The sequence below is a fragment of the Mesocricetus auratus genome, unplaced genomic scaffold, assembly GCF_017639785.1.
Source record: "Mesocricetus auratus isolate SY011 unplaced genomic scaffold, BCM_Maur_2.0 Super-Scaffold_100026, whole genome shotgun sequence".
Taxonomy (NCBI): domain Eukaryota; kingdom Metazoa; phylum Chordata; class Mammalia; order Rodentia; family Cricetidae; genus Mesocricetus; species Mesocricetus auratus.
Genome location: NW_024429207.1, coordinates 27,967,679 through 28,195,656, shown reverse-complemented (window position 1 = coordinate 28,195,656; position 227,978 = coordinate 27,967,679). Strand labels below are relative to the sequence as shown.

At 49.3% G+C, this 227,978-nt stretch overlaps 2 protein-coding genes and 1 long non-coding RNA gene across 13 annotated transcripts; 2 read left to right on the top strand and 1 right to left on the bottom strand.

Moving 5' to 3' along the window:
- Positions 1-24,981: 24,981 nt before the first annotated feature.
- On the top strand, positions 24,982-205,107 carry Ank1 (ankyrin 1). Of its 11 annotated transcripts, XR_005871228.1 has the most exons (45): positions 24,987-25,329; positions 118,654-118,755; positions 140,949-141,047; positions 143,660-143,758; positions 144,517-144,615; positions 144,989-145,174; positions 146,087-146,185; positions 146,686-146,784; positions 147,044-147,142; positions 151,584-151,781; positions 152,975-153,073; positions 153,477-153,575; positions 154,028-154,126; positions 155,121-155,318; positions 156,175-156,273; positions 156,802-156,900; positions 160,574-160,771; positions 163,080-163,178; positions 165,027-165,125; positions 165,324-165,422; positions 166,224-166,316; positions 166,678-166,750; positions 167,561-167,584; positions 168,560-168,656; positions 168,961-169,039; positions 170,330-170,427; positions 170,511-170,735; positions 171,282-171,436; positions 171,818-172,029; positions 172,464-172,668; positions 172,965-173,061; positions 173,217-173,445; positions 175,138-175,263; positions 175,389-175,508; positions 176,614-176,692; positions 176,979-177,053; positions 179,113-179,244; positions 180,199-180,345; positions 188,159-188,696; positions 190,831-191,107; positions 195,441-195,524; positions 196,397-196,462; positions 196,746-196,870; positions 199,999-200,077; positions 202,924-202,985. XR_005871228.1 is itself a non-coding variant. In XM_040731995.1 (44 exons), the coding sequence occupies exons 1-43, from the start codon at positions 25,204-25,206 to the stop codon at positions 196,842-196,844; spliced, it is 5,259 nt and encodes a 1,752-aa protein (XP_040587929.1). In that variant the 5' UTR covers positions 24,988-25,203; the 3' UTR covers positions 196,845-196,870; positions 202,924-205,107. The 11 variants fall into 11 exon arrangements, 9 of the variants coding, with proteins under 9 accessions (XP_040587928.1, XP_012966248.1, XP_012966244.1 ...); XM_040731995.1 differs by lacking the exon at positions 199,999-200,077 and having other exon boundaries at positions 24,988-25,329; positions 188,624-188,696; positions 202,924-205,107; XM_005066544.4 differs by lacking the exon at positions 199,999-200,077 and having other exon boundaries at positions 24,988-25,329; positions 202,924-205,107.
- LOC121134188 lies at positions 177,555-207,494 on the bottom strand. The gene is made up of 2 exons (XR_005871230.1): positions 207,368-207,494; positions 177,555-178,240 (listed from the first exon to the last, which is right to left on the bottom strand). It is a non-coding gene; the product is annotated as an uncharacterized LOC121134188 (long non-coding RNA).
- Positions 207,495-207,647: 153 nt separating this feature from the next.
- Nkx6-3 (NK6 homeobox 3) lies at positions 207,648-212,896 on the top strand. Its single transcript, XM_005066552.4, has 3 exons — positions 207,648-208,476; positions 210,558-210,727; positions 211,702-212,896. The coding sequence occupies exons 1-3, from the start codon at positions 208,092-208,094 to the stop codon at positions 211,933-211,935; spliced, it is 789 nt and encodes a 262-aa protein (XP_005066609.1). The 5' UTR covers positions 207,648-208,091; the 3' UTR covers positions 211,936-212,896.
- The last annotated feature ends 15,082 nt before the right edge of the window (positions 212,897-227,978 follow it).

Here is a 227,978-nt window from a genome sequence, read left to right as displayed (position 1 = left end):
TGCAGTTGTAATAATAATTACCTATGCAATTTTGTGTAATTATTACTTTCTCCTTATGGTGTATTGTTTATCATAAAAAATCATCTTAGAAACATCCAAATACTTAATTCAGTCTTATTTTTAGTTTAAAGTGAGTTTATCTCAAGTACCATATCCACTCCATTCCAGTATACTGCTGCTCTTTTCAATTTACATTTTCATACAAGTATATATTGTACATTAAGCATATTCCCTACTTCATCCTCACCCCCCTTCCTGTCACTCCTTGTTGCAGTGGACAGAGTCTACTTTTATATCATGTATGCATGCATAATTTTATGCATATAAAATCTGAGGACCACAAAATACACTCGGGACTTTTAAAGGAAAGCATTCTCTCTTCTGTTCCTGGGTTGTGATTTAGTAAGAGCTGCCATTTAGTAAGAGCTGCCTGTCTCCTCCTGTGTGCATTCTGAGTTACTGTACTTAACTTTTATCACTTAGAATTTTGTATATAAAACAGTCCAGAAAATGAGACTTAGCTCTGGGAAATTGGCCTTCCTCTCCTGTGGTGGAGGAATGAGGTAGGAGTAGGTTTAAGTGGCAGCCATGCTTATGGCCTGGCACATCAAGTTAGCCATGAAGGAAGTATGCGTGGATCCTAGCGGACACTTGGTCTAAGCCCCCTGCTGTTGAAAGTAAGCAGGACCGTTCTGTCATCTCCAGATGGTTGGATCCCTTTCTTGACTTCCTTCACTAATGCGCAGTCTGGCACCACACTGCACCATTCTTTGTGGGTGTCAAAACATGTTGCTTGCCTTTGCTACTGTAAAGTATTGGCTTTCAGTTAATTCAACAAAGTAAGTTCTGACTTGTCTGCAAAGGAGATAATGAAACCAGAAGGCATAAGCATCCTTGACACCTCCCACTGTCTTACATTAAATAGATTTAAAAATAGCCATGTCATAAACAATCTCTGCATAGGGAGGCGCTCAAGATGGTAGACGTGGGAAGAAAGTGATAATAAACCGGATTAATACTGCTGAGGGCCCTGATCTGCAGACTCAACTCACTGTCACTGTCCAATCACTGGAGCGCCAGCAGTCATACTTTAGAGTTCCCCAGTAGGTTCTCACTTCCTTTGTAGCTTGGTGACAACTGTCTGTTTCACTGAATCCCAAAGTTTTTGAGGCTGACAGTATGGCTCATTAAATGAAAATTATTTCAGATATCCCCGAAGTACAGTTTGGTCAAGTCACTTTTTTCCATGCAAGAAGTGTGTCATTAGTGATGATTATTTGGAGGGGTGGTAAGTTGAAAAAGACTGCCCTTGGTGGTACAAAACATGTGGGCCTTGAGTGGGGCAAAGCAGTGGGCTTGGGGGAACCAGAAACAGATCTATAAGCAGAAGACTTTAGAGGAACTTGCCTTCATGTTGGCAAATGTGTGGAATTAGTGAGCACTCTCATCCAATTAAAAGCAGACATTCCCCAGAGAAAACCCGCCCCGTTTGTTAATACCTTTCTGTTGAGGGTCAGGCTTATGTAAGGTGGTGTGGTTATATAATGGAGCACAGACCAGTGGATGGCTGTTAAGCTCCTTTTTTCAGAGTGACAGCTACAAATTGGGGCTTACTGAAAATTCCTCACTGTCTTAATAAGAAGTCCAAATAGTGGTGTACATATTCCATGAAGCTCCAGGAAAGTGTCAGCTTGAGTTTATACCTGAAATAGGAAAAACCCAGGAGTGTGATGGCCTTTCATTTGTAATACTTTGGAATATAGACATAGCCATAGTGGGTCAGTATGAATACAGATTCTGAGTAAATATACATTCCTGTTATTTCAGTGAAAAACACCAGCGTTTAATTACACTAAATAGACATTTCCAATGCTACATTTATGCAGTGTTATCTGGGATGGTGTTAGCGGCAGCCATCTTTAATTGTACATGTGTATCTGCCTGTTCTTCGAATGTGCGGAGCAACAGACTGCAGAGCTGTGCACTTGACCGGAACATCTATTAATACGTATTGGAAAATTGACAGCTGCTTAATGGCGGCAGGCAAGCCATTCACTCACAACACCTTTCACATTTAGATAGGCCTTTGGGAGCTTTTCAAACAGACCGAGGCAATGCCCTATGCATGAACAAGTGCTAATTGTTCAAGTGATCTGTTACTAAAGCAAAAGCCAGGCATAGTGCCACACGCACTCTAGTAGACCAGTACTAGGGAGGAAGAGGCACGATGACTCCAGGTAACAAGTATTCAAAAACAACTCTGATGCACTTAAGAAGGGATCCTGGCAAAGCCTTTGCTGTATAGATCTCATATCTGCCCAAAGTGACCAGACTCGAAGTCTCCTTTCTCTGTTATAAAATGTAACCTGGAGCCAGGGCCTGAAAGAGGAGATGACAGCACATGTGGAATGCATAAGACTAAGGTGTGTTTAAGTTAGTAGTCTGAGTTCTGCCCCTCTTTGAACATTAGCCAGAGCTGGACAAGCACTATAATTAAAGAGCTTTTCCTTTGTTAATATCTTAAGTCTGTGGAGAAAGGATTTCTCACTGGGAAGACATTAATTTTAAATAGTATGGTAAGGGAGACTTTGTTCCTATATATCTTTCTTTTTTAGATTTGTCGTTGGTTTTGTTTTGATGGGGACAGGGTCTCACTATGTAGCTCTAACTGTCCTGGAAGTCACTATGGCTGATGTAGACGGCGTAGGCTGGCCTAGAAACTACAGAGATCATCTTACCTCTGTGTCCTGCGTGCTGGGATTAAAGGCGAGTGCCACTATGCTTAGCTCCTTTTTATATGTATGGATGTTTTCCCTGCCTACATGTTTGTACATCACGTACGTATAGTGCCTGTGAAGGCCAGAAGAGGGTGCTGAGTCCACTGGGACTGGAGTTACAGGCAGTTGAGAACCACCATGTGTGGGTGTTGGGAATCAAACTTGGGTCCCGTGGAAGAGCTGACAGTGCTCTTAACCCCTGGCCAACCCTCCAGCACCCCCACCCATCCCCCACCCTGCCTCCATAAATGGAGGTTTCTCTCCTACCCACCAGTTCCCGAATAAACACTCAGAGGCTTAATGTTAATTTTAACTGTTTGGCCAGTGGCTCAGGCATCTTACTGACTAGCTCTCACAATTAAATTAACCTACTTTTACTAATCTGCGTATCACTATGTGCCATGGCATACCGGTAATGTTTTGACATAGTACTCCTTTGGAAGCTACATGGCATCTCTCTGACTCCACCTTCTCTCTCTATCTCTGCTTGGATTTCCCTCCTAGCTGTACTCTGCCCTGCCATAGGCCAAAGAGGCTTCTTCATCAGCCAATGAGAGCAACGCATCGCAGTGCACAGAAGGACCGTCCACACCACCTCCCACGCCTTTCTTAATTAAACTTTTTCTATTGCAAATAAGGTCTGCGTAGACGAGTCCAAACCATGTATAGCCATGTAGGCTTGTATAAGGTGAATGTCTGTGAAATAAAATTAGGCTCTAAAATAAGAGCACCCTGGTATTTCTGCACCGTGATCTGGAAAGCCAATGATGACCACCATACAGTTGCATATTTTTTAAATACTATTTTATGATCTCTTGTGCATTCTCAATTACCACAGTTTGTTTCATTTTACTGGTTTTGAACTTGATAGAAATGATATTATATATGTTTTACACTCGGTACCCCTCAACTCCATGCCTCCATTGTTCATTACTTTCATCGTACAATATTGTTAGTACATGGCTACACAAAAATGCACATATTCTAAAATGGGCAAATGTGTAGGTTCTTTCCTGCTAGGTCATGACACTCCCACGTGGGTCCCCTGGGGGACATTTGTAGACATTACAGGCACGTTTTTAAAAGCTTCAGGCTCCAGGTAGGCACTGGACTTCCACAGCCTCGTTCCTCCAACAGAGAGTGTTTAATGCTAAGTGGGTTTTGAATGCTCTCAGGGTTGTGTTTGCTTCCCGTAGTACCAGCACATCCTGGAGACACCCCTGGCCTAGAATCTGTCATTCAGGCTGTATGAATGGGGAGTGTGAGAGACCTGCTCGGCCCACAGCCCACAAGACGCTCCTAAAGAGAACACAGAACTGCTGGAGAGCTGCCGTGTGACTGGCCTAAAATGTCCCACTTTTAACTGACAACCCATACCCCCTCCGGCAGACTTTCCCTACTCTAAGATTATATTTCTCTGTAATTCCTATCAGCATCATCGTTTGGCTTACATGGTTAAATCTTAACACATACAAATTAATTTTGCTCATGATATGTGATGAGGGTGCCAGTTTACTTTTCCCATGCAACTATGTGATTCTCATAACATTTGTTTGTTGTCTACTACACAACATGATGTCTACATGCACCTTAGTCTACTTAGTCTGCCATTGTCTATGTGTCTTGTCTTAAGTGTAGCTCTTAAATAGACCTTCATATTACATCAAACAGGACCTCCTACTTTTCTTCTTCAGGGTGATGGATTCTTCCAAGCTTTCCAGACATCCATATCTTTTTATAGTCAGCTTTCAGACCGTTAAACAATCCTATTGGCATTTTATTGTGATTACATTGATCCCAAGAATCAATTTGTTAGCATTGTAACCATATTGATTCTCCCACTCATTGAACATGTTTGCATTTAAGATGTCTTTAATTTTTGTCACTATGTTTGGGTGGTTTCTGTGTGGAATCTGTTTATCTTATCTTTAGTGACAGAACTAGGTTAGACCTTACTCAGCCCAGTGGTGCAGATGTGGGCACAGGGCTGGCCCCGCTGGGGTGAGGATCCGTCTCACTCTCAGCCACCCAGGAGCTTACATCATGAAAGAATAGTGAATTTCATTAATTTTCTTCTGAGCTTTTTCTCCTAGGATCTGCTGATGTAGCCAAAATACTGCTTTTCTAATTAAATCTTATCATTACATTTTAATTGTGTATGTGCATATGTGTGCTTGCGTGAGTGGGCACATGTGCACACACTTTTACCCTCTAATCCATTTTGCTCCACTTTTCTAACTGTAAACCAGTATATGTGAAAATACTGTGGGCGTGAAAACAGAATTATTATACACACATGCTATGATAGTTAACCTTGTTGTCAGCTTGACACACCCAGGAAGGAACCTCAACTGAAAAATTACCTCCTTCAAGTTGGCCTGTGGGTATACCTGTGGGGAATTTTCTCGACTGCTAATTGATGTAGGAGAACCTGACCCATTGTGGGCCGTGCCACGGCTGGTTAGGCGGGCCTGGCCAGTATCAGAAGCTAACAAATGTAAGCCTGGGGACAAGCTGATGATAAGTGGCCTTCCTTCATAGCCTCTGCCTCAGTCCCAGCTTTGCTTGATGGTGGACTAGAACCTGAAAACCAGATTAATCCTCTCCTCCCTAAGAGAAACCACGTTAGGACACATGTACCCATATATAATGGTAATTTCATATACTAGAAGATGAATCAGGTAGAGTTATTTCTGTTTCCTTACATCATACTGACTAATTGTAGCTATTGAGAAGTTAAAAATACATCCTATAAGTTGCTAGAGTAAATAGGTAAAGTAATGAGTGCGGCCAGGGTACCTAATTTCCAAATAATGGGGAAATGGAATGATGAAATATAAGTATTGTATCCAAAATAAACCAAACCAAGTAGCTGAAAGTCCATAATAAACAGATATAAATACATCAATAATTAAATTATTTGCAAGTGGAGTAGACATTCTATTGAAAAGGTGTAGGTAAGTAGGGAAAGAACCCCCCCAAAAAAACCCTAAACAAAACGAAACAAAAAAACTGCAGGCTGTTTGAAAATAAGACAATAGAAAAGAAAACTCCAAAATGTTAAGGTAACAAATCTATGTCAGAAGATTACTGGTGAGGGAATCTGACACAGTCATGTTACTATGAAACAAAACAGAGCTTTATTAAGATAAAGATACTACCTGATGATGGTAACAGTTAAAATTTATGAGGCAGATATGAAAATTCTAAACTCATGAAATTCCATTATCACAAATCCAAACAAATTAGACAAAAGTATATAAAACTATAACAAAAAATACCCATAGTCATAGAGAGAGCATTTCTTAAAATAAGTATGGGGACTGGAGAGATGGTTCAGTGGTTAAGAGTACTGGCTGCTCTTTCAGAGGATGAAAGGTTCAATTCCCAGAATCCACATGGCATCTCACAACTGTAACTCGTTTCAGTTACAGACACCCATGGGAAAACACCAATGCACATAAACATTAAAACAAAATCTTTTTAAAACGTGGCCTCTGTGTCAGCATGATATCTTTGATAATCTTTCAAGTTTAAAATAAAAAAGTAAGTTTTACTGCTGGGTGTTGGAGGCACATACTTTAATTCCAGCACTCGGGCAGAAGAGACAGGAGAATCTCTCTGGGTTCAAGGCCAGCCTGGTCTACAGAGAGAGTTCCAGGACTGCCAGGGCTACACAGAGAAACCTGTCTCAAAAAAACAAAACAAAACAAAACAAAATTTTACTGATGCAGTTTAAGGTTCATAGAATTTAAACATAAACTCAAAGTTCCTCATCCCCACACACGTGCAACCTCTCTTACTATTGACATCTCCCACCATAACGGATGGCTCGACAGCCAACCATCATCACGTCATGGCAAGCCGTCATCCGTGTCCTGTGAATTTCATGAGTACATAGGGCATGTATCCACCATGCTGTCACACAGAACAGTCATGCCACCTCCACGCTTTTCCGACCTTCCTATTTATCCTTCATCCTAAGCCCTGGCAGCCACTTTACTTTTTAGTAACCCCATAGAGATGTTTCTAGAAAGTCATAGACTTGGAATCACATAATATGTGCTTCTTTCGGGTGAATTTCTTTCAGGCAATATATGTTTAATGTCTGTCATGACTTTTCATGGCTAGACAGCCATGTCTTTTTTAGGAAAAACTACCTTCCATTGTCTGGATATTCATTTTACCTATTCACCAGCCGGCAGAGGGTGAGGAAGATCCTTGTTCCTACCAGTATTCACAGCTATCAGTACAGCCACCAAAAAAAAAAAAAAAAAAAAAATCAATCCCTTTATATGCATATATGGACATAAGTTTTTATCTTTTTGAGTCAGTATGGGGGAGATAAACCGATGGGTTTTCTAGTAAGAGAACATGTGGGTTTCAAGCATTTCTGTTTCCTTACATCATATTGACTGCTTTTGTAGGAGTTAAATTTGTAGGAATTTGTAGGAAGCTGCCAAGCTGTCTCCTAAGCTGGCTGTACTCCTGCTGTCCACGTCCTTCCCAGCATTCTGTGTTGCCAGTGCTTTAGACTGAGCATTCTAGTAAGTGTGCAGTGATGCTACCGTCCTAACTGACATTTCTCCAGGGGCATTGGAGGGCGTGGTGAACTGTTGTTCCTTAAAGGCATTTACCAACTTATTTGGTGCTGTGTCTAGCTCTTTGGCCGGTTTTAAAAGTTGGTTTGTTGTTTCAAGCTTAAGTACCTTTTGCATACTAAAGAGCTCATTGAGTACTTAAGGATTACCACCCTTAGATGCGTTTTGGTTGTTTGGTTTTCTAACACAAGATCCGAAGCCGCACAGACGGGCATCACGCTGGCTGCACGCTGGCTTCCAGCTCTCATGTGAGGGGTGCATAGGCATGGACCATCGTACTCAGTTTCAAGTCCGTGGGTTCTGTATATTGCAGAAGAAGCAAGCCTCTCTAGTGAGGACTGAGCGAGGCACAACCCTCCCCCTTTCTTTTTCTTGATGAGATCACTCATAACCTGCTATTCTCTCCGTTGATCCCCAACTCCATATCACGGTAACAGTCCCTTTTTACTGTCCTGGTTTCTCTAGTTACTGCAGGTTATGTACTCACATCTGAATGTTTGGAGCTAGGGGCCTCCAGTAAGAAAAGAACGTGCAACATTTGTCTTTCTGGGTCTGGGTTACCTTGCTCAATATGGTCTTTTCCAGTTCTCTCCATTTACCTGTAAATTTCATTATTTCATTTTTCTTAGCAGAGGAATAACATTCCATAGTGTGCGTGTACCACATTTTCATTGTGCATTCATCAGCTGAAGGATATTTAGGCTGCTTCCATCTCCTAGCTATTGTGAATAGAGCAGCAATGAACATGGCTGATTTAGTACCTTGGAGTATAATGTCAAGCCCATTGGGCATATGCCAAAGAATGGTATAGCTGGGTCACATGTGATATTTACTATAGCTTTTTGGAAATTCTCCACACTGACTTCCACATTGGCTGCACCAGTTTGCAATCCCACCAAAGGAACCAAAGTCTCCCCCCCCCACAACAACATCCCCTCCAGCATTTGTTGTCAGTTGTTCCGTTGATGGTTGCCATTCTGACAGATATACGATTAAACCTCAAAGTTGTTTTGATTTGCATTTCTCTAATTGCTAGGGATGATTAACATTTTTGAGATATGTATTAGTCACTCTTTTTCCTTCTTTTGAGAACTCTCTGTTTGGTTCCCAGGCCCATTTTTTTAAATACATAATTGGGTTTTGTTTTCTGAGTCTTATATGCTCTGTATATTAGTTCTCCATCTGATGTTGCGGTAGTTTGCATGTAATTGGCTCTCATAATGTCATAGGGTGTGGCACTATTAAGAGGTATGGCTTTGTTGGAAGAAGTGTGTCACCGTTGGGGAGGGCTTTGAGGTTTCCTTTGCTCAGTGTCTCAGTTGACTTCCTGTTCCCTGCGAGCCAAGATGTAGCCAGCACCACATCTGCCTGCATGCTGTCGTGCTCCCTGCCGTGATGATAATGGACTGAGCCATCGCAATTAAATGTTTCCTTTATAAGAGTTGCTGTGGTCATGGTGTCTCTTCACAGCAACAGAAGCCCTAACTAAGACAGAAGTGTATCTGGAAAAGATTCTCTCCCGTGCTGTGTAGAAGCTTTTTAGTTTCATTAAGTCCCACTTGTCAATTATTGGCCATAATTCTTGTGCAAATAGAGTCCTATTCAGAAAGTCATTTCCGACATGTATTATCATAGATGGTACTCCTATGCTTTGGGTCTTTGATCCATTTGGAGTTAGTTTTTATGCAAGGTGATAGGTGTGGATCTAAATTCCATTGCGTGTAGACACCCCCAGCAACATTTGTGGGAGATGCTTTCTTTTTTTCCAGCTTAAGTTTTTGGCATCTTTGTCAAATATTAAGTGGCTGAAGTCACATATGCTCATGTTTGGATCTTTGATTTTGTCCCATTGTTCTATATGTCTGTTTTTGTGCCAATACCATATTGTTTTTAATTAATTTGGCTCTGTGTCTGTAATTCCAGATCTAAGACCTGGAATTGTAATCCCTCTACCAGTGTATTTGTTATTGTTGTTCAGGGTTTTCTACCCAGGGCCTTTTGTGATTCCCTATGAATTTTGGGATTGTTTTTTCTATTTCTGCAGTGAATGAGATGAAGCTTTTGAATAGCATTGAATTGGATCTGTAAATAGCTTTTTAGTAGACTAGCCGTTTTTACAATGTTAATTCTACCAATCCATGAACATGGGATGTTTTTCCTTTTTCTAGTGTCTTTATCTTTCTTCATAGGTTTAAAGCTTTCATTGTAGAAGTACTTTACTTCCTTGGTTAGGTTTATTCCTTTATATTTTATTTTCTTTGAAGCTATTTTGACTAGGAGTGTGCCCATGAGCTCCTTCTCTGTATGTTTTTTGGTGGTGTATAGGAAAGTTATCGATTTGTGCAAGTTGGTTATGTATCCTGACACACAGCTGAATTTGTTTATCATTTTTAGAAGTTTTCTGGTAGAATTTTTGGGGTCTCTACTATACAATATCATGTCATCTGCTAATAGAGATCCTTTACTTCTTCTTGTCCTATTTGTATCCCTGCCTTATTGCTCCATCCAGTACTTTGAACTCAGTGTTGAAAAGGAGGGGACTAGATGTTCCTGACTTCAGTGGGATTGATGCATAGTTTTCTCCTTTAAGGATCATGTTGGCTGTGGGTTCCTTGTATATAAACGTAGTAAATATTGTGTTTATTGTGTTGAAGTACATTTCCTCTAGCTCTACATTCTCTAAGACATGTATCATGAAGGCATGTTGGATTTTATCAACAGCCTTTTTCTGCATCTATTGAGATGATCTTGTGATATTTGTCTTTAAATCAGTTTATGTGTTTTATTGCATTTACTGACTTGCATATGTTGAATCATCCCTGAATATCAGGGATAAAGCCAACTTTGTCATGGTGGATAATCTTTTTGTTGTATGTTTACAAGTCTTTTATTATTTTTGAGTCTATTTTCATTAGGGCCTGTAGTTTTCTTTTTTGTGGTGTCTTTCCATGACTGACTTCATAGAGGGAGTTTGGGGTGTTCCTACTGTTCTGTTTCTAACTTTTTGAATAGTTTAAAAAGCACCGGCTGTAGATCTTCCTTGAATGTCTGGTAGGATTCTGCTGTGCTGTGAGTTTATCTGCTTCTGGACTTTTCTTAGCTGGAAGGCTTTATATTACTTTTTCAGTCCCCTCATTTGTTATGGGTCTTTTAGGTTGTTGATGTCATGGTCTAATTTTGATGGTTTGGTCGTACCTAAGAAATTATTCGTTTCTTTTCAATTTCCAGGTTAAGGGGGAAATTCCAGGTTAAGGTTTCTAAAATGTTCTGAATTTCTTTGGGGTCTGTTGTAATGTTTTCCTGTTAATTCTGATTCTGTTAATTTAGGGCTTTTTTCTTTCTTTTGGTTAGTTAGGCTAAGACACTGTCAAATTTGTTTGGCTTCTCAACAAACCAGCTCTTAGATTTGTTGATTCATTGTATTGTTTTCTTTGTTTTTATTTCCTTGATTTTAGCCCTAGTTTTACTATTTCTTGCTGTTTACTGGACTTTTATTTGGTTTGTTCTTGTTTTTCCAAATTTCTTAGTTGTATCATTAACTCACTTATTTGTGGTGCTCACACACCAAAAAAATACCTTGAGAATTTTTATTCAGAGTATATTGAATCTATAGATAAGGTTCGGAAGAAATGACATCTTGGCAATATTGAGTCTTTCTATCTATGAGCATGGAATATCTTTCCATTTATTTTTTAGTTTTCCTTGATTGTATTCATTCTACTTTTTTTGATCTTATAAATGTTTAGTTAGTTTTGTACAGAGCACTTTGGTTTGAGTGTGTAAATGGTAATGTGGTTTTTAAATTTTCTTTAATTTATTCTTTGGTGATTTCGTACACGTAGAAATACATTCTGGTCATACTCATCCTCACCTTCTCTTCTCTCCCTCCCATCAGCCCCTCTCTTCCCATGAAGTCTCCATCCCATTTTCCCGCCTGTTCTCTGTTCACTTTGTGAACCATGGAGCTTAGCCAGGGTACCACTCCAGCATGGATGTGGAGCTGGGGTAACTCCCGATGACCACGTCACCAAAGAAAACGACTTTCTCTTCTCCAGTAGCCCTTGACTGCCATTAGCTCTCCTCTGCAGGACTTCTTGAACCCCTCCCCTATCTGTGACCGAATGATAGGGAGTGGTAACTGTAAGTGTTCTAAGTTCATGGCTGCTGTGGTGATACATTTTAAAATTCAAATTCTATTTGTAGCCTTTTAAAGGTAAATCATATCAATCATGATGTAAAGTAATTGAAAACAAGGATAAGGGAAGTGGCCAAGTGGGTAAAAGTGCTTGCTGTGAGGGCAGGAGATTCCAAGTTCAAATCCTCAATGCCCAAGTAAAGTTGGGCTTTACTGCGTGTGTCTGTAACCCCAGCATTGGGGTTTGGCTGCATGTATCTGTAACCCCATCATTGGGGGATGACTGCATGTGTCTATAACCCCAGCATTGGGGATGACTGCATGTGTCTATAACCCCAGCATTGGGGATGACTGCATGTGTCTATAACCCCAGAACTGGGAGATGACTGCATGTGTCTGTGAGCCCAGAACTGGGGGATGGCTGCATGTGTCTGTAACTAGCATTGGGGGATGGCTGCATGTGTCTGTACCCCTAGCATTGGGGATGGCTGCATATGTCTATAACCCCAGCACTGGGGGATGGCTGCATGTGTCTGTACCCCTAGCATTGGGCATGGCTGCATGTGTTTATAACCAGCATTGGGGGATGGCTGCATGTGTCTGTACCCCAGCATTGGGGGATGGCTGCATGTGTCTATAACCACCATTGGGGATGGCTGCATGTGTCTGTAGCCCTAGCACTGGGGGATGGCTGCATGTGTCTATAACCCCAGCATCAGGGTTGGAGTCAGAAGATCCCAGAAGCCCTAGCACTGGGGGATGACTGCATGTGTCTATAACCCCAGCATCAGCACTGGGGGATGACTGCATGTGTCTATAACCCCAGCACTGGGGGATGGCTGCATGTGTCTATAACCCCAGCATCAGGGTTGGAGTCAGAAGATCCCAGAAGCCCTAGCACTGGGGGGTGACTGCATGTGTCTATAACCCCAGCATCAGGATTGGAGTCAGAAGATCCCAGAAGCCCTAGCACTGGGGGATGACTGCATGTGTCTATAACCCCAGCGTCAGCACTGGGGGATGACTGCATGTGTCTATAACCCCAGCACTGGGGGATGGCTGCATGTGTCTATAACCCCAGCATCAGGGTTGGAGTCAGAAGATCCCAGAAGCTCACTGACTAGCCAGCTTAGCTGACACAGCACGATTCAAGGTCAGTGAGGTAAGGTGGAGAGCCTTAGAAACACACATGCCACATCCTCCTTTGGCTTCCACATGCACACACACAAAACTCAGCCGCATACACATTTGGGCACACACCACACATACACATTCTCCCCTTTTTCTCTCCCCCATCTGTCTCTCTGCCTCTGTCTTTCTCTGACTCTCTCTCTGTCTCTGTCTGTCTCTCTGTCTCTCTCTCTCTCACACATACACATTTTGAGCCGAATTATATTTTCTACCATGTAAAATAGTGGATCTAGGTAAAGGTGATCAAGTGCTGATAATAACACCAAAAGAAACACCCAGGGATCCGTGGGCCTTATGTGCTACCTGAGCAAGTATGTTTACCGAAAACAGTCAACTTGGCTTTGAGTAAGCTTCAGTCGATCAGTTTATAGGGCGTATGAGAGACAGGAGAACATGTTAAGCATCACTACAAGAGCACAACCAACCAAAGGTAAGCTAGGAGACACTAGAAAGAATAAATGACAGACATTGCAAGGAATAATAGTGGAGGCCCACCCTTAAGGGGAGGGAGGACTGGTGTGACTTCCAATCCCTGAAATTAGCTAAAGAAGCAACAGCACAGATAACTGAAGCAATGCATGACAATACTGAGAATTTGGTATTTAAAGTGTGGTGGTGGTGGTGATGGTAGTGATGGTTTTGTGTGTGTGAATGTGTGTGTGTGTGAGTCTCCGTGTGTGTGTGTGTGTGTGTGAGCCTCCGTGTGTGTGTGTGTGTGTGTGTGTGTGTGTGTGTGTATGTGTGGGGAAGCCTGTGTATGTATGTGTGTGGGGGGGCCTGTGTGTGTATGTGCACGTGCATGTGTGTTTAGTGTGAACAGAAGTTTACAGAGCAAGGTAAACACTCCAAAGAGAGGTTAGTGTATGCTGTCACCGAGCAGGAGCCTGTTTGCTTACTTTGTTTTCTGAGGTTGTTTTCTTTTGAGTTAGGCACTACATGTAAAGATGAAAGGCTATACTGACATGCGTTTCAAAGTAAACCACGGCTTGAGTAAGTTTGCAGGAGCTTTCTCACGAGCGCTCAACTGTTAGCCGTGAGCAGCTCCTTTGAAGCTGGTAAATTTAATTAATTTACTGTTCTCTGGCTACTTTTGAAAACCTTCAAATGTCTTAATGAAACATTTAAAATGCTTTAAAAACCATTTAAAAGCAGCTAAAGGAGTACTTAGATGGAAATATGACCCTAATTAAAATGAATTTAGGGAAAAGGAAGTGCTACAAATGAGCAGTGACTGAATAACCAGCGTATTCCAAACGCAGGGTGCTGCTGGTCACACAGGGCACCTGGTTCCCGTAAACTGCTGCTGGACCGCAACCTTTCACTTGTGGAAAGTGCTGATGTTATCAGTTAGAGCCAAAGCCATGCATGTCCTGTCATTCAGCAATTCCGCTCTGACGCAAGTCTAAAGGCAGGGATGGAAGGCTCAGTCATAACGCATGTGGCTTCTACACCAGAGAACCTGTGCTTCCCCTAGCACCAAGGACAGGAGTGGTCCCTAGCACCCATGTAAAAATGCTGGGCATGGTGTCACATGTCAGGGCTATGAAAAGCAGAGACAGGTAGATTCCTGGGGACTTGCTGGCCAACTAGGCCAGTCTAAGCAGTGAGACTGTCTCAAAGGGGGTGGATGGAATTCCTGAGGAATACCAAGGTTATTCTCTGACCTCCATCTCCACACTCATGCATGCGCATGCCCAGATAAATAAACATATAAGAAGACATACAGCTAGATTTTCAGTTCATGTACAAGAATTTAATAGCAGTCCTACCAGACATAATAGGATGGCCCCACAGTCCAAGTCATACATGCAAAGGAATTCTCCACGCTCAGCAGAAAGAACCACAACTGTGTACTGTGTACAATCTGATGCTAGCATTACTATAATGTGTCTGGGGCCTGGGCCACATAGAAGGACCCTGTCATTAGAAGAAAAGGGTAAGAAGGAGGGAGGGAGGAAGGGACGGAGGGAGAGGCAGAGGGAGGGAGGGAGGGAGGGAGGGAGAGAGCCAAGGATGGGGGGAGGGAAACAGAGATGGAGTTTGGCCAAGGCCAGGGAAATATTTGGTTTTGTTTGGTTTTTTGTTTTGTTTTGTTTTGTTTTCAAGACAGGGTTTCTTTATGTAGCTCTAGCTGTCCTGGAACTCGCACCGTAGACCAGGCCGGCCTTGAACTCACAGAGATCCACCTGCCTTTGCCTCCCAAGTGCTAGGATTAAAGGTTTGTGCCATCATCGCTCAGCTGAGCTATTTGTATTTACTACAGTGCATTTATCTGACAAAAGTCCTCTCTTACAGAACCTGAGTATACAAATACTTTTTCACATGAATAACAGTGTAATCTAGTTATTTTTTAATGGGCAGGAGTTTTGAACAAGACTTCACCGAAGAAGGTACATGGATAAGCAGCCGTGTGTGAAAAGAGGTTTTTATCGTTAGTGATGGAGGAATGCCGCTTCGCAGAGCCATAGGGGAAAGGTGACGGTTGATCCAGAGCCTCTGTGCTTAGCTATACCCTACCCTCCAAGGCTGGTGATGCAGCACGTGGAACAGACATCTACTGATGCTGGGTATAATCAACTGGCAAAAATAAAAACCTTGGCAGTCTCTTTTTTATTGGGTTTAACTGTGGCATTCTCATGTGTCTGCCACAATAATTTTTTCCTCGCTCTCTCCTTCTTCCCTTTGGCCCTCCTATTGCTGGTCCCTTCCCTCAAATTGCCCCTCCTTCTGCTATCATGCCATATAGATAGAACTGTCTCTTGTTCTCTCCCGAGCTTCATTGATAAATCCCTCCTCAACTTGTTTTCTATTTCCATGCCCTGGGCATACATGTATTTATAAATTTAAACGTAAATTATATGTATGAGAGAAAGTATGAGGTATTTGTTCTTGTGGGTTTGGCTTATGTATCTTAATGTGTTCTCTATTTCTCTCTCTCCCTCTCTCTCTCTCTCTCTGTGTGAGAGAGAGAGAGATAGAGATAGATAGATAGAGAGAGAGAGAGAGAGAGAGAGAGAGAGAGGGAGAGAAAGCACTAATGCAATAATTTCACTGTTCTTCATACTGAGTAAATATCAGTTGTATATGCCTGCTGCATTGTCTTATCCGTTCATCTGTTGATGGTCCTTTACACTGGTTCCATACCTTGGCTACTGTGACCAGTGCAATAAGACACATGGATATAGACGTGTGAACTCGGGATGGAAAGCTACATTATATGGTTCTATTTTTAGATATTTTTTATGAACCTCCACACTGATCTGCTCCAGTCCACTCCCACCCGCACTGAACGAGGGCTCTAACCCTTCATCCTCAGCAGGGTTTGCTGTTACTGTTTTCCTGGTGGAAGCCATCCTGACTGGGGTAAGATGGCGTTTCCCTGTAGTTTGAATCTGCTGCTTCCTGATGGCTAAGAATGCAGAACATTTGTTTTGAAACATCTACTGGTCATTTTGTATTTCTTATTTTGACAACTACCTACCCAATTCCTCAGTCTATTTGAATTTTGGCTCTTAATTTTTAGGTTCTTAATTTTTACGTTCTACATCCTGGTAGGTGTGGCTGGCAAAGATTTCTTGCCTCTGTGGGCCGTTCTCCTCACAGTGCCGTTTCCTTTGATGTGTAGAAGGCTTTAATTTCATAACATCCTATTTGACAATTACTGGAGTTGTCCCTTTGCAGATATCCTCGCCTATGCCTGTACCTTGAAGTGTTTGTCATGTTTTCTTCCAGCAGTTTCGGAGTGTGAAGTCTTTGATCCACTTTAAACTGACTTCTATGCAGAGGGAGTGTCCTAGTTATCTTTCCTGGGGCTGTGATAAGCACTATGACCAAATGCAATTTGTGGAGAAAAGGACTTATTTTGTCTTGTGCTTTCAGGTGACAGTCCATCACTGAGGGAAGTCGGACCAGGAACTCAAGGCAGGAACCTCGGAGGTAGACTGCTTTGTGGCATGCTCCCAGGCTGGCATTCAGTTAGCTTTCTTTTGGTTTGTTTGTTTGTTTGACATTCAAAAGTTTTTTGAGATTATTGTATAATTTCAACATTTCTCCCTACTTTTTATTTCCTCCTAACCCTCCCATATACCATTCTCCATTCTCCTTCAAATCCATATCTTCTTTTTTTCCATTAGTTGTTTTTGAATATACACACACAAATGCATACACACACATATGTATTCTTAAATATAACCTTCTCAGTCTATATAATGTTACTTGTGTGTGTCTTTAGGGCTGACAGTTAGGCACCAGTTCTTGAAGGATGATCAACAACCACTAATTTCCTAAAACAGCATAACCTAACAACAATCTAAAAACACTTGTCCTTATACCCACAGGTAAGTGTGGTCTTACCCCTCATCAAGGAAACCTCTCTTTGTATGAGAAAGACACCACTACAGGAAACCACAACCATACAAGATGCAGAATTGTGGATCCCAGTGCCAATGGTTACGTCACCTACTTTCTTGATACAGCCCTGATCCATCTGTGTGGGATGGGACTGCTCACAGTGGATTGGACCCTTCTTCATTTGTTGGGAATCAAGACAATACCCCACAGACACGCCCACAATGTGGTATCTCTTCAATCAAGTGTCCCTCTTGTGGGCAGGTAGAGTGTGTAGCGCACACCTTTAAACCCAGCACTCAGAAGGCAGAGGCATGTGGATCTCTGTGAGTTCAAGACCAGCCTGGTCTACATAGTGGGTCAATGATGCTGGTCTCTTCTTTTTTTTTTCAAGGCAGGGTTTCTCTGTAGCTTTGGAGTCTATCCTGTAGCTTTGGAGAATGTCCTGGAACTTGCTCTGTAAACCATGCTGGCTTCAGACTCACAGAAATCCACCTGCCATGTGCTCCACCACCGCCCAGCTGATGCTGGTCCCTTACTAATCATCACTAACTTCTCTGTCCCAGCATCAGCTGTCCTAGCAAAGGGAAAGTGTCACTTCTGTGGTGTGGGTCTCTTGTTAATCACAGTTGACTTCAGTCCCAGATAACTAGACATTACAGATTTTTAATTCAAACTATCATATAAACTGCCTTGGTGGACTCTTTGCTTCCTGATGAAATGTCACAATCCAGCCCTTCATTGTCTGTATCTCCCTGAAAAAATCCCCATCTTCCTCACTTGGAAGTTCACTAAACTCTGAGCATTCAATGGCTCTTCCAGCCCAAAGTTCTTTCACAAGTTGTCCCTACACTACAAGGTGAGGTCTGTCACTGCAGTAGTCTATGAACCTAGTGCCAATTTCTGCCTACTGGAGCGATTAAAAAAAAAGCCGTAACCAAAAACATCTTGAAGAGGAAAGGGTTTATTTGATTTCCATATCCTGAGTCACAGTCACATATCCTGAGAGAAGCCAAGGAAGGCACTGAAGCAGAGGCTACTGGCAAACGCTCCTAACCTGCTCCCCTTGGCTTCCTCATGGCCCCCGGGCCACCTGCCCAAGGGTAGCTTCACCCACTGTGAGGAGCTGGATCCTCCCACATCAAGAAATAGGCCCAGCAGACTTCCATACAGGCCAATCAAATAGAGGCATTTTCTCAACTGAAATTCCCTCTTCCAAGATGACCCTGGTTGGCAAAAACCTAAGCAACGTAAGAAATAAGTGGACTTAGTCCCTGAGCCACCTCTCCCTTCCCAGGAACACTCATCTGGAGAAAACAAGCTGCTGTAACAGCAACGACAGCAAGCAGTACAAAGCAAAACGACCCACTGTTGGTGAGAGAGGAGGCCTGGGCATGGAAACACCAGAAGGTGTGACTCCCGTAGAAAGGTACACAAGGACGTGCCAACCTGCTCGCCGTGGCTTAGGGCACATCTCAACTGACAGCCTTGAAGGTCAGCATGTGGGTCAACTTCTGGAACAATCTATCTGCCACCTGCTGTAACTGAGTCTGGGAATACCGAAGCTCTACAGGACATCCAAACTGCATCCTTCCAGCAGGGTGATCAACACTCAGGCGGTTGAGGGACCCTATGCCCACGCAGGTCCCAATGCTATGGTAACTCTCCCTACTCACACTGCTCTTAGAGACATCTCCCACCCAGAAAATTAGCTACACCAGGGGGTAAAATCTGGATGGTCACCAGTAAGTAGAAGAACAGGGCCATCCCACAGACCTCAAAACTAAGTGCGGCCAATAATCCCTTCTGGTAAGCAAAGAAGGGAAGGGAACTCTGGCAGATGCTGGATGGACACTGCCTTAGACCATGGAACCCTGGAAGATTTAATCCATGCTCTCTACTTGTGACTTTTTGGTTTTTAGTCCCTCCATATTGGTCAGTTTGAAACAATACATTCCTTTTCAAAATGGCACCCAGCCACTGGCCTCCAAGTCCCAACAGTGACAAATGGGATTCATCTTCACTGCTGACCTGTGTCCCAGAGGAACCACGGTCTCACCAAAGCCCACAGCTGGGTTTGAAGTTTGTGAGAGCTGTAGGCTTGCCCCGGGGCAAGACTGCCCATCTTTTTACTCTAGGGACCCTGGCTTACATAACGGGAAATGCATTTGTTGTCCTCTTCTGCCTGTCCGGGCTTCGTGGCTGGAGCTGAGCTTGCCTTGCTTCTTTTCAGTATGCCTCCAATCTTTTTCTCTACTTGCAGCTGTTCCTGTCATTCGTCTTGTGAGCTTCCAAAGCACAGAATCCATTTGCTGCTTCTTTTGACTCTTCTCCTTCCCTGCGTCCCGTGGCAGCAGCGTCTAGTCTAGCATATTACCTGGGAAGTTCAGCACTTCCTTCAACATACACTCATTAATTTCGTCCCATTAAGACACCTCGTCAGCATCTAGCAAAGAAATGGAGGTACGCATCCTCCCCCTTGCTGTGTGTACTCACACTGTGCACCATAGCGGCTGTCTCACAAGTGACCGAAGCTGGAAGATCCCAGAAGCTTTTTAACCGCGGAGGGAAGAACAAGCATGGCTTATCTCTGCAATAGGGCGCTTTCACACAGTGACACCACAGAACCAAAGGAGCCATCCCATTACATAACAGTTTGCAAAAGGCAAACCTCATCTGCAATGACAGAAAGCGGGGAGCAGCTGCCAGTGGAGCCTGGGAGAGAGTGACGGCAAAGGGCCAGGTGAGAGAGAAGACGGCGGCTTGCAGCAGGACTGAGCGGCAGAAGTTGCTCCCCTCTTGGAAAACGGGAAGCAGAGAAAGGATGTGTATGGTGGGGATGTCCTGTGTAGGATAGTCTTTGTGACTTGACACGGACCATAATTACCTGGGAAGAGGGGTCCTCAGAATACCTCTCTCATACTGGCCAGTGGTCATGGTGATGGGGACCTTGTCTATGTTAATGAATGATAGACCCTCGGGCGCATGGATTGCTTAAGACAGTAGGCTAAGCAAGCCGTGGGGAGCGGCTCCCACCTTCCGACTGGTGCCTTGAGTTCCTGATTTGGCTTCTGTTGATGATGAACCGAACTCTGGAAACCAAATAAATTCCTTTAGCTGTTTTGTTGCCGCAACAGAGAGAAAACTAGAACAGAATCCCAAGAAGAGGGGTCCAGTCAGGGTGCTAGGTCAAGATGCTTCCAAAAATTCTGTCTCCACTTATCTTTTCTCCAGCCAGCCCTCACCTTCTAATGTCTTCCAAGACCTCCCCAAGTGACACCACTGTCTGGGGACCAAACCTCCAACACATGACCTGGGAGACACTCTACCTTCCTTCCTTCCTTCCTTCCTTCCTTCCTTCCTTCCTTCCTTCCTTCCTTCCTTTTTTCTTTTCTTTTCTTTTCTTTTCTTTCTTTCTTTTTTTTTTTTTTTGAGACAGGGTTTCTTTGTGTATCCCTGGCTGTCCTGGAACTCACTCTGTAGACCAGGCTGGCCTCAAACCCACAGAGATCTGCCTGCCTCTGCCTCCCAGGTGCTGGGATTAAGTATGTGTCACCACTGCCTGGTGAGACCCTGTTTCTTATTCAAACCGTATCAGTCCCCCAGGGCACTGGTGTTAACAGAGAATGAAACTTCAAGGCAGGGATTAATGTAAAGTTATGAGGTGATGTGCTGCTGCTGCCTTAGATGGGTTTTCACGAAACCCTTTTCGGTTCACCTGACTGTGAGACTGAAAAGAGCCATCCAGGTCCTGGCCACTCTCTGGCTTCCTGTCTTGCATGTAGGATGTAGTCTCTCCCTTTGGTCATTGCTGTTTACAAGCCACCTGGTGAGCCAGTCAGATGTTGAACTGCTGGTGGCCACTTTATCTTAGATGGTCTGCCTCCAAATCTTTGGGCTGAATAAACTTCTTGTTGGATTCACTTATTTTAACACAGTGATGAGTGGCTGGTGACCATTCCAAGAGAGTCAGCCACAGCTTTTGGCCTGTGGTGAGGGCTTGGGCCAACAGGTATTTGCTAGTTTCCTCTTTCCCAAGAAACAGGGTGCAGGATAGGACGGGAGAGGCTCCCAGATTCGGCTTAGTTTAGGATGTCTGTCCACATATACCAGTCAAAACATAGACCCTGGAGACGGTTTTAGTTGTAGTTCAGGCCCGCGGGCTTGAGCTTGAATACAGACAAGTTCGGTTCCTTGGTTCCCATCTGTGAATCGTGACCCGGGTGGTCTGAGTTTTGGAGGATTCTTATGCCAAACAAGCCCACAGGGTTGTCTGAGTGCACTGGCATGCTCTACCTATTTATATTACTTAGTTCAGCAGGCTACTTTTATGTTGGGAAGCTGCATTAATTATTAATAATGTTCCTTTTAAAAACATAATTTGGTCCAGTTGTATAAACCATATGCTTGGAGGATGGAGTTGGCTGGTGGGGGAGAGGGGGAGACTGGAAATCTTAGAGGAAGCAGAAATAAAAAAATGGATTCCCCTTGATCAGATAAATGAAAAGGTTCATTGAAACATATCATTGAAATACATTTCCGTGGAAATGGAAAGTGGAGAATCCTTGGGGCTGTCTTGGCCCAGTATATCCAAGTGAGTGCTCACTTCTGCCTCAGAGTTAGGGACAAGTGTCAGGGCTGCTCAGGGAAATGAGGAAACCTTAGGAATGGTAGGAAGAACCACAAATAAATTCTCTCCCTGATCCTAGCCCAGACACCTGTGAGAACTGTGAGTGTGGCATGGGAGGTGGCCTTCTGGAACTACACAAAGGAGCTATTTTCTTAACCTTGATGTTGCATGGCTTTTGCGTTGGACCTTTGGCTGCCTGTTTTAGATGTCCAGGTAATGGCAATCACTTCTATTCCTTTGAGGATGCTATTAGCTAATTTCAATGTTACTGAGGCAAAATGCTTGACAAAAGTCATTCAAGGAAAGAGGTATGGTGGTTTGAATATAATTGACCCCCATAATCTCATAGGGAGTGGCACTACTAGGAGGTGTGACTTTGTTAAAGTGGGTGTGGCCTTGTTGGAGGAAGTGTGTCACTGTTGGGGAGGGCTTTGAGGTTTCCTATGTTCAGGAGACCACCCGGTGTTTCAGTTGACTTCCTGTTCCCTGCAAGCCAAGATATAGGCAGCAACACATCTGCTTGCATGCTGCCATGCTCCCTGCCTTGATGATAATGGACTGACCTCTGAAACTGTATGCGAGCCACCACAATTAAATGTTTCCTTTATAAGAGTTGCTCTGGTCATTGTATCTCTTCACAGCAATAGAAACCCTAAGACAGAAGGGTTGTGGGACTTTTGGCTTACAATTCTAGGATACATTCTATCACAGAGGCAGACACATGAGGCAGCTGGCCACACCACATCCATAGTCAGGAAGCAGAAAAGTGGTTGCCCATGCTCAACAATCTTCCTCTATTTCATTTAGTCCTGAGTCCCAGCCTTTGGAACTACTCTAATCTAAATAATCTCTCTCAGGCATACTCAAAGGTTTGTTCCCATAGTGACTTTAACCCTATCACATTGACAATTAAAATCATCATCACAAAGATCTAGCTCATAGCTGGCATAACAGGCCACTTGATTGTCCATCTGTCTTACATTAGGCTTTTGGAGGGACACCTCATACCCAAACCATATCTTGGTGGGGAAAACTGAGAGATGGAGCCTCCTCCTGGGCCTGAGCTCTGACCCTGCTTCGTTGGAACATGACTAAAAGGAAGTCATGTAAGTGCATATAGCCTAAGCTCCTTTCTATGGAGGATAAGGGTGATGACACCTTGCTAGTCACACTCTTGTCACTGCGACAGTGTGCCACAGCAACAGCTGGAAGGAGGCAGGACCTATCTGGGCTCCTGGGTTCAGAGGTTTCAGCCCAAGGTTGGTTCTTTCGTTGTTGCGGCCTGTGATGAAGCCAAGAGTCATGCTGGTGAGGGTGTGCGGTTGAGGCCGTTCATCCATGGCAGCTAGCAATACAGTCGTCGCAGAGAAAGAGAAAATGGACAGAGCCAAGGTGCCTCTTCCTGGAGTCATCTGACCACACTAATGTGTGATGAGAGAGCACCCGTGATGACAGGGAAAAAGTCGTCTCTGGGGGCTCCTGAGCTCCGCTGAGCTGAGGGGGGAGATGACGGTGAAATGGGGACAGAGCGGTCTGGGCAAGGGCAGCAGGGATGTAGGTCCCATGGTAAATGGCACCCGCACCTTCAGATGACACACGGGCACCCACAGGGTCTAGAGTGAGAAGCCAGAGGTGGGGCTGGTCATTTGGGTCCCTGTAGGTAACAGAACAGATTTGGATCTTCATCTTGGAACAAAAAGGATGTTCAGAGGGAAGTAACAATAATTATATCTGTTTGAAAGTATTACCCTGACTATAGCAAAGAGACATATGAGTGGATGGACAGAGGGGGTTTAAAAGACATGGGGAACTGCGGTTCCAGAGGGTACTGTTCCGGGTGGGCTGGCCACAGTCTAGGTATGCTGTCCACCAGTGACCGCCAGAGAGAGAACTGTGGAGGTGAGGGACCGTGCCTCATTGGAATCCAGACGAGGATGGACTGGATTCTTAAGACTCTGCAGAAAAATGTAAAATCTCAATAATATATCAGCTTCATGTTGAGATGATGGTTTGGGGGCGCTTATAGGCATCAATACATTTTAAATCAACTTCCCAGTTTCTTTACACTGAAAATAAGTAGCTACATGACAACCGAAGTTGCATATGTGATTGCTGTATGTGGTTATGCTTACAGTAAGAAGACCCAGGACTCACCCCTGGGAAAAGACAGCAGCTGGACCCGTCAAAACCCTAGGCTCAGCCAGCACCTTACTTCCTGTCAAGTGCCTAGTGGGGAAGACAGAAGATGTGTTTGGGAGGTGAGGGATGGCACAGAACTCTCCTTCCGTATTCACCAGGCTTTAAACCGCTACACATGCTGGGGGGCGGGGGCTGGGGCAGGAGGCTGCCGGCTGTTTCATAATAACTTCTCCAAGTCTCCAACACCGGTGTTCAAAACTCTGTCCTTAGCATCCTGCCGGATGGGGGAAGGAGTAGGTTAGGAGCTGCGCCAGCCTGAAAGGGTCATGTTCATAGGTCGGGGCCTCAGTTTCCCCGCTTGTCACAGGACTGAGTGGTGAAATGAGTGTAATCCACTCCCCCCTCCCACAGTCTGCGATGGTGGCTGCATGACCCCAACCGGTAAGGCTCTTTACAGCTGAACACCACAGTGCCTACAGAGGGTGTGGAGAGACCTGCTAGTGCAGGGTGGGCGGTCCCTGGTGAGGAGACCCAGTTCCACTCCAGTCCAAACAGAGCGACAAGAAAAAGAATTACTTGACGCTGGGCACGTTTCCTACCTATCTTTGGTAAATATGTTAATGAAAGGCCCTCTTGGTTTGACAGGGGCAAATCAAGCTCTCACGCAGGAGTTGCGGCCCTTTCCGGCGGGCGCCCCAGGCCGGGCTCGGTGCTAGCGGAGTCCGTGCCGCAGCGGCGCCCAGGTCCCATGCTCCGCAGCCTGGCCAGGCGATGCTGGAGTTTCCGCCGCCGTCAGGCACGCGGGTCCGCAGGGTCGCCGGGTTCGGGCTCGGCCTGAGCGCTCGCGCTTTGTTCCCATAGCCCAAAGGCGACCCCTCCCGCGCCCCGGGGCCTCGCTGCAGTGGGGACCCGGCGCTCGCAGCGCCCTGCGCCCAGCCTGGTGGGGTGGCCGCGCCGAGCTGCCCCCGCGCCTCCCGTGAGCCCGCGAGTCCGCCCTCCGCGGCCCGCGCCGCAGTACGAGCCTCCTCCCTCCCGCCCCCCGCGCCGCCGCCGCCGCAGGAGAGGGGGGGCCCGGGCGGGCGGGCGGACGGGCGGGCGCGGCGAGGGCGCGCGGCGAGCCCAGAGCCGGTGCGGGGCGGGGGCGAGCGAGCTCCGGCCGCGGCTGGAGGCGCCACCCCGGGGCTCGGGTAGCCGCGCGCCGACCTCTCCTCGCCCTCCGCGCCCAGCGCCCGGGTCTCCCAGCGCCGCAGTCTTGGCCGCCGCGAGCGAGCGGCTCGCACTCCGCGCTGCTCAAGGAGCCGGCTCTTCCCGGGAGGGTGTCGCCGCCGGCGGCTCGCAGAGTGCGCGGGCCCGGGAGGCGGGGACCGAGCGCCGCGACCCGCCATGGCTCAGGCGGCCAAACAGCTGAAGAAAATCAAAGACATCGAGGCGCAGGCCCTCCAGGAGCAGAAGGAGAAGGAGGAATCCAACAGGAAGCGGCGGAACCGCTCCCGTGACCGCAAGAAGAAGGTAAGGGGGCGGCGGCGGCCCCGCACCGAGGCGCCTGGAGTAGCTGTGGGAAGGCGCTCGCTCTCTCGCTCGCGCTGGAGCTGACCCTCCCGGAGCGCCATGGGGACGGCGGGCAGGGCACGCGGCTGGTGGCCAGGGGGCTGGGACGCGCTGGCCCGGAGAGTCGTTTCAGTACCTTGAACAGAGGCCGGCAGGCCCGCGCGCTCGGGAGGAACTTTTGCCGCCTCCGGGGTGGCAGAGCGGGTAAGGGGCTGCACCGCGGCGTTTTTGCGCTGGCTTTCTTGGGGAGCGGCTTTGGGTGAACGCGGCAAGCGCTCCAGAGGTGGCACTGCTCAGGTGACCAGTTAGTTCTCCTGCGCCGCACGGGGAGAACATCCTCTCCGGATCTGTCAGGACACCGGGAGACTGCCCTTCCTGGCCCTGTGGGTCCGCGGGTGGACCTGGAAGACGCCACTCACCTCTGGGCATTTGGTAACATTTTCTGTTAAGGTCATTCCAGAGGAGTCGCTGGTGGCAGGAAGGAGGAATTCCCTGAGAAGCCTCTCTGGGGCTGTCCAACCTGGTCCAAGGCCTGGTCGGAGAAGGGCTCTGCCGTGGGTCAGTATCGGGCAGTTTTTCATGGGACAGGGGTCTGTGCTGAGACACCCCAGGAATCCAGACCCCTGAAAGCAGCTGTTGATATTTGCAGTCCTTGCTTTCAGACCACGGCATACTAAGGACCTCCTCAGACTAGACTCGGGGTCTAATTACAAACATCTGGAGGTCCACAGCAACCCAGCAGCTGACTCCACCACCAGCTAGAGCAGCAGGAATGCACAGGCTAAGGAGTATGGCTGGAATTCCGGGAGTCCAAGGTAGAGCACCAGAGAGGCATTTTAACCTGGAGAAGTTGATGTGGGGTCTGCAGGAATGTACCCCCACCCCATGCCCGAGAATGGGGTTCTTAGGCCTTCCCACAGACGCGCTGCCCTTGCTTGAGAAAGGCTTCCTCCCAGAAACAGGAAAATGGAAGCTGCAGTTAGTTGACAGCAGTGTAGGGGACAGCCTTCTTTGCAGTAGGTGGCAGGACCGATATTGGATCTTTTCCTGGAGATGACACTGGGCAGGCTGAGATGCTCTCTGATTTTAACCCAAGGAATCACCATGTTAGGTGCTCCATACCCCTGAAAAATACAACATGCCCCCATCCCTTGTCCCCCCGTCCTGATATTGGCACCTTGTGTGTAAATAGTAATCTCACCACATCACACTCTTTAAGCAAGAGTGGCGGAGGTCTCCCCCAAACGATAGCAAATCAGAGTTTGAGCTGGTGCCCCTTAGAGGGCAAATCCCATCAGGTCCCCGTTAGGGTGTCAAATGCCAGTCCTGTAAGTTAGCAGGGAAGACTGCTTCTGAGTGGGGGGGGGCGCTTACCCACTTCCTTGGCAATGGTGTCAGCCCTGTATTTCCATTGCTGGTCTTGGTCTTGGGGTAAGGCAATCACCTCCAAAACTCACTCCATGCTCTGACTTGAGCCTCCTCTTTCATGCTCCTGATACCAGAGATAACATTTTGACTCACAACCAAAACAAAGGTCCCCTTTCTTTGATTTCATTTTTTAAATCATCTACAAAACTCTTTGACTGCATGCACACAGGGCAATTTCAATATTCACATTTTGCTTCTTTGATCTTAATCTTTGCATTCTTGGCAAATCTTATTCCACATTTTAGTGCTAGATGATAATAGATTCCTTTCTCCCTGAATTGCGTTGTTTTGACTTACTAGCTGGTCACAGCATACTGCGTCAGTAGGTGTTCCGAAATCTTCCATACAGATTTTCATGGTTTTCTGCAGTGTCTCAAGAGCCATGACTGGTACAACATCTAGGAAGTTTTAATAGGAGCAGATAGCGATGATGTGAACTCTCGAGACATTTTTCATGGGGGAGGCGCCCCTGTTATTAGGTATGCATGGATGCTTTACTTGTATGTCCAGTGATTGTGAATTCTCTAAAGCATTGAGATAGTCTGGACACTCAGAGAAGGTAATATAGCTAAAACCTACAGTGAACTAGGAAATTACAGGAAGGTGGGAGACCCCAGAAGAAAAAGTGAGGGGCAAAAGGCAACTCAGGAGAGGGTGTTTATTCATGTTTGTTTTAATTTAATTCGTGAAGGGTGCTGGGCATCAGATCCACGGCATTGTGCATGGAGCTATACCCTTAACCCCAAAAAGGTAGTTTAGAGAATGTTTCTCCTGGGTCTGTGCTAAGCAGTGGGCTGAGCACTGACTTAAAGGTTCATATAAGGTGAGGTTTAAATCCAGTGTTTACCAGAGAAGGAATGTTCTAAGATATAACATATTAAAATTGAGCAGCGGGCCAGATGATCTTACAGATGACCCAAGGCTCTGGAACCATGTCCCTTGTCTTGTTCGAGTGTAGAAAAAGAACTTCCCACATACCAATGGATACATTACTACAGAGACAAGGCAATTTATGGCAATGGGAACCTGAGCCAAGGACATCTGAATTTACTAGAAGGAAAGGTGTCTGTCTCGAGGGTAACTGCTTAACTGGGGCTGCCTGAGCAGAGCCTCATCCCTGTCTTGTAGAAATAGTCGCGGTTGTAACCTGAACAGTGGTTGCAGCCTTTGCAGTTATGATACTGTGTGGGAAGGTGCTTGCTGAGGGTGCCGCATCAGGGATGGAGGCTGATGTGACTGACACACGGAAACCTCAGCTCCGGAACTGGAGCTCAACTTGGGAGCTTGGCGCCTCATTCAGTTTTCTGGTTAAGAAGCACCGTCCTCACTGAGTTTAGCTGCAGCTTATTTTTATTTTACTGTTTAAAGAGCAAAACACAGCATTCGTGACATTTACTGTTAGGTTCCCCTGTTTCTGAAGGCTACAGTGGGAAGTAATAAACGGTAAGGCCTGTGTAAAGCAGGTATTCGCATTAGAAAGGACAGTTTTCTAGGGCTGGGGAAGCTGTGAGAATGAGAATTTGTGTGCCTTTGATGTTTATCCAGAGCTTGAAGCTAGGAGGGGAGAAGGGCGTGGAGGTTGGAAAGGTAGTGAGGCAGAGGACTGAGGAGGGGCAGAATTCGGGGAAGCAGCAGTGGGGGTCTGGGTGGGAAACAGATCCTCTTTCAGTTCCAAGCCCGTGAGTTCGCCGGGGTAGAGACGTCTGGGCTCTCTCCTTGGCCTCCATTCTGTGCACCTGCTTCACCTCAGATGCTGATGCGGGACAAGCTTTTATCATGCTCTGTGTATGACTGGGTGCTCACCACCTAGCTCAGCACTTCCCACACAAGGGGCATGCAACGGATGTTTGTAGAATTAACAGTTTGATGAGTGAATTATGCTTGTTTCTGCTGGCCTCGGCATCGTCTTGGCGGCAGCGTGTGCTCAGGTGAAAACTACAGTCTTTGGCTGTCTTTGGGGGATATTGGAAGGGAGCTCAATGCATCTTTCCAAGTCATTTGCATAGCAACAGCAGCCTCGGCCAGGCATGGGCACCACCTGAACTTGGGTGCAGCATCTGCTGGTGAGCATGGGGTTATTCCTTGCAGGGTGTCTGCTGTATTCCATGTCAAGTGGTTCTAGCTGTTTGCAACAACAGTTTCTTAAAGGGCCGCAAGGAGACAAAGCCTTGTGAATAGAGAGTGGAAAGGTGCAGGTGAAGGCAGACAAAAAAAAAAAAAAAAAAAAGAAGCTCTCCCCCCGCCGCCCCCCCGTGCCCTGCTACTGGGCAGTGGAGACGGTAGGGAGTGCACATGCTTAAGTGTGGGTAGTTGGTGGGCTATAGTGGGCAGGATGGAGGACCACAAGTTAGGCGGGAGTCATGCGTGTTTGCAAAGAGCTTCAAGTTGAAACTTCTGCTGTCTCCAAATGAGCTTCTGAACTCCACCCAAGAACTAGGTCGTAGGACTCAGATAATGGTGTTCCTTATGTCTTCAGACCTTGGCCCTGTGGCTAGGCCAGTTTACCAGCCCATGCTGTAGTGGGAATTGGTATTTGTGTGTACAGCCCCTATTTAGTTTCTGAACTGCATAACTTTTGTACTTCAGGTGGGTTACTAAAAGTGCCCATTTGTTAGTAATTGAAATACTTTAAGACATATTACCACTCTGGTAACCCTGTTTTGACATTTGATTGTAGTACACGGAGAACCTCAAAAAAGGAAGCCGTCCCTTTTGTCCGGTTGGCTGAAGGCGGTTTTCTTAGCTTGTTTCATGTCCCGTTGCCAGCCTACCTCTTCCTTTCCTGATGCATGGTATTCCTTCACTCCCCAGTCAGAAGCTATAGCAGACTAGACACAGAGAGACTACAGCCCGAGTATACACACAGACTAGACACAGAGAGACTACAGCCTGGGTATATACACAGACTAGACACAGAGAGACTACAGCCTGAGTATACACACAGACTAGACACAGAGAGACTACAGCCTGGGTATATACACAGACTAGACACAGAGAGACTACAGTCTGAGTATACACACAGACTAGACACAGAGAGACTACAGCCTGGGTATATACACAGACTAGACACAGAGAGACTACAGTCTGAGTATACACACAGACTAGACACAGAGAGACTACAGCCTGGGTATATACACAGACTAGACACAGAGATACCGTAGCCTGGGTAGACACCCAGCACTCTCTTCTACAGGTCATCGCTCCTCATAGCTGCCCCGTTAGAGCAAATGAGGCAGACGGAGGCAGAAGGTGAAATTCAGCCCAGATCGTGAACCCCCTTCGGGAGGGGCACACACAGGTTGTGGCTTGCCCCCACTTTCGTCTTCCTCACCCCTCCAAAGGCTGCTTGCTTACTGGTTTTGCTTTGGTCTTCTCAATATGACCCGGTGCTGGATTTGAAGCCATTCCTTCTGTTTGAGCCAGCAGGTAAGAGTGTGTACCTTAGAGACTGTAGTAACACGAGGTCTTACAAGATGGCTACTGTACTTCGGGTCAGAAATGCTCTCAAGGTCCATGTGTTGAAACGTGCTTCAGTTAGGTGATGGGACATTTTCGAGGTGGACCCTAGCGGGAAGTCTTCAGGTCACTGGGGAATGTAGCCTAGGCGTGCACTGTGGGGACTTAGCCTGTCCCTCTCTCTTGTGCCTCAGTGGTAAAAGTGAGTGCTTTGGCCACGCTTCCCGCACTGCCATGTGCTGGTCTCACCACAGGCTCCAGAGCAACAGGACCAAGCGTTCACAGACTGACACCTCCAAAACTGTGAGCCAATAGGCACTTCTTCCCAGTAACTTGTTTATCTCAGATACTTGCTATAGTGATGGAATATGACAGTACAAGGCTAATAAACTGTGTTTGATTAAACCCAACAGCCAAACCTCAGTGTGGGGCGGTGGGCCCATCTGGGGAGGCCAGCGCGCCCTCAGGGCTACTAAAGGAGAAAGGGGCACTTTACATCACATCTCCGTCTCGTTTTCAGGGAAGAAATGAAGCCCCTATTTGGAATAGACTTATTGTCATATACCCACTCCATCATCCGTGCAGGCAGTCTGTATTGTGGGATGAGTCTGAATATTTCAGGCTTTGGTAGCGTCCAGCACGGGGGTAGGGGAGAGGAACAGCTGTACATCAGTAGGTAACACGGAAATGGTTTCTGGGTTTTCTGGGAGTAGTCATGGCCAATGACTTTGGACTTACTGGACTTTGTTGGGAGGGGGATCTGGATTTTAGGATCACAAAGCACAGTGCACTCTCCCCACCCCCCAACCCCCGGGAAAGGAGACCCTGCTTCATACATCCTCAAGCTAAAGCCAGATAATGACTTCGGACTTCTTGTCTCATTAACTTCCAGATTCTTTGCCTCTGAGAAAATTGCTCTGCTGTTGGTTTGCTTTTCAAGGAAGATTGAGGGAAGCCAAAATCGAGGATAGGTGTCCCTCTTTGGAAATGAGGGCTTAAATATTAGAGGCTTCTCCCAGAGCCACAGGGCTCGGCTGTATCCAGTGGCCCCTGAGGGTGTTCTAGAGCGGTCTGCTTGGTGGCTGGGAACTCCCAGCTGAGAGTCCAGAGGGAGGCACCGGCAAAGACTGAGGGCTAGGAGCTCACGGCTTTCCTTCCGGTTAGTCTTTCTTGAAAAATGACTATGCCCCCTAGCTTCTTGATTCAGAGCTCCCTCCGCCTGCACATAAGCAGCATCCTGGCTGTACACCCACTTAATAGTGTGCTGATGCGTGTAAATGCATAGCAGCTGAATTCTGCCGTTGCCCACTCCTTTTTCCTGTTATTGAGACCTTGTGCGTTTTACAGGGAATGCACAGAGCAGGTGCAGACCTCCACGGCTCATGGGAGCTGACTGAAGTGGGCAGGAGCTGACCTTAGCATGCCGAGTAGTCTACGGGTGATCCTCAAGCCAGCCTGGCCACACAAAACAGGTCTCAGAAAAAGACGTGTGGTGGAGGCTCCCTGGGGTGAGGGAAGCGGCTGCTGGGTCGGGTCTCTCTGGGCATCCAGATGTGTGGAGCAGAGCATCCAGTGGCGCAAGTAGCGTGTGTGGCTGTGAGAAAGTGGACTCTGGGTGAGGAGGTGGCCATGAGCTGTAGGGCCAGCAGTGGGAGCCAGCAGCGCAGACTGGAGAAGTAGCTGGGCAGGGCCAGTCAGAAGGGCAGCGAGACCCTGAGGCAGAGAAAGTTTCTTCAACCTGAGGTAAGCAAGTGAGAGGGAAAAGGCCTACACCTAGGCTACCCTGACCTGGGATGGCAGGTAGGGACCTAAAGTCAGTGAGAAACCAGAGAATCGTTTGGGTAGGGGCGTCACCTGTGTGAGCAGTGAGCAGGGGTGCTTCAGGTTCCCTTTGGTGTGTGTTACATATTTGCACACGCACTGACACACAAAAGTGTCTGATGTAGGCATGTGTGCTTGGGGGGGGGTTCAACATTAACAGGCACTCACTTCTGACGTGGTGTCTGGGTAGGTAGTTGATGGCACCGTCACTGCGCTAAGGAAGAAAGGAGCTGTGGGAAACAATGAGCACTTTCTCAGAAATAAGCCCTTACATAGCTCCCTGGCAGGGGAAAAGAGCATAGGGGAACAACTTAAATGTGGGTGGGGATCTGTTCAACTCTGTGCCCTCTGGCAAGGCCCGGGATGTAGACATCCTGAGTGCTTTAAATACGGCACGTGTGGCTGAGCAGAAAGAACACAAGAGCTAAAGAATGTTCCCGGAGAACCTCACACCAGAGGTGGGCTAGAGGGGCAGGGCCCTTTGTCCTGCCTGCAGGCACATGTGCATATGTACGTTATCAGGAATTGAGTCCAGGGCCTTGCGTATGCTATACAAACCTGCTACCGCTGAGCTGGGTCCCCAGCCATTTTTTAAAGTTTCCATTTTGAGATGGTGTTTTTGGGTTAAGGTGATGACTGGGTGAGTTAAGTGCTTGCTGTGCAAGCATGAAGACCTCAGTTTGGATCCCCAGCACCCACATGAAAAGTTGGGTGCAGTATTATGGGCCTGTAACCCAAGGGCTGGGAGCAAGAGTAGAGCCTTGAAGTTTGCTGGCAGCTGGTGGAGTAATCAGTGAGCTCAAAGATTCCGTGGTGAAGCTTCTCTCAAAAGACAAGATGGACAATGATAGAGGAAGACTTGAGCAGTTAGCCCTGGCCTCCACATGAGTAAGCATGGTGCATACCACATCCTCACCCCCCAAAAAGGGGTGGCGGCAGAGTCTGGCTAAATTGCTCAGGCTGACCTCAAACCTAGTCTTCTGTTTCAGCCTCCAGCATGGGCGGAATTGGCGGTATCTGGCACCACACCCTGCCCAGCTTACTTTTAAAGAAGGGACTGTCACACAATTAGCCATTTGGTAGCATTCAAAACACAGTGCTTCTGCTTGTCTTGTTTTTCTTGGGGGAGACAGAGTCTTTCTGTGTCCTTCAGGCTGGTCTTGAAAACCTGAACTCATGCTTCAGCTGCCCGAGTGCTGGCATCGTAAGCACACACACCACACTTGGCAACACCGGTAATCTTTGATGTGTGGTTCTAGATGATTATGTTTTCTTTTTAATTCTTTTCGGTGTTCACACAATTTTAAAAACCCAACACAGATAATTTATGCGCAGACAGAAGGAAAAGAAAAAGACAGAGGATGCCCTGCTTGTCGAAGAGGACATCTGAGCCCAGCCTTCTGGGGAGGAGAGCTGGGGTTGATAGATGACGTCACTCTCCAATTAAGAATCCCAAGGTGATGTGAACTAGAGCCAAGTAGGCTACAGCGTCCTGGCTCAAAGTGGAGCTGGACCGTGGTCCTTCAGACATCTGGACATGGAACCAGTCCATTGTAACTAACTTGAAAATGGGTGTTGGGCTTCATACTGTGCTCAACACCCCAGGGGGTGATCTTCCAAAAACAAAAATCAGCTTTGCTTCCTCCCCAAAACCTTCTTGAACTTCCTGACTTTCCTGAGATGAAGTCCAGCCTATTAGACCTAGTCTGTCATGGATTTACCATCCCGTCATCTCTGAGATGAACTGCAAAGGTCTACAGGACCTTAGGGATGAAGGTTTTTACTTGCTGTTAGAGCTTCCTGCTTCTAAATTCTTGGCTTCAGACACCAAGGGCAACTCTTCCATCAGAGCTCAATTTCAACATTGCCTTCCAAGCTCTAAATGACCACCAGAGAAGGCTACCCTCCTGGTAATACTCCCGGATATCTCTGAGTAAGGCCCCTGGAACCTCACAAGCACTTTAGTATTGTGTGAGAAGGCTTACATTGGGTAAAATATCGGGAATCGAGTAAGCACTCAATGGTTTCCATTCAAATACTCAGGTTTCCACTTCCACCCACCTCTGACATCCACCCATGGCAATCTAAGACCCCAACCTAGGCCAAACAGGCCGTGGGCCTGGAAGTGGCAAAGAGAACCTTATGTCTGATTGGAGAAATAAGATTTCAGAAAATGTAGCCATTGAAGTTTTCCTCTTCAACCCTAGTAAGACTTAGAACATGAAAATTTAGTCCCACTTGAACATAACTTAAATATTATGAGCTCCTTTCCAGAAATGGATATGAAGGTCAATTGTTATATTTATTTAGTATTGCCAGAGTTTTCGGAAATGAATTAGGAAAGACTGGAGAAATGTGAATCCGACTCAAAGCCATAGTTCAATGAAGAATCAGAAACAAACCAAGTTAGAATAGCTCTGGGGTCTGAACTGTACGCAGGAATTGCATTAGATTTATAGACGTAGCTTCTCCCTCATCGTGGATGTTTAGCCAATCATGCTAGAGCTAGTCAAAGGGCCGTGTTGATTTCTACCCTTGACCTTAGAAACAAGAGAGCTTCTGCAGTGAGGTCACATGAAGCTGGAGACTGGTAAGCCGTGTGATGATTCCCACCAACACTGTCTTCCAACTGATGGTAGCTGAAGCCCAGTGTCTACTGCTCACCTGGTCAGTGTCTGGGGAACCATGATGCCACTGCTAAATTTGGGAGGGAGAGCACCTTTTTTTTTTTTGCTTTAGGTTGAACAAACTGTGTGTGTGTGTGTGTTCTTCCTTGTTTCACACATAATGAACTTATGGCTTTATGTTGAACACTGCTCTATTTGAAGGACATTGAGGCTTCTTTCAATGTGAAGCCAATTTACCAATCTATTGATTATCTATCTGCTTGTTTGTCTTGTACAATGCTGTGGGTAGAATCCAGGGTTCCCCTCATGCTAGCTAGCCAAGTGCTCTACCACTGAACACAACCTGGCCCCCAGTTTTAGCACTGTAAACCCAATGTCAATATTGCTACCACAAAGCAGATGGGGAAAAGCTCTGTTTGAAGCGCATACAGGGGGATCAGCCATGCCACCAGCGGACTCTGCATGAAGAGAGTTGACAGGTACTGGGTGGGAGAGGTGATGACTAAGCGGGAAAGGCACCAGCTGTGCAGGAGTGGTGACCTGGATTTGATCCCCAGAGACCAAGTGAAAGTGGACGCAGAGAACGAAGTTGTCCTCTGACCACCGTATGTGCCCGGTGGCCCACACGCCAACACATACCCTGCACACACGGGGAATAAAGCGTTCTAGAGGACTGACAGGCACGCGGCGGGCAGACACTTCTCTGCCCTCTGATCTCAATTGCTCTCTTTCCAGGAAGCTTTGCTGCTCTTGCCCAGCCAACCCAGTCTTTCTTCTCGTTACCAGAGTTAACTTTAACAATATTTTATTTTGTGTGTGTGGGCTTTTTGCCTGGATCTATGTCTGCATACCACGTGTGGACCTAGTGCCTATGGAGGCCAGAAGAGGGTATCAGATACTCTGAACTGGAGTTACAGACAGGTATGAGCCACCTTGTGGTCGCTTAGCATTGATCCCTGATCCTCTGTAAAAGTAGCCAGTGCTCTTAACCACGGAGCCAGCTCTTCAGCCCCTACCTAGAGGTACCTTAAAAAACAAAAAACAAAAAAAGCACAAAGTCGATGGTTGTCATTCACTGACCCCCCCAGTTGCTCTCTATGGCATCTAGGGCGGGGCCAAACCCTTTCCAAGGGTTTACAGGCTCCTTATTAGCTGACTGCTGTCAGCCCTCTCCGTGGTCCTGGACTAGCATCCCACATGAGCTGCTCTTACGCAGTTTCCTTTCCAGTGCCCCGTGTAGTCCAACTGTTTATGACTGCAGACTCAAAGGTAAATGGATATTCATAAATGTATGAGACACAGGGTTCTGGTTTCTGTACATTTTGTGTCCAGTCCGTGTAGAGCCTGGTTCTCCAGTGCTGACACTGCTGTCACTGCTGTGAGCAGGTAAGGAGAGGCTAGACTAACTGAGCATTAGCAGCCACACAGGCTGCTGGGAGGTTATCTGTGCATTTAGTTGGCACCTTAAATCATTTGAGTATATGTCTTTGAAGCCACTGCTGCTGCAGAGCCTGTGTATTTTGGCCTTCTGTGACTTCTGTGTACCTTATTTAAAGGAGACGAGACTCCTCCCCCTCCCCCTCCTCTCCCTCTTCTTTCTCCTCCCCCTCTCCCTCCCCCTCTTCCTCCTCTTCCTCCCCCTCTTCCTTCTCTTCCTCCCCCTCTTCCTCCTCTTCCTCCTCCTCCTCTTCTTATTCATACAGTGACTTCTGAGGGGTAATGGCACCTGCTACAGGTATATATGGAGGAATGTAGGAGCTGGATGGCCTACTTTTCACAGTGCAAGGTGACTGGCTGTGTGACATACTGGCTGTCTCCAATATGCTCTCAAGGTCACCACTGGAGGTAGAATCATCTCATGCAACCTAGAGGAGCATGGGAGATTCTGATTTGGGGGGCACTGACTAGCTGTGGGTACCCTGTTTTCCTAGAAAGCAGATTCAGCATTTTGTGGAGTATATGATGTAGTTAGCCAGTCAGACCTGGCATTTTAGGAGACCTAGGTGTCTTGGAAACTTTTAGATGTTTCACTGGGTTCATGTTATGGCAACAAAACACCAATTTAATGAACTTACAGCCAGAAGAGGTTTGTTTTGGCTCACAATCTAGGAGGCTCAAAACCATAATCAGGTAGGCGTATTGCTGGTTGGGATGTCATATGGCCATGACAGAGAGCATAGGGTGGGGCCCTGTTCAAATCATAGAAGGCTAGAGTTCCAGAATGCCTCTCAAAGACACATTCCCAAAGACCTTTGTATTTCCCCCTAGGCCGTGCCTCCCAAAGGTTCCATACCTTCTGAAAGTGCCACCTTGGGGACCAGGCTTTTAAACCACAACATCTAAATCAGAGTGGAAATGAGTTTATCTATTGGAGACAAATTCTAGCATTTTTTCTTATTGAGTTTCTCTGGAATTCTGTTTTTGTTTTATTTTGTTTTGTAACATTGGGGCTGGAACCCAGGACTTTGCACATGCTAGCTCTCCACTCTCGGCTGGTGCCTGGGATGCCCATCTTACCGTCGAGGTGCAAAGGCTAAGGGACATCAAGGCACAGTCAGTTCCTAGAGCTGAGCTGGGCTCCATCCAGCTGCCTGACTGCAAAATGACAGGAAAGACAAGACACTCATGCATTTGGAGACCAGAGGGTTGCCTCTGGTCTCCCCAGTCACCCTCTCCTTTATTTTTTCAATTTTGGGTTGTGAGCCTAGCCTCTAAGGGCTAAGCCATCTCTCCAGCCCACCCTCTTTCTTACTTTTTATTTATTATTATTTTTTTTTTGGTTTTCCAGACAGGGTTTCTCTGTCTTGTTTAGGAGGCTGTCCTGGAACTCACTCTGTAGACCAGGCTGGCCTCGAACTCACAGAGATCCGCCTGCCTCTGCCTCCCGAGTGCTGGGATTAAAGGTGTGTGCCACCAATGCCCTGTCTCCTCTTCCTCATTTTTTGAGACAGGGTACCCTACTGAACCTACAGCTCAAGGTTTCTGCTGGTTGCCCAACTAGCAAGTTCTAGGGATCTGCCTGTGTCCACTTCCCCAGCACTGGGATTACAAAAAGACACCCCTGTACCAGTTGTGTATGTGTGTGTGGTGGGGGAAAGGATGTTGGGAAGCAGAATTAAAGTCCTCATGCTTGCAAGGCAAACACATTATTGACTGGGTCCCAGTCCCTAGACACTGTTTTGGAACTCAGCACAGAGCCTAGAGCTTAGTCAGCTCTTTGTAGCAGCTTCCTTGACTGATAAATAAAAGGCCAACCCCAACCACATTAGCCTTCAAAACACTTAGGGATGTATTCCCTGTAAAAAAAATAAACATTAGATATGGGTGCTGAACTAGACACAGATATGGATACAGGGTGTGTGTGTGTGTGTGTGTGTGTGTGTGTGTGTGTGTAAGGAGAGGGAGAAACTTAAATATAGCCAGGAACATGTCCTGTGGTATATTAATGGTGGCTTGGAATAGAAATGTTAGGAATTAAATGCTGGTCCCTTAAGACTGCTTCTTAAGCAGTAGCTGCATGACCTTGGGATTAATTATTTCACTCATTTGGACCTCTTCTTTTTTCTTACCTGCAGAATAAAGAGCTTGGACTAGACTAGGTGACAAGCCTGTTTTACAAAAAAAGCTTTTATTTATATATATACCAATTATAAAATTTACTTATATATAATTATCGCTTTATTTTTCTGTTAATTTTGCTGTGTTGTGCAGACTGGCTTTGAACTCCTGGGTTTAAGCATCTCCCTACCTCAGCCTCTTGTGTGGTCATTATCCCAGGTGTGCTGCCGTGCTAGCTAGACAGCGTCTTGGAGGGGATCTGGGAGAGCCCGTCTATCTCTCCTTCAAGGGAAAGTACAGTGAGGGAAAGGAAATGGCTTGTCCAGAGCACACAGCTATTTTTAGCAGCCAAACAACTTCTAGAATATGTGTCCAGGCTCAAGTCCTCTGCAGGCTGGTGAGAAACCCCAGCTATTAGAAGCAGAGTGTCTGGGTCTAAGACAGAGGGAGGAACTTGGAGAGGACAGGGGCCTTGCTCTGTGGTCCAGCGTGGTGGAAGCAGGCCCGTTGCCAGGGGCAGCCAGCACAGCTGCTGTAGGAGCTGCTTCAGCACTGCTGCTGCAGGTGCTAAATTATTCAGGATCTACTGGCGCCTGCAGAAGAGGAGACCGCTACGGCTGGGCTCAAGTTCTCCTGGGTCCGGTGGGAGGCATGCGCCCTCAATACAGGGCTTCAAACTGTTCCTTGCTCTGTGCCCTCATTAGCCTCTGGGGGTGCCACATTCAGTTGGTGCGTTGGGGGGGGTGCTGGAAGCCATAGCCTGCTGAGAACTCTCAGTTTGTCCTCTACCTCTAGTCTCATGACGTGTGTGGTATCAAAGGACAGGTCAGTTCATACGGACTTGGATCTCTCTTCTGTCAAGGAACAGTCTGGGATGACTTCCTCTAGGGTCAGTGCTGAGCAGCAGCCTCGAAGACAGCACTCTAGGAAACCTTCCCTGACTGTCTGGGGCAGAGAGACCGGCCCTTCCTGCTTCATGAGCTCTGATAGTCTGTCTACCACAGCCTCATTGCTTTGTTTGTTTAAATAAGGGCTTCACAACCTTCTGCTGTGAGGCAGCAGAGAGTAGTATTTCAGCCTGGTAGCTAATGCTCAGCTGCCTGGTCAAGGTGGGACACAAGAGTGTGGCAGTAAACTTTGTTAATCAGCACTCAGTGTGCCGGCAAGTTTTATGTCAACTTGACACAAGGTGGAGTCACCTGAGAGGAGGGAACCTCAACTGAGAAACTGCCTCTTTAAGATCAGGCTGCAGGCAAGCATGTAGGGAGGGCATCTTCTTAATTAGTGATGGATGGGGGAAGGCCCAGCCCCTTGTGGGTGGGGCCATCCCTGGGCTGGTGGTCCTGGGTTCTATAAGAAAGCAGGCTGAGCGAGCCATGAGGAACAAGCCAGTAAGCAGCTCCCTCTATGGCCTCTGCGTCAGGCCATGCCTCCAGGGTTCTGCTGTTTGTGTTCTGTCTTGACTTTCTTCAGTATGACTAGCAATATAGAAATGTAAGCCAAATAAACCCCTTCCTCCCAAGGTTACTTTGGCCATGGTGTTTTACCACAGCAATAGTCACCCTAACTAAGATGCTCAAATTCGGATTTCATTGTTTATAAACATTACTCATTTTCACCCCGGCCGTGTGAAAAGGTAAAGACTATTCTTAGCCTTGTGAGTGGCACGAAACCAGGCCTAGGCCTTTGGGTCTCACTTGCCAGCCCCTGGGTTAAGTGTTTCCTCTCCATGCTGGACATGCACAGGGGACCACCTAGGTCATCTTCATAGGCCCCAAATCTGTTAGTTGAATGAAGGGACCTGGTGACTTGCCTCCAGCTTGGACACAGAGGATAATGGATACTGATGTTTTTGAGCCTCCGGAGGAGCAGGTGACGCAGCCATTCTTACTGTGTGTGTTTATGTCATAGTGGGCATGGAACCCTGGGCTTTTGCATGTATGAGTTAAGTGCATTTGATGGAAGTTTCTGTCCTGCCTGGTTCAGCAGTCATTTATTCCCAAATAAACATACAGAGGCTAATATTAATTATAAACTGTTTGGCCAATGGCTAAGGCTTCTTATTGGCTAGCTCTCTCTCAATTATTAACCCATGTCTATTAATCTGTGTATCTCCATGTGGTCTTAGCTTACCAGTGAAGCCCAGGTCTCTTTCTTCCTTGGCAGCTACATGACATCTCTCTCAACTCACTCTCTCCATTCCTCTACCCAGAATTCTCCTAGTCTGGTAGCCCTGCCTACACTTCCGGCCCGGCTACCTCCTGCCTGTCCATTGGCCAACACAGCAATATTAATCAACCAATAAGAGAAATATATATTCACAGCACACAACAGGACATCCCACATCAAGTGCTCTACCACTGAGCTGCATCCACAGTCATTGGTGTTTTGAGACAAGGTCGTGTAGTCCAAGATTGCCTGGAACTAGCTATGTAGGCCAACCTCAAGTGTGTAATCCTCCTGCCTTCCTCTCTTGAATGCTTGGATTACAGGCATTCACATCCCATAGGCATTAATTTTCCTATTTTACAGAGAGGCAACAGACACGTTCATTGCAAGAGCTCCGGGGCCTCAGGTTCCACACCAGCAGGGTGGTTGCTGTTGGTCCTCTGTGCACAGGGAGGTGTGCGGGACAGCAGACTGCTCTGCTGCTGGTGATTAGAAGCCTCCAGGAGCCTGCGATCTGGGAGGAAACAGAAGCAATCTGGTGCTGGCCTGAGTGGAAGGCCTGTGTCAGAATGCTTTGTCTTCCAGCCCACATCTCCCTGGCATGGCGCTCCTGGAATGAAGCAGGAGTGTCTGTTCTACTGAGGCAGAATGGTTACACGTAGTTAAAATGAGATGTTTTGTTTGAATTATGCTAATTTGACTTAATTGCTGGGGAATGTCAATGTTCTTCAGAAGCCCCAGAGCTCTGCCAGTCTTGAATAGCAGGACTTGCTCTCCTGTGTGCTGCCTCCCAACCCCAGCATGCCTCGCTTCTCTGGCCTGGTGTCTCACAATAGACCCAGAAGGGTTGTAGTGTGAATCCCAGGGAAGGTCAGTGGTGATGAGCTTATGTTCCTTAGGTCCAACCGTTGTCTGGTTCCTCTGTGGCTTCCATTCTACTGGTGAAATATATTTTAAACACACTGGGATTTGGGGGGGGTGTTTTGGTTCCTTTTGAGCTGTAAGTAATGCTGGCTTCATGTGGGCACCCTAGACAGCTGTACAGGGTCTCACCCTCTGAAGGGTCTGTGTTTTTTTTCTTAATGTTCCACTATAACTATGTTGATATTACGCATCATCTTTGGGCAAGGGGCTCTGCATTTTCAGTTTGCACTGGGCACACAGGTTGCATAGCCAGTCCTGGCTCTATGTGATTGTCTTCCTAGGCCAACACTTGTATTTTTCTCTGCCCAAATGGCCTTGAGTGTGACTTGCGTTTAGCCATGGCAGCTAGAATGTCCAGAGGAAACTCTTGCATATAAACAACTTTCCCAGACATTGTCAAAGGTGAGTCCCTGAGTGGCTGCTTGTGAGGGGACCAGGACCTGCATGTGACCCCTCTTCTCTCTACCTTGACCTGTGCAATCAGGGCATGACTGTCATATCAAAGGTAAGGATGAGACTGCAAAGGAGACATCCATTCCCAGCCAGGAATAATGAGTCTCCTCACCTCCCAGCTCCCCGTAGACTCTGCTCTCTGATGGGCATTGTCATTGCAGCAAACTGCAGCTCCAGGTTCTTTTATCTTACTATAGTTTGTGAGGAATGGCAATCTGGCACGGCTCTTGGGCTCTGCTGCCTTCAAGGATGTTCACAGATGTGCTTTTGGTGGGGGTGGGGAAAACTGAGGGCCAACTTTTCCTGCTAAGTTCCTCATCTCCCCTCACACTGCCACAGCCCTGTGGCCTTTGTTCTGGCCTCTCAAGCACGTATGATGTGTTATCCCCTGATCCAAGGTCCTCTCTGTTGCTGTGACAAACACCAGGACCAAAAGCAAATTGGGAAGGAAAGAATTTATTTGGGCTATATTTCCAGGTCCTATCCATCACTAAGGAAAGTCAGAATAGGAACTCAGGCAGGAACTTGAAGGAGAAACATGGAGAAAAAACACAACTGCTTTCTGACTCGTTTGCAGGCTCGTGCTTAGCTAGCTTTTTCATATAGCCCAGGACCATCTGCCTAGAGAATAATGCTGTCCACAGTGGGCTGGGACCTCGTACATTGCCCAACAATCAAGACCAACCCCCATGTACATGCCCACAGGCAAATTGAGAAATACCTCAACTGAAACTCCCTTCTCAAATGACTCTAGACTGTTTCAAGTTGACAGTCAGAGGCAACTAGGACACTCCATTCTCTGTCATCTTGACATACAAACACATCACTTTAAGATATAACTAGTCAATTCTCATCCCTTCAAGATCTCTCATGCTACTGTTGTAATACTAAACATAGTCCAATTTTTTAAAACCTTTATGAATTTAAGTGCTTAAAAGATTGAATGTGGCTTTAAAAACAAGTTACATACTTCTTACTCCAAATGAGAAAAGCCAAGACATGGGAATCATCAGATCAAAGCAAAACTAAAACCTACTAGTGTAAATCTACATCCTGTAGTTCAATTTTTGACATCTGAATTTTACTCACTGTGTAGTCTTCTGGCCCCAGATCTGTCATCAGCAGTACACAGAGCTTGTATCAGGCTTTATCCCTTACCTGCAGCTGTCCTTGGTGAAACGTCCACAGTCCCCAATATTCTGGGATCTGGGGTCTCCACTGCAACTGAGGCTGCACCTTCACTAATGGCCTCTCCTGGCCTCTCCACCCAGATTCTGACCTTTCTCATGGTGCCAAACCTTGCTTCTCTCCATGATTCTTGTAGGTCAGCCAATTTTATAATGAATGCTTCGGTGTGATTTTCTGCATCTTGGGCTCCATGGCTGTTGGAGAAACAATTCTCTTCCAGGGCATACTTGGGAAACCCACTTCCCTACTGCATGCAATGTGGTTGGTATAGATGGATGAAGGCAAATTAAGTAGATTTTCATGAAGGGAGTATAACGATACTCGAGGCTATATAGGGAAAAATAATATATTTATTTATCAGGGAGAGAGAGAGTCGCACATACCAGGAGTTAGAAGCTTGGCTGGCTTCCAGGAGAAAAGAGGGAGGCCCCTTTTCCTTTCACTACCTTTTATCTCTACCTTGACCCCGCCCTGTTGGGCGGGTAGCTTTGTGGGGTTCACTCCTACAATTCCCCTTTTAGTCTAAATAGAAGATTTAAATTTGATACAAACTCAAACATATACAACATATATACATAGAGGGTGATAATTAAGTTATAATCTACTTATCCTAAACTAAACATATCCATTCCACCTAAATTCTAAACTTATCCGAAAGGGATGCCTAAGTCTGAACACCTCCTTCCAGTTCCAACCCTAAATAATTGCGAATTACACTAACAGGGGTAAACTATCCTTTTATGTAAATAGTAGGGAGAGGGGACGTGGAATTCTCAAAGTTACTTCCTGCTGAAGTGGGACGATGACAATCATGGGGACCTGTGGGAAAAATTGTTAGTATAACAAGAGTCTTAAATAGGTCGTTTTGCAGGAGAGGCTTGACTGAAGTTCCGGATTAGATTTCTGATTTTGATTGAAGCTCTTGTCTGAAGCTCTGATCAGATTGTAGAAGATGCACTGTATCAGTTCCTTGGCCTGACGATGTGTCGGGTGATGTAGTTCCAAGCTGGTTTCAGGATGGTGCCTGTCAGGTGGGGTCGATGATGTGGGGCAGTTTAGATGTATCCAGTCGAATCAAGCAGAGACCAGCTGTACGTACACACCTTTCAATCGTTAGCAGAGTCTCTTAAAAGAACCTTGTTGGTTTTTTTTTCTTTTTCTTTTTCTTTTTATGCCGAGTCAGGAAGACTCCAGTAAGCGAGCCGTGTGAATCTCGGCTTGTCGCTAGCAAAACAGAGCACACCTGAGAAAAATGCTGCTACCAAAATCTGTGCTTCTCTCCGTTCTTCTGTTTCTAAAATTCCTTTAAAGCTTTTGTCATTCTACGTGGAAATTCAATCCCACTCCTGACACCAGATATAACGATACTCGAGGCTATATAGGGAAAAATAATATATTTATTTATCAGGGAGAGAGAGAGTCGCACATACCAGGAGTTAGAAGCTTGGCTGGCTTCCAGGAGAAAAGAGGGAGGCCCCTTTTCCTTTCACTACCTTTTATCTCTACCTTGACCCCGCCCTGTTGGGCGGGTAGCTTTGTGGGGTTCACTCCTACAAGGGAGTGTGATTATTCAAAATCTCATTTTAAAAAAGGAAACGCTGCTAGGTGTTGGTGGCACGTGCCTTTAATCCCAGCACTCGGGAGGCAGAGGCAGGCAGATCTCTGTGAGTTTGAGGCCAGCCTGGTCTACAGAGCGAGTTCCAGGACAGCCTTCAAAATAATATCCTGTCTTGGGAAAAAAAAAGAAAGGAAATGTTGGGGTCAGTCTCCTTCCTTATCTCCTCACCCCCACCTAACACACACATATTCACTAACATGCACTCATGCACTCACACACATGCATACACACATTCACACACATTCACACATGTATGCACATGATACACACACGTGCACTCATGCATACACACACTAACATGCACTCTCACACATTCACACACATTCACACATGTATGCACATAATACACACAGACACATGCACTCGTGCACATACACACTCACACATGCACTCACATTCACACATGTATGCACGTAATGCACACACACTTTAAGGGTCATTTGGTAAAGACTGTAGGGTTGATAGTGGTTGAATGGCTCTGCCCTCTATCAAGGCCTCACCCCTCCTTCCCCCTTGCTTGCTTGTTTCTCTGCAGGGTGGTCGATGGTCCACCTGAGTTCTGCTCCTCCCCGAGGGCAGGGCTTCTTCACTGTTTTATGCTTGAAACCCCTTCGTGTGTGACCCTCAGGCGTATAAAACAGGGATACAAGCAAAACATTTAGTAATAGTAAATCATGAGCTTGCTTTAAAACAACTGTTTGGTATACATACAATTTTATCACTTATTAAATATGAAAAGCAATTTTGTATAGTGGAGTGGATGTGTTTATTTTTATGTGAGTAATTAAATCCTGGCTAAATATTTGCTATTACAGGCCTGAGAGTATCCTCAGCGCTTTTCAGAGTCGATCGATATTTCGATTTTGCAATAGTCAGTGCTGAGAATGCTGCATCGCAGAGACACACAGTGCAGACTGGCAGGAGTGCATGTGGGTCATTTTGGAAATGGCTGGAAATTCTGTCCTAATCCCAAGAAAAAAATTCATTTAATGATCACCTATGACACTCAAATGACAATTTTTGAAATCAAACTTTCTAATGCAGTACAAAGATATGCTAATTTGATTCTTGCCTGGTGAGGAATGACAGTAGGAAATATTAGAAATCTCTGTCTTCCACAGTTAAGCCATTACACGATCACAAAGCAGAAAACCTTATATGCACATTTTAAAGAGCCCACTGTAGTTCATAACTTTGAAGAGTCTCAGATTTGAGTGGAGGCATCTCAGGCAACTCAGGCAAGTTTTTTTGTTGTTGTTTGTTTTGCTTTTGCCACACACAGCAAAGTGCACATGTGTGTGTTTGGAGATAAGGTGGCCAGAAATAACTCAGATTCATTGCATATTAGATTTTTTATTTAGTCTTGGACATTGTGCATTTAGAAACCTTTTATTATTGCCAATGATTTTGTGACCTCCACATCCAGTCGCTCAACCCCATGTAAGGGGTCTTAACCCACAATTTAAAAAGTTGTGCATATACACATATATGTGTATGCAGGTATATACATGGGTGTAGGTGTGTGACTTATTTAGAGGCTTGAGGTCACATCTAGTGTCTTCTTCAATCATTCTTCACCCTATGCCTTAAGACAAGAGCTGTTCCTGAGCCTGGAGCTCACCTATTTGGCTAGACCAGCTGCCCAGCCAGCTTCTAGATCCTACTCTGTGTCTCCCAGGACTGCTGGCTTTTAATGTGGGTTCTGGGGTTTCTAACGGAAGTCCCCAAGCTTGTAGGATAAACACTTTACTCACCGGATCCCACATTTGTAGTTTTCGCTCATCCCCTACGTTCCTGACAGACAGATTCACGAAGGGACTGAGACACATACCTGTACACCCATCACCCTTGTGCTAATCACGGTGGCTCTTCTCGGGGACTCTCACCTCTCCACAGGACAGGGGCTGGTTTGGGGCAGATCATTTCCTCCATTCTCGTTTAGGGCCCGCTTCAGCTGGACTATACAAGTCTGAGCATTCCTGTTCGTTCTCCCTCTCTGAATCATCATACCCGATTCTGCCTTGTTCTTTTGTTAAGTCCTCGTGTGAAGCTTCTTCCATCTAGGGTTCAGAGGGTATGATGAATGTTTTGAAACAGTATTCAGCCACCGTATCAAAATAACAGGAATAATTCTCTCTGAGAGGAAAGGTATATTTTGACTCAGGGTTTTGGGAGCATCCAGTCTGAGGTTGGCTGGCCCCGTGGTCTGTGGTGAAGCAGCAGATTGTGGCAGGGGTGCTTGGTGGGGCCTGGAAGCAAAACACAGGAGGGAAGGGCCTGGTTCCACACCCACAGCAGCCGAAGGCCCCTCAAAGTGTTCGTCTTCCGGAGGACTTACACGTCCCAGTAGCCACGAGTCTTAAACGCAGGACCTTTAGAGGGACATTGAGGACAGAATCTAGAGCAACAAAGTAGTTCTAGGCCTTTGCTCTCTGCCCCAAGATTTCATGGTGCATTATAGCACAGACTCTTATTCCACAGATTTTCCTCTCTGTTCCCCAAAATACCTAAGCACTTTAAAGGTTTGATGGAGCAGTTTTGACATAGCCCTTTCTCCAGACTTCAGTGAGCTTTGTATTGCATTAAACCAAGGTCAATATTTCATGGCAGATTACTTCATATTCTCCCAGAAGTTCTGTTGGGAGACGCTCTCAGTCAGATTTCTTAATCATTCACAAGATATATCAAGTTATGAATTATGTACAAGTGATAATAAGTATTGTGGATATTTCTGATGGGATCTTGTGCATTGTCTCTAATCTGCCTTCAGGCTTTGCCTTTCAGAAGGTCCCTAAGCAGATAAATCCTGCCCAAGTCATCACACCTGACCTTGTTGCAATGGTGTTGAGCGAGGGTGATTTCCCCCTTGCCACTGGAGGAGGCCACTGGCAAGACCTAGAAAACACATCGATGGTCATAACAGCTAAGAAGGGTTCTATGGATAGCCAGCATGCTGAGGTCAGCCCCACATAAGACATGGTCCAACCCCAATTCAGGCATGGTGAAGGGAGCAACCAGCCTCACGTGAAGCACTGCCCCGGCCGCTGGCACCCCTCATTCCATTTGTGAATTTGTCTGCTAAGGGAGTAGGGAACTACATTAAAACTCCAAATGTAGGGTTCGGTGAGTAACACGCTTGTCATATAAGCTCCAGGACTTCCGTTAGAAACCTCAGGACCCACATCAGCCATGCTTTAGATATGCATGACCTGTCAAAATGTGCACAGATCTCCTATGTTGAAGCTTGGGGACACGTAAGATTCCCACTGCAGTGTTGGAGAACGTGGATGGAAAGGGAAATGTGGAAATACCCAAGGCAGTATTCAGAGCCCTTTAGAGCAGAGAAGGTTGGCTGCAGCCAAGTCCAGGAGGCTTCTGGAAGTCAATGCTCCATTGGACCCCATGGACAGAGATGAGTACTGGGAGGTGCTCCAGCTGAGGAGCAGCACATGTAGGGAGGTGCTCCAGCTGAGGAGCAGCACAGGTATGGAGGTTCCCCAGGTGCTCTGGGGCTTTGAGTCTTCAACTGTGTCCCTATGTTCTAACTCCAGTTTGTTGAGGCTTTGTTTCTTGTCATGTAAGAGGTTTTATGTCATTTGACGAATTTTCTTTGATGTTGTGATACCCGTAGGCACCATGAAAAGTAGGGCACAGGCACCTTCCTCTTGGTTTCATGTGTCTTACCTGACACACACACACAGCATTTTCTTCCATTCGTCAGACTTAGCTACATATTTCCCTCAATACTGGAGCAGGACCAGGAAGGGGGCCCACTGTGCTCACCCTGATCTTGGTTCTGAGATTCTCTTTCCAGGCTCTCTCAGAGCAGATTTACCATATGGTCTAACACTTCTAAATAGATTCTGGAATCTATAACCCAAAAACTCATGGCAGCATGATTCATGGCAGCTAAAAGGTAGAGGCAATTCAAGTGCCCATCAGTGGATGAAGGATAAAGAAAACTGTAGACAAAAGTTTCTGTCCCGCCTAGTCTCGCAGCTGTTCAGTCCCAAATAAACACACAGAGGCTTATATTAACTATAAATTGTTTGGCCTGTTGCTCAGTCTTATGACTAACAAGCTCTTGCAACTTAAGTAAAGCCATAATTCTTATCTATGTTTAACCACGTGGCTTGGTAGCTTTCCTCAGTGAGGCGTTCTCATCTCGCTTCCTCTGTGTCTGACTGGCGACCTACTCTGCCTTTCCTCTTCCCAGAATTCTCCTAGTCTAGTAGCACCTCCTATACTTCCTGCCTGGCTGCTGGCCAATCAGCCTTTTATTAAACCAACATGAGTGACAAATCTTCACAGTGAGCAAGAACGTTATCCCACATCATAATGTGGGCCATTATGCAGCCTTGAAAAAAATGTAAATCTTGTCGCGTGCTGCCATGTATTAGGACCTGGGGGACCATTACACCATCAAAATAAGCTAGTGACAAGGGATAAGTGTGGGTTCCTGAAGTAGTTGCATTTAGAGATAGAATTTGAGTATAGTTACGGGAGGCCTATGTGGGGGGTGGAGGGGGGTTGTTTCTAATGAGTAGTGTTTCACCTTGGAAGATGATCAGTTTTCTATAAATGACTGGAGGTGACAAACAGGCAGAATGAATGTGCACTGAAAAAATGGTTATGTTAGGAAATTGTATGTTATACACATCTTACCTTGATTTATGGGGAAAGGATGAAAATATGATACCCCCAAACAAAAGGGGTCTCAGGTCATGGCTAAGTAAAAAGGGACAAAAGAAAGCAAGGGGGCAGACTGCAGAGCCTCCAGGTGGCAGTGGAAAGCGGCATCCTGGTGGGGGAGCTGGGAGGATAAGTCCTGCAACTCGTCATAAGCTGGGGTGGTGAGTGACAGCTGTGTGGAAAGGCACTGGCTCATTTGCATCTGAGGCTGAGATGATGGTGACTGGGAGACAGGCAGTTAAGAGGTGATACTGTGGTCCTTCCAGGAAGGATGAATGATAGGGGATGGGGTGGAGGAATTGGGGAGGGGGAGGCAGGGAGAATTGAGCAGTTTTGTGTCACACGTGTTCAGTTGGGTGCCAGGGCTGCCTTCTCTGCCTGTGGGTTGGGTGTACACATTTGATCTGAAGACTGCAGAACCAGGGGTGTGGATCTGGGAGCCTGTGGGTGCCGAGACGACCTGGAGCTGTGAGCAGGAGGAAGCGTCCTCCGGGTGTTCATCAAACACTGAATGGAGCGCCTCTGTGCTTGGCCCTGCGGGGCTCAGGATTTCATTAAACCACAGGGCAGCTGGGCAGCTGACAGTCTTGTGTGGACCGGGCTGGGAAAGTAGCAGAGATGAGGGCCCTGCTAGGCTCCATTCGCACACAACCAACAGTTACTTCACAGAGAAAGTCGCCCTCGAGACAGCCATGGCCCACGAAGATTCAACAGAACTTTTGATGTGTGGGCTTTACAGAGCTTATGGGTCTAATATGCTGTGCTCCCCCTGAGAGTAAAACTTGGCAGGGGCCATAGCCAAAGCCTCCACGTGGTGTGGATGGAGCCAAATCTGCCGCTCCCACAGCACAGACTTTAATCACCCTGTTGATTTCATTGTTGCCAAAACTCTTAACAGACAGTTTGCTCAGTTTACTGTGACTTGGGCACTTTCATTCTCGTGAGTCTTGACTCACTAGATGAATTAGGCAAAGAAAACCCATTGATTCAAAGCTCAGGTTCCTTGTGAGGCCAGAAAGTTCTGGGGGAGGGGATCCCGCAGAGATACTGTGGTGGTGGGCTCCCAGACTTGGATGTTGGGTCAGCAGGAACGGAAGCAGGTGATAGCCTGGGCCCCAAGGGTATTCACCCCTCTAAGAGGTGTGACAGAAGCTGCTACTGACCACCATTGTCTGCCATTCCTCCTTCTTGCTAGCAGGCTGGCCATCCCACCAAGCCTTCTGTTCTGGGGGATGAAGAGACTTGCTTGAATTATGAAAATTCCTTGCTTATCAGGTAGTGCTTTCAGATGCCCACAGGTTTGGTCAGAGCCCCTGGAAGGAGGCACCCGAGCAGGGTGATCTCCTCTCTTGCATTGCCTTCCACAGAGGCTACCATGCAAGGCTTGAGGAGCAATGGCTGTGAACCCAATGATGTCTTCTTCCTCCTCCTTCTCCTCTGTGCTCTCCTTCTGAGAGCTTAGTTACCCGCAGATTCTGCCACCTATTTTGTTTCCGATGCAGTTACCGTGGCAGAAGGTGAGGCAGTTTGCTTTGTTTATGGTGAAGCTGGAACATGGCCACCAGATGGAAAGTCTATGCTATCTTTACCTGCAGTGAGCAGCGAAGGGTGAAGGAATAGCAGTGATCAGGATGCATGGCCGACAGACTGTGAACACACATTCAGTGCCACTGATGTCCAGCGGCCACACTTGTGGGAAGCACCACCTCTCTGTAAACAGGCTGCTGTCTCACTGACCCCTGTAGAAGATGCGCTTGGCCTTGTGGGGTAGGAAAACGGGTCTCAGGTGCATTGTAAGGAAGACTTACTACAGATTTCCATGCTGTATAACCCAATGGGGGAAATAGTATTCCATTTGGCAAGATGTGGGTTTGGGGAGGAAATGGTGCTGTTGGAGGTGTAGGAAGCTCTGCATGGCGGCACTCGGTAAGCAGAGGCAGAGCTCTGTGAGACCCAGGCCCAACCTGGTGCACATCAAGTCCCATCCAGGCCAACCTGGGCTACATGAGCCCTCTTTCAGAAAGAAAAGCCAAAGTCACAAAGTACGTGTAAACAGATTCATAAGGGGTTGTCATCGTCTCACCAGATAAGGTAATTTCAGAACTGTGTCCAGGGCAGAGACATGGCTGAGGGAGATAAGCCTGAAGATCTGATCTGAGTTCCATCCCTGAGACCCCCCCAAAACTGGAGAAAATATTCTCACCTCCACATGTGCACCGTGGCCTGTGCACACCTATAGGACACACACACACACACACACACACACACACACACACACACCATGTTAATACATCTTAAAAAATTAATGACAAACAAACTATGTCTAACTTGGTAACTGCCCTCTTAGGCATTTTGTGCATGTAGATACTGGTTTATGACCCAAATGAATTACTAAAAAATGTAGTGCTAAGTAAAGTAGTTTTTTCCATATTAAGAGTTAACTCACGTTGACATTGTTGGTCTTAGATTGTGATTCTAGAATCTTGGCGCTGCACTGCTTAAGCCTTTGGCTGAGCGGGACTGACACGGGTTGAGGCAGGGACTGACACGGGTTGAGGCAGGGACTGACACGGGTTGGCTGACACTTGCTTTTGTTCTACAGAAGCAGTGTTGTGAGTGTGTGCTCTACGGGCAGCTCTTCCTCCTTCTTCTTTTCTCTCTTCTTCTCTTCCTTCCTTCCTCCCTCCCTTCCTTCCTTTCTTTTTGAGACAGGGTCTCTGTATAGCCCTGGCTGTCCTGGAACTTAATATGTAGACCAAGGTAACCTTGAATTCACAGAGATCCCCTGCCTCAGTCTCCAGCGTGCTAGAATTAAAGGTGTGAAACACCACGCCTGACAATTTTTCATTTCTTTTATAATGTAAACAGATTCTAACAATGCAAATTTACACTTAGTGACATTTATAGTTTGACAATATAGAACAGTAGTTTTCTGTACGTTTTTTCCTTTAATTTCATTTCCAGAACTTCCCTTTGTTCCTTTTTTCTTCTTTCTGTCTATCATTGTTCCCCTTCATAACCTTAAAAAATCTTCTCACTTGAAAAATAAACTAATATATCCCCAGCCTTCAGGGTACAAAGTATGTGCTGGGGTGGAACCCAATGCCTCGGGCTTGCAAGGCTGGCTTCAGCCACCAATCACAGCCTATTCTGTGCCTAAGCTTTCTCTATCTCCTCCAGCCACCAATCACAGCCTATTCTGTGCCTAAGCTTTCTCTATCTCCTCCAGCCACCAATCACAGCCTATTCTGTGCCTATGCTTTCCCTGTCTCCTCCAGCCACCAATCACAGCCTATTCTGTGCCTATGCTTTCTCTATCTCCTCCAGCCACCAATCACAGCCTATTCTGTGCCTATGCTTTCTCTGTCTCCTCCAGGCTGCTAGAGAAGATGACCCACCAATTCTGTGTCAAGCATGGAGTAAGGGACACAGTGAGCGTGTCTGGTCACTCTCAGCACAGGGACTGGAGTCGCCATTGCCTTTAATGTCCCATTGGTCTGTGTCTGCCCCAGATCTTTCTGTGACATGGATTTCAGAGCAGCCGAGCTTCACCCCAATGCCGTGACACAGTTTGTTACTAGGGAAGCCGAGGCTCTGAAGGTTGACTAACCCTGTCTCGGCTGTCCAGCAAATAAGACAGAGACAGGACCCACACTAGGTACTGCACAGTTCATGTATCTGTGTACTTAGCTGTTTTTTCACACATGGAAATAGGGCTCAGGCCTAAAAAGGACATTTAAAAAAAGAGGGATACTTGGTATGTTGTTAGTTTCTTCACAATTTTGTTCAGGCTTCATGTCACCTGAACTGGCCACATTTAAACAGGGACTTAGTGTTACTGAGCGATTAGTGTAGGTTGCATTCACCCCATTTCAGAAGGGGCCTCTGGGTACAGAAGCATGGAGGCTTTAAGACTAAAACATGTCCCTCTAAGAAGTGCTGAGGGGTTCTTGCTGGCATAGTTCTAGTTTTTTATTCCTCCTCCTCCTCTTCCTCCTCCTCCTCCTCCTTCTTTTTAGAATTTCTTCAGTCCTCTGCTCTACCAACTGAGCTATCAAAGGAAGCTATTAGAATTTCTTTAAGATTTTGAAATTTTCATACATGTATATTTATCATATCCACTTCTCATTTCCCATTTCCCTTCTTACCATATCTACACGCTCCCCCTTCATCGTGTCCTCCCTCCCCCCCCCCCTGTGTGTGTGTGTGTGTGTTTCAGTGCTAATGATAGAGTCTACAGCCTCATACATGCTAGGCAAACTATACTCCAGGCCTGAGTGTTTCATAAGGAGGCTAATAAAATAAAAAGTGAGCAAGGAAATCAGTGGGCCAAGGGGTAATTCCCACACCAAAGAGGTTTCTATCACAAAACTCCAATGGAGCATAATCCGTGGAGGCCTCAAAGAGGCACACTGCAGTTCCCCGCGTGGCCAAATTCAGCGTTGTTTACTGTCTGATGCCTGGGTTCTCCAAGTGTGAAGTAGGGCTGCAGTCTGCAGTGCTCACAAACGCACTGGGGGCACATTTTGGAAAATGCTATCCAGGATCATTACACAGGCTGAAAGCATGCTCACCTCCTGCTGCCTTCCCTGGAGGACTTCATCCCGACATGCTCGGCTACTGCTGCCCAGTTGGAGGAAGGCTGCGTATAGGGCGTGGTGCACCCACCAGGGCTCATCTCCCTGTCCAGTTACTGTCATTTCTCCAGTAGCAATGGCTAGGCAGCTTGTCTTCTAGGTACTTGAGGGCTTGGCTCCTGTGACTTGCCTGCCGAGCAGTGGGTGCAGGGGATGCCAGTACAATACTGTTTCTGTCTCCTACAGCAGTGTTTTCTGGTTGAGACGGCTGGTCTTGATAACTTGGTTAGACTAAGAACTCTCTGGGAGGTTAATAAAGTGCACCTTCGAATATGCTGAGTGCATTTCCAGAGGTGATTAGATCATTAGAGTCTGACCCAATAAATGGATTGATTAATCCACCGATAGGTTCAATGTTTGATAGGCTGTTGTGAGGTGGAAGGTAGGGTGTGGTTAGGGAAAACAGGCCATGGGGTCTTTGGGGGATGTGCACTGGAGGGTTTGTATTTTACTTCGGCCCTTCTCTGTTATGGCTGCATTGTCCTTCCTGTCTGCGATGATGTGAATTGTGCTGCCAGGCCTTCCCTGCCATTATGGACAGAACCCTCTGAAACCATGATCAAAGTGAGTCTTTCCTCCCACATGTTGTTTCTGCCAGGCATTGATCACAGCCTCACAGAAGTGCTTCACAACCCGAGGGAGGGAATTTCTAGGCTGAAACAACAGAGCTTTCGAGAAGTGGTGGTTGTGCCGAGCACCGCGGGAGAGAGGGTGTCCTGTCTGTGTTGAGTTTTCTGTTGGCCGCTATGCACCATAGCACTGGAAGTCTGTTTGTTTTCCAGTGGTGTTCCAGGTGACCAGGCAAGCTCCTGGAAGACCTATTCAGTTTCACGTCATTCCCTCGGGCACCGTAAGAGGGTTCCATCCTAGGGAATGTCCCCTGTTCTTGCGACTTCTTCACCAGTTGGCTTCCACCGTACATGGGGAAGAGGCCGACTTTAAAGACATTTCCCATCAGTGCCTCTTCATTTCCAGGTACTTCTTTGTAGCCAGCCCCACAGCGGCCATATGAATGGGAATACCTTCTGGCCTCTGAGATTTCAGAACAGGAGCCAGCTGTTCAGAAAGGTCAAGGACATTCTCAGGTCTTATCATTCCACATAAACCGCAGCCTGGAGCTCAACCCTTAGCACCTAGGCATCCCACAAACAAGTGGGGATTGCTCCCTCCCTGCCCTGCTCCCAACTCCATCATTCTTAGCTGTTCCTCGACTGTGCTACTCACTGGGAAAGGTTGACCTGGTGCTTCTTGGTAAAATTGGAGTGCCAGTGAACCTCAGTCATGGAGCTGGTCAAAGCTAGGGCAAGATGCACACATTTGTTCAGAGGCAGCATCCAGGCAGAGGAGGTCTGCCCAACATGGAGCATAAATCTTGAGCTATTCTTGGCTTGCAAAGACAAGATTATAATGATCTGGCTCCTCTGGGCTTTGGAAATATAGCAGAGTTTTAAAATGTCCATCAAGACTGCAGACTCACACTTCCACACCACGCCCCCCTCTGTTATATCATAAATGTTTGAGCAGATTCATCCTGTAGCCTCCTTCTCCACTGTAGGGAGGGTTTTAGCCTTTGTTCCCCTTCTCCCTTTCTCATGAGGGCTCCCTCCTCACATGTGAGAGTCAGTCCACGGCAGCAAATGCCGTCAACGGAGGAACGGCAATTTTCTACACAGTTCAGACACCAGACACATCAGTGTTTTTAGTTGGTGGGGGCCAGTGCTACCTGTCACTCTGCTTCTGTTGTCATCACCACAGAGCCACTGATGGGACTTCCAAAGCTCTAGTGTCTTGCAGATGGGAAGATAGGCAGCCTAGAGCTTATACCGTAGCCATTGTGCAGATAGATAGTTTAATTCCTGGCAACACTAGCCAAGGAAGATATCAATGAATCAATAAGTATTTATTGAGCGCATAGTTGGCAACTGTCAAAAAAAAAAAAAAGAAAGAAGCCATTAAGGCAATATGGATTTTAGAAACTTGACTCTTGTCGGTGAGCCAAGCCCTGGGAAAACTCTTGAAGGTGCCATTGGGTCTACTGTCCTCCTACCAGCCATCCCAAGAGGTCTTCCCTTCCAACTACACCTCCTCCTTCTTTCTCTCTTTCTCTTTTGAGCATGGCGTTCTCAAGCCACCCTAATCTGGTGGTCGGTCTTGATGGTCCTCCTCTGCCTTTCTGATACCGTCTTCTCTATTCTCTGATTTCTACACCTGGCTCACCCCCCCCCCATTAAAAACGACTCATCCTTCTGTTGATGTCAGTGTACTGAAGGAGCAGGGCTGTGTTTGGATAAAAGGCTTCTAGTGATTATTGACCTAGAATTTCTGCACTCTAGGGACTCTCTCTCAAGAAGTTCCCTTGAAACTGGAAGTAAAAAAATGTCCTCATGTCTACTTTTCCCTGGAAGAGAGAAGAGATTCCTGGCCTTTATCCTGTTCTCAAAGTTACCTATAACACAAAACTTGAGGGTTTCCCATTTACATAAGTATAAAACAAAAACAAAACAAAAAGAATTATTTCAAAGGAAATATTATCTGTGGGCATCTGAAGGAAAGCCTTCATGCTGGCTCCTTGGCGTAGAGATTTCCCTGCTAAGGGTTGTGGAGGCAGAAGTCCCCTCAGTGCCCTTTGGCTCTGAATGTGTAGGGACTGCAGTTTCCAAGCCCATCCTACTCTAGGTGATGAATTGGATGTGACAGGAGTGGATGGTCCAAGAACCACTTGGCAAGGGCAGATTCTGTGCACAGTCATGTCCTCCCAGGTTAACACATTCTGGTGCTTTTGCTGATGCCATGGGAGAGGAGGGCAGGAAGCATCCAGGCCGGAAGCACATACTGAGCATGGTCCTAACCGCCAGGTAATCCAAAGACTGTCGTGGTCACCGTGATGGAAGTGGTCGCTTCTCCTGAGTTGACAGAGGTCAATAATTGTCGATGTGGCTGCACAATAAATAGATCCCAAGTGACCCAGTGGTTTTCCCCCTACAGAAAGCACCCTCCATTTTGAACTGACCAGGCTTTGTGCAACAGACTCCTGGGGTCAGTCATCTGAGATGTTAGCCACGGGAAGATGGTGGCTGCTGTGCAGTGTGGCACATTGGGTACATTCTAAGGAGGAATTTGTTAACCATTTAAAAAAAAAGGAAAGTGAATTAGTCGGAAACGGCCCGAATTCTAGGTGTTTCCTATCTGTTTGACTTTGGCGGTGTAACATTTTTGTGTTCCACGTCAACGAATCTTATTCATTTATTTAATTAGTCATTCATTCATTCATTTATCCTGATATTCATTCAGCCAGACATCTATCATCTGTTCTTCTGTCCATCTAATATATCTTAAATATTAGCGAAGAGTGTAGTGACAAATGTGACTCTGGGTCTGGAGCAGCGTCCCTCGATCTGTGTGTGCCCACGAATCATCTAGGGATGCCGTTACAAAGAGGTTCTAAGTTGTATGTTTAGAAGAACGCCAAGAGTTCTGTGTTTTTATTACTTAAAGCTTTATGTGTGTGCACATGTGAACCACGTAATGCGTGTGGCGGCCAAATGGCAACTTGTGGGAGTTGGTTTTTCTCCTTCTACCATGTGGCTGGCTCCTAGGGATCAAACTCGGGTCTTCAGGCTTAATGGCATGTGCCTTTACCCACCGAGCCATCTCATCTGTACACAGAGGTGACAGTGACAGAAATTTCTAGTTCGAGTACCCCACACTTTGGGGAGCCAGTGGTTGGGTGAAGCTGTCATGCCCTGTCACCTTGGCATCACTGAATGAATCCAGTTTGCTGCTTTACAGCATCCGTATAAAGGGACTTTTGAAATGCAGACGGCACTTTTCAAATAGAATCTTCGTTCTTGGAAATCGTCCTCTCTCAGGCCCCTGAAATTAGGTGTCATCATGGGTGGGTTGCTTGGAATTTTCTGACTCAGTAGTTGACTTAGTGCAATTGGGGCAGAAGTGGAACTTGATGGCTCTAGATGCCCATCGGGGGCAGGTGGCCACACAGTGGCTCTCCCTTCAATCTGCCCATTTCATACCAGCTTTTGTATGAAAGATGTCTTTCTCCTGAGAGGGCTTGGAACTTAATACCACCCACCAGGGAGCAGAGACCCTTCATAAGGAGGTACGGCTTTCCTGTTTAACTAATTGGCAAGATAGGAAGCTCTAAGTACATACTTAAGTACGTAATCCAAGAATAAATACACCATTAGCCTGATAAGGAAAAGCATTTCTGTCTTTTGTGAGGAAGCAGTTGTGTTTTATGCTCAGCTCTATCAGAGTAGCCCTTCATTCGCTAATTAGGTATTAAACTGCTGCATGATGCTCTGATGTGTGCACACCCGTCTCCTGCGGACTTGTTACTTTGTGGTGAGGGTGGAATGGGAGGGGATGAAATTTTGAGAAGAAAGGCTATAAAAATTAAAATAGATTTGGGCTTTTAAAAAAAAGCAGCTCATCAATAAGGCTCAGAACCAATCAATACTAGCATTTTAAGTTGAAAAATTACCCAGAGAAAGAGAGCATTAGGTGTTCAGACCCCATAATACTTCACATTTCTTCCATTGACCTCGTCAGAACACTCCTGAGGTTGTAGGCTTCCCTCGCTGTTTTGCCTTTGCAGTGCAGAGATTTCCAGACTTTATTCAGAGTGTTGGGAAGAGACACTGTAAGCAAAGTTGCCAGAACATTTTTGTAGAGTAAATTATTTTTTTCAGCAAACCCCGACTCTCTTTGGCATGTCGGTATCCAGGAGGAAAGCCAAAAAGAGCACGGTTTTTGTTCTTGTAAATTGACAATAGTCCTGATCCTGAAAAGTCGAGCGCCAAGGGAATTATTGGAAATCGAGTCTCATTCTTAAATGTACCAGGAAAATCCTGCGGTTCTACAAAGCTGGCTCCCTGTTGCCTGGAGAAAGTCTTTCCCTCTCTTGCTCATTTTGCATGTGAAGTTACTCTGGATTTTCTTACTTTGAATGTGCTAGAAGTGTGGATCACCTACGGACAAAGAACCGAAGGACAGTAAGTTGTTACTGGCTGTGAGAGCGAGAGGACCTTCTAAGAATCAAGTCAGATGTAGGGAAATACTGTAGTGTCCATCTTCAGGGAAGCCCTTCAGGAATTGGGAAAAATGTAACTATGCTCTTGGGTGAAATAGTTTGGGGTCGTGCTGATCAGTTGACTCCTACCTTCACTACCACAGCTGTGTCATCCTAGATAAGTCATCCGTTTCATGAGTTGAGGTGCTCCACGTGTCCCTTAGCAGAGGCTGGGCCTAAAACACGATTGTGCCTGGCAGCAAAAGCTGCTGCGTGAGTGGAGGCCACACTAGGCCATGCGTTGGCACAGAGCGCCTCACCAGGTCAGCCTGTGGCTCCTCCAGGGTCCCCCTCTTTACTTCTGCTCTTGCCTGCACATTCACACCCTAAAGCATGTGGCTTTCCCTTCGGGGGCTCATGTAGGGCACAGTGCCTGAGCATAGCCTCTCTCCACAGGAAGAGCAGGTGGAGAGTCCAGGACATCAGAGGTGCTGTCCAGTTTTGTTGCATTTTAATGTATTTATTTTGGAGCGGTGCATGTCCCCCAGCCCATATTTGGAGGTCAGAGGACAACCATGAAAACTCAGTCCTTTCCCTCCACCATGGAGGTCCCATGGGTCCCATGCTGCCATTCTTGGGGGGTAGTGACTCCACCCACCGAGCCATCTTGCAGGCTGTCTAGTTTTGTATCAGTCTCTGGCCCTCTGTTTTCCTGTAGGCAACTGGATAGGAGATAGCTTGAGGCACCCAGTTCTCTTTCTGCTTCTTGGTTCCTGACTTGTCCCCACCTTGTCCTCTATGGGCTTTACTCCCTCCCTCTGCCTGACTCCATCCTCCCAGACAGGTGTCTGAACTCGTGTGAGTCAGCCCTTCCATTATTATAATAAAATACTGAGAAAATCAACTCATAAGGAGGAAAGAGTATATCTGTATCTAGATAGAGATAGATGTGTTTATGTGTGTGTATATGTATGTATATGTGTGTGTGTGTATGTATGTGCACACACACACACACACACACACACACACACACACGCACAGATATTGGTTCAGGGTTTCTACCCATAGTTGCTTAGCTCTGTTTCCTTTGGGCTTGAGGGAGTCCATAGGTGGGAGTAGGCGACTGTGGAAACTGCTCACCTCCTGGTGGTCAAGAAGCCAAGAGAGAGGAGTGGGGGCTGGGATCCCAACATCCCCTCCAGTGGCATGTCCCGACTCACTCCATTTGCCCAAGCTTCTCTCCCTAGGTTTCACCTCTTAGAGGTACCACTGCCTCTCAATAGTGCCACAGGCTGGCGATCAATCTTTCATCATGATCTTTGGGAGGTGGCAGCCTTTGACGGTCAAAGTAGGTCTTAAATACCAACTAGTTACTTGACCTTAATGTGTTCCCATTCATCAGTGTTCTCAGCAGTGAAGCAAGAATAGTGATGAACCCAGCTGGTTCCATTCAGGAACGCAATGGCTGCGGGCATAACAACCCTGATGTGCTATTAGTAGCTCATGGAGCTGAGGAACGCAGTGGGAGGCCATGAAGTGGTGACTCAGGAGCATTTGCAATTTGAGGAGCTTGTGGTACCTAGGTGTGGAGAGCGGCCTGCAGTGGCAGAGGGGAAGGGGCGGCATGCAGGCCACGTTCTGCAGCTCATTTTGAGCCTGGAACTGTGCGGTCTTTTGTGCTGATTTCACCTCAAGGGAGCCCTGTATCCGGATCTGAAGGGTTAGAAGCCATTGGTTGCAGGATGTGGTGTGGTCAGCACCACCTGCTCTGCAGCCCCACCTCTCTTTGAGACAGAATGAGAAAGCAGCCAAGCTCATGCCCATAGCATGCTGTTAATATTGATGGAGACCTTGTCAGTTTCCTTCTGTGAGCTTTGGAGCTGTGCTAATATAGAAGTGGAAGACAGACGTATGGCTCTCAAAGGTCGGGCATGCAGGGCATCTCCAACGCTGGCACAAGTTTGAGCGAGAAGACACAGCTAAGATTGCTGTGCAGCCGTCTCTTTCCAACAGATCACCAAAGTCCCAGCCAAGGACTTTCTCCGTGGCAGCGAGAAGTGGAAAGGCAGCAGGGCGGATCATGGGGTTTTACTAGGCCTTCATAGATTGACAGGAGACACATATCACTATTAAACCCTTCCTTGTCTGTCCCCAGAATGTCATGTTAATATCGCAATGTAACAATTTATGAGTTCAAATTCTATCAAAAAGAGAAACAAACAATGTCTCTGTAAAGGTAGCCAGTTGTGGTGGTTCATGCCTTTGATCCCAGCACTCAGGAGGCAAAGGCAGGTGAATCTATGTGAGTTTGAGGCCAGCCTGGTCTACATAGTGAGTTTGAGGACAGCCAGAGCTAAACAAAGTTTCGTAAAAGCAAAAACAAAAATTCCAAGACCTCTCAACTATGGGTTCCTTTAAAATAAAAAGATAAATAAGGAAGAGCCAAGGCACAGTGACAATAAAATCAAAGAAAAACCAAACTCCAATAATGTAACACTCAAGGTCTTCTGGGCCCCGTAGGGCTTGGGCAGCCCTGCTTCTCCAGCTCCACCATCCACAGCATACACAGTTCACGTCATAGGCTCAGACTCTCTCCACTCCACAGCTGTGACTGTCTTTGTCAGTCATCATACAGTATCTCTGGTACGCTTGGGTGTCCACTGCAGCTGAGGCTGCACCTTCAACAGCCTCTCCCAGTCTGTCTCTAGGTCCAGTCCTGCCACCCAGAGGCAAGCCTCAGTGGCTCTTCATAAGCCCTCCACACCTTCAAACACCAGCATCACCTAGGTGACTCCTCCACGTTACCAGGGTCAGCTGCCAGCATGAGACACAGCCTTAGCCCCCTCTGATCCAAGCTTCTGTGTGCTGGCCCTGAGAAAACACTTCCCAGGAGACCTCTCCTCGCTGATGCTGACCTCTTAACCACAACTGATTTCTCAGACCCAGCTGACTAGAAATACACCTTATACAAAACAGTACACAAGAGGTCCTGGCAGTCTTTGTTTCCCTCTGAAGTGTCACAAGCTAGGCCTCCATCTGCACAGCTCTCAGGCATGCCCCTTACTTCCCACCACAGTTCATTGGGCTCTGAACACTCAAAGGCTTTTCTAGTCCCAGGTTTCAAAGCTCTGCCATCGTCCTCTCCCAAACAACATGGTCAGGTCCTTCACAGCAACACCCCACTCCTGATACCAACTTGTCTTAGCTAGGGTTCCTATTGCTGTGACAAAACACCATCACCAAAGCAAGCAGGGGAGGAAAGAGTTTAGTTCAATTTACGGTTGCAGTCCATCATAAAGGGAAGTGCACACCTGTAATCCCAGTACTTGGGAGGCTGAGGCAGGAAGAGCGAAAGTTTAAGATCATCCTGGATGACATAGTTACAAGTTGCCTCAAAAATAAAATACATCCATAGTGATAGTGGTCGCTTGGGGAATCTGTGCTAGGAGGCAGGCCGGTTTAAGAAGGCTCTCTGAGCAATAATTCTGTTTGCACAGGAAGATGCATTCCTGTGGTCAGGCTGGTTCTGGGTTCCCCGAGGCTCCTCACCTTACCCTCTGACTTGCCAGGGGATGCTCAGAGGTTCTTAGCCCCGTCTTGACTCATGGGGCTCCATCAGCAGCCATCAGTGTCATCCTCTCTTAGTGTAGAGACACTGAGGAGGACAGTATCCTCTGCCTCCTTTACATCTGTCTGTCTTGTAACTAGAGCTCCTATGGCCAGTGAATTGTGTGGAGTCATATGCTGTCAGGCAGGTACCAATCTCTGCACACTCATTCCTTCGGGCAAACAGTAGAGATGACGGTGTCCACAGGGAGATAGATACTGGGGAAGCCTACTGAGTCACAGGGAGCTGTGATATGTACAGGAAACAGATTGTTGTTGGGAGGCAATCATAGGTTGTTAATCTAGACTCATTTAATTACTTGCCATATTTTTCTCCTTTGTTTCTGAGGTTGTGGTTCATCTAAGCCCCAGTCTCTTCTGTCACGGTGGGAAAGTTGTATGATTTAGCCTTTTTTTTGTAACCTCAGGTGGTTGCATGTGAAAACCAGAAGGAGATGGATTATGAAGCCACAGTGTGACCGCTGAGGGTCATGGCGGGCGAGAGTACTTAGGTTAGCTGTGTGGCCTAGGATGAGGAACTCTCAGGAGGGCGTGGCTTAGGCCATTTGCAGGGTAGGTGGGGAGCTTGTCTAGAGTGTCTGCCACCACTTCTCCAATTGCAGTAGGACTGATGGTCAGGCAAGGACGGATTCCTGGGATCAGTTCACTGGAGGCTGGTAAGAGCTTGCTGTGTTTTGCAGATTGGCCACTGTCCACACCAAACGCAAAAACTTGCATGGTAAGCAGTAATGAAATGCTTTGCCCTTGGCCTCTGTTCCCGGGATGAATGCCAAGAGTCTCCTGCCTGCAACTCTTAGATAGGGACAGGTGACATGCACCTGCACATGTTTGCACTTGCTCCCCGCCTGTCATCTGGCACACCTTTCTCAGGGTGAGCATTTCTGGAAAGGGCTTCTTAGGGCACAGTGAGAGTCTGCCCACTGAATCAGTGTGCCAGCAGGATGGGCCAACAATGGTCCTTGGAAGATCACTGGGCTCAGAGGCAAGATGCCAGACTTAGCAACCCTGGCCATGCTACAGCCCTGTTTTCTCCTCCGTGAAAAGGTCTGTAAATGGGATCTTGTTTGTTCAGTCACAGACACTAGGGGTAGAGTGTTACCCCATTTTGCACCCATGGAACTTCCAGTTATCATGAATTATTTTATCTCCAAGCCTTCCAGTTTCCAGAGAAACATCCAGAAATAACAAATGGAGAGAAGCAGGAGGTGAGACAAGGAGTATGGAGGGAGACCAGACTTTGGGCCACCCTGCTACACAAATAGTTTGCACATCTCTGTGTAATCTATGTGCCAACGTGGACTTTTGCATATGGGAGCTTAGGAGTGTTTGGGTGTTTAAGAAAGCAGTGGGGAGAAGACCAGATGGAATGCAGACACATTTCCTTTTCCTTTACTCATGGTCAGATAATCTTGTTGGAAGGCATAATTTATGCACATCTATTCAAACGAGCTAGTTTCCTGGAGTTAATCATTTCTCCTGTCCCCACTAACAGAGCAAGTGAGCCACATCTACAGCAGAAAGAATGACTCACTGTGGCACCATCCAGAGTTCCCTAGCCCCAGGTTTCTTCCCTGAGAATCAGGCCCCAGGAGGCCACCAGGAAGAGGAACCAAAGCAGAAGCCCCAGGTATCTGATTCGGGAATGCAAATCTTTGGTCACCTCATCATGTCTGCAAAGCAAGCAGCTTTTCCAAATTAGAGGCCTGCCGCTAGCTAGCAAGACGGATAAAGGTGCCCACTTCCCTCCTGAGACGCTGGGCAAGCACCAGTGCAAGCTCTGGCCCCAGACCTGCAGCAAATGCAGGAGGCTCACTCAGAGAGAGGGTCTTCCAATTCCTCCAGATTCTCACACATACATCTTCAGACCAAGCAATTTCATCTTCTACAGTCGAAAGCAGAACTGGTTTTATTTATTAATAAAGACCCTCATGTTCCTACATGGCTTGCGCATTGCGGTCCTGCTTAACCAGACTTTTCTCTTCGTTCTTCCACCTCTGTAAGTATTTGAAGTCTAGGCTCAGGAGACTCAGTGGTGTGCCTGAGGTCGTGAGTAACGGGGTGAGGCGCAGAATCCCATGCCACGGTCATCCTTCTTCCTGACCTCTAGCCTTGAGTAATATACCTCAAAGTCACCTTACTGTTTTATTTAGAAAGGGGGATTTCAGAGCTGGTGTGATAGCCCAGCAGAGAGAAGTGCTTGCATGCAGACCTGACAGTCTAAGTTCAGTCCCTAGATGTTAGGATGTTTGAGGGAGAGACCTCCTCCTCGGAGTTGTCCTCTGATTGCCTGCACACACACACACACACACACACACACACACACACACACACACACACACACACACACACGAGAAAGAGAGACAGAGAGACAGAGACAGAGACAGAGAGGAGAATTTTATCATTCAAAACTATTGTGAAGACTCTTGAGTGCCTCCTTACATTAGTGTTTACCTTAAATCTGAGTGTGTGCTGTCGTTTTCTTAATAAATCCCAACTTTGCTCCAATCTGATTTGTTCTGAGATTCATTTCTGCAGCGTGTTGGCATCTGGAACCAAGTGGAGCCCCTGAGTGTGTGTTTTAATTCCTCCCAGGCTATAGCTGGCAGAGTTGGGCTCCATGTCCCATGTTCCTGTTCCTGAATGTATCTGCTAGAATATCAACACCTGAATGGTTCTATGTCAACCTGACACAAGCTGAGAAGATACCTCTGTAAGATCAGGCTGTAGGCAAACCTGTAGGGCATCTTCTTAATTAGTGATGGATGGGGAAGGGCCCAGCCCTTTGTGGGAGGTGCCTTTCCTGGGCTGGTGGTCCTGAGTTCTATAGGAGAGCAGGCTGAGCAAGCAATGGGGAGCAAGCCAGTAAGCAGCACTCCCCCATGTCCTCTGCATCAGCTCCTGCCTCCAGGTTCCTGTCCTATTTGAGTTCCTGTCCTGACTTCCTTCAGTGATAAACAGTGCTGTAGAAGTGTAAGTCAAACAAATCCTTTCCTTCCCAAGTTACTTTGGTCATAGTGTTTCATCACAGCAATAGTGATCCCAACTAGGACACAGAACAAACCCATGATTTACCTGTGGGCATCCATGCGGGTGTACAGAAGTTTAAAGGGGCACATGTTCCATAAATATGTAGACTTATCTATTCCGAAGAAAATCCAGGGCACAGTCCTCAGCCTCTCAGACATTCCTTGGTGATATATATGGAGTTTTCTGACAGGAGATTTACAGAAACCTCTCCTGACCTATGTATGATTTCTTTTTTTTTTTTTTTTTGTTTTTTTTCGAGACAGGGTTTCTCTGTGGCTTTGGAGGCTGTCCTGGAACTCGCTTGGTAGTCCAGGGTGGTCTCGAACTCACAGAGATCCGCCTGCCTCTGCCTCCCGAGTGCTGGGATTAAAGGCGTGCGCCACCAACGCCCGGCTCCTATGTATGATTTCTAGCCCACACTGTCTCTCAGGCTAGCACCCCTCATATATTTACAAATTGCTCTAAATTTGTTCTAAAATCTCATCTGGAGTTTGCTAAACAAGTGGGTGTGTGCTTGTGCCTCTGAAAACAGTTTTCTGGATCGCCCCATCCCTGATGCGTGCCTTTCTCTCCTCATGAAGCTCTCAGGCCTCCACCATGCGAGGGAACCCACTGACGGCCCAACTTGTCTCATCTGCCGTGTACTTGCTCCCTGGGAGCAGACCCGGGGCCTTCACACAGACCCGGGCTTAAGTTACACAGGGCGCCAGTGTTCCACACAGGTGGTGGCGCCTGCAGCTCGGCTGAGACGGCTGTCTCTCTGCTGCTCCATGCCTTCCTTTCACAGCCAGGATCTCTCATGACGCCAGCCCACTAAGTTCCTCAAGTGGAGACCACAATCGATGTTCACGCACGCTCCTCCTGGTGTTCGCTGGTGGGAGCTTTTGTCACCATTTTACTGGTGTAGCTGGCTCGGGAAGGGGAGAGATGGTTTGCCCACGGTTGCTTGAGTGGGAAGTGTAAGACTTATCTCAAAAGCCACAGGGTGAGCAAATGGTGGCTGTGTCCTCTCTTTCCTGCCTCATGTCCACTGGGTCCCCACGTTCCTATCTGTGCTGGCTGTCCTCTGGTCTCCAGCACTGTGCTTCCTGGTTTCCAACCTTCTTGTTTATAGCAATGCCCACCGGAGAATGGCTTCCTACCTGTCAAAGGAGGCTGCCCTAGCCCTTCGGTCCTATCCAGTCTTCTCATCCCAACCTTAAGAGCCCCAGTAAGGCACATCTGGGCAGCCTTAAGAGCCCCAGTAAGGCACATCTGGACAGGCTGGAGGTATTCTGGGCTCAGTGGCCTGGCTGCCTCTCAGCACAGAACATCTGTGCCTGCAGAGATGTGCTGTGCAAACCTTTCCCTGGTTTGCCCTTCTTCAGGCAGCCGTATGCAGCAAGAAGGGCACTCTTTCTGCAGCTTGACTGAAGGGTAGGTAGGGCACAGGTCTAGAGTATGCATGCTGTCTGATGCATCTGAACACCTGCCTACCTCCCTGGATGCCTATGGCAAGCATGGTGATTGGTTACCCATCACCTACCGAGTTTCCTTGTGCCCCTTTGTTCCTGCTGCCTTGTGGCATGGATGGCAAAGACAGTGACCCACACTCTCTCCTCTTAAATATCCCAGTTCCAAATACATGCACAGCGCATAACTGAGACTTCTTGGCTGCCGAGCAACCAGGTCCCATTTTCCTTTTGCCCCGGGCCCCTGACATGAACGATTACATAAAATACATCATTGCTATAGTTTAGACGTGGCTTGAATGTATCACTTACATTGGGATACACTGGAGTGCTGGAGGCTTGGGCCTAATATTGTAAAGTAGGAAGGAGTGACCTTTAAGAGGCAGCGCCTGGCTAGTGCAAGACAATGAGGTCACTGAGGGGTTGCTCTCATGAGGGTTCGCTGCAGGTCTCTAGAAGACAGTGTGTCCTAAACCGAACAGGTTGATATAAAAGGAGTCAGCCCGGTCCCCAAACTCTGGCTTCCTGCCTCACCAGGTGGTCCCTTTCACACATGCTCTCACTCTTGGGATGCCATCTGCCACGAGGTCCACTTTTGGTTTTACAGCCTCGAGAGCTTGAGCTGAAAACCTCTTTTCTTTGTAAGTCGCCCTGCCTCGAGTATCTCTTCACAGCAAGATCAGAGCAATAATACACCCAGATAAGCGGAATCATACAGCCTTTGTGCTAATGTGACCCCGTTTCCCTGCGTGAGATGTCTCACAGGCTCATCTGTGTGATCAAAATGGGATTTTGTCTCTTTTTAAAATATGTTTGTGTGTTGTAGACAGGGCCGTAGGCTGACCTAGAACTCTGTGTAGCCAAGATTGGCCTTGAGTTCAAAGCGACTCTCCTGCCTCAGTCCTCCCCCACCCCTCAGTGCTGGGATTATAGGCATGATCACCATTCCTGGCAGGTTTGTGTTAAAATGGAATTGTAGTGTTATCATGCATGTGACCATAGTACTTGGATGTTGGCTGCCTGGGCTACACAGTAAGATTTTAAGGCTTCTTCACACTGTCTTCCATAGTTGCAATACCCACTTCTCTATTCTGTAAACAGTACAGGAGCCTTACCGTTTCCCCCACTACCTCTCCGATGCGTTTATCTTTGGGATACTTTCTGTAATGGCCATCTTCTAGCAAGTGGTGTGATTGTGAGACTAGTCCTTACTGCATATTATCCACCATGGATCCATCATCAATGAGTTCACTGTGCTGTTGTGTCTCCATGCCCAGATTATTTGGCAAGTCCTACTCCTGTTGTAGTGTTCTTGGAATGGGAGTCTTTGGAAATTCTTCTAGTTGGCTTCATTTGTCAACTTGATACACCCCAGAGTTAACTGAGAGGGTCCTAACTGGGGGATTTCCCAATCAGATTGACATGTGGGCATGTCTGTGGGGGGTTGTCTTGACTGTTGGTGGGTATAGGAGGGCCCAGCCCTCTATGGGGAACATCATTTTCTAGGCAAGTGCCCTGTACTATATAAGGAAACTAGCTAAGCATGAGCCTGTATGCAAGCCAGCAAGCATCACTCCTCCATGGTTTCTGCTTTAGTCACTGCCCTGGCTTCACACACTTGGACCTATGAGTTAAATAGATCTTTTCCTCCCTACTTTTGGTCATGGCATTTATCACAGCAACAGAAACAAACAAACAAACAAACCGGAAACCGAGAAGTAACTAGGCCATGAAGATGAAGACCAGTGCTGTTACTGGAAAAAAAAGATTCTCTCTCTCTCTCTCTCTCTCTCTCTCTCTCTCTCTCTCTCTCTCTCTCTCTCTCTCTCTCTCTATCTCTATCTGTCTCTCTCCCTCCTTCCCTCTCCCTCTCCCTCCCTCCTCCTCTCCCTCCCTCCTCCTCTCCCTCCCTCCCCCTCTCCCTCCCTCCCCCTCTCCCTCCCTCTCCCTCTCCCTCTCTCTCCCTCTCTCTCTCTCTCTGCCATATGAGGGTGAGTTAGGAAGGCAACTATCAGTGAGTAACGTAGAGAGTCTTTACCAAGAACCAATTTTCTGGCTGCTCCAGAATTGTGAGAATTAGCTGCCTATTGTTTACCGCCCAGTGCGGTATTTTATTAAGACAGACTGAGTTAAGATGGGCAAAAATGTGAAAAAGTAGGCACTAGTTTCAATTTTCAGAACAAAACAGAAAAGACAAAACAAAGAAAACTGCCTGTGTTTTGCCAAAATTCTCCTTTTATAGAACCCCATACAACACTGTACCACCATATACAACACTGTACCACTCCATACAACAGTGTACCACCATATACAACACTGTACCACCATATACAACACTACCACCATATACAACACTGTACCACCATATACAACACTGTACCACCTCATACAACACTGTACCACCATATACAACAGTGTACCACTATATACAACACTGTACCACTCCATTCAACAGTGTACCACCATATACAACACTGTACCACTCCATACAACACTGTACCACCATATACAACACTGTACCACCATATACAACACTGTACCACCCCATACAGCACTATACCACCATATACAACACTGTACCACCCCATAGAACACTGTACCACCCCATACAACACTGTACCACCGCATACAACACTGTACCACCTCATACAACACTGTACCACCATATACAACACTGTACCACCATATACAACACTGTACCCCCATATACAACACTGTACCCCCATATACAACACTGTACCACCCCATACAACACTGTACCACCATATACAACACTGTACCACCATATACAACACTGTACCACCCCATACAACACTGTACCACCATATACAACACTACCACCATATACAACACTGTACCACCATATACAACACTGTACCACCTCATACAACACTGTACCACCATATACAACTCTGTACCACTATATACAACACTGTACCACTCCATACAACAGTGTACCACCATATACAACACTGTACCACCATATACAACACTGTACCACCATATGCAACACTGTACCACCATATACAACACTGTACCACCCTATACAACACTATACCACCATATACAACATTGTACCACCTCATACAACACTATACCACCATATACAACACTGTACCACCATATACAACACTGTACCACCGCATACAACACTGTACTACCATATACAACACTGTACCACCCCATACAACACTGTACCACCATATACAACACTGTACCACTCCATACAACACTGTACCACCATATACAACACTGTACCACTCCATACAACAGTGTACCACCATATACAACACTGTACCACCTCATACAACACTGTACCACCATATACAACACTGTACCACCCCATACAACACTGTACCACCATATACAACACTGTACCACCCCATACAACACTGTACCACCCCATACAACACTGTACCACCCCATACAACACTATACCACCATATACAACACTGTACCACCATATACAACACTGTACCACCATATACAACACTGTACCACCATATACAACACTGTACCACTATATACAACACTATACCACCATATACAACACTGTACCACCTCATACAACACTGTACCACCATATACAACACTGTACCACCCCATACAACACTGTACCACCCCATACAACACTGTACCACCGCATACAACACTGTACCACCATATACAACACTGTACCACCTCATACAACACTGTACCACCTCATACAACACTGTACTACCATATACAACACTGTACCACCCCATACAACACTGTACCACCATATACAACACTGTACCACCCCATACAACAGTGTACCACCATATACAACACTGTACCACCTCATATAACACTGTACCACCATATACAACACTGTACCACCCCATACAACACTGTACCACCATATACAACACTGTGCCACCATATACAACACTACCACCATATACAACACTGTACCACTCCATACAACACTGTACCACCTCATACAACACTGTACCACCCCATACAACACCGTACCACCCCATACAACACTGTACCACCGCATACAACACTGTACCACCATATACAACACTGTACCACCGCATACAACACTGTACCACCATATACAACACTGTACCACCTCATACAACACTGTACCACTCCATACAACACTGTACCACCTCATACAACACTGTACCACCTCATACAACACTGTACCACCATATACAACACTGTACCACCCCATACAACACTGTACCACCCCATACAACACTGTACCACCCCATACAACACTGTACCACCATATACAACACTGTACCACCTCATACAACACTGTACCACCATATACAACAGTGTACCACTATATACAACACTGTACCACTCCATTCAACAGTGTACCACCATATACAACACTGTACCACTCCATACAACACTGTACCACCATATACAACACTGTACCACCATATACAACACTGTACCACCCCATACAGCACTATACCACCATATACAACACTGTACCACCCCATAGAACACTGTACCACCCCATACAACACTGTACCACCGCATACAACACTGTACCACCTCATACAACACTGTACCACCATATACAACACTGTACCACCATATACAACACTGTACCCCCATATACAACACTGTACCCCCATATACAACACTGTACCACCCCATACAACACTGTACCACCATATACAACACTGTACCACCATATACAACACTGTACCACCCCATACAACACTGTACCACCATATACAACACTACCACCATATACAACACTGTACCACCATATACAACACTGTACCACCTCATACAACACTGTACCACCATATACAACTCTGTACCACTATATACAACACTGTACCACTCCATACAACAGTGTACCACCATATACAACACTGTACCACCATATACAACACTGTACCACCATATGCAACACTGTACCACCATATACAACACTGTACCACCCTATACAACACTATACCACCATATACAACATTGTACCACCTCATACAACACTATACCACCATATACAACACTGTACCACCATATACAACACTGTACCACCGCATACAACACTGTACTACCATATACAACACTGTACCACCCCATACAACACTGTACCACCATATACAACACTGTACCACTCCATACAACACTGTACCACCATATACAACACTGTACCACTCCATACAACAGTGTACCACCATATACAACACTGTACCACCTCATACAACACTGTACCACCATATACAACACTGTACCACCCCATACAACACTGTACCACCATATACAACACTGTACCACCCCATACAACACTGTACCACCCCATACAACACTGTACCACCCCATACAACACTATACCACCATATACAACACTGTACCACCATATACAACACTGTACCACCATATACAACACTGTACCACCATATACAACACTGTACCACTATATACAACACTATACCACCATATACAACACTGTACCACCTCATACAACACTGTACCACCATATACAACACTGTACCACCCCATACAACACTGTACCACCCCATACAACACTGTACCACCGCATACAACACTGTACCACCATATACAACACTGTACCACCTCATACAACACTGTACCACCTCATACAACACTGTACTACCATATACAACACTGTACCACCCCATACAACACTGTACCACCATATACAACACTGTACCACCCCATACAACAGTGTACCACCATATACAACACTGTACCACCTCATATAACACTGTACCACCATATACAACACTGTACCACCCCATACAACACTGTACCACCATATACAACACTGTGCCACCATATACAACACTACCACCATATACAACACTGTACCACTCCATACAACACTGTACCACCTCATACAACACTGTACCACCCCATACAACACCGTACCACCCCATACAACACTGTACCACCGCATACAACACTGTACCACCATATACAACACTGTACCACCGCATACAACACTGTACCACCATATACAACACTGTACCACCTCATACAACACTGTACCACTCCATACAACACTGTACCACCTCATACAACACTGTACCACCTCATACAACACTGTACCACCATATACAACACTGTACCACCCCATACAACACTGTACCACCCCATACAACACTGTACCACCCCATACAACACTGTACCACCATATACAACACTGTACCACCTCATACAACACTGTACCACCTCATACAACACTGTACTACCATATACAACACTGTACCACCCCATACAACACTGTACCACCATATACAACACTGTACCACCCCATACAACACTGTACCACCATATACAACACTGTACCACCTCATATAACACTGTACCACCATATACAACACTGTACCACCCCATACAACACTGTACCACCATATACAACACTGTGCCACCATATACAACACTACCACCATATACAACACTGTACCACTCCATACAACACTGTACCACCTCATACAACACTGTACCACCCCATACAACACCGTACCACCCCATACAACACTGTACCACCGCATACAACACTGTACCACCATATACAACACTGTACCACCGCATACAACACTGTACCACCATATACAACACTGTACCACCTCATACAACACTGTACCACTCCATACAACACTGTACCACCTCATACAACACTGTACCACCTCATACAACACTGTACCACCATATACAACACTGTACCACCATATACAACACTGTACCACCATATACAACACTGTACCACCCCATACAACACTGTACCACCCCATACAACACCGTACCACCCCATACAACACTGTACCACCTCATACAAGCTCTGTGTCTCTTTCCTTACAAAATTAACTCCATGACATCAGGGCAAGGACTGAGGTGTCTCGACCACCTTCACCCGGCACCAGTTCTGCCCTTGCGAATGGGCATCAGCCGAGTGAGTGGCTGTGTGATGGTGAAGATTTATTTCTGTGTAGCTCCTTGCAGCCTCGGTCTCATCCAAGCCCTACAATTGCTCTATGAGGAGTGGGAAGAGAGTACTGCTCGCCCGCTCCAGGCATCAGGGAACTATGAGGGGTGAGCACTGACTAAACAGTCCATAGTGGATGTTTCACACTGATTCCAGCAGGGCATGGTGTCTCGTCATGATTGCTCACTCCCAGGCTGCTCCCTGTGCCTCCCCCCTGCTGCCTCTTCCCTCCAGTTCCCCTGCCCTCAGTCCAGCTGACTGCCACCAATCGAGAGGGAGAGCTCTGAGCAATTGGTCCTTGCCTAGGAACCTGTGACCCTCATTTCCCACCCCTGCATCATCACGGGTGAAGCAGGAACTCAGCTGCCCAACACTGGGGCTGGTGATGGGGAAGGCCAGCAAGCCTGTCCCTGAGAGCTCACAGCACAGGGACTGCACCCCTCCCAGCTCTTGTGGTCACGTGACACCTGCTAGCATGGACAGCATGTAGAAAGAACTGAGTGGAGGTTGAGAACCTTCCTTCATCTACATTACAAACGGCTCCTCTGCTCAGAGAGAGGAAAGAGTAAGACACATTTTTTCTTTTAAAGGTATTTTGTTTGTTAACCAAAACCCTGAATTTTCAGCAGAACTTTTTGGGTGGAAAAAGGATTTGTATCATGGAAGGAGGCCATTTTGACAAACCCTGTGTCTTGATGCAGTGGCATTTTCTGGCCAATCTGGAGCTACAAGGACTGCTGAAGGATTTTTCTGGGGCCTTTGCAGTTATGTAACCCTGACAGCGCTGAGGAGAAGTGCAGCCCTTGCTTGCACAGCCGCGCTGGTCCACAGCGGAGAGCCTGGAGATCAGCAGCTATTACCTGAGATGCTTACAGCTCCTCCCCGCCCTCTCCTTTTCCTAGTGCGGCCTGCAGAGGGTCCCGGCAGCATCTGGATGCTGGGAATTAAATCTTAGAGGGGAGGTCCTCCCCTCTCCTCTAGTTGGAGAGCCAGCCGCTGACAGTTAAAGGCCATGGAGTCAACACTTCAGACTTTGCCCAAGACATAGGCTCCGTTACATCTGTCGTCTTCCTTTGGGTTTTAGTTTTTCAACCATTTAAAAAACTGTAAAGGCCATATACTATAGTTTAGATCCCAAACATCTCCCAAAGACCTATGTGTTAAAGGCCTGATACTTGCGGTGGGCGTCTCTTGGGAGGTGGTAGGATCTCTGTGAGGTGGGGCCTACTTGGAGGCTATTAGGTAATGGGGCATGCTCTTGATGGGGGACTCCAGGGATAAATCCCCTCCCTCCTTCTCCTCCTCCTCTCTTCCCTCTGCTCCTCCTCCTCCTCCTCCTTCTCCTTTCACTTTCTGGCCACCACATGTCTCTGCAGAATGCACTGTGCTCTCACCAGTCCTGAAGCCTTTGGGCCACCACACCATGACCTTAGCCTCCAAAACTGAGCCAAAACAAACATTTCTTTGGGCAGTTGATTATTTCAGGCATTGTTTATTGTAGTAACAGAAAACTAACATGCTGTACAAAAAGATGGCTGATGTGGGGCCTGTCAGTTTTAGGTGCCTGGCTTTGGATCATTTCTGCCAACCCTGAGCACGGTTGACTCTCCTGCCTTGGCCTGAATATCCAAACAGGTATCCAGTGAACAGCCCCCATAACTTCTGTGAATGCTATGTGGGCCTCAGATCTCTAGGATCCCCATGGCCTTCTATGCAGACTCCTTGAGGCTGCCCTGACAGGATTCAATCACTTTTATAATGCCAGCAGCTCACAGGTTAGACCACAGAGGAGCTTTAACCAGCAGGGTTTTGGAGAGCCATCGGCAGTTCCCTTGTAGTGCTTATTGGTGTAGAGGCATGCGGTGAACAGTAGGCGGCAGCACTGAGCTGCATGTAAGTCTTTGATCCCCAGCAGGAGTCTAAACTCAGACCCGGTAGCACAGTGACCCTACTGTCACCATGCTTGGACAAACCAGTGGTCCTGAGGGGACACGTACTCTTTATTCCTGTCCATGTTACTTCTGTAATAAGATTGGACAGATTTTTAACCTTCCTTTGATCTCTCCAATGCCCTCAGGACATTGCCCTCATGACCACTAAAGTCAGCCTCCAGCTCTGGCTTGCTGCAGCTGCAGCCTACTGATGGTCGTGAAACTGTGCTTGAAATGACCAAGGAGGGACCTACCTGCTGGAGTTTGTAAAAAGTCACAGCACCGCTTTGATGCTGGTGTCACATGCCAGCTCCATCCTATCAGCCAGTGGGGTCTTGAGAGCCTGAAGAGCCAACTCATCAGGACACCTGGAGTTCAACTTCAGCCCCTACTTCACCCACTTCCGGTAGACTCCCAAGTGTGCTGGCACTGCCCCCTTGAGTGCTTCTGAGACTGTCTCTGTCCCTGCTCCGCGGTTACGGCCCACTGAGGATACGTGTTTGGGAACCTTGGGGATGGCTGGGACTACATGCCCCTGGCCACCCTCCTGCAGACTCCAGCCACCTTTTCAAACCCAGCCTTAGGCAGCGGCCGTTTCCCGTCTGACCACCCCTTTCCGTCACAAATCTAACTTCCAGAGACTTCAGTTTGACCTTGACCCTCTGACCTCGCTGGTAGGGGACAGCTGCTTGGTATCTGCTGCAGTTTCAGGTACAAATTCTGTCTGGTTAACCTTCTAGTAGCAGCAACAGAAAACTCAAAGCAGTGCCCCTTCCTTACATGAGCGAGCCCCAGGAGTGACACCACCCACGGACACCTGCCGTAGTCACAGGGTACTGGAATGTATGGAAACCATTATGAATCACGTAGAAATGTCTGGGAAAGCCCATCAGGAGGACTGCATATGCTGGCCCTTCATGTCCTGTGAGAGGACCTAACGCATCTGACAAAGAAAGGATTGCCCGTCTGTCTGTCCTCAAGCCTGCCTGAACAGATATTTTTCAAGTTTACATACAGTAACACACATTCTTCTTTTACTCATCCCCCATGTTTTAATCAATGATAGGGTCACGTACTTCACGTTCAGTCAAGACAGACTCGGTCCACCTCCTTACAAAGCCCCACACGCGCCTCCTAGTCCCCTGCACTGGCCCCTAGGTCTACCCTCCACAGTCAGACTCTTGTCTCCTCAGAACTGTCACGCACATGAGCCCACGCATCTCCTTCATGTTCACAGACCTGGTGGCTCAGTAGTGATTTCCTTCTGGGTGGGTTACCGTTTGATAGGTTATTCTCCACTAAGGACTTCAGGTTTATTTTCTAGAACAACCACAGGTAAGGCTTGGGTCAAGGCTTTTGTGCTACACGGGTTTTAATCTCAGGGAGACACCCCACAGCGAGAGCACTGGGTCTACACCAGCTGTCCTTTAACACAGCTCGAGTTTCTCTTGGCTTGCCTTCCTTCAGGGAGCTAGTAGATACACAGCCTGCCCGCGACGCCCAGGTCAGGGCGCCATTGCACTGGCTGGCTTCCGGTTCTACTGTTGGGAAAATAGAGATGCAAACAAGTCCGAAGTTTAAAGGAATTTGGTCAAGATCAGGCCAGAGTCTGCACCCCTGATCCTCGGGCCAGGATTCTATGGCCTGTTGTCATTTCGTTCCCTTCCTTATCCTTGCTTTGTTTTGTGTTTGAGAGAGGGCCTTGCCATGCTGCCTCGGCTGGACTTGAACAACTCCTGATCCTGCTATTTCACCCTTCTAACTGCTGGGATTTCAGGTGTGTACACCACTTTACCTTTCATCTTTCATTAGACTCCATTCTCATGGAGACCCTCTTGGGACACAGTGAACAGTTACCACTCACGTTTATTATTGTGAATGAGGAACGTGACCCAAAGAACAGGTTCAAGTGGTGGAGACCGAGTGGCCCTTTGGGCATCCTGGTGGACAGTGTCTGTTTCTGAAGGTAAGGACAGGGTAATGACACATTCTAGCCCAAGCTACCTGATAAGATAGTATCGCCATTCTTCTGTGATCCACCTATATTGCAGGTGAACCTGTATAATATATACTATGTACTATATTTGTCTACACTATAGACGCATCTATAATATATATACTATACTATATACATACATATATACCATGCTATATACATACATCTGTACTATATCTATACCATATATATACATCCACACTGTATTTATATACTTATACACACATCCTATACTGTGTATAGTATAGATCCATCTATACTGTATAAATTCTATAGAGTTCTTCTTCTGGGCTCTTTGGTCGCAGGTCTGACCTGGAACTGGCATTCTGAGTTGTTCTGAGTGCTGGCTACTGCTTGCTCCTCTTAGGTCCTGATTACCTTCCCTTTGTGCCATCATCTGGTACTTGAGACCTGTCCCTGAAGGATTAATTGCTATTCATTGTTATGTAGGTCACGTTTCCTTTGGAGGAAGTTGATGGGATTTTATTATCTGTGGAAAGCAGACATACCAGAAAGAATGCTGTTGATTGATAATTTAACTTAAGGATAGTGTCCTACTTTAACAAGCCTCTTGGGGAGCAGATGACCCCAGACAGAACTGTATGTGTATCTGGTGGCCTGAGTGTTTGGTAAAAATCTCTGTGTTCTGAAGAGTAGCAGGCCTGAGCCTGTTGGGACTCAAAGACTTGATCTAGAAACCTAGGGCAGAGCACACTGGCCATCCTATCTTGACCAACATCTTACTAGAGGAACCTAGGTGTTCCCCAGAGACAGGAAGACCGGCTAAAGTGTCTTGTAAGCCCAAATTAGATTTAACGAGCAATTGCGGGTGTGCACACCACTAGTGCCCTTTCATCTTTTGCTGGACCCTCTTCTCCTCGAGACCCTCTTGGGACACAGTGAACAGTTACCACTCAAGTTTCTCACTCGTGAGTGAGGAACGAGGCCCAAAGACTATTTTATGCCTCACTGTAGGCATAAAAAAAAAAAAAACCATTCTAGATAATTCCATAGCGCTATCTGAGGAATACCTAGACAAAGTCAAGAGATCTTTATTTACAAAATAAGAATTTTCCTAGGGCTTGGCTGTGGCTCTGTGGGTGAGATCTTCTTTGGAATGCAAAAGGCCCAGAGTAAACTCTAGCACAAAACACCCTGCCAAGTCAGATTTCTTTTCAAAAACTAGTAAGGAGATAGTAGCATTTTAAATCACAAGATTCCCTAGTAAATTTATGCAGAGACTGGAAGAAAATGTGAGCATCGCGAGATGGCTGTACTCTAGAAGCCATGGCTGCCACGTCGCCGGAGATTTGGACAGGAGAAAGCAAGCCTGCTGCCGGCCCTGGGCTCTGGAGACAGAGAGAGGCCCAGCTCACTCCCAGTCTGTGCTGCCTTGATATGTTGGCAGCTGCCTCAGTTTCTACATCTGTGAGCTGAGGACAGCAACAGCTCTTCTTGGGGTCGCCATGAGGACCAAGCAGCATCTGTAGCTCCCGGAAGCACCTGCAGGGTGGCCAGTGCGGCCCAGACCCCCAGCTTTTGGTCTTGTTCCAACAATATGAGCCACAAAAAGAAACCTTAAATCGTTTTTTCTAGGAAATGCCAAAATCGAGGTTTTCCTTCGAAGCCTTGTGAAGGAAGCCTCTAAAAACCAACTGTGTGTCCTCAGAGGGCCCCGATATGTAAATAGCAGGGGAAACTGGGAAGGGCCTCATCCCTAGACAGCGCAGGGCTGCTAAGTGATCAAGGCAGCTCGTGAACTGTGCCTTGGCGGGATTGGCGGAAGCAGGTGGCCCAGGAGGTGGGGGAGGGGTGCTTTGGAGAGGATTATGCTGGTGGGTCAGCCTCGGGGAGGGAGATGGGTGGGTGGGTACTTCGGTGGCCTCAGCAGGAAACCTGACCTGTCCCAGGAGTTCCCAGGGTTCCACAAGATAAGGTCCAGCCTGCAGGTCCTTTTGCTGCCTCTCTTGCACTGTGTGAAGATGCCACCCTTGGTACCCTCTGAACCTTCCATGGAGGATCTTTTTGGTCCTCCTTGCCTAAGGTGCAGTGGGTGAGGCACCATGGGGAATGGGACCTGCTATGAGCTGAGCCCAGGCTAGCCCTGGCACTGGGACCTAGAATCCTCTAGGTGACAGTTGGTAGTAAGAGCATTTTGGTGTCCCCTGCCCCCAGAGCATTAGAGCAATAGTCCTCAACCTTCCTGATGCTGAGACCCTTTCATACAGCTCCTCATCCTGCAGTGGTCCCCAACCATAACATTATTTCATTGCTGCTTCATAACTGCAGTTTTGCTACTGTGATGAATTGTGGTGTAAATAGATGATATATATGTAGGGTACCTGATATGTGACCCCACCAAGGGTTGCAGCCCACAGGTTGAGAACCTCTGTGTTAGAGCTTGCAGCCCAAGGACTGCGGAGTGGACATATTTGCTCAGAGAGGCGGGAAGCACAGCTCTGCCAGCCCTCATCGTAGTGACCATAGCCATTCTCAGGCAGGAAAGGCTCTGTGACTGGTGTGTGTCTCCCCATGGTTGGATGCTCCTGGGCTGCTGTTGAAGCTGAGGAACCAGGCAAGACACGGAGGCTGGTGCCATGGAAGGAATCCGCCTCTCTCTCTACCCCTCACCATACCGAGATGGTGGCATGCACAGCTGGCGGGAGGCCACCGTGCAAGTACCAATAAGGGAAAGCGGCCCAGACAGGGACAGCGAGGTGTGAGACTCACACAGCTGAGTAAGTGCAAGGTCTGCATGGGAAAGGGCTGTCAGGAGGGGCGGGGCCAAGAAGAGCTAGGAAGAGTATGGCAAGGGGTAACATAAGCCCCAGAGTCTGCCTCCTCTCCTCTCCGGCACATTTTGACTGTAAGATAGAGTTGTTAAGTAACTCGGAAATGATCGTTAATAGTAGATAAGTTGCAAAACCTTAAGTGTGTGTGGGGTACGATTTCTTGCTTATGGGGTGGATGACAGTATGTGATGGTAAGTGTGTGTGTACTTGTGTTTGGGAATGGCAAGTAATAGCCATTGTAAAATGGGGCTGGAAAATGCCTTTTAATCACTGTAATGATAGAAAGCAAGTGTGTTAATTTATAATTCCGTCTAGCCTAAATTTTATTACAAAGGCCTTTGTGTTTATCTTTTTTTGTTTGGGTTTTTTTTTTTTTTTTGGTTTTTACGAGGCAGGGTTTCTCTGTATTGTTTTGGAGGCTATCGGTCCAGCCCAGCCTCGAACTCACAGAGATCCGCCTGCCTCTGCCTCCCGAGTGCTGGGATTAAAGGCTTGCGCCACCACCACCCGGCCTTTGTGTTTATCTTTAAGGCCTTCAACAGAGGAGAGTTCGTGTCCTAAGATGGTCCACTGTCAGTAAATCCCAGAAAGGTCCAGGATGCTACCGCACTGCACCAGTACATCTCAGAGAGCCCATTTGTACTACCAAAGGAGGGTGCAAATGAATTATGAAGATACAGGCTGGGAGCCTCAAGCTTTCTACAGTATCGATTTCTATCTTCCAGTGAATCTGAGACGTTCTGCCTTTGCCTAGAAAGAAGAAAACACAGTTCAAACCCTAGGAAGCATCTTAAAGTCTTCATGTGTTTACTGAGCACATGCTGTGTGTGAGACATAGTTGCTGATCTCCAGGACTGACACTATGACCAGGATCTCAAAAGCAATTGTCAAAATTATTAGAAAGACAAGACCATAGATCAAGCAGTGAATTATACAATCTATGCAATAAAAGTTGAATATAATGCCAGGAACTGCATTAATACAGACTAGGATGGTTATAATAGGTTCTGTCAGGTGGATAAAAAGGAAGTCTTGGGTGGTTGGAGAGCAGAGGGTGTGAATATAAAGGCATTATATGAATGATGTGTTTATACAACAAGGCTTAAACAAAAGCAGATCCGGGGCTGGAGCGATGGCTCAGTGGTTATGAGCACTGGCTGCTCTTCCAGAGGACCCTAGTTCAATTCCCAGCGCCTACCATGGCTCACAGCCACAGGTAACTCCCGACCCAGATGTCATTTTCTGGCCTCCACAGTCACTAGGGACAGACTTACATGTAAGCAAAACACCCAAACATATAAAATAAAAATTAAATAAAAAAATCTTATGCATGACACAATTCCCATTTTCAAAAAGTATTTGTTATTGAGATGTAAAGAAAAAAGGCTAAGACAAGGGTGTCAAAATACTAATGTTTATACTGTGATGCGGACATTGTGGGGGATTTTTAGTTTCTCCTTTTTGGTTACTATTAGTGTTTTCTCTCTGTGTAAAGCCACACCTCACTGAGAGAGGGCAGTGGTGCTCAGGGGCAGTAGACACAGGGCACGAGTCTGAGGACACTCAGTGGAGCTGTGACTGGGGACACCGTGTGGTCAGGAAAGGCAGGTGTGTTGAGTAGGGAGCAGGGTGACCAGATGAACAGCTCTGCATTGTTTACTGTGGGAAGTTCACACCTGGAAGAATGAAAACCCCGAACTGTGGTGGCCATGGACAATAAGAAAAAAGGAGGGACCAAGGAGTCTCTGGAGAAAAACAGGGTGATTACACAGGCAGAAAGGGAAAGTTAAAGACTCTCATATCTGACGGATATGAACTCCCTTTCCTCGGAGCCATCACTAGGTGGAATCTTCCTCCATTTCCAAAGCTGCTAACTCTAACTGAAGGGCATCAGGGAAGAGGACAGAGGGATGTGCATAATCGATGTGTGGTGTGTACATGTATGGAGATATCACAGTGGATGACATGGACTTATACAATTAACTTGTGTTAAATGTAGTCCTGAAAAACAGCAACAGCAGCAGACCTCCAGTTGTTGCAAATGGAGATTGATCCCAGGGTGGAGTTGGGGGCAGTTGTCTGGCTCTCAGGAGTTTTCAGTAACAGCAGCCACACAGACACATAAGGGGACACTGGGTTGTTAGGAGTCTTTTATGCATTGGGTGTTGAAGGACACATAATGGAGGATCAATTCACAGGACACTGTGGCATGAATGTGACTGGAAGTGTGATCCGAAGGCTGATTCCACAGGTACAGAGGCTGGGAAGGCAATGACATTGGCCATCAACTCTAGAAAGAACTGATGGAATATCGGTTATTTGTACTCATAGAAGTACTTTCATTGACCTCATCCACGAGGCAGAAGCATGGTGACCTTGACTGTCATTTCCCTTAACAGCCTGTGAAACGGAACCCAAAAGAGGCCTTGGTCAAGTGAAAAAATAGTGTTAGCGTTGGTTCCTGGTCCTAAGCAAAGTTCCATGGTTCCATGGTGCCTGTGTCCACTTGGGACTGGCCACGCCGCAGGCAGAGGTGACTGCTTGAGTTCAGGGCCACCACTGTGCTGTGTGGTAGGAATTTGTGAAAACTGACCACACATTATTGCCGCACCACATTGCCCAGTGGAAGGCCAGGGTGAGGAGGCCAAACCCGGATGGCTCAGGTGGGCTGTCTGAGCTTCCCATGCCCACCTCCTCTGGGCATCACACATCTTCACTTGGAAAGCCGTCGGATCCTGCCACCTCTCCACCCACAGTGTCTACTGTTGCTCCACCTCATAACAGAGCAGCAGTTTGCCTGTGAACTAGTTCCCGTAGGCACGAGGAAAAGGAAGCATCCAGAACTCAGAAAGGAGTAATTTTCCATGCGGTGTGTGCTGACATCTTCCCAGGCACTTTACAAACCTCCGCTCTGTAAGCAAGTCATGAGCCAATGTAAGGATAGTAACAACCACTCCTTGTTTAAAGGGCGCAAACACTAAAACGATACTACACAGTCACTTAGAGGTGCATACGTAAGTCCTAAGGGTCTATACAAGTGTGTGGTTGGTATCAGATGAAGACAGACAGAGAGTGAGGTGGTGGAGGTGGCAGGAGGCGATTTACCCATGGTCCTGGTGTTTTGTTCTTGATCCGGATGCACCGTTTTATGCAGGCCTTAGTTTACAGGATATATTTAGGGATAGTTGCAACTACGTTGAAATTAATATCTGTATAAAGATCGCTTAGGATGTGAAGAGACAGGGGACTGGAAAGCTGAGTAAATATGTCTCTCTCTCCCCCCTAAGTTTGGGCACTATCTTTCTTCTCTTGCTCGTTTGCTCCTACCCACTTCCTTATCTCCGCCAACCACTTCTCTGTCCCTAGACTGTCCCTTCTGCCTTTCTAGGTAACTACATCTTTAGCTATCGTGTAGAAGGAAGGTGCTTCCATTCGACAACATGGAGACTCTTAACAAAGTCTGGGCACTTTGTAGGCTACAGTTCCTGTATCGTGTTCAGACTGTAAAGGTCATATGCTATATGTGAGACCTGTGGTTCCTGGGTAGCGGCCCAATGCCCCTGTGACGAACACTTCCATGTTAGAGCAGCCTGAACTGTTGATGTTAGCTGTCCTTTGTCACAGTGAGTCCAGATGGCTCAGGGTTGCTCAGCAACCTGCCTTGGGTAAGGCATAACGGGGGATTTCCACCAGCAGCAGCATGCCTATCAGTCAGTGAAACATCTGGAATCACACCCAAATTGTTCTCTGCTGCCATCTCTAACATAGGTGTCCACATCAGCTATAATTCTGGACCTCAACCTTGGGACCACAGCACTCATGAGTGGGGCAACTAGAAGGTGAAGGATACCAGACAATAAGTCTGGCATCCAGTGAGCCCTGCTAGCCTCCAGGGCATCAGCTTGTCAACCCCACGGTAAGCCCTGGTCCTGTGGATTCCAGCATGGGGTCTGTGCATCTCTGCGGAGTGCAAAGGAGCTTCAAGAAGAACTTCTGTTTTCTAGGTTGAAAACCTCTCATCATTTAAAAGTTTCCACTTTGCCATGTGTTTTATGGTGCACATAATGTATTGGCACAATAATACTTGTGGCTGTAAATAAGCAAATGTGCATCTGTTGACAATGCGTGTTCAGGAATATTTCTTTTCAGACGAATAGGAAGTTTCAACTGAGTAGACACTAGAGCTGGGAGTGTGACAGGGTGCTTGTCTGCCCCAAGTTACAATTCCAGCCCTTGGAGTTGGGGGTGAAGTTTAAACTCTAGGAAGTCTATCTTGTTCCCAATCAGCTATTAGTACACAATTTTTTTTGTTTTGTAGCTTTGCTGTGTAGCTTTGTAGACCAGGCTGGCCTTGAACTTACAGAGATCAGCCTGCTTCTGCCTCCCAAGTGCTGGGACTAAAGACGTGTGTGTCACCACCGCCCAGCTAGTACACAAGAGCTCAGATCCTATGGCAGAGAGCAGTGTTTTTCCTGCCCCTGGCTGGTCTTGCACATGTAGTCACAATGATGATCCTCTTGGAAAGTTTGGGTTAACACAAAATGAGTGAAAGAAAGATGTCTCAGTTTTCAAGAAAGCAGGTTTTACAAGGCAAAATTCTTGGGGAAAAATGAAGTGATAGTAACAGATTGTTTCTGTTCAATTAGGGGAGAAACAATGTGTTCTGGCAGCCACCATGGGTTCACCAGAAATTAGTGATGCCCACAAAACTCATTTCCTTTATAATTCTCAGCAACTGTGTATTGGGAGAAATCATTCATCCGTTTGTGCATGTATGCATTCATGGTCCACTTGGCAGTCATTCTGGGCATCTATTATGCCTAAAGCCCCAGGCTAGTGATGACTATCTTGCAAACTGCTGTCCCCAAAGACTTTGCTTTTAATAAAGAAGACAAACACGCACACAAATAACTATAATAACATAAAGCAGTCCCTAAGTGCCCCAGACTGCCATAAGCAAATGGGACCCAGTTAACAGAAGGACCAAGACCTCTGACCCCAAGATTGCTTTCTAGGGAAAGGCAGCCCTAGAACTTCTATTTATTTTCTAATATCATACTAGGAATTTAAAATCGTGTGTGTGTGTGTGTGTGTGTGTGTGTGTGTGTGTGTGTGTGTGTGTGTGTTAATGGAGAAATCTCTCTGGACATGATGAGCAGAGAGGATATTTGGGTTGTAAGATAATGGGTGATTTGGAGCCTCTGGGACTGCTATGCCACAGTGGTTTATATAATGGACGTCAGCAGCCAGCAGCCGGCCCCAAATGGTGTGTGTGTGTGTGTGGGTCTTGGGTGAAAGGATGCCTCAGCTATGGTAGTTGACATTTTGGTTTACAGTTGCCTGCAGGCAGGCATAACAAGCATCTTCAGTTGGCTCTTGGGAGGCAAATGTGTTCTGATGAGCAGAAGTTATATTTTTATTTTGTGTTAGGACATGCCTAGAGAATCTTGTCAAAGATTCCTGGAAGACCTTGTAAAACATGGACAAATGAAAATGTACAATTGACCTTCCATCTCCTTGGGTCCCACATCCATGGATTCAGACAACTACCAATTGAGGATAATTAGAGGAAAAGGCAATAAAATGGTGCAAATTGAAAAATACTATAGCAGCTGTCGTCTTGGGTTTGCATTGTATCAGATATTGTGAGCAAAGTAGAGATGATTTAAGTATGTGGAAGAATGTGTGCAGGCTGTGTGTAAACACTGTTGTGAGAGGGACTTGGGCACCCTAGATTTTGGTGTCTACTGGAACCAGTCTATAGATAGTGAGGGATGCCTGTGTGCAATGAGGACAGTAGTAATTTAATAATTAGAGCTACCTGTACTAAGTACACACGGTAGAGACACCATAGTTTGGGTGGGGACATCAATAATGCTACCTTTTCAGGGTTCTCCCTACCCTACCCCTGTTCAGAAGAGCAGAGGCAACCCGACCTTCAGTTTCAAGCATTGAGATGAACCCTGGAGCTCCATCTCAGAAATTAAGGGGAAAGGGATATTATACAGTGGAGGGTGACGACTCTCGGAGACTGCCTGCTATAAGTGACAAACAACACTCCTGCTCCCAGCGCGGGAGTTGTCACCTGAGAGCTGTTTCCAGGTGTCATCTGAGGTCTAGAGCACTGTGCCAGTGCTGCTCCTGGAATAGAGTAGTTGTATGGTCCAGCCCAGCTCTCTCTAGCCTGGGCAGTTGGTTTGCCCCTGAGGGTAACTGGCCTTTCTCCCAGAGGGTATAACTCCTTGGGGGAGGGGCACCTGGAGTTAATTCTGAGATGACCCAACTCTCAGAGCGGCCAGGCAACCTGAGTCCTAGGCTTCAGAGATCTGCAAGGGAGTGCACTGTCGCCAAAAGCACCATGGAAACCTAACCAGAAACTGGTATGTATTTCCCAACACTTCCTCTTAAAGTCAGAAAACCTCTACAGGGAAGATGTTGCTCTTCTGCAGATGGTGACATGGCTACTGGATCATGTCCTTTTTTACTGGTGACACACATGAATTAATTCCAGAAGTCTTCATTGAGTACTTACTACCCACCAAGCACCCTATGCCTCTAGAGCCATCCCCCTGCCTAGCACGAACCAGCCTGGTCCTGTGTTTGGGGCTGCATGAGACCAGGCTGTGTCTGAGACGTAGCCCAGCAGACCTGCTTCTTTTCTGTCTTTGAGATGGGGAGGGAGGAGGAAGAATGCCACTGTTCTGAGTCCCGTACCTCAAAAGATACCAGCCCAAGGGCGTGTGCCATTCATTGGGAGCGTGCTGATAACTTTTAGTCCTAATGGTGGCCCCGGTTGGGTTAGCCCTCTCCTGCCTGTCAGTGTCGAATTGTAGAAAAGGTCATGACTCCAGTTGGGACGTGGGGGGTGGGTTCTCTAACTACTGAGAAAAGCAGAAGGTCATTTCATGGCTGTCCAGGGCGTTTCCATGGCAGCTGAGCGCTCCCAGCAGGGCATGTTTGCTCCTGCAGCAAAGCTGGGAAGCCAGATGGCTGCCCAACCAGGGGATCTGGCCAGGCTTCAGTCAAGTCATGAGGAAGGCTGGGAAGACCCTTTTCAGAAAGGAGGGGAAGGCGACACAGCCCATCGATGTACCTCTAAGAAGGGACCCCGATGCCCCATAGGGGGCACAAACGGCAACCCTGTCGGTGAGCCCATGCTCAGCCTCCAACGACAGCACCCCCTGCTTCATGGCTCAGTCTCCAGGTCAACCTTTCCCTCTGCCAGCTGCCAACCGCTACTCTGGGGTGCAGGGTTCGCACTGTTTAGCCACTCTGGGCTGGTGCCACTTCACCCCGCTGTTGGACTGAACAGGTACTCAAAAACAGCTCCTTCCGCAGCCGGGATTACTTGAGAACGGCCTGAAATGGACCTAGACTGTTGGGTCTGGCTCCCACCCAATCCCTTTCCTTTTTAACTTTGTCTGTCTCTAATTCCCAGGGACATGGTGATTACAGGCTTTGTTTATTAAGATTATGCCCAGGTTTCCTATCCACCAGTCAGTAAGCAACATAGACACAGAGGTAAAAGAATGGAGAAAACAGAGTCCAGGCATCCTTGTAGACCCGGCTTGCAGGGAGGGACCCCAAGTCCCTTAGGAGGCATGCCTAAGAGGCACAGGTTACCGCCAAGGCCCTCGGTGGGGCAATCTGAGGGCCACATGCGGGAGCCGCCCTGTGCACTGGTACCCTGATAAGGCCTCTTCTGGTTGCAGAGCAGAGGTGGCAGGTCCCCCGGGGCGAGCCTGTTCCCGCTCTTCTAACAGCCAGTCCACCTGCCCTGCGTGGTCCTGGTCCCTAGAGACACGATGGGCTTCTGTAAAGTAAGTACTTGGGAGCCGTGCTTCGGGGGCGATGAGGGGCAGATGTGGGAACAGGCTTGCTTCAAGGCTGTCACCACCCATGGTGGGGAACAGTGCCAGCACCAGGCAGCCCTGGGTGTGCAGAGGAACTGTCTCATTTCACAAAGGTCTTGCGGCTGCTGAAGGTAGTAGAGATGGGGCGGGTGTCCTCTGCCCCGATTCGGTTATTTTGCTTATTACTTTTCACAGTCGCAGACTGGCTTTGGAATTGAGTTCCTTCTGGGATCTCTGAGCTACGTTCTACTTTGGGGGTTAGGCGTCATGGTTTGCCGATGCATCTCAGAGCAAACCTGCGGAGATACTAGTGGCCTTCCTGACCCATGAGCATCGCCAGGGACAAGTATAGAGAATGAACCACCTAGGAGTGGTCACTCTGCACTCTGCAAGAGAGCTGTCATCCTCTTTTGGAAAGGGGCTTGCTTGTTTTCTCAAAAGCCAGGCACCTTGTGGACATACCTTCTGGGATCTTAAAATGGTAGATTTTGAATTTCTGCTGCACATTTGAGGGAAAGAGGTCTACTGGGAAAGGGGAGAGGGACGAGGAGATGGAGAGGGAGGAGGAGAGACAGGGGAAGGGAGAGGGTGAAGAAGGGGGAGAGGGAAAGAAAGGAAGAAGATGGAGGAGATGGTAAAGAAGAGGGAGGGGTGGAAAGGAGAGGGAGGTAGAGGAAGGGGGAGGGAAGAGGAAGGCAGAGACTAGCGTAGCTCTGAGAGATAGGCAATACGAGTTGGCTCCCTCTCACTCCAGAAATGACCAGTTGGTTTCTCTCAAAAACTAGCTGGAATATACTTAGAACCTTAGAATACAGGGTTTTGTCATTACCAGAGAGAGAGAGAGAGAGAGAGAGAGAGAGAGAGAGAGAGGCTGTTCAGCAGCCATCAACAGTGTTTATGAAGTGACATGTGAGGTCCTGTGTAATAAGAACAAAGGGGAGAGGAGGAAAAGTTTATGTCCCAACTGAGGGGAGAAGTTTAATGCGGTGTGAATGGGAAAATTTCACACCTATTAAAAGGCTGGGGTGGGGTGTAACTGGGGGTAGTGTGCTTGCCTAGCATGGAGGAGACCTGGGTTCCAACTACAGCACAACAAAAAGAGAAAGGAATGATGAGAATTGGTGGGATCAAGGGGAATAGAGGCGTGTGTGTGTGTGTGTGTGTGTGTGTGTGTGTGTGTGTGTGTGTGTAATCTGCAAGTTCATAGGACACTCAGGAGACTGGGTGAGGTGCCACGGAGCAAAGGCTTAATGAAGCCCAGAGCCCCACACTGCTTCGGGAGGGAGAGATGCAGGAAGCAGCACCTGCCAAGGTCCAAGGCAAGGATGACTAGAGGCATCACGGGAGGCCAGCAGCAGCAGGACTGAGAGCTGGAGAGGGCGAGGTCAGAGGCGTGGCTGCAGGGCGAGGCTGGGACATAGGTGCAGAAGATACACGGCATTGCGTGTTATCATGAGCATTCGCCTTTTACCCTGAGTAAGGCAAGACCCTTTCAACAGTTTGGGTCTGAAACTAATAGCGTTTGCTTCTGCCTATTGCGGCCACTTCCTGGTGCCTTTGAAGCCAAACTCCAGGAATCAAACCTTGGCCCCTCGCTCCTCCAGCGGTTCTCAGCCCTTTCCTCTGGAATGTGCAGGGCCAGTTACTGACAGAGCGACATGTGGTGTTTCTTTCTCCAGTGAAAAGAGAAAACAGGGAAGGCTGTGGGTGCTAGCTATGCAAAACATTACCATTGGCACAATGGAAAAGGAGCCAGAAGCTACTATGGAAACACAGTGTGTTTGCAGTATGGTCATTTGTAATCCCAGCTGCTAAGAGGGAGAGTAGACTGGGGTTCTGGCGTGCCAGCCATCCAGAACGCTCCTGGTGTCCTCATTGGAAAGCCAAGCTGCTCGGGGGCAGACCAGGCCTTGTCTGTTATTTATTTTATTTTTCCGGTAAATTTTTTCCTTTTATTGAAAATGGATTTTTGTCTCACATAATATGTCTTGATTATGGTTCCCCTCTCTCTGCTCCTCCCAGTTCCTCCGCTCCTCCCCTCCCATCTGGCTCTAGTCCCTTCCTGTCCCTCATTAGAAAACAAATGGGCTTCCAGGGGGTTATAATTAATATAATGTGATATGATATAATAAAGCAGAATGAACACATTGGAGTTGGACAAAGCAAGCAAACGGGAGGAGAAGAGCCCAGGAGAAGGCACAGGAATCAGAGGCCCACTTGTTCACACACTCAGGAGTCCCATAATAACGTGAACTGGAAGCCGTAATATGCATGCAGAGGACCTGGTGCAGACCCACGCAGCCCCTGCACTTCATGCTGGTTCAGAGGGCCATTTCTCGGCGTCCTCCATCCCCTCTGTCTCTTATACTCTTTCTGCCCACTCTTCCACGGGGTCTCCTGAGCCCCGAAGGGAGGAATTTGATGGAGACATTCCATTTAGGGGTGAGTGTTCGAAGGTCTCTCTCTTCCTCTCTGTATAATGTCTGGCTGTGGGTCTCTGGATTTGTTCCCATCTGTTGCAGGAGGAAGGCTCTCTGATGATGGCTGTCTTGATTTGGTTCTAGAAGTGACAGTGGTATTCCTCCACATGGCCCGGCTTATCCCAGTGCTACCTTCCTTCCCACCGATCGTCTTTGCTTCTCGTTTTCTCTTCTTCCTTTCTGTGCTGGGAATCAAGCCCAGGGCCTCATGCTTGCTACGCACGAGCTGTACTGCTTGAGCTTCCCCACTGGCTCCCCGCTTCCACACTCTTTACACACAACCACCGTGTCTCCTGGGAGAGTCTTTACACACAACCACAGTCACTGCGGGGAGAGTCTTTACACACAACCACAGTCACTGCTGGGAGTCTTTACACAACCACAGTCACTGCTGGGAGTCTTTACACACAACCACAGTGTCTGCTGGGAGTCTTTACACACAACCACAGTCACTGCTGGGAGAGTCTTTACACACAACCACAGTGGCTGCTGAGAGTCTTTACACACAACCACAGTCACTGCGGGGAGAGTCTTTACACACAACCACAGTCACTGCTGGGAGTCTTTACACAACCACAGTCACTGCTGGGAGTCTTTACACACAACCACAGTCACTGCTGAGAGTCTTTACACACAACCACAGTGTCTGCTGGGAATCTTTACACACAACCACAGTCACTGCTGGGAATCTTTACACACAACCACAGTCACTGCTGGGAGAGTCTTTACACACAACCACAGTCACTGCTGGGAGTCTTTACACACAACCACAGTGTCTGCTTAGAGTCTTTACACACAACCACAGTGTCTGGGAGAGTCTTTACACACAACCACAGTCACTGCTGGGAGAGTCTTTACACACAACCACAGTCACTGCAGGGAGAGTCTTTACACACAACCACAGTCACTGCTGGGAGAGTCTTTACACACAACCACAGTCACTGCTGGGAGAGTCTTTACACACAACCACAGTCACTGCTGGGAGTCTTTACACACAACCACAGTCACTGCTGGGAGTCTTTACACAACCACAGTCACTGCTGGGAGAGTCTTTACACACAACCACAGTCACTGCTGAGAGTCTTTACACACAACCACAGTCACTGCTGGGAGAGTCTTTACACACAACCACAGTCACTGCTGGGAGTCTTTACACACAACCACAGTCACTACTGGGAGTCTTTACACACAACCACAGTCACTGCTGGGAGAGTCTTTACACACAACCACAGTCACTGCTGAGAGTCTTTACACACAACCACAGTCACTGCTGGGAATCTTTACACACAACCACAGTCACTGCTGGGAGTCTTTACACACAACCACAGTCACTGCTGGGAGAGGCAGACCGCATGCTGTCATTTTCAGTCTTTGGTGGCATCACCTTGTTCTGAGGATAGAGTGGCTTCTCTCAACCTGGACACCTGGTCCTGCCATCTACCCCCTTCCTCGTCCCGCCCCCAGCACTTTCATAGGGACCTGGCACTGCATTTTCACAGGGACCTAGCACTGCATTTTCACAGGGACCTGGCACTGCAGTTTCACAGGGATCTGGCACTGCAGTTTCACAGGGACCTGGCACTGCATTTTCACAGGGACCTGGCACTGCAGTTTCACAGGGACCTGGCACTGCAGTTTCACAGGGACCTGGCACTGCAGTTTCACAGGGACCTGGCACTGCATTTTCACAGGGACCTGGCACTGCAGTTTCACAGGGACCTGGCACTGCATTTTCACAGGGACCTGGCACTGCAGTTTCGCAGGGACCTGGCACTGCATTTTCGCAGGGACCTGGCACTTCATTTTCGCAGGGACCTGGCACTGCATTTTCATAGGGACCTGGCACTGCATTTTCGCAGGGACCTGGCACTGCATTTTCGCAGGGACCTGGCACTGCATTTTCACAGGGGCCTGGCACTGCATTTCCACAGGGACCTGGCCCTGCAGTTTCACAGGGACCTGGCACTGCAGTTTCATAGGGACCTGACACTGCAGTTTCACAGGGGCCTGGCACTGCATTTTCACAGGGACCTGGCACTGCAGTTTCACAGAGACCTCGCACTGCATTTTCACAGGGACCTGGCACTGGCCATTTTCGCAGGGACCTGGCACTGCATTTTCGCAGGGACCTGGCACTGGCCATTTTCGCAGGGAGTTCACAGACCCCATGTGGTGGGATTTGTGGAGCTGTTATCCTTGTTGCATCCTTGGCCTTCAGTGCCCGGCACACGGTAAGCTTTCATAAATCTTAGTGACACTAGTAAGTGGCCAGACAGTAAGTCACTTGCAAAGCACCTAACGAGTGGTTATCCTTTACCAACTCCATGGGCGAATCCACAGGTGCAGCTAACTCAGCACTCTGGATCTACTCGCCCAATGTGCTCTGCGCTGAGAGTTTTAAATTTCACCTTACAGGAACTCCCCCAGAGAGCCCTCCTCTTTCCCACACTTTTAGACTTATTTACATCTGTGTCATTGCTCCTTCGAGCTGAGCTGGGGGAGGGCAGCATCCTAGACTGACTCATCTTTGAGTCATTTCCTCTCACTTTCCCCAGCATCCAAGGAGGCCCTCAACTTGAGGCTGAAAAGTATTTTTCAAGCGAGTTAATTTAAAAGCAGTGAATGAGTATGAGCTTTCATTTCTCCATTACTAACTCAAGTTGTGAGCACAGACTGTCGGGATCCATCTGGCTGTTAATTTGGAAAATAAATCTCCAGGCAGGCCTGAGTGGAAGTAGGTGGTCACCGCTTAAAGGCCCAGTGTCCGAGCCAGCTTGGAATGCAGGCTCCCCTGGCCTGGACTGTAGCCAATCATCCTGCTTCTGGCAAGCTTGGGTTGTCTTTCTTGGACAGGCAGTGACAATGGATTGAAGATCTTATTAGAGTGAGAATTACTTTTATCCCAGCCTCCTCTGCATCCCTCCTAGCTTGCTGTGGGTGCTCAGTTTCCGTTATCCACACAGGAAGGACGTGATCCTCCTGCTAATGGACTGAACCAATCCAAGTGCATCAGTGTGGAGTGGGAGGGATCCAGGAATGGAGGCCGTATGGGTACCTGCAGACAGATTTGTTCATGTGGAGATGAGTGAAAAGTTGAACAAGCAAATGGCCTCCACCCCAATTCTCCTCTCCCTGAGGCACGCTGTCCTTCTGGAATGGGTTCCTGGATCTTGTGGCTGTAGAAGGCAGTAGAAACCCCCCAAGGCCCCCGGGGTCACAGTGACCAGAAAACTGCCCTGTCCTCTCCCAAAGTCTCATACGAAGCAATGTTTTGGAAGAGGGAGCATCTTTCTTCTGTGTCCTTCAGGAAGCTGGTTCCCCCTTGAAGGCTTGCTCCTGTGCTCTGCAGTAGCTCAGCAACTGATGATTCAGAAACAACAGGTGACTTCCAGCGGCTCGGAAGACCTGGTAGCTGCTATGCCTGCTCTCTGTTCTGGTTCTGAGTGGGCACTGGCACTCTTTTTCTTCAAAGTGGCAGGGACAGTCCACAGGATGTCTGTGTAGCGTTCAGCATTGGTTGATTTGATTCTCTATGGCGTGATTTGAAGGTGCCAAAAGAATCCCAAGTCCTGGGACACCCTTGGCACATCTGCCATGAAGTCCAGGGGTCCAGCCACAGGAGATGTTTCCTTAGGCTGTCTCTGAAAGTCTTCTGCTAATTACATACATGTCAGTTTTTCTAATAGAACACTGAGTTGAACTCTGCAAGGAGCCAATTCTTGGTGGAACTTTTAAGAGATAAAGTTAGAGCAAAGAGTGGAAGATTCCAGAGAAGACCGCAGGGGGCATCCAGAGATGGCAGGGGCATCCAGAAGGTGTAGAGACAGGGAAAGAGGGCAGACAAGCTTCCTTCCCAGCCTAGGACAGTGGCCCTGGGCTTCACAGTCCTTTCTGAATATTCCTCCATCTTAAAGTCTTCAATCCCAATCATCAGGCCTGTCACATTGTAGAGGGTATGAATTGATGAGGGTTTGAACCAGAAGCACGAGGTCTATGAGAGCTTGCATGACTTCTGAATGCCTTCCTGTACATGTGTCTTTGTGTCCATGGGATCACAGGAGCACATGGGGCTTATTGGCTAGAGTTCCCTTGCCTGACTCTGGCCTTTCAAATGCTGGTATGAATAATGTAGTTAGTTTTGGTTTGCGTTTTGCTTCCTTTTTTGTTTAGCTTTTTATTTTTTGCGTTTTAGTTATTATTTTGTTGGTTGACTTTGGGACTTGGAGTTTGTTTATTTGTTGTGTCATTTCTTTCTGAATTTTCACTATAGGTAAGGCTGGTCTGGAACTCACTAAATTCTCCAGGTTGTCCCTGGATTTGCAGTTATCTTCCTGCCTTGGCTTCCCAAGGACAGATGTTACAGGTGTGAGCCACCATGCTTGGCTGTAGTTTTACATATAGCAAATACTACACTTTTAGAGTCTTACATTGCTTTGGGGCAAGGTCTTACTGTGTAGCTTAGGTTGGCCTCAAATTCACAGCAATCATCCCATCTCAGTCTGAGAAGATCTTGCATCACAGACATGTACTTCCATTCCTGTCTGATCCTGACTCTTAGTGAGGCAAGGAGGTTGCTCTGCAAGGCAGAGCTGCTGCTACTCTCACTTTCCATGGAAGAGTTGGGGCTGAGTGGCTAGCCACCGGCCTTGCCCCACAGCAGGGTACAACTTTCCTGAACAGTGTTCAGGGGTGCCTTCTTTTCTTTCACCCTGGGCATGCTGAAACCTGGTGTCTCATATGTGTGTCTCTTGCCAGCCTCAGTACCCTACCTGTGAGGTGCAGAACCCCTAGTCGACATATGATCCCACTTGTGGGCTCTGCAACCAGGACTCCTAGGTTTGAATCCTTGATCTACTACTTTCTAAGTAAATATTACTTTTAGAATAGAATACCCACTCCCCACCCACTTGGTCCTCACCTGTTTACTGCAGGTTACATTGATTGTCCTAGGATAGTTAGGAAGGGTGTGCCATGTGTTCCAGGAAATGTTGGACATATTCGTTTATATTTGGAATCAAGAGTCCTTTGCATCAAACGCTTGCATCATTCTAAGAACTTTGGAAGAAATGAAAGTCCTTTCTAGTTTCAACATGCCTTTAATTCAAGCTCATAGAACTTCACTGAGTTAGAAGCAACAGTAACATAGTCCCTGAACCCCACAAGTGGTGAACTTGGCTTTAGTGAATTAGATATGGTGTAGTAGGAGTTGAGATGAGAAGAGCTGATTTTGTGGGGGCAGAGAGGTAACCAGCAAATCTTCCGGGAGGGGACGGACTTGGCAAGGACTTGGTGAATCAGTAGGGTTTCGTAGAATGCATGAGGCCAGGACTCTGTGGGACTTGGAGAGGCATTTCGTGGAGCTGGCTGGGAGGTGCTTGGGGACAGGTAGAAAGTGGCAAGAGAGGAGGATGAAGAGATAGGCAGAGGCTATTCTGCTTGTTCCTGAACTCTGCAGGCATCCAGCAAGCCAGCAAAAAGGACAGTATCAGGATCTGCTTTGTGCTTCAGGAAGCTCAGTTTGGCAGGGGATGAAGGGCCTGAGAGTAAACACCAGCTAGTGCAATAGAGCCGGTGTCCAGGTGAGGATGGTTGAAGTCCAAAAGTGGATGATCATACAACTGAATGGTACCAGTGCAGTGTGGTTAAATGTTTAACTCATTGAATACTAATGATGACCACGTGACTGTGAGACAAAAATGAAACTCGAGTCTTACTAAGACAGGGAGCATGATGAGATAAGGTGAACATTGGCTGGGTTCTAGTCACACAAGCTTGATTTTGAGGCATAGTAGGAGGTTTTAGGTCTGGGTATGGCTTAATGCCAGTATAACTCACTTGTGTCTGATATTTGCACCAGTATGTCAACAGTGAAAAATAGGATGCCTCGGGCTTTGGCGTTCTTCTGTATTCTTGCTCATCTGTGGTCCCTAATCAATGAATTCTGTTCCATTACCAACATCTAGATGGCAAATTGGTTAGAAGCAATGTTTTGGCAAATAGTGATCAGAGAAACAGGAACAGAAATAATCTTGAAGAATCGATCGTCGAGACTGTTAAGACTGATCAGTCATTCATGCCTGTAGCCAAGAGCATTGTATTTGGTACAGATTACTAATTCAACAAAACAGAGTTAGAAAATGAGTGTTGTTGCCTGTTGCTGGCCCATTGCATAGTGGCTACCTGGGATGCTGCATTGACAAGGATTCTAAGGCCATGATTGCACTCATTGGCAAGAGTGCCTTGAAAGTGTCCTCTCTCCTGGGAAGAAGATGGAGGACATGGTGTGTTATATAACCTTTGGCAGATCATCATCATTATCCCAATTCTTTCTGCCTCCAGAAGCTCAGCCTTAGTGAGATAAGCCATGCTGTAACTGATGCTTGCAAGGTGCCTGGCTGTCAAGGTCATCTGATGTTAGGTACTGTTAAATTGCATATACATTAATATATGCTAGCTCTCTTCCTGGACAGTAATGTGACATCATCTATTCCCGATTCCTTATCCTCTCTTATTCCATGGTCAGATTGGGTCTGGGGTTCCACACATAGTCAGTACATGCCACTCTTCAGATCTGGCTCTGGAGAGGTACCCAGTTGAAGAAACAATGGCCTCTGGTCTCTTCACTGTTAAATGTGAGCAAACTGCCATGCCGGCAGCTTCCTCAAGCTTTCAACAGAATCAGCAACAAACCAGACTGTAGCCTCTAGGCCCCCTGCCTCTTTATCCTGTGCCATGTCTTTGCATAAGGGATGACTCAACTACAAAGAAAAGACGAACATGGATACACAGAAGAGCTGGGATTGGGTGGTCTGGGCTCTCAGATGAAGAAGCTGTGGTACCCGGGAAATGCGGTGCCTTCATCATCTAGAGTTGAACAGGGAGACAGGTTGTACACAGATGAACCAGGAGGCATGGTTATCATATACAGATAAACAAGGAGGCAGGGCTATTGTACACCGCTGAACAGGAGCCTTAGGTTTAACTAATTCCTGTAGGTGCGCTCTCTATAGGAAAGTAGTCTTCAGGCTGGAAGCATGGGGGTGGGGCTATTGTGGACATGTTCTGCACACACTGTCAACACTTACACTAGGACCTGAGGAATGCTTTGCTGTCCCTCTGAGCCTCACCAGGGAAGGCTTTGCCGCTCCTATGGTGCTGAGGCATTGGTCCTTGACTTAGCTATGCCCAGGGCAAGCCATACACACTCAAGGCATCACTTACTCCCTACAAGCAAGTTTCCTTTGCTGGTATAAACACTGCCCCTCCTCTAGTCCCTTCTGGCTACACCCTTATCCAGCAGCTGGTTCATCTGTGTTTGACATCTCTTGCACAAAGTAAAGTTTTCAAACTGAATGACCACTCTGTATGCATATGTGTAGAGAATTTGAAAACGTGTAAAGTTTGGGGGGGTTTGTTGTGTTTTTTTCCCCATTGAACAATGCATTAAGGAAAGCTTGCTTCATGCCATCTAAGTTCTCTGTCTGGACTGTCCCCAGTCTTTCACCAGTTTTGTACAGGCAACTCCTGATGGGGTGATGAGTCAAGGAGAGAGGTTGGATTTTCGCCTTCCATTGAGATAAGGACTCAGAGGCCCAGAACTGTTGCCTCTTTTACTTAAGGCTGCATGGCTGTTGGAATGGGGTCCCCAGTATCCTACTCCTCAGTTTTCACGGGCATACTGCCAGGAAAGCAGGGATCCTAGAGGATAAGCAGGGCGTGGCAAGGGCCGCCCTCCATGTGCGACATCTCACCGGGACTCCCAGGAGTTGAGACCCTGAGCACTGACTCTGTGGGTGTGAGTTGTGACTCTAACACAGGATTCAAGTGACTGCTGGCACCTTCCCATCACCTACTTCCCCGTTCCTTCTAAAAAATCTTTATTGGGTCCACTGAGCAAAGAAGTTACCTCTACTCCCAAAAACCAAATCCCAGACTCCTCCACAAGCATGTGAGCTTACAAAGGGGCTGCACTATAGCATGTTTACTCAATCTGCAGAAGTGTCACCATGGGGCCTCCGCAAGTGGTGAGTTCCCAAGTGCATATGAATGTTACGCACAAAGCATTTGTGGCGGCACAAAAAAAAGCAAATGTTTCTACTGAATAGATCCCAATCATTCACATGCGTAAAGTACGTGGAAATGATTTATTTTCTCCTGCCTTTTCCTGCTTGCCAATGAGCAAGATGTCAGGGACAGACATCTATCACGTAAACATGCTGTGGTGGTGGGATGGAACTGTGCCCATGGGTCTCCCAGAAGAAAGAAACAGAGTTCATATGGACAAAGCCTTATGGGATTTATCATGGGCTCGATCACTTAAAGGATGCTTTGCTTTAATAGGGAAGTTCCCAATGATGTAGCGGTTGTGGGAGAGCTTTGTTTTTATTCTACTGGCTCTTGGGGGCCGGGAAGGCTGGGGTGTGAGTGGGAAGGCGTGAAAGGGGAGGCAGGGGAGTAGCTTGCAGGAGTCCGCTATCTGGGAGCGTTGGTGCAAACGCATCTAAAAGTCTGCATTTGAGTGTCAGGATGCTCAGCTGGTTTGTGCAGTTCCGCTTCCAGCACACCTCCTGGGTTAGAGTGAGTGTCAAGGCTGCTGTTCCTCCCAGCACGTTTTGGGAAACCCGGCCTCAGAGTGGTGTTCAGATTCTGTCATGGAAGGCTGTGGTCTCTGGAATGCAGGCAGGTGGAGAGCAAGGGAAGGGTCTGGAAGCAGGGTGGGCGAGAGTATGACGGACATGGGGAGAAGAAAAGACACATGGCTGAAGTCCCCAGTTGTCCCTAGGCTACCTCGATCAGGAACAGACTCAGCTGGGGTGTGCCTAGTGCATGACCAGAGGAGGGGTGATGGTAATCATCACAAAGTAGACTCCAACTCCAGAAGAGGGAGATTATGGGAGGGAAGGTATCTGCTCTCGGGCTGCCAAACACAGGGCTGGGCGGGCTCTATTGACCTCCAGCTGTTCATTATCAGCTAGATGACCCTAGAGCTCTCGCAGGTGGCCTGACTAATAAAGCTCCCTGTGTGCAGTTTTCAAACTTCCCTCTCTGGAGAACTGGCTTAGTCAAATGTCTCATTTCTCCTCCTGGGCCAGCAGGCCTCCGGTAGTTCACACATGGCTGGTTTCATAGCTCTCTGTGGATATGGGGGATTCTTTCAGTCGGGTGAAATGGACTTGAGATGAGCACAGTTGCCTTTCCAGGGTGGATATTTTGGAAATGTTTGTACTACTCAGGTATAGGTATAGACATGCAGCTTTTTCTGATCTGGGTCTAATGATCAAGCCAACGAAACACAAAATTTCATAAGCTGAGGAAGATGAAATTCTTTAGTTTGGGATCCAGGTTTGTGGAGGTGTTGGAGTTCAAGATGAAGTAAAAAAAAATTCACTGTAAGAGGTTTTCCAGCTAAATATGTATACATTGGTTCCCCAAGATCACCTGAGAGGGTTCTACCCACCCCTCCAAGAATTACAAAATACCTAAGGCTGTGGTGGGGCTCACAGATAGTCAGGGAACGAGCTTGCTGGACACGGTGAGTCATATCCACATGGTGATCCCACTAGGAAATGAGACCTTGCTTTGTGGAGGTAGAAACTGTAGAGTAGATGGCCTGGTGACTTGTTGCACAACTTGAGCGTCTGTTGGGAAGGGGAGTGACTTGAGCATAGGCACCTTGAACCTTGGGGGCCCGGATAGATCTCTTCCACGGCACCTGACACCCTGGGATGTGTGCCCAAGTTGCCTGTTTGCACAGTTCTCCTGAGTCAGGGGACTGGGTTTACATGGTATTCAAGAGGTGTCGCTTGGAATCATGGTGCAGTTAACACAAAGAGACCACTGGTCAAGACTCCTGGGGCTTGCCCGGACTCTGGGGAAACTTGAGGAGAAGGGAGATTAAGGGAGCTAGGTAACATGGGGGGGGGGGGGGGAGTCCCAGCCTCAGAGCAGATTGCCTCCTTCTCCAATAGATCCCCCTCTCATTGCAGCCTTCCTGAGGGAGAGCCCGGGAAATACAACTAGAAATGCACAAGTAAACATTAGCTGTGCACCCTTTAAGAAATTCCTTTAATAAACACCAAACATGCTTGCCTGCAAAAAGAGCAGTGAGTCTAGCAGCTTCCACTCTTACTGATCCTTACTGCCAGTCTTCCCTCCCCCCCATTTCCTACCCCAGCCTCCACCCCTAGCCTTCATCCACAACCCTTAGTCTCCACTCCCACTCCCCCAACCTCCTCCCCAGCCTTTACACTCCACTCCTCACCCTAGACGACTGAGCCTTACGCTCTCCAACCAGCTCTCACCCGTTACCTTAAATTGCTCAACAAACTTTCTACACACAAATACGTCACACACGTCCCTCCCAGAACACGAACTGAGCGGCTCTTGGAGGAGGGAGAGAGCTTTGAGGAGCATCAGGAAAACCATTACCTCATCACCGTCGGTGACACCCACCAGGGATCCACTAGGACCTACCCTCCTCCAGCAAGGGAGATGCCTCATCTGTGAGGGGGAGGAGAGAGAGTAGATGCTATAATCCTGAGTCACTCGGGTTAACACGGCAAACTCCTACAGGCCTCTGAGACACACTGTCCTATTTATGAATTCAGTTGGAGTAGATGAGGAAAAATTGGAGGTTGTTGGTAAAAAATCTAGAAGAGCAGAACTTGGTCTGCTCCCTGATCGACTGTGCCCAGGCCAGTCCCCAGGGGAACCTGAGGGCTGTTTGCACTGCCTATGAGAAGCACACCGGAAGTGACCTGACAAAGTTCCTCATTACAGCCTACCAGGCTGCCAACAGGACAGGTTCTCCTGAGACTGCCTTCCGGCTTGATCCCAGCCAGATGGCCTGGCTTCTTATCTTTGCTCTTCAGAGTTTCTGAGCTTCCTAGTCACCCACAGTCCCAATGTCCACATCATCAGGAGACTGGAGCAGCATGCTTACACACAGAGACTTGCCTCTGCCTGCTGACTCCTAATCCCGAAGCTGCCATCTCTTTAGTCTTGTCTGGTTTCAGCATGCACAGGTCATGTGAATGTCGCCAGAGCCACTGTGAGTTCACATGAGCAGCTGCCCCTTTTTACCCAGAAAACACTGTGTCCCTCTTTTACAATGACCCCTGAGCCTTGGGAAGGAACCCTGTGATACATACAGATCTCCCATTTAGGGATGAGCATTCTGCTGTTTCTTATTCTCTGTGTCTTGACTAGCTGTGGGTCTCTCTGCCTTAAGCATCACCTACTGAGAAAGAAGCTTCTCCAATGAGACTAATCTGTGAGTGGGAAGCAGAATAGCAATAGTGGGGTTCCTAGAGCCTGGGCCCTGTCTAGCAGAATAACAATAGTGGGGTTCCTCCCTAGAGCCTGGGCCCTGTCTAGCAGAATAGCAATAGCGGGGTTCCTAGAGCCTGGGCCCTGTCTAGCAGAATAACAATAGCGGGGTTCCTTCCTAGAGCCTGGGCCCTGTCTAGCAGAATAGCAATAGCGGGGTTCCTAGAGCCTGGGACCTGTCTAGCAGAATAACAATAGCGGGGTTCCTTCCTAGAGCCTGGGCCCTGTCTAGCAGAATAACAATAGCAGGGTTCCTTCCTAGAGCCTGGGCCCTGTCTAGCAGAATAACAATAGCGGGGTTCCTTCCTAGAGCCTGGGCCCTGTCTAGCAGAATAACAATAGCAGGGTTCCTTCCTAGAGCCTGGGCCCTGTCTAGCAGAATAACAATAGCGGGGTTCCTCCCTAGAGCCTGGGCCCTGTCTAGCAGAATAACAATAGCGGGGTTCCTAGAGCCTGGGCCCTGTCTAGCAGAATAACAATAGCGGGGTTCCTAGAGCCTGGGCCCTGTCTAGCAGAATAACAATAGCGGGGTTCCTTCCTAGAGCCTGGGCCCTGTCTAGCAGAATAACAATAGCGGGGTTCCTTCCTAGAGCCTGGGCCCTGTCTAGCAGAATAACAATAGCAGGGTTCCTTCCTAGAGCCTGGGCCCTGTCTAGCTGCAGTTCCTTGACCCCACCTTTCTAGCACAATCAAAGCTAGCCAATAGTGATGCAGCTTCCAGGTCAGTACCAGCTTGGGTTCTCCATGTCCTGGGACTCAGGTGTGTGGTGTCTTCAGCAATAGGGTGGTACCATCCAGTTCTGGGGGTAACCAAGAGCATTGGCAGGAACCTGTAAAGTTTGGGGATCTATATGACCTCTTGGCCAACAATTCCAAAAGTGGTAACCCATTCTTGACACTGGATAAAGACAGTGTTTAACGAGGGAGAGGAACATCCGGACTTACTTTGCTGCTGTGTATATTAGAGGTGTTCAGATGGACCTGGGGGGAGAGGGATCCCCACTGTGGGATTGGCCTTTTATTCTGGGGAGTATAGTGGAGTGATGTTCAGTGTAACTGAGCCCTTGCCCTTTTATTTAAATAATTATAAAAAGGGAAACTGCACTGAAAGACAGTTAAAAGAGGTGCCAGCCAGAATCCACAAGAAAATTAAATAGAAAGGTAATGGTCTCCATACAGTTATCAAAGATGATAATATTGCGTATGGTGCCTGTTCTTAATGCCTTGCAGTGAAGAGAAAATAGGGCAGAGATATGGTGTCTGAGCTGGAGGATCCAGGGTGGTAGTTTAGCTTGAGTTATGCTTTGTCATGGTTTGGTGCTGGGCAAAGAGATGAAATCTCAGAAGTCAGTGTATATCCAGTGGATTCTCTCCTGACCGTGGGACTGGAAAGAAAGAGAGAAATACCTCAGTCTCTCTGGTCATCATATGTGATGGTTAATCTAGATTGCCAACTTGATGGAATAGGGAATCACCCAGAGGATAATCTATGGGGATGCTTGCCGGGGATTACCTGGATTAGATTAGGCTCTGGGCAGACCTGTGGGGGGTTATCTTGGTTAGGTTCATTAAAGTGGGAGACCCAGCCACTGTAGGTAGAACTGGTTCCTGGGTTGGAGCTCTGGAATAAATGAAAAGAAGCATTCATCACTCTCTGTTTCCTGAGCAATGTGACCAGCTGCCCCCTTTCCTCCTCCGGGCACTGTGCCCTTCCCGCCATGACGGAATGTGTCCCCTCCAGCTACAAATGAGAGCAAATCCTCCCTTTCTTAAATTGCTTTTGCCAGGCATTCTGTACCAGCAATGAGACAAGTAACCAATGTATCCTATCTGTGGACACAGGACCAGAAAGGCAGGCTTAGCCCTTGCCTTGGAGACCGTCTTCCTCCCGATTGGGAAGGTCTGGCTAAAACAGGATTGCCATTGGTGTTATAACTCCAGGGAGCTCAGTGGGAGTAGACAGGGTCAGATCAAGTTCACTGTTGCAGGACTCTGTTTTCCCACTGCTCTTGAAAAGGACAACCTCCAGTGCATGACCTGTCACCAAATCCTGAGGAGCCTACTTTCCTGTGGATGGTGACAGAGTCTGCATTGAATGAGCCTTTGGCCGGTACCAGGGGTCCTGTATGAATAAAGGGAACCCTCAATGAGATTTCCCAGCAGGTTCCTCCTACAAAATCCCGAGATTCACTTTCCTCACCTCAACTATTAGTATCTTCAGCCCTCTAAGAAAGCCAAGCCCAGACTCCTGTGTCACCCTTGGGTTGCTTAAGGCTTCTGTGTCTCTGCTGCTGCTGCTGCTTTTATCAAGTGTTGGGGGTGGGTAATGATAGCACCTGGAGGAGGCAGAGGATTACGCATGTATGACATCTGAAGTGCTTTGAGCAGTATCTGGCTCATACATTTCAGCTATTATTTCCCCTTCCTGCCCTTTTTTTCTACAGTTCATTGTCACCGAAGGGAGTCACCATGGGCCAGGGCTGTGGAAGACATCCAGACCATGGTCCTCAAGGCTCCTTTCCTCATGGCTAACTTCAGGGCACCAGGCCTTCTGGAGCTGTAGGCAGCAATCCCCGTAACTGGTGGTGGGCCACTCATCACCTCTTGTCTCTTAAAGAAGGCTTGTCTGATATAGGAAAGCCCTAAGTGGGTCACTGTTCAGCTCTACCTGTTCCACAGGACTGTTCCTATTGGGGCACATTTGCACTTCTAAGGAAGGGCAGAGTCAGGTGTGTGTTACCAGGAGAACTGTCTGAGAGCATCCTTGGGTACCAGGACTCACTCACTGTGAGTAGTCAAGTCCACTTAGCACCTTAAAAAGGTTTCCATGTTTGCATGGTAGATGCGAGTGTAGTGCTGCAATTTCTCCAGTGTGTGTGTGTGTGTGTGTGTGTGTGTGTGTGTGTGTGTGTGTGTGTGTGTGTGTGTGTGTGAAGCTGGGACAGGATAATTGATGAGAGCTCAATGTGAGCCCGAATAACTGTGTGAGAATTCACCTAAAAAAATTAAATTCTGCACCTCCCATCATCCCCACGTCTTCCCTCCCTTAACAAGGAGTTAGGGACCATGGGACTGTCTTGACAGCAGGGAAACAAAATTGTTCCCCTAGGCCTGGACTTGGCCGTGTATCTTACGCAGGTATCTTGTGGGTAAAGTCAGAGAGGTGAAGAGTGGGTTATGGTTCTTTCTGGACACATGGCACAGAGCTCTTGGATGGGAAGCAAGAAAACAGTGAATCCGCCTTGGGAAATGGTGGCTTTAAGGATGTCCTATCGGGGGTATAGTAGCTCATGGAGCAATGAACAGCTTAGCCTACGAGCCTCGGCAGTGGCTTGTTTTTCACAGATACGGCTCACTTTAAAATGGGAAGAGATTAAATTCATTTGGATTCTAGCTCAGCTACTATGTATGGCATCTCTGGTGTGTGACAGCATAACGCCAAGACTCACATCTGTTGTTTTGGCCAAGTCTGGCAGAAGCTTGCATTTTGTTGAGCTGGGACTCAGTTTGGTCCCGTTCATCTCTAGGAAGGTACTGTCTTCACACATACTGGGCCTGTGAGTCGCAAAGGGCGTGGATCTACACAGAGGCGTCACCCTCTCCTCACTCCTTGTGGCCCCCGGGGAATATTTGCTTGCTCAGGGCATGTCATTCTTTAGGAGTTCTAGTCCTCTTTCCTACCGAAAAGAGAAAGGAATATTCAGGCTCTGGTCTGCTTTTGTACAGGAAACAGTCTGTGCTCTTCATCTGTCATTTTGATGAGCTGCAGTGACACTGGAGCCTGTGTCAGGCTCACTACTGGGGAAATGATTCTGTCTGTCCCCTGCTGACTTGCCTCTTGGTCCAATCTTCTGCCCTATTCTCTCCAGTTTAGGAAGTGGGTTTCCCAGGTACTGAGTACAGTGGCCACCAGGGAAGGCACACACGGCTTGTGTGCTATTGGCAAATTCCTGGTTGGAGTCTCTGCGGTGCTAGAAGGGGCAGGTTTTCCAGGACACACGATATTTGACAGATATATAAAAACTCAGATTTTTCAGGACTCAGAGACATCAACAAACAAAGCTCGATACTTAAAAGACAGAGCCAGCACAGACAGCTCTTCCAACTTACAAGCTCATTGAGACTCAAATTCTGTCAAGGCTGTGCCAAGCAGTAGGCCTGTAACTCAAGCCATCCAGTGTCATATCTGATCCCAGGAACTGGGAAAGCCCCGTGTGTATGTGAGGAGAAAGTCCTAGATTCAGTCACACCATGGTTATCTCCAATTTGCCAAGGGCCCCATGGAGTCCATGCCGAGTTTTTCTTATGAGTTTAAAAATAGACTCCAAGGTATCCAACCCTCTTAAAAGGAACATGACATACACTAGTGCCAACACTGTGGGACTTGATACCCAGCCCTGGTCACCTCCCTAAATAGTCCCCCACACTTGCCACCTCTTCAGTCAGGGAGGCTGGGTGCCCAGGGTTACCCAGTTAGTTACTGGGAGTTCACCACAGACTGTTAAAGAGGAACAGGGGATTCTCTCTTCTCGGCTGCCCTGATGTAAGTGTTCAGAAGGAGCCCCATGGGTGTAAGGCAGTCGTGCTGTGTTTCTTATGCAACTCAACATAACATTTATTTACCTACGTACCTTGCTGAGGGCCTCATACACACTAAGCTCAGACTGTACCATTGAACCACACCCTCAGCCATTCAACGGACAGCACATTCGAGGTTTTCTGAAGCACTGACGCCTCACACACTCCACTGGGTGGTCCACTCCTGGCTCCTAAGGCCGATAAGCCTCCTGTCTTTCTCAGTAAAGGGTGGAGTACCTCAGACACGCCCTTATCAATGGTACCCAGAGTCCTTAGGAGCCGGGGCGACTCCCTGTTTGGGAGATGGACAGAACTGATAGAGAAGGGAACAGAGCAAAGCTGTTTCTGTGGATGGGCAGGAGGATGCTACAAGAGGCCACGTAGCTGCATCTTGACAGTTGTTTTGTAGGGTAGTAAATTGTAAAGGGAAGACAGTACATACAAAGCTCAGAGACCTGGGAAAACTTGGGATCCTGGTTTAGGCCCCAGGGTTTTTCCAGGATAAAAACCAGATCAGAAACACTCTAGACTTCTGGGAGAAAGATTCAGAAAAAGTCTCATCTGGGCAGAAGAAAGAGAAATAAAGGGGGAAGCTGTCACTGATTGGGTGCCTACCATGTTTCAGAGAGTGGCGGGCATTTTCACGTCACCCATGTGGCCCTTGGACAGGTAAACAGAATTGTGTGTCTGAATATCCAGAAATGCATTCTCCCTCATGGAAACATCACAGCTCACCTGAAGTGGGACCTGATCATGGACAGGGTATAAAACCACCCAGGAAAGCAGACTTCCCGTTACCATTAAGTGAGTTCCAAGTCTTTACTGCTTCCATGGGAAAGTTATAGCAGGGCAACTGTGGTCGGGGCCCATAGCACTGGGACTCTGCCTTTGCCCTGGCTCATAGCTCTGATGTCCTGTTTATAGGGAGAGCCATCTTGTATACCATATAATCCAGCAGAGCTCACCTATGTTCCTCGGTGTCTTGGAGGCTTGGTGAGCTGAGAACCTCATTCTCTTGGGATGCTGTTTCAGGCTTCTGAGCAAACAAACAAAACCCTAAATTGTTCTCCCAAGTTTAAGAGAAGCTAAAGAATGAATAGCTCCTGGGTGGGGGCAGGCACAGCCTATAAAATGTCCATCAACCTGGGAACTTCCTACTGTGCCAAGCCACCGACCCTCCCCCTCCATGAGACAAGGTCTCGCTGTGCAGACTCAAATGGCCTAAAATTCACCATCCTCCAGTCTCAGCCTCTTGGTTGCTGGGAGCAGAGGCGTCTACCAAACCCAGCTGTTTTCTCCTCCTCCCGGTGCAGTCTCCTGACATGGTTTCAAGTGACTCCATTCCTCGGCTGAAACCCCAACACTTCATTATGCTTTTAAGGTGAGGGAACTACAGGAAGACTATTGGGAAAGAATTTGGCAAGCATGGGAAAACCACAGAGCCTGTGAAACTATGGGCTAGAAGAAGGAGCCTAGAGTCTTTGGCAGCAGCTTCTGTGTTTGTGCCAGCCCACCAAATCTGTGTTGTGAGTTGAGGAAGAGTCCCATGGATGCTGTGTGCAGCTATTCTGGGCACAGTAGGTTCAACAAGCTTTAGAAAGTGTGGCACCTTGATGTAGGATAGGCGTAAGAGGTGAGGAAGAGCAAGACCATATTTGTGGTCTAAGAGTGTCAAAGAGCGTAGTAACAATGGTGGATAGAGGGGAAAGCTCCCTGTAGGGAAACCATGGCTCTGAGTCCCCAGTGCCCAAATAGAACCTTGGAAATCTGCCAGTTTCCATTGTCATCCCCATGACACCCTTTATGAATTGTGAGTTGAGTGGTCTCTTCCTTTGCAGCTGGAATGTTCTGCTCAGCCTGGTCCTCTCGACATCACTGTCGTCCCGTGACACATAGCACCCTGGTGACAGGTAGAAAGGGACTGTAATGTTAGCCTTGACAATCAGCCCAGCTCTGTTCCAGTCACGGAGAATGAGTGGGGAATACAGACCAGGAGGACCCAGCCATCTCTGCTTGTAATTCAGTCGTGGTGTGAGGCTCCCATGTTTGGGAGTTCATTTTTCTTAGAGGCTGACTCTGGTCCTGGAGGAGCACATGCATTAAGGGCCAGCTCTTCTTTTGTGTTGATCTCCAGTGTTCATTTAAACTCAACACTCATATCATTTCTTCTCCTCTTTCATCTTGGTTGACCTTTTCCACTTGTAACTTTCAGAATCTCAGCCCCATGAGATCATGAGGTTATGGGTATTTCCAAAATTCTTGTCAGTCCTGGGTACAAAAGTCAGTAGCTTTTTGACAACCTCAGTAGCTTTTCCTTTGTGTGCATGGTACTGGGGGCTGTGTTGTTTCTGGCCCACTGTGGCTATCTCATCGTTCTGTCTGTGATGGTATACAATCCAAACTGTTATGCACTGCAGAGAAAGCTGGACTTAGAAGTTATAAGAATTAGTTTTCGAAATTGGACTGGAATTTTTTGGTACTAATCCTTGAATATTTCACTTGTAAGATTTCAGTTGATACTACTTTTCAGACATACAAAAAGAACTTTATAAACAAAGAGCTAGGGCTGTAGCTCGGAGGTAGAGTGTTTTCCTAGCACTTACAAGGCCCTGGGTTCAATTCCTGGCATAATTCACATGTACACACACACACACACACACACACAGAGGGAGAGAGAGAGAGAGAGATTAAATAGGAATTAACAATTCAGTTTTAGAATGAGTAAGAGATATGAACAAATGCATTATTAAAAAAGAGAAGTGGATGACAGATATGTAATATTATTACTTATGAAGGGAAATACAAATAAAACCATGGTGAGATACTGTCTTACATCTGTGAGGTTGTCTAAACTAAGAATGTAGACCAACAGGCAGGAGGCAATTACTGACCAAGGGGCCCCAAGAAACACTGGAAGCAATCCATATGTTCCTTATTTTAATTGTGGTGATAGTATTCTAGAGGTGTGCTATTATCAAAACTTACCAAATTGTGCGATGTAAATATGCAATTCCTAATAAGTTTGTCACGATTCAAATAGCTTGAAAATAGTCTGTCATGGCTTCCTGCAAGTCACATGGTATTCCTGCTAGTGAAAAACAAAACACATTATTTATCTTCCATTTGAGTAGGGCGCTTTCTCTCTCTAAATATTAATGTCAGAGAGGAGCTTTCTGGCCCCCCGAGGCTCCACTGTGCTGCAATCAGGACTGTTCCGGTAACCATAACTTATTAATTGCAGCTCTCTGTGCAGTGGCTCTGAGAAAACCTGCGGGGCAGCTTTAAGGAGCACTCAGGCAAGAGATCTACGGGATGTCCTGTATTCCAGCAATGGGGAAGACAATAGCACTTGCAGTTTTGTACAGCAGCCCGGGCGTTTTCCAGAGTCTTGTGGGGTGTGTCTGTCTTCAAACTCAGCCTGCAGTGGTGTTTGGGGGCCTGAAGACCTGTGGTGTTTCTGACTTCATAGCTCTGGTTGCAATAGTGTGCCTTTTGGACAGCTCTTGCTCAGTACTTAACCAGCATTTGACGAGCACCTTAGTCCATTCCATGTCCTTCCGTCATCATCTCCCTTGTCCTCCTGGCACTGCACACTCTCCTTTATTTTGCATGTGTGTGATGTGTGTGTGTTTGTATGTGGGTGCACACGTGTGTGTGTGTGTGTATATACACACCTGTGTGTGTATACGTGGATGCACACCTGTGTGTATGTGGATACACGTGTGTGGATGCACACATGTGTGTATGTATGTGGATGCACACGTGTGAGTGTGTGTGTATATATGTGGATGCGTGTGTGTGTGTGTGTGTGTGTGTGTGTGTGTGTGTGTGTGTGTGTGTAGGCTCGCTGCGTGAACCCGGGTGTGTGGAAGATTAAAGCTGATGTCAGGTGCTTTCCTTGACTTCACTTTATTTATTGAGGTAGAGTTACTCACAGAGCCCAGAGCTTGCCAGTTAATTCCAGAGAGTCTGGCTAGCCAGCTTCCCCTGGGAATCCCCGACTCTGAAACTCAAGTGCTGGGATTACATGAGGCTACCATGTCTGCCTGGCTTTTGCATGTGGTCTGAGGGTCTGAACTCCGGTCCTCGTGTTTTTATGGCAGACTTTCTCCACTGAGCCACTTCCCTTAGGAACCTTGACAGGGACCTTCATGGAGGGAGGGGTCTTGGCTCAGTGTGGCCTGGGGCCCCTTGGGCCTTCTGTTTCCTGGTGGTGGCCTTGGCCTGTACAATGAACCTCTCTGAGTTCAGCATCGTCTAGCTCACAGGTGACTTTGGGCTAAGTGAGATAATGTCCATTAGGTTACAAGTGTCCAGTGTTCTCATTCGTCACACAGGAGGGTGCAGGACAAGTCCGACAGCAGGGTTGGGAAAAGAGCATTTGTGTGTTGTAGACTGTCACTGGAAGAGAGCAAGAACCCGCACCGTGACACCTGGGCCAGCTTTTCCTGACCATTTCTCATCAGTCAGTTGGCCTTGCTTGTAATAGTTATTGGTGTCACTCCCAACACGACACCAGCCCCTGACATGCTTTTGACATCAGCCCCCTAAAGGTGGGCACCGTCCCAGAGCAGAAACCTGGGCACTTCAACCAGGCCACCTCAGAGAGGAGAAGGGGAGTCGGTAGTACCGTGCCTGTCCCTAGCTTCCCAGCTCCATTCACTGGGGCTCTGGCGCAGACTCCGGAATAAGCTGCGTAAGCTGGAGTCTCGGATATGATGGAAGAGCTGGAAATGTACAAATCAGCCACGGGTCACAAACAGACTTTGCTGAGCTCACGCTGGCCTGCTGCGGGTTCCCTGGCGGCCCAGGCAGGGCGAGATCACTGTGCAGCTTGGAGTTCCTTGGTTGCCTTGGTCGCCTGTGCCCGCCGGCTCCAGCTTCAGCGGCCGCACCTGCAGCTCGGTGGCCTGTGGGTCTCGGTGGCCGGGCCTATCCCCACCCCTACCCCTCCACACCCCGAGATCGTGGCGCTGCGCTTTCCCGCCTGGCGCGATAATGGAGTGAAAATGACCCGGTGGCGTTAGCGGCGCGCAGGGTCGGGGCGCCGGAGCAGGCGTGCGCGGAGGGGGGTTGGGGGCGGCTGTATTTTTAGCCAGATGCCTTGTAAGTTGCCCGCGAGCCCCGCGCCGCCCAGCAGATAACGCCGCGGAGGGAGCTCCGGTGTCAGCGGGCGCCGGGCGATGGCAGCACGGCCGCGCAGGTCGGGGACAGACCCCGCGGTGAGTGTCCGGAGGACGCGCGGGCGGGGGGCGCGGGGGGGGGCCGGGCGGCGCGCGCCAACTTTCCCGGTCGCGGGCAGGGACATGCTGGGTCTGCCCTTCTGCTGCCTCACGCCGCGGCTCCGCGGGTTCCAGAGGAAAATTCCTCAGGCCTGGAGGCTGCTGCCATCCTAGGCTGGGCCCAGGAGACGCCCGCGGGCACGACCTGTAGCTAGCTGGAGCCAGGGGGTAGCTGTGCTGGGGCGTGTCGCCCCTCACTTAGGAGCAGGGCCAGGGTCCTGTGGGTTCAACTGTACGCGGCAGCGTGTTGGTCTTGGTTCCAGCTGGTGCAGAGCAGTGGCAAGACGGACCCCAAGTCCTTAGAAACCCCCAAGTTCCCGAGGTCCCCTAGGGAACAGAAATGAATGGGGCACAGGAGAGCAGATCTGTGCACGCCAGAGCCCGCCTTTGTGTTATTCTTGTTTTAGCGATGAGGTGACTGGGGTCTGGCAACTTGAAGAGGCATCTGGCATCAAGTGGAGAGGCAGGAGTTGGGAATGGACAGACAGGACGTCCTCATGTGGGCCCACCCAGCTTTGCACACACCTGGCCACCTAGCCTCCAAGGCAGGATGGGTCCCTGCAGGGTTGTTTTGGGGCTGAAAGGGAAACCAAGCTGCCACTCACACAGCTGCCTCTCCCTTCCTTCAGTAGCAGCTCTGATTTCCATTCCGTTGGTACCAGCTGGAGTCTGGTTGGTGTTCTGTGGACACTTTGCTAAGCTTTTGACAACCTGGTTTTCTGGAAAGAAACCATAAAAATGTTGGTGGCCCAGACCTTGTCTCTGTTTCTACGTAGTACAGGGAGTAACCGCCAGGGCTACACAGAAGCTGGAACACTGCACTTGAACCTGAGACCTGACACAGGCCTGGAGGGGCAGAGCCTGGGTGTTGTCATGGGTGGAACCCAGGACCTCATACATTCTAGGTGAACCCTACCACTGAGCTACCACACCAGCCTGCTGCCTGTCTTGCTTGGTCTGCTGGATGAGCCACTCCACCCCCACCCACCCAGGAACTACGAGACTGTTCTTTCCTGGAGTTCCCACAATGGCTTTGTCTAAGAAGCTGCCTTCTGCAAGGTTTCATTTCTGCCCATCTTCTCAGAGGGGAGCTGGATACTCAGGGCCTCGAGCAAAGGAGGTTAGGATCTACGCTCGGGGAGGCTTAGACCGTCTCAACCCCCAGAGGAGGCATGGACAGGGAGGCCACAGCGCTCTTACCTGTGTGAAATGAAACACTGTCCAGCTTACTGTGAGTTTGGAGCCATGCTTGGAGTTACGAGGATACTGACATTTGTTATGCTCCTAGAATCTCGCTCCCAGAACACTGGTCTCCTGGGTCATTGCTATGTAAGCGTCTCTCAATGAAGTCCAAGTGTTAAGGTCCAAGGACTCCAGGTAGCCAGGGTTTATCCAGTTCTGTAGCCCTCTCTAACTCGAGTCCCAGCCACAGTTCCATCCCCTTCTTTCCCCTTCCATTTCCTCCCTTCAAGTGTGCACACGCCCTCTGAAGGCAGGCAAGCGGCCTCTAGCTGGAGCTGAGCTTAAGAGGAACCGTATGGGCACTGGACGATGATAACAGAACGGTTAAGAGAGAGAGCCTGGAAACACACTGGAGTCAAACCCTGGTCAATCCGCTGCTAGCTGTGTGGTTGGACAAGTTACTTAACTCTTTTGTGAGCTAGTCACTTCATCTGGTGAGGAAGGAGAGGGAATTCTTGGGAGGAGCAAATTAACTGACGTTGAGTACTTAGAACACATCAAGAGCTCTGTGCTTGCACTGAAAGTCCAGAGGCATCACTTGGATTGAGTGGAAGGGATATGGGCCAAACATGTAAGAAAATGTATGTGGTGTGCTCTCCATCCCTACACACACACACACACACACACACACACACACACACACACACACACGCATGCATGCACGCACGGGGGGGGGTGCGGCTGGGGAGGAGAGGGAGAGGGGTAAGATGGAACTGTGAGGAAGGGACAAGGACAACTGTAGCCTGGATGGGGCATCCAGGGAGTGTGAGTGCCTATATAGCCAATTGAGAATGTAAATGATCTGTCATTGACTTCTTGTGACAGAGAGCAGGCCTGCTTTGCTGACACCAGCCCAGCCTCCTTTCACATTGTAGCCTCCTGAGGCTTCATGGCAGGAGACGGGTGGACTTCAAGAGGGACAGCAACTTTGCTCTAGTTGATCAGAGACTGGAGATACACAGTGTTTTGTCACTTTTGCTTTCCAGGTCAGTGTTTCTAATGGTGGTGTTGGGTTCTTTTGACTCCTCCTGCCCCGTTAAACCATTTAGACTGTTCCTGTGTGCAGCAGGCACAGGAGTTAAACTGGAGTAGCTGAACTAGACAGATGGGCAGTGGGGGTGTGTGTGGAAGAATAGTAGGGATGAGTCTTGTCGGCCAAGTAGAACCTTTGCTCGGTAGCCTCAGAATCATCGGCCTCTAGGTGGCGCTCATGGACGGGTGTGGAGTGAAGCTGTGTGCCCCTGTTATGCCAATGACCACTTTATAACTCAGCCACTGTATTCCAAGGTTTTTCTCTTTCTCTCTCCCTCTCTTTCATTCCTCCTACTCCCAGCAGGATACCAGACTTAAAATAGAACCTCAGTCAACCCATTGTAGAGTTAGAGGGCGTGGCACATAGTAGCCAGTGGGAGTGACATCATTATGTGCACTTCACCAGAAGAATGCTGCAGTGTCCTGACTACTCTATTCTTTAGGAAACCAAAAGGACACACAGGGACACAGCCACAGCAACTGCACCTTGCCTCTGACTATCCAGGTGGCGTTAGCCATTGTTTTTATGTCCATAGTTCTTAGTTTCATTGTCTGCAGAAAAGGAGGAGGAGGCGGAGCCTGGAACTAGGTGACTTCTTTCTAGGCCTGCTTTGGCTTTAATACAGTGCTCAGAGCCAGAGCTTGGACCTGTAGGACCAACTTGGATTAAGCTGCACCCTTATGTGCCCTACACCTGGCAAAAAACAAAACAAAAAACAAAAACAAAGCAAAACAAACACCACTGAGAACATACCTTGTCCTCACAGGCCTTAGTCACATACACCTTCCTAAACCAATACTAAGCTGCAGAATTGGGGGAATCATTTACCTCTCCAAACCTCGGTGTAACCACCTCTAAAATGGGGTGACTATCACTCCTACCTTTCTGGCTGTGGCTAATGTTAGCACACTTGCCTGGTATGTGCGAGGCCACAAGTCCCATGATCCCATGCCCAGGCTCTCCAGTATTGGCAATGCACTTGGCCTAGGACTTGCTGTTGTCATTGTCCTGGCTGTGCTCTCGAGGCCGCAAAAACCCCTTAGCCACTCCCGCAGATTGGCCCCCGTTCCCTTGCTTGTCTCTCATTCTTTTCTATCATCGGGGCTTTGAACAGGCGATGATGTCTGAGATTGCTTCTATTTTTATCCCCCACTTTCAGGTTTTTATCCTGAATCCTGTGATTGTGGCGCTGTAAAAGGTAGCTCACTGGTGGAAAGGATTGCCTCTTTAATACTCTTCTCTTAGGAGATAAATAATGCGTTTCCCCCCAGCCGAATTCAGAAAGCCCTTCTGAGTCAGCAGTCATAGCTGAGGGAGAAGCTGTGGGTCCGAGTCTGCTGAGAACTGAACTCATGCGTGGGGAGCCTGGGGGTAAACTCCCCCTCTTCAAAATGTTTCCTCCATCACCAATGTCCTACCGAGGAAGCTTACTGCTGTCCAAGGGAGGCAGGCCTTGGCCTTGCAGTCAAATAATACTTTCTCCCAAATAACTAGAAAATGATAAGTTTTAAAATGTCTTTTAATCTAAAATTAAGTTCCTAGATGTAAGGATGCTAAATGATTAATGTCTGGGAGCATTCTATATAGCAGAGGTAGCCAGCAGGACCTTGAAGGCAAACAAGATGAACCCACAGGCCAGAGTGAGACAGAGCCCTAGGGTCCATAAAGTAGCCAGGTGCAGATGTAGATGGATAAGGCACAAAAATGCCTCAGGATACCAGAAAAGAGATCTCTAAGCAGGCCTGCTGGCGTGACAGGGAGTGCTGCTGTGAGTAGCCTCTGGGCTTGGATTTGAACTTACATAACAGGTGTGTGTATACATGGGCCTGAGGAAGACAGACTTTGGGGACAGGCTTCAATCCTTATGTTTGTTTGAGCTTGTGTTTGCTGTTGATGGTGACATATAGCCCCTCTGTGGTTAGCGTTGGACTGTTGAGTGCTTGAGATTGGTGGTTATGGATTGCAAGACTTCTGAGTTTAGGACGTCTGACCAATAGCATGCGTATTGGTTTCCTGCAGCCTTGATGCCAATGCACCACAAACTTAAAATGATAGGCGTTTGTTCCCTACCAGGCAGGATGACCGAAAGCCTAAACGAAGCAGGAGCAGGGTCATGCCCCTTACACGAGGGAGGCTGTCCTGTGTTCTGTGCTCTTCAAGGCCACCGGGCTTTCCAGTCCCCGTCTCTGCTGGTCTCCTCGAGTCTGCCTCCACTTTGCTTTTCTAAGGACACCGAGTACTGGATTTAGGATTGGCCTAAGGAATCTAGGCTGATCTCATCTCGAGCGCCACACCTTCGTGGCTTGCGCACAGATTCTGCAAATGAGGGCAAGGCACAGACTGTAGGAACAAGGGTGTTGGCTTGCCCTTGTAGGCGCCACTCAGTTCACTACCGTGTGCTACAGAAAAAGGAAAAAGACTTACCTACAGAAGGGAGGGCCCCAGGGGAAATAGTTTGCCTCCCGGCCATTCTCCCACGTTCAGTGCACCCTTGCAAGTCCTGTGTGCTGAGTGCTGGGCTCGTCCTTTGCCTTACCCATTGATTCTCAGAAGCACCACAGGATATAGAAAAGGCTTCTTCCTACTCTAGGTTTCAGATCGGGACCCAGGACAGCCACGGTGAGCCCTGCCCACCCTCCAGTCCTCTGTGTCCCACCGTCTTGTCTGCATTCGCGCTGTCCCTCGTTGCCCTGACTCTCACTCTCTGGCTGTAGTCATCGTTAATACAAACTGGTGCTTTGGGTAGCAGGGTCTTGCTAAACATGTGGCAGGTGACCAAGTGGCAGGCAAGGAAGGGAAGAAGAATGGTGCTGGGCACCTACCTGGCAAGGGCCACCAGCCAGAAAGCAAGGAGGGTACGAGCCTGGGATTTGGGGCTGGAGAGATGTCTCTGAGGTTGAGAGCATGTACTGCTCCTCCAGAGAACCCAGGTTTGGTTCCTGGCACACACATGGCAGCTCACAATCGTCCATAACTCCTGCTCCATTTGGATCCATTCAAACAAAATATTCATGCACAATTTTTTTTTAAAAAAAGAGCCTGGCTACCTATGGGGTCCTGAACAGTGGATCAGTGTTTATCCCTCGAATACTAACAGACATCGTGTGTCCATAACACAAAGAGGGATGCTCTCTCTGCCTGGACTCTTAGAGAAGTGCCTGGACCCTACCCTGAGTGAAATAATAGACTCTAGATATCCCCTATGCAGAAGGAATTGGCAATAGGATGGGAGAATGGGGGGATGGTGGGGGGGTGCGGGAGGAGGGGAGGGAGAGGGAACTGGGATTAACATGTAAAACAAGCTATTTAAAATAAAAAAAAAAGAGCCTGGGATTTCAGAACCATGCTGCCTACCTTGGAGTCCATCTGTACCTCTTAGCTCAACTGTGACCTCGCAAAGTCACTCTCCATTCTTTGGTGACTTCTCCTGTAAAACGGAGACCTCAGTGTTGTTACCTGTCGCATAGGGTTTTTACTGAAGAATAATATCCACACACATTTACTTCTAAAAACACAAGGCAAAGCCCATGCTGGTTTCCACATCCATGTTGCTGGATTATTGCATGGGAACCTGTATGACATCCTGATCCCCAACAAGAACAGGGGACCCAGCCAGGTCTGGAGGTACAGGCCTGCAGTCCCAGTAACTTGGGAGGTTAAAATAGGAAGATCACAGGTTCAAGGTACAGCTGGGCTACAGGGGGTTTGAGGCCAGCCTGGGAAACTTCCTGAGACTCTGTATAAAAGTTAAAAAAGAAAAGAGGGTGGGTGTGGGGGTGCTGGGGATGTAGCTCAGGGGCACGGTGCTTGCCTGGCATGTGTGAGGCCCTGGGTTCGATTCCTAACAGCGGGGGTTTAGAAGGGGGCAGCCAAACCCAGCCATGTTGAGTGTTCGCCATTGGGACTGGTTTGGGATCACTCAGTCCTCAGTCTTTGCAAGAATGATCACACGTTAAAAACGCCCAAAGGAGGGGAACCCTAAGCTATAAAGCAGCTGCACACCCAGACCTGGGGTGCTGTGTGCACCAGGGTTTCCCAGTAGGAGGAGATGACCACCCAGGACGGTATGATCCTTGCCACACTGGGACACTCACGGCCCATTGCCTTCTTCCACAGGCCGATGCTGCTACCAGCTTTCTGAGGGCGGCACGCTCGGGAAACCTGGACAAAGCTCTGGATCACCTGCGCAATGGAGTGGACATCAACACTTGTAACCAGGTCAGTGGGTAGGCATGGTGCGTCCTCTTGGGAGAGGGGTTCCTGCCTGGTGACGTGTCCTGAGAGCCGTGGAACTTGCCCTGCTAGACCCTTCCCAGAGTCTCACAAGTCTCTGGGGCTTCTGTGGAGATTCATCCTATACCCTTGTGCCTCCTCCCTTGATGCTTTCATCCTCGGTCCCGTAGAAAGCTACTCAGGCCGGGCCGGTGCAGCCTCTCCCTTAGAAGGTGCTGTGGGTCCTCCTCTTGCCTTAGACATGACCATTGAGCATGAGCATACAAGGAGCCCTAGACGGATGCTGGAACAGTGGAGTAAACTCCCTCTACTCACGAGCAGGCCTTTGGGACCCTGGGAATCTGGAAGTGAAACAAGTGATGCAGGAGACAGCCCTCTGCTCTCAACCTCTAGGGAGGTGTCCACTTCAGGGACCTCGTAGAAGTGGAATCCATAGTGTTTGTCCTTTGGGGACTGGCCTCTTCCCTTTGGCCCAGTGTCCTCATATGTGGTGTGATAGAGGCTTGCTTGGTGTCCCCAACAACAACAAACTTCAGGGACCTCGTAGAAGTGGAATCCATAGTGTTTGTCCTTTGGGGACTGGCCTCTTCCCTTTGGCCCAGTGTCCTCATATGTGGTGTGATAGAGGCTTGCTTGGTGTCCCCAACAACAACAAACTTCAGGGACCTCGTAGAAGTGGAATCCATAGTGTTTGTCCTTTGGGGACTGGCCTCTTCCCTTTGGCCCAGTGTCCTCATATGTGGTGTGATAGAGGCTTGCTTGGTGTCCCCAACAACAACAAACTTCAGGGACCTCGTAGAAGTGGAATCCATAGTGTTTGTCCTTTGGGGACTGGCCTCTTCCCTTTGGCCCAGTGTCCTCATATGTGGTGTGATAGAGGCTTGCTTGGTGTCCCCAACAACAACAAACTTCAGGGACCTCGTAGAAGTGGAATCCATAGTGTTTGTCCTTTGGGGACTGGCCTCTTCCCTTTGGCCCAGTGTCCTCATATGTGGTGTGATAGAGGCTTGCTTGGTGTCCCCAACAACAACAAACTTCAGGGACCTCGTAGAAGTGGAATCCATAGTGTTTGTCCTTTGGGGACTGGCCTCTTCCCTTTGGCCCAGTGTCCTCATATGTGGTGTGATAGAGGCTTGCTTGGTGTCCCCAACAACAACAAACTTCAGGGACCTCGTAGAAGTGGAATCCATAGTGTTTGTCCTTTGGGGACTGGCCTCTTCCCTTTGGCCCAGTGTCCTCATATGTGGTGTGATAGAGGCTTGCTTGGTGTCCCCAACAACAACAAACTTCAGGGACCTCGTAGAAGTGGAATCCATAGTGTTTGTCCTTTGGGGACTGGCCTCTTCCCTTTGGCCCAGTGTCCTCATATGTGGTGTGATAGAGGCTTGCTTGGTGTCCCCAACAACAACAAACTTCAGGGACCTCGTAGAAGTGGAATCCATAGTGTTTGTCCTTTGGGGACTGGCCTCTTCCCTTTGGCCCAGTGTCCTCATATGTGGTGTGATAGAGGCTTGCTTGGTGTCCCCAACAACAACAAACTTCAGGGACCTCGTAGAAGTGGAATCCATAGTGTTTGTCCTTTGGGGACTGGCCTCTTCCCTTTGGCCCAGTGTCCTCATATGTGGTGTGATAGAGGCTTGCTTGGTGTCCCCAACAACAACAAACTTCAGGGACCTCGTAGAAGTGGAATCCATAGTGTTTGTCCTTTGGGGACTGGCCTCTTCCCTTTGGCCCAGTGTCCTCATATGTGGTGTGATAGAGGCTTGCTTGGTGTCCCCAACAACAACAAACCCTCTGCGCCCTGACGATCATCGCGTCCCTGTTCCTCCAGGCCTGGCTGAAATTACAGAGCACAGCCAAATCTTTCTTAGTGCCTAGATCCCATCTGGGTTGAGTTGGCCTTGTACTGGCTTTGGTCCACAGCTGGAAGAGCAAGGAGGGTGAGGTGGGTTGTAGCTTGAGATTCTTTCCAGCCTGGTCCACCGCCAGTTCGCCCCAAATAAGCGTGCAGAGACATAATATTAATTTATGTACTCTTTGGCTGGTGGCTTAGGCCTTTTACTGGGTGCTCTCTCTTAATTATGAACCCATTCCTATTAATCTAAGTATTTTTACGTGGTCTTATCTTACCAGAGAAGGGTCTGGACCAGCAGGTTACTCCCTCCTCAGCTCCATGGCGTCTCGCTGGTTGCTTCTCTCCGTATCCTCTCCCCCAGATTCTCCTGGTCTGTAGCCCTGCCTATACTTTCTGCCTGGCTACTGGACAATCCATGTTTTATTCATCAGCCAACAAGAGAAACATATATACAGAAGGACATCCCCCACCCGTGGGGGTGATAGGCTAGGATATGATTGTTATTCTGCCCGTGGTGGTTAAACTTGGTGTGGTGGTAAGAGTGTATGAGCTGAAGTTGAGTTGGCAGACTGGGTGACGAAAAGGATACCATCACCCTCATATTCATCTCCCCCCCAGAAAGACCCACAGTCATGCACACACAGACTCCTAAACACTCCAGTTGAGCCAGATGTCCCATGTGGGGAGAGGACAGGCTGACTTGAAGTCAAGAATGCTGAATTTGTTGCTTTGAGCAAGGAGGCAGGAATGAGGCCTGAGGACAAGGAGGAAGTCTTGGTTGGTGGGTCTGAGAGAGAAACAGGCATCCTCTGTCCCACAACCCAGAAGCATCTCTCTGGACTGAGTGGGCAGCCCCAAACCCAAGGGGTCCCCAAGGCTCGCTTGTCCTAGCTTCCATGCAACTTCAGTGGAGTCAGAACCCTAGGGAGGACTTCCAAGGACTAATCCTGAGGAACCTCTGAATTGAAATGGGGGAACTGAGTGACAGGTTGTGCCTGGGTTACCGTGGCAGTGGAGGGTTTGGGGGCATCACCAAGGGGCTTCATCTTGAAGGCCCTCCTGTGGTAACAGCTGCCATCCCTGAATGCAAGGGGCCTGTGTGCAGGTGTGGAAGGGGTCCTGTCTGAGGTTTCAGACCACAGACCTGGCTGCCACCAGCCCCTTCCTTTCAAAGCAGACACAGCCTACCACACCAAGGAGACAAAAGCTATCAGGGAATAAGATAACCTGCTGAAATTCAAAACCCACTGCCTGTGACATACACGTGCTGTTTGAGTTAGACACAGGCTTTTTCACGGGCTAAGAATCCTCTGAAACCATGCACCCGTGATGGCGGCAAAACACAGAGGCTTCTTCTCTATGTGAACATACCCTCCCCCCAAAAATACTCAGTAGGCAGGAGTCAGGGGTGTTTGCCAAAAGTGGGTAATTACTCTAGGTCTTGAACTTAGAAGTTCGCTTACATAAGAGACATGCGTACCCGGGCCAGATCTATTAGTTCTCGTCACCATTCTGCTTACAGAAAAAAAGACCCACATATACACCAATGACTTCATAATGCCTGCTTTTGTCATTTATTCCAGCATCGCTGGCTCTTAAGGTCCACCCCCACATCCTGTGTGCAGGGACGTGCACTAACCCTGCGCCTTTACTCCTGTGGCAGGGAGAGCTGATGACTGAATCGTCACACACGGCCAAGGCTGTGAAGAAAAGGTCTAGGGCAGTGGTTCTCAGCCTGTGGGTTGCAACCCTTTGCGTTGTCAAATGACCTTTGCATGGTGCTTGCCGAAGGTCGTCGGAAAACACAGATATTTACGTTATGATTCGTAACAGTAGCAAAATTACAGTTATGGAGTAGCGATGAAATAATTTTATGTTGTGGGGGGTGGTCACCACTCATGAGGAACTGAATTAAAGGGTTGCAGCATTAGGAAGATTGAGAAGCACTTTCTGGGATATTCCTCTAGGACATTCTGAGTAGATGAGTAGATTGGAGCCTGACCTAGAGTTAGAGGTCACAGAGACTTTAAGGCCCCTTACCTTTAAGCAAAAGATCGAGGAACTGAGGCTAATGAAGGCACAGCCAGCATGGGACCAGGTGAGGTCAACCTGGATAGAGCTGCATTTTACCAGCAACAAGAGATTGGCGTTACATAGCTGGACAGCATCCTCCAGGACCTGACACGTGTTCGCATGTGTGTGCATTATGTATGTGCGTCTACCTGCTGCTCCAGACTGTAATCCTGAGGTTATTTATTGGAGGGGATGGATGGCAAGGGTAGAAAGCTTAAAGGGGCTGATGCTCCCGAAGAGGAGCAGAGGCATCTCAGTAGTGAGCAACCGGGTGGAGTAGAGACGTCTGTGAGCAAACTGTGCAAGTGCGTTAGTGCATCCAGGTAGACTCTCTCCTGCTTCCGGGTGCCACACTAAGGATTCTGATCCTTATACTGAGAGCAAAAGGAGATGAGCCTGGGAGTCTGGCATAGGAGTACTGTCATCAGAGGCATGCGGTAAAGGACCCACTGGCTACTGTGCTCCAGACAGATGGAGGCTGCAGAGGGAGCAGTAGGAGGGCAGTCACAGGACTGCTGCAGTAGTCGTGAAGAACGCTGTTGGATAACCGTCATGGCTGAGGAGAAGAAACAGAGCCAGTGAGCCTGCATCATGAACCGGAATGGGGGAGGGACTTCCGGCATGGACACCAGGTATTCATTCACACAGTGTATGAATGGCTAAGTCACAAGTGGAGTAGTGTAGGGGTTGGTGTCGGGGGAGACAGGCAGCAGCAGGGGCTTCTGAGGCTGAAACTCAGAGGGGACGGGAAGGTGACCTGAGACAGGTCCCCACGAAAAGGGACATAAGGCGTTCAGAATCTCACTGTCTGCAGAGTTTACTGAGCAGCAGCTGTGCGCCATCTTCCATTCTAAGTGCTGCACACGCCTGACAGAGCACACAGGCCGAGCCCTACACGCTAGTAAAGGAAAGAGACAACAGGCAGGAAAAGTGCTAATCAATATCCTTACCCGACAATAGATACCTAGGGCAAAGCCTGCTTTAGACATGTTCTTAAGGAGATAGCTTTTGAGAGGTCTGGGCAAAGACAGGGAGAGAGCCTGGTGGTTTCTGGGATAGCATTCCTAAAAGAGGGGAAAGTGAGAGGTCCTGAGGCAGGGAGCTCTTATCTTGTCAGGGAGCAGCAAGAAGGACAGTGTGGCCAGGTGGGATGCGTGGAGATGACCGTGCTCCCACCGGTCCCAGCTTCATATATCCGACTTCAGCGTCATCCAGAACTCACTCTATAGCATCAAATGTCATAGTGTGGAGACTATGGGGATTAAAAATAGGCTGTGGGGGGAGCTGATTGGCTGATCACACTGCCAGCTAGCCACGAGAAAAGAAGCAAGCTGCTGGACCAGCCCGTGCGCTGGAACTGAAGCAGCAAAAGGCCTTCTGGGGTGGCCACAAGCCGTGCGCCTGTAACCCCCGCGCTGAGCGCTTCTGACGGTCATACGCTGCCTGCGAAACCAGGAGTGGGTAAAGCCTGCCCTCAGAGAACTGAGGCGGAGAGCCTACCTGCTGCCGGGAGGACACAGATGCGCAGGAGCCAGAAGAGACTTTGATGTCTGCCACACTTGCTTCCCGAGCTGTTGTGACATGTCTAGTGTAGGCCAGTGACAGGGGACTCAGCCCCCATCACATCGTCCCTGCAGAGGAGGGGTGTGAGGGTCCTGGTGGCATGCTGGGGGTTGGGGGTGACATGTGGTGGAGGAGGGTGAAGAGGCAGTCCTCCAGTCTGGGAGACGGGCTCTAGATCACCACAGACAGCCTGCTATTGTCGTCTGTCACCCGTGATATTAGAGCTCCTGACAAGCATGGGATGGCATTAAACCACGTGGTTCCGAATTCTGCCTGTACCCGACCGTCACACAGAGAGCCTTCTAGCTGCTTAAGCCTTGCCACCCAGGTGCAGCTCTGGGTAGTGGTGAGGGGGGGAGACTGTATTGTTCTACATCTGTGAGCCCGGCTGTCATCAAAGGAAGAGAAGGAGGCAATGCAAGGCCCCCGCCTGTGTGCTGGAGCCTGTGACACTTCTCGTGAGAGTCTGACTTATTTTTAGAAGGGAAGTAGTCTTTGGGGTTCAGCAGGAACGACTCCATTTGGTGTTCATCTTGCTGGTTATGAGGACCAGTAGACAGCTGGAAAGCAAGTTGTTCTTCATTGCACGTAGGAGCAATGGTTTCCTCACTGTGGGTGTCTGAAACCTGTCTCCAGTCTGGCCACTTTGAATGCCCACTTCTGCTTGCACGGTCGCCAGGGCAGGTACAGGAAAAGTGAAGCCAGGAGAGGCAAAGACTATTCAAGATACAGCACCAATTCTAGCCATGGCCAGATATCTAAAACACCAAAGCAGGGGCCACCACTGTTTAGACCTACCTGCCTGGGTCTGCTATCATTTTCCCCTTTCTTTCTAGTAAAGGAAAGACAAGGGGAGTTTTCTAGTTCTGCTTCATAAAGATGCCCATGTGTAGCCAATAAAGCCATCCCCTGTATCCCAGAGCCTAGGGAAGTGGAATCTAGCATTATCAGGTGTGTGGAGTGTGTGCAGTAGTGGTTAGCATGCACCAGCACACACTCTGCTGTAACTGGGAAAGGAGAGAACTCAGGGTCTTCAAGTGCTTGGATTATACACATTAGGGATTAACTCTGAGCCACCAATAATGCATCTGGGTCACATTAAGGAAAGAAATAAAAGCACTTCCTCTTGGAGTCCTTTAGTCAAGGGCAAGTCCAGATTCCAATTCTCTCCTTAATGCTCCCTGTCTTGTCTTTTCTCTATCTGCCTGTGGCATGAGTCCAAATATGTACCTGTTTGAAGACTGTCTTGTAAATCTGTTTGTCCCTGTGCCTGTGTCTGTCTGTCTGTGTGTATGTGTGTCTGTGTCTGTCTATTGTATGAGTTGTGTGTGTGTGTCTGTTCTATTTTTATTGAACAGCAGAACACATCACATGGGGAAAGAATGAGACTTCACAGAAATCGTTTACAAACTTTTACAAGGGATTAAGTCACTGACTTCAGCCAATCCCAACTGATTGAGACAATAAACATCGTTTATCAACCAATATCCATAGCTGATTGCTTTCAACTTTTATGGTAGATTTTTAGGGAGTTGCTTTCAGGACTTACATTGTTCCAGGATAGGAGAAAAGAAGAATGCATAACTCATGATCACAAGTATGCATTCATTATCTTAGGTTGTAAAGTTGGCCACATGGGAAATCCAAGACAAATATGAGTACTTAGTAGGCTAGCAGTCTTATGTCTTAAGTGACTTCAAGGTGTATTACTACCTCTGGCTGTGAGGTCCAGCATGAGTTCCAGTCTGTTAGAATGTTTGAGATATTTTCATAATATTGCATGGCCACAGTCAGAAAGGGAAAGACATCCTCCAGTTCCACATCATCGCAATCTGATGGCTGTGAATTCAGTGTGAAGACCAAATATGGTCCTCTTACTCATGAGAAACTTCAGAAAAAACCAGAGGCTGTGTGTGTGTCAGGGTGCACAGATGTGCATTCATTTCTGTCGGACACACTCCATTTGCCCGGCCAAGCTAGGACCTGATTACAAATGAAAACAGGACCTCAGAAAGTCCAGACCTCTGGAGTACAAAGACTCAAGAGCAGATTGTCCAATTGTATGAGGCGGAGCCTTTAGAGAGAGTCTTCACTGCCTTTCTATTGCTGTGATGAAACGCCATGACCAAGTCAACCTAAAAAGGGAAGCTCTGAATTGGGGGTTTACAGCTCAGAGGGTAAGTCTGTGACCACCCTGGTGGGGAGGGTGGTGGCAGTGGGCAGGCAGCCATGGCACTGGAGCAATAGCTGAGAGTTTACAGCCGATCTGCAAGCTGCAGGCAGAGAGAGCGAGACAGACATGGCACAGGTGTTTGAAACCTTACAGTCAACCCTCAGTGTGTAGTTAGAGCAGGAATGACCCACATTGTCATGTGTTTAAATGCTCAGCCCACTGAGGCCCTATTAGGAGGTGTGGCCTTGCTGGAGGAAGTGTGTCATTGTGGAGGTGGGACTTGAGGTCTCATGTATGCACAAGCCATGCCTAGTGTGATAAAAGTTGCTTCTGTAGATGAAGATGTAGAACTCTCCGCTCCTTCTCCAGCACCGTGTCTGCCTGCACGCTGCCATGCCCCACTATGATGTCAATGGACTGAGCTTCTGAACTGTAAGCCATGCAATTAAATGCCAATTTATTTATAAGAGCTGTCATGGTCATGGTGTCTCTTCATAATAGAAACCCTAAGACACCCAGTGACATACCTCTTCCAACAAGGCCATACCTCCTAATCTTTCATAAACAGTTCAACTAAGTAGGGACCAAAGATTCAAATGTGGGAGCTTATGGGAGCCATTCTCATTTGAACCACCATAGAGAGCCGGGCATTGGTGGCGCTCGCCTTTAATCCCAGAACTCGGGAGGCAGAGGCAGGCGGATCTCTGTGAGTTCGAGGCCAGCCTGGTCTACAAAGTGAGTTCCAGGACAGCCTCCAAAACAATACAGAGAAACTCTGTCTCGAAAAAAAATAATAAACCACCATAGAGGCTATCTCTAAGTCCAGTGGAAACAGTAAACTGTTCACCTTTTGAAAACAGGGTATGTGCTCGCTTCGGCAGCACATGCACTAAAATTGAAAAGAGGGCATGGACATGGTAGAGAGGCAGACAGACCTCCCAAGAACAGTGACTCTCAACTCCAGTCTTGATGAGACGTCCCCCTCTGGTGGCAGAGGAGTCCCAAATGCAGAACTGCCCTGATTTAAATAGACTATGGATACGAGTAAGCCTAGAATTCTCTTACTTGGTGGTGAACTTGACACTTTTCACATTGTTTGCAAACACATCTCTCCGGTCCATGTACTGACCAGGCCCAGCCCTGCTTTGATTTTGAGATAGGGCATGTCCAGGGTGTTCTGACTATATGTCAGTGTGTTTCTGGATAGGGCATGTTCAAGGTAATATGGCTATAGACTGTATATAAGCATGTCTCTGATTGTAGTTTTGGTTTCTTCATTTAACAGCTATGTGAATGTATGCTTTGCTTAAAAATCAAACTGTGCATAAATGTACAACATCGAAAGTCTCCCTGTCCCCCCACCATGCACACCATGGTTGGCAGTTTGGTGGGAATACTGTCACACTTTTCTCTGTGCCAGCAAAACACATATCCAAAGTGTTCCCTGCGGGTGCTGACTGCTTAGTTCTTCTACCAGGATGACAGCCAGACCATCATTTCCAAGACGTGTAGGTTTAGATGAATCCTGCTGCCCTTCCTTGGGAGGCGTGGCTCTCTTAATTTTTGAAAATGAAGTATCAAGATCTCGGACATAGAAACTTTCTAGTACATGGGAGATATTCTTAGCTGCTGAGTTCAGTTTCAGAGCCCGTTCTCTCATTAACTTGAACTTGAACATCCTCCCGCTCTGCTCCCAAGGGCCCTGAAACCTCAGCAGTGGGTTCGTTGCTGAGCTGAGGGATTTTGGAGCATGGAGGCCACTGCGAGCTTTGAGCAACCACACAGCAGAGGGAAGGTGATCTGAGGTCGATTGGCCTGCAGGCAGAGCTCAGGAATTGCTGTGGTTCCTTTTAGCTTTAAGATAATGAAACAGATCAAGGTGTCCTTCCTCCTCCTGCGTGGAACTAACTACGATCCTTTAGAGCTACCTGGTTAGAGAGCTGGTTTTTAAGAGTTTAGGTTATACTAAAGCAAAGAAAGAAAATATGCTTAGAGCCAGCTTGTTCCTTTCTCTCTGGCTCCCTAAGTTGGTACAGTCCTCCTGGATCCTTCCATTCCTCTGCTGTCCCTGTCTCCAGAGGAATGCAGGCTTACAGAGGAGGAAAAGGTAACCCCCTCCCAACCCCGACAGTTGCTCCACTCCATCTGCCTCTGAGTCATTAAACTGCAAGATGGAATATTTTTAACAGACTTTCCCCACCAAGTGGTCTCCACAGAGCCATAAACCCTGGGAAGTGGAAAGGATGGCAGGTGGGGGGTCCTTATCAGCAGGCATCCATGTGAAGTTGAGACTGTTCCCTTGGCATGGTATGATGGCAGGCAGAACAGGTTATAGCCTTACTGGAAAGCATTGAAACTCTGCTCCAGGCCACTCTTTCTGGGTCCTGCAAAAATAGACGGGGGGACGTGGTCAAAGGCTCCACAAAGGCTTGCAGAAAACCTGTCCCAGCCCCAGCCTATTCCCCAGAACCTAGAGTGGCTCCTTCTCCCACAGCCTTTCTAACCTTCGCCTCCACTCCTCCCTCCTGTCTTCTTTAACACTAATTGTCTCTTACCTACAGAAACGCCGTAAGAACAGGACAAAGAGTCCCTGCCTCCCTTTGGCTTGCATTCTTTGTGACCGCTTTTCTGTGTGCTCTTCATACCTGTTTACCTTCCTGCACATCCGTGGTATTCTGTTGTCCCTAGGCATTCCAGTTTGCAGCAGGCATGAGGAAGGAGACACACCACCTGCCTCCCACACGCACCCAAGGCAAGAAGCCTGGATGTATACCAACGTCAACATTCCGTCCAGGGGCCATGCCCTCCCTTCCCTTAGTCTCTCCTTTCTCCCTCCTTCTGCCTTCTCCTTCATCACCCCCACCCTACCTTCTCACCCTCCCTTCTTGCTGCAGGTGTCTTCCTAGGCATATGCTCGACCTTAGGTGACAGGGGCATCTTCAGGCTCTGTTTTTGACTCTGCTCCATTCAGTGTTTGAACCTCAGTGATGACGTCTGATGTTAACGTCTAAGTTGGGACACAGGGATTCCTGTCGGTACTTTGGCTTCTTTGCCGTGCCCTTTTGATTCTTTGAGATTCTTTGACTCTCCTATTACTTTCTGCCACAAGTTGTCCCGGGTTTATTCTGAGATTCCCTGTGCTAGCACTGGCTCCATGGATTACCACCTGTGCCTGCTGTGTTGGTCACTTCCAAGAGGGTCCTTGGCTTCTTCTCTGAAAGGTGGAGACTAGGCAGCCATTCCCACTGCTGTGCCTATTGTCCCTGGTTCTCAACCTGGTTCACAACAATGGGGTCCTGAGCAGAACCTGGGTACATAAGCTCTGTGTAGACATTCTGACTACACCAGAGGCGAGATTGCTGCTTGACTTTTGTTGTTGTTGTTATTGTTTTGTGTCCTGGGTCCTTTTATGCCAGCTTGAAACAGCTAGAGTCATTTTGGAAGGGGGAACTCAGTTGATAAAATGCCCCCACCAGACTGGCCTGTGGGGCACTTTTTTTGATTAATGGCTCACATGACACCCCTGAGTCAGTGGTCTTGATATGTGTAAGAAATCAGACTGAGCAATCCATGAGGAGCAGGCCGGTGATCGGCATTTCTCCTTCGGTTCCTTCCTCCCCTTCCTCCTCAGAGTCCCTGCCCTGACTTCACTCATTGATAGAGTGAGACTTGAGAGTTATAAGTTGAAATAAACCCTTTCCTCCCCAAATTCCATTGGGTCATGGTGTTTTATCACAACAATAAAAACCTTGATTGTCTTAGTTTGGGTTTTTATTGCTGTGAAGAGACACCATATCCATGGCAACTCTTATAAGGAAAACATTTCATTGATGGGTCTTGCTTACAGTGTCAGAGGTTCCGTCCATTATGATCATGAAGAGGAGCATGGCGGCGTGCAGGCAGATGTGGTGCTGGATCTGAGAGTGCTACATCTTGCAGGCAACAGGAAGTCGACTGACTGTCACAGTGAGGGAAACTTAAGACACACTTCCTCCAGCAAGGCCACGCCTCCTAATAGTGCCACTCCCTTTGGGGGCCATTTTCTTTTCAAACCACCACACTGACTAAAGTATTTTGGTTTGTTCTGTAGTGCTGAAAAATCAAACCCAGGGCCTCATCATGCCAGACAAGCATTCTACTACATCCTCAGCCCCAATTATTGATTCTTTACTGATTACATTGGTAAAGGGGAGTGTGGCCCCATGATGAAGTTATATAGGTGTCTTAGTTTAGGTTTCTGTTGCTGTGAAGAGACACCATGACCACAGCAGCTCTTATAAAGGAAAACAATTAGGGCTAGCTTACAGTTTCAGATCGTTATCCTCATGGTGGGACATGGCGGCGTGCAGGCAGACACGGTGCTGGAGAAGGAGCTGGGAGGCCTACATCTTGTCCACAGGCAGCAGCAGGAGACTGTTACACTAGGTCTAGCTTGAGAAAAGGAGACGTCAAAGCCCCGCCCATGCACACACTTCCTCCAACAAGACCACCCCTCCTTTACTCTCTATGGGCCAAGCATTCACACACACACACACACACACACACACACACACACACACGAGTCTATGAAGACCATTTCTACTCAAACCACCACAGGGTTTCCCATCCCACCTCTTAGCACTCCGGGTCCTCTATTTCCCTGCCGTCTCTGCTGCTGTTCCCAGTACTTCAGCCCCCTTCTTACTCATCAGAAACCCCTGGCCAGCGACTTTTGCCTCTGCTTTGCTAGAGAGCAAGAAACTGGTCTAATAAGCAAACCCGATACAAGAGAGTAAATGCGGCTGAGCAAAGTTATGGCTCCCCAGTAACAGTCTTGGTGTGGTCTTCATCTTAGTTTCACTTCCAGGAAGAACATAGGTCTGTAATGACAAGATTTACGAGCCTGGTACTGACTAGTTTTATGTCAACCTGACACAAGCTAGAGACATCTGAGGGAAGGGAACTTCAATTGAGAAAATGCCTCCATCAGATCAGGCTGTAGTCAAGCCTGTAGACATTCTCTTAATTAGTGATTGATAGGGGACAGCCCATCACACATCCTGGGCTGGTGACCCTGGGTTCTCTAAGAAAGCAGGCTGAACAAGTCATGGGGAGCAAGCCAGTAGGCAGCACCCCACCGTGGCCTCTTTATCGGCTCCTGTCTCCAGGCTCCTGCCCTGTTTGAGTTCCTGTCCTGACTTCCTTCATTGATGAGCTATGATGTGGAACTGTAAGCTGAATTAACCCTTTCCTCCCCAAGTTGCTTTGGTCATGGTGTTTCTTCACAGCAATGGCAGCCCTAACCCAGGAAAGCTTTGAGGTGTGTGCGGCAGGGGCGCCGTGAGCCCCCCAACCCCCGTCAGAAGATTGAGTTTGAGGCTGTGTGCTCCGTGAATAGGATGAAATGGGCGAACAGGAAGCATGAGGGCTGTGTGCTTGGAGACCATCGGCATCAGCTTTTGAGGCATCCCTGCCGCTTCCCATGAACTGTGGGACCTCGGGGTACCAGTGCTTACCATCTGAAGCTTCCCTTCTGCTTCTGACTAGATGAGTGCTAAATTCCCGGTGACATGTCAACTGTATTTGTACATTTGGAAATCAATTAGTGTAATTGGGGCAATCAGAGGAGCTAAACAGAGGAACAGTTTACTGAGAACAAATGTCTGGAATCGTGTTGCTGCCAATGGAGCCTCTCACAGTTGGTACAAGAAAATACGCAAGTTAAATCATGCCGGCTGAGTGTGACTTAGGAATATCTTAGAAACTGTTGGAAGAGGCTGCACAGCCTCGCTGGGCTCTCCTCCTCCACCAGACGTTGCTTCCCAAAACGCTCTGAAATGGACCTTATATGCAAAGGAGGCAAAGGCTGGAGGAAAGGCGCGGTGAGCGGCAGTGGGACGATATTTGCGCCTCAGAGACCATCTCTTCATTAGAACCGTTGTGGCATGAAACGGTGTGGAGCCCGGGGGCCAGGATAGGGAGTGTGTAGGATATAGAAGCTTCAAAGGATGTTGCCGTCAGCCTGATTGTAAAACAGCAGATACTCTTTTTTTAAAAATCATAAATCTTCCTGAACTCAGATGAGGGAAAGGGAGTAAGGCAGACAGATAGTCTGGACTCCAGAGAGGCCAAACCATTCTGAGAGGCCCACGTGCAGCATCTTCATGCTGATAGAGTACAAGCAGAAGCGGTGACCTCTGCAGGTCAGAACCCCTACAATTCTTCCAGGTCAAGAGGCCTACAATGAATTGCTGACCCCGTGCCTTGATTGAGTGCTCATGGGAAGTACCGGGTACCATAGAGACGCTTCCTAGGCCCTGGGAGGTCAGGGTCTGATTGGTGGAAGGTGGAAGAGGGATAGCCTTGCAGACTTCCCAGACTCCTCTCTTGAGACCACACAGATATGCTATGGTTCACGTGGACGCTGTCCTTCCAAGGAAGAGTAGAAAGACTGCTTTGGCTGAGGGACAGGAGACACTCCTGCTTGGTTTGTGTCGGTGCCTCTGGATATCCTAGAAACCCGGGGAGGCCAGCAACTGTCCTAGGCCCAGGGTCATACCCCAGTAACAAGCAGATCTCTGGCTCTGCAGAGGATATGAGGACACTCACAGAATACCCATCCAAGCCCTGTGCAGACAAGACAAAGCAGAGGAGAAGTGATGGATAAAAGTGCCCCACCCTTGAAGTCCCCGCATACAGAGCCCGATTAAGATTGAAGCTGGACCATAAGTGAACGTGCCTACCACTACCGGTCTATGTCACCAGAAAGGGCATATTGCCACTAGGAGAGAAGCACGGGCAAGGAGATGCGTCTGCCGGAGACACAGAACCAATGGAAGCTGGGAGAGCAGGGACACTGAAACCCTCCTGGGACCCTGACTCCTACATCTAACTCAGATGACGGTGGCGTTCCTTGAGAGGAGTGTGGAGACCGACAGACCAGACACCATGAGACTCAGACCCAGGGCAGCTCCTAACCCTCACTATCCATGCCACAGATGAATCAGATCTGCTTCCAGCCATAAATGACAGGTGTCTCCTGTTCTCATACATGGTGCCTGGCAGTCAATTAAGAATCACCTATGTAACACACACACACACACACACACACACACACACACACACACACGGCAAAACACAAACTATGGTCAAGAGACAAAACAGTCGAGAGAGCCAGACCCAGAGAAGACCAACGTGATTGAAATGTGTAAGAATCCAGTGGAGAATTGAATGTCATTCACTACCTGATGGGAATTTGATCATAACGATGGAAAGCCCCAGGAAGAACCTAATGCAAGGTTATAAAACAAATTCTTAGAGATACAAAAAGTTTTTCAACGTTATCACCAGTAGACTACACAAAAGCGTGGTAAAACCCAGACCTAAGACCTTGAAATAGATCAGAAGAAAGTGTCCAATAGCTGAAACAAAGCAGGAGGAAAGGAACGCAGTCGAGCGACTGAAGCGTGGGCATCTCGAGTGGTCCATCGCAGTCTAGTTAATGCAAGGCGTCCGAGGGAAGAGGATGCCAGCTAGTGTCCTGCGGGACCTCGCGACTGGAAATGGCCACCAGTGGCTGTGTGTCTCACTTAGTTGAAGCTGCTGGGTTTGTGCTTGTCTTCTATTCTCCGTTATTTGAGAGAAGTAATGTGAGCCTCATCCCACTCCTAATCCCCTCAGCAGCCTGTCTGCCTTACAGAGAAAGTGACTGTGGAGACCGCATGAGTAGCTGAAGCTCTGAGGAGGGACCCAGCCGGCTGCCTCTTTTGGCAACCAGCTTCCATTTGATTTAACCGACGTGAAAGCATATGGCCCCTGGCTGTGAAGAGGTGGTAAATTACAGTTCATCCCTGTCCACAGTCACGGCAAGAACAAATAGTTCACATAATTTGTACTCCTCCCTCTTCACACTTGAGCAACTTTTTTAAAAACTGTTTAAAGAAAAGGAAAGTGTTAAATTCGATATTTATGCACAGGATACTGCTTTGGCATTGAAAGTAGTCTCTTGTGTGGATTAGGTCTGCATTTGGTAAGGCAGAGGCTCCTCAGAACCTAGGGTAGGACATTGGTGCCCAGGTGCCCCGCAGCTTCAGCCGCTGGCCTGGTTGGTCAGTCACTGCAGCTAATCATCCATCTGCCTGCTGTAGCCAGAGCCTGGAGAAAGCTCTGCCTCTGGGGCGGGGGGCACTTGTGCACCTGTTGGACCCAGCTGCCTCATGAACGGGAAAGTACACGTGGTGAGAAGGCTGGAAGCTTGGCTTCTGGAGTGTCCGTGTGTGGGTTTAGAACTTAGTATCACATATGGCATCTTCATTTGCCTTTGTAAATGAACGTGGCATCCTAATTGTGCGTGAACTGTCTGGCTAGGAAGCCGTTTCTTACAGAGTAGTCCAGTCCTGCTCTGTACTGCGGATTCATACGTGCCTGTAGGAACATTTAGGCTATCTCTTCTGTGTGTATCTGTCCCTGCATCACCCCACCCTTAATCACCCACGGCACACTGCCAGGCGCGGTTGACTCTCACAAGGTTTGGGACTGGGGAGGGCTCAGCCCTTGGTGTCGCTGCAGCAAGGCAGGCACTTGCGCCTGTGTTTTTGTTGCATACTAACTCCAGGGTTCCTTGCATACCCTGGTTGGCTGTGCCTAATGGGGTTTGTTTGGGTTCTGTAGCCCAGATGAGGACATTAGATTCAAGCCTCCCGAGTCATAGATGTAACTTGCATTTATTAATAGCAATGGCAGTAACTTGCAAAGGCCACTAGAGGGCCGGGGAGATGGCTCAGCTGTTGACACATTTGGCACTCCAGCAATAGTACCTGAGTAATAGTACCTGAGTTCCGATCGCCTGAATTCTCTGGGAGCTTGGTGGCCTGCTTGCAATTCCAGCCTCAACCTCAGAAGTCAGATAGGGGACATCCCCCAGCAAGCTGCCTAGTGAGGCCGGTGGTATCTATGAGTTCTGGGTTTGACTGAGAGACTATGTGTATAAGGATGTGGAGTGATGAAGGAAGATTTCTGGCATTAACCTCAGGCCTCCACACATATGTGAACACACATGCATGTATACACATGCACACACACACACACAAAGTCATAAGGAAGAAAGAGACGATAGAGGCAGAATTTGGAAGGAGGGTGAAATACACTTTGGGATGCAAAACCACTCAAATGGACCCTCTTGGAAGAAAGACCATTTCTTCTACCAAGAGTGGGCTTCTGGAAGGTTTATGAATCAGGGAGGAGAAAAAGGGAGACTCCTGAAAGCCAGAATAGTGTCTGCTCACTGTTGAGATCAATTGCAGAGGTCACAATCAGATCTTTGGGGATGACTTGTGACTGTAATAAAAGTAAACTTCACTTCTGTTTATCTGATTAAAAAGAAGCGAGCTAGCTCCTGGGAGGAGGGTACCCGAAACCATCCTGGCTTTCACGTGGCTATAATGTAGGATTCTGTGACTTCATTAATTTAACCACTCTTGGCCTTGGTTTGCCAAGCTGAGAATGACGGGTATAACGGAGAGCCTCTGATACAGCTTGCCTCCAGCTTTCTGTGGTCAGAAATCCAGCATTCCCATGGATTAGGGTCCTCACACTGGCTCCGAAGAGCAGGGAAAGCCACCCCTGAGCATCAGCTACGTTAGATGTTTCCTCCCTAGGTGCGTCAACATCGAGGCTCTCAGAGCCAATCAATACCCACCATTTAGGTGGCAATGCTGCCAAGCCAAGCACTAAATGAGCCACATCCATGCTGGCATGCTACCAGAACCATCTCCTGTGGTGAGCAGAGTGTAGCCACGACCACAACCCCACCACCAGATCCCAGAAGCCCCACACGCCAGGGCTTGGAGCCTTCTAGTGTAGGGTTGACAGGCCTCTGTCTACAGGTCTGTGAAAGGGAACAAGACCCTCATCAGCCCTGCCTCACAAACAGGGACAGCTTCAGAAAGGACTGGGACTTCCCAAACAGCCCCTCATCTGACAGGTGGCTTTTTAGTTAATTCCTGCTAAAACAGACTGTGGGTTTGTATAAGCTCGGTGTCCTGACCCAACTTCCTGTCCAGACTGTGGCCTGCCTTCAGGCCCTTTGTCTCCTGTTACCAGTGCCAGCTCTGGCTTTTTTTGTTTGTTTGTTTTTTCAAGACAGGCTTTCTCTGTATTGTTTTGGAGGCTGTCCTGTAATTAGTTCTGTAGACCAGGCTGGCCTCGAACTCACAGAGATCCACCTGCCTCTGCCTCCCAAGTGCTGGGATTAAAGGTGTGCGCCACCACCGCCAGACAAGTAGCAGTTTTTGATATCAGATTTTGCCAGGAAGTTTCAGGGCCTTTAAGTACACAGTCAGAGAACAGGAAGGAGGGAGCATGGACTGAGAGATACATCTTGGGCCCCAGTGCTGTGCTTTAGGGGCACAGGAGCAGCCTCAGGCTGACTGGAACTTTCACACCTTGGTGAGAGCTCTGATTTTGGAGACCAGTGGTTGGCCGTGACCTCTTTGTGCACCTGAAGTGACAAGCTAACAAAGGGGCTGCTTTTGCTCTGGTTTTCCCATTGATGAAAGCATGGAGCGAGGTGGGGTGTTCGGTCCTCAAAGGGTCTGTTTTGAAGCTTATTTTGGTAAATATGGGCTGGCCACCACAGCTTTTGAGCATGTGTTGGTGTGACAGCTCTACTTTCTTTGGTCACTGCGTGAAAGTTCACCAGGACTGAGGTCATGCCAACCCTCTCAGTCAGGTGGCGTTTCTATCAATTAAGTGGTTAGCTTTCTGCCACTATGACAAAATTCCTGAGAAAATCAACTTAAGAAAATTAAAATGTTTATTTTGGCTCATGATTTTAGTCCAAGGCCACTTGGTCTCATTGTTTGGGGGCCTGTGGTGACACGGTGCATCTTGGGATGAGTTTGTGACAAAAGAGGCTGCTGGGCTCTGGCCGCTTGGAAGTTGTTAAGAGACGCTTTTTCCTTGAGAGAAGCCTTCCCGCCAGCCTGGTTCCAGAGCCGCTCTCCTGCCAGCCTGGTTCTAGAGCTGTATCAGTCCCAAATAAACACACAGGAGGCTATATTAATTATGAAGCTGTTGGCCTTGCTTGTTTCTTACTGGCTAACTCTGACTTAAGTAATTACCCCATAATTGTTAATCTAAGTATTTCTCTTACCGGAGAATAGTTCCGGGCTTCCTACCTCCATGGCATTACATCTTGACTCTCTCGTGTTTCTCCTTCCCAGAGTCCTCCTGGACTCCTAGCCCCACTTATCTAGATTCCTATTGGCCAGACAGTACTTTATTGACATATACACAGGACTTCCCCCAACATCTCCTCTTTTCTGTTTAAACAAAAAGAAAGGTCTTAACTTTAACATAGTCAAATTGTATATGACAGAACAGTTATCAAGTAAGAATACAGTTACAATATTTTGTCTATCAACATTCAGCAAGATTTAAAGAAAATATCATCCATCCCATCCTTGTGAGTCCAAAGTTCTATATGTATCTTTTATCATAACTAAGGAAAATTATAATTATAACTATCTGCCTTCAACTCTATCAAAGACCACAGAAGGATAATATATAAACACTAGGATTGACAGAGACATCTTACTGCCTGGACAGTCACCCGAAGTTCCTCTGTAACGTAGGGGCATCCATCTTCAGCCCATAGGCCACAATGTGTCTGGAACACTTCTCAGCAAAGCAGGAAATTTCAAACTGTCCATCTGCATCGGCAGTCTGTCAGTCATTTCTCTGTCCTGTAGAAAGTCTGGTAGACTCTTCCATGAAGCAGGAACCCTGTAAGACTGAGTTCAGCAGTCACTTTCCTGTGGGTCCTGCATGTCCAGATTATACAACAACAGTCAAACAGTCTAGGCAAGAGCAGTTTCTTGCCCAAATGGCTAATCTTGCCATGTTGAAAACAAACTCCATAACAAGTTTCTTCGATGCCCATCTTCCTCTCAGACATAATTGGTGCTGCCCGGAGCAGACATTTCTCATTGTCAAGAAAAACCCTAAACCATTTTAAATGCCATTTTCTGAAGGTCTTTGAAAGGTTTGAAGACTGTCTATCTATCTCAAATATATTTCTGTATATCTAGAAAACCTAACTAACCTAGCTATAAATTCTATTATCATTAACTATCTATAGTCTGTATTCAATTATGCATTACATTCTAAAAGATCAGTATAAGCACAATACTTAATCAAGAGGAGAAATATACACATCACAAAATTGACCTTGAATTTGTATCAATAAATGAAAAACAATACCTATATCATAATTCCCTTTTTTACCATTAAAAAAGATTGGCTGTGATCACTAGCCAATTATAAACAATCCCATTTAAATGAAAACAAAGATTTATAAACAAGATGGGAATTGGGACGTCACTCATTCCAAACTGCTTCCTCCTGGAAGGGGGCGCCGTTCATACCATGGGGATCATGACAAAACTCAGAAACCTGTATAAGTCCATATTTTCGGGGTCTGTAAGACTGCATCATCTTAGCTGTTTCAATTGTTGGAACATCTGATCCACTGCTTCCGGGGGTCTTGGTTCGTCAAACCACAAAAGCCTGGAAGGAATTCTCAGCTTTTCATTTTCTGTAGAAACATAAGCAAAAACTCCTTTTCCGAGTAACATATCCTTATACTTAAATTTTGAAGTCAAGGCATTTTCAAAAGATAGAAGTTGGATTAATTTAGCAGCATTTATAATCAAGTGTACTTTAGTAGCAGTTCCTTCCTGAGCAAGCAAAAAACTGAAAAACACAACAGCGTACAGTATCCAGACTCTCTGTGTATTTTCCATCTTACGTGGCTTATTTATTTATCTATTATTACTTTATTTATTTTATTTTTATTTATTTTTCTCTGAGACAGGGTTTCTCTTTGGAAATCCACCTGCCTCTGCCTCTGGAGTAAGTCCCACCGGCGTGCACCACCACAATGCCGGCTTTTGTATTTATTTACCACTTTGTCGTTTCATTTTCTCTCTCAATCTCACATATATTTTTAAACACACTGTAAACCTTTAGAGGTTTGTTCATCCAAGTCTGACTTTACTGTAAATCTTTATGTTTTTCTGGCCACGTGTCTTATCTGTTAAAACCGCGGCTGTTTTAAACTGGTGCCTTCCAAGATGGCGGGCGAAAGCATGATTCCGCTTACCGCCTCAGTCCATGCTGACATCCAGCAAAAGCTGCCAATTCCAGCTGTACGTACACACCTTTTAATCGTTAGCAGAGTCTCTTAAAACAACCTTGTTTTTTTTTTTTTCTTTTTATGCCGAGTCAGGAAGACTCCGGTAAGCGAGCCACGTGAATCTCGGCTTGTGGATAGCAAAACAGAGCACACCTGAGAAAATGCTGCTACCAAAATTCTGTGCTTCTCTCCGTTCTTCTGTTTCTAAAATTCCTTTAAATCTTTTGTTATTTTGCATGGAAATTCGATCCCACTCCTGATCACCATTTTGTTAAGAGACGCTTTTTCCTTGAGAGAAGCCTTCCCGCCAGCCTGGTTCTAGAGCCGTATCAGTCCCAAATAAACACACAGGAGGCTATATTAATTATGAAGCTGTTGGCCTTGCTTGTTTCTTACTGGCTAACTCTGACTTAAGTAATTACCCCATAATTGTTAATCTAAGTATTTCTCTTACCGGAGAATAGTTCCGGGCTTCCTACCTCCATGGCATTACATCTTGACTCTCTCGTGTTTCTCCTTCCCAGAGTCCTCCTGGACTCCTAGCCCCACTTATCTAGATTCCTATTGGCCAGACAGTACTTTATTGACATATACACAGGACTTCCCCAACAGGAAGTAAAAGACAGAAAGAGAGCTGTATTCCACTTGCCTCTTCCTTAAGGTTCTGCCTCTTCAAGTGCAGGGACCCGAGTTCAGGGCATCATCTGTCAGCTCCAGCCAAGATGCTAGGAACAAACAAGCATAATTATATTCTCAATATGCAAACCATCAAGTAACCACACCCTAAAACAAATATCCTGTTGTCAAGGTGAGACATCTATTAGCTATACTTTAGACCAGATATCCTGTTTTCAAGGCAAGACTCACAATAGCCACACCTTAGGCCAAACATACTGTGGATTTAACCTTGAAGGAGCAATAATGGACTCGAACTCTCTGACCCTTAAGTCATGATGAAATGGAGCCACTTTTATGGTCCCTGAGACTCAAACCTTCAGCATTTGTGCATTTGGACATGTCCGTACCCAAGTGAAGTCTAAAGACTGCCTAGGACTGGACTCTCAGCCCCCCCACAGGTTCCGAGAGAAGCTTCCGGCACTTGATTCGTGCCCAGACCGACAGTCTTGTTGTCTTTGCTCTTCTCCTTCTTGGTGTTCTCCCCCTGGGGTGCTAAGAGCCTTCCTGGCTGGCCTTCAGCTGGTGGCTGTCTGCGTTAGCTCTACCACCCAGTGCCCCTGCATTTCTGCCTTCCACTCCTCCACACACCCTGCCTGGTCCTTGGGATGGCACAGTGGGCAGTGTCACTAACCAAAACCTCCCCACCTTTCTGCTCCTCACAGAACGGGTTGAACGGCTTACATCTAGCCTCTAAAGAAGGCCACGTGAAGATGGTGGTTGAACTACTGCACAAAGAGATCATTCTAGAAACGACAACCAAGGTAAGAAACAGAGGGTCTTGGCACTGGAAATTCCAGCCTGTGGAATGCCTTTGTGCATTTTCTCAAAGTGCAGCTTGGAAACCAGCCTAAACACGGTCCTGATTCCCCGGATGCTGCTCGTCACATGCCGTTTCTCTGAGTCCCAGGTGCCACCTGAAAACTCAGGACCCTGTTTCCAGAAAGAGTCAGCAGGACTTTCTTCTGCCCTCATCACTGGATTCTGGAACCAGGACCCTTTGATGGTGGCCTCTTACTGCTTCATACAGGGACCTGGAGTTCTGCAAGCTCCAGAGTTGAACCTCAGCTGAGATGCTTCCCCCTCTGTGATCTTAGGCAAACTACTTGGTCACTGCAAAGTCTCAGTTTTCTCCCGTGTAAGTAGGGATGATGACACTTATTCACAGGGTTGTGGTGAGAATTAACTGAGTCGTGTATATAAAGTGCCTGGCCTTAGAATTAGGTGGGAAATCTCCAGGTGTTGCTAGCACACGCCTTTAATCCCAGCACTCGGGAGGCAGAGGCAGGTGGATCTCTGTGAGTTCAAAGCTAGCCTGGTCTACGGAGCGAGTTCCAGGACAGCCTCCTAAGCAATACAGAGAAACCCTGTCTCGAAAAACCAAAACCAAAACCAAAGCAAACAAACAAACAAAAAAAAGAATTGGGTGGGAAATAGTGGTGGTGATGGTGTTGTCACTGAAGAAAGCCCGGTCCTTCTGATTGGTCCTTCTCTGGCAAATCTTCCTGTTCAGCCCTTAGTCTGTTTTCTCTCTGTTAGACTACCTGGGGAGGCACCCCTTTTATTAGAAGTGTTTGGCAAGGAAGCATCAATTCATGTAGACTGCAAAAAATAGGTTTTGTTTTGTTTTGTTTTTGCATTGCTAGTAGTGGAACCCTGGTCCTCGTGCATGTCTACCACTGACCTACAGTCAAGCCCTAAAACAAGCTTTCTTTCTTATGTACATGTAACTTGTTTATTAAAATAACCCCTTTTACCATCCCCGCTACCCCAGCCCCCAGCTCCATCTCCCCATGTTGCTGTCTCTTTGCCTGAGTTGCTGTAACTTCTCATTTCCCATTGGATGCCTGTTAAATGGGGTCCCGAGCACAGCCTCGATTTAAGCTCTCTGCAGCAAGCATTTTGCCACCCCTCAGGCAGACAGCGCAGCTGAGCAATATGTAGAGAACAGATATAATTTGTAGGAAGTGAACCTCCAAAATATTATGAAGGTAGAATCCTTTCCCATGGTAAAATTCGCTAATTTTCATGTCATTCCCCGCTCACCCATCAGCACAGTGAGTGGAGTTGGGTTTTGAGGCTGCGTCTGCTTCCAGACCCTTGATAGAGATCAACTGTTTTACCTTTTCTTCCCAGGGACCAAGGGGCAGCTACTGACCTCCACCAACCTGCCGCCTCTTTTCCCTGGCATTTCCCCAGAGCTGAGGAAATGGCACTCTTTCCAAATCCCCCACTTTGGTTTTTATTTTGTGAGGAATACTTACTTGGTAGATTTTATTTATAGACATTTCTAAGCCAGCAAAGTTTCAGAAGGCCACAGAGGAAGAGGGGTTACAAAGGTGAAAGTCAAATCTTAGCCTAGGGAAGACTCCAGACAGATTGTGAAATTGTCATGGGTCTCCCAGGCTTAGGAAAGAATAGAAATAAAGACAAAGTAAGAAATTGAAACCTGCCCCAGTTCCTAGCTGGGCTCATGACTGGAAAAGTCAAAGATGGGCACCCTGACTCCTTGCCTCCCTATCCAATCCAAAAACTAGAGCCCAGATTCAGGGTGGGTAAAGGACAAGTAGACACTCACCTCACCCCACAAACTCACACAGTGCAGACCCAGCCCTCCTCTTTGTGTGCTTCTATGGCTCCTTAACATGGAGAAATTGGGTGTTTGTAAATGAAGACAAAATTAAAACATCTGCTTCTTTGTTAACACAGAGGGCCACACCCCTATCCTGTGACTGCCCCACAGGTCCAGGGGCCTTCTTGAGGCTTGCAGCTGGTGTATGTATATGGAGGGGGGCAGGGAGAGAGAGTCTGTGTGTGTGATGTATCTGTGTGTGAGGTGTATGTGTGTGTGTGTGAGAGAGAGAGAAAGAGAGAGAGAGAGAGAGAGAGAGATGTGTTTGTGTCTGTGTGTGTGAGGTCTGTGTGTGTGTGAGCTGTATGTGTTTCTTTCCCTGTGTGTGTGGTGTATGTTTCTCTCTCTCTCTCTCTCTCTCTCTCTCTCTGTATGTGTGTGTGTGTGAGGTGTATGTATTTCTCTCTGTGTGTGTGTGTGAGGTGTATGTGTTTCTGTGTGTGTGTGTGGTGTATGTGTTTCTCTGTGTGTGTGTAGTGTGTTTCTGTGTGTGTGTGTGTGAGGTGTGTGGATGTGTGGATGTGTGGATGTGTTTCTGTGTGTGTGTGTGATAAGTATCAGAGTGAAGAGAACAGGACATTGTCCTCTGTACTTTTACTAGTCTTTCATGATCAGTGACAGGTTGGGTATGGACATAGATGGTTCTGCCTTGGGGCTTCCCAGCTACACCTTCGTTTCCTCCCGGTGACAATCTCTTGAGCAGGCTGAGGAAAACCTCCTCTGTTCCTTGCCTCTGTGTTTCAGAAGGGAAATACTGCTCTGCATATCGCTGCCCTTGCTGGTCAGGATGAGGTGGTCCGGGAACTGGTCAACTATGGAGCCAACGTCAATGCCCAGTCTCAGGTAATGGCTCCCTGGCTCCTAGGACAGGGAAAGTCTTTCTTCGCTTTCACAGTTGCTTTATGCCACATGGAAGACACATTGGTTGCTGTGTACATCACACACACACACACACACACACACACATACACACACACTGTAGCTAGGACTAGATGTACTACTGCCACGTCTCCAAGGAGTGATACAGGAATTCTGTGTGAATTTTCCAAGACTAGACTACAAGTCCTTAGCATGGAGAGTTTGTCATTGTGGACACCATCTTGGTTCAGTAGAACAGTGAAGTCATGTATTATGCGTGGATCATATGAGGCGTGGTTGGTTGGTGTAGAAAGAAAATAAAGGCAGAGGGGGTTGGAGAGATGGATCGGCAGTTAAGGGCACGCACTGCTCTTGAGATTATCCAGGTTCAGTTCCCAGCACACCACACCTGCTGGCTCATAACCACCTGTAACTCCAGCTTCCGGGCATCTGACACCCTGGCCTCTCCATTCATATGCACACACCCACAGACACACATATGCACATACACGTAATAACTTTTTAAGTAGAGGAGGATGTTTGATCTAGAGGCTCACTCAGAAGATGCGGGGCAAAGCACTTCAATGGAGTCATCTCTCTCTCTTGGCCTTTGGGAATAATTTTCCAGAGGCAGTGGTTTGTGAGGGTATAAAGAGAGAGCCCTCCCCCAAGTGGGAGGGTTTACAGCTGTCTGTCTTCATGTCCCTCCCGCTGTTTTAATGGCTTCTTCCTTGGGTTTACAGAAAGGCTTTACTCCCCTGTACATGGCTGCCCAGGAGAATCACTTGGAGGTGGTCAAGTTTTTACTGGAGAATGGAGCCAATCAGAACGTAGCCACAGAAGTAAGTTCCTTTGGGAAATGTGCCCTGTGCTGGAAATGATAATGGCACACAGTCAGACTGCAAACAGGTGATGCCCATCCAGACCTCCTTAGCACACAGTCAGACAACAAACACGTGGCACACACAATCAGATACCCTCATAGCACACATTCAGACTGCAAACACGACACACACAGTCAGACCCTCACAGCACACAGTCAGACCTTTCCTCAAGCACAGGGTAAAGGAAGTGCAAAAGGAAGAAGGAGGCAGACACTGCGGGAGAACAGAGCGAGGAAGTGGGGCAAAGGGAGCTTCAGGGAGGGGGTGGCACTCGAGCCAAGCCTGGAGGATGCCAGGGGCTTTGAAATGCCACCTTCGCTCTCCCGACCAGGACGGCTTCACCCCGCTGGCTGTGGCTCTGCAGCAGGGTCACGAGAACGTGGTGGCTCACCTCATCAACTACGGGACAAAGGGGAAAGTGCGCCTCCCCGCCCTGCACATCGCGGCCCGCAACGATGACACGCGGACAGCTGCAGTGCTCCTGCAGAACGACCCCAACCCAGACGTGCTCTCCAAGGTGAGGGAAGCCAGCGTGCCCGTGTGCACCAGGGAGGGCAGGCCGGGCCACCGCAGGCAGCTGTAGTTCCCAGCCTTTCTCCAAGACCGGGCCGATGGGAGTGAACCCTCGAGCCTTAGGCACTCAGTAGCAACACAGAAGGGCTGGAGATGCCCCAGATCCCCGGGAAAGCTGAGGGGGTACTGAGATGGTTCCGGCTACTTGGGGCATCCAGAACAGCACCCAGGAGGACAGGGTGGGCCTCCATCCAGAATGAAGCTGCACCTCAGAGGGGACTCTGGGTTGTCACCCTCTTCTTACCCCGTGCCCTTGCCGGATGAGGTCGCCATCACTCTCAGTTGCAGAAGAGCGGGGAGGCATAAAGTGGGGCTCCTGGAGATGGGATGTTTAAAGTGTTACTAACCACTGCTCATTCAGTGAGACCGCCGGTTGTCCCTCAGTCAGCTAGATTGCTTGACTGGTTCACACCGTCCCTCCCTCCGCCTGCTCTGCCACATCCCTGTCCCTGGAGTTCACTGGATGTCTTCTAAGGATACGGAGCAGGGAGACAGTGGGGAGCCCTCCGGCCAGATGGCTGAGTCATGCACCGTGTTAGGGGCTGCAGCCATGGACTCCATAGCACTTCACTCATGACTAAAATTTCCTCATGAGAGGTGATCTCGGTTTATAGTTTGCCTTGGCCATGAGGCAAAGATGAGAAGTCACTCTGAGGTGCCACTAAGGCTTTGGCTCTAGCTTGCCATGGGGGCATCTCTCCACCCCTTCCATAGATTTTGGCATTAGCCAGAGCCTGCTTTACGTATGTGGCTCTGTGGCCCTGTTAACAAGTGTAGAAACCCTGGGCTGGTTCGGGGACAGAGGTGCTGGTATGTGATCAGTGATTCTCCCCCTCGGTGGTGGCGGCGGCGGCAGACGGGATTCACACCCCTCCACATCGCAGCTCATTATGAGAATCTCAACGTGGCCCAGCTGCTCCTCAACAGGGGCGCCAGTGTCAACTTCACACCTCAGGTAACCTCACTGGAGTCTCTGCACTCAGGCCAGAGTTTGGGGTGCCCCTGCCTCTCATACACACCCTCTCTGGCACCGTAGAATCTCAGAAATGCCTACAGGGTCAGAGCCCCACTGACTAGGACCTCCTGCTGGGAAATCACTGATCTGCAGTCCTTCAGTTCCCGCCAGCATTGTCTGGAGGGAATTCAAAGCTCCACATGCCTGCTCTTCCTTCAGGCGAGCACAGGAGGCAGGGGCTGATTGCAAATGGCTGGCTTGCTTCCCTTTCTGCTGCGTTACTCCGGGGGGGGGCTTGGCCAGCGTAGTGCGATTAACCACGGTACCATCAGGTCCTCAGGTCCTGCCTCCTCCTTCGGTGAGACGTGCTTCCATAGTTACAGCGGCTGCTTGTGTCTATGGCAGTCAGAGAGGCGGGCAGGGGCTAGGGAGTGGCGTGCACACTGCCGCCGTCCAAACGATGCCGGGTCTGATGGGTCGCCTGCCTCTTCCTCCTCTAGAACGGCATCACACCACTGCACATAGCCTCCCGCAGGGGGAATGTCATCATGGTGAGACTCCTGCTGGACCGAGGGGCTCAGATAGAAACGAGGACCAAGGTAGGTGTCAGCAGCCTTCGGGGCCAGGATGGGGTGAGTTCTGCCCTTGAGTCTCTCCGGTGACAGGCTCTCCAAGTGTCACCTGCCTCCCTGAGTAGCTGGGTTCAGCAAAAGACAGTGACAAAACTGAGCTGGAGGCAAGCTGGCCTGGAGGCAGTGCCGGAACTCCCACACCTGGGAAAGATACTGCAGGTAGATTTATGCACCCAGCCCCTGATGGCTGTCTCTGGGGCCTTCTGTTTTTCTCTGTCTTATAAAGGACGAATTGACACCGCTCCACTGTGCGGCTCGGAACGGACACGTGAGAATCTCAGAGATCCTGCTGGACCACGGGGCACCCATCCAAGCCAAAACCAAGGTGTGTGCTCCTTCCTGGGTTTGCCATCTTGCAGGCCATGCTCCAAGTCAGGTAGACTTTTCCTGTTGCTGTGACAAATTACCTTATAAATGTGACGTTAGGAAAGAGGGATTCGTGGTGGCTCACGGTTTTAGGGGACATGGTCCCTCATGGAGCTGAAGTTGTGGCAGCAGGAGTGAAAGGTCACGCTGCACCTACCATCAGGAAAAAGAGAAAGGCAAATTCTGGTACTTAGCTGGCTTTCTCCTTTGTGCTCAGTCTGGGGTTCCAGTCCAATCGATGGTGTCATCCACGTCCAGGGTGGGCGATCCCTCTTCAGTTAAACCTCTCTGGAAACAGTCCCATAAGCACACCGGTATATTTCTGACAAGCTGACAGTCCTGGAGATTAATCATCACAGCTCCTCCCTCTGTCAGCCTGACACCCAAGCACATCACACAGGGATGGTAGCATTCCATCTCAGTTCCTGAATTCCCATTTAAATCTCATGCAGCAAAATGAATTCAATCCGTCTCTGAATATCCTCACAGTCTTTAATAGTCCCAGCATCATGCAGAGTGTAGAGTCCTGGGCTACAGAGATGGCACAGCGGTTAAGAGAGCTTTTTGCTCTCCTGGGGGACCCACCTTCAGTTCCCAGAACCCATAGCAGGCATCTCACAACTGTCTGTAAGTCATGTGTACATAGCTGTGCACGCACACATACACACACTCATATAATTTAATTTTATTTTAAATAATTATCTTTATTTAAATGTATATATGTTTGCCTGCATATATGTGTGTGTACCACATGCATGCCTGGTGTTCACAGAGGCCAGAAGAGGTTATCAGATACCCTGGAACTACAATTACCAATGGTTGTAAGCCACCACGTAGGTCCTGGATACCAAAATGGTCTTAACCACTGAGCAGTCTATCCAGACCCCAAAACATTTTTAAGGGCATGCAAAGTCCCAAGTCTCTTCTGAGACTCAGGACAGTCTCGGAACTGCGATCCCTGGACAGTCATAGCAAGTTCACTTCCACTATGTCCTGACACAAGGTAACCATCCCCTTCCAGAAGCGAGGAAAGATCAGACTATGCCAAGACTAGAACCCAAATCCTACAGCTGTGTGCCCAATATCTGGCCTCATGTTGAGGTCAGTGCTTGTAGCTTTTCCTCAGAGAGCATCCACATTGCAGCCGACACTTCATCTTCATGGCTTCCTGCAATGGCCTCTCAGGGCCTCCTTGCTTCACATGTTTGGCCTAATTGGTCTCTAGAACCCTGGCATCTTTGGTGTCCGTAAGGCTATCACATGTATAACAGCACTGCCCAGCCCTGCTGCCAGCCTGGGACAGAGCCCAGACCCCCTGGAGCACAGTTGCATTGACCTCAGAGTGCCTTTCAGGATGCTCCCTAGAGAGTTGTGAGCAGGGAACCCCTGTTCAGTGACTCTCCCCTTACAAATGAGTTGGCATTTCCAAAGATGGACTTTTCAGTGTACCTTTGCCCTGGAAGCATCTTCCTATTGTCTTAGAGTAGAGCAGGAAGGGTGTTTTGGGTTTTTTTCCCGTTTTAGTGGTTTAACAGTTTCAGCTGCTTTTTCTCCACCACCTTGTCCACAACTGTAAACGTACTCATGAACCTTTCCCTGCAGAATTACACTTTTGTATCTTTGTATCCTTCTCTTCTTCAGCGTTCTTCTCCCTCTCACTGTAGTCCCGCCTAAGTAACCATGACAACACCTGAACGCTAACCTGAACGCTAATTTTGAGATTTCTTCCGCCCAACAAATTCGTCCGTGACTTTGCATTCAGCCTCACCCAACGTCTCAGGACACGGTAGAAAGGAGCCAGATTTTTTTTTTTTTTTTTTGGCGGAATATAACATGAGAGGGAGCTTGTTCCTCTCTGAAACTTCATGCACTGCGTTCAGCCCTCTGGGCCTTCTGGCCTCCCAAACTCTCACCAGCAGGGCCCATTAGGCCCCATTTATAGTGCTCTGGGAACTCTGCGTCAGGTTAGCACAGAAGCTGTGTGCCTCATAGCACCCCCTTTTCTGGACTAGTTCCTTTGCCTGCTGTCAGGACAGAGGATAGGAAAACCCAGGAAGGGAGAGTCTGGGATGGCTTGCAGTTTGAATTTAAATCTGTCATGGAGGAAGGCCTGGCGGCAGGAGCATGAGGGTCACGTGATGCCCAAGTAGAAAACAGAGGCCCTCAGCCCACAGGATGCTGCCTCCCATACTCGGGTCTTTCCTTCTCACTTAAACCTTTCCGTTAACACCTTCACATACACCAGGGGGTTTCCATAGTGATTGTAGATCCAGACACATTGATAATGGATGTGAATCATGACACACACACAGGATTACGTGTCTGTAAAATCAGAGATGTTGATTCTAAGTAAGACGGTACAAGTGACATCTATTGAAGCACCCGCCATACTGGAGGTAAAACTTCTTATCTAGGTCAGCAGTCAGCGCACTTTTTATCTAAAAGCCCAGGTAAGCAAATATGTTCTGGCTTTGCAGACAGTTTCGTTGCTGTAATTAAACTCTGCCAATGGGGCAGAAAAAAATATCCATGGCAAACAAGTGGCCATGTTCCAATAGAATACTATTTATGGGCTGGGGAGATGGCTCTGTAGTTAAGAACACTTGCTACTTGAGTACAAGACCCAAGATCAGTTCCCAGCACCCATATCAGGTGTCTTACAACCTCCTGTAACCAACAGCCCCAGGGAATCTAGCTCCCTCTTCTGGCCTCTGTGGGCACCAGCATGCATTTGTGCATACATACACAGATACACGTGTACACATAATAAAAATTAAAGGAAATATTAAGAGAGTGTTTACAAACCCGAATGGCATGCTGGATTTGGCCCGCAGCTTCTGTTTGCCTGTTTCTGCTCTAAACCAGCCCCTATTTCTTCCATCCTAGCTCCTAAAAGGACAAGAGCTGAGCCTTTAAGAAGTCCTCAGAGTCTAGGACAGAGAGGAGAGACATTTTAAAATATTTAAAACATTCCAGTCAAGCTCCAGGTGAAGCCGGATAAAAGCTCCTCTCTAGTGAGTGTAGTGTGTGGACACAGTCTTCCAGGAAAAGCAAAAGCTGTTGGCTACACAGGGCTTCCCCCATTTCCATCTGATTGCGGTAAATTAAGACAATTCATCTAAAGCAAACACCAGGCCCATTTACAACATGTGTCTGAGAGGGACAAAGGAGAAAGGGAGTTAGAACCATGTCCTAGGGCTGGAGAAGATGGCTCAGTGGTTAGGGGCACTTGCTGTGCAAGCATAAGGACCTGATTTGGGGCTTCACTGCCAATGTAAAAAGGACGGATGTGAATATGTATGCTCCTGTAATCCTAGGACTGTGGGGAGCAGAGACAGGTCACCTGGGCTTTCTGGCCTTCTGTTTAGGTCCAGGTTCAGTAAGAGATCCTGTCTCAAGGGACTAAAGCAGAGAACGATAGAGCAAGACACCCAACATTCTCCCCTGGCCTCTGAGCACATGCAAAGGCCATGCACATACACATATAACACATGAGCGTGCGCACACACACACACACACACACACACACACACCCCAAATGAAACAAAGCATGTCCAAGCTAGTGAGATAGCTCAGTGGTAAGGGTTCTTGCCACCATGACTTACAGCCTGAGTGCAATCACCAGGACTCACATGGTAGAAAGGGAAACCGACCCCAGCAAGTTGTCCTTTGACAGTGTATGACCACACATACACCATGGTACAGACATGCCTTCCCACCACCCCACAAACACACATAATAAATAAATGGGAAGTTTATTTCAATGAAAATTTTTAAAGATATATGAAACCTGTTTTGTTGTTCTTTATCCACTCAAAGGCACATTAATTAAGGTCCATCACACATGTTGCGTGCGTTTATTGGGCCCTGTGAGCATTTGGGAAGAATGAGATAGAGCTTGTAATTAAGAGAAAAGACAAGCCCACCGGGCGTTGGTGGCGCACGCCTTTAATCCCAGTACTCGGGAGGCAGAGGCAGGGGGATCTCTATGAGTTCGAGACCAGCCTGGTCTACAAGAGCTAGTTCCAAGACAGCCTCCAAAGGCACAGAGAAACCCTGTCTCAAACGACAACAACAAGAGAAAAGGCATGCCCAAGATGTGACTGCAAATTAGATGACTTGGCAAAGATGAACATAAGGTCATACTGAGTGAACAGTACAGACAACAAAGCCTGAGAAAGTCCAGGGAGGTCGGGGAAGCCTTCCTGGAAGATGTGGGCTGGCTGGAAAGGTCTGAGCATTCGTCCAGATGGGAGAGAACATTTCATCAGAGCCAAGCTCGTTTGGGATCCACACTGAAGAGCGGTGTACAAAAGGAGGAAGTGGCATTGCTGTCACTGCCCCGAGTCCCATGCTCTGTCCCCAGAAGCTCTGTCATTGCTTTATTCCTCTTCCTCCAGAATGGCTTGTCCCCAATTCACATGGCGGCTCAGGGAGACCATCTTGACTGTGTCCGACTTCTATTGCAATACAATGCAGAGATAGACGACATCACCTTGGATCACCTGACTCCTCTCCACGTGGCAGCCCACTGTGGTCACCACAGGGTGGCTAAGGTTCTCTTGGATAAAGGGGCCAAGCCAAACTCCAGAGCCCTGGTGAGAGGAGTCTACTGTAGGAGTGCTGCTAGGGAGAGGGTGTGTGTGTGTGTGTGTGTGTATGTGTGTGTGAGAGAGAGAGAGAGAGAGAGAGAGAGAGAGAGAGAGAGAGAGAGAGAGAGAGAGAGAGTTTTAACTGTAATACATATCCAGGGGGTGTGGCCTCCTGCACTTGTGACCAAATCTTCAGCCACAAGCTGAGGGCCGCTGTGGTTTAACCCAGGAGATCTGATGATAGAATGGTGTTTGGGTGTGTGTGTGGGTTCAGGGGCCCCAGCCAGACTCTGAACTGAGAGGTAGTAGCATCCTAGAAGCAGGCTTGACCTCCAACCTGCTTCTGGATGAGGATGCACTGGCCTGACTTGAGCTCATCTCCTCTGAAAGGGTCTGTGCCACAGCCCTGGGAGGCAACAAGTTCAGACCTGAGGCAGAGTGTTCCTATGACTGTGCTCCTCAGCCTCCTCCCCCCGGCCAGAGGCCACCTTCAAAGATCCATAGAGCATGTCCAGGACCCTTGCCTCGCACTTGTCCAGGCTCAGGAGAGATCTGAAGGGACAGGTACCCTCCAGAAGCAAAAGATAGATCATCCATCCCTCCAAACGTGCTTGCACTGAGCTCAGAGCAGAGTCTGGGGGTCACTGAGGCTCCCTAAGTGTGGAGCTGTTGACACTGGGGTTGAAATGTGCTGTCCTGTCTGTGGCGGGGTGTTTGGCACCGTCCCTGGCCTCTAGCCACTAAACACTAGTAGTTCTGCTTCCCTAGCTGTGACAGCAAAGACAAGGCTACAACCCCACCCCAGCCCCCAGAAAACCTGCCTTGTTTAAGAGGCACTGCCCTATGGAGCACAGAAGAGGTAGACAGACACCCGGCACTGTCCCCATGGAAGGGTGTCATGCTGGGAGCGGGATCCATTCCACTCTGTGTCAAATAGAAAGGAAGTGGTCTGCCTCCAGAAAGTACTTTCAGTGTATCCAGAAACATGACAGAAGTTTCCTAAATGTGCCCGAGTATCATCCTCAGAAATGCACTTGATGGGTAAAGAGAGGGAACGCCTGTTTGTTGTCTGCTCGTGAAGTGACATGGTTATCCCGTGGTCTCTGAGTGCTTGCTGGTGGGCTGGGAGGGGACAGGATTCCTTTCCAGTCCTTTGGCTGCTGTCTGAGTTGTGAATCTGTGCTTTGTGTGGGCTACAGAACGGCTTCACCCCCTTACACATCGCCTGCAAGAAGAATCACATCCGTGTCATGGAGCTGCTGCTGAAGACAGGGGCCTCCATCGACGCAGTCACCGAGGTAGGAGAAAGTGTAGGCGTGCCTCCTGCCCTGCCCCCTCGGTTGCCTTACGTGGGTATTCCTCACAGCTACGTGTGGCTGTGGGTGTGCAAGTATACGTGATTGTATGCGTGTGCACATGTCTGTCAGCATTTCCCAAAAGGGGCTGGGTCAAGGTGGCTCACAGACAAGAGAACTTTTCACGATGGGAAGTGGTTGTTGGAGTTGTGAAGTGGTAACTCTTTTCTGCCGGGGCTTTTGTCCCTGTGGCCATTTTCCTGAGGACAAGCCCACGTGCTTTCAGTCCGTTTTCTCAGGTGGCCTTTCACGGAGCTCTCCAGAAACAGAAGAGCATAAGACATTGTGGCTTGCTCTTCCATGTGGGGATAGCTCCTGCTCAGCACACTCCACTTGTCTCTTCTAGTCTGGGCTGACACCTCTCCATGTGGCATCCTTCATGGGACACCTTCCTATTGTGAAAAACTTATTGCAGAGGGGAGCGTCACCCAACGTCTCCAATGTGGTAAGTTCTGGAAGACAGTGAGAGTTCTTGGCTCTGGTCCACAGCTCTGAGGGAAGCTGTGGAAGGTGGGGGGGGTCCCTGTTTTCTCCACCCACAGAAATGGCATTCTCAGGATAGCAAAGATGTCGGGAGTGGGGTGAACATTCCTCTCTATTGATGCTTCCCCAGTTAAATTTGTCACACAACTGTACATCTTTAGAGTTTTATTTTGGAACTTCTATAAGTGCAGTCTGGAAGTACATCCCCACATTTGAATATTCATTAGCTCTGAGGTTTACTTTCACATTTACCTAGACTACTGAGAGAGAGGAAGTAAAACAGAGATAGACTTGGCTGGGCAGCTCCAGCTCTTGGACAAATCCTGCCAAGCCCAGGCAGCAATCTGAGTTCAGCATGTGTCCTTTTGTAACCCCAACATGTGTTAACAGTTCTATAACTTTGTTATTTTGCAGAAAGTAGAGACCCCGCTGCATATGGCAGCCCGAGCAGGGCATACGGAAGTGGCCAAATACTTGCTCCAGAACAAAGCCAAAGTCAATGCCAAAGCCAAGGTGAGTCCCGGAGGCAGGAAAGGAAGGGTCCCAGGATCACTCTAGCCTGGTTAAGGGAAGCCTTTCTCATCAGGGCCAGGGGCCCAGGATCCTTAACACTCCCGTGTGTGTCACACTGAAAGCTCTGGTTCTGCTTTGCTGGAGTTCTGAGAGGGGCAGAGATATTCTTGCATCAAAGCTGTGTTTCTGTAGAGTAACAAGGCCCGGGGAGCAGGGCTGACCCGAGACTTGTATGAGGTTAGGGAGTCAGTAAGACAGTGTCACCAGTGGTAATGAGCTGGGATTCACTTGATTTGAAAGTGGAGGATTCCCCGTTGTTTACTGGATGGTGAAAAAAAAAAACATAGGATCAGCTACCAAGTTTGCAAGACAGGCTGTGTGGCAAAGACTAGCACTCTGCAGGAGACAGGCTACTTTGAGCAACTGTATCTTAGCCCAGTAAAAAGCATGCTATCCATGGAGCCCCAGCACCAAGAGCTGGAGCTGGAAGTTGGGACAGAGTGGGATAAATGACTGTCTCCCCTGACTCATTGATTTGGTGCCCCATGACTGCTGGCATAGAGAACATCGAATGAGAGTTCAAACGTAAACAAACATACAAGGCAGAAAGCTTGGGAGTCGGAGCTCGTTGGAATAGCCATCAGTTTACTGAGTAGCTTTTCCGTGTCCAACATTTGAACCCTTTGTGTCTGTTAGCTGCTTGATCTGAGCCCTGTGAAATACAGTATTACAATTCCCACTTACCATTGGGGAAGGAAGCTAAACCTTCTTTGTGCAATTAAGTAGGAATAGCCTCGAAGCTGGTGTGCTGTAAGACTTAAATGAGGTAGAACATATTACTTGCTGTAACTCAGGGACTAGAAGAAATCCAGATCTTTTTACTCATGCCTGAGTCACTTGTACCCTCTGGGCCTCACCTCCTGCCCCTGGGAAATACAGAGTGGGGCCTGGAAAGGCTAACTTTTCCAGTTCTGTGTTTTCACCCGGGGTCCAGGACGACCAGACACCGCTTCACTGTGCTGCTCGAATCGGCCACACGAGCATGGTGAAGCTCCTGTTGGAGAATGGCGCCAGCCCCAACCTGGCCACCACTGCCGGCCACACGCCCCTGCACACTGCGGCCCGCGAGGGCCACGTGGACACAGCCCTGGCCCTTCTGGAGAAGGAGGCATCCCAAGCCTGCATGACCAAGGTACGGTCCTATAGACACTGTTCCAATTCTTAGAAAGCAACAGACTGACAGGTTTAGTGGCCCACCTGTGACCACAGCACCTGGAAAGCTGAGACAGGAGGATTGCTTGAGCCAGGAGCTCAAGGCCAACCTGAGCAACATAGTAAGACTGGATCCCAAAAGAACAAAGACAGAAACCAAACAAAAACAAACCGCCACCTATTTTTCAGAAACAACAGGTGAGGCCTGGGGCTCTGTGAATTACATTCTTCGTGGTCGTGGGACACTGCAGGTCCATTGTGTCATCTCCTTCCCCAGAAAGGGCACAGTCAGTTCTCTGCTACGATCCGGGTTTCTTCTATTTCTCCTGCAGCAGCTAACTTGTTAGACATTTGCTCCGGGTTCCCAGGATACAGAAAGAATCAGAGGGCTGGGAAGTAGCTTTGCAAAGGAGTGCTCGCCTGGCATGTGCAAGGTTCCAGGTTCACTCTGCAAAAGATAACTGATAAATAGGCGAGATGCCGATGGACCCAGTGACACACACCTGTGATCCAGTGCTTCAGAGAATGGAGCAAAGAGATCAGAGTTCAAGGCCAGCCTGGGCCCCATATCAAGATGGTCTCCAAAGGGACAATAATAAGTCAAAGGGACAACCCCTGTCTCCCTTGGTCATCAAGCAATTGACAGTATCGGAGGCAGCCTTCCCTTGTTTCTCTTTTGAGAGTTAGCCAGGTGGTACTCAGGGAGGCTTGGCCTCCAGTTCTTCTGTCACATTGGCGTTCCCATGCTGGTTAGGGCAGGAAGAGTCCTGGCCATGCCTTCCTTCAGGTCAGTGGCATTGGCTCCCATGGTCCTGATGGCCTGTGTTTCTCCTTAGAAAGGATTTACCCCTCTCCATGTGGCCGCTAAGTATGGGAAGGTCCGGGTGGCCGAGCTGCTCCTGGGACACGACGCACATCCCAACGCAGCTGGAAAGGTGAGCATCCCACTTCTCTTGGGCTAGAGGAATCACCTCTCGTGCCTGCGCAGCCTTCCGTAGAGAAAGGTCTTTGGAGAAAGCAATGCTTGTCCATTAGAAGTACCTGGTGCTCTCTGAACAAGTGTGTTGATTTCATGGCCCACCTCCCCCAACAAGGGTGAAGAAATGGTCCTAAATCCTGCTGGTGCTGCCTTTCAGTGGCTCTCCTTCAAGGCTGGCTTTAGGCACATTTGTTTTTCCTTTTGTACAGTATTGGTGGTAGAACCCAGCGCTACTGTATATGCTAAACAAGCTCTCTTCTATTGAGCTACAGCCTTAAATAAGAGATCTATCTTCACTTTTGTTGTGATAAAATGAAACCTGGGGTTTGCACATGCTTTTCCACTGAACTATGCCCAGCCCAGTTTGGGGTAGCTACTTTCCTGTGAACGAAGTACCGTGGACTGAGGAGTGGATCTTGGCTGTCTAAATAGTCCCTCACAGAAACGAAGCTGTTCGTTTTCCCTCTGCTTTGTCACTCTGCAGAATGGCTTGACTCCCTTGCATGTAGCCGTCCATCACAACAACTTGGACATCGTCAAGCTGCTACTTCCCCGAGGTGGCTCCCCACACAGCCCTGCCTGGGTAAGGCCCCTATACCAGCTCCCGTCTAAGCCGGTGGTTCTCGACCTTCCTAACATCGTGACCCTTTAATACAGTTCCTCATGCGGGGGTGATCCCCAGCCATAAAATTATTTTTGCTGCTACTTCATAACTGTATTGTTGCTACTGTTATGAATCGTAATGTAAATATCTGATATTTAAGATATATGATATGTAACCTCTGTGAAAGGGTCATTCAGCCCCCAGCGGGGTCACAACCAGCAAGTTGAGAACTGCTGGTCTAAGGTGACCTGAGAGGTTTTATGTTTGACTCTGTAAACACAGAGACATCACAACACCTTCGCAAATACTACCTGCGGGATCATTTCTGCTATCCGAGGGCTCGTAGCAAGGGAAGTGGGTAATGCTTTTTTTTTTTCATCTCAGAAGGTCCCTCCCAATGCTGGAATTCGATTTGCACACTACATGTCCCCACCCCCACCAGCTACATGTCCACTGTGTTTTTTAAACTAATGGTCAAAGGTCTGGTGCGTGAGTGTCTTCCTGGAGCCGCAAACCATGTTCTCAGAGCTTACCCTCGGCAGGACTGTGGCCCACTGGGATGCCTCATTCTGTGCCCGTTTCCAAGGCTCTGGTGTTGCGTGCAGTGGCCACACCCCTCTGGGTCTTGAAGCAAAGAGTCCTGTTTGAGTGTGAGGGTCTCCCTAGTTTACTTCTATATTTGAATATAGACACTGTGATGGGGGCTTTAACCCCTACATGTTCTGCAGTGGTTGTACATCTGCATTCTGAAATGCACTGCCAAGAATAGGACTCTATGGCCCTTGAGGGACCAGGGAAGGGGAATTTTAAAAAAGAAAAGCCAGAAGACAGAGGAGCCTTTTGAGTATCAGATTCCCCTTGGGGCAAGGTGGGATTTGTATCTGTGAGAAACAGGAGCATGCTGTGAGACTAGTCGGGGCCAGCATAGAAGAGACACCCGTGGTCCCCACACCAGGTGCCCTACCTTCTGGCAGGGCGGCCTGAGAATGACTTATGACAGATTTCAGTCACACAGCAGGAGCTCCAGTGCTGCCCACCGAGGAAAGAGTCACTCGGTGGGTCACTGTGCTTCGACTGACACCTGCCAGTTTTCCCAGTGGGGTGGGGCCTCAGCTGTTTTCTCTGCTCTGTGTAATGCTCACCTCAACTCCCAGCATCCATCTCCTGCAGACACAGCGAGCCTCAGGAAGCCCTTGTCTCCTCAGGACTCGCCCCTACTCCTGTCTCCTGTGGTAGCGAGTCCTACTTCATTGTGCAGAGGCAGCACACAGCCGGCTAAGATGTTGACTTACTCCTGATTCTAAAAATAAGAAACCGGACTCCCCTCCTCCTCCTCCCCCTCATTCCCACTTATATAAACGGAGCTGGGGCCAGGTTCATGATATTTAAAGAGAGCGAAAGGCAGCTCAAAGCCTGCACAGATGGGGTTTGTTTCCATGGCAAAAATAGTTTGCAAAGTAGTCTGGCAATTTTGTAGAATTTCACAGTAAATCCCTTTGCACCCAAACCAAACTCTCCCCTCCTCGTTCTGATGCTAACAGATTCCCTCCCGTGTGCATTCCTTCTCTGAGCTCGTTTACTTGGGAAGAGGAGCCTTTTACTGACGTGTTCCCCAGCCTCTCTTCTCCCTGGCACTCTGACCTAGTTGCCATTTCTCCTTGTCTCCCACAAAAGGTCATCATTCCTTTAGTCCTGGTTTAGGGGACACTCTGATGGGTTGGTCCGTGCTCTGAGATGGTCAATGACTCATCTTCCATTTTAACCCAAGGTGACCTGGAAGATTTAGCCATCTCCAGAGCGAGCTTGTCCCTGACAAATCAGTGTCTGTTCATGCCAGTGTGTTTGTTAGATACCCATAGCAGCCCAAGTGACTTGGGGATCCTGCTCGTGCATCCATGGTTGCACTACAGATGCCTCCAATGACTGTGCCTTGCTTTGCTGTAGTGAATGGCTGTCCTCGCTTCACTAAGACATCTCAACCAGAAATGTAGGTGGACCCTCGGTAATAAAATAGGTAGCAAGCAAAAGCCCACGAACAGCTGGAGGAATGCTAGCCAGTGTGGGGAAGCCTGTGACTGGAGACAGTTGCACACAGTAACTATCTGCTGTGTAGACTTGGTGGGCATAGGTCCTGGAGGTCATGGATCCTGTCGTGGAAGCCTCCTGGCTTGGCAGTCCTACACTCTGAATATTCCAGGGCCATCAACTTCAGCATCGCCTGGGAGCTGGTTAGGAACACAGACCCTCGAGCCCTAGCTAGACTTTCTAGATCTAATTCTGCACTGAACAAGGTCTCAAGTTCTATGCACAGCCATCACAGTCAAGAAACCAACAGGACCTTGGGTCTGCTGTCTGTTAGAGTACATCACCTCTCAGAGACAGCATCATCACAAAATAGGGAATAACCCTGCCTTCCTAACTATAACTGCTTGGGGTGATGCTCCAGTAAGATCATGAAGCAGTTTCTAGCAAGGTCACCAAACTGACCCTATTACCTGTCTACTGTAGGATGAGGAGCTCACTCGTACTAGATACCCAACCACTGACAATGATTTGCTACCAAAAATAAATAAATAAACAAATAAAATTTAAAGCTGGAAGTGGTAGCTTACACCTGTATTTCTAGCACTTGAGAATCTGACACAGGAGAACTGCCTCAAGTTTGAGGCCTACCTTGGCTATATTGTATTTCCAGGACAGCTTGGACTACATAGTGAGACCCTAGTACAAGGTGACATAGTTAACTAGTAAGGCCTGCCTTGTCCAGCAGTATATGTGTGGCGAAGCCACCACACAGGGCTGCACTGTTCTCATGCCCTAATTTTGGAAGGCACTTCCTTGCAAGTGCATAATTATATTTGATCCACCCAGATTTTTTTAGAAATAAGCAAGGTAGATGTTTTCCCTACTTTTAATGATCTTTAAAAATATGTAAGGAAGTCATCTAGGTGGTGGAATATTGTCCTAGGTCCCAGATGGCTTAGAGTAGAATAGAACTGGCTGGCACCCCCACATCCTTGACTTCCCTGCCAGCAGGTCCAAAGAGCAACACCGGGGGCCTAAAAGAACGGTTTCTTTCAGGGTTCTATTAAAAAAAACCAGTAATACATACTGAAGAGGAAATTAGGCTTCTCGAGAGCCAGTCACTCTGTTGCTGTTTTGAGACAGGATTCCAACATTTGTCCCTGGCTGATGTCAGGCTCACCCTACCTCAGTCTCCAGAATGTTGGGGTCACAGGTGTTTGCCCCTGTACGAGGTTCCCTGTTCCTTTTCCATGTGAAATGTTTGGAACTTTGAGTCCCTACTGTCGGCAGTGAGAAATGGGAAACCTTGACTCTTCCCTTCCTCACCTTCAAGCTAGAATCCGAATTTTGCTTGATAGCACTGCTTCCTGCCCAGCAGCAATTCTGAGGAAGGTGGTAGGTCATGGCAGCTGGCGAGAAGGCTGCAGGCGTTTGCTGGCTATGCGAGCCTGAAGACCTAGCTCCAGGCAGGTAGTTTGTCTATTCGTTTATTCATTTAACATGCTCTCCTTGATGACAACAGCCCTGCTCAGAGGGTGAGCCAGGCCTAGCCCCGCCCCGTGCCCTCCTGTCATTACCTCTGTGTCTGTCAGGTGGAACAGATCTCAGGCACCGTCTTCTGTTTCAGAATGGCTACACTCCTTTGCACATTGCTGCCAAGCAGAACCAGATAGAGGTGGCCCGCAATCTGCTGCAGTATGGGGGGTCAGCGAACGCCGAGTCTGTACAGGGCGTGACCCCGCTGCACCTCGCTGCCCAAGAGGGCCACTCGGAAATGGTCGCTCTTCTCCTATCAAAGCATGCCAATGGCAACCTGGGGAACAAGGTAGGCCCCTCTGCGTTTACCTCATAGCTTCAGAGTAGGTATCAGCTTGTGTGTGCTTGCCCAATGCTCTGCTTCGGCCTGAGATATTTGGATGGGACCCTGACAAGAGCTCTATGTAAGATTTACCTCAGTGTCATACTGACTCCACATCCGGCTGGGAAGGCTGTGAGACCCTAAGTCTTTGTGCCCCTCCAGTGTCATCCTGCCTTTCTGTAACCCTTTGAGGACCTACAAGAAGGCCACCCTGGAAACCCAGAGTACACTTGCCTCAGTGTAGGCTAGCATGTACATTCAGGAGTACACTGCACTATTTGGTACTGAGTATCTACTTTCTATGGTAGAAGGTATGTTTTTTCGTAGTGTCTTCCAGCTTCTTGGGTTCTTGTAATCCTTTCCATGTCAAAAACCAGGCCTGGTAGCTCATGATAATAGTCCCAGTGTTGCCGGGGTAACGGAGACAGGAGGGACATTGAAGCCCACTGACCAGCCAGCAGAGAGCTGTTTGTAGTGAGAGACCCTGTCTCAAAGATAAGGTGCATAGCCCCTAAAGACTGACACCAAGGTTGACCTCTGACTCCTAAATGTGTACACCTACACACAGACACAAAGTAGTTCTCGATGTTGTGTAATTCCATTGATACGACAGGCAAATTCACAGAGACTGATCAGTGGTTTTTAGGGAATGGAGTCTCTCCATAACTGTTCTATTTTCCTTTCCTTGGGAGATCCTCCCCCTCCCTGGTTCCTTACTCTACACCTAACCTCTGTTGTTGAACAGATTGTAGCATGGCTTGAAGGGTTAAAAGCTAACATGCACATATAAAAGAATAATACCTATGTTTGTCTTTTGGGGTCTGGGTTACTTCATTCAGGTCCTAGCTCCATCCATTTACTTGTGAATTCCATGATTTCATTTTTAGCAGCTGAATAATAAATAGTCTGTTGTGTAAATGAACCACATGCTCATTATCCATTCGTCTGTTTGGATACCTAGGCTGTTTCCAATTGCTGAGTAAGGCAGCAATGAGTATGGCTGAGCAAGACCCTCTGTGGTAGGATGAAGGGTCCTTTGGGTGGATGCCCAAGGGTGGTACAGCTGGATTTTGAGGTAGATCGACTCCCAGTTTCCTGAGGAACCACCACCCTGATTTCCACAGTGGCTATGGAAAGTCTTGGGGGTTAAACACACCCAAGGAAACACAACAAATAAATAATCCCAGACCAGCAAATCAAGAGCAGGTTATAGGGGACCCACACCATAGCAACAAAATCACAGGGATCAATAAGTACTGCTCACTGATAACTCTCAATATTAATGATCTCAACTCTCCAATTAAGCAAAAATCACAAAGTGACAGAGAACCAGGATGGACCTTGGGCAGCCTGAGGCATGCAGAGACAAGTGGAGTCATTTGATGGGGAATCAGAGTTGAGCTTATGTAGTCAGCACGGAGAGTAAAAGGAAGGAGACTTTAGATAAGACAGTGGTGTCCTGTGTCTTCTAAAATAAGAAGCCAAGGCACCAAAGTTTACCATGGAAATAACAATTATCACAATTTAAAGTCTTCGTTAAGCTAATCTATTGGCTGTGGGCCAACTCCAGCCCACTGCTTAGTTCTGTAAAACTTCATTGGAATTTAGCCATGTGTAGACCCAGCCATTTAGTCCCCCAAAACACACAGAGAATTATATTAATTATAAACTGTTTGGCCGATGGCTCAGGCTTCTTATTGGCTAGCTCTCTCCTAATTATTTACCCATGTCTATTAATCTGTGTATATTCACATGGCTTTGGCTTACTGGTGATGCACAGGCCTCTTTCTTCCCTGGCAGCTACATGGCGTCTCTCTCGACTCACTCTCTCCATTTCTCTATGCAGAATTCTCCTAGTCTGATAGCCCTGCCTATACTTCCGGCCTGGCTACATACTGCCTGTCCATAGACCGAAACAGCTTTATCCATCTACCAATAAGAGAAACATATTCACAGCACACAAGACATCCCCCACTAACCATGCCCGGTAGTTTCCATGGTGGTTAGAACTGCTTGTTACCAGGATTGCCAAAGCTACAAAATCACAGGCCTCCTAAGTTAGCAGTCTGGCCCTTAACAGAAACGGCTGCCTGACCCTTCCCCGTGTCAGTCACCTGACATTCAGATGAGGCCCAGGAAAGGAAAATGATTGACAAATAACCAGATAGCTGAGTTGGTGCTGCAGAGGCCTGGGGCTCTCAAGCCTCACAGTTCTGCCACTATAGGCTGGAACTCTTCTCTGACTCAAAGCTGATGGACATCTGCTTCTTTCTAGAGCGGACTCACTCCTCTCCACCTGGTAGCACAAGAAGGCCATGTTCCAGTGGCAGACGTGCTGATCAAACATGGCGTCACAGTGGATGCTACCACCCGGGTAAGGCAGGAAACCCCCATCCTGCATCTGTAGTGGCTCCCTCCCTTAGCTGCATGCTCCATCACAATCCACCCAGATGTCCCCCTGACCCCTTAGAACACCACAGGGGCACCCCCCTTCATGGAGACAAAACCTTGAGGATCAACACTTTTCTGCCTTTTCCTGGGACTGGTAAGAAGTCTCAAGACACCAGCATTCATGGTCACTCGTTATTTAAAAGTTTACTAGAATTTTTAAAAGTATACTAGACCTTTGGGTTTGTCATATGAACTTGGAATGGGTGTTTAGACATGATGGTAAGTCCTGCCTCGTGTGTGTAGTAAGCATGTGGAGGGTACCAAGGCTTCCTCTGTGTCACTTGGAAGTGTAGCCCCTTTTATGGAAGGATTGTGTTGACTGGAGTTTGACTTTCTCTCATGCTCTCTGTGGCAGAGAGCCCTGTGTTGTGTGTAAGGGTGAGTGTGTGTGGGGCTCTGGGTGTATGCAGTGTGGGGGTGATGACTTCAGGACAGGAAGGAGTTGTAAGATGTGACATCTAGAGTAAGAAGCAGGTGGCCTAGGGGGAGAAAAGAGCACCTCCAGCTGGTGAGAGAAGGAACTGCGTGGAAGAGGACACCCTGGTTCCTTTTGTTGCCAGACAACTGCCTTAAGGAGAAGGGACGAGGGGCTGAGGATGTAACTCGGGGTAGAGAGTTTGCCTAACCATGTGCAAGGAAGGTCCTGGGTTCTGTCCCCAGCACAGAAAAATCCCCACAGAAGGAACAGCATGCACACACGCACCCCAGTTCCACAGATGCACTAGCCACGAGGTGCTGAAGATACCCCGAGAAGAGCTGCCTCCAGCTCCAACAGAATTCCCTTTAAGGCCCAAGAGTATCCTTGGCCTAGTTCAGTCTTCAGGGAAGAACCCTGCTCTGGAGATTAGAGCTGCCTGGTAGATTACAAAGCCATCCCAGGACACGATGATCTGACCCGTGGGGTCTGTGTTCAGAGGGTCTCTGTAATCTTCAGCTGTCTCCCTAAGGACATGTGTGACCAAAGACATGGCAGTCATTTGGGCATAACACCAAAGTAAGCAATGGAAGCTGGAGCCCAGTTTGAATAGGAGGGCCTGGGGCACCTGCTAGTGTGTGGGACACCGGGCATCATCCCTACCAAAGATGAACAAACAAAAATCAATAGGATAGATTTTTTGAGAAATAGCACTGCAGCCCACTGTCACACGACTAACCATGGCCCGTCACTTCAGACCATGGTCAGATCCCAGAAACTCTAGTAACTCAGTTAGCATCTGTTTACTTACAGTGGGGATCCACCCCTCTAGAAGAAGAAGTGAGTCTGCTATTGTGGACATCAGCATTGACAGTGCATGGCTGTCTGTCCTTCCAGAGCTCCTCCTAGTACAGACCCGTCAGCCCCTCCTTCTAATAGAACACTTCTCAAATCCTGGTCCCCGATCTCTGATCCCCCACACACACCCCTGCCAAGCCTTTCTGAGTGCTGCCACAGACATGAGCCCCCACTCTGTCCTCTCTCTCTCTGCTTCTTCATGTCAGCTGTCCTTGATCATCTTCAAGGCTGGTAGCTTCCAGCCCTCTCTTCCTGGTTCATGTCAGCCTTCCAGTTGCCTGCTTGATGACTTCAGCGACATCTCAACCTTCTTTTGCCTGGCACCGGTCCTGTCCCTTCTTCTAACCAGCATCGGCTCTGTCTCACAAGAGCCCTTCCCCACAGACTCCTTCCCCTCCCTTGAGCAGCCGCTTCTGTAAGGATCTGTTTGAGCGTGGTTCTGCTGGTACTTGGGATGCCCGGATGACTTCACACCCACGTTCATTTCTTGCCTTCCAGATGGGTTACACCCCACTCCACGTGGCCAGTCATTATGGAAACATCAAGCTGGTGAAGTTTTTGCTACAGCACCAGGCGGATGTCAATGCTAAGACCAAGGTACAGGGGTGCCTTACATCCAATTCCCATGCTGACAGCTCCCGGACACTCACTTAGGAGGCAGCCTGACCCTCTCCAGACTGAACCCAGAGAAGGAAGTGGAGGGGGGGCGGTTGTCATAGATGGACTCTGGAGTTTGTATGCGGTTCTTCCCCCAACAGCTAACTGACCCTGTCAAATGTCTGCCTTACTTCATAGCTAGGATACAGCCCCTTGCACCAGGCAGCTCAGCAAGGACACACAGACATTGTGACACTGCTCCTGAAGAACGGTGCTTCTCCAAACGAGGTCAGCTCGGTGAGTGCCTCCCGGTCCCCCTTCATATAGTGTGGGAAGCATCCTTGACCATCCTGACACCCTGGAGTCTGGGGAGAGCTAGGCACCATAATGTGGCTGCTTTGTATACTCCACGACTTAGACATTGGAATACGGTTCTCTTTTTGGCGTATCCTTTGCAACACGGTTCCTCCTCTCCTCTGGCTTGTAACTGTTCCTGCTGACATTCCATCTGTTGTGTTTGAAGCTACCTTCATCAAGGATGGCATAAGTAGACAAAATTAAATGCTTTGGATCTCAAAGACACCCCTAGCAGCCTTGGCGATGTGGTTCAGGATGAATTCCCTGTCCCGACCGTGGGGTTTATAGGGTTGACCTGCAGGGCTGTTCCCAACTCAAAGCTGTGGACCCTTGGCTGTAGATGTTTGCTGAGGGTGGCCTGCAGGTGGCCTGAAGTCATGTAAGCAGAGAAGACCTTCAAAGAGAATGAGAGCTACAATGCCTTGCAGTTTCCACCTAGCCCTTTCTCTTAAAATCAGAACATCAAAGTGTGCCCCATCCCATTTGGGGAATTTGTGAATTCTGACTGCTCTAATTAGTTAACTAAGCCATTCAGGATGGCTACTAACTATCATAACACTCGGTTGTTGACAGCTGAAGAAGGGGCATGGGAACATTTCTGCTACCTGGCTCCTCCCAGCAGATCTGGGCTCCAAGGCCCAGTCTGTCCACTTAGGCCCTTCTGAAGAATCCAAGTGAGCCTGGTCTATGTGCAAGAAACGGACTCCTCTCCTCTGACTGTCTGTTTCCCCTCTGTCCTAGAACGGAACCACACCTCTGGCAATAGCCAAGCGTTTGGGCTATATCTCTGTAACAGACGTGCTCAAGGTGGTCACAGATGAAACCAGTGTAGTGGTATGTCTGCCCCTCCCCTGAGGCAGTCCCCACCCCCACCCCAGCTACAGCCAGGGCCCTGAGGCCTACTGCCCAAAGCCAACGCCTCCCACCTCGCAGGCACTCCTGGCTACAGGCGGGGCAATACTGCCACCTAGTGTCCAACGCACTGGATGGACCTTGAGGAAGGGGTGAGGCAGGATAATGCCAGACCTCAGACAGCCTGCCTGGGGCACCTGCCAGGCTTCAGCTTCCAGATCAAATGCCTCCTAGCCTGGCTGTCTCTGGAGGCGCATCTTTCCGTCTCCCTTCGTGGCTGCTCATCTGGGGAGACCCTGCTCCGTTCCGTGTGGGTCCCAGCTCCTGCCCTTTCTCTTTTCAGTTAGTCAGTGACAAACATCGGATGAGCTACCCTGAGACTGTGGATGAGATCCTGGATGTGTCTGAAGATGAAGGTAAAAATCTTTGGTGATGAGCTCAGGCTCCATCCTCTCAGGCTGCCCTCGGGACAGATCCGGGCTGTGCATCCAAGCACACACTGACACCAGGGAGACCCGCTTCTTACAAATATTGTCTATTGACAGAGTAACTCCTTCCTGATGACCCTGGGTGAAGGAAAGTTGAGAACTTAGAGGTTACTATTTTAGATCTCAATTCTTTATTGTGCAGGTTAGTTGTGTATATATGATGCTCCTGCAGCTGATCAAGGATGGGTTCACTCGAGGCAGCTCTAAGAGCTGGTGGCAGCTGCAGCAACATCTGGCTGCTGTTTTCCTTGAGCCTCCGCAAATGATAAGGCAGGCTGTTTAAAAAGAGAGTGTGTCTTGGTTGGCTGCCCTTTCAGACACTGTGGTGGGCAGAAAATTTGGAGTCTTCCGCTGTCATTGGTGAGATTAAGGTTTCTACTTCATGATCTCCAGAATATCTTCCCCGTCTCCCTTCCCCAAGTAAGCCCTGCCTCACAGAATTGAGGGAATGCAGGCTAGCGGGGTCGGGCCTGCTCTCTGGCCCCGTCTGTCTGGAATTTGGTGGTTGTGTGATGGATAGCGGGGTCGGGCCTGCTCTCTGGCCCATCTGTCTGGAATTTGGTGGTTGTGTGATGGATAGCGGGGTCGGGCCTGCTCTCTGGCCCGTCTGTCTGGAATTTGGTGGTTGTGTGATGGTCTGCTAGATGGTTCTACCGCATGCGCCCTTAACAACATGCCTCTTGCTTTCCGGAGTCCGGTGCTGTCATTCCTTCATCTTGGCTCTTCTTTGCCTTCCAGGAACTGCTCAGATAACTGTTATGGGTATGAAATGCTTTGTGTTCCCTGTGGTCTCTCTCACCAGAGCACACCCCACCATAAGCCCACGAGTCCTCACTAACCCATGCCTGCTTTTCATCCCCTGTGGTCCCACGCAAGGCCCGGAGCTGACTGAACGGGACATGCACACCATGAAGCCACCTCTGTATCCGTGCCCATGCCACTGTGTCTGTGCTCATCCTGCATGAACAGTCACACCCCCATCCTGTCAGCTCCGGGTCGTGGGGCCGGGCTCCTCCTGCAGAGTCCAGGCTGCTGCTCCAGGCAGGCCAGGATGAGGGGAGGGGTACAGGCTGCTGATTCAGGCAAGCCAGGATGAGGGGAGGGGTACAGGCTGCTGATTCAGGTGCAGGGAGTTGGATCCTCTTTATGAGATTTGAAACTACAAATAACAATTCCAGGATGAGGGATTCTCAAGGTATAGAAATTATAATGGAAATGAAGGGGTTTCGAAGGCAAAATAATGCTACAGCCTCCAGTGAGTAAGCTCGAGCACTGTGCTGTTTCCCCCTCTGTAATGGCAGATCGGAGATATCTGTAAACTAAGCCGGGTGTGTTGGCGCACGCCTTTAATCCCAGTATTCAGGAGGCAGAGACAGGCGGATTCTTGAGTTCAAGGTCAGCCTAGTCTACAGAGTGCATTCCAGAAACAGCCTGAGCTACACAGAGAAACCGTGTCTCAAAAAAAAGAAATGTATCTGTACCTGTGACTCTTTTTGGGGAGCCATTTTACACCCTGGAAAAGCTGCTGTGTAATGGGGAAGTCATCAAACAAACTAAAACTTTCTTTCTGGCTGTGTTGTTCTCCATCCTTCAAAGCCGGGGGACCCCTTGGGGCATCAGAAAGCAGCACTGCCCTCCGCTTTAGAGTAGACATCGTGGTCTATGAGAAGTGCTTACTGGGAGCAGAAGTGACTTCTTGTCCCCAGCCTGTCACTCACTTGAGCTCCTGGTTTTCAGGTGAAGAACTTGTTGGCTCCAAGGCTGAGAGGCGGGACTCCCGCGATGTGGGTGAGGAGAAAGAGCTGTTGGATTTTGTGCCGAAGCTAGACCAAGTGTAAGATGGGTTCAGCGCGGGTGGGAGGACCGTGCTGTGGATAGCCAGGTGCGGCTCTAGGACTCGGGGTAGAGAGGTAGGGGAAAGCCAGGCCTGGGTGTGCCGAGGGAGGGAGAGGCTTCGAGGTGCAGGGAGACATGGATCAATTTGTAGATAAGAGTCGTTTTATCACACGAGATGAGGTGAGGGGTGAGTAAGCAGGTCACTAGATGGACTGAGGTTTGCCACTTAGGTCTCTCCGGATGCTGGAGGGGTCTGCTTCAAATGATCTGCTCTTTGATTGGCTGATGTTTCTGGCTCATAGGGTGGAATCCCCAGCCATCCCAAGGATCCCTTGTGTCACCCCGGAGACTGTGGTCATCCGATCTGAAGATGCAGAACAGGTAAGGGACTCCTTGTGTCTGCCTGTCGCAGAGGGTGAGGACATTCCATGACTGTGTTCCTCCGGCCTGGGGACAATAGGTGGTAAAGTGGAGAAGCTGACGCCTTCAGACCCATGGTTCCCTGTGTGCTGTAGAGCCCAGTGCAGTAGGAATACTCGTTATGCCTACTGTGGGTTCCGGGAGCCTCGGAGGGGCCAGGAAGGAATCTTCCCCCTGTGATGCACAAACCACGAATCTCTGACACCTCAGCTTCCTCTCTCTTGAGAAGAGGCCACTGTGCCTTTCCTCATCTGCCCCCATTTGATAATAGGAGCCAGAGACCCCACATACGTATAGAAAGGTATCAGAGCACTGTTCTCAGTGTAACAGTTGTTCATGGCGGGACTCTGTTTGTGCCTTCCTAGCCTCCCACTGGAATCTGTCCACAGGTAGCTAAGCGTGGAGGATGACAATGGTTCCAAACAGTTATAGATTAGGCCATTGTCACTCTCCTCCGGAGCAAGAACTTTTCTTAGGGAGATGAGAGAGTTGATGCGGTGTTGAAGGCTGTCATGTCTGCCTGGTAGCAAAGATGGGCTGAACCCCTCCCCGCTCCACAAGGGAGTCTGAAGACATGCTAGGGTGTCATCACGGCACAGCACTGGTGTTTCTATGCATTTGAGAGGTAGTCAGATGGGATCACTCTGTCCCTGGATGCTGTCTTATCCTACAACTATCCCATTCTCTACACAGAGACAGAGACAGAGACAGAGAGCACAGCAGTTTGTACATGCTAAGCAGAACCTCAACATCTCTTTCCAAGTCTTTGCTTAAGTCTTAAACCCAGTCAGAAGTGCATACTACATTTCTGCTAATTACCCATCTAGGGCTCCATATAAAGGGTTGGATTTAATTCCCCCCCATGAGCTGAGTATGGCCTTAGACACATGGGTTTCTTTTGTGAGATCTGGAATAGTCTCCTTCCACCAGTGAGGAATGGGAAGCCCCACAGAGCCTGATGGGTTCACCTCACAGAGCTCTCCCACACACTGTGCCAATAGGGCAAGAAGCCACCGAGGTGATGGTGCAGGTTCTAGAAGGAGCTCTGGGGAGGAAAGCATGGGGAATGGCGGGAGAGAAAGGCAGTGAGTGTGTGCATCCAGCAGAGGACAGCGGGCAAGGAGAGAGCCTGAAGGGAGTGGAGTTCATTTCATGGAAGTGGTTCCTTCCAGCCGAGCTCCGGGACCTGGGCACATGTTTGGGTATCCTGGGGGCAACATAAGAAACGGGAGACTCTTTTCTCTTCCGCAGGGCTCTAAAGAGTACGATGAGGACTCACTCATCCCCAGTAGCCCAGCCACAGAGACCTCGGACAACATTAGCCCCGTGGCCAGTCCTGTCCACACTGGGTGAGTGTTGCACACATGTGGATCCCGTTTTTCCTGTTCTTGAGAAGGAAGCCAGCCCTGTCATGATCTACCTGTGCTTCCAGGTTTCTGGTGAGCTTTATGGTTGATGCCCGGGGAGGATCCATGAGAGGAAGTCGTCACAATGGCCTGAGGGTGGTGATCCCGCCACGGACATGCGCAGCACCCACACGCATCACCTGCCGACTGGTCAAGCCTCAGAAGCTGAGCACACCGCCCCCGCTGGCTGAGGAAGAGGGCCTAGCCAGCAGGATCATCGCACTGGGACCCACGGGGGCCCAGTTCCTTAGGTGAGATATGCCCTCATGGAGGATGTGTGCAGCTAGTGTCTCCAACCAGTTCCTGCCACTTCGTGAGGCTAAGACTGAAGGACTGCCCCACCGAGGCAGCACCAGCATCCCTCTTCTCTGCTGTGGTGACAAACAGGCCTGCCTGCCTTTCTCGGGCCCATGAAGCAGTTTATGGCTCTAGAGGAGACCACTTCTCTCAAAAGTGCTAGGATTCTAGAGAAGAGAACACAGGGAAATTGGCTATTTGGAGGCCTAGGGTTTAACTCATGTAAGCACCACAGTGTTCATCTGGAAGGCATTCCCCACAGAGGGTCCCCAAGGTCCTCACCTGCCTAAAGCCCACTGGGGTCACCGGAGCTCTGCCCTCCGCCGAGAGCAGTAAAAGCTTTAGCCTGGGTGGCCCCAGGGCGAGTCCGTCCCTCCACGGCCCTGGCCTGTAGGCCCTTTTCCCTGTAGGCTGGGAGCAGGGCCGCTGCCACCCCCCTTGGGCCCAGGCGTGTGGCCTCCTCTAGAACAGCCTCCGCCCCTTGCTGTGCTCTGCCTTAGCCCGGTGGTTGTGGAGATCCCCCATTTTGCCTCGCACGGCCGTGGGGACCGCGAGCTAGTGGTGCTGAGGAGCGAAAACGGCTCTGTGTGGAAGGAGCACAAAAGCCGCTATGGAGAGAGCTACCTGGACCAGATCCTCAACGGCATGGATGAAGGTGAGGGCCTAGAGCTCCCGCGGCCTTCCTGCTACGGGAAGGTGGGATCTGGGGCTCACACTTGGGGTGGTCTGTCAGCACTGCCTGGGGCTTGGGGAGGCTAAGAGAGGCTGGGAATGGGCCTTATGATCAAGTGCTGGATCCCCAGGACATGTGAGTGGGCCCAGTGCCTCCCACCTCCGTGCCCAGCGCCTCTTCCATTGGGCCTCTGGGTCCAGACAGTACTCCTTCCAGGCCACCTCCCTGCCAAGCCCCGGGGGGGGGGGTATGTGTCCAGGTTGTGGGGACCCTGGGACCACAGTCACAGCTCAGCCTGAGCCTTCTAGGCCACTACCCTGAGACCACAGCTGTAGACCATCGCGAGGCAACTTGTGTTTCCAGAGCTGGGGAGCCTGGAGGAGCTGGAGAAGAAGCGGGTGTGTCGCATCATCACCACTGACTTCCCCCTGTACTTTGTGATCATGTCCCGGCTCTGCCAGGACTACGACACCATCGGCCCTGAAGGGGGCTCCCTGAGAAGCAAGCTGGTGCCCCTGGTGCAGGCAACATTCCCTGAAAACGCAGTCACCAAGAAAGTGAAGCTGGCGCTACAGGTGATGAGGCCCCTCCCCCTCCTCGAGGTCCCCCAGGCTCTGGAGAAGACCTGGCCCCTGAGGACAGTCCCTCACTGAGCTGAAGAGGAACTCTGGGGGGAGGGGGAGCAGTGTTTTCTAAAGGGCTGTAGATAGTCCAGCATGGCCACTGAACGTGGCCAGCTGTGTCCTCCAGGAAGAATTCCACAGGAGGCCTGAAAGTGGGCCACGGTGCTGAGGAAAAGCAGGGAAATGCGAGATGGAAGAAAAAAGGCTCAGAAAGACACTAAGCTGTGGGGTTGGGCCTCGGTGGACACCATTCCCCATCAAAGTATAGGGGATAGTCCAGGGATGTGGTCACTTTCTCACCTGAGTTTTGAGGGCACCTGGCTGACCCTATCTGGCCAGCCACTGACCTGCCCGGGGTTGAGCCTTCTGTCTTTGGCACTTCACAGGCCCAGCCTGTCCCAGATGAGCTGGTGACCAAGCTCCTGGGCAACCAAGCCACGTTCAGCCCCATTGTCACTGTTGAGCCAAGGCGCCGGAAGTTCCACCGTCCCATTGGGCTTCGAATCCCACTCCCTCCCTCGTGGACCGACAACCCCAGGGACAGTGGGGAGGGGGACACCACCAGCCTGCGCCTGCTGTGCAGCGTCATTGGTGAGTGGTGATCTTGGTGCCTGCCTCCTTGGCAGCAGCTGGTTTGTGGCACACACTGGGTGGTGAAAAGATAAAGCCAGCAACTTCCTTGGGCTCTTCCGGCTTCCCTGGGGATGGGAGAAAGATGAACTGAGTGTAAGTCTATGGCCTGAGGAGGAGTCCTCACCACAGCATGGGGAGACAGAGGGCTCAGGTTGCAGACCACCCGGATGTACCACTTCTGTCTGAGGGCATTGGCAAGCTTCCTGCCTACGAATGGAAAGTAGCCCCCAGCCCAACTTGTGTTGCTCTCGTAGGTGGGACTGACCAAGCCCAGTGGGAAGACATAACGGGAACAACCAAGCTTGTGTATGCCAACGAGTGTGCCAACTTTACCACCAATGTCTCAGCCAGGTAAGACTCGGCCCTTCCCAGCCCAGCATGGTGGCCACGGGGAGCCACCCTCACGGCCTGGCCGGCCCTCCCAGGTCAGGCTTGAAATTCCTCTGTCGCTGCTCCCACCAGACAGGGTGCAATTGCTGCTGCATGGCCGCATGCTCTCCTTTTAGGTTTTGGCTGTCAGACTGCCCTCGGACAGCGGAGGCCGTGCGCTTCGCCACCCTGCTGTACAAAGAGCTCACTGCAGTCCCCTACATGGCCAAGTTTGTCATTTTTGCCAAAATGAATGACCCTCGGGAAGGACGGCTCCGATGCTACTGCATGACAGACGACAAAGTGGACAAGACCTTGGAACAGCATGAAAACTTTGTGGAGGTGGCACGGAGCAGGGACATAGAGGTGAGGCTCCTGGGTCTCCTCTAACGGCCCTGGAGGGCTTCCCTCACTTCACACAAGGAAATAAAGCCCCGGGTTAAGGTGGCTCTCGTGGCTGGCTTCTGGGACATGATGGCCAGCCCGGGCCAGAAGTCCTCCCTCTGGAGCTGTAGGGACCATATTGTTTCAGCTCTTCTCCCAAGAATCGTCTTAGCTACTTAGGACAAGCCTGAGGGTCACCACCACAGGCATCTCAGGGACTTGTATGGTAAGAGTTGGCACTTGCTGAAGTTCACATGAATCTAGCACATTTGAAAATAACATGCCAGCCTGGAGAGCTGACTCAGCACTTACCTGGGTTCGGTTCCCAGCACCTATATCTCACAACCACTTGTAACTCTAGTTCCAGGAGGTCCTATGCCCTCTCTGGCCTCTGTGGGCACCTGCATGTATGTGGTGTGTGTGTGTGTGTGTGTGTGTGTGTGTGTGTGTGTGTGCACAATTTTGTTGAATCCTTTTTTCTTAAAGTACCTTACTTGTAAGACAGGATTTAGCTCTCTTAGCTGTGGGCACCCTGGTTACCCCAGTTGCACACTGGGAAGCCAGGACTGGGAGAGAGGTTAAAGTCACACTTGAGCTGCAAAGATGGTAGCTCTAGGATTTGATCCAAACTCCCTGGTTCCACCAGCAGCCCTGGGGTGTGCTAGCATCTAGGAAAGTGGGAGCTATGTGGCTAAACAGATACTACTACTCCCAAGATTCTCTCTCGTGTTTATATAATAAGCTAGGGACGGTCTGAGGGTCTGGCCTCTGAATCTTAACTGGGAAGGCTGATGTCTTAGTCAGGGTTTCTGTTGCTATGTTAAAACCCCATGGCTGAAAGCAACTTGGGGGGAAAGGGTTTATTTCAGTTTACAGCTCATCACTGTGTCACCATCTCTCGTGGAAGGAAGTTAGGACCTTAGAGGCAGGGACTGAAGCAGACGCTGTGCAGGAGCAACACTTACTCACTTGCTCCTCGTGGCATGCTCAGCCTGCTGCCGTGTATAACCCGGGACCAGCTCGCCCAGGAGTGGCAGAGCTGGACCCTCTCATATCAGTCACCAGTGAAGCCAATGCGCTGCAGCTTTTCCCGCAGGCTGGTCTGGTGGGGGGGCTTTTCTTAATTGAGGTCTCCTCTTGTCACCTGACTCTAGCCGGTGTCAAGCTGACACAAGAACTAACTCTGCGAGCTGGCTTGGTATCAGAAGCGCAGGGCTGAGACATAGGCGTGCCTGGTTCTGATGCTGCCCTGGCACTCACTGGTCAAAGTCCTCATTGTCTATGGGCCTCCATTTCCTCAACGGTCAGATATGATCGTGAGAACACCTCAGTTGAAGCTATTGTGCGCTTAGAAGGAACCCTTATGTGTGAGAAGTACTTGAAGCCTTTTTAGCACACCTCACAAACAAACCATCTTCAGGTAGACCTAAGAACAGACCAGGACTTTTTCAGGAGACACGCTGTGTTGTCCTGACAGGCTGCTGCGTTCTTGGGAACATGCTCACTATAAGTCTGCATCAGTAGGGCACGGCTTATATATGACCCTTTTCCCTAAACGAGCAGTGAGGATTCCCATAACCCATCCCCTGTGCAAGGGATGAACGGTTAGGGAAGGGGAACACAGAACTTACAGGCATTTCTATATGAGCTCAACACGCTTTTCTTTTCCTACAGGTTCTGGAAGGGATGCCTCTATTTGCAGAACTCTCTGGGAACTTGGTGCCTGTCAAGAAAGCAACCCAACAGAGAAGCTTCCACTTCCGGTCATTTCGAGAGAACCGTTTGGCCATCCCCGTGAAGGTGCTGGCCTCCTGTGGCCACCCTCTTTTCTTGGTCCAGGAGTTTGGGAGGCAGGAACCCCTGAGAACACCAGCCTGGACGCATAGATGGTCCTGCTAAAGCTCCCTGTGTGTCATTGAATCTAGGTGAGGGACAGCAGCCGAGAGCCAGGAGGGTTCTTGTCATTCCTGCGAAAGGCGATGAAGTACGAGGACACGCAGCACATCCTGTGTCACTTGAATATCACCATGCCCCCCTGCACCAAGGTGGGCTGCCACAGATGTGTCTCAGACGTTCCCAAGCACGCACACATCTTTCTTTCCTCGTTCCGAAGCACTAACTTCAATTCCCAGGCTCCCCAGGGCTCTGGCTCTGCTATGGACATTTGCTTTGTGGCTAGGCAGAGGAAGCTTGCCCTGGAATGTCCAAAAAGCCTGCTTATGTGGTGTGAGGAGCGAATGCCAGGACCAGGTGCTGATAGGACGTGGAGCCAGCCTCCCTAGGATGTGGAGGACAGGGTCCCCCTGCTGCTCTTGGGGTGTCTGGGGCTTACAGTTGAATGGGGATTTGCCCAAGGTCACTTACTCATAGACAGAAGTTGTCAAGTCTCTTTTCCATTTATGTGCCTGTCTTTCCCCTCAAACAAGGGCACGCTGGTGTCCCCAGCCACTGTCCAAACTCAGGTTTCCATGCTCAGCCAAGGAGTCTTGGCCAATGTTCTCTTTCTGATCCCTGTAAGAGCCTCATGCTGTGGCTTGGACCTTTGGAGCGACTCCATCCTCAGAATGTTTCCCGTGATTCTGCTAGTGCTATTGCACTGTAGTTCGAGTCATTAGCCTTCTGTGGTCACTTAGAAGAGAAGCAAGGTCACCTCCATATATGTGACTTGTTCTCTCTTTCCTCCCAGAGTTGAGGGTGAACCTATTTCTCTCTCAAAGGGAGTTTCCGGTGCCTGAACAAACAGGCCCTGGTGGTAGGTCCTAGGCCAGTGTGAGTCAGAAGTGAATGCAGAAAGAAAAACTGAGTTCAAATCCAAAATCTGTCTCTACTGGGTGATCTTGTGCAAGTTACTCTCTATGCCTGTCTCCTCACCAATGACATAGAAGTTACGATTGTGCCTGCCTGCCCCACACGTGGCTGTGAGTATCGAATGGAGTGGCTCCTACGATAATGGCTACCCGGGCCTGCCACTATTGATATTACTAATGAAGCATTCGAGTACACCAACCTCCTCCCCCCACCTCCTGCCATGTGTTTTACCTATCAGGCCATGGGCCACCATGCCCCATCCCAAAACATGAGAGCTTGCATCGGCTTCTCCAAGAGGGAATACGCCCAAAGTTCATGGCACCCTTTCTTTGTCTTCTGCAGGGTGGTGGAGCAGAAGACAGGAGGAGGACCCTGACACCCCTGAGCCTTCGACATAGCATCCTCAGCGAGTCCCGGCTGGGTAGGAGCCCCTTGCCTAGTCCCCATACGCTTATTCTTAGAAGACTGCAAATGCATCCCCTCAAGGCAGTCTGCCAGGGGTGTCCTTGTCGAGGACTCTGGCCTGGCGTCAGTTCATCTTTGTATTTTGTCTGCAGCAGGCAAGGCCCTCCCCTTAGGTCTCTACCTGATAGTGTGACCTGAAGGTCCTGTGTAGCCCGAGTGTCTCTCTGTGAGGGCCACACACCCACCTCATCCGTGTTGTGACCTGCCTCAGCTGCTAACTGCAATCCAATGCATCTTCCCAGGTTTTACCAGTGACACGGACCGTGTTGATATGAAGATGGCTGTCATCACAGAGCACCTTGGCCTCAGCTGGGCAGGTGAGTTATGGAATTTTGACCAAAAAAAAAAGCCTCAGATGTACCTAACCCCATGACCCATCCTCCTGGGTGACCCAGGGTGAAGTGTGTCCGATTCTCGCTTCATCACCCATTGAGCACTGAGTCTGTGATATCCTATTTTATAAGCAACACCACTGGGCACCAGTGGAGAGCAGTGAGCTTCCTGCCTCCTCTCCATGTTTGTCTATTTCCCCTGTAAGCATTGTGAGAAACAATTATGCTTACTTTATAGCGAGAGTGCTGGAGACTCAGGGGAAACAGCCCTTTATTTTATGACCTTGCCAAGCTGAGCACCAACCTAGGTCATCAGGAGCACTGGTTGAGTGCAGAAAAGAGTTTACAAAATCTAAGCTGTGAGCCTTATGTAATAATCAGGGTTATATCAGGGAACAATCTTACACGCCACCTGGGTTTTATCTTTCCCTCTGTTGTTTATTTGTTTGAATTTTTCCCAACAAAAACTGTGTCTGAGTTCATCTCTGCATTTAAATTCTGTTTATTTCAAAGCTTAATAGGTGCATGGCCTCACAGGCAGACTCAGCTATTACTAAGTTTCTATTCTTCCCTGCGGAGTGGTGGGGAATAGCTAGGCATTAGCAGGGGTCCAGTGTTTCCTGTCCATTTGTGGATGAGCTGGACCTAAGCTAGCTTGAGACACCTTTGGAAGTAAACATTAGATTTTTATATCTAACACACCACCGTTGACGTTGCCTTTGGACTGTTAGTTTTCCTTGCTTTATCACTGGGGATGTGAAGGTCCACCTTAATAAAGCAAGTTGGTAGCTAGTAACAGAACACAGAAAAATCAAACAAACACAAATTATATATGATATACATGTGTTCATATACGATATATATAATGCCTCGTGACCGTGTCCACTGCCTTCTCGGTGCTATTTGTTACCTTCTCAGAGGCAGCTTGCTGTGGGAAAAGGGGGAAAGGCAAGGTCTCCAAATGTTTCGCTTTTTTCCGCTTGCTGGACAGGGTTTGAGGGGAAACAGGTAGGCAGAGGAAAGGGCTCCACGTGTTGACGCAGCCTCAGGCTCTGTAAACTGACTTGTTCTCTCTCGCCACTCCTTGTCGTTATCTCCATGTGGATGGCTGTCCTGTGGGTGCTCACCCCACACAGAGCTTTGGGCGACTCAGCTACGGCAGTGGGAACTGTCTGAAAAGACACATGACGGGAATTCAGAATTCAGGAACTATTTATTCTTTAGGCTATTTCTATTCCTGCTTGGGGTGTGTGTGTGTGTGTGTGTGTCCGTGAATATATACACATGTGTATTGTGCTGTACGTGTGTACATTTGCATACAAGTCTATGGTCTGTGTGTGTGCATATGTGTGTGTGTTGCTTTTGTTTGTTTTTTGTTTTATTTTTTTGAGACAGGGTTTCTCTGTGTAGCTTTGGAGCCTCTCCTGAGACTCACTCTGTAAACCAGACTGGCTTTGAACTCATAGAGGTCTGCCTGCCTCTGCCTCCTGAGTGCTGGGACTAAAGGTGTGCACCACCACCACCTGGTGTGTGTGTGTGTGTGTGTGTGTGTGTGTGTGTGTGTGTGTGTGTGTGTCGTATAGGCATGTTCTGACTTACAGTCACCTTCTGGCCAGTCTTCCTCATACTTAAAGTACCCTGATGTATTCCCCTTCTAACCATCTGGAGCAGTCACAATAAAAGCCACAGAGGGAGCTACTGTAGTAACCACAGGGCTGCCTTTCTATCCTTGAGTTCTTGGAGGACAGCCAGTGGCCACCTGTGCAAGGCTGCAGGTGACTTCAAAGTCTGGGGACTAGCTTGTCCTGCACCCTATGAAGCTCATTCTCATCGCCTCCTCAGTGAAGTCATGGAAGAAGAATGGAAATGTCTTCATTTACTCATCCACTCACTCATCAAATGCCTCCCAGCCCCGTCCACTAGGGGCACTAGGAGGCAGATATTTCCTCCACACCAAGACTTAACTGGTGGGAAGTAACCCCAGGTTTAATGGGGACTGGGATAAACTCCACACTCATCCTGGCTCTTGGTTCTTTGCCTACAGAGCTGGCCCGGGAGCTGCAGTTCACCGTGGAAGATATCAACCGAATCCGTGTAGAAAACCCCAACTCCTTGTTGGAGCAGAGCGCAGCCTTGCTGACCCTCTGGGTGGCCCGGGAAGGCGAAAATGCAAAGAGTCAGTACCATTCAGCCAACTGTCTTGCTAGAGAGATCTGCCCTCCCCAGAGCCCCTCTTTCAGACTCCAGTCCTGCTGCTGGCCTGGGGTCCCCTCTGTTCCTTCTCTCCTTTCTCATAGTCTTGAGGTCTCCTAGGCAATCCCACCAGATGACTTTTCCGGTGGCTCTCAACCTCAGTCTTTCCCATTCTCAGAGGGAGGTCAAAATTGCCCTGGACCCCTGAGAATAGGTTATAGAATGTAAGACTGTTGTTTTCCAAGTATTCCTACTGAATTTCTCAACCAGGTGAGTGCTGTGGTCTCAAGGCAGAGTCGGGTGGGCCTATCCCAGTCTGCTTCAGCTCTTGTTCTCCTAGGACACCCTCTTCTTGTCGGGGAAAACTTGTCTCAATCTTTTTCAGCAGCTCCTCCAAACCCTTCCCTATGCAGGAACTGGATACTCCCATCTGCTTCTTCATCCGCTGATGTGGACCAGGACTTCAAGAGGAGTCTTTCCTCTTCTTTTCTCATTATTCTTATAGCTCCCCCCACACACACACACATGCACATAAATACCTATAGCTATCACGAACACATATACACACATTTCTATAGTTATCACGCACAGCTATAACTATCACACACACACACACACCCCTTTAGATCCTTCACAATGGCCACTGAGCATCTGCTTTGTGCTCAACAGAACCAGAACACTTGCCAAGCATGCACAAGGCCATGGGCTCTTCTATCCCCAGCATTTAAAGAAACAAAACAAAACAAGCTAAACCACAACTGCCACTCTTAATTTTTTGTAGACCTGTTGTATAAAAAGATATTATCCAAAAAGGGGAACTGTTTCTCTTCCCCAGACTTCCCCCTGCCCCATGTCTGTGAGGCCTGCACAGCACTCCTGTTGCTCTAGAATCATGTGAGTTCGCTCCTCCAGCGCCTCCTCTCTTCTCTCCTGACAGTGGAAAATCTGTACACGGCCCTGCGGAACATCGACAGAAGTGAGATTGTTAACATGTTGGAGGGCTCCGGCAGGCAGAGCCGCAACCTCAAACCAGACCGGCGGCATGGGGACCGGGACTATTCATTGTCACCATCCCAGATGAATGGTGAGTGTCCTATGAGACCAGGCTGAGCTGGGGCCCTGCCTTCCAGGCACCAGCAATAACGGCCCCTTCCCATGACTCTTCATGCCCCCTAACCCATCCCTTCCTCCTGTTGATGGGAGGGCTGTCAGCGATGAACTCCTCCTACCAGGGAGAGCAGAGGCAAGTGAGAGAGACAGGTGGCACTTACCTGTGCAGTGGGCCTCCTCCTCCAGGGCTGCCGGCCTCTGTCCACATGTGGAGCACTTCCCAGGCCCTCACCCCCAGCCCCCAGAACCAAGGTCCCAGAGGGTCTGGCATGACAAGCACAGATTTGAGTCTGAGAAGAAGTCGCCTAGGCCCTTGCCCCAGAATCTCCAAGTCTTCTGTTTCACAGGGCATGGGTCCATTCATGCCCTGACTATTATGGAATATTCAGTGACTAGGAAGCGAGAAACACGGAGGCTCTGACCCAAGGTCTAAGGGGCATCAGTTGATGGCATTTAAAATCCCACTGTGAACCCTCGGGACTAAGGGTGTCCTCTCCTTGAGCCCAGTCTCTCTTCCTTGTCACACTCTCTCCCTTTTTTCTCATCTCATCTGTCTCCCTGCACTCTTCAGTATGGTTCAGCATGGCAGGCAGTCCCAGTGTGATCCATCCCAAGGAGATGAAGCCCGGGAGGCCCTGACCTTTGCCCCCGAGCTGTGTCTAAGGCCTGCACTCTGTACAAAGCAACAATAGAAGCAGGCACTGCCATGAAGGAGCAGAGCCGGGAGGCCCCAAGGCCTTTCTCTTTATCCAGTCTCTGTCTGGCCAGTGGACATGGGTGGGGCCCCACTCCCACCTCAGCCTAGCATGGGAGCCCAGAAGCCTGCACATCAGGCCCTTGCTGCCTTCTGGCTCTCATATGGCAGAGACATCTCATCTTTAGAAATTGAGTTAGATTCCAAGCAGCTTAATAACTTTGAAAACCTTGTCAGCTGTGGGGTGTGTCGTAGTCTTCTTCTGGTGTCTCTAACTCACTATGGAGAGCTACAGGTTGACAGCAGCACTCTCCAAACTGGTAGTTTTAAAGGGTGTCCCTAGCCATGTACATTGGACACAAGGGTACCTGAGTCACAGCTTATAGTGCCATCAGGGAGCAGGGAGTACCAGGGGCAGGTGAGTTCTACACTAGGCTGGACACGGGGCCTCCTTCTGTCAGGTGGGGCCTGTGCACATCAAACCTCCCCCCCTCATGTCCTGTGTCTCCTGAAACATACTATCTAGCCCCATCGGGTGTGGGGCTCATCTACGATCATGTCCTGTCTCCTCTCTTTCTGCCTCTGACCTCATCCTAACCGTTCACTCTCTTTACTTCCTGTTCTCCACTGTCTCCACCTGGCCAAGTGTCCAGAGCTGTCAGACTTCACAAGTGCATGTCACAGAGGACTCCTTGCCCCCACCCCACCCCATGCATCTCATGGCTGTCCCCATGGGCATCTGTTCCGTGTGCATGGCGTGTTGTCTGTGGCTGCTGATGCGTACGCTCCACTCACTCTTCAGGTCCAGAGGGTTCCAGAACAACGATCTACAGCTATGGGGATTGTAGCTTCCCTCTAGGGACTTGGTTGGAACCCTATGGGGAGCTCCTAAGTAGGCCAGCTTCCCCCTTTGCAGAAGGAAAAAGAAGGACAGCTGAAAACATCTGCAAGCTTTGGGAAGTTCAAGTGACAAAACACTTGGTGTGTAACATGGGCTTTTTAATATTCCCCATGCTATTTCAACCAAGTTTAGGGCATATAAGATCATCTGTATGCCCTAAATTAAGTTAACATTCATGGAACTAGCACGCCCTTAGAATTTCCTGGGTCTGAAGGACTGACTATTGGCTCCAGTCAGACCAGAAGAGTGTTAAGAGCCTAAGTGGTCCCCAGTCTATGAGTGGGACCAAGCCTCTATATGTTCTGTGACTCATGATAGGGCTCGATTGCCATGGGCTAGCCCATTTGGCAAATATTTTTCAAGAGTCAGCTACACGTTAGACCATTCTAGGCAGGGGAGTGAATTCAGTTCTCAGACAAGAAAACAAAACAAAATTCTGCCTTTGTGACATCTTCCTTTTGTTATGAACCCACGGATACTATGCATGGGAATATATAATGTGTTGCATGTGATATGACCTCATAGTGATATGGGGGTAAACAGGCCAGAATAAAGAACTCGGTAGCATGGTAGGAGAGTTGCATTTGAACAGAGGCACAAAAAAGATGATGGGATGAGCCATGTGTAAACAAGGAGGGTCGAACACTCCAGAAGGACGGCGTGCCTGGTGGATTCAGAGGTAGCAGAGGGACAGGGACAGTAGGAGGTAGGGAGAGAGAAGGCAGGAGAGCTAAGGGGCATAGGAAGCCAACCCTAAGGACTGTCAGGAGACCACTGGGTTTCGTGTGGTGGGTTTTAAGCAAAGGAATGACATCGTCTTCAGAGGACTCTGAGTTTGGATGCTTCTGCTTCTGGGTTCTCTGTGCAGCATGCTGATCCTCCTGAACCTAGAAGCCCACAGATCTCAAGATGAGCCTAGACTGTGTTGCCCTCAGTGTGTGTGGGGGGTACCATAAACTGACCCTTGGCCTCATCCTCTCTGCCTCCTAGCATCAGGGTTGGCTTGTGTATTGTTGCTGCACCCTCATCCCTGTGCCGGGAAGACTGTCCCACATCTGCCCTTCCCATCAGGAATGAAAGGATGCACGAGATCAGAAGTGCAGTGAGGAAGAGGCACCAGCCTCCTGTACCACTTCTGGGTGTCCTTCGACAAGGACACGTGGCACCTGGCCTGATGCCAGCCAAGCCCTACACATTACGGTTGTCACCATCGCCTCAGTTTCCGAGTGCTTTACCTCATCCCTCTGCTTGTCTGGATCTGAAGTCGCAGGGACTCAGCGCCGTGTCTGCATAAAAGGGGGGGGGTCCTTACTTGAAAGGAATCTTCTCCCACCTCAGCTTTTCCAGACCTACGTGCCTGCACTGTTCTGGGAAAGGAGACCTGTCCCAAAGGCTAGTTCTTCTACATAAGAGAGGACCCCCCCAGACCCATGGAATAAGCACAAAGAAAAAAATGCCTGGAAGAAAAACAACAACAAAAATCAAAAATAACCCCATGCTTCTGAAAATGAGACATTTCTTACACGGAAAGATAAAGCAGGCGTCTCAAGTGTCCAACAGCTCCATCTGTCTTTGTCTTGATGAGACATATTCTGTCTAGTTGGAAACAAATGCATTTATTTAGATCAACGGTTAATGATATGGCTGGTGAAGAGTGGTTCCTGTCTGGGGCCAGGTTACCTGTCTACACCTTTTGTTGGCTATGACTGTTGAACTAAGAGGATAATTTGCTGCATTTGGATGAGTATAGACCCTGGACAATAACCTGCTCAGAAGAAAGGCTACCTGAGGTCACCTGGAGTCCTCCCCGCCCAACTCTCACTCTACTCAAGAAGCCAAAGCAACGTGATACAGGCAGGCATGATCTACAGGTAAAAGCTTCCCCCAAGAGCCTCTTCAATAGACCTAAGAATGAGATGAGCTGCGGAGGTGGGAGGAGGAGGAGCTTAACACTCTCTGTGCTCACAACGTCGGTCAAGAACAACATGAAAGTGCTCACCAACTGCCACAACAAGAAACTCCTGGCCTGGCTGAAGCCCTCAACGCGCCATGAAACATGGTGCTGGAGAATGTGAGGGAGGAGATGGGGACCCAGGTCTCCAAGACTGACAAGGGCCAGAAGCAGTGCCCGCCAGTCAACAAGGACTTGGGGTTAGGGTTAGGTTCTCTGGGGAGAAAGGCCACCTGGAGTCCCTCCCTCCTCTCAACACAAGAAGACATAGCAAAGAACAGGCACAGATGTTACTGAGAGGACTCAGCCATTGTGACCCTGAGGAACCCACTCAAAACTGGCAAGTAGAGTAGGGTCCTCCTCCTACCATGAGAGCCTGCTCCTGACTCTGCAGAGACCTGCCCGGTGGGATGGGAAGAAACCTAAGTGTCTGAGAAAAAGGAAGGAAGGGAGGAAGGAAGGAAGGAAGGAAGGAAGGAAGGAAGGAAGGAAGGAAGGAAGGAAGAACTGACTTACTCTGCTCCAAGCCTTATGTGTGTGACTGTCTGACCTTCCCAAGGCCTTTAAACTGGAAGATGGGCTGGCGACCCAAGTGACAGGACTGCAGGAGTCCTAGAATGATGAGCACTTCTGAAACTTAGGTAGGACTGAAGTAGATCTTCCCTTGACCTAGTGAGACATCCCTCATGGGAGACAGGCCTCAGTGACCATGGCCCCGCACCAGCAGTGATGCCCACCCAGGTCAGTTCTATAGTTGCTGAGATCCTCAGATTCAAGTCTGAGTGGATGGGGGGGCAGTCCTCTGAAAATAGGAAACTTCCTGAAGACAGTCACCTGGGGTGACAATGAACAGAAAGAATGCATGTGTTTTCTCCACTCGCACCTAATTTAGATGAAATTTCCACCCAAATAAACACAGAGAGCCCTGTCTCCAGCAACCAGAGAGAGTCTCAGAACACTAGAGTCCTTTGGAAGGGTCACCTACACGCTTCACCTGAGTATTAAGCAGATATTCACAATGGCTAGCCTGGCCATTCAGCCGTTAGTAACGGAAAGAAAGATCAAGCTTCAGAAAATGAGAACAAGTAACCCAAGTTTGAGCAATGCACAAGACCTGCCTAAGAAATCGTGAAAGCAAAAGGAAATGGGATCAAATTGCTTTCCAAATAAACTGCTTGATAGGACAGTCACCAAGGATGTACAGAGCTACAGAAACATCCAGCGCCCAAAGCGGGTGCCTGGCAGCTAGTTAAAGATACCAGATACCAGAAGCAGGGAAACTGAGTCAGGAATGGGATGAAGAAGGAGGACTGTGCAGACGAGGGGACAAAGATGGCAGGACAGTCAGAACAGCTCTGACTTTATACTCACAACCTTGTTCCATGTGGAATGGAATTCTGGGGCAGAGCATTTGCCTAATTGTGCAAAGACTGTCCACAGACACCCTACAAACTGAAATACAGGAAGAAGAGATGTAAAAAGCATCAGTGATCAAAAGTGTGTGTGTGTTCCAGTGTGTGTGTATATATATTTGTGTACCCCATATAGAGGAAGCATTATAGCAATTATATTGAGATATGCAATAAGCAAATTGGTCAAAAGTGGGCATAAAAGGGAACTCAGTACAAGGGAGCCAAAATAAGGATAACAGACTCATAGGAAACAGTATAAGCAAGAAACCAATGGGTTTACTTCAAAGTAAAACTCTTTCTTCAGAGAAAGAGTACACATGGCTTGTACTACGCTCAGCAGTAAAATGCTTACCTAGAATATGTGAGACCTGGGATTGCTCCCTGGTGATGACAGAGAGAACAGAGTATGGGAGTGAAAAAGGGAGATGGGAGATAGGGAGGAAGAGGAAGATAAAATGGTAATAATAGAAGTAATGTATTCTGTCCCAGCACTCAAGAGACAGTGGCAGGCAGATCTCTGCGTGCTTAAGGCCAGCCAGGGCTACATGGTTGAGACTGTGTCTCAGGAGAAGAGGAAGAGGAGGGAGGGGAAAGTTCAAAGCCAATATGAGCTGCATAGCAAGTTAGAAGCCAGCTGGGTTGTATAGTAAGGAGTGGGGAAAAGTCCCAGTGAAGCGAGCATGCCTGTTAACTCAGCATTCAGTAGGAAGAGGAAGAAATGGAAGAGGCAGAAAGGTGGCCGCAAGTTTCAGCACAGCTTGATTTACACAGCAAATTTAAGGTCAGCCAAGTGCATAAGACCCTGTCAAAAAAAATTAGAAACTAAAGCAAAATCAAAAAGTCTTCCAGATGCATAAAAGATGAAAGCATTTACCAGGAGACCCACGCTACAAGCAGGGTTTAAAAAGAGAACCTGAATTGAATCTGTGTGCGCTTGTGTCTCCGTGTGTGTGTGTGTGTGTGTGTGTGTGGTGTGTGTATGTGTGTGTGTGTGTGTGTGTGTGTGTGGTCTGGTGTGTGTGGTGTGTGTGTGGTGTGGTGTGTGTGTGTGGTGTGTGTGTGTGGTGTGATGTGTGTGTGTGGTGTGTGTGTGCATGTGCGTGTGGTGTGTGTGTATGTGTGGTGTGTGTGTATGTGTGGTGTGTGTGGTGTGTGTATGTGTGGTGTGTGTGGTGTGTGTATGTGTGTGTGGTGTGTGTGTGTAGTGTGTGTGTGGTATGTGGTGTGTGTGTGGTGTGTGTGTGTGGTGTGTGTGGTGTGTGTGTGTGTGGTGTGCGGTGTGTGTGGTATGTAGTGTGTGCGGTGTGTGGTATGTGTGTGTGGTGTGTGTTGTGTGGTGTGTGTGTGTGTGTGTGTGTGTGCGCGCGCGTTTACCAGCCCTTTAGCACAGTGTCTGGCCTGGGAGCAGACACTGGTGAATATGTTTTGGCTGAGCACGTGGAGGAATGAGGACAGTGCTGTTAGATGCAGAGGCCATGGGGGAGCTGGTGCCCAGAGCTGAGAGCCAGGAGACAGGTTAGGCTGGAAAGCCTAAGAATGGAGAGCTAGAGAATGGGATAAAGGCCTGGTTTAGGGATTGTAATACTGGGAAGGGGCTGCCTGATTGAAGGGTTTGGGCGTAAGGCTTGGAGGACTAGATAATGGAAGGTCCCTAGAAACAACACAACCCCACCCTCATTGCATACACATGTGCACACACACACATGCATGCACTCAGACACACACACTTCGTTTTCCCTGCATCTTTAACAGTTGTAGGCACATGACAGCAGTTCCCTGGCTCCTAGGGCACACTGTGCCAGATAGAAAAATCTTGTCTCTAGATTGGCACCTACTCTTCTGTGGACAAAAAGGTCACTTTGTGACTCCTGGATGTGGGAGGGTTGAAGCACTTCTGACATAACAGTGACATCTACCCAACACACAAACTCCTCACGCGCAGACTTGATCCTCAGTCCATTCATAGCCACTCCTGAACACCAGGGAGCCAAGGTCCAAGGCCTCCAGACACTGTCAAGAACTTGTTTCCAAAGCAGGTATGGGAGCAGGCTGCTGTCTCCAGGCCATGCTGGGTCCCTGCTGCAGCAGGGCTGGGTGGATAGCTCAGAGCCTGTGGATGAAGCGATGTGGGCAGGTGTGCTGGAGCCCATGGTGCCCTCTGACCTTGCGCCATTTTTGACCCCTTAGAACCCTCACCTGGGCCACTGTAGATCATTCAGAGTTTGTGGAACCAATATGCACCTTGAGGAAAAGTCACTTCATGCCAACCCAGAAGCCTGTTTCCCACTTGACCACCGCACTGAGGTCTGTGGATGTTCAGTGTACCCTGTCAGATCCCTCCAGGGCAGCCTTGTTACTGACCCTGATCCTGGGTGGGCTGCACTCTCCCCCCCAAGGTACCTTCCTAACAGGACTGGAAAGACTAAGCCAAGATCATCCTTTACTCCGCCAGCCACGGAGACCGGGGCTTTCGTGTGATCGATCAGGGCAGATCGGAGCACACGTCCTTTGGATAAAGCCTTCTTTATCTAGTGCTCATAGCTGGTTGAGAATGAATTTCAATCGTGTTTCTTTGCCCTCCAGCAAAGGAGCCCCCTACTCTACCCTCGCCCCTTGGCTGCCCCCATCCAGATCAGAGCCTTGTTTCTCTTGCCAGGGTGTCCCGGCACTAGCCACAAGGCCTGAGCTTTGGACTCGGAGCTTGGAAAGCCCTGCCCTGAATGTGCATGCCTCTCTGTGGCCGTGCCTGTGTGTAAGTGTGTGTGGTCCTGCACGTGAGCGTGTGACAAAAATCGCTTCTGGAGCCTGTTGCCCTGTCTGCCCTTCCAGGTTACTCCTCGCTGCAGGACGAGCTGCTGTCCCCCGCCTCCCTGCACTACGCACTTCCCTCTCCACTGCGCGCTGACCAGTACTGGAATGAAGTGGCTGTCATAGACGCCATCCCCCTGGCGGCCACGGAGCATGACACCATGCTGGAGATGTCTGACATGCAGGTGTGGTCTGCGGGCCTCACCCCTTCCCTGGTCACTGCTGAGGACTCCTCCCTGGAGTGCAGCAAGGCCGAGGACTCTGACGCCACACAAGAGTGGAAGTTGGAGGGGGCACTCTCAGAGGAACCGCAGGGCCCGGAGCTGGGCTCTCAGGACCTGGTGGAGGATGACACAGTGGATTCAGATGCCACAAATGGCCTGGCTGATATGCTAGGTCAGGAGGAAGGTCAGAGGTCAGAAAAGAAGAGGCAGGAGGTCACAGGCACAGAGCAGGACACGGAGACTGAAGTGTCTCTTGTTTCAGACCATCAGCGAGTTCACGCCCGAATCACAGACTCACCCACAGTGAGGCAGGTGCTGGACCGAAGCCAGGCCAGGTAAGGGCTGGTCTATGGGTCCCTTCTGTCTTCCTGGGCTTGGGGGTCTGACGATTCCTGGTGCTGGGCACAGGCAGAAAGCTTGGATGCTACTGCTCATCCTGTATTTGCCCTTGGCAAATAGACACGAATGTCTCTGAAGCCACCGACCATCAGAAAGGAGCTGTGACCCCCAAAGGCCAGTTTCCTGCCAGCTGTGCCCAGCAGGAGAAATGCGCAGAGGGTTTGGGACATGTGTGCCTAGGAGACGCATTGTTAGATGTGTGGCCATGGCCCTGGGGCTCAGCGCTTCTGGGTTCCTGACACCACAGAGTAATCCCGTGTGTCTGCGGACACTGAGCCCAGCACCATGCTGAGTGTAGCCAAAGGTTCAGAGCTGGCAGTGGAAACGCAGCTATGAGTTGAGCGTCCCTCCCTGCACGGGTGTTGATGTCATGTCACTTTGTTCATGTCGCCGTGCTTTATGACTTCTCCCTAAAGCAAAGTGGCTCATATGGTTCTAGCAGGAAGTTCCCACCCGGGGAGCTCAGGATTGGCCAGGCCAGGGAGCCGCTGTGCCCTCCTCTCCCAGTAGGGACCGTTGTGGGAGGAAGAGCGTTTGCACACAGAGATGGCAAGTAATTCATTTCACTTCCTAAAGAAATCCTTTGATTAATGGGAAGCCTGTGAGGGTCACGGGGAAGTGCCTGTCACCCAGCAAGCAGCTCTGCAGCACTTCCTGTCTGCTGGGCACTGTTCTGGTAGAGCAGCAGGCAGGCTTGCAGAAGGCCCACTCTGACCCGGTTGATTCGTTTCCGGGCCATGTGACTCTGGTCAGCCACCCATTTGGACAGGTATATTTCATTCACTCGCTCACTCACCCATATTAACTGAGCATCTACCAGGTGCCGGGCTCCTGTAAGAAAGCAGTGAAGAAATCAGAGAAACGTCCGCCTATGGGAACGTTCTAGGGGGAAACTGACAGGGAGCAAGATATTGCAAATAAAACCAGAGTTCCGGCTGGCCTTTGAAGCCTCTATGGCTTCATAACCATGGGTTCCAAACCCATGGTGTCTGCTTGGCTGTGGGGCAAGTAAGTGACAGCTGCCCTGAACACGTGCAGGAGTTTCTCGTTGTCCCCTAAACAGCTTGGTACAGCAACCGTTTGCACAGCGTTTCCATCCTATTGGGAATTACAAGTAGTCTCCAAGTGACAAAAGTATGAAAGAGGGGGCATGGGTCCCATGCAGTCTCATACCATTTCACATAAGAAACTCAAGCATCCATGCATTTTGGTACCCTGGGGCTCATAGAACCAGTTTCTCTTGGTTATTAAAAATACAACTAAAATTAAAATGTTAGTAGCTAGGGAGAAGGCTCAATGTTTAAGAACTAACCTCGCAAACATGAGGGCCAGAGTTTGACTCCCCAGAACCCACATAATTGTTGGGCGTAATTCCAGCCTCGGAAGGTGGAGACATGGGGATCCCATAGTAAGCTGGCTAGCTACACTGGCCATACCAGCAAGCTCTGGGTTTGGTTGATAGTGCCTGCCTCGGTGAATGTCGTGCAGGAGCCAGGATGGTTCCTAATATCATTCTCAGGTCTCTAACATGCGCACACACACCCACATATATGAGCAGCCATACACATGCGCCCCCATACATGCAAACATACATAAGCATGCATGCATAACACATAGCCATGAAAATGGAAAAGATAGAAATTTTAAAATACGAAAGTAAAAATAACTGACAAATAGAAATCTTACCGGGAGATTCTGAATGGTAAATGGGAGAGCAGAGCAGGGGATTGGGGCATGAAGCGAGTGTACATGTGAGAAACTAAGCAGTTGGGATTACAGACAAGGAGACAGGGACAGTCTGAGCAGGTGACAATCTAAGAAGACCTCAAAAAATGAGAGGGTGAGATACGTGTGTACTAGAGCAGTGCCCATCAGGGCACAGGCTGTGAGGTAGACTGTGACACTCTGGAGCATAAATGTGCCTGTGTGAGAGGGTAGAGGACACCACAGGCTGTATCCTAGATGAGCCGGGGTCTGGGGAAAGAGGGGACATACCTGAGAGTTGAGACCGAAGGTGAACAGCTTTCCTTTCTCTCTCCCTGGCCATCTATCACCTGTCCTGGACGCTAGGACCCTGGACTGGGATAAGCAGGGCTCCACGGTGCCCTACCCGCAAGAAGCTGCTCAAAGTTCCTGGCAGGAGGAGGTCACACAAGGCCCGCACTGGTCCCAAAGAAAGATCACCACCACCCAAGGGCTGGAGCCCCCCTCACTTCAGGGATATGAGCAGACGCTGGTGTCCACAAGGGAGCATGTGCAGAGTGGGTCGCTTGAGACCGACAGCCCCCAGGCTGGCAAGGAACCAAGCCTGTGGGTATCTGAGAGCACCTTCTCTCAAGAAGTACAGGTGAGGGCACCTCCTTGATCTTTCACTTGTTTGCTTTTTATTTAGGGTGTGTGTGTATGTGTGTGTGTGTGCGTGCGTGTGCGTGCGCATGCGCGTGTATAATGTAGGGGTGAGCATGTGTGCCGCATCTCGTATGGAGAGGTCAGAAGACAACTTTTAGAGTGGGTGGTCTCCTTCCACCTTTACTTGAGTACTGGCTATTGAAGTCAAGTCACCAGGCTGGTCCGGCACACACCTTTACCTCCTGAGTCCTCTCACTGTTCCTCTGTCTAGCTTTCAGAAGCTCGTGACTCAGGCCCTGAGGCAGGCATGTGTACTGGCGCAGACCTCACTTTCTATCCTTTCCCCCTCTTGACTTCTCCTTTGGAAGGAAGGGGCTCATGCAGCAGTTATTATCATCCGTCACCCGAACTCTCACTCGGGAGTCCCACGCTCGCTCTCACGCCACTACTGATGTCAAGGCGGCTGGACAGCTTGCTGGAGGCCTCGCTTGTCCACTGGGACTTGAGAAAACTCTGGGTGACACAAAGCCATGGTCTTTGTTTGCTTGCTTTGTTTTGCCTTGTGTTCGTGTTTGGGTTTGGAAGCACTATGTAGCCCAGGGTGCCCCAGCCTCCCAAGTGTTGAGATTGTGGATGTGTACCCCAACTCCTGATGTGTCCCTCACACTCTAGAAAGAACCTGGGGCTGAGGACTGTGTGTCAAGAACTCCAGTGGTCACATAGGAACCACTCTCTCGGGTGTGTGTGACTATGCTCCAGCTGCTGTCTTCCCAGGACCTGAGTGTCCCCATGTGATGGAAAGAGTGAATGGAATACCACAAACGTTCACCTGACCCTGTGACTCCAGGTGGATTCTGGGTTCTGAAGTGGCAGGGTAGCAATAACTCCCTTCTCTCCAACTCTCGTCATTCAGGGCTTCTCTCTCTAGCCACCCTGCATCCTCCTCTCCCTCCCTTGACCCCCTCTCTACTCCAGCAGCCTCATCCTCGCTCCCCACACATATTATTTTGAACAGATGCCAGGCATCTTTTGAACATAGGTCCTTTGATTTGTGTGTTCTTGCTGAGTTTGCATTGCCATTCTGGAATGGGTATTTATAGAATGCACGTGACCTGCGGTCTCTTTTTACCCAGTGCAGTCTCCATCCAGCATCATGTTTCCCGCTTCCCCTTCCCTTGCTCCTGCCTTTCCTTCTCTCTTTTCTTCTCCCTGGCCCCTGGCAGAGCACCTTTGGGAACTCCAAAGACAGCTTGGTTCTTCCAGGTTTCTAAGACGCTGCTATAAAACCACTGCTAGGAATCACAGAGAGTCTGTCTGAGAAAGCCTATCTGCCACGGGTGTGCACTGGTACAGGGTAGGCAGCCTGCCGGGTTTTAACTGCAGACCCTGCCCTCCAGCACATTCCTTCCTACTAGCTGTCCCTTGCCACCTGCTCCTGCTTCTCCCAAGAATGACAGCTCTGCCCAAATACAAGTGATGGCCACTGGGACTGCTCTGAGCTCCCAGGGAGAAAGTCAGGCACAGTCTTTCATGCTGCCCCCTCTGAGGAGAGACGCTGAGGGGCAGAGAGTATCCTAGAGAGAGTGCTTCTAGATGCAGATCATGTGTTTGACTCCCGCATTATAAAGGGGTAAAGCATAAACAAGGGGCTAAGGGCTTTCTTCAGGGGTCACATGGCGGCGAACCAGAGCTGGGAGTAAGCAGATCTCTTGGTTTCTAGTCCCACATTCTTGTGGCCAGAGTGAGCACACAGGGCCACATGGCCAGCTTAAAAAGGGATATATCGTTGCCTCGCTGTTGTGGGAGCCAATGGATGTTTAGCCTTGTTACTTCCATAGATATCTTCCGCGCCCCATTGAAGGAAATACTCATCCTCTTTGTCATTTGGGATTTGTAGTGTGAACCCGAAATGACTATAACTTAATTAATTCCTCTAGGAACTGGGTGGAAATAGAAGATATCCAAAGTTGAACTCTCGTGCGTGTGTGTGTGTGTGTGTGTGTGTGTGTGTGTGTGTGTGTGTGTGTGTGTGAAATCATGAGTGTGCATGCTAGGATCAACCACACAGGGCTTCAGGTATGTTCCACAAACCATTCCACCATTACCTCACAGCCCCTGGATTCTTCTTAGCTCAGTTGTAATGAAATGTTCTCCTTCAACCTGCCATTTTTTTGTATGGGGATTTTATATTTCCAGGCATTTCCTACTGAAATCAAGCCATTCGAGGTGACAGAAGTGGGAAATCTCTTTCATTTACTTAACCTTTTCACCCAGACACGCTGCTGTCACCCCTTTACCTGTGTCCTTTAGGTCAAATGGGGAAGCCACAGCTCTTAACACGACAGGACGGTAGTTGTGTTACCCTGTGAGACAGGCTGGCGTCTACGGGACAGAGCAGGCTGCAGCAGTGCCCTTGTCGCTGCTGTAGTGTGCACCTTTGTCATGCAGTACTGTGTGCCCCGTCACTCACAGTGGCTGTGTCCGTCAAGCCAGGAAAGCTAGTAACCCTTGTTCCATGAGTGAGGAGACCGAGGCACAGAAAACGGTGACTGGTTTTCCCAAGCCCCCACAGTGGTGATTTCAGAGTGTAAGTTTGCTATGTCCTGAGGCTATGTTCTTTCTGTCGTGGGCTAACGCTCAGAGGACAATGACCTGATCCAAACTGTGACATCCTCAGCTGCTGCTGAGACTGGGTGTGTGACTCAGTTCTCGGAGCACACGTGAGCGGGAGTGGCTCCTGTGGCCACCTGGGAAGAGGCTTTGAGCCGGGCCTTCCATAAGATCCAGTGCCACGCCGAAGGCCTCAGAGCTGACAGGAATGACAGACTGGCTTTCCAGTGGCCAAGCGAAACTTCACTTGACTGTGTCTGAACAAATTGCTCCTCCTTAGGGCTGTTTTTAAACAAGTGCTCAACTTTCCTGGGTATTAGCCGGCCCAGGCCCCACCAACATCATTGTAGCCATGCAGCAGCTGCCCACAGAGACACAAAAGTAGCCTCATTTCTTGGGACGTCTTGTTTTGTGGAGTCCCTGGATGAGAAAGTTTCCCTCTGGCTCCCATAGGCAAGCCTGGTTCCCCCCTCTACGGTGACTCTGGCATGTGCTACCGAGCCCAAGACACAGCACCTGCTTTCCCCTCATCCCAGCTGGACAGCAGCAGCTGGCCAGAGAGCTAAAATTATAGACGGCTGACGTCCTCTGGGGTGTGAGCAGAGATCCCAGGCTGTTTGGCAGGAAGGACACTCGGGTCATGTTGTCCCAGCTGAGAGAGTCACTCGGGAGAGATCTTTTGGTCTCCTGTTTAGAATAAGGGGTAAGGAGAGAAGAGAGGCAGAGACAGAATGGAAAGGGTTGCTGGGGGCGTCAGGGGTTGAAGAGGAGAATGAGAAATTGGATCTCCACAGCAGCTGGGCCCCTGGTGTCCCTGGTCGCTGGAGGGCCAGGCTGGTGAGGAGAGGGAGAGGAGGATGTGGACCTTCATCACCCAGCTCCTGGTCACTCTGGTGCTGCTGGGCTTCTTCCTCGTTAGCTGTCAGAATGTGATGCACATTGTCAAGGGTTCCCTGTGCTTCGTGCTGAAGCACATCCACCAGGAGCTGGACAAGGAGCTGGGGGAGAGCGAGGGTCTGAGCGAGGACGAGGAAACCATCTCCACCAGAGTGGTCCGCCGACGGGTCCTCCTGAAGGTAACACCGGGCAAGCAAGCGGCCGGCCGGATAGGGGGCTGAACCTCGGGTGCCGGGGGACAGTCTGAGGGGACTCGCTGGGGTGTGCACAGGGTGGATCTGAGAGATTACCAGCTCAAGTCAGGAGATAGGACAAGCCAACAAGACCCGGCAGGCCTCTTTGCATTCGGTGCTGGGGGCACCGCTGCCCCTGGTACCTGTTCAGAGCTAAGTACCCAGCACTGAGGCGTAGAGAGGCTCCGCTCTTGGACTTAGCGGGCCTGCTCTCATTCCATTTGCACAGCCAGCTTTGGAACTCGTTGCCTCCAGGCCAGTGATGTCTGTGGCATTCTCCCCCAGACTTCTCTCGGGGGCCGTCGGGAACCTGCGTCCTCACCCTGTGATGTCGCGATTGCCGTGACCGATGCACAAGGCTCTTGCAAGCTCTGGCCCCAGCCTGTCTCAGGGCTCGTGGCCCCACAGGGCGCTGGCTGCCACGCGGTGGAAGCCCTCGTTTGTCTGGGGCTGCTTGCCGAGTGTCAGGCTCCATTGAACACAGCTGTTCCTGCCATTACTCTTTTTACTTCCTCAACTTCTGCTTTTCTTCAAAAAAAAAAAAAAACAATCCCGCTTACCAATCTGGGTTTTCCCTCTTTCTAATTCCAGGGGGGTGAGCTTCAGAATATTCCGGGAGAGCAGGTGACAGAGGAACAATTCACAGACGAACAGGGCAACATTGTCACCAAGAAGGTGAGTGTGGAGGCTCTAAGTTGGGAGAGGCTCCTGGGTCTAAAAGCTGAAAGGTGGAGGAACAAACTCATCAGAGCCCTGCTTCTCGCTGCTTCCTAGCAGGGTGGGCAGGCTGTGGCCACCACCTCAGTGATTCTGGGTAACTCAGGAGAGCTGAGGCCTGTGGGATCCCCTGCAGTTGGGACACTGGGGCCTTATAACTCCACATAAATAGTTCCAGTTGCCCTATTCCAGAAGAATCGGCTCCCATGAAACATACAGCCTTGAGGCCTGCGGAGGGTGGCCTGAGATGAGCTGTCAGAGAATAGAGAACCTGTTCCCTTAGCAGAAAGGCTGTAGGAACTCACTGAACTGACGGCATACATCAGTCAGGATGATACGTTCTCGTTGCCTGGCAAGCATTACCCCATGAGGCAAAGGAATCAAGCAGGAGGCGGTGCATGTGTTTCTCTAGGGCTGCTGTTCACATGGGGGGGTCACAGTCCCTCTCTGTCCTTGCCCCTTCCTAAGGGCCTGAGCCGAGTTCTCTGTTCATCTGGATAAACGAGTATGGGGCAGGTGAGTGGAGCAGACGAATTAACGAAAAGGTCTGCCTCTGTCCTTACGATTGTCTGCACACACTTCTGTTCTGAGAAACAGAATGGGTGTGGGAGGCTGAGGAGGCACGCTGGTCAATGAAGCCTACCCGCAGCACTCCCCAAATCCAAGCTCCCCTGACATTCCCCGTACGTGACAGTGGAGAAAGGCTTGTCCTTGGCCCCTGATGGACGAGGGACAAGCGGCCATTGCCTCTCCTCCTGATGTCACTGCCGGGGGCCTTGTTCTCATCAAACTTGGTGCGGACGGTTTGACCAGCCCTCCTTCTCTTTCAGATCGTTCGCAAAGTCGTCCGGCAGGTAGATTCCTCCAGCGCCATCGACACCCAGCAGCACGAGGAGGTGATTGTTGAGGGGCCCCTGGTGGACCCTGGGGATCTGGAAGCCGATATTGAGTCCTTTATGAAACTTACTAAGGTACTGCGGAGCTGCAGGCCCCTGGAGGCCACAGCAAGTTCGCGTCTCCCTCGCCGCTACTGTGCTGCAGTCTGCGCGCGTGGTCCTTTGGTCACCTTTCTGGTGGACAGTGTCCCCAGCTCCTCCTCGCTGTCCCTTTTCCCCTTCTGCATATTTTCTGTCACCTGCCTGTGTGATTCCTACTCTCTGTCTCTAACGCTGTCTCCAGGTGGAGCTAAGAGGGAGTGGACTACAGCCGGACCTGCTAGAGGGCAGGAAGGGGGCTCAGATAGTGAAGCGGGCCAGCCTGAAAAGGGGCAAACAGTGATCTCTGCTCCAGTAGCCCCTTGGGAGGTAACGGCGGCTCTCGTGTCCTTCCCGGCATGGCCCTTGATGAAGTAGCTGCTTGCCTCTCCCCGCCCGTTCCTTGCACTAGTGCGATTCTGAGTTGCAACCCGACACGCAGATTCCCGCTCCTCAAACTCATCTCTGCCCCTCCCACTTCCTCCTCACGCAGGTGCATCTCCTTTGACACAGGTCTGCTGGAGAGTGCACAAGTTCAGGAGCTTGGTTTTCTTTTGCTTGTTTATATTTTCTTTTGTCTTTTTGGCTGTGTTAGGGATGGAGCCCAGAGCCTCGTGGATTCTAGGTATGGATTCTACCTCTGAGCCACACCTTCAACCCCTATACAGTTCATTTTTAAACAGGGTCTCCCTGGAACTTGCTATGTAGACCAGGCTGGCCTCTAACTCACAGAGAGCCCCCTGCCTCTGTGCTGGAATTAAAAGGCGTGTATCCCCATGCCTAGCTGTCCCTGCATGATTTTAAGACAGCGCCTCGAGGTGTGAAATATACTCTGTGCATCTTGGTATCCCTCTTAGAAACCAAGCAGTGGGCTCTAAAGTTGGTGGCCAGGATGCTGAAAACCACAGGGACACTGTCAGACCTGTGATGTCTCCCTATGTGTGACCACAAAGTACACCAGGCCTAAACCTTAAGCCCCGCTGGAGTCCTAAGCTACCATAGCTTCAGCTCTCTTCTGTTCTGTGAACAAGGCTGCTCTCTTGATGTCTCAGAAGGAACTAAGTCAGCAGGTCCCAGGGGTGGGTGGTATCTTCTCCGGAAGTCAGGAGGGTCTTCATGGCTAAGGGCCTCTAGTGTGTGACGGGTATGTGCCCGGGCAGTGGGCCGAGGAGGGGTGGACCAGGCTGTGCACTGAAGCTCTCCAGCAGGCTGCCGCACTGAGAGCTTTGGCAGCCAGCTCTGACCTGACCCTCCCTGAGGGGTCCTGTACTGAGCTGCCCCGAGGTCCTTCATTGTGCTCAGCTCGGGGCAGCTCAGTACAAGACGCGTCGGGGTGGGAGACAGCGGGGAGCAAAGAAGCATCACAGCCCCCACCCCCTGTGCACGGCACCCACCGGGTTACCGCCCCCCAGGACTCTCAGGGCCCAGCTCCAGAGCCGAGCAGCAAGCAGTCACTGGTTTTATGCATTCTGCAAAAAGCAGGGCCCACACCGCCTCCTGGGCCAGCAGAAGTGCTGACTGGGTGCTTCCCAACATATCTCAGCACTTGGGCAAAAATGGGGGCTGGCAGAGCTGACAGGAGAGTAAAATTAGCCCTGACTCCTCAGCAGCTTTAAGGAGGCCACAGCATTAACCCTGGCACTGCCAGGAGGACCCTGCCTGGCCGCGGACTTCAAGGCCAGGATTAGCTCTGATTTCCGCTCTTCGGTTTGACTCAGATTTTTACCAACGCCATAAAGAGGAGGAGGCAGGTAGCATGAAGGCAGGGCAGAGAGGAAGTTGAATGTTTTCATTCATTTGTTGTAGTTGATCAGCCCTTCCCCCAATACACACACACACACACACACACACACACAGAGAGAGAGAGAGAGAGAGAGAGACAGAGACAGAGACAGAGAGACAGAGAGACAGAGAGAGAGACATTACCCACCAGCCCTCATGAGCTTAGTGGTCAGTAATCCGAGCAGCCTGGTTCTGAGACTGCCCAACCCTCTGCCAACAAAGGCAAAGGGAGGTAGGTGACCAGGATAGTGACGCAGAAGTGAGTGTGGCCGCAGGCTCAGGCCCAGGTCCATCCCGAGGGTCGGAGCGCAGCGGGAATGCTCCATCCCCCGCGAGACGAGAGGCTGGTGAAGGGGCTTCAGGCTCTGTTCCTACCACCAACTGCCCCACCTCCCAAGCAGTCCAGCCACCCCTCACCGTTCCTCTTCTGATCTGCCTACTTGCTAAAACGGTGCTGGCCATCCGAAGCCATCACCAGTGCTTCCATGCTCTGCCATTCACAGACACGGGTGACCACTGAGTGACGGGCATGCGCATGTGCCGGCTCCGCCTTGTTCCGGCTCGAATGCTGTCCTTTCCTTTCGTCTGTCTAGTGCATGCACTTGCTCTTTGCTGTTGGCTCACTGGTTTTGTTAAGTTCTGTCTAGCCGGGGAAGACGAGCTGTAGGTCTTCCTGGGGGCTCTGGGGTTAGTGGAGATGGGGGCTCAGGGGTTAGTGGAGGCGAGGTCAGTGTGAGTGAATGCACCACGCATGCTCAGTCTGGCAGCCTCAGGCAGAGTACGCATACAACTCTCATACGCATATGGCCGTACAGTTGTCACTGGTTGAGAATTGTGACCAGAGACTGAGGAGAACCTAGCCTTGGGCTTCCCTGGGAGCAGTGACTCAGAAGTCGCTGTTCCTGCTTTATATGTTCAGACTTTATAAACCAGAGCTACTGTGAGTAATGGGAAGCATCTGTTTGTTTCCAAGCATGAAAGGTAGCCTTGGAATCTAGATTCAGGGCCTGGCTCCCCTGTTCCCACATTGTATGACCCTAAGTCACGCATCTCCCCAACCTCACACTCCTCAAGGAAAGATGAAAATAGTCTCTTGGGAATGTGTGTTATAGATCAATGAAAAGAACGGGCAGAACTGGGTGTGGCTCAGTGGTGGAGCACGTGCTCAGCCTGCCGGAGACCCCAGGTCCCAGTCAGAGCACGGGTGTGGCGGGGGCACAAATAATTAACTATGAGCGGTGTTGTGTCATGAGGAGTAAATAAAGGCGTATGTCCTCTGGCATTCAATTAGTGGCAGATTTTATTTGTAGTGTGACTCAGGGCAAGTCAATTGACCTCCCTCAGCTCATCGTCTCTGCCCATGCATAGCAATCATGCCAGTGCTTTCCTTGTAGAACTGCAGTGTGGTAATGGATGTGTTTATTTTTGTGAAAGGGCTTCACAAAGTGTGAGGCTCAGCAACACCCTTTCTCCACATCCCCTCCTAAAGTCCTCTGGGGTCTTAAGACACAGACCCCTGGGCTAGGGCTTAGCTCAGGGGTAGAGGCTTGATAGCCTGGGAGAGCCTGAGTTTGTTCTCTGCTGCAGTGTGGTTGGTATGCATAGTGAAAGTTGACTTATGATGACTGATTTTGCTCCTCCTTAAACTTCCCTCAAGTCAAATTGCATGTTTATAGGTATCATATCTAAAAAGTGGCCGAAATGGAGGACAGTCAGCTTATTTAGAAGGTGGAACGGGGAGGACTCAGCACCCTGGTAAGCAATGTATTGCTGAGCCTTGTTCTGATCCTACCTGTCGCCTCCTGCGTTGGGAAGGCCTTGGCCCAGAGAGGGAAGAAGCGAAGCCAGGAAGTTGTTGTTTAGTGGCAGGGTTTGTACTGCACCTAAATAGTGACGTGCCAGGACCATTGGGAAGACAGGCAGTAATACAGCCCTGGGGGGGGTGTCCCACAAGCCGTGGAAGGGTACAAGTTCTTGATACCCTCTGCATGTGCATGGCTGCACCCTCCCGGCCTCTCCAAGGTGCTGAGGGAGAAAAGGCTAGTGCCTCTCTCTGTTTTCCTTTTATGGAATACTTTCCATGCAAACATGGTTTCAAGACTTAGACTAGCTCTGACAATAGGATATTTTAATAGATTTAATCTGTTTCCGTGGGAGGAGGTAGGGAGGCATGCTTTGTTTTGCTTTGTTTCAAGCTAGAATCTGCTCTCATACCCAGCCGAGTCGACGACATCAGAGAGAGAGGTAAAGGGAAATGGGAAGAGTCACAACCTAGTATGGGGGAGGTGTCCCGGCAGAGGGAAAGGCGTGAGGCTCCAGGGGCACTCCAGCATGCCGCAGCACAGAGGGGCCGTTTCCTAAGCTCTAGAAGGATCAGCCTTTTCCAGAGAGTGGCCTGGGAGGAGGTGCGGTGTCAGGAGAAAGCCTGCCTCAGCCAGAAGGTTCATGTTACCCCACACACCTGCTCCAGCAGCTGCTCCAGCTCTCCGTTCCGCCTGAGTCTTAATTTACCCAGGAACAAATTGGGCATCTACTCCAAAATGATCTCTAAGGCTTGAGCCTTCTCCTCTGCCTGGGGCCTGGCAGTAAAGCAGGTGGAAGATCACAGCCTGTGTGTCCAGAACCTCAGACCTCACGTTGTCTCGCTTGAAAAATGCTTAGCTCCAGAGGAGTCATTGTAGGCAACGTGAAGGGGCTCCCACCCACGAGCTCACTCTCCAGCCAGAGCAGCCACACAGCTGGTTAGAAGGGAGCAACACCTAGGCAGCTGCGCATTTCAAGAGCCAGCTACTCGCAAGTCTGGAGTGCTCCCGGCCCTGAGTGCTCCCGGCCCTGAGTGCTCCCGGCCCTGAGTGCTCCATGGCCTTGTCATTAGCACATTCCCACATCACAGTGATCTAATGTGGTTGGTCCTGCTGCTGCTGCTCCCTTTTACAGCACAGGAAACTGGGCTGAAGAGCAGCTGAGTAAGCTGACCACAGTTAAGTAGCTCATAACAACAGAAGCTGGGTTTAAACCACAACAGTCTGGCTTCAGAATTCCTGCTCTCGGCCTTGGCACTCTGCAGTGTCAAGGATAGCGGTGGGAAGGGACAACCGAAGTGCTGGAGGACAAGTCTGAAGCAGGACAGAAGTTGAGGAAGAAGGACCACAGTCTTGATGGGGGATCTGTGGCCTAAAACAGAGAGAGGGGGCCATCTGCGCACACAGTCTAGAAACGGGGTCGAAGGACAAGGCAGCCAGAGGGGCAGAATCTCACTTCTGAAGTGGCAGCTCTCCTCTACCCAGAAAAAGTGCTTGGCTTTTAGTCTTTACAGCTAAGGCAAGGCATCTGGCACTCCCTTTCCCTCCCTGGGGAACCATCCGGGGATGAGTCATGAGTCATGCCCAATATATCTCTCCGGGCTCTGCCACCCATAGAACCAGGACAGCTCCACACCTGGGAACGGCTCTGTCTCAAAGTGACTTCCAACCTTTGTGCCTCTTCCCAGAGCACCCTCATCCACTTCCGTCTTAACGGTCTCCTCAGCCAGGCATGGTGGCTCACGCTGTCACCCCACACTCGGGATGCTGAGACTGGACGATGGCCATGAAGTCAAGGCCAATCTGTGATAAATAATGAGTTCGGGGCCAGCCTGAACCAAAGAATGAGTCCCTGTCTCAAAAAAAAAACAAAACAAAAATAAATAAATGTCCTTCTCTTCTTCAGCAGCTCCTAGGTCCCTATAGATAGAACCTTTAGTTTCTCCTGGAAGACATGATGTTGTCTGGGCATGACAACACCTGCCTGAAATCCCAACACCTGGGATGCAGAGACAGGAGGTGAGACGTTTCAGGCTAGCTTGGGCTGAGTAACAAGACACTGTCTCAGAAAAAAAAAAAGCAAATTAAGGAAAGAGGGAGGAAGGCAAGAAGGAGGCAGGCCTCTCCGCAGACTGGTAGATAAGGCCAGGGTGTGTGTGTGTGTGTGTGGTGACTTGCTGTGAATCCCAGGCTGACAGACAGATTTGGACTTCACATGCAAAGCTGTTGCTTCCCAGCTTGAGAGGTGATATTCTAGAAAGAATGTACCTGCCTAAGAGGTTGCTTTACCACAGAGTCAGCGCACCACTAGGCATGTGAACGGGAGCCTGTGGACAAGAGCCAAAAGGAGCTTGAGGGTCATGAGTTCCCAGGACCAGACATCTCGTCCAGGGCAGGCACAGAGCAGACATCAGTGTCGTAGGCCCCCCTGATCTGAGAGCAGAGACGCACCACTGCCGAGCCTAGCCCTTCTCTTGGCATAGGGCCCATGAGAGGAACGGCCACTTCCAAACCCAAGAATCTACTCTGAAGATGTTTCCCCAGCCTCCAGGCAGCACGCCACCTTCTCTGCTCCCTATGCAGGGTTCCTGAGAGCTCGTCCGCTCTGCACTACTCAGTGCGGGCTGGAGACCAGACATCTGGGTAGAGAACAGGGAAGGGTGGGTGGTGTTTGGGGGTTAGCCTCTGCTACTACACTCTGAGCTCACTGCTTTGCTTGGGAACTCTGCTTCTCCTGGTCTGCCCCGCCCAAGAAAAAAAGCACAGGACTCGAGTGACTCCTTTTTCTGTGTCCTGCAGGATCACACCTCAACACCCAAACCCTGAACTCCACACACTCTGTCATGCACACAGGAGGAGACCTGGACCAGAGGGCTACTGGAGGGTCGCACGTGTCCTAAGATCCCGGCATGACCTCTGTATGGGGCTTCCTTTAGTCTCGTATCCGCATGAACGACTGGCTGTAGACGCATGACCTACAGTCTTCAGTCCTGCCTCTAGCGACTATGGATCTCTGTGGGAATCAGGACAAAGGCCGCAAGAAGAAGGGAGAGAGGAGTGAGGGAGAGCGAGCGAGCCCCCAGGAGCACACGGGTGCAGACATGAATAAGGGCTCTACTGTGGCTGGGATGGTTGGTTCAAGTTTGTTTGCTTCTCTTTTGTTTTGTTTTGATTTTGACGTCAACCTCGTTTGTAAGAAACTCACGTGATCGTTCTGGAAACTGGGCATGGCATCAGTTTAGCGCCACCGTCCCGCATCCCCCCACCCCTGCACACACCACATGCCACTGGTAACGCCCCACCCTCTCCCCGGTGAGGGGACTGCTCCTCCCAGAACCACATGACTAACACAGGTGCACACATGCAGGTCTCCCCTTCATACTGATTTTACTGTGACCTCTGAAGCCGTGTGGATGAACTCGATACATACATATATATTTTTTTTATGTTGTCTCTCAGTTTCAGCATTAATCACTTCCAGTGAAAATCATTACCTTGAGAGTGCATTCGGGGTCCCTTGTGTCTAGGAATCTGAGAACTGAGGCAAGGAGTCCCCAGGATTTGGTGTAGGGCTCAAAGGAAGCCAGGGCTCCATCTCGAAGTTCTCTGCTGGGAAGGGCCTGTGGCTGTCTGGGGATTGCACCAGCATGTTCAATAGAAAGGAGGTTTTCTAACTCGTCAAGCACTTCTATAATAGTCTGCGTTCAAATTGTAAACTGTACAGTAATCAGCCTTGTGTATATGAAAACAATAAATACTATGCAAACCAATAGAGACAAGTTAGCAGTATGTACCAAGCCCTGAACAGCTCAGCTCCCGAGGACTCACTTCTCCAGGCTGTGGGAGGAGCTAAAGGCTGTCTTTCACTGAAACAGGAAGGGAGTAGAGCTGTGAATGGACCTGCCAGTTCTTAGGTCAGACCACCCTGAGGTCTCCCAGAGCCAACTTGGTGCTTGAAGTGCAGGTGGCCGCAGGCTGGAGGTCCTGGCACAGACGCTGGGCTCAAGCTCAACCATCGGCCCAGTGCGAGGAGAGCCTGAGCAGGAAAGAGCTGCTGACCAGGAGGCTGAGGAGAGACCCTCTTCTATCTAGACTCAGGGCCAGGCCAGGAAGGGACCCCTGAACTGGCTGGTCTTGCCTTGGAGCCCTCAGGGAAGAGCCTTAATGTCACACTAGAGTCTCCTGCAGAGGGAGGCCCGAATCAGCACAAACCGGCTCCGCCTTGCCTAGGCGGCGCCCCCTAGGGCCAGGAAAGAGACTGGCAGGCTCTTCTCGCTCTCCAGGAGCCACTGGTGAACGGCGGTCACCTTCCTCGCCTGCCGCTCTTCGGGCGTCGGGGTGTCGTCAGGACACAATAAAAACCTTCCAAGTAGCACAGACGCCCCTCCATGCCCGCGCCCCCATGCCCTGGAGGCTCGCCCCGGGCCTCCAGCCTCCGCGAGCTCTAGCCCCGGGCGGGTGTAGGGATTGGGGACGGGGGATGCTATGGTCCCCGCGGGCGCGGTAGCTTTCCTCCTAGGGGCGGCCCCGGGAGGGCTGGGCGGGCGAGGACGGGCGCAGGGTCGTCCCGCCTCGCCCCGCACCCCCCTGCTCCAGGCCGCCGCCCCAGTAGCGGCTCTTAGCGCCCCGCGCGGCCGGGCTCCGCTTTGGCACCCTCCGCTCAGTCTGGCTTGGCTGCTTGGCACGCCGCCCCCGCCCTCGGCGGCATGGCTGCGCGCTCCCGTTGCTAGTAGGAGCTGTTTAGGAGGAGTTTGGGGTCTCCACTTGATGCCTAGAGAATGCTGCAGTCTGCACCTTAGACGCTTTTTAGAAGTTTTGAAATGACCTTGATTTTTTTTTAATTGTTATGAAAAAATGAACTATGTCTTGGTTCTCTCACATGCTCTGTTACTGAGAGAGACCACCCCTCCCTACTCTGATGTATAGACCATTCTCCCTACACCAGCTAAACAAATGTCAAATTAATAAAGAAACTGACTCATGGCACAGGTCTCCATCTGTCTTTCTTGGCTCATCTTTGAGGGCTTGAGGTGCGGGGCAGGGGTGTTAGCCTGACTTGGAGTGTGATGGGGTCTGTTAGGAGGGGCATCAGGAGATACCTCTGCTCCCAAAAGGAGTCCACCAATGTCCAGTTCCTGGAAAGTCCCTTCATCAGGACCACCCTTCTCAGAAGCGCCCAGAAAGAGCTGACAACCCGTCTATCAGGAGATGAGAAGAGTTGGGGGTGAACCGACTCTACAAACCAGAGAGCCTGTCCGGGCAGGCAGGAGACATTCACCAAGGGGGGCTGATATATTCTGCCCTTGCCAGAGAGAGGAAGTGGTCCCTGTTCCGAACTAGTCTCCAACTCTTTATGCAGAGCGGAACTCCACACTGGTGGCCTTCCCTCCTTGGTCACAATGAGGATAAACAGTGTCTAAGGTCACTTGAGGTTACCTGACAACACACCCTTATCAGCTCCAGCATTAAATAAGAGTCAAATCATTTGCAGCAAATTCTCATTATTACGGAGTGGCCAAACCTTTGTCCCCCAATCCCTGGTGCACCTCAGCCCAGAGCCCAAGCTCTCAGTCAGGCACTGAAAGTATACCAACACCCCCCACCCCCACCCCATCCCCCACCTCCCCACCCTCCCACCCCCACCCCACCCCCGCCTCCCCGCCCCCCACCCCGGCGTTTGCGTTCCCCAGAGGGTTTTTGAAACACTCTCAGAGGCGCAGTTGCCTTGGTTGGGTGGCTTGTCTGGGAGTCTAATAGCTAGCACATGACGTGGTAGCAAACCTAACATAAAAACCATTAAGAACTTTTTCCCGAGGGTTTAAGTCCAGGCAGCAGAGGAGTGTGGTCAGCAAGATGAACAAAGACTCTCAGATGAGAGGGGAAATTAGCCAGAAGTTAACAGAGACTGAAGAAAGAGTGACTCAAAGACTTGTTGAGAGCTAAAAATCAGTAGAAGGCACACTGTACAGAGGTAATTAAAGAAAAAGACTAGCACAGTGTTCCTGCTGATGACTTAGCGGTTGACATCACCCCAACAGGCAGAGCCCCCCTTTCCTGACCCCGTAAGTAGGAACTCTGCAAAGAATAAGAACGTTCCTTGTTCAGTGTGCCCGGCTTCAAGGGTAAATTAGAATGCGTTGTTCTATGGGTTTGGTTCTGAGTGTAAAACTTGTCATAAATTAGAAATCAGTTCCCCAACATGAAGTCCTTCTTTTTCTCAGGCTGAAGAGAAGATGTCGAGAAACCTGTCTTTGGTTCCTAGCACCCATGCTGAAGGGTTCACAACTGTCTGTAACTCCATCCCCAGGGGATACAACATCCTTTTCTGGACTCCTCAGGTAGACAGACAGACACACAGATAGACACACACACACACACACACACACACACACACACACAGACACACACACCACAGTCTTTTTTTTTAAGAACCCTCCCTCACGTTTTTCTTAAAACTTGTAGAAAGATCACCTCCCCTTTTGCAAAATCTTTTCTATTTCTTCACCCAAATCACATATGTCACAGAGAGCATGGTTTACATCACATGCAAATGCTACATGGCAGCCAGCCTTCCCCCCCCCCCCCCAGCCCTCTGCTAACAAAGACTCCTGCCTCTCACCTGTGAAAACACCCCTCCCTCTATCCCCAAACAATAAGGGAGTGACTTCCAGGGAGTGACTTCCGGAAAGCCCAAGTGGCCAGTCAGGGAGAGCTCATCTGGAGAGACACTCACCTTGTCCCTGTCACTTCACTCTTTTGGAGAGTAACCGGGAAACAATGCTGACCTTAGAGAATAACCTGGGAAGCAAGCCCTCGACCCTTGTGCCTCAGTTTCCCTATTGTCAACGGAGAGGTTATCCCCACACAAACCAGCAGACTGCAAAAATTCATCAGGAACAAAGCACAGGGTGCTCTTGTATTTAGTTTAGTCCCAAGCCTCAACCCAACAGCCCTGCTTAGGACTCTGCCTCAGGATCACAGGGCCTCTGACATGAGGAACTACACCCAGGACACCAGACAGACAGAATATTGAAGAAACCAAGAAAGACTGGAAGAAGCAGGAATGTTTACAGTCACCCCTCTTCAGCCTCAGTGGAATGCCCCCCTCACCACACCCCTGCAACTCTAGGAGCTGCTGCATGGTCCACTTCCCTAGCCATTCTGTGAGAAGTTTCCCCCATACTCAAGTCCGAGAGATTTGCATTACCCCAGAGTAGCTCCTGCTCCAGGGGACCCCACTTACCCTGTCCTGGAGAAGGAATAGGTTTCATACCGGGGCAGCTTGGGACGGTGACCTCTGAGCCGGCCCTTCTCTCCCTCAAGGGAACAAATGAAGACTTCCGCAGGCGCCTCCAGTCCCTACCTCCAGGCACCAACCTTTTCCTAGACACTGGACTTGGATAAGCAAGAACAGCCTCTGACCATGCACAGGGCGTCTAGAGCTAATTCTTTCACACACGCACACGAACACACACACACACACACACACACACACGGACAGGCTGATTTACAGTCAATCTTTCAAAGTGCAATTTGTCTAGGAGAAGCCAATGTGAGGCCCATGTGGGCTCCAACCAATGGCGGCACAGCGCTGACAGCTCAGCCAGTCTCAGGTCTGTATTCTAATGGGCCATATCTTTATCAAGGAAATGTCCCTTCTCTGAACTTAAAACTTCTGATGGAGGGCCCCCAGACTCAGAGGCAGAGAAATCGGGTGCTCTGAATATGGGGAGCACACCTCCTTAGAGCCAGCTGGTGGAGGGGGAAAGCGGAAGGCCTCCCACCTTCTCCGGACACCTGACTTCCGTGCTGCATCTCTGAGGAAGGGCCGAGGCAGAGGGCAATCAGAGGCTGGGGTGGGATGGGAGGACACTGATTCCCCAAAGCTGCCATAAGAGTCTGGGCCATCGTTGGAGGCGTTTGGGCTGTAAGGGCTCCTCGCCCTCCTCCTCGCTGACCTGGAGATCATGGAGTCCAACCTGCAGGGGACGTTCCTCCTGAACAACACACAGCTGGCCCAGTTCTCGGAAATGAAGGCTCCCATGTGCCAGTACTCCGTGCAGAACTCCTTCTACAAACTCAACCCTCCGGGACTTGGCCCCCAGCTGGCCGCTGGGACGCCCCACGGGATCACTGACATCCTGAGCAGGCCGGTAGCCACTCCAAACAGCAGCCTCCTCTCTGGCTACCCCCACGTGGCAGGCTTTGGTGGACTCGGCTCCCAGGGGGTGTACTACGGCCCCCAGGTGGGGAGTTTCTCCAAGGCTGGGAATGAGTACCCCACCCGGACCCGGAACTGCTGGGCCGACACAGGCCAGGACTGGCGAGGCGGCGCTCGGCCATGCAGCAACAGTGAGTAGCAGGGCCTTCACCCCACCCCAGCCTGCCCCGGGGAGGAGGCAGGAGGCAGGGGTCTTTCACAGATGGGGCTGCACTATGCTCTTCCCCTCCTCAGCCGCCATTACGTAGCCCCCAGCCTGGTCCCTTTCCTCAGCTCACGGGAGTCCTGACTCCACACTCTCCCTCTCCTAACCCGCCTCCACCTAGCACGGGTGTCTGAACCCCACCTCGCCCACCGCCACTTCAGCTGTCCTTCAAGGGACTTTGGGTGTCCCAGGCCCCACGAACACAGCCCACCCCACTCGGTGCAACATCCAGCCGGCAGCTCAGTTTGCCTCTGCCCAGAGTCCCGCAGCCCCCCCCCAGAGTCTGCTTACCCCGCAGAAGAAACCTTTCTGTGCTATCGTTTCCCAAGGGGCCCAATTTTGCATGGCATCGGTCTAAGACCCACTGAGGTCTCATCTAGAAGCCAGGGCCCATCACCCACCTTCTGCTCCGGGCTCGCGTCCGCAATGGCAGTCACGATAGCCCAGCCTTCAGGGACAACAGAGCTAAGTTGACCTTGGTCCTGACTGCTGGAGGGCCCCCTTACCCCACCCATCCCTCAGACCGGGGTTTCTGAGAACTGGAGTGGAGGGGGTGGGCATTGTGCCAGTCAAGAATCCAGGAAGTGCCAGGGGCATGTGCTGGTGAGACATGCTGGGAGAGTGTGGCAGTGGCCTCTAGGGCTCTTGCCGGGCCACTAAAACTCTGGATGGGATGGATAAACATTGGGGGACAAAGGCAAAGCAGCCCTCTACCTCTCTGTCATCTCTCCAGCACCCCCTCCCATTACAGAAGGGATGTGGAACCAATGATGGAAATCCCCAAAACTCTTACCCCCCCCCCCCCCCGTGTGCCTGGGTAACAGCCACCTCCCTCAGACCTCATCTCTTGGAACCTATTGTACAATGTAGTTTGGGGTAATGTAAGCCCAAACTGTCTCTCCCACACCTCCACCCACACCCACCATCCTGTCTCCAACACACGCACACATCAGAAACTAGTCAGGAAAGCCAGTGGCCAGTTTAGCACAAGAGGAGAGCGAGCTGGAAACGGTCATTGTTTAGGACAGTGATTCCCAGCCTGCGGGACACGACCCCTTGGGGCTTGAATGTCCCGTTCACAGGGGTCGAATATCATCCTGACATCCTGCATATCAGGTATTTATGCTATGATTCGTAACAGCAGCAGAGTTACAGTTATGAAGTAGCAATGAAATAATGTTATGGTTGGGGGGTCAGCACTGTGTGAGGAACTGTATTAAAGGGTCACAGCATTAGGAAGGTTGAGAACCCGTCTTAGGAAGTCCTCTCCTCTTTGCTGAAGTCTCCTGCCTGTAATGAGGACAGAGGACACAAGTTGCCGGACTACACTGAGTGGCCATATGGGTACTTGGCTAGCTTCGAGCCTCCTTCATGAGCAGCCAGTCCTGGCTGAGTTTGGGGTCTCCAGCCTCTCCAGATGACTCTGGTACTCCAACACCCGGCTGTGCAATAGATTCCAAGGGGTCTGAGTGAAGGTTGTCTTACAGGCTGGAGGAACAGCATCATGGAGCCCTAAGCTTTCCCCCTCCGTGCTTTTGCAACAGATCTGGGAAGCCGGGGACTCAAAGAAAAAGGGACAAGGAATTCAGAGGCCCTGGAGGTCTAATTGCAGGTGGAAGGCACGCACGCCTGTCTTGGTGAAATAAAGGGCATTCTTGTCTTGGTGCCTTGACTCAGAAAAGAGATTCCCATGTGTCCCCTGGGGAAGGCAGCATTGGTCAATTATGGGGAAACTAGAAGAGAAGACACAAGATCCAGTTCTAAGTCCTTGCTGTCCCAAGTAGCTAAACCTGGTGCAGCTGCCCTCTGGGGACCCTGTCTGCCCAGGTATGGTAGAGATCACAGTAACTATTGTATGAATGCCAGAGCGAGCTCACCTGGCAGGTGTCACCACGTTCCTGTGACTCGGGGGCTTCTGGGTAGAGCACATCCCTGTGGAAGACACAGGACTGGAGCCCATCAGGTCTCCACTCACCCCACTAACCTTAATGTTCTTCCTCCTGCCAGCCCCAGATCCTCTGAGTGACACCATCCACAAGAAAAAGCACACCCGCCCTACCTTCACGGGCCACCAGATCTTTGCTCTGGAGAAAACCTTTGAGCAGACCAAGTACTTGGCTGGCCCAGAAAGGGCGAGGCTAGCATACTCCCTGGGCATGACGGAGTCGCAGGTCAAGGTGAGTCTGCAAGAGAAGGCGTCTGCCCACCTTACTGTAGAGATTATCAGAATTACAAATGCCCCCCTCCGGTGACGGCTATCTACCCAGCCCATCTGATCCTGTAAGCAGTGCCTCCGTTAAGTCTCACCCTGTCTTGAAGTCACTGTTATGGTCCATTTTACAAATAAAGGGACAAGGGTCAGTTAATCGAGCCTGGTGCTTGTAGTCTTCCATTCTGTGGAACACTGCCCAATCTTTAAAGTGAAGGTAATACACCTTCTGTTCCCACCCACGTAGGGCGGGTGGCAGAGATCAGCCACCGGCTTGCACACCTCAGAGCCATCACCCGCCTCTCTACTGCCACCTTCTCAGGCTCCCAGGACAAGCCGTCCCGGTGTCCACACTTTGGATGTGAACAGATTCGGGAGGTTCTGGGGGACAGAGTGGGACCTACCTCAGCGGATTGTCACAGCCACGGGAGAAGGCTGAGTGTGGAAGGCGAAGGATACGATGGGCTCTTGACTAATTTATTTGCCTCTTCAGGGCTCCACAGTCTTCAACCATCTCAAGTAACAAACTTACTGGCCCTGTTGTTTTCCTAGGGGGCATTCATGAGCTTCCAAATGAAGGGCAACTTTATTCGTTCATTTCGTGTTGTTTTGCTTGCTGGAGGTAGAACAGAGGACCAGGGCATGCTAGACCCCGGGCTCTACCATCACAAGTTTCTGGGTCCCAGGGAGGACTCTAGTCAATGAAATTTCAGGGGCTTCGGCTCAGATGCCCGCCCAGTCAGGTGAGAGGAAGCAGCAACTCAGGGAGAGTTTCTGTCAGAGGAAACGTCTCGGCACGCTTTATTTAATTTTATTATATTTTACTATCCCTCTCCGAGTAACGCATGGGGAAGCGGTGTATGGTCGCTCCGTACATGACTCTGGGGCGGCGAGGGGACCCCGCAGTGGAGCCCGCTCCCACAACCCGGGCGCTCTTTGCAGGTGTGGTTCCAGAACCGCCGTACCAAGTGGAGGAAGAAGAGCGCCTTGGAGCCCTCGTCCTCTACACCCCGGGCCCAGGGCGGTACGGGAGGGGACCGCGCGGCCTCGGAGAACGAGGACGATGAGTACAACAAGCCGCTGGACCCGGACTCGGACGACGAGAAGATCCGCCTGCTGTTGCGCAAGCACCGGGCCGCCTTCTCGGTGCTCAGCCTGGGCGCGCACAGCGTCTGACCCCGGGCCCGCTGCGCAGACCGGCCTTCCCCTCCCCTTTCCGTGCAGCCAGCTGAGGGTGGGGGACAGAGAGGAGGAGCGCCGAGGGAGGGGGAGGAAAGAGAAAGAGGAGGCTGAAGCGAGAGGGATGGAAAGAAAGACGGACAGGGATTGATGGCGAGCGCATCAAGAGAGGAGATGGTACAGCTTTCTGCCATGTCTCCCCTCTGGTGCCCTTGCCCGGTCAGCCCTGCCAGAAAGTGAGCAGGCTTTTTGCAGCAGGGAACCTGGCTGTGGTGCTCTCCAGAAGCGTGCTTTCCCCACTAGGAACAGGGAGTCAACAGGTACTACGCCCAGTCAGCGGCTGTGACTGCAGAGCCAGGGATGGAGTCTGAGGTCCAGCTGTGCTTCCAAATGCTCTCACTGGTGGGGGCAGGAGAAGTCCACCTCCGCCAGGGGAGTGGGTTCTGAAAACAGAAACTCTTGTAAACCTGAGTTTTAGGACCCTAGTGGCACTTTATTCTGAATGTAGATCCCTCGGTAACACGAAAGACAAAGCCTGGAAACGGGAAGTGGGGGAAACAGGCAGAGGCGAAAACAGACGAGAACCCTATGATTATGTTGTCCCTGGGAGCCACCCATCAAGGCATCCCTGGGTACCCAAGGACATGAGAGCGTGGGGGCACCTTAGCAAGAAGGAGAGAAGGGCTCTGAAAGCCATGCTCCTCCAACAGGGTCACCGGGCAGGGAGAACACCAGGCAGGACAAGGGATTGAGGGCTGTTGGGTACCCACTGTGTCTCCTTTCGTAGCCCATCCTGTGGCCTGGCCCTGTACTGATGTCTTCTGCTCCGGGTATTATCGCGCTCCTGGCAAGGAGAGGGTGGGCTGGCCATAGAGGAGTGCAGCCCAAAGGAATCAAGGTGTACCTATCCTCATTGGCTTTTAAAACAAAAATAGAATAAAGCTGAAAATCCCAGAAACCTCCCCGTGGCTCCTGCGCTTCTATGAAGGGAATAATGACAGTGTTTCTCTCATGCCGTGAAATTATTGTTGGGCTGGAGAAATGGCTCGGCTCTTAAGATCATCTGCTGATCTTGGGAGGACCAGTGTTTGGTTCCCAGTTACAGGCAGCTCACAACTGCCTGAAACTCCAGCTCTAGGTGATCCGGCGCCCTCCTTTGGCCTCTTCAGGTACTGCATGCATGCTCACAAATTCACACACACATACACACACACACACACACACACACACACACTTAAAAATAAAAAATAAATCTTTTGTAAAATAAACAAAAAAAATGATGCTGAGGCCATCAGCCATAGGCCAAGCTGTTATCTTCAGTCACAAGAGAGACTTCTAACAGGTTCTGTGTTTAAGCAAACTTTTTGGAGACTCAAGTTCTGTGCATCTTCTACGTCCCAGATGTTTCAGAGTTAAGGGGAAGGGAACAGGCCTGTGTTCATCACAGCCACAGCATCTTCCCTAACAGGCACCTCGGGTGCTAACAGGCAACCACAGTTCTCAAGTGTGTCATTCATACTAGTGCGCCCAGTAAAGGGTTTCAGCTCAGGAGCTCAAGAACACCGGGGTGGGCTGCTATGCTGAGTGAGTAGCCTATTGAGAGAGACATTAATGCCACAAAAGACAGCACACTGGGAGCTCTGAGTAGCGGTCAGGCCCGTGAGGCTAAGCACAGGTCCTGTCTAGATTTCAGAAGGTGGGGGGTGTCCTATGAGAGTGTTTCTCAGCTTATGGGTCACGACCTCTTGGGGATCAAATGACCCTTTCACAGGGGTCACCTAAGACCAAATGAAAACACAGATATTTGCATTACAATTCGTAACAGTAGCAAAATTACAGTCACAAAGTAGCAATGAAAATCACTTTATGGTGGGGGGGGCTGTCACCACAACATGAGGAACTGAATTAAAGGGTCCCGGCATTAGGGAGGCTGAGAACCACCGTCCCAGCCCACATAACTGATAAATATCCCGTAGTGTGTGCTTGCAGGCAGGCTGTCTTGACTCCTGGGCAACAGGGGGTGGAAGGAGGCTCAGCCCTTTAGCTGATCTGCGCTCACCCCACCTGACGACCTAGGAGTATAACCGTCCTTAGCCGGAAGGAGGCAGGTGTAGACACACAGACAGCCGTGGCAGGTGCCACCGCATCTTTTACTGCAGCTACGAAGGCAAAGAGAGGGAAAGACCCCAATAGTCTTAGCTCAAACCTAATAGTCAGCAGGCCGGGAGAGTACCGGTGGCTGCCGATGTCATGCCAGGTTCCGAATGATGGCACCCTGACAGCAAGGATCAGAAAGGGGGCAAGTAGTGAACCTCCACTTCTGGGACCTGACCCCAGGCTCAGGCCATCCTCGGCTTTGATCTTGGAACTCCATTACCCTCTGAAATGGCACAGGGCAGAGAGGCCCATGGACTGAGCTCTGCCGTTTTCTGCATCTTTGGGTGACCTGTTTAATGCCTGGGCCTCAGTTTACTCATCTGTAAATGGGATAATAATTATTCATCCATGTAGGGTTGAGTAAGATTAGAATAAGAGCAGGGCATGGCAGAGCAGGTCTTTAGTCCCAGCCCTCAGGAGGAAGAGGCAGGTGAGGTCAAAGCCAGCCTGGCTTCATAACAATTCCAGACTAACCAGGACTCCATCAAAAAGAGGGGCAAACACTGAGCTTCCACAAGACCCCATCTCGGGAGAAAAAGGGAAAATCTGAAAAGGAAAGCAATAAAAATAAAATAATGAGTGTCCCTGCAGATACCAACAGGAAATGGAAATAGCCATTGTCAACCATTTGGGAGACACTTGGGAAACATCCCGGCTCCCAAAGCTTGTGTGTCCTGCAACATTGCTGGGTGGAAACTTGATGTCCTGGGTGATGGTGTTAAGGACTGGATTGTGGGGGTGACCTGCCCAGGAGAGCTCCACTCTCTTAAAAGGGCTTGCTAGAGGGAGGGACCCTTTTGGGCCCCTGCTGCCTCTTCTTAGAAGTGAGGACATTGCTCAAGCTGCCATCTTAGAAGCGGAAATAAGGCACTGAACCTGGTGGCCCTGTGATCTCAGATTCCTAGTCTCTCTCTGAGAATCACCCAGGCGCTGGGGTATGAACAACACAGGCCTGGGTGTGGCTCCCCACTTTAGCTAGTGGTAGCCGGGAGCACTGTGAGCCAGTCAGCTCGTTTCTCGATGAGGCCGGTGCCCTGGCTATAGGATGAGGCTGGAGGAGCAATCCTGGAAGATGATGGGACCCAGGGAACTGCGCCTGAGCCCAAAGGAGCTTGGTACCACACACCCTACTCTTCCTCTTCCGGTGCACACTAGCGGTCAAGGCTGGGACACACGGACAGTCATAGCTACTGACTGCTTCATGCGTTCAACCCCCCTTCCATGTGTCAGTTGCTGCCTGGGGGTCATGGAAGTCTGCCTGGGGGGGGGGTGGGGAGCAGGTTCACATCACCAAAACCTCTCTTGGAACTCCGGGCTACAGCGTCGACTGCAGCTTCCAGGTATACCATCTTGAATGCAGTGTTTTCACTGTCAGTGGTCAATGGCAGGAGCGCATGCTCCAGTAAGAGACCCTGCCCCTAACCATTTTCCCACTCAGCGTTTGGAGCCCGCCGTGTCATATCACCTGTCCGGTCACCGCAGGCTTCTGTGTCTGTGCACACTACTCGAGGCTTCACTTAGCACCAGCGGGACGCAACAGGGGTTCCTGCTTTTCCTCTGACATGCCACGGTGTGGGATGCAAAGATGCCAGCACTCCCTGCAAAGGACCGTTGCGAGGGTTCTGTCCCCTTCAGCCAGTCACCTTTCAGCTGTTGGAATTCAGCGGCTGGCATTGCTATCCTCCAGATGAAGATGAAGAGGCAGAGACGCTGCTGGCTCACTCCGGACGCATGAGCTCCGATTCATCCTGCTGTCTGAAGGGTGTGCGCCTGACTCACTGTATTGCTGGTCCTGGCCTAAGGAGCAGCTCTGCTGCTGTTCCCGCTGCTGCACTCCTGGAGCGTTCCTTAGATATCGGTGATGTCTCCTGGGCTGTTCTAGGCATTTTCCTTACCTCACACCACATTAAAAAATCCTTAGGTGTCCCATTATACCTCTTTATAAATTGTTGGTAGTGAGAAACTGGAGGAGTCAGGCAGCTTTCAGGGCATTGTCCTGCTCAACCCAGGCTGACTCTGGAACACTCCCTTTTAACTATAATAAAAATCACAATGGAAAAAAGGGAAAAACGAAACTTAAAATAACAAAAATAGATTCAAATTTCAGAATGGCCTAGTAGCAAACACCTGTAGCCGCAGCACTCGGAGGCTGAGGCAGGAGAGTAGGAGTTCAAGACCAGTCTACATTTTCACAGTCGGTGCTTGCCTTTGCCAGATGGGAAATTCAGAAGCAGCTGTTTCTGCAGAGAGTATGAATAACAGTGTGTAAAGTAGAGAGGAAGCCAACTATGTGACAAACTAGGTGTCATAAAATTTCGTCTGAAATTTTTTAAAGGGACAGCCCAAGCTATAGGGTGAACGTTTGTGTAAAACAAAACAAATCATAAATAAAAAACAGCTGGATGAAGATGAGGCTGGGACACAGCTCAGCGATGGAGGACATGTTTAGCATCCTACCCTGGGTTCCATCCTCAGCACCAAAACTAAGTAAATAAAGGCAAGATTTTTTTTTGTTTTTGTTTTTTTGGTTTTTCGAGACAGGGTTTCTCTGTGGCTTTGGAGGCTGTCCTGGAACTAGCTCTTGTAGACCAGGCTGGCCTCGAACTCACAGAGATCCGCCTGCCTCTGCCTCCCAAGTGCTGGGTTTAAAGGCGTGCGCCACCAACGCCCGGCCAATAAAGGCAAGATTAAAGGAATAAAAACACTAAGGACTGTGTCTGTGTGTCTGTGTGTGTCTGTGTGTGTGTGTGTGCGCGCGTGCCTGTGTGCATTTGTGTGTACAAGACTTGAGTCACATCCAGACCAGTCTGAAGATGATGTCTCATTGTGGTTTTAATTCACATTCTCCAGGACTGGGGATAACACTTGTCTAACACACACAAGGCTCTCGGCCCAGGCAGCACTGAAGGGAAAGATTGGCCTTCATTTGCAGTTCCTAATGGTTTGTGGTGTTAAGTAGTTTTCAGATACCTGTTAGTCACTAATCTTCTTTTGTTGCCTAGCCACTGAGTCCCTTATATAGTCCAGAATGTATAGCTTGAACATATTTTCCCAGAGCAATGAAGAAATGGAAAACAGCAAGCTTTGACATTAATTGTGACCAACAAGCTTACCAGGAAAATACTAGTTTACGCAGGAATAAGGAAATAGAACGAGAAACTGTCTGGGACCGGAGACAGCAGAGCTAATGCTGATGTACAGACTTCTGCTCTGTGGTCCTGCTGCCCCCCAAGCGGAACATTTTCTCCTCTCCCTTGAGAAGGGACCACTGCAATATCAGCTTAGGCAGCAAGTCCTGTTTGCTAAAGGTAAAACTGTCAACTGGAAACCTGCAGACTTCAGCTTCTGTAAAACTTGCTCAGCTCTGGGAAAAATCTCCTTTGGGGCAGAGATAAAAAGGCCACCCCAGATGATGCCTAACCCCATAGAAACCATGAGGTATTTCTGGTGTTTTCTCAGCACTGAGGAGGATGCTGTCCTTTTTCCGTTGCATTCTCCTGGTACCTTCCGGCCTGTGTTCAGTTCTGTTTCTCAGTGTGTCTGTTTTCATTTCTCTGTAATGCCGTTTAATTAGGATAGCTGTGTAGTGCCATTTGAAGTCAGGGAATGTCTGAGTCCCCAAACTTGGTCCATTTTGCTAAGTTCGCCTTGGCTATTTGGCTTTTAAAAAAGTGGTTCGATATAAAATTCAAGTGTTTTTGTTTTGTTTTGTTTTTCTTTTTTCCTCATGTGAAAGGGACGTTGGATTTTGATAGGGATTGTGTCTCTCAGGTAGCCGACTCATCATCAGGCTTGTTTGCTGGTTTTGTTTCTGAGACAGGGTCTCCCTATGTCGCCCTGACTGGCCTGGGACTCACGAGGTAGACGTGCTAGTGTGGGTTTTGTGTCAATTCTTTTGTCTCTTCATCCTCGGTGCTGTGATTTCAGGCACGGTGTCCACAGTGGGCTACACAGTGCTTTGCTTGTTTGTTTAACTTTCTTTTTATTTATCTTTGTGTCTTTCACATGACGCCTGCTGATCTCACCCATCTCCCTCCTCCCTCAAAATAAAATTTAAGAGAGAAAAAAAGGGGGGAGGAAGAGAGAGAAAAATCTCATCATAGAAACTATAGCGCGACAAAGTGAGTCACGCAGTAAACCCCTTATCCAGACATTTTGTTTGTTTTTGTTTTTCAAGACAGGATTTCTCTCTGTAGCTTTGTAGACCAGGCTGGCCTCAAACACACAGAGATCTGCCTGCCTCTGCTTCCGGCCCCCTCTCATACTCCAGCAGAACACAGATGGGGTAGATGTTGGGATGGGCCAACATGTAAGTAACCCTGGTTCTGGGCTTGGGTAGTTTCAGGGTTCGTCAGCTTGCCAGCTCTCCCCTGTCTTCACCACTAGGGTGCGCTCGCGAGCATTGCCCTGGCTAGTTCACCTCTTGTAGCAAAGAACAAGGGGCGGGGCCGGTTCTCCCACTTTCGTGTCCTCCCACACCTTCACCTTCAGGGCCGGGTGTAGGGGCCGCCTCTCCTGAGTGCTGCTGCCACTGAGGGGCAGAGACAGCTCTCCTGCTCTTGAGACCTCAGGACCAACTCTCCCACCTGCCTGAGGCGTTGATGCCGGAGGGCAATGACATCCTCCCTCCCCACGCCTCCCCATGCTGTCACATGACAGATGAGTAATGGGGACAGCACGTTACTCACAACATCAGGGCTGGCTCACCCACATCTCCACTAACAGGGTCAGCTCTGCTGTGCTGCCCAGGAGGAGGAGTAGGGCGGCCTGCCTGAGTGCTGCAGCTGGGAAGGGGGGAGGGTCGTCTTGTTCCCTGTCGCAGGCGGTAAGGGGGTGTACCTCTCCCCCCCCCCCCCCGACCCCGCTCACATCGCTGCATGACAGAGCAGTCGTGGGGACAGCTCCCCCGCGCTCACAACTTCCTCTGCCAACAGGGTTGTAGGCTGCAGGTTTTAAGGGCAATTTGAAGGTGAGGGAAAGGGCACAGCAGCGTGGTGGAGGGCCAGAGCTATGTGGAGCCAGAGTTGATAGCACCGAGTCTGTCCCTCAATTGTAGAGAGACTTTAAACTCCGAAGCGGCAAAGGACAATAGGGCACCTTGGTGTACTTGGTTCAGCGCCCATATTTGCTTGGCTTTGTGCCTTCCTGGAAAACTACAGACTCTCTGGACATCCCAGCCAGAGATGTCCAACCGAATTCATCAGATGCTCAAGGGTTTCCCTTGGAAGTGGGGACAGCACACTGGAAGGCGCCAGTTCATCAGGCCCCAAGACACACAGTGGGGGCAAAGGTGGGAAACAGTGACTTTAAAAGCCCAACGCGACTAAAACCTACTGTTTGTCTATCCCCACACCCTTGGGGTTGTTCACAAAGGACCTGAATTGAATTCCGTAGTTGTACCCAGGTGACAAACACCCAAATGGCAGGAGAAAAGCATTGAAAGGGTCTGTTGTCCTTTTTGAGGAAGAGTGTGGACAGTGACCCTCCATTGTGACTTGAAGAGAGGATCCAACTCCAGAAAACCCCCACTGGCTCCTTGTCTTCAAAGTTCTCCTTTATTTAAAAAATTTAGTTTATGTGTACAGGTGTTTTGCCTTCCTGGAAGTCTGTGCCACGTGTGTTTCTGGTGCCCGAGGAGGTCAGAAGAGGTCAGATCCGCTGGAGCTGGATTGCCATGCAGGTGCTGGGAATTGACTTGAGATCCTCTAGAAGCTCAGTCAGTGCTTTCGAAGACTCCGACATCTCTCTGCATCTTTTTCTCTTGCTTGAGACATTGTTTTCTGAGAATCTGCTAGCTTTCTGGAGCTGTGTTCTGGAGAAGGGCAGCATGGGCTTCACAGTCCTTGTACTGCACTGGCTGGTTGGACGGTGAGAAGCTGCATGTCTGGGAAAAGCCTGTGCTGCAGCTGGGGAGGGAGCAGAAGATGCTTAAGGGACCCCAGCTGTGGCAGTGGCAGATCTGGAAGCATCTGGGATGCAGCAGTGCTACCCCTGCAGCTTCCTGTTAGTCCGCTCTTCGGATTCACAGAGATGCGGTCAACCTACAAAGACGAAAGTTCCCTTTGGTTTATAGTTTTGGAGGTGGGGCCCGTGGTTACTTGCTGTCTTAGCTACGGTGACTATTGCTGTGATGAAACACCATGACCAAAGGCAAGCTGGGGAGGACAGGGTTTATTTGACTTACGGATCCTGAGTCACACTCCACTGAGGGCAGCCAAGGCAGAAACTCAAACTGGGCAGGAGCCCAGAGGCAGGAATTGATGCAGAGGCCATGGAGGGCGCTGCTTGTGGGTTTGCTCCTCCTGGCTTGCTCAGCCTGCTTTCTTTTAGAACCCAGGGCCACCAGCTGCCCACGGGTGGCCCCATAAAGAGTCCTTTCATCCCTCAATCACTACTTAAGAGAATGCCCTTGCCTATAGCATGCTCTTATAGAGACATTTCCTCAGTCGAGGCCCCCTCTTCTCCAATGGCTCCAGCTTGCGTCAAGTTGACATAAAACTAGCCAGCACACGTGGCTTTGTGGCTTTGAGTGATGGTAGAGAACACAGGGTAGAGCAAGGCCAAGAAGCAGAGAGAGAGAGAGAGAGAGAGAGAGAGAGAGAGAGAGAGAGAGAGAGAGAGAAAGGCCAGCATCCTTCAGGAGCGTACCCCAAATGACCTAAAACTCCCATTAGAACCCAATCTTAAAAGTTTGTACCCCCTCCCAATGTGGCTGTTAACACATGGATTTTGGGGAACGCACACCCAGACACAGTTCCTCTTTATGATATGCCATGGGCTGCTGGATGAGGTTAACAAAGTCACAACGCCATCACTGCTCTGTACTATGCTGTGACATCACTACTGACCAGGACTCCTCGCTCTGACACTCCTTTGCCGGATGCACAGAGATTCCAGCCTTCCCTGTGGACCTCTCCCGTAGCTCCTCACTCTGCAGGGCGATGCACCAAAGCTACACTGCATTTAACCATGCCTCCCGCCCCGATACAAGGCTCCCCAGGCCTAGAGAGAGAAGCAGGTCAGCCCTTAGCTGTGACATTGGGAGGGTTTCCCATAAAAACTGCTCCGTCAGGGCAGGACACAGGCAGGCAGCTTCCATTCCTTAACCAGCAATTCCTCCGCCAAGGAGGAGCCACGCCACTGGGAACAGCTGACCTGCTCGTCCTGCACAGCACTTTGCAGCCTGGGTCTCCACGGTCAGCCCAGAGAACAGTGTCAGAGCCCTCGTGGGACCCCTCCCAGCCGGGAACAAGCACCATCAATCTTGCTAACGTGAGGGTGGTACATTCACCTGTCCGAGCGAGAGAGTTAGCGTGTGTCAACAGGAAGCCAGTGTTTGCTCCCAGAACTCACAGCTTCCCTTCACTACAGGGCAAACTGGGCCAGATGCCAGGCCAGTCAGGAAAAAAGAAATCAAAACTACAGACGCCAGCCTGGCTGTGGTAAGAATGGCAATGGTGAGCACAAGGAGAAAACAGAAATCCTGGCCTCGGGCTGGGTGAGGGGCAACCAGTCACAAGCAGTCCACACAGACTAACAAGGTGTGCAGGGCTGATCCACATTCCCAGGGCTGTAACAGGCAGTATGAAGCGGCCCAGGCCAAAGAAGACATTGACAAAGGAGGTGCCATTTATTAAGCACCTGCGATGATGTGCCAAGTGTTATATAGGCTGGCACAAGGTGGCCACGGATCCTACACAGCAGGGTTCTTCAACGAAGAGACATTAGAGTTCTGCAAAATGTGATGGATTAGCGTCGGGCCATATACACAGAGAGGGTAGGTGTGAACCCAGGTCCGACTCCAAAGACAATTTTCCTTTCCCTACAGCCTCTCTCTCTGTCTCTCTCTGTCCCTCCCTGTCCCTCTCTCTGTCTCTGTCTCTGTCTCTCTCATACACACACACACACACATTTCACAAAAAGATGAACCCACACTTGTGAGGTCGAGGGTTAAAAAATAAAAGGCCCTTCCGGGTCAGTGCCCACCCCCCTCACACACCAGGAATGCCCGGAGGTGGGAGGGTCAGGGAGAGGCTGAGAGAGGGAGGGCTGCCCACATGCCAGCGTGCCCGGGGAAAAGAAGCCCGGCGGGGTGATAGGATCTCTCGCTCCCAGCGCAAAGCACTGATTAAACACAAGGCAGATGTGAGCAAATAAAGCTGTGGCATCCAGAGAGAAAATCGATACTAGATTATATGTCCCAACCCAATCATATAACAATTAATACGGAGCAGGTGGGGCTGAGGGGGCTGAGGGCAGCCACCAGAATTCAGAAGACACTGGACGCTCCCCCCACCCCCCACAGCCTAACATCTCCTATAACACCCTCCTGTGCAGGGTTCTCAGACTTGCAAAAAGCTGCCCGAGGTTTAGTGGAGTCCCCCCATGACACTCACAAGGTGTGGGGTGGGGTGAAAGTGACTCTTGTCCACATGGGGAGGAAGATAGAGGCCAGAGAGCGAAGAACGTTTTGGGGTGAGGGCACCCACTAGGAACAACAATCCAGGTTATGCAGGCAGGCTAATAATAGTAACTTTGTTCCAGGAAATAATGAGGGCCTTGCCCTAGCAAAGCAATCGGAAATCTAACTCAAACAGAAAAGTGTTTGCTCTCTGGAAGCAATGCTGTGGTGTCTGCAGAGCATCTGAGCATTATGTAACTCAGAAAGTACAATTAGGCAACTACTGCTTCATTTTCAAGTGGGATAGATACAGGCGAGTCCAAGACTAGAGGCCCGGGCAGTGAGGGCCGTGCGGCTACCAGAACATCCTACAGAAGGGCTTCAGGCCCAGAACATCTCACAGAAGGGCTTCAGGCCCAGAACATCCCACAGAAGGGCTTCAGGCCCATTGTCAGGGGAACAGATGTCTCCCAAGACAGTTTACCAGGTTCAGTCAGCCCTTGCCCCAGGGAGCAAGCTTTGGTCCTGTCAAAGTCGGAAGTGCTGGTGTGCAGGGAAGGGAAACCTGACTATGTGTGCAAACCTGGTTAAAGCCGACCTAGAGCTGCCCCCACGAACGAAAGGGGAGGGGAGGTGCAAACGGACAGTCAAAGGTTACTGCTTCTGCTTGTCTCCATAGAAACCTGGGCCTGGGTTCCTCCTGAACCCCAAATATTCCGACGTGGAAATCCCAGAGGAAGGGGTCCTTTCTGACTAGGAGGTCCACGGGCCAAGGACTGTTGCATGCCAAGGAAAAACAAAATTTGTTAGCCGAATATTTTTTAGACATTTTGCAAGATGCACGGCCTCCCTGACAATTTTTAATGTACTAACTGCCTGGTCCACTGAGCTGATTAATTGGTGCTGGAGCGATCAATAAAAAACAGAAAATTAAAACAATTTTAAAGTGATTAAGTAGTTTAACACCTGTCTCCCGTCACGTCAGCGCAGGAAGAAAAATAAAGCAGGTGTCGAAGGGGCCTCCTGAAGCAAGAGAAAGCAGCTCCTGTCTCAGAGATGACAAATCACAGCTGGCCGATCAATCTGCTGCAGCAAGCCCTTCTCGGGGCCCAGGAGGGAGGCGGCAGCGTCATGCACTAGGAGCAGGGCCAAGCAGGAGGGCTCATGCCTCTAGTCGCCTCCGGTGGCCACCTGCTGCTTACCAAGGAAGAGCCAGATGCCTGTCTAGGCCCTGGGGTGGGATGCAGATCTCGGGCAGCCTGGGGTCTTCCACTGAGACTCATGGGACCTAGTGGGCAGGCCCTAGCTACGGTTCTCAGTACTGCACCAGTGATCCAGGAAGTGGCTCGTGTCAAGGTGGGTGGAGGGGGCACACACGTGGTCACAGCTATCCCTAGGATACCCAGATCCTCTCTTCTGGAAGCATGTCTCCTCCCTTCCTACCAACGGGGATCCCCGATCGCTGCTGTTCCCTCTGTCTTCTGTTGCCTCCTGGCTTCAACAGGTGGTGAACTATCTGGTGGGTGGTACCATTTGTCCTTCGTGACGCCATCTTTGTCCCGGCTTCTGCCCCTGACCTTGACTTCAGCTAGAACAGGAGCTTCCGCGCAAGGAGCTCCTCTCCCATGACTTTTGACCTCACAGGAAATCGTCCTGGTGCAGAGGAAACGCGAAGATGATTCACACCCCCACCCAGTCCTCCCAGGGGGAAATGACGCTGGGCAGAAGTGAGGTGAAGCGACATAGGTTTAGGAAGTTGTCTGTTCCATCTTGAGAGTGATCTTGAGCTGGGTGTAGTGGCACACACGGAGGCTGAGCAGGAGTGTAACAGGTTCAAGGCCAACTTAGGCTACAAAGCAAGATTTACTGTAAAAAAAAAAATAACGGGCTTGAATTTTGCACATGAAACTCCAAGTCACCCAGTGCTCTAGAAAGCTCTATTCATGTTTCCTTTGGCTTCCTTGGCGTGGTGCACCACACCAGAGACTGGGGCTCAGACCCAGGTCTGAAGTCCTTAGAGGAGGAGTCAGGCTCCCTGACCAACCTCCTTCATCTAGGGACAGAAAGCCGTGTGCTCAGACAGTACTGTGGTGATACTTGTTCACCTTCAAGGTCCCCTGATGGCAGCACACCACCCTAGCCTGGGACAAAAGAGGAAACCTCAGCAGCTAGTTCCTGAGAAACCTGCAGCAGGTAGGAGACATCAGAGCGCGCCAGTGGATTTATTTTCCTCAAGACAGGGTCCCACTGTGTATTCCATTCTGTAGATTAAGCTAGCCTTGAATTCAGAGGCCCACCTGCCCTTGCTTCCAGAGTGCTGGAATTAAAGGTGTGCACTCTGGGATCAAGGACTGCTTCCCACCCTCCTGTCATGTCTCTGCCCACGGACAGACGGCCAAGGTTAGGGCCAAGGACCTCCAGCTGTTTTAAAAGAGTTATTTGTGTGTATGTGTGTGTGTGTGTGTGTTCCAGGAGGCCAGAAAAGGATGCCAGGTGCCCTAGAACTGGAGTTAAAAGAAGCCGTAAACCGTCTGATGTTAAGTGCTGGGAACATAACAGATCCTTGAACAGCAAGCTAAGCACTGAGCTGCAGCTGTTCTGTGATCATCCAGCCTGGTTTTCCTTTCCCTGACATCCCCCTGGGTGACGGACTCTGGCTGAGCAGCTCCACAGAGCAACAGATCTACAGCCAGGGTTAAGGTGTCCAACACTTCACACTGTACGGCAAGCATTTGTGCCAACAAAAAGGAAGACTCCCCATCTGTAGCTGTTGACTCACTTTTATAATTAACACCCATCATGTCTAGGTATTCCCTGACCTGGATGTGGCCATGGTAATATAGCCAGACAGCTAAAAGTTTGTCTCCAGGCCATTTTAAGTGTCTGCTCCAACAGGTGTTTGATTCAGGGTCCACTTGACCCTGGGAAAGGTTACTTAGTGTGTGCCCCAGAGACCTGCCCAGGCCCCTCAGTGTCAAGCAGAGGACTGACCGCACCGCTCAGAAGCCAACACAAGTTCTTGACTCTGCTGGCCTGCTATTGCTCCCAGCAGAGTGAGCTCGACACTGACTGAGATAAAGTTTCCCTGGGCCCAAGTTCCAAACTCGGCTGTTTTGTTTCTGTTAAAATGCAATTGTTTTTCTCTAGAGTGTGCAGTGACTGCTCCGCGTCAGGAAGATATATGAAAATCTCCACTTCAATTCAGCATCCCTTTTCTCCCAGACAAACATAGTCGGATTTTAATAAATCAAAGAGCTACAGTGTTTAATAAAAATTTATTGACTTACAAGTGATTATTTATCAAAAGACCATTAATAGCAGGTACTGAAATGATGTGTTACTGGGTGGTGCTGGGAGACTAATAGGAAATCAATGCTGCTGGCCGGACGGAATGCATATGAGAAGCCCACCCCCCAAACAGCGAGCAAAATTTCACCAGCAAAATACACCAGATGCTAGCCCTGGTGCAGTGAAAAGTTCCTCCTTTTTATTTATTGTTTACAAATGAAATAATCAATACTTTTAATCTAGAGCAAAATTTATTAACTTTCCCATCGGAGAGAGACGTATTGACTGGGGGAGAGGGGAGCGAGCGCGAAGGAAGATGGATGGCTAGATGGTCATCTCTTAGCCTGTCCAAGAGTCTGTGTGCAGCAGTCGGGATATCGCAGGCCCAACAGGGTGGCGTACCTGGGGAAACTGAGTCTGGCAACTACAATGTACAGCAGGTAGAGCACCTGCAGCAACATGGTAGTGTCGTCTTTCAAACACCAGGGGCCAGCAGTGAACATCAACCTAGAGAGTAGGAATTTGGTAAATTCTAGAAGGAAGCCACACATTTCCACAAGGCAATTGGTGAGTGCTCCCTGACAAGCCTTTCAAGATCTAAATGCCCCTTGCTGCTGTCCTGGCCCACTGTGTCTCACACATCAAGGTTTCTTTCATTTCTCAAGGGTACCAGCAGGGAATGGTCTGAAATTAAATGGCTCCCACCAAGCTTTGCTCATGGGGGCCTGGCCAGGCTGACATCCTTCTACCCCGCTTCCTTCCTGTTCTCAGGGGAACTTGGCTAGCCTAACTAGAAAGCTCTTTAACTAGCTGATAAGACATCATGTCTGAGTGAAAACTGTCTGCAATCCACAATCCCAACGACTCAGCAGGTCTGAGCCCAGCACAAATGCCTGAGGACAAGGGCAGTGGTTAGTTACCCAAGCTAGGTTTGCAGGGGGAGCCAATAGCTCAGAATGGGCTTCTGATTAGGAACCCACACAATTTTAGGGCTCAAAGCTCACATCTGAGCTGAAATAAAGAGCTCAGTCAATAAAGCACTTGCATTGCAAGCATGAAGACCTGAGTGTGAGCTCCTAGAACCAATATTAAAAAAAAAAAAAAGGAAGGTGGCTTCTACTTTTAATCGAGGTGCTGGGGAAGTAGACTGCAGACTCACTGGCCAATCAGCCTAGGCCAAAGAGAGACCATGTCTCTAAACAAGGTGAGGCCCCACTGAAGATTCCTCTGGTCTCCACATACACTACTACACAAATGCACCCACCCATACATAGACACATAGGCACACACATGGACACCTACTGAAACTTCAGGTGTTTAAGGCCTCAGAAATCACCAAATCTAAGCCAGAAGATAAATAAAGACAGTACAGCAAGGGAGCAGCAGGTTGACAAGTGGGACTGAAGCTCTCCAGTATTTGGCTGTTCTTGGGACCTAGTCTGGATCATGTTGTAAGACCAACTCCACACCAAATCTCTGGCTGGCAGATAACTGGAAACCTGCAGGACCTGCTTACAGTCAGTAAGCAGCAGACTAGCTTGAGTGCTTGAGCCAAGTGCTACAGAAAGATGCCCGAACTTCTCCTCACTGTTCCTAAACTTCTCCTCCCTCCCTGTTCACGGGTGAGTGGGATGTGAGCCACGTAAAAACAATTAAGAACTCCCTACACAGATTGTGAAATTACAGCAATAAACCTTGAGCAGAAAATTTAAAGGATGCCTGACCCTCGACGTTTTTAAGGGACGGCACTGAAACACTACATTCTACCTAAGCAGAAACCCACTTATTTTTGAACATTTGTAAAATAGTCCCCGAAGAGGCTGTTTTTACAGTGTTTTATTTGAAAAGTCTTTTCCACTGGGAACGGAGCAAGCAGGAAGAAATGGGAGGCTATGAGGTGACAGGAAGGTAGGGGTGACACCACAGGGCCCTCGAGCCTCAGAGTGGCAGCAGGTCATAGCCTTGGGAGCCAGTCTGCACTCCCAGAATGGCCGCAAATCCCAGCATTCTGAAAAGTGCAGTGACCGCACCATTACAAACAGTGGCATGTGGCTGGGAGGGTACTCTTCCTTTGGGGTAACTCAAGTTGGTGACTTCAGCAGTAACAACTGAGTGGCTGACACTGGATCTGTCCTCGTGGCTGCTGGGTGGCTTGCAGGCCTGCCGATTCTCCTCTAGCCATGAGTGTACGCAG

Coding starts and splice junctions, on each gene's coding strand:
- Ank1 (XM_013110790.3), top strand. CDS start 25,204: ATGGCTCAGGCGGCCAAACAGCTGAAGAAAATCAAAGACATCGAGGCG. Junction 25,330..118,653: donor CCCGTGACCGCAAGAAGAAG/GTAAGGGGGCGG, acceptor CTTCTTCCACAG/GCCGATGCTGCTACCAGCTT. Junction 191,108..195,440: donor CCTTCTCTCAAGAAGTACAG/GTGAGGGCACCT, acceptor TTCTAATTCCAG/GGGGGTGAGCTTCAGAATAT.
- Nkx6-3 (XM_005066552.4), top strand. CDS start 208,092: ATGGAGTCCAACCTGCAGGGGACGTTCCTCCTGAACAACACACAGCTG. Junction 208,477..210,557: donor CGCTCGGCCATGCAGCAACA/GTGAGTAGCAGG, acceptor TCCTCCTGCCAG/CCCCAGATCCTCTGAGTGAC. Junction 210,728..211,701: donor TGACGGAGTCGCAGGTCAAG/GTGAGTCTGCAA, acceptor CGCTCTTTGCAG/GTGTGGTTCCAGAACCGCCG.